Raw genomic sequence first — 224,908 nt, 5'->3', positions numbered from 1 at the left:
ATGTGATGTATCTGACCCCAGGAATGTGTCAATAAAGTTTCCCCTTCCTGGGACAATGAATTCACGGTGTTCTTATTTCAATTTCCAGGAGTGTAGAATCGAAATAATATCCGTTGAAATGTGTAAGTTCCAGAACGAAAATAAAAGTTAAAGTAGTAGCAAGAACAACAATGATGATAATAATAATGGTGTATGCCGGAATTCACATTCACATATGACATTCACGAACCTAAATCAGGAATAGAAAGACTGGACAGCGAGTATCCAGCTGGGGAGGCGGGTAACACATACTGCACTGCCGCTAAAAGGAGGATCAATCGGTAATGATAGACAGCATGAGGATGCAGAAGGCAATGGAAACCACTGCATTAATGACACATAATATGTATCGACAGGATGTGTGGCCTGTAACTGAAAAGTGCCATGACGATCTCCCTATAGGCAAAAGATTCCGCACTAGTTCCCCATTCGAGACTCCGGGAAGGAACTGCCAAGGCGGAAGTAAATATGAGAAAAAGATGGAATATACAACTTTCAGAAAGTAAGGTTGCAAAGAGGAACTGAATAATGGAAGTTACTAGTAGACACAGTGAAAGACAGAAATGGATCAGGGAAGAGACTGTAATGAATGACAGGGTTATAGCTGTAATGAAAATTAAATAAAGACGGAGTGGACATGTGACCTGGTGGGTGGGTGGCAGATAAACCAAGTAAGGTCTCTGCTGATTTCCAAGAAATAAGAAAAGACTGAGTGGACATAATAAAATAGATAAGAATGACACAGATGAGTATTACAGTGAAAATATTGCATGGAAGAATCTACTGTATACAAAATACATCAAAGCATTGTGCATAAAATGACAAGAAACCCAGCCGGCCGGGTTGGCCGAGCGGTTCTAGGCGCTAGAGTCTGGAACCGCGAAACCGCTAAGGTCGCAGGTTCGAATCCTGCCTCGGGCACGCACATCCTGGATGTGTGTAATGTCCCTAGGTTAGTTAGGTTAAAGTAGTTCTAAGTTCTAGGTGACTGATGACCTCAGAAGTTAAGTCGCATAATGCTCAGAACCATTAGAACAAGAAACCCACTACGGATGATTTAAGAGAACCGAAACATACACAGGAGATAGTGAAAAAGAGCAAACACTGCGTTTTGTTCAAGATGGAGTCATCAAACATATTTTTAAGGTGTTGACAAACACAGACGTCAAAAGTGAGCTTTTTGAGAAAACACTTCAAAGTAAAAAGTTGACTGTCATAGACAATTTTTAAAATACATCACAGTATTTTATAAGTGTACCGAAAGTTTTCAAAGAAGAGTTTAGTACTACATTTGAATTACCTCGAATCATTCAGAATGTGAAACTTTGACTGGTCAAGAACGCTTGTGAAAAGCCTGGTGGCAGAAATATTGCTACTGACTAGAATTTACATTAATTCAAGTAGAATTTACTTGGTCGTGCTGAAAACTAATGCTTCCGAATTTTTATGTGACAGCTCTTTAAGCTTGTTAAATAAAATAAACGTTATTAATATTCTGCATCTTTATTCTTAACACCTACATATTTAATTCTCAGCATAAACACCGTGGCTACGAATACATTTCTCCCAACGCGAGACTGTTTATTGATACCGTCCTGTGGACCGTTTGACTGTGCTGGCGGAGCGACAGTGTCACCTCCGCTTGCGCCACTTCATAACTAACAAAGTGAAGTCTTCGAAGGTGTTCTTTAAGTTTTTGAAACAATAAATATCGGATGGCGTCAAGTCGGCACTGTATGAAGGATGGCCGATGACAGCGAAACTAAGGTGTCGGGGTGTTGTAGATGTCGCAACGTTCGTATGTGGTCTGGCACTGCATGCTGAGGAGAGGCGGCTCCGCGTGTGGAAGAACTCTGAGAATTCAAAATTCGATTATAGCACGCTGTTTCTCACGCATCGATGTAGTTACGTCACAGATTCTCTCGTTACACGCTACAGTTAGGAGTCTTCTAGCGACAAAGTGCTGCTAATGTGCGGACATGAAGAAAGAAAAAAAAATTATATATATATATATATATATATATATATATATATATACAGGGTGTTTCAAAAATGACCGGTATATTTGAGACGGCAATAAAAACTAAACGAGCAGCGATAGAAATACACCGTTTGTTGCAATATGCTTGGGACAACAGTACATTTTCAGGCAGACAAACTTTGAAATTACAGTAGTTACAATTTTCAACAACAGATGGCGCTGCGGTCTGGGAAACTCTATAGTACGATATTTTCCACATATCCATCATGCGTAGCAATAATATGGCGTAGTCTCTGAATGAAATTACCCGAAACCTTGGCAACGTGTCTGGTGGAATGGCTTCACACGCAGATGAGATGTACTGCTTCAGCTGTTCAATTGTTTCTGGATTCTGGCGGTACACCTGGTCTTTCAAGTGTCCCCACAGAAAGAAGTCACAGGGGTTCATGTCTGGCGAATAGGGAGGCCAATCCACGCCGCCTCCTGTATGTTTCGGATAGCCCAAAGCAATCACACGATCATCGAAATATTCATTCAGGAAATTAAAGACGTCGGCCGTGCGAAATGGCCGGGCATCATCTTGCATAAACCACGAGGTGTTCGCAGTGTCGTCTAAGGCAGTTTGTACCGCCTCAAATTCACGAAGAATGTCCAGATAGCGTGATGCAGTAATCGTTTCGGATCTGAAAAATGGGCCAATGATTCCTTTGGAAGTAATGGCGGCCCAGACCAGTACTTTTTGAGGATGCAGGGACGATGGGACTGCAACATGGGGCTTTTCGGTTCCCCATATGCGCCAGTTCTGTTTATTGACGAAGCCGTCCAGGTAAAAATAAGCTTCGTCAGTAAACCAAATGCTGCCCACATGAATATCGCCGTCATCAATCCTGTGCACTATATTGTTAGCGAATGTCTCTCGTGCAGCAATGGTAGCGGCGCTGAGGGGTTGCCGCATTTGAATTTTGTATGGATAGAGGTGTAAACTCTGGCACATGAGACGATACGTGGACGTTGGCGTCATTTGGACCGCAGCTGCGACACGGTGAACGGAAACCCGACGCCGCTGTTGGATCACCTGCTGCACTAGCTGCGCGTTGCCCTCTGTGGTTGCCGTACGCGGTCGCCCTACCTTTCCAGCACGTTCATCCGTCACGTTCCCAGTCTGTTGAAATTTTTCAAACAGATCCTTTATTGTATCGCTTTTCGGTCCTTTGGTTACATTAAACCTCCGTTGAAAACTTCGTCTTGTTGCAACAACACTGTGTTCTAGGCGGTGGAAATCCAACACCAGAAAAATCCTCTGTTCTAAGGAATAAACCATGTTGTCTACAGCACACTTGCACATTGTGAACAGCACACGCTTACAGCAGAAAGACGACGTACAGAATGGCACACCCAGAGACTGCGTTGTCTTCTATATCTTTCACATCACTTGCAGCGCCATCTGTTGTTGAACATTGTAACTACTGTAATTTTGAAAGTTTGGCCGCCTGAAAATGTACTGTTGTCCCAAGCATATTGCAACAAATGGTGTATTTCTATCGCTGCTCGTTTAGTTTTTATTGCCGTCTCAAATATACCGGTCATTTTTGAAACACCCTCTGTATATATATATATATATATATATATATATATATATATGGCCGAGCCATGCGGTATGAAGCGCCTTGTCACGGTATGCGCGGCTTCCCCCGTCGGAGGTTCGAGTGTGTGTGTGTGTGTGTGTGTGTGTGTGTTGTCCTCAGCGTAAGTTAGTTTAAGTTGTATTAAGTAGTGTGTAAGCCTAGTGACCAATGACCTTAGCAGTTTGGTCCCATAGGAACTTACCACAAATTTCCACAAATATTAAAAAACAAAGATGCTGTGACTTACCAAACGAGAAAGCGCTGCTAGATACACACAATAAAAAACACACAAACACACACACAAATCTGAAGCTTTTGCAACCCACGGTTGCTTCATCAGGAAAGAGGGAAGGAGAGGGAAAGACGAAAGGATGTGGGTTTTAAGGGAGAGGCAGTGGCAAGACTTACCGTAGGGGGAAAAAGGGACAGGTATGCCTGTGTCTGTATATGTGCGGATGAGTGTGTGTGTGTGTGTGTGTGTGTGTGTGTGTGTGTGTGTGTGTGTGTGTGTGTGTGTGTGTCTGTCCCTTTTTCCCCCTAAGGTAGGTCTTTCCGCTCCCAGGATTGGAATGACTCATTACCCTCTCCCTTAAAACCCACATCCTTTCGTCTTTCCCTCTTTCCCGCTGAAGCAACCGTGGGTTGCGAAAACTTGAAATTTGTGTGTGTGTTTTTTATTGTGTCCATCTACCAGCGCTTTCTCGTTTGGTAAGTCACAGCATCTTTGTTTTTTAATATATTTTTCTCATGTGGAATGTTTCTTTCTATTTTATTCATATCATTATATATATATATACCTTATCAGTTTACCTGATTTTGAATACTCTTCTATAGCACATGATTAACTTCCAAATCTACAACCCCTTCACTTACCAGCGCACACTGTTAGTCCTACAGAAAAAACATACAGAGCTTTTTTGTTGGAAAATTTAATGTTATTAAATTTTGTACTGGTGTACATTTTGCTGGAGACCACGGCTGTCGAGTTACTCAAGGAAAAGGCGTTTGAAGGCCACGTTTGCGTAAAATCCATAGTATTTTTTCTTTTTTTTCTTTGAGAGTAGCATTTGCACCCTACGACCTCAATTATTCTTTGGATGTACTCCAATACCTGCCTTCCCCAACAGTTTTTACCCTCTTCAGTTCCCACTATTATCATTTTGTCCCTTCTTGTCAGTGTTCACATAACTTTCTTTTTTTCACCGATTTTGCTGAGGATCTCTTCATTCCTTAGCACCCCACTTGATTCTGAGTACTCTTCTGTAGTGCCACACCTAAAACACTTTGATTCTTTTCTATTCTGGTTTTCCCACTGTTCATGATTTACCACCATACAATGCTGTGTTCCAAATGCACTCAGAAACTTCTCCCTGAAATTAAGTCCTAGGTTTGAAACCAGTGGACTTCTCTTGGTCAGAAATACCATCTTTGTTGTGATAGTCTGCTGTTTATGTCACACTTGCTTTGTCCATCACAGGTTATTTTGCTTCCAAGGTAGCAGAATTCTTGAACTTAATTTACTTCTTGAACACTAATTTTGAAGTTAAGTATTTAGCTGTTCTCATTTCTGCTGCTTATCATCACTATTGTCTTTAACTGGTTTACACTCAATCCATATTCTGTACTGATTAGACTGTTCATCCATTCAACAGATCCTGTAATTCTTCTTCACTTTCGCTGAAGATGGCAATGTCATCAATATCATTGACATGTTTTTACCCTGAATTTAACGTTCCATGTATTTCAGTCATTGCTTCTTCTATGAATAGACTGAACAGCTGGGGGCGAAAGACTGCATCCCTACCTTACATCCTTTTTAATTCGAGAAGTGTTACTGTACCCTCTTGGTTCCTGTACTTACTGAGTACTATCCGCCTTTCCCTATAACTTGCACCTATTTTTCTCAGAATTTCGAACATTTTGCACCATTTTTAACTGTCGAACGCTTTTTCTAGGTCCATAAATCCTGTGGGCGTGTCTTGATTTTTCTTGCTTTGCTCCAACTAACAAGCGCAACATCAGAACTGCCTCTCTCGCGCCTTTATCTTTTCTAAGTCCAAAGTCTTCTAACGGATTCTCAATTTTCTTTTCCATTTTTTCTGAATATTATTCTTGTCAGTATCCTGGATGCATGAGCTGTCGAGCTGATTTTGTGATATTTCTCACAAGTATCTTTTTGGAATTGTGTGAATAATATTTTGCCGAAAATCTAACCGTACGCCGCCGATCTCAAAGAAACCACACACACAAGCTTGAATAGTCGTTTGGTTACCATTTCCCTCGTTTATTTCATAAATTCTCATGGAATGTTATTTATCCCTCTTCTTTTATTCGATCTCAAGACTTCCAAAGCTCTTTTAAATTCTGCCTTTATTACTAGATCTCTACATCTTCCTTATCGACTCCAGCTACAACTTCTATCAAATCATGAGCCAAATCCTCCCTCTCATAGACAGGTCTTCAATGTACTCTTTCTACCTACCCGATCCATCCTCTGCATTTAATCGTGGAATTCCCGATCCACTCTCAATGTTACCATCCTTGCTTTTAATTTCACCAAAGGATCTTTTGACTTTCCTGCATGCTGAACCAGTCTTCCCGACGGTCATTCCTTTTTCGATTTCTTCAATTCTTTGCTAGAGCCCTTTCACCTTGGGTGCATTCTACATCCAGTTTGTTCCATTCTTGAGGAATTTACACTGAAGCGCCAAAGAAACTAGTATAGGCATGCGTGTTCAAATGCAGAGATATGTAAACAGGCAAAACACAGCGCTGCGGTCGGCAACGCCTATATACGACAAGTGTCTGGCGCAGTTGTTATATCGGTTACTACTGCTACAGTGGCAGTTTACCAATATTTAAGTGATTCTGAAGGTGGTGTTACAGACGGTGCATGAGTGATGGGACACAGCATCTCCAAGGTAGTTATGAAGAGGGGATTTCCCCGTACAATCATTCCACGAGTGTACATTGAACATCAGGACTCTGTTAAAACATCAAATCTCCGACATTGCTGCGACCGGAAAAAGATCCTACAAAAATGGGACCAACAATGACTAAAGAGAATCGTTCAACGTGACAGAAATGCAAGCCTTCCACAAATTGCTACATATTTCAATGCTGGGCCATCAAAAAGTGTCAGCGTGCAGACCTTTCGAAGAAACATCATCGATATGGCCTTTCGGAGCCAAAGGCCCACTCGTGTATTCTTGATGACTGCATGAGGCACAGCTTTACGCCTCACAAGGGGCCATCAACACTGTCATTGAACTGTTGATGACTGGAAACATGTTTCCTGTCGAACGAGTCTCGTTTCAAATTGTATCAAGTGGATGGACATGTACAGCTATGGAGACAACCTCATGAATCCATGGACTCTGCATGTCAGCAGGGGACTGTTCAAGCTGGTGGCAGCTCTTTAATGATGTGGGGCATGTGCAGTTGGAGGGATATGGGACCCCTGATACGTCTAGATACTACTCTGACAGGTGACATGTACGTAAGCATCCTGCCTGATCTGCATCCATTCATGTCCATTGTGCATTCCAATGGACTTCAGCAATTTCAGCGGAACAATGCGACACCCAAAACGTTCAGAATTGCTACAGAGTGGCTCCAGGAACACTCCAAAAAGTTAAGACACACTTCCGCTGCCCACCAAACTCCCCAGACGTGAACATTATTGAGCAAATCTGGGATGCCTTGCAACGTCCTGTTCGAAAGAGATCTCCAACTCCTCGTACTCTTACAGATTTATGTACAGCCCTGCATGATTCATGGTGTCAATTCCCTCCAGCTCTACATCAGATATTAGTCAAGTCAGTGCCATGTCATGTTGCTGCACTTCTGCGTGCTCGCAGGAGTCCTGCACAATACTATGCAGGTGCACCAGTTTCTTTAGCTCATCGGTGTATATTGCTGTATGCCTCTCTTTCTCTGAATATTATTGTATTTTTCCTTACATCGATCAATTGAAGTATTTCTTCTGTTACCCATAGTTTCTTTGAGTTATCTTCGATGCATCTATGTCTAGTTGTGCATCATCTGTGATTGTCCTTTCTAGAGATGTCTAATTCTCCAACTGAAGTGCTTACTGTGGTGTTCTTTATCACAGTATCCACGTCCATAGCTAACTACAAACGCATCTCGTCGTTCCGCAGGACTTAAGTATCCCACTTCTTTCCTCACCGATTCTTCCAAGTGATTCTCTTAAACTTTCTTCTACTCTTCATCATTACTAAAGTATGATCTAAGTCTATAACTGCTCCTGGGTATGCCTCACACTCCAGTATCTGATATCAGAATCTCTGTCTGACCATGAAGTAATCCAGGTAGAACGTTTTTTTTAATTTTTTTATTTATCATTTTTTATTGGCTGCCTTAACATATCTGTACAGCCATCACAACGCTGGAAATGTTATACTCGGTTTATATGAAATAGAGAATGAGGGAGAAAGGGAATGGATGGGTGGGAAATGGAGTGACTTCCTGTAGTGGCAACTTCAGCCACCGAATGTAACTGCAACACCAGATGTAGCGGGAAGGGGTAATAGGCACCATATTAAGATTCGTCTGAGCTTTCCAAGTGATTTATTGTTTCCAACTACAGTGCCCCTGTTCCTCTTGTTCTGAATCACTGGGTTCCACAATGCTGAGGACACCACTTTGCTGTCTGCGAAACGGCTTGGTGCAGAATGGCTGCCTCACTGACCCATGCAAGCACTGCTGTGTGTCGGCCTTGTACGGCAATGGAGTTGCAGCGTCATCAGGATGCTGGCAGTTGACTCAGTGGTCTGCGTCCCTGTCGACTCAGCGCTGGTCGGTGCGAGCTGTAGGTGGCCAGATGCGTGCTTCTCGCCGGCGTGGCTAAGACCACAGCAACAACAAGCGCCCGCGATCTGGAGTCCTAATATGCGGCCCTCGCCTCAGGATGCCTCCGGCGTGTGTTGGGAGCCAAGACAACTGCCTGCGGTTGCGAGCCGTGGAGTGGCCCACTGCTGGCTGGCTACGGACCCCACGTCAGACTCAAGAGGGTCAAACCAGCAACCCGCCGTGGACTGGAACGCTGGCGCCCCATCTGCTGCTGAACGTAGCTGGAAGTGTGATACCCCCACCATCCAGAAGAGCTGCCACACTTGAATGAATCTCGTTAGAAACCAGCACCTATTTATATGTGGCTGAGCGCCTCTGTTTTGCCATACGTGCTGCTTCGCATCACGTACTCATGACATGCTAGGTTGGCCAGTGGGCCCCTTCTGCCTGTGATTTGCAACATTTAAAACCGCTATGTATACTCTTTCAGAAATTTGACAGCCCTGTGGCCTCTATTCCACTTCGTAACTGTTGGTATGCGTAACTCACTGCAATCCGGCCCACACCTGGCTGTAACTTGTGCTCAGAATATTGCACAAAACCAATTTTCCCTATCCTAAACGATGGTGCCGCTACACTTCCAGTCACAGAGGGCATTGTGATAAGGCTATGGCGAAAATAGAAATTTGTTCTGTACCAGGACTCACACCCAGATTTACCACTTGTGATGTGCAGTTGCCTTTAATGCTTAGGCCATCCAGGATGGTCCCTGATCAACTCAAGTTTCCAGCTTAACACATGCTGCAATGCAGTGTGCCTCATTTATTAAGCTCCTGCTTGCACATTATTGATTCTCCTATGGGTTTGGACGATATTAGTGCATCCACACTGAAACAAACATCAAGGAGCCAAGGCGCAAGTAGTTTCTACTCCGTCAGTCATTGCTGCTGCACTGCAGCGTGTGATAAGCTGAAAACTTGAGTTACTCGGGAAGTGTGTCCTAACAGCTGAAGCTGCTATGGCAACTGCTCATGAGGAATGATAAATCCGGGTTTGGGCCCTGGTACGATACAAATTTTCAACTTTTGCCATTATGCATTATGTTACTACAATGCCCTGTGTGGATGGAAGTCACAAATTGAATTCCCACCCATGCCTTCTCTTTCTTTCCCATTCTCTGGATGCACCAGTCATGTCATCATGAGTGGTGTCTGTCCTCTCGGGCATGTCCAAAGGAACAGGTACCACGCAAATACATACATTTGTTGTACTACACTTTGTTTTGACAACTTAGACTGTACATTAGTTTAAGTCATACCCTGGTACGAAGTTACAAAGGCTTAACAAAGGACAAATTCCGACATGAAACAAATTTTACATCCACATTACACTGAAACGAGTAAACAAGAAAAACATAACAAAGGCTACACAGACGTAATGTGCTATATAGCTGTAACCTCCTGGTGCCACCCTGTGTTTCCAACTATACCTTCTCCTCTTCTGATTCTTGAACAAGTTATTCATTGTTACCATATGAAATTCATTGCAGAACACAATTAGTCTTTATCTTCTCTCATTTCCACTGAAAGCTCATATCCATGCCATGTTCCTTTCTTCTGTTCCTCCCCCTATAACCGCATTCCCATCCCCCATGTCTATTAGATTTTCATCTCCCTTTACACAATGAATTGACTATTCAGTATCATCATTTCCTTACTTTATCTCTTCATCTGCTGCTTGAAACGTTGGAATGTGTGCATGACCTTTCACGATCGACGTTGGTTTTCTGTCAGATCTGATGAGAACAACTGTATCGCTGGGCTGTTTACAATAACTCTCACACTGCTCTACCTTCCCATTCATAACGAAGCCTGCTTCCGTTATACCATTTTCCTTCTGCTGTTGATATTACATTGTATTCGTCTGACCAGAAATCCGTATCTTCTTTCCATTTCACTTGACTGACTCCCACTATATCTAGATTGGGCGTCTGCATTTCCCTTTTCTGTTTCTCTTTGCTACTACGTTCAAATTTCTGACGTTCCATGCTCCAACTCGTAAAGTGTTATCTCTTTGTTGATTATCCCATCTTTTTCTCATGATCACTTCCACTTGTAAGGCCCCTCCCAGAGATCCGAAAGGGAGATTATTCCAGCAGCTTCTGTCAATTGAGAGACAATCATGACACTTTTTCAATTGCAGGCCATATGTCCTATGAATACACATTACGTGTCTTTAACACAGTGGTTTCCATTGCTTTCTGCATCCTTATGCTGTTGATCACTGCTGATTGTATGGAATAAATTATCTTTATTATCTTACTGGGTATTTTCTTTGAACCAATAAAACAGAAAATAAGCAGTTTCCCTCCCCAAGGGCAAGAGAGCGTCGTGAACCTCTGTCCACTCCTCCGCTCACTTTGACAAGGACGTTGGCAGAGCGAAGGTGACGTCTTATGCCAATAGTCTTCGGCCACCATTGCTGGTGATTTTCACTTGGAATTTAAGCAGTGACTGAGCTAGAGCCCAGAACCCATGACATTTTCATCGCTATCTAAGACGCTGTCCCTACACAACGGCAGTAAAAGACAGAGAGTAAAACATATACACAACTTATACAGAAGCCAGACAGCACTTATAATAGAGTCGAAGGGCATGAAAGGGAAACGGCGGCTAAGGGGAGAATAAAATACGGTTGTAGCCTATCCCCGCCATTATTCAACATTCACATTGAGAAAGGAGAAAAAGAAACCAAAGAAAAATTTGGAGACGTACCTGTGGTTCAGGAAGAAGAAGTAAAAACTTCGAGGTTTGTCAATGACATTTTAATTGTGTCCGAGACAGAAATGGACTTAAAAGCAGTTGAACGAAACGGACAGTTCCCCGAAAGGTTTAAATAAGACCAACATCAACAAAGTAAAAAAGGGTAATGGAATTTAGTCGAATTAAATCAGGCGATGCTGAGGGAATTAGATCAGGAAATGAGACGTTAAAAGTAGTACATGAATTCTGTTATTTGGACAGTAAAATAACTGACGATTGCCGAAATACGGAGGATATAAAATGCAGACTGGAAACAGAAAAAAAGCGTTTTCGAATAAGAGAAATTTATTAACATTGAATATAGAATTAAGAGTTAGGAAGTCTGTTCTGAAGCTATTTGTCTGGAGCGTAGACTTTAGGTGAGTGGTCAGACAAGAAGAGACTCGAAGCTTTTGAACTGTGGTGCTGCAGCAGAATGCTGAATGTTAAATGGGTAGACCACGTAGCTGAGGGGAAAGTGCTGAAAGGGAATTGGGAAGAAGGGAAATTTATGGCATAACCCGACTAGGAGAAGGAATCAGTTGATAGGGCGCATTCTGAGACATTATGGAATCATCAGTTTAGTGCTAGAGACAAATACAGGGGGTAAAAATTGTGGAAAGAGGGCAGGAGAGGGATACGGTAAGCAGTATCAGATGGATTACAGGTTGCATATTGGCTCGGAACTGAAGAGGCTTAGTAGATGTAGGTTAGAACAGCATAGAAAGATACATAAAACCAGTCTTCCGAATGAAGACTATAACAACAACAACATGCCCTGATCTGCGTTACCTTTTTTCTTGCGGCACTGTCACAGTGTGGGTATTCTCTGGTGGAGGTTGCTGGATCAGGGTGTCACAAGACGCTCGATAACAGTAGCGGCCTTATTTTATTTTTTTTAGCATAGAGCACAAACTGTAAAGGTCACTAGTAAAGCATATAAATTCGTAAGAAAGAAGAAGAATACAAATAAAAGTTACAGACAGATCATAAATACGCCACGCTTTACGAATTTGATCAAGTATGCCTGGCACGCAGTGAAATATGCAAAACATTGCCCGGGACAATTTCTGCCTCCATCCCAGTTCTGTCTAAATAAAACTAGTGGTTACTGCGAAGTGCCTGACTGCGTCAATTTTTCCTTTGTCCGGTGTGTCTGGTGCAAGAAAAATGTATGTTTTTGTCTTCAATAGACACTTTGCATTTTTGTTACGACTAGAGGGAATAAACAAAGAACTGTTTCACTGATAATCAAATGTACAACATTCGAACATTATTATAAGGAATGGCCTACAGGAATTGTTATAAAATGTAGTACTCCAAGACACATTTCATTTCAACAAATTATACGTCCTCATTGATAGAAATTGGTGACGTCAAACACTGCCATGGTTTCATTTTCTCTGCTAGCCACTTTTACCAGAATTGCATGTGCAAGAAATGAACTGTCTATATGAAGTTATTCAAAAAAAATACTTGCATAGTTTAAGCCCGGTTTTCACCGAAGTTAACAAATAATAGAAAAGAGAATTCTGCCTGGTGTACCCGGTAGGCCTCTTGCAGGTCTTTCAACTGGATGCCACTGCAACTACTCACGTGTCCCTAACCATCTCCAATTACCTAATCGGAAAATGGAGACCTGCAGTTTAACGTGGAATCCGAACCACATGTCTTTTGTGGCCACTCCACCATCTGTGAGAAGTGAATGCTCGATTAAAAATCATAGTGAAAAAATTGTGGTATGAACGGGATTTGACCCCGCGCTCTCTGGGTCACGAAACGCGCGCTTTGCCACTAGACCATTTTTGTTTCATAAAAATAATAATAATAATAATATTACCATCAGACCTTACACGCATAGTGGAAATGATAGCTCTGTCACCTATTGAGATGATGCTCTACGTCGGCAATTAGTGTTGTTTATAAATTTCCCCTCAATGGTGATGAGAAACCAGGGTAAAATGGCAGCCGACATACAAGGAAAACTTTGGACCAGTACTAAGGAGCGATGGAGATGCAATTCCGTGCAAAATGCACGATCTCCACGCACGTCACGCTTGAATACAAATTGACAAACTTAAATTCTTCCTTCCTTGCGCCATATTGCATACTCTCGTCTAGAACAGTGCGCCCGCCATGCAAAATAATCCTCACTGAATAGCAAAGTTTCGCATTGTGGCCCTAAAAAGATAGAGCTGTATCCTGTATGCCGAATATTAGCTCCAAAAACTAAAAATACAGCGTTCATAGGCAATGTTTGCTGCCTCGTGTTCTCTTTCTTTTCCTCAAGTAAAAACGATTCTACCCATATACAAGCGAATGGTAGTGAATTTTCTGCAAATGCTCATACGCACGTGTTCGCTCCATTGTGAACCAGGCTTTAGGTGCTTAAAATTGGTGTCTGTGATCTCCGGATAATTCCGATACGCGGTCCTGCGTGAATGATTCGCCGAGTTGCGCACTAGACGGGCAGAGCTGTACAAATCGTTGTTGTAAGCTGTTCTTCGCACGGCAAAAATGTGTAACTTCAACATTTTTTACAAAATACTTGCAGTGCCTCTTAGCAGCTAAAATTTTGGCAGTGCATTTCTTTCGTTTTCTTCCTGTGTAAAAAAATTTCATGGTAGGTTTCGACATGTCTTATTGGTCCATTCCCTTGTCAGACTCACACTTGCGGAACTACAGCGGGAACGACGGAAGCGCGTTAGCACTGACAAGCAAAAATCCCAGTCGTACCCCTCTCAGATTTTGTATGTCCATCCTTTTGACTGGGGATCACGGCCGTTCACTATTGTAAGAAAATGAAACGCATAAAGCCGCCCTTATAATCTTATTCATTGTGTAGTTACCAGTTTCGGCGCTTCAGTGGTCAGCATAACTGGTTTACGCATACTATCTGTAAATTTTGATTTCAGCACTCCATCAATCAACTGAGTTTTGGCATCCTCGGTGATCCAAGTGTTGCCCTTCTTTTATATCTTCACGATGAATAAGCTGTGGATACGCTCATCTCCGAGATAACAGCCCTGCCCACAGGGCTGCGCGCACACGCTCCTGATTTAACAAAGGCTCAGCCAGCCAATCGCATTTCGAATGGCCCACTAAATCACTCGACCTCAACGCCAAAGGAAATGTCTGGGAATATTTGCAACAGTTGATAAAACGTACGGGCTGGCGCACGAGAAACTTGCTACGAGCACTACACAGCTCATTGTCGCCCGCCAATTGTCATCTATTGTTTCGAAGATGTTGCGACTACGTTTTGTATTGTCAGCAGCCTTTGCAACTTGGTTAAAACTTGTGAAGTAAATATCTCAGCGAGATGTATCCTCTTCAAGAATGAATCACAGTTGTGGCCCACCGGTTCAGGGAAACGCGAGACATTCTTGCAAAGAAGTTTCCTGGCGTTTACATACCGGCAAAGAGCAGTATACAAGACCTGGTGACAAAGTGGCGCAATACAGGGTCAGTTGCTAACACAAAAAATAATCAAGCCCGGTCCGTTCGTACACCTGCTGTAATCGCGGATATTCGAGTACGAATATTAAAGAGTCCAAAGAAACGGACACGTAAATTGTCGCAACAAGTGATGGTTTCGCGTAAGTGCTTTCAACCATATATGGATGAAGCCCTACGAAATGACATGTGTCCAAGAACTGAAGGAGGAAGACAAGGCAGGGCGTGTGAATTATTGTACCTGGCTGTGTCAAACAGTTAGTGGAATGCTGGATCCGCTGCTGTATTTCATGAGTGATGAAGCCTGATCCCATCTGACAGTACATGTGAAACCACAGAACAGCACATATTGGTCAACAAAAGATTAGTGACGAACCTCTTCACAGTGAAAAAGTCGGAGTGCTGTGTGCCGGGTCAGCAAGAACGGACTCTCATCCCATTTTTATTGAGTAAACACTGTTTGTTACGTGTATGCGAATCTCTGAGGAAATTTACGCACAACCCCCTCCCCATTGAACGTAAGTACGCTGTATTCCCATAGGATTGGCGACGAGTCACATTTCACATGAAAGATCCACAGGAAAAAGCAGTGTCAGCAAAAAAATTGCGGCCACTGCGTTCGCCGAATCTAATAACCACTTGCAGCTTTTATTTGTGACACAGTCTAAAGAGAAAAATATACGCAAATATCGCAGTAACGTTAGAAGACTTGAAGAATAATATTCGTAACGAAATTTTGAGAAATGTTGCGGTAAAATTGCGCAAAGCGCATATTAACATGTTAGGACGCACGCAGAAGTGCATCGAAGCACAAGGCCGTTTTCAGCATTTAATGCCAATAGCGGTTTTATTAATTGCAAAGATCAAAATGTGACTTCGAAAAATTTGCAATATTGTTGGGTGTGGTTTTTTTTAACTACCTCAGTTTTTATGTTATGAAAGCAACTGAAATGAAAGAAATTGCTGGCATTTTTTCACGAATTTTTTAAAAATTGCTACTGTCTTCCGGAGCTGAGAACGTCTTTTCTAAAAATTTATTTTTATTTAAATAATTATTTTCTGCTTTTTAGATTCGTGCGCATGAAATATTACAACAGACATGTGGCGGTTTATTTCAGTTTCTTTTCATTTGAGTCAATCAGTATATTGCAGGTAAAAATTAGAGATGTTCGAGGTCACACAGAGGATTACCTGCAACTGTCCTCCTCGTGAACCATTCGCGACTGGAACAGGGTACTCTAAAAGTATTCCCCGCCACACAACAGACAACAGAGCCACCTCCCTAGTGGTGAACCTACCAGTTAACAGCGAGTGACAGCCTTTTCTCTTAGCAAATAACCTCCGACAGGTACTGACTAAGACAGGAGAACTCAGCTTGCCAGGTCCGCGGCCTGCATGTATGTTTTCAGCAATCCACTCTTTCTCCATTAGGTTTACCTATTGCCTTGATAGCCGAATTCCGAAAGTTTTCACTAAATTTTTGTTACTTTTTCAGTCCACATTGAAGATCTCAATAAAGAGCTTATTTTCTGCGAAAGTCAGACGCATATACTTCTTTGAAGCCATTTTTACAATTTATTGGAGCCTATATGATGTAATCGGTATACAATCGAACAAACAAAGGAATGACGCAAAGAGTTAAATGATGAAACAATTCGAATTATAGTGTTTGCGGATGGTCTGTCAAGGCAATCGCTTTGATTTATCGAGTGTACCAGAATAGTTGGATTTCCTCGATCTACCGAGGTTTTTCGTAAGGACCAGCAGACTAGTTCGTTTTGTCCAGATATTCGATTTATCGAGGTTTGTATTAGCGAGAGCTGACTGTGTAATTTTAAGGGCCCTGCAATGGAAGGTCACGAAACAACTCAGAGTGACCTCGACAGAGACAAATACATGAATTTTGTTACAGAATGCACTATATATGCATATAAATATCACAAAATGTATATATTTAAAGATGCACCTGGGAGTGCACACACTCTTCAATAAACGTAAAAAAAACTGTGGATTTCTTTTCTCATCAAAATATCAGTCCACTCCAGCCACTAGGCAGCTTCAGGCAGATTTCACAAGGTCTTCCTTGTGAGTGAAGTTAAAACTTGATTCCATTGTTGAAAAAATACCATTCTGCAAAAACTAAGGACCTGTACTCTTAACATCATGAAGAGCTGCCAATCAAAGGCAAAATGATATTGGTGTGGACATGCTTCATGACACCTGAAGCCAACCAAAATCCTCATGGTGATGTCCAGATTTCAGTTATCCCGTAATACAGCCAGGATTCGACAAAAGCTTTTGAAAAGCAATCACACTTTTCCAATCTGCTCCTGAGGACTTGAGACAAAAAGACTTCTAGGTATTGCTTTAGATCAGGCTGATTTCATACATCGGTGTGGAAATCCGGATAGCACACAATCAAATACGAAGTCCAGAAATTTGCATCTGCATCCATACTCCACAAATCATAATAACAAATTAAGAACTGAGTTCACCTTTTTGCACGTACACAGATTATTGTTTTGTTTTATCACCCAAACATGTTTCGCCACAGTTGGGGCACACTCAGTGGTTTTATTATTATTTCCCTGAAATAAATAAATACATACAGGTTATTTTCAAGTTAAGGAACATGACATCAAATTTTGTGGTCACTTAAACTATATGTGCACTTAACCTTTGATTTTATATTGCATGTATCCTGTGACTGCCAACCAAATGACAAGTCTAAATTAGTATGTCATATCATTTGCAAACGTGAGAGATGTTAGAAAATTGTGTGCATAGAATTTTTTGTTTATTATCCCTCATGTTTGCAAATGACATAGCATACTAATTTAGATCTGTGGCTGATTTTGGTCGGCAGCCACCGGATACACACAATGCAAAATAAAAGATAAAGTGCACATACAATTTAAATGACAATAAAATCTGATGTGTCATGTTCCTTAACCTGAAAATAATGTGAATGTATTTATTTCAGGAAAATAGTTAAAAAATCCACTGAGGATGCAACAACTGTGGTGAAACATGTTTGGGTGATAAAACAAAACAATAATCTGTGTAATTGCGAAAAGGCGGGCCCACACTTAATTCATTATTATTTTTCTGCAAGCACGGGAACCGATCTCAAAACTCCAATACAATAGGCTATATAATATAGGTCACCTTCCAGTATGTAGGAGAGTGAACTTTGCATATCATTATCATTTACCTCTTTCCAAGAACAACTGTCTAAAACATCCTTATGAGTTCAAATATGTCTAACTCTCTCGTTCTGGTCGTTTCACGAAAGGTATATGGGAGGAAATAATTTTCTGACTCTTTTTGGAATGTGCACTCTTAGAATTTATACATTAAAACGTCTTCGTGGTGGTTAACTTCAGTGGAAAATGCTCCTCATCCAGGTCAGGCACAATGAGTTGTGACTCCACAGAACGATGCAGCAGTTGGAGCCATAGTGAAGGAAAGAGTCAGCACAAACCATTGTGCATGTGTGCTCCAGTTTCACAAAGTGTCTGCAAGATGGGTGCCATGGCAGCTGACTCCTGAAATGAGAGAACGACGTGTTGATTCTTGTGACGAACTTCTTTGGCACTTTGAACGAGAAGGTGATGGCTTCCTTGCAAGAATCGTTACTGGGGACGAAACCTGGGTTCACTTCCACCAACCGGAAACGAAGAGAGTAAGCAAGGAATGGCGCCATTGATCATCACCAAAACCAAATAAGTTTCGAACAGAACCATCAGCACGGAAGGCTACACTGACTCCTTTGGGACGAAAAAGGCGTCATTTTGGAGCATTACATGCCTAGAGGGACATCATACACAGATCTCCTAAAAAATCATATGCGGCCTGCAATCAAATGAAAGTGATGTGGACTGCTGTCAGTAGGTGTCCTTTTGCAACATGACAATGCAAGGCCCCACACTGTCCGTACAACAGTTGCAACAATCACACACCTGTATTTTGAGTGTCTTCCTCATCCACCATACTCACTAGACCTTGCCCCAAGTGATTTCCATATGTTTGGACCACTCAAAGACGCAATGAGAGGAAAGAAGATCCGTTCTGATGAAGAGGTACGCCACACTGTGCATGAGTGGTTGTGTGGACTACCAAAACAATTTTTTTCTACAGGAATTTATGCACTTTGTAAGTGCTGGAGGGCTTGCATTGAGTGTGGGAGAGATTATGTTGAAAAGTGATACAGCTTTGCACCACTTCTGCACAATAAATAATATTTTTAAAAATATTTAAGGTTTTCATTTGACCTGCCCTTGTAATATGTACTCCAACTCTTCCCCAGAAGTGATCTCTTGAAATTTCAATTTTAACCTCCCCCGGTAAGAACCCCATATGATGAACAATATTCATGAATTAAAACTAAAGAATTAAGTAATAAGATATCGCCAGTTGGTATTTTTTTTGTGATGTTCCAAAGTCTTTGAATGTGTATATCAGGGGTGGCCAACCTTTTTGACAGGTGGGCCAAATTTTGGAAAAGGGATGTCCCAGTGGGCCACATTACCTAATTTTGTTTTGATAACCAAAACACGCAAGTATGGTTTGAACCATACTTAACAAACAGAATGCATAAATAATGGAAGGTGCGAAAATTTTAGTGACGAGAGAAATCACAACAGAGCCCCTCATGTTCCAATTCTGGGTCCACTTCTATTCCTCATCAATGTGAATTACCCACCCAACAATGATCAAGCAGATTTGTTACTCTTTGCAGATAATAGTATTATTATAATAAATGTCATTAGAAAGAAAGCAACAAATGAGACTGTTAATGATTTTCACAGAATTGTTGTGTGCTCTCTGAAAACAGATGCCTCCTAAATTTTGAGAAAAAACACACTATTCAGTTCTCTACAACAAACAAAAGTCAAACTACTAACTGGTGCACCATGTGAACAGGAGTCCATGAACAGGGCAGAATGCTCCGGATTTTAGGTGTAAATATTATGAACATTTGAACTGTAAGAAGCACATTGATCAGCTTCTCAAACAATTAAGGTCAGATACTTTTGCTCTTCATATTACAACAACTCTTGGAAACAACCAAACAAACATCCTGTCATATTTTGCATATCTCCTCTCAACAAGGTCTTCCAGAATAATTTTCTGGGTTCACTCATCACTTAGAAACAAAGTACTCATTGTACAAAAGCGAGGAGTAAGAATAATATGAGGCATTCACACCCTTGGTCGTCCTGTAGGCATCTCTTCAGCAAGTTAGGCATTTTTACTGTGGTAGCATAGTACATATAGCTGCTACTGAAATTCATCATAAAGAATCCACCACAATTTGAGAAGAATAATGACGTCCATACGTACAATGCTAGAGGAAGAAAAGTCCTTTATTACCTGTTATTAAAGCAGTTAAATATGTAGCAACTAAAATTTTTGATCTATTGTCCAGTAACCCAAAATGGCTGACAGGTAGCAATGTAAGTTTTAAACGTTCACTACAATAAATTCTGAAATTACAATTAAATGAATAACCCTAGCTGCATACAGGCGTTGAAGTATATCAACGCCTGTATGCAGCTAGGGGTATTCCACATCATCACTAAATGTGCTACTGCTGCTGCTTCTCTCTCTCTCTCTCTCTCTCTCTCTCTCCCCCCCCCCCCCCCCCCCCCTTCCTCCTATTAAACAATAGTTTAGAAATGATCAAACAAGTGTTTTAAGGCACTTTTTATTGATAGATATTATCTGATTGTTACCGTTTGCAACTATGTATTGTCAACAGCTTAACTGAATTGGAATGGCTCTCTGCCTATTTATGGGCAATACATTATACTTACTGAAGTTTACAGTCAACTCCTAGTCCCAGCACCAATCGTCGACCCTGGGCAGGTCTTTCCACATTTTACTACTATCTTCTGGCAGTGCAACCTTCATATTAGCAGCTGTATCATTTGCAAACAGTCTCAGGGGGCTCTTGACGTTATCAACTATATCATCTATACTATTATATAGAGCCAAGTCTTAGTTTAACGTTACCAAAAATCTCGAAAATTCTTGGCCAATTTACTAAAAATATTAGCACAATCATTAACGAACATTCATATGGACATGGGCGACACATTTTTTTAATACGTGTATCTATGGTATATACAGTAAGTATTATACCTTATATAAGCAGGAAAGGTTGTTAGCAAATTTACTAAATTATACAATAAAGTGCAGAGAACCATCGAAGTTGCAATAAAAAAATGGTTCAAATGGCTCTGAGCACTGTGGGACTTAACATCTATGGTCATCAGTCCCCTAGAACTTAGAACTACTTAAACCTAACTAACCTAAGGACATCACACAACACCCAGCCATCACGAGGCAGAGAAAATCCCTGACCCCGCCGGGAATCGAACCCGGGAACCCGGGCGTGGGAAGCGAGAATGCTACCGCACGACCACGAGATGCGGGCGAAGTTGCAATACTAATTGTCTTTATTACTTGAGGACTAGTTTTGGGCCTAAGCTCATTATCAAATCATTTACTTCAGATCTGTACACAATACATCTAATAAATATTCAGATGGACACATGCTACAAAAGACAACTGTTGTTGGCAAAAATCTTGTGCGTGTGATTTACTTCAATTCTTACACAATGCTCTAATAAAATTTGGATGGCTATAAATTATGTTTTTAAATGTGTATATAATATATGAATATAGTAAGATATAATAGGCAAATGTTGTTAACAAAAGTCTCTTCACCGATTTACTTCAAAGTTTCGAACAATCTCTAATAAACATTCAGGCAGTCAACACCTAAACAATACACTAGTTTTCTGTTAAATCTGACTGTGAGAAAGAAAATGTTGTGCTGTGAGAATGTACGGTTTAGTTCTCTTATTTACAGTCAGTTTTAACTACGACATCAGTCTATCTAAACCATCAGACAAACTGTTTCTCTCTCTCTTATCCACTTTTGTGGTATTTCCCCACATTTGCGGTCCCATATGGCTTACATTCAATTACTTATCTCAACGTCGTCTTGAGGATTTTATGAACATTAATAAGAATCTCTTTGTATATATTCTTCCTCCACATGCATAATTTTAGCAATATATGTATACATATCAACGAGCTGTTTTGTTTTATTATTTGTTTGAAACCATTTACATTCTCGATTTCGCGAACAGCTTCTAACTTATCACGTCATTACTGAAAAACTATTGGTGTCACAGCAAAATATTTTTTTCCATTAATTACCAAAATAATGCACTCGGCAAAGAATCCTTAAAAGTTTTCATAGTGCATTAAGTTTCCTGTATATAAATTTCTGAAAACAGCATTTTTAAGCAACCCTATCAGTACTGAACTCGAAACAAGTATGACGTTTAAAATCTCCTATAAATATTATGTAAATATTTTGAAATTTACATACAGTATCGGTCTGAGTGGTATCTACAAGCACATCAAATTTCTTTTCTTAATTTTAATTAGGGCCGTTGTTACATTAACTATTGAAGTGTGAGAAATTTTCGCGTCTGGAAAAGTTTCTTTCTTTAAATTGCAAATCTCGAAAACTATTACACACATTGAATAACATCTTGGTGTATATACAAAATGAAATAGAATTAAAATTCAGTCTAACTTACCGTAAGGAGATGACGAGAGCTGGCCAAACAGTATTTCTTAGTCTCACAACAAGAATAAGAATTAATCGAAATAAATTCACAAACACAATATTTAATGGCAGTAAGTACACTACACACTAATCAGACAATGCGAAAACACCGCTTAATTCAGATTCAGAGTCAGTGGAACAATCCACGTCGCTGCTCGTATTGACAGATATAATCAAGTCTTCGACACTTTGTTGTAAGACACCTTCATTGTTCCATGCGTCCTGTATCACTCCTTTCACGTGATGTACTACCTTCTGCCAGTCTTCCGATGTCACAATTTCAACGGCCTCTTTCAAAAGGTGTTCCACTTCGGTTAATGTGAATTTCTTATTTTCTGCAGCAATATGCCGTTTAACCTGAGCCCAAATAAGCTCTATTGCGTTGAAATCGCATTGCTAAAGAGGCAATCTGAGCACTTTATGCCCACAATGTAAATCGGGTTCTTTGGATTGTGTTGCGATACAAATTCTAATAATTCTGCCCGTGTCAAACTACTGTCAAACTGTACCTTATGTTTCTGTAACCAGCTAACAATGTCGTTTTTCCTCGTTGCCTTTGTGGGTGATTTATGTTGTATTACTGAGTGATAAGGAGTGTTATCCATAACAATGATAATGTTTTTTGTTAAGTTCTGGAGCACACAGTCTTCAAACCATTTCACAGAAGTATTGTGGTTCATGTCTTCGTGGTAGTCGGAGGTCTTACTTGAACTGAATAGCAGCAGACAATTTGGAATCAAAACTTTTGAATTTCCGGCATGTGCTACAATTACCCTTTTCCCTCTGCCGATCGGAGTTGCCATACTACTGCTGATGGTACCGTCTGTCCAGCCTTTTTTAAACTGTGTCCGGCATTCACCCACGTTTCATCAAGCTAAACGATATCATCAAAATTTGTCCCCACTAATTCTCTAAGAAAGCGGCATCGCCAGGCTAAAATATCTTGGCGTTCCATTAGTAACTTTCTGCCAGAGATGGATTTATAGCGGAATCCTAACATTTTCGTGACTCGCAACAAAGACGATTTACTACCCTGAAACAGGTCAGCCGTTGTGAGGGTAGCATGTAGTTCTTTGAGTGTTCTTCCTCGAATAAAATACGTATATTTGACGATGAATGGCAGCTTCCTGAAAAGAGTCAAGTTTTGTGGCCCTCTTCTCTAGTCGCCTCTTTTTCCCAGGTGTCTCCAATTTAGATGATTCACTTGAGCCTCCTTTCGTGAATTTCTCCTTGCAGATTCTTATTACTGATTGTTCGCTAACTTGCAGAGCAGCTGAAGTTCGCTCCACCACCTTATCCAAAGGAACTAGAGGCCCTCCTGCATCCTTCTCTCTCTCAAAATACTCCCTTAAGGAACGCACGTATTCACGCGCCTGACTGCGTATAACGACGCCATGTCCGCCACTATTTGGAGATTTCCGAGGAGTGTGAAGCCTCGGCCTCCCTCTCTTGTGACTACTTTCATCAGACATCGTAAAGACGCTAAGCTTCAAGTCACTCAAATCTCTCATCCGCACGTCTACAACAGCTCGCTGAGGACTGGCTGGCACAATGCCTTAGTCATCTCAGCAGAGCGAAGTGGCAACGCAGTGGTAGCCGACAGCGCCGGCTGCCATTGGTTTATCGGTGGCGGGAGCCCTGCAGCCCATCGCCTGTCAAGTGACAACTAGTTTAAATAATAGTATAGTAATCAGTGATGCTTTAACAGCTGTATGATCACTGATGTGACTTCCTGTATCTTAATCGGTTTGAAAGGTTCAAGCCTGTCAGCTACCAGCATGTCCAAGATTTTGTCCTCATGTCTTTTCCTTATCTGCTCACAGCAATTTTGCGAACATACATCCAAAACACTCTCACCAAGTCTTTGGCTCTCATACCAGTTTTAATCCAACGACTCCCACCATTCTATAGCTGGCAAACCCGTATTACAATATCACAATCAGTACCAATAACATTCTCAAGTTTTTCTTTGAAGCTCTCTGCCATTACTGATCAGGAGGCAGGTGGTCTATAGAAGCATCCTATTACTATCTTAGACAAAACTCTGATGCTTACCTTCGCCTAGATTATTACACATTGAGATAACTCATATAGATATTACCAAGTTATTTATGACAATATTCATGAAGCAATACTAGTGTCTGGCCTATACTTGCAAAATATAGTGTTTTTCACAATTCCCATTGCAGGCTTCTAAGGATTGTGTAGTGGGGATTTGCAGGTAAAGTAATGAAAAAGTACTCATGTCCAGCAATGTACCACCTGAATATAAAACAAGTTTGGAGATCAGATCACTTTCAAACCCCTACTTCACAGTACGCATACAAACTATGAGGGCGCCATTGTCAGTCCGTGTGGTACTTACAACACCACAATACATTTTCACTCAACTGCAAGAAACTGGTACAATTATAACTAGGAGGATTGACAGTAGTGTTCAATGCATGCATTGTACTCTCAACTTTGAAGAACATACCCTTCATCACGTGCGAAGTAACTCTATGACAAGTCTTGAAACACTGCCCATGCCAAGGGCTGATGTAGAGCATACAGGTCAGAGCTGTCTTCACTGTGTGCATACTGTGAAGTGGGAGATCTAGAAGTGATTCAATCTTCAATCTCATTTTACATTCAAATGGCACATTTCTCAACACAGGTTTCTTATGAAACCTTTATATACTAAATGCTCTCTACAACATCTAGAAGCCTATAACAAGAACTGTGAAACTCCCTATATAATCTAATCTCACTTTAATATTTCAGTGCTCTTAACTTTCATTTTCAGCCTGCTTTGTCTTTAACACTACGTGGGTACTATTACCTTTAATATTTGATGCTAATTCTGATATCTTACCATGGATGTGCCTGTAGTTACCACATTAATTTTTTCCTCTTTTTTACCTACAAGGACATAATACTCCTCTGAGAGTGACACGGATGATTTTTCTCCAGTTACTGAAGGTAACTCAACATTTATTCTATGGAGGGGTTCCTCCAACCTAAATATGACAACGTTCACAAAACATGTACTACCCAAACAATCACTTCCTTTGTATAGTACATGCCTGATCTACTGAGAGCAGGTGCTAAAATTCTCCACTTGATAGCAAATGTTCACAATGTAGCATCTGAGACTGACTGAAACATCTGCATCTTTGGGTTAAGCCCTCCATTAAACCCTCCACTTGGTTCTCTAATCACTAAGTAAGTATTCTATATGACACAAAAAAGTTTCAAGAGCCCTCCATTAAACCCTCCACTTGGTTCTCTAATCACTAAGTAAGTATTCTATATGACACAAAAAAGTTTCAAGAGAGAAAGATTAGTCCCTTAGACTAATCATCCAGCAAATACACACTTCATTATATGCCACAATTACTGAAGTTCACATGTGACCGTTTTGTCATTCCCTTATCTTTTGTAAGAATTAATTTGGTCATTTGAATGACTCCAATTTACAATGTTATTTAAAAAAATTCAATGCATGTATTTCAGTCATCATATGTATACAGTTATTAACAGCTACTGGAAACAGTATATCAACAAAAATACTTATCTCACATACATACAAAAATGTACAATATCACATACTGCTGCTTTTCAAACAGTAACAACCACATACAACAGTAAACATTGCTAAAACAAATAACGAGAATTTCTTTAGGTATGGCAATTTCTCCATACACGCTGAATGACTATTCGGCATTTCCCCTCTAATTCCAACTTCCTCAAGATGTGAGAACAAATCACGAAAATTACTGATGTAGTAATAATGACAAATAGTTGCACTAAAACAATTTATGATGTCCTCAGATAACCAGCAATTAAAACCATCAGTCTGTTATTCCAGAATGAGATTTGAACTAAGTTTACAGAATCGGGAAAGTATGGAATGGAAATTGGCGATTGATACGGTCTTTGTGAATGCCACACTATGTTTTTAGTCATTTATTACACCTTCTGTTATTCATTAGGAGTATATATTCACAATTCAGACACATCAATTTTCTTCTTTTTTCTGTTCACAGATTCACTTACACTCTTTTCTTTGTGTTTTCGTTTCTTTATGCTTAGCTCAACATTATCTAGTGAAGAATCCATGCCATCCACATGCCCATTTTGGATTATCTTGTAACTGCCCTTCACTAAAATGTTCTTCGCTTCATCGTCGTCAGTTTTAATTTCTGCAATGTCAATGCCAGAAAATGTAACATTGTCCATCCCTTCTGACACTGCATTTAAACGTAACTGCTTTGACTCCTTTTTCATTAATGCTTTATTTTTTGAATGTTTCCTTTTCTTCTTTTCTTTCTTTTTTGACAGTTTCACAGCACTTCCAGCTTCATCATCTTCACTGCTTCCTCCTTGATTACTGTCATTTTCTGAGGGTTCATCAACATCATCTTTGTTTACGTAATCAAGTTCTTGTGTATGCTTTTCAACTTCCTCCTTGATTTTATCCACAAAAACTCCATTTGGCTTTTCTTCTTTCTGTTTAGTAGCTTTTTTCGCACTGGAAATAAGATGAAAAGATAATTAAAATTTTTAAGATGATATTATCATCTTCAACTGTTAGCAACCAAAAAGTGATGGCTTTTAGAAAACTGTATGACTGCAAAACCCTGCCAAGAAAAGATTAAAACATTAAAATCTCTTTTGAATAGTATCTCTAAACAACAAAACTGTGTCAAATGAGGAAACTACTACAGCCTTACTGAATCCATATCCAAGATATGGCAATGAACCAGAGAAAAATGGATATTATGCAAATATTTAGCGTAATCTGTCTTTTTACTACCATAAGATGGTCTGCTGTTTGACTAAACCTAAAAACCTATAGTGACATACATATATTGTGCCAAATCATCCATTTTCAGTAAGTCATTCTTTATTCAGTTATTAATGAAAATTTTGAACATGGCTACAGCTTTAATAGCAATGAAAATTTTGAAAATTTTAAGCATAATCAGAGCAAGATAATCAATAAGCACTTTAAAGGTTGATAGCACATGCTGTTATGTTTAGGAATAGGTGGTTATGAAAGTTCACTAATAACAATGTTTTTCTGTTTGATGCACCCGACTCTAATGGAATAAAAAATTAATAGAGGTGTGGATGTCATAAGGTGGCAAGATGTGAGGTACAAGTTAGAAAGCAAGTGTGTGAACTGCAGAGAAAGACAGAGAATAGTTCGCCATGGAGTGAAGTCTGGTGCATGCATTTGCAGACAGCAGCACACACGAAGGTGAGGGGGCATGAATTGGGAGTGGGTGATAGGACAGAAGGGCAAAAATTGTTTGGTGGAGCGTGTGGGGACAGGAAGTTACCATAGGTCGAGGTTGTGATGATTTCAAGAGCAGGGAATGTGTTCTAAGGATAACTCCCACCTCCACAGTTCAGAAAAGCTTATGGAGGAGGGAAGACTTCAGGTTGCACAGGTTATGCAGTAGACATTGAAATCCCCAATGTAATGTTCAACTGCATGTTGTGCCTCAGAGTGGTCCACTTTGCTTCAGGCCACAGTTTGGCGATGGCCATTATCGTAGTGGGTAGCTTGTTGGTAGTCATACCAATATAAAAAGCTATGCAGCATGCTGGTATACAACATATACGAACACACAAAAACTTCTTTGAAGTACATATGTGGCACAGCCCACGTCACCCTCCTATGTCAACTTGTTTATGGTCCATCTACAGTAACCCAAACAACCCAGGACTGAAACAACTGAACCACATCTTCGTCAGGGCTTTAATTATTTTTCATCATGCCCTGAAATGAGGACCAGCTTAATCACGATCCTTTCCACCCCTCCTAAAGTGGTTTCCCATCGACCAACCAACTTCCACAACATCGAAGTCCATCCCTATGCTACCCCTCAACCCGTTGCCACAAGGATCATATCCTGTGAAGCACCCATGTACAAAACCTGCCCAGTTCATACACCTAGGACTTCTCATTCCAGTCTATTCACTGCTTTATCTTACCCCATCAGAGGCGGGGTCATCGGTGAATGCAGCCGTGCAATATGAGGGCTGTTCAAATAATTTTGGAACTTTGTCCAAAAAATGTTTCTACACTTAACTTTTACTTATGGTATACTGTCTCCTTCAAAATACTCTCCATCACAATTGTTAAACTGCTCCCGATGCTGTTTCCTCTTCCTGATGCAATCTTGGTACGCCTTTTGCTATACCCCATGAAGCCCCCATTTGCAAATTTTATTTTCTCAAATCTATGATTGCAAATTTTCATCTTTTCAATGGGGTTTTCAACTTCGGACACAATAAAATGTCTGCAGGGGCCAGGTCTGGAATGTCCGGAGGATGAAGCAGCACACTGATTTCGTTTCTCATGCAATAATCATTCACATACAGGGATGAATGTGCACATTCGTTATCATGTTGGGAGAGCCATGAATTGTCTCACCACATTTCAAGTCATTTCCTTCTCACAGGCATGACAGCATGTCCCGAAAGTACCATCGATTAACAGTTTGTCCCTGTGGTACGAGTTCATGATGAACTAATCCTTCAACGTCAAAGAAAACTATCAGCATGACTTTGATATCTGACCTGAAGAGATTTCTTTGCTCTTGGAGAACCATTCCCAACCCATCATGAAGATGGAATCTTGGTCTCAATATCATAACTGTAGACCCAAGTCTCATCACCAGTTACAATTCTCTTAAGGAACATCTCATTCTCATTTGCATGATCCAAATGTTCTCCGCAGAATGCGAGGCGGAGGTCTTTCTGGTCTTAACTTATTAGCCTTGGGGTGAACTTGGCTGGAACACAATACATTCCACGATGCTGTGTCAAGATTTCATGACATGATCCAACTGAAATGTAACATCCTTTTGCCATCTCTTTAGTCAGTCTTCAATTAGCACACACAATTCCACTGACGTTCCTGACATGAGCATTACTGGTAGGACTGCTGATATTTTTTAAAATACCGGAAATCTGATACATCGACATTTAAAAAAAATATCATTATTGGCTCTCAATATATAGAGAAAAAAGTATCGATAAATCGCCAGAAGAAATATAGACGTACAGCCTATAAAAATATCTGCTGCACATTGTAAATATACTGCCGGTTTTAGAGCTGTATATTGATTTATTATTAGATATTATGTACATCAACAAGCTAGCAGCCTGCCTATCCCCCTCAGAGCAAGAACTCTTAAGGAAAATGATGCACGTTCACGCTTGGCGATAAACACTTTGCTAACAATTCAAAAATTCATATGTATTCAAGTGCAAATCAAAAATGTACAAGCTTTATACCAATGAAAAGAGGAAATTTCAATTTTTTTCATAACATTTGACATCAATTAAAAAAAAATTATTAATTTTTAATAATTTGTAATTAATTAATTTTTAATACTTATTTAATAATTAGAAATGTAATAAACGTTCAATGTGGCCACCATTGACTGCATGGCAACCACAATATGGTAGCCAAACTCATCTCACATGTGCGAAAGTGTATCTGCTGTTACTGAGTGGACAGCACCAGTGATCCGGTTCTACAGATCGTTCAGATTAATTACAAATTATTAAATTTATTACACTGATATCAAACATGACAAAAAAAACTCTGAAACTTCCTCTTTTCATTGGTATAAATCTTCTTCATTTTGGATTTGTTCTTGACCTGACCGACGGTCTTCTTTAACTTCCGGCCATTTCTATACCGTGTCAACTATTCGTAACACCGAGTACGGCTTAAGCACTCATCACTGTAGGCTTCCTGCACTCTGTAAAGGTTTTCTTGAGTTTCACGCAAAATCTAATGCATGCACATTACTCCTCTACCATCTCAAAATTCACAAACTGTGCAACACAACATTCTACTCAATACAGTACTGAACAGTAACTAACAGACGTGCAACAATAAAATTTCCGGCAGTTGCACATTAAACACAGGCGTTTGCAGGGACACCAACCACATTTTGCTCCAACACACTGCTAGCGCAAAATTACGAATGTTGTAGAACTTTTTGAATTGACCTCATATACTAGCAGCTATGCTGCAGTCACTTCACAGTTTTTTATATAGGTACGACTACCAACCACCTGTTCACTAGGATATTTTTTATTTTTTTTTATTTTTTTATTTTTTTTTTTTTTTTTTGTGGTTTTAGGGCGCCCAACTTCAACGGTCATTAGCGCCCAGACTACGTTAGGAATGCACCGTGAGTCACAAGTTTAAAACAGCAACGAAACGGAAAACACGATAAAAGACAGACTGACAGGCAAAGGATTAAAAAAAAAAACAGCATAATCAAATGTCCTTAGAGAGGGTTGTCAAGTTGATAAAATGAAGAACGCGAGCAGCTGCTCGTGGGTCATCCGCTAAAATGGCATCTAGAGTACATGGCAGGCCAAGATCAAGACACAGTGTGTTAAAATCCGGACAGGACGTTAAAATGTGGCGGACCGTCAACAATTGCCCACATGGGCAGAACGGTGCCGGCACAGCCGTCAGCAGATGGCGATGGTTGAACCGGCAGTGTCCAATTCGTAACCGGGCCAAAACTACCTCCTCCTGCCGAGAAGGGCGTGAGGAGGACGTCCAAGCCGCGGGAAGAGGTTTCAAGGCCCGAAGCTTGTTGTCTGTAAGTGCAGCCCAATCGGCATGCCACAGCGATAAAATGCATCGACAAATGACCCTGCTACAATCTGACGAAGGGACACAACAAGAAGCTGTCCGAGGCTGGAGGACCGCAGCCTTGGCCGCGGCATCTGCACCTTCGTTCCCAGGGATACCGACATGGCCAGGAACCCACATAAAGCTAACCGGAGAACCGACGTCCACCAGCTGCTGAAGAGAGCGTTGGATCCAGTGCACGAAAGGGTGAACCGGGTACGGATCACTAAGGCTCTGGATGGCGCTCAGGGAATCGGAGCAGATGACATATGCAGAATGTCGGTGGCAGCAGATGTAAAGAACAGCCTGTTAGAGGGCAAAGAGCTCAGCTGTGAAGACCGAACAATGGCCATGGAGCCGGTATTTGAAACTTTGTGCCCCGACAATAAAAGAACACCCAACCCCGTCATTGGTCTTAGAGCCATCTGTATAAATGAAGGTCATATTAATTAACTTCGAACGAAGTTCGACAAAACGGGAGTGGTAGACTGAACCGGGGGTAACCTCCGTTGGGAGCGAGCTGAGGTCACGGTGAACGCGAACCTGAGCCTGGAGCCAAGGTGGCGTGTGGCTCTCGCCCACTCGAAAGGTTGCAGGGAGTGAAAAATTAAGGTGTTGAAGGAGGCGACGAAAGCGAACTCCAGGGGGTAGCAGGGCAGAGACATACAACCCGTATTGATGGTCGAGAGAGTCGTCAAGAAAGGAACGATAAGACGGGTGGTCGGGCATTGCCAGTAGCCGACAGGCATACCGACAAAGCAGTATATCGTGCCGGTAGGGGAGTGGCAATTCACCAGTGTCAGCATGAAGACTCTCGGCGGGACTAGTAAAAAACGCTCCGATCGCAAGTCGTAAACCCCGATGTTGTATGGAGTTGAGGCGGCGTAAGATGGATGACCATGCAGAGGAGTATACGAAGCTCCCATAATCCAGCTTGGAGCGGACGATCGACCGATATAGGCGAAGTAGGATGGTTTGATCCGCTCCCCACGACATACCACTGAGAACACGGAGGACATTTAGAGAATGGGTACAATGGGCAGCCAAATATGACACATGTGGAGGCCAGCTAAGTTTCCTGTCAAATGTAAGACCTAAAAATTTTGTTGTCTCCACGAATGGGAGAGCAACGGGACTGAGTCGTAAGGACGGTGGGAGAAACTCTTTGTAGCGCCAGAAGTTAATACAGACCGTCTTCTCGCCAGAAAAACGGAAGCCATTGGCGACACTCCAGGAGTAAAGACGGTCAAGAGAACGCTGAAGACAGCGCTCCAGGAAACACGTACGCTGCGCGCTGCAATAGATGGTAAAATCGTCCACGAAACGGGAGCCTGATACATCAGCTGGGAGGCAATCCATTATTGGATTGATCGCTATGGCGAAGAGAGCAACGCTCAAAACTGAGCCCTGTGGCACCCCATTCTCCTGGCGAAAGGTGTCTGATAGGACAGAACCCACACGTACCCTGAACTGTCGATCCATTAAAAAGGAACGAATAAAAAGAGGGAGGTGACTGCGAAGGCCCCATGTATGCATGGTGCGGAGAATGCCCGCCCTCCAACAGGTGTCGTAAGCCTTCTCAAAATCAAAGAACACAGCCGCGGTCGGGCGCTTCCGCAAGAAGTTATTCATAATGAAGGTCGACAAAGTAACCAGATGGTCAACAGCAGAGCGGCGCCTACGAAATCCACATTGTACATTGGTAAGTAGGTGTCGAGACCCGAGCAGCCAAACCAAACGGGAGTTAACCATTCGCTCCATCACTTTACAGACACAGCTGGTAAGCGAGATGGGTCGATAACTGGAAGGCAAGTGCTTGTCCTTCCCCGGCTTAGGGATCAGGACAACAATAGACTCGCGCCAGCATGCGGGAACATGTCCCTCAATCCAGATGCGATTGTAAGTACGAAGAAGAAAACCTTTACCCGCAGGAGAAAGGTTCTTCAGCATCTGAATATGAATAGAATCAGGCCCTGGAGCGGAGGACCATGATCGACCAAGTGCGTTTTCGAGTTCCCTCATGGTGAATGGGGCATTATAACTTTCACGATTCGAGGAGTGGAAGTTAGGTGGCCTAGCCTCCTCTGCCTGTTTGCGGGGGAGGAAGGCAGGGTGGTAATGAGCAGAGCTCGAAACCTCTGCGAAAAAGCGGCCGAAGGCATTGGAGACAGCCTCAGGGGCCACAAGGACGTCATTCGCGACCGTCAAGCCAGAAACTGGTGAGTGGACCTTAGTGCCAGATAGCTGGCACAGGCTACCCCAGACAACAGAAGAAGGAGTAAAACTGTTGAAGGTGCTTGTGAAAGCAGCCCAGCTGGCTTTCTTGCTTTCTTTAATAATACGACGACACTGTGCACGTAATCGTTTATAATTGATACAATTCGCCACTGTAGGGTGGCGTTTAAAGGTGTGTAAAGCACGTCGACGAGCACGTAAAGCGTCTCTACATGCTGCGGTCCACCAGGGGACCGGTACGCGACGTGAAGAAGAAGTAGGGTGAGGGATGGAATATTCAGCAGCAGTGAGAATGACTTCCGTGAGGTGTGCAACCTGACGATCGCAGCTTGTGAAGGTTTGATCCTGAAAGGTCACCCTGGAAGAGAAGAGCCCCCAGTCTGCTTTGGAGATGGTCCAACTAGATGAGCACGGAGAGGGGGTATGCTGCAGGAGATGGATAACACACGGGAAGTGGTCGCTCGAATATGTATCAGAAATTGCATACCACTCAAACCGGCGTGCAAGTTGGGGAGTACATATAGAGAGGTCTAAATGGGAATAGGTGTGAGATGTGTCCGAAAGAAAAGTAGGGTCGCCAGTATTGAGGCAGACAAGATTGAGCTGGTTGAAAAGGTCTGCTAACAGGATGCTGGAGAGCCCCAAAGGGGATGGTGGGCATTGAAGTCTCCAGTTAACAAAAATGGTGCAGGTAGCTGAGCAATAAGTTGCATCATGTCTGCCCTGGTAACGGCAGACAACGATGGAGTGTAAACGGTACAAATGGAAAATGTAAAAGTGGGGAGAGTAATTCGGATGGCAACTGCCTGCAGGCCGGTGTGCAACGTGATGGGATCGTAGTAAATATCATCCCGGACCGGCAACATAATCCCTCCATGAGCCGAGATACCTACCACAGGGGTAGGTCAAAACGCACAGAGGTGTAGTGTGCCAAGGCAATTTGATCGCATGGGCGTAGCTTCGTTTCCTGGAGGGCTACGACGAGCGGACGGTGCAAGCGGAGCAGCAACTTCAAGTCCTCTCGGTTGGAGCGAATGCTGCGAACATTCCAGTGAATAAGTGCCATCATAAGAAGAAAAGGAAGATCAAAGAAGGGGTCACCTCAAAGGCCGCTGAGGGCCTGGCTTCGAGCGAGCACTGCCGCCGCTATCAGTAGGCGGACAGTCATCGTCCATTGGTTCTATAGGTTCATCGGGCATCTTGGTAAGATGGCCGGGAGGGGGAGCTTCCTCCGCCGGTGAACGGCCAGATGTTCGGCTACCAGCGGTGCGGCCAGGCAAAACGGATGGCGGCCTGGGGCGGCAACCGCTGGGTGGCGCAGGAGAAGAAATGCGCCGTGGCGGAGAAGGAGAACTGTGCTTCCTATGAGCCTTCTTGGAAGGTCGTTTGGTGGAAGTACCGGTCGATGGTTGGGAGGTCGAGGTACGTAGGAAGTCTGCACGGGACGGTTCCTTCTTGAAGGCCCGTGCATCTGACTTCTGGGTCTTCGTCTTAGCAGAAGCTGATGAAGGGGCTGGTGTCTGTGGGGTGATGGGAGGAAGAGGAGACGTCGACCGCGCGATCTTAGCACTGGCCGAACGGACGACCGTGGTGCTGAAGGTCAGATCGCATGTCTGGGTTGCCACCTCCCTGGTAGTCCGAGGAGAGGCGAGGACAGTACTGTATTTCCCCGCTGGGAGCAGCGTGGGCTTCCTACTAGCCAATAGCTTGCGAGCAGCCGAGGTGGACACTTTCTCTTTGACCCAAATTTCTTGGATACAGCGTTCTTCCTTATAGACGGAACAGTCGCGGGAGGATGCTGCATGGTCACCCTGACAGTACACACAACGAGGAGACGGAGGTGGACAGTCACCCTCATGGGCATCCCTGCCACAAGTGACACATTTAGCCGCATTGGAACAAGACTGTCGAGAGTGATTGAAACGCTGACACTGGTAGCAGCGCGTAGGTGTCGGGACATAGGGGCGAACAGAAATAACCTGGTATCCCGCCTTGATGCGCAATGGCAGCTTAACACTATCAAAGGTCAAGAAAAGTGTCCGGGTCGGTACAAGGTCATTGTTGACCTTTTTCATGACCCTATGGACAGCCGTCACACCCTGCTCAGCGAGGAAAGATTGAATCTCCTCGTCAGTCAATCCGTCGAGGGATCTAGTATAGACCACACCACGAGACGAATTCAAAGTTCAGTGAGCCTCCACCCGGACAGGGAACGTGTACAGGAGTGTGGCTCGAAGCAGTTTCTGTGCCTGAAAGGCGCTCTCAGTTTCTAGTAACAAGGTACCATTACGCAACCTCGTACAAGACTTAACAGTACCGGGTATTGCATCTACGCCCTTCTGGATAACGAAAGGGTTGACAGAGGAAAAATCCTTTCCGTCCTCAGATCGAGAAATGATGAGGAACTGTGGGGTAGGCGGTAGTACTTTTGTCACTGGGGGCTGGTCATGTTTCCGTTTGTGGGCAGAAGTCGAGAGAGAAGAAGAGAAATCCATTGCGGAGGAATCCCCCATGATTGTCAGCGTCACCAATGGCGCGCTCCTTCCTTATGGGGACCCTCTCAGAGGGCACTCCCGCCTTAGGTGAATGTTTACACCTCAGGTCACACCTCCCGAGAAACAGACGGAGGGACCAATCAGCATGGTCAGAAGGTATCAGCTCAGGCAATCACCCCTCCCTGGGCCTGGCCTTTACCAGGGGGTACGTGCGTGCCTTACTTGTCTACCCAGGGCGGGGAATTACGCGTTACCCCATCACCGGCTACACGTGCGAACGCGTGGGTCGGCCTTCAGGCGCGCACAGGGAGGAAGGAAGAAGAAGAAAAAGAAGAGAGAGAGGACAGACTGTCTCAAACGCCGAGGCAGAGACCAGAGAAGGCAAGGAGAAGAAGGCAAGGAGAAGAAGGCAAGGAGAAGAAGGCAAGGGAAAGAAGGCAAGGGAAAGAGTAAGGAAGACAGTGAGATGGAGAAGAACAAAGAAAGGAGCCAACCAAAGAAGGAAGAAACGAGAAGTGAAAAACCAAAAAGACCACAAATATAGGCCGTGGGACCGTCCGTCTCCGGACGCAGGCGCTAACTACTCCCTTGAGGGGGATGGACTCCTTTTAGTCGCCTCTTACGACAGGCAGGAAGACCTCGGGCCTATTCTAACCCCCGGACCCGCAGGGGGGTGTTCACTAGGATGAAAGGCCACAGTTTGGCAGAGCAAAGCAGACCACCCTGTGGCACAACATACAGCTGAACATAACATACTTGATTTCAATGGCTGCTTCACAACCCAGGCCATCTGTATTACTCCCCTGCACCACCAGCTTTTCTTGGTTGCATGGATGAGAGCCATCCTTACTACATATTCTCCACTTCCAAAATCATCCTGGCCTCAACAAACAGTATCTTACTGTTCCTACAACAGCAGTCCACTCCTCTGTCCCATCACCTCCTCCCAATTTACGTCCCCTCACCCTCACATGTGCTGCTCTCTGCCAACACACCCACCATTCTTTTCCCTTTCTCTGCTTCTCTCCTTTTCTGCCCCACACTCCTTCCAAAGCCTCCCAGCACTGCATCTGGCAGTCTTGTTCTATCACCTAGTCCCTGCATGGTCCACCAGGCAACACTGACAACTCTGCCTCCTAACTGTACCCTGCTATCCCTATCCCTAGCCCAACCCACTCTAGATTGCTGCTGCCCCTCGATGCGACACAAGTTACATTCAGTCATAAATTTCATGTGATATCCCACGCGATTGTACTTCTGTTAGAAAGTGTTAGTGTGGTAGTGAGACGTATGCTTTTTGGAGATAAAGGAATACTGCATTACATTCAACCCACACAGATCAGCTACTGGGCAGTGGCCTCTGTTCTGTGCTGCGTCTCAACCCTATGGCACAAGTCTAGGAAGTCACAGCTTAGCATGTCACAGAACTTCAAAGTCTCTAGCTCAGACCTTCTAGATTCAGAACTAGGGACACCACCATCAGTTCTGGGGACAACGCTGCAGATGGCAAATTTCATTTAAATCCCATGAGCAATGCTGGCATTCTCAACTTCTTCTGTAACAGCAGAAATGATCCAAGCAGGACTTCAGAACCCACACAAGAAGCGTTGCTCATTCAACAAGCATCACAATGTTGAGCTAGTTGTACCATATTCTCTCAATTGTTGCTGGAACAGCCTCCGAGATCAAATGTCTTCACATGAGAAACTAGATTTTGTTTCACTTTAATTTTACACAGTACGCACCCTTCAGTGAGACTGTAGTCAATACAAGAATACACGAGTTGAACTAATCATCATATGAAGTTATCAGTGCAGTTATCTGATAGAACCAATCAACGGCTAGACCCCGTTGATACAATACACACATGTAAACTTCAATATTATATTCAAATTAAGCTGTCTATTCAGCCTTTTGGCACGGTGTCGAATTCTCCGCCATTATTAAAAACTTCAACCTCAAGATAACCAAAGGTTTTAGTGTTAAAGTGTCTGAAGTGGAACGAGGTGACAATACAGGTGCTAACTTGTCACTCAGATAACTTCAGTATTTATTATAGGAAGATTGGCATTACTGCCACAGAGTCATTCCCTACAACAGGGAACAACTTCTGCTTGTCTTCCACAGTGAGAGTTTTAATATCATTCAGCTCAGGTACTAGAAGATGAAATCTTACCTGATATTCAAAACACGGCATAATTTGTTGAATGCGGCTTTTGTATTTGTAGACATTTCTGCAGCCTCCTTGTACAATGTGAGAGCTGAGGCAACTGCCTGCCAATCAACACTATTCTTGACTTTGCACCTTTCATGCGTGTGTCTGATCAACAGCAATAATTTCAGCAATTCACACACAAATTTTTGTTTCACTCCCTGAGCTGTTAAGGCATCTTTGGCATCCCCTGCCGCATTTTTCAGTGATGATGATTTTGCGAGCTGTGTTAACATCTGAAAAGAGATGTGTCAGAATTTTACAAACATTTGTAAAATATGAGGAGATTATAAAGTTTACACAATATAACTGAAAATGTCAAAGGCATGTAAATGTACTTAATAAGGGAACACAACTACTCTTTGTACAGAAGCACTATTGAATAGTGACCAATTCATAAAATTATCCTCGTATACCTTTATACTCCTCCTCCTGTGTCAATTTACAAGGGTGTCCCTATACAACCATTGTTCAATGTTACATCCGTACGTGAATTATTGTTTTTTCCTCTTACAATCACTGTTATTCCACTATCATATTAAATACAACATAGATCAACATGAATTAACAATCACAGACTATCTTTTTGTTTTTTGACCTATATAAATATTTTAATAACAAGTTTGTTTCGTGGTCATCCTCCACAGCAAGCATAGAACTACTACTTGTTCTGTAAATAAAACTTCCTTTGCCTGCTGCCACTTTATTTATGTATCCCAGATGCATTTCGCCTTCTTTTTGTTCTAAGGTGGCATCAGTGGGATGATTTGCTGATCTGCATTTCCTCTCATCTGGTCTGGAGGAAATGCATATCACCATATCATCCCACTGTTGATGCCTTAGAACAAGAAGATGGCGAAACGCACGAGGGATAAATAAAGTCACAGCAGGAAAAGGTGGTTTCACTTACAAAACGAGTAGTAATATTTTAATATTTGCACCATGAAATTGCTTTTGTGTAATAAACAGATAAGATATATGAAGTATTTGTGTGCTTTCATGTGGGAATCAACTGTGTTGGAAAAACCATTCTTTGGGCAACTGAACTATTCTCAGAAGTACTTGTTCTCACAACAGGCAGACTATTCTGTCACAACATGTGGTCTGCCTCTGATATACAGGGTGTCTCACGTAACTCTGTCGCCTCAGATATCTCTGGAACAATAGATACTCAAAAACGGTTTTCACAAGCATGAGCGTATGGCATGGGCTTAGGAAACCAAATACTATGCAAAATTTTAAAATGTAAACAAATACTATTTTCAACAAAACCTTGTGTATTTTTAAATGGACACCCTCCTATTTTTTTCGTATGCAATGAAAAATCACAAAAATAATGGCGTTGGTTGCATCACAATACATCAATTAAGTTGACACTTGAAATAAATGAAGCGTACACAGGGTGTATACGTGGACAAGAAAAAAAAATTCCCGGATTTTTCCCGGATCTCCCTGTTAAAAATACATTTTTTCCCTGGTGAAAATACACTTTTTCCATGTTAAGTGACAGTATACTTTACGTCGGAACTGTAAAACTTACCAATCCTTTGAAAAGATACGGTTTTATACAGCAGTGTAGAATTTCTCGGCATTTTAGAAAGATCTTTCATAAGCAGCAACATGTACGCTGCAAATTTTCGTATTACGGAAGTATGAATTCTAATTCCACCAACAGGAAAAGTTAATGGTTTAAGTTACTATACATAGTGTTGCTACAAGAAGAGCAAAGCTTTCGCATATAATATTTGTCTCTAAGATTAATAAGCTACAAGAGAAGCTAAGCTTTCACATATAATGTTGATCCGTTTAGCGCATGTTACACTTTAAGATACATCATACAAATACGTCAGCAAAATTTTTAATACCACCATAAATCTCAGATCTTCCGGGCTCAAAAATCCTCTACATGGCTCGTCACCAAAGAGTTGATTTTTAAATGAGAGCAAACACTCTGCAATTTAAGAAATTCATCGTACATTCGCGCACATAGTTCATCTTGCGTAAAAGAAAATCTACTTTGAAAATAACGCTTTTCGAACGACAATTCGCAATATTTTCCTGCGACCTGTTAGAAATAGATCCATTTCAGCAGTTGCCAGAGAGCGCCATATAAGAGGCGTCATGCGCTTGCGCAGCTACGATGACGTAGGAAGACAGTATGTTCATACATATAAAACATTAAAAGAGAGAGAGAGAGAGAGAGAGATCAGAGGATACTCCAAGAGCGCCGGAATTTCGTGAACCATACTAAAATGCATAGTTTGCCTTAAAGCGCACATTCGTATGTCCAGATTCACAATGACTTAGGCCTCGACCTGATATTAAGCTTTTCGGTATGGTTTTCGGGACGTAAATTTTCTTGGAGTACCAGTACTGTATTATCTCGTGTTTGGTTCTTTATTATGGCATAATGCCATACGTGCTAGAAGATGAAAACGTGCACTTGAAATGCAGTGAACAGTTAAAACTAGCCAATAGTGTGGAATTAAACACTTCATTTCAAATAAATTTACTGCCTCAGAGGAAATCTTAAAAAAGGCCAAATTTCTTTAGCAAACCGACAAAAATAACTTTATTGTTCTGCAAGGCAATTGATACTTGACTGTCAGAAAGGTGGAAATAAAATAAAATCTAAAACTAGTAACATATTTAAGCCTTCCGTATTTATGTGAATGTATTTTAATTCACTTGATAGCTCCCAGCCACAGAAATCCGTCTCGTTTTCATTTGACGTGAGAGCAGTAAATGAAGAGGAAACAGAAAAATCACTAAATGTAAACACGGGTCATGTGGAGACTACCCCCACCCCATCCCACTACAACTCAGACTGCTCTGCGCAAGTCTTTCTGAAGAGTCTGATACATAAGACATATATCTTCGAGGAAATGTAAGACATGTTATTTGGTCTTTAGTGAGCTGAAATGCAGTGCCACGCCTCTTCAAACAATATTCTTATACCGCACGTCACTGTATTGCACTCTGTGGAACTCAAACATGTTTGCAATGTATGCCATCAAACTATTTCAGGACAATGGAAATTAAAATGTCCTGTAGTGCCTCTCCTGCTCACAGTCGGCCGGTTTGACATCTTGTCCCTCTAAAAAATAAAAATAAATGCAATTAATACTGGATGGGATTATTTGTAACTGGGAGAACAAGAACTCTTCAGAAAGTCTGGCCTTTTTATTGCCTATTAGCTAATAACTTGCTCTTCTGTGTCATATAGAATTAAATGTAGGATACCTAAAACCAGTAAAGACAAGAGACAGGCAAGACAGTACACATTTCTTCAGTCCTTAGGTCCTAACGATTTTTCTCTCTAATCTTGCTGCAGCTTTACATGGCGTGCTTTCCTTTCTGCGAAAGAACTATTACCTCATCAAAGTTCATCAAACTTTTGCAACATGAAAAATCAAAATGTCATCGTCTAATACTGAAAAAGCTGTTAATACATATAATACCCAAGACTGGTGTGGTTTCTCGATTTGATTACGTCTATTTTGTCACTGTGTGCTGGAAAAATCAAAATAGGCCTTTCTAATATTGCAGCAATTGTGACACGCGCAAAATAAGCGAGACTGTTTTGGCAATGATGATCATTTTTATAGTACGACAATATAATTCACGAAGTACCAATACGAAATACCTATTTGGCCTACTACAATCAAAAAGCTTTATGTTTGAAAATAGTTTCACATTTCATTCGTACGCTCCAATTTCTCATGAACGAGGCTGACGAGGATTCCCCTGGCAGAGACATCACGTACACTATGCACGCATTCAAAAGTCAACTTATAATTCTTTCAGAAATCAACTTAGAATGTGTTAAAAAATGTCCAAAAACCAGCAGGGGTGCGTTTCAAAATCGTAGGAATACTCAATAGACTGACGTGCGCTGGATGCTAGGTGCTTTGTGAAACAAAGTTTTTTTCCTCAAGAATATAAATTTGTCCCCTCCCCCTGAAACTGCCACCCGGTTCAGATACCCCAGTTTGCAGCCCCGTATTTTCTATGCTGGATGTAATGCACAACAACAATTTCTGTGGGCAACACGGCACTGGTAAATGTGTTTAGCAAATTGAATTCAAGTGTGTTATCCCTAATTGTAGCTCTAGTTGTCGTTTTGCTAGAATAAACATACATTTACAATTTGAAAAATGTAACTTTGCATTGGACGTTTTACTTGTTTATTTTTGTGGATTGTGCATACCTTCCCATTGTGAGAGACCCTGACACAGGCAGCGTGAGGTGCACGCTTGAGTCTCAGGACATCCGCTAGCTGTGAGCTTCATTTATTTCAAGTGTCAACTTCACTTTGCAATTTCTCTGGTTGTAATTGACATATTGCGATTCAACGAATGCCATTATTTTTGTGATTTTTCATGCTATTGATTGCATACGAAATAACAGGAGGTGACCATTTAAAAATACACAAGTTTGTTTTGGCAATAGTATTTGTTTAAGTTTTCAAATTTTGCATAGTATTTGGTTTCCTAAGCCCCTGCTGTACGTTCATGCTGGTGAAAGCCATTTTTTTAATATCTATTGTTCTTCCATAGATATTTGAGGTGGCAGAGTTAGGTGAGACACCCTGTATAATACATTTATTTTGCATGTACAGAATAAACTTTCTCTCTCAATCACAAGAGATACATCATTTATCAACTGTGTTATTTTACCATCATTTAACATTTCCTCCCACAATTATCACTCACGAAATGAGGAACTGGAAAAAAATAAAAAGAGCAAATGTAATGAGACACCACATACAGGATTCGGTCACATTAATGTGACCACTGCCTATGTTTGAGGTCAACCTTGAATAAACACTTACAAATGGCAGGTGGCAACATTCACACTGGAGGGTATACAAGGCATGTCGGGAGATGCAGAAAACAGTGCAGTCGTTGTCATCATACAGAGAAGGGGCAATTTATATGATGTCCAAAATGGCATGATCATTGGCTTTCAGGCCATAGGTGGAAGCATTTCCAATAATCCTCAGTCTGTAAACTGTGTGTGTGTTCTAACATGATTAAAATATTCTGTGCATGGCAAAATGACGCTATTCAAAACCGGCGTCAAAGTGGCTGTGCTGCACCGTGGGCATTAGATGACAGGGCTGAATGAAGGCTGCAGAAATTTTTAAGGGTGACTAGATATGCAACTGTTGACCACCAGACCATCCAGATGAACCAAGTGGCTCCCAACAGTCTTTCTTCAATGACCATTCAGTGAAAGTTGCTGTGCACAAGCCCCCACAGCAGGTGCTTGGTTTATGCATCCATGATGACCACTGTTCATCGGCAACGGAGGATGGAATTTGCACACCAATAACGCAACTTTATGTCCACTGAGTGGTGACAGGCGGCCTTTTCAGACAAATCCAGCTTTATTCTCCGTCAGCATAAAATGTCTGAAAGCTAACTCTCTTCAACAATTATCAGAACGGTACAGGATGGAGAAGGGAGTGTTATGGTCTGGTGTTCCCTAGGTGATACCATCATTCTGTAAGACTTAATGTATCAACATAAGTATGCACCTATCCTTGGGGACCATGTCCATCATTCCATGCAGTTTGTTTTTCCTTGGAACATGGCATCTACCAGAAGGACAATGCAATGTGTCACACAGTTCACAGTGTGGGTATGGATCAAAGAGCACCAGGATGAGTTTACTATCTTCCCTGGCCACTTTACTCCTCATATTAACATTCAATTGAGAATCTATGGGACTACCACAATTGGGCTGTTCTTGTCATGGATCCTCATCCGAGAAAGCACTGGACTCGGCATGGCTCCCAATCCCTGCCAGTACCTTCCAGAATCTCATTGACAGTCTTCCCGCACCCACGCAGCTGTCACCTATGCAGAAGGTGGTTATTCAGGCTTTTGACATGTGGTCACATTAATGTGAATGGCAGTGTAATTGAGGCATTTTGTTGTCGACAGGCACATAAAGAAGACTGCGAATGTCATCAGTTAGTTACTTTCAAATACATTGTAACATAGCAAATTATTACGAGGTGTCATCTTGCATTGAAAGCGTAGCTTACCGTTAAGCTGGGAGGAGAGCAGATTTTGGTTCTCACTCTGGCACAGCTGACACTGGCTACTGGGCCGAGCGAAATGTGTACTTACATAATGCTGAGTGCAATACGTTACACATACTCTCTATGAATCTGGAGTACTATCTCTTTCATACTTAGAATACAAAAATCTACAAATAACACAACCAAACTGTTAACATTTCAAATCAATTAACTTCAATATCTTCGGATATATAAATTTTGATCTAAAACACACAATAACCATGCTGGCATTGTGAAACTGAGTTAGAGACTGTAACGTATTGATCTATAGAATCTATCAAAAATAAACCAAGAGGATAGGTTCATATAATTTTCTTTAGTCTCATAACCACAGATTTCTGACACAATTCCAAGTACATTGGAAAATTATCATTTTATCATGTTTTGGCCGTGTCAGTGTTTTGGAGAGACAGAGGGTGAATGGAGGACATACATAAATAGAGAATGTGATATTTCATTAAAACTATGTCAATGTAAGCGTGAGAAAGCAGTTGTACAATAGTGAAATTTGAGACGTGCCCAAGTGAGTTTGATTTTGTAAAAGGCAGCCAAGAAGGGGGATTGAGTATTAAATTTATTGGTAATTTATCTTGTGCAAAGGAATCATATTTTGTTTTCATTAAATTTTATTTAGTTTCAGAAATATAAGATTTCTAACCTAATTTACTTGTGGTAATCTGATTGCCTGACATTAGAAATAACGCGAGTATAGAAGTGCTTGAGATGATCTGATTAGCTGCTAGTCAATAGGGATTCAGCATTTTCCATGCGTTTGAGTAGGGCTTTGTGCCTCAGATCTATGAGTTGAGAGAGTTGCTCAGGAGCCATCTTCTGGTAAACACCTATGTTAAGCCGCACTGACCAAATTTGTACCAAAATAAATAAATTTGCATCTTTGATCAGTTCTAGTGTCATTGACAAAAAGTGACTACAATACTGAGTATTTTGTGAAAGTTTGGGCTATGTGTGAGCTTTATTTTAGAAGATATTCATCTGTGAAAATTTCATGTTGTACACAAACTCTGTGTGTTGTGTTGTGTGCAGCTTACGAGACATTACGATGAGCACTTGTTTAGAAGAAGCCCAATGAATGTCTGAATGTGTTAGCTTGCAAGCAGTCATGAATCAATAACTGTTTAGAATGTTTAAAATATCGCGCTGGACTAAATATCTTCTGGCTGCTTTTAGGTATCAACTTGTTATACAGACAGTCAGTAACATTGCATAATTGATGCTGGGATGTTAGATACAGACTTGATAGCCATTTTCTGTGCTTTAAAGCCGATAAACAAACTTAAAGGAAATTTTAGACATTTTTTCAAACATGTCATGAAAGAATACCGAACACTTGATAGTATAACTAACTTTCAGCTACTGCCCATGGACTGGAGTTACCGATTTACTCGAATGTAAGCCGCACTTTTTTCCAGGTTTTGTGATCCAAAAAACTGTCTGCGGCTTAGAATCGAGTGCAAAGTAAGCGAAAGTTCTGAAAATGTTGGTAGATGCCGCTACAACTAACTTCTGCCGTCGAATATATGTAGCGCTACACAGGCATGCTTTGCAGGTACAAAGATAAATACTGGTGCCAAAACCTCTGAGTCAGTAAATAAATTTAAAAAAAAAAAAAAGGTGGAAGATGAGCTTTTTTCTCAGCCCCGAGTTTCGACCACTGCATTTTCATTTTCATACATTATCCAACGAAGTAAATACAAATTCTGTATTGTTCATCTTCGAATGTAGCAGCATTTCAATGTACTACGAAAATCCGACTTGCAAGGCTGTTTGGGGTGTTTGTCAATAGGGTCAACTCTACATTCTGATTTTTTTCCTACCTGTGAGAAGAGATGGTTGCTAATAGGAACTTTTATGAATTGTGAATCACATGCAGTATTCTCTTCACGATAAGAATAGTACGATTATAAACATATTGCCATGTATTGTTTCGTGTTTGCTGCTATCTCATTTAAATCCTGTCTGCCCAATAAACTACAAAACTAGAGTGAGAAACAGCAAACGTGATACAGTCAGAAATGAAGCACGGCAATTGACTAATTTTTAAATCTAAGATGACTCCAATTTCTGTGCAGAATGTAAAGTACCAAAGAGGCGTCTGCAAAGATTTTCAAACAGAGAAAAATTTTCGCTAAACTCTCGTTCAGAACATCTTCTCTCTATTATTTGGTTCTTGTTGATCATTATCAAAGAAAGCAGCAGTGTAAGTAACAACAAATAGCAGTCGCTTGCCACTGTTACGCTAATGAGACGATTCCTCTTTTATTTTTTAAATTGTAGGCGGAGGTAGCGTGCACAAAAGAAAGCCATGCCGCCAGCGGCAACAGGCCGTAAACATTCATTATCAGAATGCGTCAAACAATTAATGACAGTACAGTAATGGTATTTCAGCTAAGAGTGACATAAACACCTATAACAAAGGGAACGGCACTTATCAGATCAAAGAAAAATAAGCAATCAATTCAAACCAGACGGAGCGCCTGACGCGTAGCAATGGCTACCTGGTAAAGCTTAACTGATAAGCTTAAGACTCGAACCAAACTACTGTAACTGTATTGTCATTCATTAGACCTAAATTGTGTCTCATATTACAATGGACCAACTTCGTTTCGATTTGGAAGTGCGGCCTAAAACTTTTCTTCCCCCTTGAATTTCGAGTCTCAAATTTCAGGTGTGGCTTAGATTCGCGAAATTTTTTTCCTTGATTTTGAGTCTCATTTTTCAGACCCGGCTTAGATTTGAGTAAATACAGTATGCAGCCTTTGCAGGGTGGGTATTTAGTCGAATTTTCGTCAGTGACGCTTTTGTCGGCTAAACCAGTATCTATCATTGCAGGGTGAAGGGGCAGACAACCTGGAAGCTATACTGGTAGCTGGACTGATTGTTTAAAGGATAGTGCAATCCGCCCTGCCGCAGAATCCTTCTTCAGAGTTAATGGAAAACACACACACACACACACACACACACACACACACACACACACACAGAAAGGGAGGGAGAGAGGGAGGGAGGGAGGAGAGAGAGAGAGAGAGAGAGAGAGAGAGAGAGAGAGAGAGAGAGAGAGAGCTGCATTGCTAGATCGCAGAGCCAAAGCAACTCAACTGAAGTTTTGTCGAGAGGGTTGGGCTACGGTAGAAATGAGGCTAGCTGGAGGAAAGGTTGGCGAAGGGTGGCTGGGAGACAGAGACAGCAGACACATTGGACATGTGCGCAACACTAATGCGTTCATTCTGGCAGCACGCGTATGAAGTTTTGTACTGAATATAATGACTTGCAGTGGGACGGGAGAGAGCATAACATAGTCAGCCCCAGGAAAATGAAGCCACGCGCGTGCTGGTGTGTGTGTGTGTGTGTGTGTGTGTGTGTGTGTGTGTGTGTGTGCGCGCGCGTGCGTGCCTTCTTCTATTATCTCTGAAGACGGATCACTTGAAAGCTGACAACATTCTCAGTCTGGTTTATAAGCCTGTCAATGTCACAATGCCTAATTATATGGTGAGGTGTTACCTTTACTCTTTCCATTACTTCTTTTCCATCGAAGACTTTTCTTACCAGTATTGAAAGAAATCAGACCAATCATTCCAAGAAATAATTATCCACCAAGTCAACATTACCACTAAAAATTGGCAAACATGTGTCAGTCAAAACGATGTAAATTCTCTCTCTAACAATGCCTGCTAGGATAAACAAGAAAATAGTCATTAAGAATGGAGCCTTCTTAATAACTTAAAAATATTAGAACGGAGGCTTCTGAAATATTCATCAAACCAATCTCTCCATGTATCTTCAGGCAGTTGAAAACATTTATTACTTCATGCTCACAGGTCTTTGATGCAAAACCTTTGACTTTTAATCTCATCTTTACTTTAGGATGGAAGGTAAAGTCTCGTGAGATAATATCAAGACTAAAGGGACGTTATTCACGAACTTGGAAGGTGTAGGTACCAAAATTAGGAAGAAAAAAACTTTCCGTTACCAATCCTCAATCTCGAAGCACTTGGTTTAACTAGCACTGTCTCCTTAAGGCAGTCATTGCTTAATGTTGCTCCTTTCACAGGAAAGTCACTACGATCACTGGACAGTAACAAAATTAAATTACGACCTGCTGCAAGTAGTCATGATGAAAACCACAAACAAACTTGTCACCACTTAAACGGTAGAAGTCACTGACTACAGAAACTATATTCTGCATCTACATCCATATTTCATAAGCTGGCACGCAGTGCATGGTGGAGGGTACCTTGTACCATTTCCAGCCATTCACTTTCCTGTTCCACTAGCAACTGGAACAAGTTAAAAACAACTATCTATATTCTCCATGTTGTTGTTGTTGTGGTCTTCAGTCCTGAGACTGGTTTGATGCAGCTCTCCATGCTACTCTATCCTGTGCAAGCTTTTTCATCTCCCAGTACCTACTGCAACCTACATCCTTCTGAATCTGCTTAGTGTATTCATCTCTTGGTCTCCCTCTACGATTTTTACCCTCCTCCACGCTGCCCTCCAATACTAAATTGGTGATCCCTTGATGCCTCAGAACATGTCCTACCAACCGATCCCTTCTTCTGGTCAAGTTGTGCCACAAACTTCTCTTCTCCCCAAACCTATTCAATACTTCCTCATTAGTTATGTGATCTACCCATCTAATCTTCAGCATTCTTCTGTAGCACCACATTTCGAAAGCTTCTATCCTCTCGTTGTCCAAACTATTTATTGTCCATGTTTCACTTCCATACATGGCTACACTCCATACGAATACTTTCAGAAATGACTTCCTGACACTTAAATCAATACTGGATGTTAACAAATTTATCTTCTTCAGAAACGCTTTCCTTGCCATTGCCAGCCTACATTTTATATCCTCTCTACTTCGACCATCATCAGTTACTTTGCTCCCCAAATAGCAAAACTCCTTTACTACTTTACGTGCCTCATTTCCTAATCTAATTCCCTCAGCATCACCCGACTTAATTAGACTACATTCCGTTATCCTCGTTTTGCTTTTGTTGATGTTCATCTTATATCCTCCTTTCAAGACACTGTCCATTCCATTCAACTGCTCTTCCAAGTCCTTTGCTCTCTCTGACAGAATTACAATGTCATCGGCGCACCTCAAAGTTTTTATTTCTTCTCCATGATGTCTAATGACTACTGAGGTCGCTGATATGAAGTACCTGGCAGTAAGTGGCAGTACAATGCACCTAATATGAAAAATATATGTTTTTGGTGGTGCCCAGATACTTTTGATCACATAGTGTATCTACTAACTACAAAACAGCTGTACTGCCAGCAGTGTACATTTCTTTTAAGTACCACGAAAAGAAGATAAGAGAAATTTGGGCTTGTATCTTTTGTAGTTAGTAGATACACTATGTGATCAAAAGTATCTGGGCACCACCAAAAACATATATTTTTCATATTAGGTGCACTGTACTGCCACTTTCTGCCAGGTACTTCATATCAGCGACCTCAGTAGTCATTAGACATCATGAGAGAGCAGAATGGGGTACTCCGCAGAACTCATGGACTTCGAACACGGTCAGATGATTGGGCGTCACTTGTGTCATACGTCTATACGCGAGATTTCCACACTCCTAAACATTCCTAAGTCCACTGTTTCCAATGTGATAGTGAAGTGGAAATGTGAAGGGACACGTACAGGACAAAAGTGTACAGGGTGACCTCATCTGTTGACTGACAGATACCACTGACAATTGAAGAGGGTCGTAATGTGTAATAGGCAGACATTTATCCAGACCATCATACAGGAATTCCAAACTGAATCAGGATCCACTGCAAGTACTATGACAAGTTAGGTGGGATGTGTTAAAATTTGTATTTCGTGGTCGAGTGGCTGCTCATAAGCCACACATCATGCTGGTAAATGCCAAACGGTGCCTCAATTGGTGTAAGGAGCATAAACATTGGATGACTGAATAGCGGAAAAACATTGTGTGGAATGACGGATCACGGTACACAATGTGGCGACCCAATGGCAGGGTGTGGGTAGGACAAATGCCTGGTGATCATCATATGCCAGTGTGTGTAGTGCCAACAGTAAAATTTGGAGGCGATGGTGTTATGGTGTGGTAGTGTTTTTCGTGGAGGGGACTTGCACCCTTTGTTGTTTTGCGTGGCACTATCACAGCACAGACCTATACTGATGCTCTAAGCACCTTCTTGCTTCCCACTGTTGAAGAGCAGTTCGTGGATGGCGATTGTATGTTTCAACACGATTGAGCACCTGTTCGTAATGCACGGCCTATGGCAGAGTGGTTACACGACAATAACATGCATGTAATGGACTGGCTTGCACAGAGTCCTGACCTGAATCCTACAGAACACCTTTGGGATGTTTTGGAACACCGACTTGGTGCCAGTCCTCACAGACCGACATCGATACGTCTCCTCAGTGCAGCACTCCATGAAGAATGGGCTGCCATTCTTCAAGAAACTTCCAGCACCTGACTAAACATATACCTGTGAGAGTGTAGCTGTCATAAAGACAAAGGGTTGGCCAAAACCATATTGAATTCCAGCATTACTGATGGAGGGCACTACAAACTTGTAAGTCATTTTCAGGCAGTTGTCTGGATATTTTTTATCACATAGTGTACAAGGGGGGGGGGGGGGGGTATAGTAGTCTTAAAACAGAAAACTAATCTATTCCAGTACAACGTCTGCTTCAACATAGCAATATCACAAGATAGGAGTCCCAGGAATCGTTCAAAGAAACACAACTAAAAACTTGTCGGACTTACAAGAGGCAATGCTACTTGTAACCAATTTTTTTGCACATTCGTCCCAAGAAATAGTATCAGGCACAAGTTTAAATCAACAACATTCCTCATGAGAAAAATTATTTTTAATATACAAGATCAGGTGTGACCCACATCTCATATGACTTCCAATCAGTTCACTTACCAGGCAGCCCAACAGTGTGTTTCCCAATAACTTAATGAAATATTTTGTCATCTAATCTGACTTGTACATCAATCAATCAAGAAGATTTTCACCGTCCCTACATCACAGGATGTTTGTAAGATAGTTTAGACTCCACTTGCCCTTTTCCGTCCCACTCTACTCTAATTGGCTGCAACAATTTGTTTCCTCCTGTAGGTTATTAGTAACTAATATGGCTTACAAGCTTTGGCAATAGTGTTTCCACCTACACTGATGGGAAAAATTGTGTCACCAAGAAGGAGTTGTGCAACATAAATAAAAGTTGGTAGACATGTTTCTGCATCTGACAGATGTTTTCCATTCAAATTTCACACCAATCGCATAAGAGTGGAGCTACTACCACCACTATGAGAATGCAAATCAGGTTTGCTTTAAATACACACTGTAACAGTCAAGAGTTTTATTTATGTGAGATTGTACGGGGAGAGTTTGTGTTAGTCAAGAATGTCTTTAAGGTAACAAAGATGGCATTATCAACACCTCATTAAGTTTGAACAAGTTTGTGTAATGGGGCTATGAGAAGCTGGATGTTCCTTCTGCAATACTGCAGGAAGACTTAGCAGGAATGTAGTCACTTGCATGATTGCTGGCAGGAGTGGTCATGGGAAGGTATGGTCTCAAGAAGACTGTGCTCTGAACAGCCACATGGTACTAACAAGATGAAAGATCGCCATGTTCGACATATGGCTGTGATGCACTGTACTTTGTCTACTGCAGCAATTCGAGCAGCAGTTGCCACCAAACAGATACAATGAACTATTACAAATGGATTACTTCGATGACAATTGCGAGCCAGACACCCTGTAGCCTACCTTCCACTAACTCCAAACCATTGCCATTTGAGACTTCAGTGGATTCAAGTGAGAGATCAAAAGAATGGTTCTGTCTCAGTGCCAGTGATGACCATTTTTTGGTTAGGAGGAAACCAGTTGAGGGCTTGCAACCAACTTTTATGTATGCTAGACTCATTGGGCCTACACCTGGAGTTATGGCCTAGGGTGCGATTTTGTATGACAGCAGGAGCACTCTCTTAGTTATTGTATGCACCATGAATGCACATTTGTACGTCAATCTGATGATTCGACCTGCTGTGCTGCCATTCATGAACAACGTTCCTGGGGGTGTTTTCCAATTGAACAACGCTCACCCACATACCGCTGTAGTAACTTTACAGGGTGTTGACAGAGCCTTGGCCTGCTCAATACCAGATCTGTCTCCAATCAAGCACATAAGGATCATCATTGGACAACAACTTCAGCATCAATCACAAACAGCATTAACCCTTCTTGTATTGACCAACAAGTGCAACAGGCATGGAACTCCGCCCCACAAATCAACATCTGACTCCTGTTCAACACAATGCATGGATGTTTACATGCTTGCATTCAACATTCTAGCAGTTACGCCAGTTATTAATGTACCAGCATTTCACATTTGCAATGGCTTATTCCGCACTTACATTAACTTATGATCTTGGATTAAGCACTTAAATATGTTACCCAGACAAAAATGTATTCATTACTCTACATTAATTATCTTTTAGTGTTGATTTTTTTTTTTTTTTTTTTTTTGTCAATGTATTTGGTTTTGGACTTAATCTGCTACTTTAGCTTTTCTCCCTCACTCTTGCAACCTTTTGTAGATAACTCATCCAAAGTAGCATTTTATCCACATCTGAAAGCAACAATGCTAAAACTAATCTATTTAATCTGATCAGTTTTATTCTGTTTTCAGAGCATATCTCATCACGATGACCACCTTACACATGCTAACTCAGAGCTGTGAGTTAGGTGTAATCCCTATGCAGGAATCTGGAAAGAAGTAAGTGGTAGAGATCAATATTCGAAGAGAAACGAGGTACCAGACATTAAATAGTCTAATGCCTAGAGGTCTCCTATGGTTTCATTTAGGGCGAAAAATATTGATTATTATGGAAACATGGTTAGTTTGGGAATCATGGCACCTGTCTGCCTCCCGTGCGGATATCACTCCTAAGAGCTACTATGCATAGATACTCAAGCTGGTGCCACTAATGTGCACTTCGAACAACTGCTCAACATCATGCTCAGCCTCATCTTACAGCTGCTGTTAGGCATGTCAACATGGGGTGCCTTACTGATGGCGAAGGGCATGGCTAACATTGCAGTGATGCCAGCTGAGTCTATCAGCAGATCAGGGTTCACTAGGCACGGCCTGAACCTCATTAGGTGTGGGAAGGGGAGGCTGGCAAAGCTTATTGGTGGCAATGTATTGTGCACTGGTGGGATCACTCGTGGAAAAATTCCTGTAGTTTTTCGTCTTAGAGCTGCACCTATTTTAGATTAAAGTCAGCTGATAGGTATCCCCATTTAAAGAAAGTCCCCTAACAAAGGAATCACCTTCAGAGGTGGTCAAGTATCCAAATAGAGAAGGAATTAGCATATTTCATCAAAATATAAGAAGTATTACAGATAAAGTTAGTGAACTGCTTATAGATGTTGACTCTGGCATTACTGATATATCAGAGCAACACTTAAATAATTTGACAATTCAGAGGCTTCCTTTACCAGGATACAGATTAGCTGGCTGTTTTTTAAGGATTCTTTGTAGAGTGGGGGAGTGGCCGCCATGTACATGAAAAACAGTATTCCATTTGAATCCGTACACTTATTACGGAACTGCACTGAACAGGTATTTGAATGTTGTGCAGGGCAGTTGAATTTAGTGAAACTAAACTTGTAACTGTTGTTTAGGCGAACGGTCTACACGACGGGAGGCCTTAGCCACACGACATTTCCATTTCCATAGGTCACCTAACTGTGACATCAGAGAATTTCTGCTCAAGCTCAAAGGGTTCTTGGCTCACTTTATAGGAAGGACCAAAAATTAGTTATATGTAGTGACTTCAATATTAATTTTGTATGTGACTGTGTAAGAGAAAGGACTTTGGAAGATCTCCTAAATTCATATACTCTTGACACAGACTGTATTTTTTACAACCATGGTGCAGGGCAACAGTAGCGCAGCTATTGACAATATTTTTAATCATTCTTCATTACTAAATGTGCATTTTGTTAGTAAAAGGGTGACTGGCTTTCAGACTATAATGCACAAATTTTAACTCTAAAAGGCTTTTTTACTCAAACAAATGTTATATATAATTACCAACTATGTAGAAAAGCTAATCCAATGGCAATAGACAGTTTTTTAAACCTTGTTAAGGAACACGAGTGGCAGGATGTTTACAATGCTGATAACATAGATTACAAATATAATGCTTTCCTTAACACATTTCTCATGTTCTTTGAAAGTTGCTTTCCATTACAACATTCAAAACAGGGTACTAACAGCAAAAGGCAGCCTGGATCGCTGACTAGTGAGATAAGGGTATCATGTAGAAGTGGGAATTATATCAAAATGTTAGAAATAGTCACAATCAAGCAACAGAAGACCATTGCAACAGTACTGTAAGGTGCTTAAAAATGTTATCAGGAAGGTAATGAGTATGTGGTACGCAAATAGAATAGCTAATTCACAGGATAAAATCAAAACCATTTTGTCAGTTGTGAAGGAAGTGTCTGGTCAGCAGCACAAGGTGGATGATATGAAGTCAATTCATAGTAAAAATATTTATGTTACTGGTAAGTCAGGTATATGTGCAGTATTTAACTGTCACTTTCTGAGCATTGCTGGTGAATTAAATAAAAACTTAGTTTCTATTGGGGATCATATAACTCTATTGGAAAATGCCTTCCGAGATTGATGCCTGAAATACGCATCTGTAATACTGACGAGGGGGAGACTGAAGCACTGAAACTAAGGACTCTGGTGGTTATGATGGAGTGCCCAGCAGAATATTAAAGAACTGTGTTGCACATCTTAGCCCAGTACTTAGCCATATTTGTAACTTTTCCTTTAAGAACGGTCAGTTTTCTGAATGATTAAAATACTCAGTAGTAAAACCACGTTATAAAAAGGCAGAAAGGAACAATGTAGACTATTCTAAACCTATTTCTATGGCATCACCGTTTGCTAAAGTTATTGAAAAGGCTGTGTGTGCAAGGATAATTGATCATTTTATTTCACATAATTTACTATCAAAAGTACAGTTCAGTTTTAGAATTGTTTTAACAACTGAAAATACTATATATTTCTTTTCTCTGTGATGAACTGGATGGATAAACAAAAGGTTTCAAATGCTAGGCTTCCTTTTGAATTTAACAAAGGCGTTTGTGTTGATCACAAAATATTGCTCCAAAAGTTGGACCATGACGGAATACAGGGAGTAGCTAATAAATGGTTCACATCTTTCTTTAACAACAGACGGCAAAAGTCATTATTCACAGGGTTGAGAATGGCTATGATGTGATGTCTGAGTGGGGCACAGTTAAATGTGGGGTGCCCCAGGGATCAGTGCAGGGCCACTCCAGTTCCTTATTTATATAACTGATATGCCCTCTAGTATTACAGGCAATTCTAAAATATTTCTGTTTGTTGATGAGTCTAGTTTGGTACCAAAGAATGTTGTGTGCAACATTGACTCTGTTTCAAATAGTACAGTTCATGACATAAGTTCATGGCTTGTAGAAAATAAACTGACACTAAATCGCAGCAAGACTCAGTTTTTACAGTTTCTAACACCTAATTCAACAAAACCTGACATTTTAATTTCACAGAATGGGTATATGATTAGTGAAACGGAACAGTCCAAATCTGTAAGTGTTCAGATAGATCATAAACTTTCATGGAAAGCCCATCAGGATTTTGTTCGAAGACTTAATGCTGCCATTTTTACTATCCGAACGGTACATCAAGTAAGTGATAGTTTGACATGAAAAGTAGTCTACTTTGCTTATTTTCATTTGCTCATGGCGGACGGAATTATATTTTGGGATAACTCTTACCATGTTCACAGTATATTTCAGGTTCAGAAACAGGCAGTTCAGGCAATAAGTGGTGTAAGTTCGCCAACTTCTTGTTGACCTCTGTTCATTACTCTGGGTATTCTGACATTGGCCTCCCAATACATACTTTCTTTACTGTCGTTTCTTGCTAACAATACCACCTTATTCCCAAGACTTAGCAGTTTTCACTCAGTTAATACTAAGCAGAAATCCAATCTGCATTTGGATTGCACTTTCTTGACTTTTGTGCAGAAAGGTGTACTGCTGCATCCACTTCCAATAAGCTACCACAAGCATTCAAGAATCTTAGTGGTAATACATGCGCTTTCAAAACGAAATTGAAGGTTTTCCTCATGGGTCACTCCTCCTATTCTGTCGAGGAGTTCCTTGAAAAATTAAAGTGATTCTCATGTTATATTTTTGATTGTGTTTACATGAACTTATGGTTTGTCTTTTTTAGGTTCATACACATTTTATCTCTTATTACTTTCATTTTGTAATTTCATGTACTGACATGGTCCATGACCCTGGAGTTTTGATCCTCAATTTGGTCCTACAGAACAAGGCGTGTAAAATAAAACAAAACAAAATAAAAATGTTGGTGTCACACACACACACACACACACACACACACACGCACACACGTTGCAGTTGCTAGTGAAACCAACAACAACTTAGACTATGGAGCAATGAAATTGGCAGCTGGAAAACCAACTTTGAAAAACAACCCATCAAGCATTACTGTATGCTTCCCCCACTCTTGTTCTCATATCAGACCCCAATCATTGGAAATCTTAATCCTTCAGGCCTTCACAGGTGTCCCGAGGCAAACACAGCAAATTTTGCTATCTAAGAATGCTGCCTGCTAGATCTACATCTACATAAATACTCTGCAAACCACCATTAGGTACCTCGTTCTACAACTGGTCATTTACTTTCCTGTTCTATTCTCAAATGAAGTGAGGGAAAAACTACTGCCTAGATGCTTCCATATGTGCCCCGATTTCTCTTCATGCCTTTGCAATCCTTGACACAATACGTATGTTGATACAACACAGCTGCTCTGCAGCTTATCACAAATGCCAGTTCTCTAAACTTTCTCAATAGTGTTTCATGAACAGATATTCGTCTTCCCTCCAAGGATGGTACAATACTGGATCTACTAATACGATACTGGATATACTAATTTGATACTGGATCTACTAATTACAATGTGTCTTCCACAGCTGCATCTCATTTATCTGGCAGCCAAAGATTACACAATTCTTACAATTACATGGTGGCTCACTAATAAATCAATCCTGTAATGTAAGGCACTGCATATTTTTGCTGTGTAAGATACTTGCCCAGATTGTAAAATTCCAATACACAGTGACAAATGTCTTCCAAAAATGTTGAATTCGGTGATACTTATTTTTCCACTAACACTTTTCGTTAGAGACTGGAATTTTGTTTCCACATAATTTGGTACATATTCTCTGTATTTCTGTATTGCTTAGAGTAGAACAGCTTTTCCAGTCTGTGATGTTAACAAGATTTTGTTTCTTATGTGACTGTCTTTACGGTTGCAAAGAAATGTATAGGGCTCCCTTCATTTTCCTCTGTATGTCTTTTAACTAGGACATCATAACTAGCAATCACAAATAACAATATTAAGTGGTGAAAATCAAAGCTCTCTCAGTGAACAAACAACACTCCATTCAGTGAATACACAAATGACTGATCAGTTGCAACAAAGTGACAAATCCATGCTGATGGCAGAATGAATGAAGAGCAGTGCTGTGCCACATAAATCATGTCAATGATAAGAGACATTCTCATTTAGCTGACAGTTTCCTTGCTCTCTAGTTTACTATGCTCATTCAGTGCAACAATATACAGAATGACCGACATAAGAGGAAACCAAGAGCTCTAAAATGCATACCTTAAAAGCTGTGGGCTTGTTCAATAGAAGAGATGTGTTTCGCAGTAGCAAAGATTAACAAGTGATTCTAGCTCTTAAGGTATGCATTTTAGAGCCCATGTTTACTACACTTTTTTTCTCAGTTTTGGTCTGAAATTGATAAAGTTTGTTGGTGGAGTTCTGCTGCAGTTTGTGTATAGGGCGAGGTGCCTATCTTTTGCACCTCGAATTACTTTTGACACACAAAAGGCATTTGTAATCTGTTTTCATCTAGATGTACAGTTACAATCGACTCGCAGGGGAAGTGGTGGGGGCAATGCTTTCTCACAGTTTCATTAAAAAAAAAAATCAAGACACAGGCATCATCGTTGTTTCTTCAAATGGAGCTATGTTACTTTTTGCTGCCAGAATAGCAGATATCAATGACACACACTGAATACTCTTAACTGAAACCTGCATTGTCAAGACAAGATTATATCATCAGTTGTGAGTCACTATTTGGAAAAGTTAACTGATATGCAATGGAACCATTGTCTACATATATCAGGTTTATTACAAGGAACACAATAATTCATTTACATTGTGTTGCTTGAAAACATCCACATAAACAACTAGTAATGCATAAATCATTTTTAGGAATAGAGTGCCATTTACTAGTGAAGTAATTAATTTACGATGGGTATCATCAAAACTCATCAAGAGTTGAACTGTATGCAGAATGATTTCCAGGTAGATACTGTCCAACTCAACCAACCTTCCTAATACCAGCAACTTAGTAAGACTGCAACTCTTGTGCCATGAAAAAGCGTATGAAGGAGTATGAGTATGGAGTTTTTCACGACGGCACTGTTATATAAACATTCTCGGACTTCTTGCTGTGTCAGTTCAGGGTGAAACCTTGAACTTTCGATGATGTCCACCATCGCCATAGTCAGGAGCAACTCACTGCCAAAATCGTTACAGTGGCCTTATATAGTACAAAGACAGCTTCTCAGTGGTTGATAGTCACGACACGCTGTTGCAGATGATGTCAATGCTGGCATTGGTGGTGCCACTGCTTCCACCATAGCATAAATATTGTGATGGACATACATGGCTCTTCTCTGCACTGAGGTCTCATTCTCACACATTGCTAAAATTATATCCGCTGGTTTTCTCACAAATTTCTGCAACCTCTTTAATTGAAGAGTCACAGTACGTGGGAGCCTGGGACAAACTTTGTTTTGACAAACATTATTTTATGTTTGTTTGTGAGGCTGTGCTCAGCAACTGCAGATTTCTCCAGTTCACAATTTTTAATATGCCACTGATATTCAGCACAGTGGTTGGAAATGGTGTGGATGAACTGACCAACGTAATTGCTTCCATATTTACAAGGGATGTTGTAAATTCTAAGAATCAAATGGCTCTGAGCACTATGCGACTTAACTTCTGAGGTCATCAGTCGCCTAGAACTTAGAACTAATTAAACCTAACTAACCTAAGGACATCACACACATCCATGCCCGAGGCAGGATTCGAACCTGCGACCGCAGCAGTCACGCGCCTTTAAACGCACGGCCACACTGCCCGGCCTTCTAAGAATCCTGAGTCCAAGATTATCCTTAACAGGATATAACATCTGCTTTGTCTTCTTAGGAGGCCAGAAAATAGATCTGATATCTTGTCTTCCCAGGGCTCTGTCTATTTTACTGGATGTAAAGCCACAGAAGGGAAGGATGTAATCGGTGATTCGTCATGCGAGTGTTCAACATGTTCATGTTTCCTTTTCTTGAAGAATGCTGATATAATATCACGTGAGCCACAGCCGTTCTTTAGGAACACATACTTCAGGTGACTGACTTCAGAATCCAAATGGTGTTCATTACGAACAGTTTTGCTCTGTATACCAGTGTATTTAAAGCCATTCTCTTCTGGACTGTGCACTCAGATATATATCAGTGAGGATTAGCTTGTGGTACACTGAGTGGCCAAAATGTCCATCCAACTCTTTGTATCAGAACATCTAAAAACGTCAGCCTTCCCTCTTTCTCTGTCTTGATGGTGAACTGGATGTTTGGATGCATGCTATTCGTATGTTCCTGGAAGTGCTGAGAGTTTCTACGCCATGAAGCAAAACCCTAAATATGTCATCAATAATAAAATGATTGATGAAGATGAGCTGAATTTAATGCATGTTCCTCAAAATGTTTCACAAAAAAGTTGGCCATTGCTGGAGAAAACAGAAGACCCATAACTATTCCGTCCATCATTTCATAAAATTTACTGCCCCACAATTAGCAGGTGGTTGTCATAACATGTCGGAACAACTTTATTTTTCCAGGAGGAAAATGCTCTGCCAACAGTTTCAATGTGTTCTACACAGGAACTTTTGAAAATAATGAAACCACATCCATGCCGACTAAAATATTATTTGGGCCAATGCTAATCTGTTTAATTTTCTCAATGAACATGTGAGTTTTTTATGTTACGTCCACAACGGCCAACTATCTGAGTCATTGACTTATTTAAATACTTCACCAGCCGGTAGTTCGAAAAACCAAAGGCGCTAACAATTGGCCTTGATGGAATACCTTCCTTGTGGACTTTAGGTAATCTGTACAGCCTAGGAAATCTATGAGCCATGCTCTGAGATTTTTGATGACATCCTCCAACATACTAGAATTTTTCAGGAGCTGCACAGTTTTTCTGTTGTATGACGGAATTGGGTTTTATTTTAGGCATTTGTACATATGAGGGAATACTGCTACCAACGAAACTGCTAAAGAAGCAGTTCTTCCAATAAATCTACATATCAATTTCCATCAAATACAAAGAAAGGTTGGCATCAGCCGAAGAAACATTCTGTGTATCCTTCATAGATATTAATACTCCATATTTCCCTACAACAAGAGTTACATGTCAGTGATTTTCAAATTTGATTTTGAATACTGTTAGCTGGTTGTCCGGTAAGACAATAAGTATTCTTGACTGGTTGACACAAAAGAAGAAAAGGTAAATTTTAGAAGCACTAACTACAGGTCAACAGGAAACACACTGGCTTTGTCAAACGTTTAATCAAGACGGCAGAATGTGAATGTGTGATATGGCATAATAAGACAGCACATGATCAGTCCTTATTTTATTGATGGTACATTGAACAGGGAAAACTAACATAAACATTTTTTGATAAATACTTTGTCGTTGTTAGAAAATGTGCCCTTGAGAGCTCATCAAATGATGATGATCCAACATGACTGATGCCGTGCCCGTAATTCTTTCAGTAGCAAGAGATTCTTTAGACTGCTTATTTCCAAACTAGAGGGTGTGAAGAGGCAGTCCTATTCAGAGATATGATTTTCTGACTGACCTACTACCTCCAGCCTCATGTAAAGAATGTGGCCTACAAAGAGATCCCAACTGCTGAGGAAGAAAGGATTAGAGATTAATGTCTTGTTGACTGTGTGGTCATTAGAGTCAGAGCACAAGTTCGGATTATGAAAGGATGGGGAAAGAACTTACTTGCGCCCCTTCCAGGGAAATCATCATGGCATTTTCCTGGAGCAATTTACGGAGATCTCAGAAAACCAGCCCAATGAGGATTTGAACCAATGTCCTCCCGAACGCAAGTCATGTGTGCTAAGCACTGTGCCAGCTTGCTCGGCCTAATGACTGTGGAGGACATGAGAGAGTGAATTACTGCTGCATTTAGCAATTACTCCACATATGCTGACAGCTGTGAGTTCTTCAATGGTTGCAGTGTTGTACGAAGTGTCATGATGCAAATAGTTCTCACTTTGAATGTACTCCCTAGAAAATTTAGGAACAGAAATATGAGAGCACATTATAATGTCATCAGTGCTTTTGTTCAGAATGTTTGATTTCATTTATTTCATGAATTATTTCAATGTATGACTTGCTGGTGCTGTGCAAATGATATAACACATGTAAAACAAATTGAAGAAAGAATTTAATTTTCATTCAAAATAATAAATTCATCCCACATACACTAATAATTTTGCCACTGACAAATATGCCTTTGTGAGCATCAGGTATTCTCATGGATATCTGATCATTTGTTGAATACTGTGAAAAGTAAAAATTTATTGATTTTTTGACACTGCAACAACAGCACAAAATTAGCCAACGATTTTTTTGTCAGATCAGGTCTGCTACTCAGATGGCAAAAAACACAATACCACTAAAAAAAAATTAAATTTGATTGTTGATGAAATTGCAACAATGCATTGCTGTTTGTTTCACGAGCCTTGTGTCACAGTTTGTCTAAGCGAAACAGATTGCAAATGTCTTTAACGGGTCAAAAATATGAAAAGGTGCCCCCCCATCTCTCTCTCTCTCTCTCTCTCTCTCTCTCTCTCTCTCTCTGTGTGTGTGTGTGTGTGTGTGTGTGTGTGTGTGTGTGTGTGTGTGTGTGAGAGAGAGAGAGAGAGAGAGAGAGAGAGAGAGATGTGGAGACACACCTACTGTAGCCTGATCTAATTGTGGAAAAAGAAAATTTGCAACAGTGAACTGCAATCTCGAAAGAAAGGAAGTGAGACAGGAAACACACACATTTTATTGTTATATAATCGGATAGATAAAGAAAACCTATTTGCCAAGCAGCAAGAAGAGAAAACACACATAAAGTTATAGAAATGCAGAAGCTTTCAGAGCCAGTGGCCCCTTCTTCTGGTGGAAGGGTTGAAGGAAAAGGAAGAGGGATAACAGAAATGAACTAGCGAGATTTAAGAAATGGGGACAGTTAACGGAAAAGTCCCCCAGAACCCAGGGGAGACTTACTGGACAGGATAAGAAGGAAAGACAGATTAGTTGGGGGTTGCAACGGGCGAGATTTAAAAACCAGAGACCTTGAAGGTGGAAGACAGGTAATAAGCAAAACTGAGATTGTTGACAAAATATTGTGCAAGAATTAATTTGAACTTTTCTTTGTGTATGGACGACATGATAAAGAAAACCAAAATGGAGTGTAGAAAAGGAATGGTTACTGAAGAGAAACTTTGAGCCCGAAGAAATAAACACGATTTAAACAAGGTGGGTGGTAAGAACTGCCATCAACAGGTCTATTGCTTGATTCCTCCTAAAAGGACGCACTTCAGGACTGAATGCAGCAGACACAAGAAATGGTACCAATGTCCAGTTCCCTTCCCATAATATTTTCAAGGCCGTATCAAATAAGTTAACTTGCAGCAAACAGTCCCTGAAAATCAGGGAGTTTAAGTTAAACAAAATTTGTTTCGTAAGTGTAACAGGCACACAAAAATCTGGAGTTACAAAAACAAATCAGCAAAAGTGGAAAAATTACTAACTCAAAACATGGTGCAATGCCAGTTCCCTCCTGTGGATTTATGATAAACTGGTGTTGGAGGGGTTGGTGTTAACAATGGCAGATGGGTGAAACAGGCACTGAGTTCACAATTGTTATGTTGTAGAGCATACTCTGAACGGGATATCATGCTTTGCCACTATAAACTGCCTGTCTAAATCCATTCGTTCTAAATGCTAATTTACTGGTAGTCAAACCAACGTAAAAGGCCAAAAAGTGTTCACATAACAGCTGGTATATGACATGTTGTTCCTTTGATGGTATATGTTTAGCCAGTTAAGTGACTGTTATAGGTGGCGGTGGTGGGAGAGTGCATACGCCAAATTTTACAGCAGGGACAGTCGAAGAGGCAGGCACAACAGAGTATGGAAATGGGTGCAGAAGGAGTACATGATCTGACAAAAATGGAGCTCATTTCATGGTATGATTTTAGGAAGTCGGTGATGGGCCAGGAAATCTGCTTTTAAACTAGGCTGGTGACATAAGTATGTCTAGTGCAAGGCTGAGGTGAGAATAGTGGTGTATTGCTGTAAAGAGTCTTCATCTGAACAAATAATTTTTCCCCAATACTAAAGCTGTATGGGAGGGAATGTCCGACATGGAAAGCATGGCAACTGTCAAAATGTAAGTGTAATGGTTGTTTGCAGGTTTCATGTGAAAAGAAGTATTTAGCTGACCATCAGTGAGCATGAGGTCAACATCAAGGGAACTGGGGTGAATTCTGAATAGAACCATGTGGAACTTAAATGGGAGAATGTATTTACTGATTCCAAAATTTAATGCTTCAATCTCACCTTGAGTCCATATGGCATACATGTCATCAATGTATTTAAAACCACATTAGAGGCTTAAGGCTTATGGACCCATGTAAAGGCTGGCACAGAAAGGAGCCATCCTGGCTCCTATGACCACGACCCTGATCTGTTTGTGTGTCTGCCTCTGAAAGTTAAAGTATTCAGTTGTGTAAGATGAGCAGGAAAATGACAGGTTTGGAATCATGTGAGTACTGGTCGAGGTAATGTTCAGCAGCAGGCAGGCCATATACACAGGGGATTTTAATATAGAGGGAGGTGGCATCAATGACGAAAAGCAAGTTGTATGGTGGGAGTGGGACGGGCACAGATTTTAGACAATCTAAGGAATGACTGGTGTCTTTTATATAGTAGAGGAGTCTTTGTATTATAGGCTGCAGATGCTGATCAATCACGGGAGATACATGTTCGGAGGGTGCTTTGAAACCAGCAACTATGGGGCAACCAGGGTGACTGGTTTAATAACTATTTTTTCTCCGGAATGAAGCAATAGGCAGTGCCATACTGTTTTCAACTAGTCAAAAAAACAGCGATTAGGATATCTTTTACTTATAACAAAAGAAACATCTGCACCAATGCTAATGTCAACAGGAAATAGCATTTCAGTGACAATAAATGTCAAAAGTATGAAATGTTGTTTCATCTATGCCTCATTAAATTATTGAGAAAGACTATAGGGTCTAATTTTTCCAATATATGTGGACATAATAGAAAGAGAGTAAATGCCAAATTTGCTCTTCAATTCAAATAATATTTCCACTTACCTTAATAGAGTTTTCTGATATAGATTTTTCTATTTCTGCTAGTATTTTCATTTGGTGTTCACTGGCTGCTGAAAGAAGCCTGTGATTTTTGTAAAATGCCATCAACAGGTCTATTGCTTGATTCCTCCTAAAAGGACGCACTTCAGGACTGAATGCAGCAGACACAAGAAATGGTACCAATGTCCAGTTCCCTTCCCATAATATTTTCAAGGCCGTATCAAATAAGTTAACTTGCAGCAAACAGTCCCTGAAAATCAGGGAGTTTAAGTTAAACAAAATTTGTTTCGTAAGTGTAACAGGCACACAAAAATCTGGAGTTACAAAAACAAATCAGCAAAAGTGGAAAAATTACTAACTCAAAACATGTCCATACAGAGACCGAAACAAGACAATGCAACCACTTTATTTAATTTCTCCGATGAACTTATGGCATACGCCCATGCACATTTACAGAAACAGAACATGGGGAAAGGACGGTAGCTGTGATTTTTCTCCACTTATTGACAATAGCTCCGTTTGAAATGTATGAATACAATTTCACACAGTAATATGGCTGAATAAAAACCTCTTGGGCTTCTAGCTGTATCAAGTGGTTACACATCATTGTGAGACTGACATTTAAATACTGCATTTATTGGTATCATCACTACTACATGTGTTTAAAAAAGATCTGTCTATCCTATTTGAATTTGAGAATATGTGAATATCTTCTGATAAATGTTAGTAGGACACAACAAAACAAAATTATTTCCTAAGAAACTCTTTGTTACACCATTCAAGTGATGTAGATGAAAAGTGCAAAATTTCACCAACGGTCTGAATGTTCATTTTATCATGTTTGAGCAAATAAAGGCCACATGGCCAAAATTGGTTGCACCTCAACTTTTATCACAAGATTAAAGTAAAAAGTAAATCTCAAATATAGGCCACACTACTAAATTTACCATAGATTATTAAGTATCACTACTATGTACATGATACAGGCACTAAATTATGTTGGCAACCTTACATAACAATTGAGCAACTCCAAGCCATCAGCTATGCACTATGCAGACAAACTTAACTATTTTTTCTCCAGAATGAAGCAATGTATAGTGCCATACTGTGTGCAGCTAGTCAAAAAACAGCCATTAGGATATCTTTTACTTATAGACAGACAGCTAGATAGGCAGATATTCAGTGATCACAGGCCCTGCAGACCACACTCTGCTTCCACAAACTTGCCACCATTCCTTCCTGTTTTGGGCCCAGTTCCTCCAGGTGTCTTCAATTCCCAGGGCTGCTACCGTATTTACTCGAATCTAAGCCGCACTTTTTTTTCCGGTTTTTGTAATCCAAAAAACCGCCTGCGGCCTAGAATCGAGTGCAAAGTAAGCGGAAGTTCTGAAAAATGTTGGTAGGTGCCGCCACAGCTAACTTCTGCTGTCGAATATATGTAGCGCTACACAGGCATGCTTTGCAGGCACAAAGATAAATAATGGCGCCAAAACCTCTGCGTCAGTAAATAAATAAAAAAAAAAAGGTGGAAGACGAGCTTTTTTCTCAACCCCGAGTTTCGACCACTGCACTTTCATACATTATCCAACGAAGTAAATACAAATTCTGTATTGTCCATCTTCGAATGTAGCAGGATTTCAATGTACTACGAAAATCCAACTGGCAAGACTGTTTGTCAATATGGCCAACTTTACGTTCTGATTTTTTTCCTACCTGTGAGAAGAGATGGCTGCTAATAGGAACTTGATGAATTGTGAATCACATGCAGCATTCTCTTCACCATAAGAATAATACGAATATAAACATTTTGCCATGTATTCTTTCGTGTTTGCTGCTATCTCATTTAAATCCTGTCTGCCTAATAAACTACGAAACTAGAGTGAGACAACAGCAAACGCGGAAGAATATGCATTTCATGTCATGTTTATACTCGTATTATTCTTATGCCTAATAGTGATACAGTCAGAAATGAAGCACGGCAATTGACTAGATTTTTAAATCTAAGATGACTCTAATTTCTGTGCAGAATGTAATGTACAGAGGCGTCTGCAAAGATTTTCAAACGGAGAAAAATTTTCGCTAAACTCTCGTTCAGAGCATCATCTATCATACGCAGTCTGTTATTTGGTTCTTGTTGATCATTATCGAAGAAAGCAGCAGTGTAAGTAACAACAAATAGCAGTCTCTTGCCATTGTTTCGCTAATGAGACGATTCCTATCTCTTTTTCTTTTTTTTTTTAAATTGTAAGGGGAGGTAGCGTGCAGAAAAGCAAGCCATGCCGCGAGCGGCGACAGGCCGTAAACACTCATTATCAGAATGCGACAAACAATTAATGACACAGTACAGTAATGCATTTTCAGCTTAGAGTGACGTAAACACCTATAACAAAGAGAACGGCACTTATAAGAGCAAAGAAAACTAAACAATCAATTCAAACCAGATGAAGCACGTGAAAAAGGAAGGGTACCCTTATATATACGGACGGAGCGCCTGACGCATAGCAATGGCTACCTGGTAAAGCTTAACTGCTAAGCTTAAGACTCGAACCAAACTACTGTAGCTGTGTCATCATTCATTCGACCTAAATTGTGTCTCATATTACAATGGACCAACTTTGTTTTGGAGATGCGGCCTAAAACTTTTCTTCCCCCTTGAATTTTGAGTCTCAAATTTCATGTGCGGCTTAGATTCGGGAAATTATTTTTCCTTGATTTCGAGTCTCATTTTTCAGATGCGGCTTAGATTCGAGTAAATACGGTAGGTCCTTCGCCAGGTCGTCCATCCAGCATGACCTTGGTCGTCCAATGGGGCATTTGTTGTTTGGTTTCCCTGCTAGTGCCATCTCCGCCTGTCTTCCATCTGGCATATGGGCTACATGGCCGACCCATCGTATTCTTTTGTTCTTTATCTTCTGTAGGATAGCTGGTTGTGCATCAGAAGGCAGATTTCGTTTTTCCTCCTACTCCATTGTCCGTTATCTAAAACTGGTCCCCATATCTTGCTCATTACTCTTCTTTCAAATATTAATAGTTTTCCCCTCCTCACTTAGTCATGCTCCACATTTCTGAACTGTACATTACTGCTGGGTGTATCACTGTGTTGTAGATTTTTATCTTTGTGTTCACTGAGATCGATTTAGAGCCCAGTGTCTCTCTGAGGAAATGCATGCATTTCATTCCTACTACTATTCTCTCCTTGATGTCCATTTTTATGTTGTTGTCTGTGGTAAACCAAGATCCCAAGTATTTGAACTGGTGTACTCTCTTGAACCGTTTGCCATCTATCTCAAGAAATTCTTCCTGCTCTTGTCTTCTTCCTAATTGCATGAACTCTGTTTTGTCTCGATTCACTTTGAGCCCCTCCTTCTGTGCATAACTGTCCATTTTCTGGCACATTTCTTTCAACTCGTTCTTTGATTCTCTTAGTAGTACTATGTCATCTGCATATGCAAGACAATTGAAGTTACCGTCCATCTCTACTCCAGCCCACTCCTGTTGCCTACACTCTTATTACTTTCTCTAAGAGGACACTGAACAGAACACATGAGAGAGCATCCCATTGTCTGAGGCCTATCTCAATCTCAAATATTTCTGATGTGGCTCCTTGGAAATGTACTGCTGCCTTTGACCCTCCCATACAAGCTTGCACCATTCTCACTAGCTTCTCAGGGATTCTGAAGCCACGCATTGCACTGTACAGGCTATTCCTGTCAACGCTGTCATTTGCATGTTGAAAATCGACAAACAGGCTGTAGGTATCTTTATCATATTGCCAGTGTATTTCAAACAATTGTCTTAGTGTGAAAATGTGATCTGCTGTCAATTGGTTTGGTCGAAAGCCACCTTGGTCCTCCTGTATGTTGTTCTCTATGAATGGTTGCAATTTTCTGAGGACAACGATGGACAGCACCTTATACATTACATTCAACGAGCTAATTCCTCTGTAGTTACCGCATTCCATTTAGCTTCCCTTCTTGTATATTGGGCATATTATAGCATATTTCCATTCTTCTGGCAGCGTCTCCTTCTCCTATATCAACTGGATCAGTTTACATATCTCTAAGTGTAAGCTCTCACCTCCATCCTTCATCCTTCATTAATTCTGATGTTATTCTGTCCTCCCCTGGGGCTGCGTTGTTTCTGAGTCCTTTGATTGCCATCTTCACGTCTTCTTCACTAACTTCCCATTCTTCTTCATCTTTCCTTTCCTCCGTAGTGTGTGCAGGTAATATCTCATCTTGGTCTGGGCGATTCAACAGTTCTGAGAAGTATTCTTTCCATCTTTCTACAACTCTTTCCTTGTCATTCATCAAGTTGCCTTTCTTACCTCTAATGTAAAAAGTTGGGCTCTGAAATCCACATTTCTGATTTTTTATGTACTGGAAGAATTGCCTCGAGTTCTTGTTTTGGCTCTCTGTCTCAACTTGTTCTAGCAAACTGGTTAGATATATTCTGTTCTCTGCTATTAGGATTTGCTTTGTCTCCCTTCTGATGCTGATAAAATGTTCCCTTTTCTGCTCATTTTCTCTGTCAGCTAGCCACTTCTCCCTCGTCTTCCTTCTCTTTTCTGTAGCCTTCTGGCATGTTTCATTGAACCATTTCCTCTTCTTCATAATCTTCTTTCTTCCTGATATATCATCCACTACACTTTATTTCTTTCCCCCTTTCCTCCACATTCTCTCTTGGGTCCAGGATCTCTAGGACCTCAAAACAGTTTTTGATTTCTTTTTGATTTCTTTAGCATATTGTTCTTTAATGGCACTTTCTCGTAGTTTCTCAACATTCAAAGCAGGTTCTAGTGCCCCCTTCTTCTTATGCATGTAGGTGAACATGAGTTTAAGCCTGCACGCAATGAGGAAGTCGTCTCACACACAGTCGGCTCCTCTATACGACCTGACATCCATGACTCTATGGCTATAGCGCTGGTCCACCAAGATGTGATTGATCTAGTTGGTGATTCTTCCACCCAGTGAACACCATGTTCCCTTATGGATTCTCTTGTGTTCAAAGTAAATCGAACTTACTCTCAGGTTCTTTGAGATGGCTAAGTTGATCATACTCTGACCATTTTCATTGTTCTCATCATGCAAACTGTGCCTTCCTATAGTTGGTATGCAGAATTCCTGCTTTCCCATTAAAATCTCCCAGCACTATCCCGATATTTCTAGTTGGTGTGCTCTCATTTGTTTGTTCTAATTGGTCATACAACTCTTCTTTTTCCTCATCTGTTTTATCCTCAGTTGGGGCACCAACATTTTACTTATAATGAAAGAAAAATCTGCAGCAATGCTAATGTCTATAGCAACAGAATTTTAGGGTGACACTCGACGTAGATTTCATGTATATGGAAATTGAAGTAAAACTTTTTATTTACATTACCAAAACGGAAATGCAGACCAAACACGAGTCTATTTCGATATGTCAAACAGCACTTAAGTAAATAATGTAGGGTAACAAAGAGTACAATTATGTACTTGTAGTGCTGAAAAGCAGAGGTGCAATGGTTTCTTTCTTCAAAAACAGCTACTGTGTTTGTGAACAAGGTATAAGTTTTTCTGCTTTTTCTTCGTAAGTCTTTAATGGTTTACAAAAGTAACTGCATTGATTTCAACCCACAAGATATGTGAACATATCATTTTGAAACTGACGATTTATAGTCATAAAGGAAAAATCTCTATTATAGGCTGCATCATGATTTTATATTTGTGCAAATACAGTATACAACAGGTCTAGTTACCAATTTCTTACTTCCAATTTTCTGACTAACCCTTGACGTTGCACGTTCTACTTTTTAGCCACCCATTGACCTAGTCTGCTCACAACTACTGTCACTTCTTTCTATACAGCAACACTCGTTAATCCAAAAGAAGATTTGAACAGTCCTGTACCTCATATCTTCTGACCATAAATCAGTACCCAGTCAAATGTGAAAAGGATTGGCAGCTTAAAGATGACTCTGAACAAATGGTGCTGCTTGACATTTTTGAGACACAATAAAGTTTGCATATGACAAAAGTCACATTATGTGCCAGAAAAATTGCAGAACCTATGTGAAATGAACCCATGAGCTTTGGCTGCAAGCTTGGGATTAATACCACTAAGCCAACAGAACCTATGTGAAATGAACCCATGAGCTTTGGCTGCAAGCTTGGGATTAATACCACTAAGCCAATAAGCCACACAAAATATTCCTCCAAAATGACAATACAATGACATGTAGAACAGAGAGAGAGAGAGAGAGAGAGAGAGAGAGAGAGAGAGAGAGAGAGAGAGAATGTTTGGGAGAAAAATTAAATGTTGGCCAATTCCATAATACAAAATTCATGCTGGTACATGGTATTACGAAGAAAAAGTATAACTCTTTGCGCCCAAGATATTTCTTCTGTACACCATCTGCCATTTGTTTTAAAATTACTTCTCTGCATTTAGTTACATTCAAGCTTACATCTTGCAGTAAATTACAAGAACCATAAACTGCTACGATCTAAGACAGTAAAAAAACCAAGACCAACTTCAATAAAAGTTGCAGCTGAATTTTGTTATTACACTAATAAATCTTTATGAGGTTTTTATCACATACCTTTTATTGAAAAATTTTTCTAGAGCTGTTCTGTAAATATCAACTATTTCCTGTGAACCACTCTGTAATTTATTTTTCTTTTTTGAGGAGCTTTCACTGGAAGCATTCTTCAGGTACTCTGAACACCTCAAAAGGAAAATGCAACACACAGTAATTTTTGGGCTCATATCAATGTAAACGGCTGCTTTTCTTTCTCCTTTGTCCAGCAGTTTTGTTAATATTTCTGCCAACAGTTTCTGGTTTACATCGGACACAGTAGAAAACTTCTTCACATTTGAGAGCTTTCTCAAACAGCTCCTGGAAAAAAAATAAAATAAAACTACCACACACATTAATTCATCATCCTTATTGGTTAAGAATTTATTCTGTGTCAACTCGCAATATAAAGTTTTTGGACAATATTCATCATAGGAGCTAGTGTGTGTGTGTGTGTGTGTGTGTGTGTGTGTGTGCAAGAGAGAGAGAGAGAGAGAGAGAGAGAGAGAGGGGGGGGATTTGAATAGTGAAGTTATCAACATCACAGTAACTATAGTAACTGTGATGCCTTCAGTATCACTAACATACCCAATACGCATTTCCAGAGGTTTTTGATGTACATCACGAATACAGAACTCCAGTAACTCAAACAACGGTAAAAGCATGTCCACACACAGAGCCATATCAGGTTCAGTGGCAAGGTATACTTCCAGCAAATCAATAACACGAATACGAAAATGGGTCAACGCACGTTCGTCACGGGACTGCTTTTTGCTCTCTTTGGCTTTTTTGTTTTGTTTCAACAAACTGAATGCCTGTGATAAGGCAGCATCCAAACGCTTGCCTTCTTCTTCATCCATTTCATCCAAGTCAACTGACTCCTGCAACCAAAGATATCAAAGTTTAAAAATGTTGAACATTATGACAGATTTACAACTCCTCCTTTTGATTTTCATGTTCTAATACAGCTGTTTCGAAAAGCACAAGGAGTAGAAATTAAGTATTATGCATTTGCAAAAACAGCAGCAATTAGGTAATTTTTAGGTCTGCAAGTATTAACCCTATCTACATGCATTTTCAATAATGCAGATTACCAGTGGGAGGGTACTTTACGACCAGTACAAAAAGTTTAAAAATAACAAATGCCATTAATTTTTGCTGACTCATTAACAACGTTTTTTAAAGAGATAATCATACGTAAGTAGGATCCATAAGCTGAAAATACTGAATGCATCTGTTGTGAAAAGTTACATCTACTACTAAGACTTACATATTTGGTTAAGTTTTACTGACAAATCTAAAAAAAAATTATGGAACCTGGTAGAAGAATTCATTAACAGAAATTACTACTTTTTTTTGTAATTTTAAAATGTTAAGTACATGACAATACTTTCACAAGGTCGGGGTAAAGTGATGTCCCCCACTCCCCAATGGTACTGCTACAGTTAAAGCAACCAGTAATTACCAAAAATGCCTCATATTATTTTTGAGTGGAAGTTAACTTGGATTAGTAAATCCTATATTCAGTATACTGCGACAAGGAGAGCCACAATTCTGCACACAAATATACTCTGCCTACAGTACTCACCGTGTCAGTTAGAGGTGCTGAAGAACCCAGTGCCTGTTGTACAGCCATGCGTACTTTATCATTAACTTTCATATCCTCTTCATCCATTTCATCATCCAAAAATGTACCCTCAGAATCACTGTCAGATTCGCTGTTGGAATTTTCATTTGCATCTGCACCAGAATGGGCTTCATTTGGCATTACAGAGCTACTTGTGGTCATTTTTTTATTTTTTCTCTGTTTATTTGTATTATTTTTGGCACTGCTGTCACTATCTTCACTCTCATTGTCTCCTTCATTCTCACTACTGTCTTCACTGTCACTATAATCTTTACGTCCAGTCAGTGGATTCTCTTCAGCATTTGGATTCAAAACCTATAACAACAATAACACATTTACTTCTGTCCTCCAGTTGCTCAAAATATATTGCAAAAGTATTAAAATACATATTTTTCATGGTGTATTGTTTTCAAATATGAGTGACAATACAATTTTTTCCATTTGTGAAAATCTATTTAGGCAGAGGATTTAGCCTCAAAATCATCTTATCAAAAATGTACATTATAGCATACTTACATCTAATATCTGATGAAGTGCTGTAGGTGTAAGATGCATACAAAGATGTGGGAACACACAGCCAGCAAGACTGCGTAAGAGGTGAGAATTATGAGACAACAAAGAAAGCAGCAAGTCAACTGCCACTTCCACCCAATGTGGTTCCCCATTTTCCATCTGTGATTCTCGTAGCCTTCGTGATTTATGAGTGCCACTTGATACATGTGCCAAACAGCTGTGGAGTTCCTATGGGCCATCGGCGTAACAAAGAAAGAAATAATTTTGTTGAACATTATGAAATAGAATTCAACGAAAATTGAATCTCTCTCTCTCACACACACACACACACACACACACACACACACACACACACACACGCGCGCGAGGGGAGGAGGGAGAGGGAGATAGCAGCCTGGTTGGGATGAGCATTTGGTCGGTTGGATTGAATGAGAGAAATTACTGACTTACCTGACAACCTACATTTCACCAATGCATAGTGTGCCTGAACTAGCATTTTTCACATTATTTAGACTAATTAAACACTGATAAGCTTTATTTTATGTAGTCAGCTGAACTGGTCTCCTCTGTGTGCTTCAAAAGCTGTGAACCAGCAAGTACATCAACAGCCAAAACAGTAACAACCTTTATTCCATTTTAGATACTATTATGAAGAAATACAAACCTGCAGTGCCTCCTCTGCCATAGACGGATCTGCAAAAAGTTGTAATCCCATGTGAAGGAACATTGTATGGAAAACTGGGATCACAGATGCTTTTTGTTCTTTGCTGGTGTCACTGCCATCTCCCACTTTTTGTTCAAGTTCCTGCACTACATTTATCATCTCCTTCCATGCTTGTAATGACTGCAAGTATAAAAAAATACACCAATAAATTTATTTTTCGACTTCCAATGAATGAACTCAATACCCTGTTTTAGGAACAATTGTTACCCAGATAATTAGTACAACACAAAGACAAACACAAATTCTGGCCTTACATTTTCTCTCACCAGTTTGAATTTTCTATTGTTCTATTGTCATTTTGTTCACGTGTAGTGGGTCAACAACATAATTACTAACTTTTCAAAGAATTTGAGGCCAATTTTCTGTGTTACTTCCTGCAGTTTCCTGAAAGTTTTAGGAGATCAAAGTCATTTGCAAATCCCAGACTGTTTAAATTTACACAGCTTCCTATTAAAATTTTATCACCATGAAGACTGCATGCAAGAGATGTTAAATTGCTGTGACAATATTATGAAAAGGATAGTTGCTCCTCACCATTTAACGGAGATGCTGAGTCACAGATGGCACAACAGAAAGACTGTCGGAAACTGAGCTTTCAGCCAACAAGGCCTTTGTCGAAAATAAACAACGTACATACAAACACTCACACAAACCCAACTCTCAACACACATGACCACAGTCTCTGGCAGCTGGAGCCAATGTCTGGCTTCAGCTGCCAGAGACTGTGGTCTCGTGTGTGTGTGTGTGTGTGTGTGTGTGTGTGTGTGTGTGTGTGTGTATTTTCGACGAAGGCCTTGTGGACCAAAAGCTCACTTTCCGACAGTCTTGCTGTTGTGCCTATTTGCAACTCAACATCTCCACTATACAGTGAGTAGCAACTATTCTTTTCGTAACACTGTTACAGTCCATCATGGATTTTCCATTGTTTAAATTGCTGAAAAAAGTACTACTTGTTTGGATGCAAAATAGGTAGGAATAATGCCATCTACATTCTGTATACAAGGAAAGATTACGTGACAGGTTCCTCACTCAGAAATTATATTTGTTTGTGAGGAGATTGTGTTATCCCCCTATAAAAAGGAGAAACATGTATCAACAAGTGTCGGAATTTGACAGCAGTAGGATCATGCCTCTTCCCAAGACTGTAGTTTATTGTTCTGCGATATTGGTGATTGCATCGGCTAAGATGCCACAATCATCATGTAAGTATGGAATCAATGGATTGAGAAGAGCCATAGTGAATGTCGCAGTCTCCATGTGACTAGTGCCTGAGAGGGTAAACATACTGTCTACTTTACCGTGCAGGATTGTACAGCCACATCACATCAGGAAATGGGCTGGTTAGCAGCAATAAAAGTTTCACACAGACAGTGTAACAATATTTGGAACATTATTGACTGTCAGCAAAGGAACCATTGTTGTGGCTACCCTTTACCCACCAGAGAGAATGGCATGCCAATAGTGGTTCACCCAATGATGACACTACACACAGAAGTGGCACCACACCATCTTCCCAGACATGTTCCAGTTATGTGTACAGCATCACTACAGACATAAGCAAATGTGGACACTCAGAGGAGACTGAACGAGGGGGGTTGTACATCTGTGGTAGTAATGGGGTGTGTCATTAGGTAAGCAAAACGATAACAGCAAGCATTACATTTCTGCCATGCTAAGAATGGTGGCCGTTCCATATCTTTAGTGTTCTCCATCTCATTATCGTTCACCAAGATCACGAAAGATCAAATATTGCCCCTGCTGTCTCATCCTACTTCAAAACTGCTTTCCTGGCCAGTAGTCTTCACCAAATCTTTCACCACTGAAAACATCTGGTCATGGGTTGCCAAGAGGCACATGCCACCATTTCCCAGTCACTATGATTGATGAACTCTGGCATAGAGTTATAGCAGCACTGAACAAAATACCCAAATCTGTCATCCAAGCTTGGTTTGATTTTATGTCTAGCCAGGTTAAAGACACTGTTGTCGTCGGAGTTGGCAGCTGCATATACCAAATTCTGGACCCTGTATACCCCCAAATTGCCTACAAATTTAATTTGTATTGTATCTCCTATACTGGATACGAGCAACACATAAAACTCCGTTAGCAGCTAACCATCTTGGTGTTGCAATTTTAATGACCAGCAGTGTTTATGTAGTCTTTGAGTCTTCTTAACGTTCTTCAGGTTAACCTTGTATCATTCTCTCTCATAATGTATACCAATGCACCACCGAACGGCAGTGGTGAAAAGCAATCTCCCTTTCAAACATAGGAATTATATAGCCAACTGGTTGACTGTATAAATCCTATGTTTGATAATGATACACTGAAGAGCCAAAGAAACTGGTACACCTGCCTAATATCGTGAAAGGCCCCCACGAGCACGCAGATGTGGCATGGACTCGACTAATGTCTGAAGTTGTTCTGGAGGGAATTGGCACCATGAATCTTGCAGGGCTGTCTATAAATCCATAAGAGTATGAGGGGGTGGAGATCTCTTCTACAGAGTGCATTGCAAGGGATCCCAGATATGCTCAACAACGTTTATGTCTGGGGAGTTTGGTGGCCAGCAGAAAAGTTTACATCTACATCTACATTTATCCTCCGCAAGCCGCCCAACGGTGTGTGGCGGAGGGCACTTTACGTGCCACTGTCATTACCTCCCTTTTCTGTTCCAGTCGCGTATGGTTCGCGGGAAGAACGACTGTCTGAAAGCCTCCGTGCGTGCTCGAATCTCTCTAATTTTACATTCGTGACCTCCTCGGGAGGTATAAGTGGGGGGAAGCAACACATTCGAAACCTCATCCAGAAACGCACCCTCTCGAAACCTGGCGAGCAAGCTACACTGCGATGCAGAGCGCCTCTCTTGCAGAGTCTGCCACTCGAGCCTGCTAAACATCTCCGTAACGCTATCACGGTTACCAAATAACCCTGTGACGAAACGCGCCGCTCTTCTTTGGATCTTCTCTATCTCCTCCGTCAACCCGATCTGGTACGAATCCCACACTGATTAGCAATACTCAAGTATAGGTCGAACGAGTGTTTTGTAAGCCACCTCCTTTGTTGATGGACTACATTTGATGCACTTCAGGGAGCTACATGCTTGTGTGCAGTGGAATATTCAAAGAGCCTGTACTTGAAAACGGTAAACTTCTCATTATCAGCACACAGACGTAAATAGATTTTTTTTGGATATGACAGGCAGTCTAAAAATAGATGTCATTTCACTTAAGCTACAGTTAACTTCTTGGCAGTATTTCACATGCCAGAATACGATTACTGTTTGGTGCAATAACAAAGCAAGCCCTGGACAGGTCTGTATCCTGACCCCAACGCCCGACACTGACGAGTCCATTCCCTATGTTATTGTGAGTTGGTGTCACTGTTAGGTCTCATTCTTGCACAGCATAATACAGCAGTTTTCAAACTATGCATTGGTAATAAAGTGGCCATATTTCATTACTGCACCAATTCCTTCAACTGATTTATGTATTTACAATTAGCGTACTGTTAGTTATCATTATCTGTTGCAGCATGGCATCATATTAAGGGATCATATTTATGCGCGTTACTGCTTGAGGAATTTTCCAAAGGTCGATTCAGTTTGGAGCAATGGGATCGAAAACCTAGATCCTACAGAGACTGACCTTGCTTTCCGTAGCACACTGTAGACTACACCGTCAATCTATGTGCTATCAAATAATTTTGATAAATAAATTACTCAGCACAACTGATGCCAGAAAGGGTAACTATTTCATGCTCCTGACACGCTAACTTCAGGTAACTTTCCCAAACTTTATGAGGCACAACTTGTGAGAAATGAGCCTGATTACTTGTTTCATTTAGAAAATGTAGCATCTTCGCATTTCATTTCTTCTAGCGTTTTTAATTTAGTGTTTCATGTAGACGACAAGTCGCGTTGTTACAAGGTTTTAAACATGTGAATCGAGCTTAATTAAGCATTGTTTACGAAACAAGAGCAAATTTATCATCGCCGTGTCACTTCCACTTCCAAGACAGGAAATGGACTTTTGTTTTCTCTCTGTGCATTCTGCAAGAAATTTAATTAAACCAAGAGAGTTACATGAGCGCTCTGTTTGGGAATTTTCTGAAAAACTGGAGACGACAGTGAGAGCCCGAACCTAGCAGCTAGAAATTAATCTACTACGAGATGGATGGAAGGATATTGTTTTTCTCAGAGATGCTGAACCATACTATATTTTTTAGAGCTTTGTGTTAAGACTTTTGCAATACTGAAATAAACCTTGATTTCTCTTATATCAAGTACGATCCTCCAACTTATTGAAAACATGATTTGATTGATAAACCACAGCAGAAACATAGGGCCAGAAAGGAAGACCATACATTTTCTATATTTTACGTTTAAAGGGATGTAAGTTTTAGTGACATGTTCACCAAGACACCACAACTACACCAACTGAAATGGTTCCTTATCAACTTATTTGTGATTCTGAATTATATACCTGGGAGTTACAGTATTCTACGAAAGATATAAATCATATACTGATCATACATTGAGGTCACGGCCATACTATTCGGAAGTTTGCGGTTTATTACCTCTACATATTTCTCATATTAGTTCCATCTCTCACTCTAGCACAGACCTTCCTAAGATACTGTTACAATAATTAATGCGAAGGATTCATGAAAAGAAAATATTAATTAAAATACTTCGATTTGTTTTATAGAGGTTATATAGAATTATGGCAGTGAAGTTTTATTGTCTCCGAAGAGATAACTACTAACACTGTAGACTCCGTTCAGTTTTAACAGAAGCGTACATTGTAGTACTCGTTATTAAATAGTACGTGCATCATGTTTAGAGTTCAGTACAAGCCGACGTCTAAGAGGATTACGTCTTTAGGACAGGTTTTCAATACAGCTTACATGTAATAATTAACGAGTAAAGAATTCTCTAAGAGCATTCACAATGGTCAAGTTATTGTCCAATCGCTGATAGCTGATAACTCAGAAGAATGTTCCTGGAGCCACTCTGTAGCAATTCTGTACGTGTGGGGTGTCGCATTGTCCTGCTGGAATTGCCCAATTCTGTCAGATTGCACAATGGACATGAATGGATGCAGGTGATCAGACAGGATGCTTATATTCATCTCACTTGTCAATAGTTGTATCTAGATACATTAGGTTCCCACTTCGCTCCAACTGCACACACACCCACACCATTACAGATCCTCCATCCAGCTTGAACAGCCCCTTGTGAAATGCAGGGTCCATGGATTCATGAGGTTGTCTCCATATCCATACACACCCATACATTCACTACAATTTGAAACGAGACTCGTCTGAGCAGCCAACATGTTTCCAGTCATCAACAGTCCAATGTTGGAGTTAACAGGCTCACGCGGGGCATAAAGCTTTATGTTGTGCAGTCGTCAAGGGTATATGAGCGGGCCTTCGGCTCTGAAAGCCCATATCAATGATATTTCATTGAATGGTTTGCATGCTGGCACTTGTTGATGGCCAGCATTGAAATCTGCAGCAATTTTCAGGAGGATTGCCCTACTTTCACATTGAACAATTCTCTTCAGCTGTCATTGGTCCCGTTCTTGCGCGATCTTTTCCCGGCCGCAGTGATGTCAGAGATTCGATGTTTAACCTGATTCCTGATATTCACAGTACACTCGTGAAATGGTTGTATGGGAAAAATCCCCACTTCATCACTACCTCAGAGATGCTGTGTCCCATCACTCATCTGCTGACAACAACACCAAGTTCAGACTCACTTAAATCTTGATAATCTGTCATTGTAGCAGCACTAACCTATCAAACAACTGTGCCAGATACTTGTTGGCTTACATAGACGCTGCCAACAGCAGCACCGTATTCTGCCTGTTTACATATCTCTGTATTTGAATACACGTTGATACCTGTTCCTTTGGAAACAGCCACGTTTAGAACTGCAATCTCCTTTCTTAAATCTGTTTTTATGGGGTATGACTCAGAAATGTTCGTCTGAACTTAGATTTTGTGATGGTTAACTTGAGCTCTACCATTTTCACTCATTTTGGATGGTGTTCCACATTTCAAAGTGCCAATTTCTTTCGTGCAACAACCCATGGTCTTCAGCTACTTCTTGACTTAGTTCTTGATTCCTACCATACAAAATTCGGAGAGTGTCTTGTGTGTTCAGTTCGAGACAGACAGGTAAAACACCTGTAGTTATCTGAATTGCAATTAGCTCCTTTTTAGTGGAAGGGTGCGTTAAGCAACAGGTGAATGTTCATGTAATTTTTTGTTCGTCAAAATTTGTGACAGAGTTACACGAAGAAAGGTCCAAACCATGTCACTGGCCTATTTCCCCACAAACTAAAACTGCGTCTCCTCCACGTACTACTCATCTGTTTTTGAGGAGTGGGGGTGTCCAGGGTTGATCTATACTGGGATGTTTGTGTTAACTTATCAGTTTCCATGCTTCTTCATAGTTCAAAACTTTATTGAATACTTTTGTCATGATTTCAGCAGTAACAAAGGAAGGCTGTATTTTTGTACTTGTCTTCTGTCTGCACAGCCTAAAAACCTGTATATTCATTTTGAACACCCTGTACTATAATTAAACTTTTATAAACATGCAACAAAACTAAATTTGTTTTTACACATTAATTGGTTGCTTTTCCTATGTAATATAAGACTGAGATTAAACATGCAACAAAACTAAATTTGTATTTACACATTAATTGGTTGCTTTTCCTATGTAATATAAGACTGAGATTAAAAAAAAGTGACCACAGAACACCAAGTAATTAGTTAGTAATTAGTTAGCTACAGTGGCAGCTGCATGACATATCATAACACACTGTGATATGTCCACTTGACAGCTTGTGGCTTAGATTCGAGTAAATACGGTATTAAGTAGCATGAACACACAAATAAGAAAAATTAATGCTTTAAATCGATATGAATACAGTATAGCTCCAATAAAAGCTAACCTTTCACATATAATATTGGTCACCAAATATTTTTGCTGTTTTTTCCAAGGGTATGGTTACGCACAATGGTAAGCGTACAGCTTGAAATCTCAACAGCTGAATATTTCTGACAAACATGATTATAAATTCCACTGCTGACAAGGGAAATTCCGCACCGCACCCCGCCTTAGATTTTGTGGTAAGAGGAGCCAGTGGACAGCTCACCTAAACCTGAATACAGGTCAAGCATGAAAACAGGAATAAACTGTACTGAACGGAGGGGGAAAACAAAGCAAAATAGATACAGTGAACCGTCAAAGAACAAGAATTGCAATATAGAGCAGGCTGATAGAGCAACAGCATCATGGTGAAGTGGTCATGATGCTGGACTGTCAAGCAGGTGAGCCATGATCAAACTTCCCTGGCGGCAATTTTTTACTATTATTATTACTATTCTATCACTGATCACTGTATTCAAATTTGTGTCTGTGCCATGGTGTAACATCCGTTTGCATCAGCGAGGTGTAAGGAAGGGACCTATAAGGACAAGCTGATTCTGTGCAAGTACTCTATTAGTAGCCAAAAGTGGGAACTGCAAATGCTAGATGATAAGGCAACAAGACAACCAGAATACACGTCTGTTGTGTCATACACGGTATAGTGACAGTATGTGTGTCAAATGATAAGAATCTCTTACCAACGCATCTAATTTGTACGGCTTCATCTGCATTCAGTTTTTGATGGACTATCAACTGAGCCATCTTACCACTAAGTGCGATGGGGAGTTTCCCTTGTATGCACCAACATTTTGTGGGTTACCTGGCTGAATGCATGTTCCACTGAGCAGTTAGACTTTTCCATGGAAAGGCCAATTAAGTGTGAAACTGCTTTAGAACTCACACCACACAGTTTTTTGAAGCATAATTATACTTTTTGTCATTGTTGATGCAGAACCTGTAATGTATGAAAGAATGAAAATGAATCTGAAAAACTAACCTCGAAGTTTAGTCTTTTTTAGCGTGTGCTGCCCTTTAAGATACATGAAACACAAATGTGCCAGTAATATTTTAGATAATGGCATAAATGGCTGGTCTTTTGGGCTCAAAATGTTACAAGTTGCTGTTTCTGAAATGTCAAGTTTTTAACGAGAATAAAATGCTCTGTAATTTAAGAAATTCACTGCACATTTTCACACACAACATAATTCATCTTGTATAAAAGGAAATTTACTTTGAAAGTAATGCTTCTCAAACCAGCATTCACAATACTTTCTCACAACCTGTTACAAATGTAAACAGTTGTGAGGTCACACTCATTGAAAGCAGTCTGTTATTACGAGGTATTGCATAGACTTCTTCCTAAGGCCACTGACACATTTAGCTGTCGGCAAACACTTGTGCGTGTGCACTATGTTTTATTGTTATAAATGGTGCATTTTCTTTGCAACTGAAATTTTATTTTGGTGGAATTCTCTTGTTTATGTTTTATTGCTGCAGTATTCGTCTATAGTAGTGGGCTAAAGTAAAATTCTTTATTAGAGTATAAGTTTTTATTAGTTAAAATTGCAAAAACATTCCCTCATCTTTCCCCACATTTCCCTGTTGTCCCTGGGAATAAAACACCTGTGTTTCATTAGGCTGTGTACAGTTTAACACAATCCTCTGCAGACAATTGCATCTTATTACTAAGAGATTAATATGTGCAAAATTGTGTAACAATAACATGCTACTCCAACACCACAAATGGCGTAACGCTCTATCACAACTTGCTTATTGAACAGGAAGAAAATTATTTCATTCAGCGTGATACAGATGATAAATTCTGCCAAAGGCCACATAATAGATGTTTTACAATCACATCAGGATAAAAAAAATGTCACACATTAAAGTAAACAATGGATAATCCGGGATGGAATAGTGACAATTTTATGAAACGGACTAATGCTAGTCACCATATACCAGAGATGTTAAGTCGCAGATAGGCACAACAAAAAGATTGTCGAACATCAAGGCCTAAAAGGCCTTCATTGGAATTAGACAACATACACGAACCCACCCGTTCAAATTGCCCCCCCCCCCCTCCCCGCCACACACTCAAGTCACACACACACGACCACAGTCTGGCTGATGTGGCCTTAGCCGAATGATATACATTTTTCTAAACCAGATGCTATAGCAATTAATAATAATAATAATAATAATAATAATAATAATAATAATGTTGAACTCGAGAAATGCAGTTAAATCTCACAACTATGAGAAACATCCTCTAAAATCTATGTATAGTAAGGATGTGAAGCCCACACTTGTTAACTGAACAACATTTTCCATTACCATTGGAATGAGCACAGTATCAGTGATACTGGACCATGGATCAACAGAAACATGTTACCTGGTCAGATGAATCACATTTTCTGCTCAACAGGTCGATGGTCATAGCCGGATACGTGAATGGCCGCTCGAAACATTAATCATGCCACAGAAACAGGCCGATGGGGGCAGTGTTATGCTTTGGGGACATTCATCTGGCCTTCCATGCCATAATGCTTTTGGGAGGCATTATGACAGCTGCAGACTACATGAAAACTACTGCGGACCACCTGCATCCCTTCGCACTTGATATCTTTCTCGACAGCAATGGCATCTTCCAGTAGAATAACTGTCAAGTTCACAGGGACAGAATCATGCTATAGCAGTTTGAGGAGCATCACAGTGAACTTGTCATTTTGGGCAACAGATTTACCTCATCTGAACACAATGGAACACATCTGGAATGGTGTTGGGCATCAGCTCCAACATCCACTGACCACAAGCCCGCAATATATGGGAACTGCATGACCTGTACTTAGAAACAGGTGTCACAAATCACCAGAAACCTATGAAGGATTTAAATGCATGCTACGCAGAATAGCTTCTGCGCTGTGTTCCAGAAGTGGAGCAACATGTATTAAGCAGGTCGTCACAACAATTTGGCTCATTGGTGTATCTGCAATTCATGAGAGCTGTTGGATTTCTGACATTCATTAACTACACAAACAATTTATGAACTGTGAGAAATATAACATTATTAGACTCCTAATCGAAATACTCATTACTGCTGAATACATTAAATGAGTTTTACATGGAACCATTATATTTCAGACGTAAGAGGAACTATTAGGAATAACTTAGAAAATAATACCTTGTCTGAAAGTGGCTGCCTCAGCACTGCAGGTACTTCATTGTCAAACATTTGTGCATTGATGTAATGCGTAACACGGCTCAACAGAGTCCGGAGGTCATCAAGTTTTGGCATGCGCTGATCAAGAGCTCGGAAGAAACACCCCTTCACACCAGCTTGGAACAAACAAACAGTTCCATAATTAACTTATTACTTCTACAAAATAAAAAGACTTGTCTAACAGATATGATTCTAATTTGTTTGTTAAATTATATTATAATATTTTATATTCTTCAGCTTGTTTATTTCATTAATGTCTTTTTGAGTATTGTTTATCCTAAGTAATTTTCCACAAAAATAATACAATTATGAAAGTTGTTATTTATTTTGAACTGTGACTGATAGTTGACAATAAATGTGAACATACTCTGATATAATAGGGTAGATAAAAAAATCTTCTAAACACATGGCAGCAGGAGGAAAGATACACGAGAATTTAGAACATGTGCAAGGTTTAGGAGCCAGTGGCTCCTTTCAGCTAAAGGCAAAAGAGGAGGGGCGAAAGAAAAGGACTACTCTCCCCATTTTCTCAACTGTGCCAGTCCTTTTCATTCATCCCTCTTCCTTCCCTTACAACCCTTTTACCTGAAGAAGGGTCACTGACTCCAAAAGCTTGCACATTTTCTTAATTTTTAAATGTTTTTTCTCCTGCCACTGCTTGGTGTGTTGATTTTTTTTATCAATCTAATTACATGATATTTTCAAGAACTGATTATTTTCATTGCATTATGTGACAATCAATGTTTCTCACAGTTTATCACAAAATGTGTATATTTATTTGGTATCTGATGCTAGGATAGTCAACAAATTCATTCAATGGGAAACATTATGTGTGTGGTTAAATAGTTATAAATATAACTTGTCGATATGAATTGCCAGCATTCCAGCCAGAAGATAAAACCATTGCCCAATACTGAAGTTGACTGTGACCTAGATTCAATTAATTACAACCAGAAAGGAACCTGTAAAAATTCAACAGAGTGGAATGTCATCGTTAAGCATTTTCCCCTATAGTTAAAAGTGCAGCATTACTTCTCACCATCAATAGAATGGAATGCCAACTTCAAGCACACTGAGAATTCATGGAGTGACATTTTTGGATGAATACAATGTTCTCAGTTTACAAACACTTCAAATAAAACGCCCGAGCATTTGATAGTTATCTCCACCGTCGTCAGCAGGAGACAGACAATGGAAGAGACAGCTACTTAAAGCTGAAGTGTTTTATTCATAGTGACACAGCTTGTAAAGTGAGAAGCTATTATTGTAGAATGCCACAATGAAAGACTCCAAAGATACAGAACATTCTAAAGTTGACAATGGCAGTATGTGACAACTGGTAATCATAAGAGCCTCCCAATCAGTCTGGACTTGTTCTTAGTCACGTTAGTTTCACACAATTCAGTTGAAAAGAAGCTATCCATCAGCAAATGTAGACAAAGTGAAAAGTCTGCACGCAACAAAACTGTTCAAGTTCCAATTGACTTTTATGGCAATGAAGGTAGCCTGTCTTCCATGAAATAATACAGAAAGGGAGTGGCTGTTTCCCCAATACAGTGAAGTGATGGCAGAGTAGTGGCACAAGGGCTCAGAAAGACCTTAGAAATTACAAGCATGCTTTTAATGGAAAACTGGTCAGTATGTTCAGTTAGAGAAGTACTTGGCATGAAAAACTCAAGTTTTTCTTTAGCTATTTTGATATAGCTGTTTGCTTCTCAGTGTAACATGAACGAATGCCATGCATTATTGTCAACAACATTAATTTGAGTGCTAAGTATATTTTCATTTCAATACAACAAACACAAGTACTCAAATTAGGGAAAAATGAAAAGCAATGAAGAAACACAAGCTTGCAAGAAATAACACTGAAACAGGAAAAAATAGCCATAAGATAAAATGCTTTTTTTCTGCCTGTGCATATCACACATTTCTCAGTGATCTACACTTCTCCCCAGTGGAGACTTGGCCCAGAACATTAAGAGGTAAGAATACTGAAAATGGGCTAAATAAGTTTTTTGAACAGTTTAATGTCCGATGTTCATACTGAATGACATGTGCAAGACACAGAAATTTAGAGACCTGGAACACACAGTCTGTAGATCAAGTTTTCAACATGTTATGAAAGGTGATTTCAGCTGTCACTTTTCCCGCACATATTATAGTTAAAGGGGAGTCAGCTCTTTGCTGTACAGAACTGTACAATTTGCATTTTATCCCAGGTATATCACTATCAATTTACACAAAGCTAATAAATAACTTGAAAATTTCAATTTCTCATTACATATGTTACTTTATCTCTTAACAGACTTACAATAATTCTACCATCATCAGCACAGTATACCCCTTCAATTCCTTGAATATGTAACTGTAGATTATCTAAATGTAACGACAAAAGCACCCAACATTGACTCCTTTGCACATATATAATGATTTCTCTTCACGTTGAAAATAGTGACTCATACTTACTCTCAATTAATGCAACTCTCTTCATTCTTTTACTTTGGCCAGATACATAATAACTACTTCCCATACACCTAACACCACAGTATTTAAATTTCTCAAACAATATTGCTGGCACAAGAAAATGTTTTGAAAAAGTCACAGAAAAATCGTATTTGCTGCACTACGGTATTATCTGATTGATCAATTGAAAAGTGCCATTTTTTTATGAGGGTACAATTGTGAAAACAAACTGATAATGTGGAAGTGCTGGATTTTGACAGATGTCAAAAGATACAAATTCCAAACAAAACTGCAAGCTAGATTGTAGTTTATACCAGGATCCTCATACTATTGGCAATGTTATTAGTGATATAGCTACCGTACATGTGCAAATGTTTTCAAGCACATCAGACAAAGAATAGGTTCAGAATTGGATACTCTGAGATGTAACAGCCTGTATTTTCCACTGTTGGATACTCTGAGATGTGAACTTCTCATATTGCTAGAATTTTCCTCTATTTAAGGACCATGTGGTAAAAGGCAAAAGATTTCCCCCCCCCCCCCTCCCCCACCACCACCACCACCACACACATATATATTTACTACCTGTTGCTGTTGTGCTCTTGGCGTCTCTTTCTCTGAAAAGTGTCTACTGAATACATTTAACTTCATAAACTTGCCATGATGGATGCCCTTTATGATATAATAAATGGAACATTTAAAATACCTGCCAAGGGTGTCCTTATAGCAATTTCATTTTCAGATGAAGACTTGTGGAATAATCCTATATTAATAAAAAACTGTAGCTGCTTCACCTTCCAGTCCATCTCTTCTTGAACGGCTTGATGACCCATTAGTCTGAAAAAACAACAGCTGACAGGTACAAAACTGCAAAGAGGCAACAATGCTACAATTCTGAACAAAGTCAATAAAAATTATATGAGTTATTTGAATCTGAAAATGCTCAACAAATGCCTAACGACAGTGAATTTAAAAAAAAAAAAAAAAAATTACTTGAATTTACATAAAATTTCTAGGTTACATTTGAGAATCAACAATGCAGAAAGCATACAACAATCACAAAATGCAATGTAATATTTCCAACTGATACACTTTCTCAAATGCTGTTTTTATTTAATTGCACATGGAAATTCAAAATATACTTTAAGCCTTTTTATTTCTACAAGCCTAGAACAGAGATGATTTTTTTTTTAATTTTTTGCCCATTTAATATTACTCAGGATCTGCTGGGCTAATAATTTAGTCTCCTACTGGTTAACTATTGATGACGAGACATGCATATTGTACATTTTTATTTCACTCTCTGTGAAAATTTAGTACTGCTGTTTTATTGATCAGTTGGTTTAAGCGGAACCAGTTAATGAGTAACTCTGCGACAGAGTTTATTTTTTCTTACAGATGCTAATTTTTTAAGCTTCTGTTATAACTGTCGTGTCAGAAAATAATACAGTTCTGGACAAAGACTCACTATAAACAGCACAAGTATTTATGTGAATGACAGTGGCCCTAGCTGGAAAAGAGTTGGGACAGTAAATGAAGAAACTATCCAGGTTTCTAAATCATATATCCAAGCCACAGACTGGGCACCTATGTATAATTTAGAAAATGCCAATTCAAAGTACAACTTTTTCAGTAATGAAGTGGCACTGAGATTTGAAAGCAACTTCCCAAAAAGGATATACAAGATCCAAACCACAAAACATACCAAAAAGCCCTGGATAACCACTGGTATTAAGATTCCATGCAAAAGGAAACGAGAACTGTACATTGCCACAAAAAATTCAGACTACCACACCCAGCTAAATCACTATAAAAAATACTGAAAAGTACTAAGCAAAATTATTCAGAGTCAAAGAGTTTGTACCTGTGCTCCAAAATTAATAAATCTAGTAACAAAATCAAAACTGTATGGGAAGAGATAAAGAGTGAGACTGGTGCAAATTGCCCCAGTAGGTCCCAAAACATTGTTCTCAATAATGAAGATAGACAGGTACAAAATCAAAATACTGTGGCAAAAATTTTCAATGAGCATTTTCTAAGTGTTGCTGAGAAAGCAGGTCACAATGGCTCCTTAGAAGAAGCATTAAAAATACTGAAATGTCATTTCCCAAACTCCATAGAGCAGACAGGTATAGCCCCTATAACAGTACAGGAAGTAAGAAAAACCATTATTTATTTAAAAGCACAAAATTCAACTGGTGTTGATGACATCTCTAGCAAATTGCTAAAAACCTGCTGCAATTAGTTCAGTGAAGTCCTAGCTCATATATTCAATGCCTCTCTCAAACAAGGTATCTTCTCTGAAAGGACGAAATATGCTATTGTAAAGCCCCTCTACAAAAGAGGCAATGCCTCATATGTTAAAACTACCAGCCTATCTCTCTCTTGCAAAAATACATTGATTTTGCAATCTGTCTAAAGTCTTTGTGTCTACCTACAGTGCAAACAACAGAAAACAGCGCTAGATGGTAACAATAGTCACATAGAAGGGTTAGAGTCTGACTGGGAACAGTAAAATATGGAGTTCTACAAGGTTCTGTCCTTGGTCCCTGCTATTCCTCATATATATCAATGACCTACCATTGTCCTCAAACAAAGGAAGCAATTTTACAATGTAAGCTGATGACACAAGTATTGTGATGGACAGTAAGATACCCTCTGATCTAGAATTAAATGCCAACTGTTTACTTGCGGATGTTCTGAAATGGTTCACAGTACATTCTCTATCAATAAACCTCAGCAAAACTAATTACATTCATTTCCATTCTGGTCACAAAAGTCCACAGGAAATAAACATTATATGTGAGAGCCAGCAGATAGAGCGCACAGATTGTTTGAAATTCTTGGGCAAATATATAGATAGTAGGCATAACTGGGAACAGCCCATCAACCAAACCCTGAAAAGGCTCAGCTCCGTAACATTTGCCATTCGGATAATCGCCAAAATCGGAGACATCAATGTCTCAAAATCTGTTTACTTTGGTTACTTTCATTCATTTATGTGTTATGGAATAATCTTATGGGGCAATTCACCACTATCGAAAAAGGTTTTTTACAAGTCAGAAAAAGGTTGTCCAAATTTTGTATGGAGTGCCTCCAAGAATCTCATGCCACAATCTTTTTAAACAAATAGGGATCCTAACCACTACTTCACAAAATATATTTTTAATCATGACATTCATGCTTCACAATCCTTCTCAATATGAAACTACTGAAATGTACCATCACCATAATGCAAAGAGGAAATGTGACATACAATGTGACCTGAAAAATCTGTCCCTTGTGCAAAAAGGTGTGAAATACACATACACAAAAATCTTCAATGCACTTCCAAGTAATATAAAGTGTCTATGAGACAAAAACGTACTGTTTAAAAATAAGCTAAAGGAGTTGTTGCTTGAAAAAAGTTTCTATTCTCTCGAAGTAGTCTATAGCAGAAATAGCTAATTTCTTTCCCAAATACTATTGTATATTCCTACCCCAATATATCTTGTTGTGTTAATCAGATTAATTGGTAACCTGTAAAAAGTTGTTTGGACAAAACCAGAATGATATATCTGGAACTCTGCTTGTGTGTGTAATTTTATCTTACCGATTGTGTTTCCAACTTATATTATTAATCTTTGTTTATTGTCGTTATGGAAACTAATGTAATAATGAATTAAATGTTTTTTACTCGTTCCACATCCATGTGTTAACATCTACAGAATACGTATTGCAATAAATAAATAAACATAAATAAATTCTTTTGTTAATTCTGGAGATATGTCTATTAGCTGCCTTTTATAGTCAATGTGTATTAGAACCCCTGCACTGAAAGACCCAAGTCGAAACAAGGCCCCGGGGATAGACAACATTCCATCAGAACTACTGAGAGCCTTGAGAAAGCCAACCATCAAAAAACTCTTTCATCTGATGAGCAAGATGTACGAGACAGGCAAAATACACTCAGACTTCAAGAAAGCAGGTGTTGACAGGGGTGAAAATTACCAAACTATCAGTTTAATAAGTCACGGCTGCAAAATGCTAACAAGAATTCTTTATAGATGAATGGAAAAACTGGTAGAAGCCAATCTCAGGGAAGATCAGTTTGGAATCCATATAAATGTCGGAACACATGAGACTTGTAGACTTAGACAAAGCTTTTCACAATTTTGACTGGAATATTCTCTTTCAAATTCTGAATGTGGCAGGGGTCAGATGCAGGGAGCAAAAGGCTATTTACAAATTCTATAAACTATTGCCATGAACCTAGAGCTTTCTAGTTCTAATACTATATGTAAGGCAAGCTATCTAGTATATGCAGTGCTTTCATGATGTGGCTAAGTATACTAGTGGGCCATATTGGTAAATGTAATAGCTAGGCACTGGGTGTTGCTTGAGTGACTGGTATAATTGATTCTCTGTTTATCTGCGCTGACATGTGTATGTTACGTTATGGTGCCTGGTATGTGTCATTGTGGCCAATGCTGACCAGATGTACAAAGTTCTGATCTATTAACTCTGTATACTTGTCATGTCTTAAGAAATTTAAAGTAATTAAAATCATTTGGAGATCTGGTTATTTACACCTTCAAACCAAAGAGTTCCCTTTTTTTAAATTATCAAAACATTTTTAGACATGGAGTTCAGTTTAAAGTAACAAACTTTTTGAGACCAAAAATTAAGATTTAAATATTTCACTCAGTTCAGAATTCTGAAGGTTCATAATTATAGTAGTGAGTTGTTTTGAGCTGAAGAGAGAATCATTGCTATATAATTGAGAGTTTGTAAATCACGCCAGCTTTTGTAGACAACTTTAGCCTGCCTTTTGTGGTGCTGCCAATTAAGGACCTGCAACCAATACGGTTTGCAGTTCCAGACTACGTTGCTGATCCTTGTTGCAAGAGTCTGTTACAGCTGACTTCACATGGTGTAATTATGCCTTCATTGCTAGGCAGAAGATGAGCTGTTATTAGAAATTTGAATGAAGTTCCACTCAACTGTATCAATCGAATAAATCCAGCTCTCCACTCCTTAACCGTATATTTGCCACAGAGAATAAGGCTGGTTCAAAACTCAGTACAAGTGTATCTAAAAATGACGTGAACTTATTTACAGTCTAGAGCTACATAACTGACCAATGTTCATTTGTCAATGCATTCCTCGCATCCTTAAAAAAACCAAACATAAGGAGAGAGAGTTTTGAAAATCAGAAGGTACGAACTGATGTGATTCTTTTTCTATGATGTCACAATGATCTACAAAATCTAAAAATAAATAAATAAAAACAATTTAACTATCAAACACATTGATTCCGCATCGCTTACCTGTAGCGTAATTTGTATATTCAGTTGGGATGTTTTCTTGTTTTAAATAAAGTACAGTTGCCATAAAACACTGTCTGCCATATCATTTTATAGCATACACTAATTTCGTATCATTTTGAAAAACAAAACACCAAATCAAAATATTACAAATATGATGGAAATTCAATGCACTTACTTTGTATAAAAACACTGCAATTTTTTAAAGTACTTTTCCCAGTTTCCCAATGGGAAATGATACATAGCTGCAACTATTAGATTTACTTTTGAGGCAAAAGTTGCAGTCCTGAAGTCCTTGTTAATATAAAGTGAGGGAAGTAAGACCACGTTCAGGTTAAAGATACTTCAACTCTTAAAATTTTATCAGAAAATTGTAGAAGTACTCTTAACAAAGTTCTTGAATTTACTACGCTCCAGGAACATGCTCGTGTGCAAATTATTCTGTGACAGTGAAGTTATCACATCGCACATAACAGGTGTAGGTGACATCAAGCTGATTGTTAGATGTTTTAACCAGCTACCCGATTTTGCTGTGACAGTTCTAGAGTCATTCAAAGAAAATCTACAGCCAGTAACACACAAATAAACAGACCATGCAAAACTAGTTGGAGGTGACTAACCTACTGATGACAGACTGGAATATACAGGGTGAGTCACCTAACGTTACCACGGGATATATTTCGTAAACCACATCAAATACTGACAAACCGATTCCACAGACCGAATGTGAGGAGAGGGGCTAGTGTAATTGTTTAATACAAACCACACAAAAATGCACTGAAGTACGTTTTTAACACAAGCCTACGTTTTTTTAAAATGGAACCACGTAATCAGTGCCGTTTGTTGCATTGTAAAATGTTAATTACATCCGGAGATATTGTAACCTAAAGTTGACGCTTGAAACCTCCGACGTTCAGTTGCGTGTTGTAACAAACACGGGCCACGGTCGGCGAGCAGCATCTGCAGGGACATGTTTACGATGACGACCGTGTTTACGTGTGTGGCTGTAGTGCACTGTTGTGGTTTGGTCTAGCTGTCGCAGTGTCCGCATATAGCGCTTGCTGCTATTGTTATTCTGCACTCATCTCCACACGCAGACCAACTGCAGTACACCGTGTTACCAGACGTCTGTGATAGTGTAGCGTTGTAGGAACTGTGACCATGGTGCATTCGAACTCTGAAAAGGCGGAGATGATACTCATCTATGGCGAGTGTCGACGAAATGCAGCCGAAGCCTGCAGGGTGTATGCAGAACGGTACCCGGACAGAGAGCATCCAACGTGCCGCACATTGCAAAACATCTGCCGCCAACTGTATGCAACAGGTATGGTCGTAGCACGCAAACGGGCCCGTAACAGGCCCGTCACAGGAGAAGCAGGTGCAGTTGGTGTGTTAGCTGCTGTTGCCATGAACCCACACGAGTACACGGGACATTGCGAGAGCCGGTGGACTGAGTCAAAGTAGTGTCATGCGCATACTGCATCATCGCCGCTTTCACCCGTTTCATGTGTCGCTACATCAGCAATTACATGGTCATGACTTTAATCATTGAGTGCAATTCTGTCAAAGGGCATTAACAAAATGCATTGCAGTTCTACCTGTTTACCGATGAAGCGGGTTTCACAAACCACGGTGCTGTGAATCTACGGAACATGCGTTACTGGTCCGTGGACAATCCTCGTTGGCTCAGACAGGTAGAGCGACAGCGACCGTGGACTGTAAATGTATGGTGCGGAATCATTGGCGACCATCTCATTGGTCCTCACTTCATTGCAGGGGCCCAAACAGCTGCAACATACATCGCATTTCTACAGAATGATCTGCCAACGTTGCTCGAAAATGTCCCACTGGAAACGCGTCGATGTATGTGGTATCAGCATGATGGTGCACCTGCACATTCCGCAATTAACACTAGGATTACCCTTGACCCTAGCCAGGATGTTCAACGGGCGTTTCATAGGACATGGAGGACGCATAAATTGGCCAGCCCTTTCTCCTGATCTTACACCTCTGGACTTCTTTCTGTGGGGTACATTAAAGGAGAATGTGTACCGTGATGTGCCTACAACTCCAGAGGATGTGAAACAACGTATTGTGGCAGCCTGCGGCGACGTTACACCAGATGTACTGCGGCGTGTACGACATTCATTACGCCAGAGATTGCAATTGTGTGCAGCAAATGGTGGCCACCACATTGAACATCTATTGGCCTGACATGTCAGGACACACTCTATTCCACTCCGTAATTGAAAATGGAAACCACGTGTGTACGTGTACCTCACCCCTCATGGTAATGTACATGTGTGTCAGTGAAAAAGACCAATAAAAAGGCGTTAGCATGTGGACGTAATGTGCTGTTCCAGTCTCTTCTGTACCTAAGGTCCATCACCGTTCCCTTTGGATCCCTACGTAATTCGGTGCTCTCCGATACACACGATCGAACAGCGGAGGAGTGGTACTCAAGCGTCAACTTTAGGTTACTATATCTCTGGATGTAATTAACATTTTACAATGCAACAAACGGCACTGATTACGTATTTGTTTATATGTTCAGATGTGCTAACAAAACTAACAGGGTTCCATTTAAAAAAACATAGGTTTGTGTTAAAAAACATACTTCTGTGCATTTTTTAATGGTTTGTATTAACCAATTACACTAGCCCCTCTCCTCACGCTCGGTCTGTGGAATCGATTCGTCAGTATTTGATGTGGTTTACGAAATATATCCAGCAGTAATGTTAGGTGACTCACCCAGTATATGGATTCACTGCAGGGGGTACAGACAGTCATGCAAAGTACTTCTAACACGTTTCCTGGGAACTATCTTTAACAACTAGTTCAGCAGCCTACATATAGCGGAAATATCTTAGATCTTGTAGCCACAAACAGACCAGACCTAATTGACAACGTCAGTATTGGAAAGGGGATTAGTAATCATGATGTCATTATAGCAACTATAGTTACAAAAGTTAATAAATCAGTTAAGAAGGCTAGGCGAGTGCCCTTGAAGCATACACAACACATTTTCTTCATAAGAACACTTAGATCCTCCAAGCCTCTTAATGGTGTGTGTTGGAGGCCTCATTATGTATCAAAATAATTTGAATCACCTCTATGTGCCATTCATAAATGATATGTGGGGATGTAGAAAATCAGTAAGCATCAGTATAGATTTAATTTTTCCAATTTTACAGTAACGAGCAATTTGTGAGTATTACATTTCTCAAAATCTAGGAAATTGTACTCTATCAATCTGAACAGTAAGAATCTCTGTGGTGCAAAACATCTCTCTTCTAACATATGTCACTCGAGTTGGTTGCCCATTTCCACAATGCTATCATGCCGATTAAGTATTTCCATTCTGTACTATTAATCCCATCCTTACAGGTTCAAGACTGACTAGTAATGTTCAAGAACCTGTCAAATGAAGTTTTACAGCTATCTTTGTAAACCATTTACATTTCCTTGCACTTCCTAAAATAAATCTCAGTAAGGCACCAAACTCTCCTACAAACAGTTTTATGTAATCGATCCACATTAAATTACACAAACAATGAAAAACTCTTTCCACGTAGTTTTAAAAACTGTTAATTGCTCCATTCAGAAATTATCATAGCTTCTTGAATATCTCAACAGCTCAGTTAGAAGTGTTAACAAATACAGGAAAGTACTTGCTTATTTGTAAAAAGCTATGTGTAAAATATCACGAATGTTTTAAAATCAATAACAATATTGCCTGGAACCAACTGTAGCAGTAAGAGGACACATTTGTATCAATCAATAATAAATATGAGAGTCTTATGTTGTGATTCCAACAATATGGACATGAATGTGCAATGAAACAAAATCATGTAGCAATTCCAATATATATTATCACGGTATCAATTGATTCTGATCTTATATATGGCCACAACAATAAACCTGTTAAATTAGTTTTCCCTTTAAAACTCAATCCCATATTGTAGTTTAATAGGTGCTTACTGTGTATATTTGTTGTTGTTGTTGTTGTTGTTGTTGTGGTCTTCAGTCCTGAGACTGGTTTGATACAGCTCTTCAGGTTACTCTATCCTGTGCAAGCTTCTTCATCTCCCAGTAGCTACTGCAACCTACACCCTTCTGTATCTGTTTGGTGCATTCATCTCTTGGTCTCCCTCTACGATTTTTACCCTCCACGCTGTCCTCCAATACCAAATTGGTGATTCCTTGATGCCTCAGAACATGCCGTACCAACCGATCCCTTCTTCTAGTCAAGTTGTGCCACAAACTTCTCGTCTCCCCAATCCTATTCAATACTTCCTCATTAGTTATGTGATCTACCCATCTAATCTTCAGCAATCTTCTGTAGCACCACATTTCGAAAGCTTCTATTCTCTTCTTGTCCAAAATATTTATCGTCCATATTTCACTTTCATACATGGCTACACTCCATACAAATACTTTCAGAAACGACTTCCTGACACTTAAATCTATACCTGATGTTAACAAATTTATCTACTTCAGAAATGCTTTCCTAGCCATTGCCAGTCTACATTTTATATCCTCTCTACTTCGACCATCATCAGTTTTTTTGCTCCCCAAATAGCAAAACTCCTTTACTACTTTAAGTGTCTCATTCCCTAATCTAATTCCCTCAGCATCACCTGACTTAATTCGACTACATTCCATTATCCTCATTTTGCTTTTGTTGATGTTCATCTTATACCCTCCTCTCAAGACACTGTCCATTCCGTTCAGCTGCTCTTCCAAGTCCTTTGCCGTCTCTGGTAGAATTACAATGTCATTGGCGAACCTCAAAGTTTTTTATTTCTTCTCCATGGATTTTAATACCTACTCCAAATTTTACTTTTGTTTCCTTTACTGCTTGCTCAATATACAGATTGAATAACATCGGAGAGAGGCTACAACCCTGTCTCACTCCCTTCCCAACCACTGCTTCCCTTTGATGTCCCTCGACTCTTTTAACTGCCATCTGGTTTCTGTACAAATTGTAAATGGCTTTTCGCTCCTGTATTTTACCCTTGCCACCTTCAGAATTTGGAAGAGTATTCCAGTCAACATTATCAAAAGCTTTCTCCAAGTCTACAAATGCTAGAAATGTAGGTTTGCCTTTTCTTAATCTTTCTTCTAAGATAAGTCGTAGGGTCAGTATTGCCTCACGTGTTCCGATATTTCTACGGAATCCAAACTGATCTTCCCCGAGGTCGGCTTCTACCAGTTTTTCCATTCGCCTGTAAAGAATTCGCGTTAGTATTTTGCAGCCCTGACTTATTAAACTGATAGTTCGGTAATTTTCACATCTGTCAACACCTGCTTTCTTTGGGATTGGAATTACTATATTCTTCTTGAAGTCTGAGGGTATTTCGCCTGTCTCATACATCTTGCTCACCAGATGGTAGAGTTTTGTCAGGGCTGGCTCTCCCAAGGCTGTCAGTAGTTCTAATGGAATGTTGTCTACTCCCGGGGCCTTGTTTCAACCCAGGTCTTTCAGTGCTCTGTCAAACTCTTCATGCAGTATCATATCTACCATTTCATCTTCATCTACATCCTCTTCCATTTCCATAATATTGTCCTCAAGTACATCGCCCTTGTATAGACCCTCTATATACTCCTTCCACCTTTCTGCTTTCCCTTCTTTGCTTAGAACTGGGTTTCCATCTGAGCTCCTGATATTCATACAAGTGGTTCTCTTTTCTCTAAAGGTCTCTTTAATTTTCCTGTAGGCAGTATCTATCTTACCCTTAGTGAGATAAGCCTCAACATCCTTACATTTGTCCTCTAGCCATCCCTGCTTAGCCGTTTTGCACTTTCTGTCGATCTCATTTTTGAGACGTTTGTATTCCTTTTTGCCTGCTTCATTTACTGCATTTTTATATTTTCTCCTTTCATCAATTAAAATCAATATTTTCTCTATTACCCAAGGATTTCTACTAGCCCTCATCTTTTTACCTACTTGATCCTCTGCTGCCTTCAGTACTTCATCCCTTGAAGCTACCTATTCTTCTTCTACTGTATTTCTTTTCCCCATTCTTGTCAATTGTTCGCTTATGCTCTCCCTGAAACTCTGTACAACCTCTGGTTTAGTCAGTTTATCCAGGTCCCATCTCCTTAAATTACCACCTTTTTGTAGTTTCTTCAGTTTTTATCTACAGTTCATAACCAACAGATTGTGGTCGGAGTCCACATATGCCCCTGGAAATGTCTTACAATTAAAAAACCTGGTTCCTAAATCTCTGTCTTACGATTATATAATCTATCTGAAACCTGCCAGTATCTCCAGGCTTCTTCCATGTATACAAACTTCTTTCATGATTCTTGAACCAAGTGTTAGCTATGATTAAGTTATGCTCTGTGCAAAATTCTACCAGGCGGCTTCCCTTTTCATTTCTTAGCCCCAACCAATATTCACCTACTACGTTTCCTTCTCTCCCTTTTCCTACTGATGAATTCCAGTCACCCATGACTATTAAATTTTCGTCTCCCTTCACTATCTGAATAATTTCTTTTATTTCATCATACATTTCTTCAATTTCTTCATCATCTGCAGAGCTAGTCGGCATATAAACTTGTACTACTGTCGTAGGCGTGGGCTTTGTATCTATCTTGGCCACAATAATGCGTTCACTAAGCTGTTTGTAGTAGCTTACCCGCATTCCTATTTTCCTATTCATTATTAAACCTACTCCTGCATTACCCCTATTTGATTTTGTATTTATAACCCTGTATTCACCTGACCAGATGTCTTGTTCCTCCTGCCACCGAACTTCACTAATTCCCACTATATGTAACTTTAACCTATCCATTTCCCTTTTTAAATTTTCTAACCTACCTGCCTGCCCGATTAAGAGATCTGACATTCCACACTCCGATCCGTAGAATGCCAGTTTTCTTTCTCCTGATAATGACATCCTCCTGAGTAATCCCCACCCGGAGATCCGAATGGGGGACTATTTTACCTCCGGAATATTTTATCCAAGAGGACACTATCATCATTTAACCATACTATAAAGATGCATGCCCTCGGGAAATATTACGGCTGTAGTTTCCCCTTGCTTTCAGCCGTTCGCAGTACCAGCACAGCAAGGCCGTTTTGGTTAGTGTTACAAGGCCAGATCAGTCAATCATCCAGACTGTTGCCCCTGCAACTACTGAAAAGGCTGCTGCCCCTCTTCAGGAACCACACGTTTGTCTGGCCTCTCAACAGATACCCCTCTGTTGTGGTTGCACCTACAGTACGGCTATCTGTATCGCTGAGACATGCAAGCCTCCCCACCAACGGCAAGGTCCATGGTTCATTTGGGGGGGGGGGGGGGACTGTGTATTTAGGATTTACTTATTCCACACTGAAATTGTTTAGATACCACAAGTACAGCAAGTATATTTGTTAAGTTCCCATCATACACCTTACAAACTGATGAAGGTTCAAATGTATCAGTAATTTTCCTCCACAAATTAGAAGTTCCATAGCGGTTTTCCTCTCATACTGCTGGGATAGAAGAAAGGATACTTACACCCAGGCTAGGAAGTAACACCAAGCTGAAGTTTTCTTACAATTTAATGGAGTATTCTTTATGATAAACATCTCTGACAAATTGAAAATGACAATCACGTGTTTTTGGAGTGATCATGCTTCTAGTTTTAATTGTATTTTATGTTTTTTATTCATCAGTGAGCCTCTGAGTAACTTCAAATTTATTTTAAGAATTTTTTGTGCCATGTTCTCTCAGTTTCTAACAATCTGTTTCAAAAAACAGCATGAGAACTGTCAAATGTTGCTGATCTCCACAAGAAACCATGACTGGTCAAATGCATATAATGTACAAGATAGACTATTAACCAATATTCTCCTACCTGGTCATTAGCTGTGCAGCATAAAGACGTTCCCAACCCGTCCATGATTGTTGATCAGCTTCATTTGGTCCAGTTTTCCGGCTTGATGATCCATTCAAAATGTGGCGATACATTTTGGCAAGTTTCTTTACCCCTTCAGTATTTAATTGTTTTGAAATCAACTGTACAGTCTTAGTACCTGAAACAACACACCCTTAAAAATAATGTGAAATTGCAGACACCAACATTAAACACATTCATATTGTAGTTGAAAAGTACACATGTGGAATAACACGAAAACACAGCCTTCAGCTGAAAACTGGTCTGAAACGACAACGCTATACTGGTCATCACTCCACTGAGAGTTCTATGCCATCTCCATCCTGTCTGTGAAATTACTGAAAGTTTTGATTTGGAATATACTGTTAGGCTTTGTATTTTAAGTAACATTCCTTTGTCACCTATTCCCCAACCGGGTGCATGCCAGGTGCCTAATAGGGGGGCTAGTGGACGTAACTGGAGGTTTGAAGGAAATTAAACAACTCTTCAGCAGAGAAGAAAACCTTTGGTAGGGTGCAGACAGCAGAGGAAGCAGCCTCTGCTTTCTGAAGGCTAAAGAAGAGAGGAAGTACTGTCTTGTGACAAAGAGAGATCTTCAAAGGCTGAGGGGGTAAACCCTTACAGATAAATGTCAGATGCATTAGGCTTAGTAGGCCAGCAGAAGAGTAAAATATGTTATTGCAAGAACCACTGACAAAAGGATGAAAAACTGGAACTCAACAACAAGATAAAAACAAGTTCAGAGTGGGAATATTAAATGTAATGTAACAGCAAACAGTGAAGAGATTGTAGACATAATGGAGAGGAGAAAGATTCACATCATGGAAATGGGTGAGACCAAATCAAATGGAAAGAACTTACAACTGCTAAGATACAGGTACAAATAATACTGATATGGCGACAATAAAGCGGCAAGGAATGGAGTGGGTCTTGTGTTTCACAAAGCCACTGATCCTATTACAAAGTGAAAGGATAATTAAAGCCAAAGTGAATGTAGGAAAAGGAGGAGGAGGAGGAGGAGATTAGTGTTTAACGTCCCGTCGACAACGAGGTCATTAGAGACGGAGCGCAAGCTCGGGTGAGGACAAAGTAAGAGAGTATTTGAATGCTCAGATCGGCATTGACAGAAATGGATCCAAGGAAGTGGACGTTTTGGATGTGGAAAAAGAAATGTTGAGGGTAAAGAAAATCTAAATCTGTGCACAAGGAATTCACTCTTAGGAAAGAATATATTCTTCAAAAAACAAGATAGCCATAAGATTACTGGATATGGCATGGTTGGTACATCTAAGACAGTTATCTACATCTTAACACACAAATTAATTGGAGAAAAAGCGAGGGACACCAAAGTTACATCAAGTGAATGTTTGGATAGTGAACACAGCTTACTAGTAGCTGATCTAAATTATAAGATTAAAAGAGGGACTGCTGTACAAAAGAATGCCTAAAATTAAGGAATGGAAGCTGAATAGAGAAGAAAAGAAGAAAAATAAGAAAGTTTCCACCAGTTAGTCGCACAAAAATTGCCAGAAATAGACTGGTAGTGTGGACAAAGATTGGAACCTATTTAGAACATTAATAGCCAGTAGGGCTGTGCAAGTATACGGCACAACGAACGCTTAAAAAAAAAAAAGAGAGACTGAAAAAAGAGAGATGAGAACAACTGGCTGATGCCAAAAGATGAGCACAGGGTGACAACACTGGAGCAGGAATATCACCAGAAGATATGCCAAGCAAAGAGAGTAGTGAAAGAATAAAAGGAGGAGAGTTGGGAAATATTCAACCAGAAACTAGAGGACGACAGCAAGGGGAACCAAAAACAGTTATATAGGGTGTTGACAAGTAACGGATCTGACAGGGAAGATATAAAAGTGAGTGAAGCAGATGATGGGAGTATTAGGGATGTGGAAGACATCAGAGAAGTGATGAAGAATTGGTTTGAAATCTTGCTGAATGGGGGAAACGAACAAGAAAGTGACACCGAAGTCACTGCAGTAGAGGAAGAACAGCATCCAAGTTCTTGGGCAGAAACTGAAAAGGCCCTGAAACAGTTGAAAGTTGGAAAGGCGGCAGGAGTAGATGAGGCTGACAGCAGATATGATAAAGGAAGCTGGAATCCAAGGTATACAGTGGTTCCATCAGATGTTGGGGTTGATTCAGAAAGAGAACGAAGTGTCAAATGACTGCAAAAAGAGAATTATAGTACCACTGTTTACGAAAGGAAGTAGAAAGAAATGCACCAACTACCGAGGAATCAAACTGCCTTAAGGTAAGAAAAATAGCAATGGAACAGAGACTGGAAAAAACGCTAGAACAATGGTTGCCAACTGGCGGACTGCGGTCTACGTCTGGACCGAAGACGGTCAAATACTGGGGTGCCAAAAACATCTGAAAGTATAAATTACATATTCAAATTATTTTAAAAAGTGTATTTTTCTGTGGATAACAATTTGTTTGAGCGCCACCCTTATAATCTTTTCTAGTAGGATACAATTAAATGCTGAATAATTATAATTCTTAATGATTAGTTATAGATAGATTAAATCCTAGTTCCGAAGCAGTGCAGTGCAGCAGAGTGCACTGAAGAGCAGGGAGGAAGGGAGCAAGCTGGCTGGCCGGCACAGCATGTTATGTCAATCCACATAAAAGCTCTGTACATATGAATGAAGACAAGAATTTTATTTAATGAACAAGGAAATTTTATAAATTGATTTCAGACTCCGGAAACCTCTGAAAGCTTTACTAAATTGGAGAAGGAATATTTATTTAAACACCATTTTTGTCCTCTTTGTTGGAACAACAGCTTAAAGCTACTTACTGGGCTACTTCTCTTGGTGGCGGGGATATTTGACAACGAAGTGCCTCCTTTGCAATGCTGCTCCTATATGGTATGGCCCTTTTGCGGTGCGTTGGCACCTGCTGTGTGCCAAGCACTGTCATTCTTATAAAGAATGAATCTAAATGCCATTCTTATAAAGAATGAATCTAAGTAAAGTACACAACTTTTACCGTCACTTTGTTAGTAGTCGTCGAATCTCATAGGGAGCGCTTCATTATTATAAAGATTTATAACATTTCTTTCACACCAAAATGGATCCTAAAAAGCATAAAGTTGATAATGTAAATAGGAAGTTTTTGACTGAACATTGTTGTTTTACACTGCCTTATAGGCCGAGATCTATTACAGTTTGCCTCATATAGAACTATGACTCTTGTTAAAAGTGCCAACTTAAAGCAACACTACAAAATAACTTGTCAGCAGTTCAATAAAAATTTTTGTCTGGATAGCAGAGCTTGTCAATAAAAATTCCAGACATATCAAGCTTCTTAAAAAAATACATAATAATAACAACAACAACAATAATAAAAAAAGAAGCACCACCTTCCTAGTTCCCTCTATAAGCAAGAAAGAAAAATCTGCAAAAGCAGCAATGTGTTAGCGTCGATCACTTAATAAACACCAAAGCAATTTTCAGACTCTGATATAGTAATAGGAATGTGTGCTGGAAGTGGCCATGGCACTTTCTGAAGAGAAAAATATATTGTTGCCGCAATTGAAGGTTTTCCACCGTCGAAAAGAAGTAATACAAGAACTGTAATTTTGACTGCTGATAATAAAAATAGTTTACTCGAACTTCTGCAGAAGGAGTCTTGCAGCACGCCATAGCACTAGACAAACCATGCAACATTGTTGATGAAGAACAAATGTACATTTTTGATATTGGAAGTAAAGAATTTTGGGAAGAATTGCTAACAATATTGCCACTGAAAGGCAACACTCGCAGAGAAGATCTATTCAAGACTGTTAATGATTTCATGACAAAATCAAACATTAGTTATGATAAAATTATATCTCTTAACAGACAGGGCCCCAGCGACGATTGACAAAGAAAAAGGACTAGTAAAGAGAATCAAGGATCTACTACTATCGTATCAGCACATAATATACATTCTGAAACTTTTAAATGCACGCAGTACCGAGCTACTAGAAAACGGGAAATTAATGTCTGATGTGATACAAAGTGTATCTTCTTTCCATTGAAAGCTGGATATCTTTGAAAAAGACATTGCAAGTCAAAACTTTTTTTGCTTTCCAACAATTTTTGAATATAAAAATAATTCTGAAATAGACATTTCAGTATTCTCAAATTTTAAGTCAGACCTTAAGAAGGAATTTGTTGCAAGATTCCAAGACTTTTCAGGGATAGAGAAGCTGTTGTGATTCTTAAGATCGTCTTTTGAAGTATTTCCAGTGGCAGAAGGGACGGACATGGTTACGAAGTTGTTCTGCCTTTGAAAGCCTTTACTCCAAATGGAGATAACAGACTTGCAGGAAGGCATTTCTTTGCAAATGTTTAAAACTGCATCCGCTGAAGAATTTTGGAGTAAACATGCCCCAAAAAAATATGAAAATTGCAAAAAGTTATCCATATACCTGGATACTATGTTTAGCTCCACATATATTTGTGAAATTTCAGTTTCAAAAATGAAGTTTTCTGAAGAACAAACGTTGCTCAAGATTAAAGGTCACCCACCTTGAAGATAGTATTAGCATAAGCTGCTCCCCACATGAAACTAACTTTAAGAAACTGGCGCAAGACCGCAATTGTAATTTCTCCGATTGATTTTATAATACACTATTGTATTTCAGATTAGTTTGTGAGCAAAAATTAAAATTGAAAATTGGTAAGGAATATGAGCTTTTGCTAGATTTTTGAATACCAATATGCCTATCTATTGTATTTCATATTTTTTGCGATTGGAAATTAAAATAAAAAATTAGCAAGAAATGTGAGGTTTTTTCCTCTGGACGTCAACAAAAATTTTCAAAAGTATCATGATGCCATCTAAAATTACTTAATAACCCCTGCCCTAAAACATCAATTTGAGGAACAGGGGTAATGTGGGAACGGTAGACATCATTTTTCCCCCCTCTGTAACTAAGTGAAGTACTGGGAAAAAGGAAAGGATTTGATAACAGTATTCCCAGACTTGGAAAAGCATACAACAGTGTGCCAAGGGGTAAAATAAGGGAGTGCTTGAGAAAACATAATGTCCCTGATTTATTAATTTGAAACGTACAGATACTGAAGTCAAATATACAAGCAGAAAACAAGGGAGCATCTTTTCCAAGCTGGCAAACAGCGAAGCTGCGAATATGTCACGTAACACAAAATAATCACCAGAAATCAGTGGTCTTGAAATCACAAGGTAGGACTGACAGACCTCCAGTCGGCCATGACAGGGAGAAAAACTGAGCACACCATTTTGGGAAACTGGTAAGTTAACATGGTTAGAACTGGAGTATAAGAACACACAATACATAATTTTAAAGAGGATGCCCTGTAAAATATTTTAAGATAATACAAAAAAATTCGCTACTTTCATCAAAAATACGATTCCTTGTCCTCATAAGGATGGTTGGTTTTGGGGTTTGATGGGGGCCAAACATCGTCATCAGTCCCCTGTTCCAAACAGATATACTTGTAAAAGGCCTATACAGTAAAAGCATAACCTCTGCACCCAGAGGGAGGGAACACCAAGGGGTACAGAGCTAAAATGAACACTGCAATAACACAAAATAGAGGACACTTAAAAGGAGCAGAGCAAATAGTGGGCTAGAGTAAAGCAGACTACAGTGGTTGATGGATCAGGTAAAAGGTCAACCACTCAACTACAAATGAAGAACCTCCAGCTGGAAACCGTTGATAGAGGTACCAACACAACTTGTTACCATAAAAGACACTATTTTGGTACCCATGTCACAATTAAAAGTCACTGGAGTGGGTGTAGCCTCAGAAATCATGCGAGAGCGCCCACACTAGAGTGAGTTATAAAACCCAGCTGCACCGATAAAACGTAAAACTGAGTCAGCTATAGAGGCATCATCACCTAGAATTAAAGGAATTGCAGCTGGTAAATTAAAGAACTGCCGCAAGGGGCTAAAAGGGGGCAGTCCATCAGAAGATGGACCACTGTCAGCCCTGCATCACAGCGACACTTGGGCGGGTTCTCACGGTGAAGGAGATAGCTGTGGGTCAACCGCGTATGTCCAATTCGGAGACGGCAGAGAACAACTGAGTCCCTACGCGTGCTCCTCAAGGATGAGTTCCATACGGCCGTGGACGAATTTACCATGCAGAGCTTATTTGGCACGTTCAAGACAGACCATTCAGAGCTCCAGACATCGTGGACCTTGCAATGTACGGCTGACCGGAGGTCTCTTTCCATGAGACCAAGCTCCAGGGGTGGCGAAGTGGTGGCCTGCTTGGCCAACCGATCAACACGTTCGTTTCCTGGAATGCCAATGTGGCCAGGGGTCCACACAAACATCGCTGAACGACCACACTCGGCGAGAGCAAAAACAGCATCTTGAATACCGCGCACCAAAGGGTAACGAGAAAAACACTGGTTGAGTTCTTGCAATCCACTCAGGGAGTCACTGCATATGACAAATGACTCCCCAGGGCAGGAGGAAAGGTGAGCAAGTGCACAATAAAGAGCAACCAGCTCCACAGTGAAAACACTGCTCCCACAAGGCAGCGAATGCTGCTCAACGTAGTCACCGTGGATGAAAGCAAATCCAGTGCGTCCATCAAACACAGAACCATCGGTGGTAGACTACACCTGCATCGCGAAACGAGGCAAGAAGAGCCAGGAATTGTTGATGAAGACTGGCAGGTGGAACGGAGGACTTGGAGTCGCAGGACAAATCCACGCAAAGCCGCAAGCGAGGGAGGGACCAAGGAGAGGTAGAAGAAGAAGACCGGAAGGGCTGATAGGGCGATAGCTATCAACCACCAACAGATCTGCACCAGGTTTCAGCACCAGGATGGTAACGCTATCCTGCCAACGAGTTGGGAAAACGCCCTCCGTCCAGATGCGATTAAACAGGGCGAGTAATTCACCCTGACAGTGAGCCGAGAGATGGCGAAGAAACTGGTTGTGAATTCGGTCTGGACCTGGAGAGGTATCGGGGCAAGCTGTAAGGGCACTTTGGAACTCTGATTCACTAAACGGAGCATTGTATTGTTCCCAAAGGTGCGTGTGAAACGACAACTGCATACGCTCAGCCTGCTCTTTAATGGCGCGGAATTCTGCGCTGTAGCCTGCTGTCGCAGAACTACGAGCAAAGTACTCTGCCAGATGTTAGGCGATAGCGATTGGATCAGTACAAAGTGTACCCCGAAGAGAAAGGCAAGGGACAGACGCATGAGGGCGAAAGCCAAAAATGCACCAAACCCGTGACCACACCTGAGATGGGGAGGTGCGAGAACCTATGGTGGCAACATATCATTCCCAGCAGGCCTGCTTGCTCCGCCGGATTAACCGCCAATCCCGGGCGTGCAGCCATTTAAAGGCAACCAGATTCTCTAGGGAAGGATGGCGCCGGTGTTGTTGCAGGGCTCGCCGGCGGTCCCGGATAGCTTCTGTAATCTCTGGTGTCCACCAAGGGACTGACTTACGCCTTAGGGTACTTGAAGAGCAGGGGCAGTGGCCTCGGCAACAGAAACAGTGGCCATAGTGACCTCGTCCACTGCCAAATCAATGTCACCAGGAAGCGGAGCAATGGCCATTGTAGCTGAGGTGTAGGCTGCCCAATCAGCTCCACGAAGAGACGATCGTGGCAGCTGGTCAGGGGGTTGGGATTGAAGAAGAGAAACCAGGATAGGAAAGTGGTCGCTACCAGAGAGATCGTCGTGGGCCCTCCAACTGAGGTATGGAAGAAGACCTGGGCTACTAAGAGAGAGGTCAATGGCCAAGACACCGCCAGACACCCTGTCATATTCTACACGGTTCTTATAGTAACCCCGGTAGCCACAGAGGGAGGGGGGTCCACCGAACATGAAACCAGGTTTCCTGTAGGGCCAGACAAGTGGCAGGGAAGCGGCACAAAAGCTGTTTCAACTCAACAAGGTGGTGGAAAAAACCACAGCAATTCCATTGAAGGATAATGGTATCCGACTGTGAAGACATGAAAGAACCTGGGAGGGTATAAGTCACGACTTAGAAGCGCTCGCCGCCACCGATTGCGAAGTAGCCTGATCAACTTACATAGGAGCTGCGGGTCGAGCAAAATCTAACTCCTGAGCGGATGCTAGATGCTCCACATCATCTTCAGGTGCAGAGGTGAGCTCCTTTTCCGTCTCTATGTCCTTCTCCTTTAGCTTTTTCTTCTTTTTGGTAGGGTCCCGTTTGTCCTTCGGTTTATCAGGCTGGGTGGGCTTTTCCGACCCAGTCTCATGGCCCGAGGAAGACCTGGAAGCCCTATGGTGCTCAGGTGGTGGCTTTTTCAGCTACTGGCTGACAACCGGAGGGGCAGTAACCGTGGAAGGGAGGGCACCAAGTGATCCCTTCCGCACGAGGGGAGCCGGAGGAGGCGGGCACTTCTCCGGTGAAGAGGTGGGGACTGAAGTCCCCAAAGAAGGAGGGGTTGTTACTCCCAATGTTGACAGCAGGGGAGCAACAGAAGAGGGTGTTCCCCCAACTACCAGAGGGCAGGAATAGACGGCCGGGCTGGAAGGCCCACAAAAAGTAGCTGAGCTTGGGGGCTCGTCGCCAGGGATGGCGACGTCGAAGCTACTGCAGCATACGGCAATGAAATGTGCACAGTGTGAAGTCGACGGTACTTGCATTTAGCTTCTGTGAAAGTAAGCCTGTCCAAGGTCTTACGCTCCATAATCTTCCGTTCTTTTTGATAAACCGTGCAGTCTGATGAGCTAGGTGAATGTTTCTGTCCGCAGTTGACACGAACAGGGGGTGGCGAACATGGGACGTTGGGGTGGGAGGCACGTCCACAATCCCGACAGGTAGGGTTGGCGTCACATCTCGATGACATATGCCCAAACCTCCAGCACTTAAAGAAGCGCATGGGAGGAGGGACGTAAGGCTTAACATCACATCGATGTATCATCACCTTGTCCTACTCATGCAGGGTGTCACCCTCGAAAGCGAAGATGAAGGCGCCGGTGGAGACCCTACTATCTTTAGGTCCCCTGAAGACACATCGTACAAAGTGGACATCGCGGCATTCCAGATTTGCACGGAGCTCGTCGTCAGACTGCAACAACAGGTCATGATGAAAAATAAGTCCCTGAACCATATTTAGGCTCTTATGAGGCATAATGGAGACTGCAACATCACCGAGCTTGTCACAAGCAAGCAATGCCCGTGACTGTGCGGGGGATGCCGTCTGTGTGAGGACTGCTCCAGACCTCATTTTAGACATGCCCTCAAATTCTCCAAGCTTGTCCTCTAAATTTTCCACAAAAAACTGAGGCTTTGTGGTCAGAAATGAGTCCCCATCTGTTCGGCTGCAAACCAAAAATCGAGGAGAATATGTCTCACCAGGTAATTTACACCGCCGTTCCTCCCCTAGTGTGGGCAGAGAAGGGACCAATGGGGGGTCATACTGTAAAGCATTGAACTTTCCTTTTCATGGTGGTCCCACGAGCAGCTAGGGAAAGGAATGTCCACCCAGACAGAGCCCCCGCTTGCCTGGGTTAGCCTAATACAACCAGGGGGCGGCAGGTTCCCCAGACGTTGCCCAGTAGTAACTGTTCTACCTCAACAGCCATGCGTCTCCTCGGCGCGCAGCACACCTTGAGATTGAGGTTTTTTTTTTTTGAGGTTTATACCATCCTCGCGACCTAGGCAATTAAGCCAAGATCCCCAGGCTCTGTACCATACAACGTTCCACCGTCGCACCTTACAGTGGTCGTTGAAGCACGCTCAGAGCTTACAGTATTGAGGACTGGTGGTACTTCCCAGTCCCCAGCTCAGGGACCCCGGGGTCACCAAGCCCGTACCCAGCAACTAAATGCTGAGCCCCCTGAGGGCATCCTCATAAGAATGGTCATGAATATTACAACTAAAATATGTATTAGAGAACTGAAGATTGCATCATATATGTATAACACACACAAAGACTACCTTCGTTCCGGAATTACAATTGTCATTTTTTTTAAACAAATGTATGACTTCTGAAACCAATGGTGTCACCCAGTTAATGTATTCTAATGATAAATGAGGAGCTGAAGAACATACCACCACGCAAAGGACAAAAATGTTTTTGAAAACACAATACTTCAGTAAGAAAGTCAGCAGTGACTTGCATCAATCATCTGATTCAAATCATCTTTAAACATTGAACAAATGTATTGACAAAACACACTTGGGTGCTACAATTGTGAACAACACATTATTAGCAATTTTAATTTATCAGATCTTTCAGTAAATAAAAGCGTTAACATCTGAATTTCATCTTGGATATTTTCAAATTTAAATAATGAAATAGTTCAGCATGATGTGACAACATTCACATCAAAAAGCAAGCACACATTACTCATTGCTCTTCAAATTCATGTTTCCTTTTCGTTTCATCACATTTATCACACAATATCTAATATATGAAAATAAATATTTTAGAACATGTTGTCTATAAATGATGAAATAGTTATTCCACATAAAAAATTAAGCAGAATTAAATTACATAAATACAAGTCAAATAATAACTATGATATTATAGTACCATACCTGAATGCTTTTCAAAAAATAGATCACCAGGATAAAACAGTATTTTCTTAATAACTGCAATACGACACTTATCAGAGGCACCTTCAAGTAATTTTATCATTATATCCAGGAAATGCTGCATTTTCTCCAACAACAGATTCTCTGTTTTCTTCCCACTGAAAGATTTTACGACTGACATCATAAAATTGGAAGTAAGTAATTGTGGTATCTATAAAGAGGAATAAAACATTATATAATCATCTACATCTGTTATAGAAAATAGAGATAAATATAAATTGGATAACAAAGATTATATGCATGATGGCCCCCCCCCCCATCCCCCGCCGCAAATCACACACACATTTCAAAGGAATGAATTATAATGGCAATTAAAAGCAGAGCTAGAAATTGCATGAAATTAATGTTTTGCAGGAAACAACAGTCATTAGTGAAAATAAATTTCCACTTAGTTGGAATAAGCTCAAAAAACAATACTCATTCACAGCCCAGTGAAGCTGTTCATAGATTAACCTGGAAAAATTTACAGAAACTTCATATTATAATCACACTGTTGCCATCCAAGTGTTCCTAACCTGAACCAAAATTTGCCTCTATGCATGTGTCTTGTCCTCTATAATTAGCAATAATAATCAATATTAGTCTGTCCATACACATTTTCTCTTCTCCAGCTCTTGTAAGTGCCAAGTTAACTATTCACGGATAAGTTTTTATAAGAGTAAATTATCAAAGGTTCTAAACCAACCAAGGACCGTTAATTGATATACAAGTTACAACACAATTGAAGAAACCATGGAACTAAAGGAAGGTATTTTTCAAAAATTTAGTACTTATTTCATAAACATAACCCCTTTTTTTAGGTAACATTTCTCCATCTATTTCTTTTGTTCTATAGTCTTTTTAATACTTCTTCATTTAGTGCCATTATGTGTCCAGCTACTGTTCCTACAGTTTAACCATCACTTACATTTCACTGTACTCCAGACAACAGCTTAAAAACTGCTTCTTCAGTCCATGTCATTACTTAGTGCCAGTAAACTAAACCCTGTTGATAAAGCTCTCTCTCCCACTTAATAAAAAAGTCAAATTTGTTTCCTTTCATCTTGTTTATTTCCTAATTTAAATGTTTACTAAGTCCACAATTTATTCTTAATTTTTTTTTAATTCTGTCTTCTTTTCAGCCGCAAGGACTATGTCATCTGCAAACCTGAGCATTCATATTTTTGCCTTTTCTTAATCTAAGAAACTTGTAGGGTCAGTATTGCCTCATGTGTTCCAACATCTCCATGGACTCCAAACACACCTTCCCCGAGGTTGGCTTCTACCTGTTTTTCCATTCATGTATAAAGAATTCATGTTAGTATTTTGCAGCCATGATTTATTAAACTGATAGTGTAATTATCGCACCTGTCAAAAACTGCCCTCTTTGGGATTGGAATTATTATATTCTTCTTGAAGTCTGAGGGTATTTCGCCTGTCTCATACATCTTGCTCACCAGATGGTAAAGTTTTGTCAGGGCTGGCTCTCCCAAGGCTGTCAGTAGTTCTAATGGAATGTTGTCTACTCCCGGGGCCTTGTTTCGACTCAGGTCTTTCAGTGCTCTGTAAAACTCTTCACGCAGTATCATATCTCCCATTTCATCTTCATCTACATCCTCATCCATTTCCATAATATTGTCCTCAAGTACATCGCCCTTGTATAGACCCTCTATATACTCCTTCCACCTTTCTGCTTTCCCTTCTTTGCTTAGAACTGGGTTTCCATCTGAGCTCTTGACATTCATACAAGTGGTTCTCTTTTCTCCAAAGGTCTCTTTAATTTTCCTGTAGGCAGTATCTATCTTACCCCTAGTGAGATAAGCCTCAACATCCTTACATTTGTCCTCTAGCCATCCCTGCTTAGCCGTTTTGCACTTCCTGTCGATCTCATTTTTGAGACGTTTGTATTCCTTTTTGTCTGCTACATTTACTGCATTTTTATATTTTCTCCTTTCATCTATTAAATGCAATATCTCTTCTGTTAGCCAAGGATTTCTATCAGCCCTTGTCTTTTTAGCTGCTTGATCGTCTCCTACCTTCACTATTTCAGCTCTCAAAGCTATCCATTCTTCTTCTACTTTCTTTCTTTCCACCATTCTTGTCAATTGTTCTCTAATGCTCTCTCTTACACTCTCTACAACCTCTGATTCTTTCAGTTTATCCAGATCCCATCTCCTTAAATTCCCATCTTTTTGTAGTTTCTTCAGTTTCAATCTACAGTTCATAATCAATAGATTGTGGTCAGAGTCCACATCTGTCCCTGGAAATGTCTTACAATTTAAAACCTAGTTCCTGAATCTCTGCCTTACCACTATGTAATCTATCTGAAACCTTCCAGTGTCTCCAGGCCTCTTCCATGTAACAATCTCCTTTCATGATTCTTAAAGCAAGTGTTAGCTATGACTTAGTAATGTTCTGTGCAACTGAAAATGCCAGGATGTCAACAAAGACGAACATAAATTAAAAAATGTCATACTTATGCACAAATATGTTTTTATGTTAAGGGAAAAAAAGCTCCTGCCAAAACAGCAAATGAGAAAGTTGTAACAGTCAATTCAGCATTGTACCATAGTATATACGATGTTTCTCTGCAGCAAGTGACTATATATTTTATAGCGTTAAAACTTGTCTATAGACAAGACAACATAATCTGCAAACAGCCTACTGCCACTTCCATTTTTCCTTTTGGTAATTTATGTATATAGTGTATGTGTATGTGTAGTACAAGTATGTATGTGTAGTACAAGTTTATATGCCAACTAGCTCTGCAGATGATGATGAAATTGATGAAATGTATGACGAGATAAAAGAAATTATTCAGGTAGTGAAGGGAGACGAAAATTTAATAGTCATGGGTGACTGGAATTCGTCAGTAGGAAAAGGGAGAGAAGGAAACATAGTAGGTGAATATGGATTGGGGGGAAGAAATGAAAGAGGAAGCCGCCTTGTAGAATTTTGCACAGAGCATAACTTAATCATAGCTAACACTTGGTTCAAGAATCATGAAAGAAGGTTGTATACCTGGAAGAATCCTGGAGATACTAAAAGGTATCAGATATATTACATAATGGTAAGACAGAGATTTAGGAACCAGGTTTTAAATTGTAAGACATTTCCAGGGGCAGATGTGGATTCTGACCACAATCTATTGGTTATGAACTGCAGATTAAAACTGAAGAAACTGCAAAAAGGCGGGAATTTAAGGAGATGGGACCTGGATAAACTGAAAGAACCAGAGGTTGTAGAGAGTTTCAGGGAGAGCATAAGGGAACAATTGACAGGAATGGGGGAAAGAAATACAGTAGAATAAGAATGGGTAGCTCTGAGGGATGAAGTAGCGAAGGCAGCAGAGGATCAAGTAGGTAAAAAGATGAGGGCTAATAGAAATCTTTGGGTAACAGAAGAAATATTGAATTTAATTGATGAAAGGAGAAAATATAAAAATGCTTAAAGTAGTAAAGGAGTTTTGCTATTTAGGGAGTAAAATAACTGATGATGGTCGAAGCAGAGAGGATATAAAATGTATACTGGCAGTGGCAAGGAAATCGTTTCTGAAGAAGAGAAATTTGTTAACATCGAGTATAGGTTTAAGTGTCAGGAAGTCGTTTCTGAAAGTATTTGTATGGAGTGTAGCCATGTATGGAAGTGAAACATGGACGATAACCAGTTTGGACAAGAAGAGAATAGAAGCTTTCGAAATGTGGTGCTACAGAAGAATGCTGAAGATAAGGTGGGTAGATCATGTAACTAATGAGGAAGTATTTAATAGGATTGGGGAGAAGAGAGGTTTGTGGCACAACTTGACTAGAAGAAGGGATCGGTTGGTAGGACATGTTTTGAGGCATCAAGGGATCACAAATTTAGCATTGGAGGGCAGCGTGGAGGGTAAAAATCGTAGAGGGAGACCAAGAGATCAATACATTAAGCAGATTCAGAAGGATGTAGGTTGCAGTAAGTACTGGGAGATGAAGAAGCTTGCACAGGATAGAGTAGCATGGAGAGCTGCATCAAACCAGTCTCAGGACTGAAGACCACAACAACAACAGTGTATGTGCAAAGAGTCTCTCTCTCTCTCTCTCTCTCTCTCTCTCTCTCTATTCGTTTAGTCGGTTCCGACTCTTCGTGACCCCATGAACCAAATCACGCCACTTTTTCCTGTCCTGCACTTTCTCCCGTAGACCTTCCAGGTTGGAACACATTGCTTCTGTGATGCCATCGATCCATCTCATACTCTGACGTCCTCTTCTTCTAGTTCCTTCAATCTTCCCCAGCATTAATGTTGCTTCCAGCGAGGCATGCCTTCGCATTGTGTGTCCAAAGTAGGTCAGCTTTTGTTTTAAGATTAGACCTTCCAGGGAGAAATCTGGTTTAATTTGCTCCAATATTGATCTGTTGGTTCTCTTTGCAGTCCATGGAACTCTAAGAAGTTTCCTCCAACACCACAATTCGAAGGAGTCATTTCTTCTCCGTTCAGCCTTTCTAATGGTCCAGGTCTCACATCCATACATCACAACTGGAAAGACCACAGCCCTCACAATACGGATCTTTGTTGCTAGTGTTATATCTCTGGACCTTATAACCTTGTCAAGGTTTGACATCGCCTGTCTACCGAGCAACAGGCGTCTCCGGATTTCATGGCTGCAGTCACCGTCAGCAGAGATCTGGGAACCGAGATAACTGAATGTGGTCACTACCTCCATGGTTTCTCCTGCTATATCCCACAAATTGGTAGGTGTAGTTGCCATAATTTTCGTTTTCTTCACATTCAGCATAAGACCAGCCTTTTCACTTTCGTCTTTCACCTTCAGTAAGAGTGTTCTCAATTCTTCTTCACTTTCTGCCAACAGGATCGTATCATCCGCGTACCTGAGGTTGTTTACAATTATTCCAGCTATTTTAATTCCTGTTTCTCCTTCATCTAGCCTCGCATTCCTCATGACATGTTCTGCATACAGGTTGAATAAGTACGGTGACAGTATGCAGCCTTTCCGGACCCCTTTCTGAATCTTTATCCATTTCGTTGCTCCATACATAGTTCTCACCGTGGCTTCTTGGTCAAGGTATAAACTCCGTATCAGATGAATGAGGTGATCTGGGACACCCATGTTTTTCAGTACGTTCCATAATTTGTTGTGATCGACACAGTCAAAGGCTTTGGCGTAGTCAATAAAGCAGAGGTACACATCTTTCTGGAATTCTTTCACTTTTTCCATAATCCACCGAATGTTAGCAATTTGATCTCTAGTTCCTCTTCCTTTCCTGAATCCAGCTTGTTCTTCTGGCAGCTCTCGATATAGATATTGGCGAAGTCTATTTTGTAAGATTTTCAACATAACTTTGCTAGCATGTGAAATAAGTGCGATTGTTCGGTAATCTGAGCATTCTTTAGAACTTTTCTTCTTTGGAATGGGGATGAATACTGATCTTTTCCAGTCTTCTGGCCACTGCTGCGTGATCCATATTTTTTGACGTATTGAGTGCAGCACTTTCACTGCATCCTTTCCAGTGACTTTAAACAATTCTGCTGGTATTTCATCATGTCCACTAGTTTTGTTGTGCAAAGAGTAGCAACATTATAATTTTGCACGTTGTATTCATCCGATCTGTGCAATTTTTTCAGAGCTGTGTACGTAATCATCACTGATTTTTAAGTGTCTGAAACTATATAGGGTATTTAGTATGTTGTCAGCTGTCAAACAGCAGAGAACTTTTATTAAATTTTGCCATAAGCTTTTTTGCTGTAAGATTGGAATGAAGTGCAAGAACGTTTAATGATCATTGACTACTGCTTTTGGTGAGTCTACTATGAGTAAGACAAGGGTTTACAAGTGGTATAAGGATCTCAAAGGAGGTCATCAAGACTGTGATAATGGCAAGTGTCCTGGATACTCCAGCACCAACACCAGCTGATGAATCTCGGAAGGGGGGGGGGGGGGGGGGGGGGCAGGGCACCAACACCTAGATTTATGGCAAAACTTTTGCACCCACCAGATATCGCACTCGCTCTTGCACCAATATAACGCACCCGCTCAAACTTCAGTACTGGTGCAAGAAGTTTTGGCCAAAACAAATACTGTAATGATGCTTCAGCCTCACGTTCACCAGTCATGGCCTCATGTGACTTTTTGTATTCCCAAAAGTAAATTAAGGGCTCTCATTTTAAAAGCAAGGATTAAATTAAAAATGCATGGCTGAGGGAGCTAAAACCTAATCCAAAGTGTTTCTCAGATTGGAAAAAGCACTGTTTAATATGTAATGGGGACTACGTTGAAGGGAACAACATTGACATACACCATTTTTCCCCAAAATACCTTATTTTTTAACACAACTCATAATATGAGCAGTAGTCACTCAGAACATTCCACTGGGGTACACTCGAATCTATTTTTACAAGTGAAGATTTTGCTCCATTATAAATGACAAGCTGTGTAACATTCACTGTGAAAACTTCAACGTAATCACAAAGCTGGTCTGATACTTCATACATTTGTATTTTCTTCATTGAAGAATAGTGTAGAACTGCATCAAATGCCTGCTGTAAGTCAATCAACAGGGCAGTGCTACAACCGCCTTCTGGGTCTTGTGGATGACCATTATATATACATTTGCTGTGTCAATGTTTGTTTAATGACGTGCAAACAACACATAAAAATTTCCCATGCAATACAGGTAAAGCATCTCGCCACAACTTGCTTTATTTTTTAACACTGTACTACTCTGCTGTACACTACGGCTCATATGTTGTTTGTTTCTTTATTAATGTAATCTCCCTCATGATAATGCTAAACTAGGCCACGGCAAAACTTCTCAATTGCAAATTGTGAACTACGCTGCTAGAGCATTCACTACAGAGTAAATTCAGTTTGTTATTTCGATAACTGTTATGCATGAGTGTTCCTCATAACTTACCAAAGTGGTGTCCTTTAAATGCTTCAAAATGTATATCAGCATGTCCACAGCTAGTGTCATCCTTTTGTTAGTTGGTTTGGATAATTGTTCATCGATTCCAGTCTCCCAAAATAATATTAAATGCTCAGATTCTGTCAACTGCCGGCAAAATTCTTCATACACAGGATGCTGGTCTGCAGTATGAACTGGTGATTCCTTTAAAAAAAAAAAAAAAGGGGGGGGGGGGGGGGGGGGAGTGGAGTGGAGAGAGAGAGAGAGAGAGAGAGAGAGAGAGAGAGAGAGAGAGAGGGGGGGGGGGGGGGGGGTAGGTCATTACCTGAACAGAAGAAAAATCACTTTTCTTTCAATGTTTAGCAAAATAAACCTATCTTTATCAAGTATCTAAAATCTTTTATGGATCATTCTAGTGTCTCAATTTTAAGAAAGGTTCAAAGATGTGATATCTTCATCCAGTAACATACGAAATTTAAATAAACACACAAATATTATTACTTCATTAATGAAGTCCATCAGCTGTTATAAAACCTTGGTCTAAAAATATTGCATTAATTCATGTTACACACAGCTGTAATTACCATAAGCAGTTTGCCACAGGCTTTCAGCGAGTCTTCAACAATAAGTCCTGGTGTGCCAAGATGTTTCATCATAAATTTCTTTTTAACCACTGATGGATACTGCCTGCTTGCTAAGAGCAGAATATACAGTGTTTCCATAGACTGATTTTCCCATGGTTTGCCAACCTCATCCTTTAAGACTGGCCACAATACATTGTGAAATAAGGTTTCATCAATCTGAGAAAGACCAAAACAAAATATCACATTGGTTTGCTCAGCAATCAGAAACAAAAGAGTTTTTACAGTTTACACTAATGTAATATGTACACGTTTACTAAATCTCTGGACAGACACTCAAAGATAAAAAGGGTCTTCACCCACACTCTCAGAAAGTGAAAACTTTTCCTCTTGTTATAAAAAGATGACTATCAAAGCAATGAGTGGAAATAATGTAACTTACTAAGGCGACCAGAATGATAAGCTAAACCACACATCGCCGTACATGAAATTCCAACATAATGATGAAATGTGAAGAACCAGCTTTCTCTGAAATACAATTAAGTGACAATAAGTAGCCCTACTAACAGCTAAAACCTGGTTCTGTCTTAAACGATACATTCCTGACAACCAACTGAACTTTTTTATTAATTCATACACTGTAATTATGTTTTACATCTTCTTTGGGAACTAGTTAAATGTTTTCAGGGCTTAAATGAAGGAACCAGATTTTCACTGGACTCCCAAATACTTTTTCCACTAGAGTGGCAAGTAAACATGTTTGAATCCACAAACAAATACAGGTATTTGTAATAACAAACATCAAGAAAGAAAGAGTGTTTTCAAAGCAAGCAGCACTGTCCAAAAGTAGTTTCACACCAGCAACTTCCATTAAGAAACTAAACATGTTTATCTACCACATCAACATAAACTTTCTGTGTTACACACATTTCTGATTTCCTTCTCTCCCCTCTGACATGCTTGCCTCGAGAACAGTGTTGCCTCCTTAGTCAAGAGGAAAAGTAAACACAGAACAGAATTCACAAAAGTTTTTCTCCTATCTCCCATTATGTCACAGTTGTGGTAAAGGTGCAGCGGAATCCACATTTTCTTCTGATACTGCCCACGTATTGTTTCTAATCTTCCTACAGAAAGAACATATGCTTCAAATTTTGCTACTCTAGCATTAGTTTTTGAAAGTTTTTAGCCAACATATGAATCTTTGTGGTGTATGCCATTTTCACAACCTAATAGTACTCACTTGTTTCTTTTCAAATTGAGCATCATTTCTGGACAGTAGTGTCACCAAGAAGTAAACTTACCCAATTCATATCTGAATGTAGACTTTCCCATCATATGCATATGATATCTTCTCTGGCTTCCATCCGCATGTCAGCATCAAACTTCAACAATGTTTCAATAAGTCTCGTCATCTTCTGGTGAAGTGTTTAGACTGTGTGAGTGTCTCATATATTACACACACACACACACACACACATACACACACGTGTGACGGCCAGCTCCCCCCACCCCTACCCCAAGTGCAGGGTCCAGCAACCTGAAGTGGAAGGAGTGGACTGCTGTTCGACTTTCTGTCCATTCAGACTTGTCCAGACTTGCTAAGTGTCAACTACTGGGTGCATTCTTGGTGTACAGCTGCTAGTGTGGGGGGTCCACGCTGAACTCAGCATATAGCGCTCATCCCTGTCGATGAGATGCTATGGAGCCTTGTCACAATACACTATTTAAAGGTACTCTCCCAAAAGCCCTTAGGTTGGCACAATATTTTTATTTTCTCAAATTTCAGTGTATATCGCTCTTTTGATGCTTTGTTCCTCCACAGCTGATTTAACTTTATGTCCCAGACGTAGGCATCTAAAGTGTTCCTTGCAGCACTGCGAGATGTAGAGCTGCGTTTGACTGATGTCCTGGCAGCCACACTTGTGAGGAATGCTGTATGTACTTGGTATTTGCAGTTGTAGTTTGTCCTTTGCTGTGACTAGCAAAGCTTTCATTTTTCGTGTGATCGAAAGATGCCCTTGATGATGTTTTTTCTGAGGATTCTCACAATTTGGCTGAGGGAAGGAAGCCCAGTAGAGGGGATGAAGGGGAGTTCCCCTTCCTTTTTCTCTTCCTCTTTGCACATGGCAGCATCATTCATTGTCTTTAGCACACATTCAATCTGTAATGCACATACAATCTGAATTTTGCTGTAAAAATTTGGGAGAAACACATCTCTAAGGTGTTGCAGCTCAGCTCAGCTGGAAGGCTGTCACTGTCACAAATGGCAAGTGCCTGTGTACTAGAGTTGTTGAGACAGCTTACCACTGAGCCACAAGGTGACAGGTTGTTGCATTAAAGTGTAAATCTGTGTGAGTCTTCTTTCTGTAAACTGCATCTCCTAGAATATCGTTGCTTTTCTTCTTGTTATAATGTCTGAAGAAGGAAGACATCCATTGTGTTCCAGATCAATCATGAACTGTATGTTTTGATGGATGCTGTTCAGGTGATCCAGGAACTCAATCAGGGCCACTCTGCTGTTTTTCCACACGACAAAGCTGCCATCTACTGTAACGGAGGAAGTGTTTAGGTTTCAGCAATGCAGTTTTTAGTGTTGTTATCTCAAAGTGCTTCATATAGAGATTGGCAATTCTGGGTGCAAGTAGCGAGCCAATGGCTAGTCCATCAACTTGTTCATAGAATTGCTTACTACATTTGAAGTAGGTTATGGTGACTACATGTTCAAACAGCTTTACCGTTTGAAGCTTAAAGTGATCTGCTCAGCGTACCAAGGCATCTTGAAATGGTACTCGAAAAAAGAAAGATGTTACATCAAAGCTCACCAACAGATCGTCCTTCTGCAGCTGCGACTCTTTCAATAAGGCAATTAAATTGGCGAGGTTCTTCACATTGGACTCTAGTGTCCCAATACGGGTTTTGAAAGTGAGGCTAGATACTTGGCCAGTCCACTTACGGGTGCAGCAATGGTGTTTATTATATGACCCAATGGTATACTTTCTCTGTGAATTTCCTGCAGTCCACGAAACCAAAGAGGTGCTGGAGGCTTTGGACAGCTGCTTCATATCTTCTTTCATTAGACCTGGCTCGAGAAGCAATGCTAATGCTTTCTTTGTCATCTTCATTTTTGGGTCCTCCTTCAACTTTCTGTAGGCTGGATCCTGCATCAGAATACGTATTTCCTGTTGATATTCATCGGCACACAATACAGCTGTCACATTTCCATTGCCAGCAGATAAGTCTATCATGTTTTCATCTTCTCTTAGCGTGCTGTCTGTTCTGCTGTTGTCACTTCTGGTTTCAGCAGGTGGAATTTGTGGATGTTCCTGCATGTTTTCTGCCCAATTTCCTCTGCCTTTTTCACTGGCACGCCAAAGACTGTTTCTTCAACACTACTAATAATGTCCTTTTTTCATACTGTGTCTGGAACAGGAATGAAGGTCAGCCCTTTCGAGGACCTAGGTTGTTGCGGCATCCAGTTCTTTCTCCTTCATACTTACAGTTCTTGTATCACTGACACTCTCCAACTTTACCCGAGCTCCCACCAACCTCTCAAATTTTCTGTATGACACATCACACTGTTGACTTGCAAGTCGCGGAAGTGGTGTCAACTAAAAAGGACTTGCAATATGGCGGCCAAACTCCCCCGAATGGGGCCTCCTGGCAAACAATGCCATACGATCATTCCATTTTTTCAGTGGTGTTAAAAAAGCAATCCATGGCTTCCCAGCAGAAAAGGTGGAGGAAATACAGGGTCAACAGCAAACCTCAACTTCTGAAACCAAATATGACATCAGAATGGAAAGCACTACGAGTACTGCGAGAAGATGAAAACACAATAGTCCTATCTGCTGATAAAGGAAATGACAGTTCTACTGTGTGCTGATGACTAGCACCATAAAATAAGCTCTCTGCTACAGGATCCATCCCGCATGACGCTGAAGAAGGACCCAACATCGAAGAAAAAAAAAAAAAGAAGGAGAGATATAGAGTGAATCTATACAAAGGCTGCAGCGTCTCCATGCTTGAGTGGATTGTAAGATTTCTAGCTATTTTTGGTATTGGTATGAAGTGATTTGAGCGCTCTTTTTATTCGATGTATCATACTTCATAGTTGTACGCTGGATATTGTTCAAACAAAAGTCTTCAACAGATTATACGATATGCCACAGAGGTTCTGAGTACAAGCAATGTGACTTTGGTTGTTAATAGCATTGTCGTTGCCAGTGGATAATTCTGTGAGAAATAAATGAGTGTGTGGCAGGTGTTGGTCAAACTGCTGAGTATCTGGAAATAACTTGCAGTACACAAGGGATGTAAAAGCAGAGGACGTTACTTTTTGGAAATTTGATTTTGTAAAGACTGAGATATGTGAAAATATCTGGTAACACTGTCACTCCATTGCTTGCTCACACATAATTTATGTTGAGTTTGAAAGAGGCAAATTTTTATCTCGATTTCTCTTTACAGGTTAAGGTCAATTAATCTGATTGTCGATATGAAATTAAGCAAAATTATTTGCTCACACAACTTGCACTCAGTAATGTATCATAAGACAGGGCAATATCATTTTAATAAGAAATTAATTTTGTACAGAATGTTGTAACTGTTAAGGAACAAGTTTAATAGTTTACATTACAGTTTTTGTATGCTAATCTCTTCTACATCTTTCAGTAAATCCAGTTTCCACCACCATATCCCCACTAAAGTTTTATTTTCTAACTGTGTGTTGCCACACTGCACTTCACGGAACACAGCTGCACAAAAACTAAGGCATGATGTGCTTAGCATACCTGCTTTTTCTTGCATTGCACTTTAGCTGGTTTGCTGCTGTGCTGCATTTAAATTTTCATCACTTTCGAAGGCTACGAACTAAGCGAAACAAGGAACGTTACACCAGCAGCTTTACAAAAAGAGCTCATCCCATGGGTAAGGGGTGAGATGGCCCCCTATTTAGGTGTACGGCACTCATCCTATCTTGATGCTTTGGCAGAAGATGTGACACTCATCAAATAAATGTCAGAATTCTGATGCAGCCAACTGGAGGGAAGCTCGATCCTGTGATTTGTGCATCTGATTCATTCAGCAAGTAAACACCCTACCCCCCCCCCCCCCCCTCCAATGAAACACAATTTTTCAAATAATTTACACACACACCTGCACATTTATCCTCACGTGCACAATGGTTACACTGGTATATGAGCATAGTGTATATGTAAGTGAATGTGAAGGAAACTGAATGAAAATGGGTTATTATTTATAAGGTACACAACTGTTCTCCAAACACACTGCCTTATTTTAGTATTACCCCATTTGTTAATGACTGTATCACCGCTTTAGAGAGAAAAATAATTTATCTAGTACACAAGTTTTGTTTGTTGTGATTTTTACGGGACTAATAATAATAATTTCGTGTGGTTCACTGACCTGGTGTCAATTTGATGTCATTTTGGCAACTTGTGCGTCCCTAACCTACCACAGTCATCCAACTCGGGAAAGAGGATTTACAGTTTAGTGAGGAATCAGAGCAAAGTGTCATTTCTGGCACACCACTGAGAGATGACAGCAAGGTTAAGGGCACACTGAAAAATCTGTGGTCCAGCCATGATTCAATCCCACGACCCTTTGCTTTCCAGGCACTGACTTTAAAGCACTAACCATCACAGAAGCATCTACTGAGTGAAAGAGGTAATAATGATGAACAATGCGCCGCAGAAATGTGTACCACTCAAAGTAGTCTGCTGGCACAAACAAAATAATTATTACAATACACAAGGAATGATAAATCACAGCTAAATATCAAAGGTCCTAAATACCATAGCAAAACAAACTTACACTACTCAAAATTTTGATGATAAAGGAGGCTGCTGCAAGTGGCAAATAACTCTTTTTCGATCCAGCATCCAATAAGTTCTTCACTATTTCTTTTTGTTGCTCGGCAGTTCCTTTCAGAAATAAACCAGATTCAATAAATGAACCATATGCAAGAACACGTCCACTGTATATTTCACCAGTCTCCTAAAAAAAAAAAAAAAAAAAAAAAAAAAAAAAAAAAAAAAAAAAAAAAAAAATGTACAATGACTACCACCTATTTCCACAAATATACTAAGTATAAACACACATTTATCATAGCACATAACTGTGAAATAATGATCCCCAACTGATCTACACACATAAAACAGCAATGTAAACTATGTTACATTCTATAGACGATTTGAAAAATATTCCAATGGTGTGGAATGAGCACTTTCCAGTAACATATTGGACATAATTGGTTTTTATATGAGAAAACAAACGAGCTCTTTCCAGTAATGTATTGGACATAATTGGTTTTTATATGTGAATACAAGCTGCTCACATACTGATGAATAAATATAAAAGTAAAAAATACTTCAACAAGAATAATAATGACCTGTTTCACTATCACCACTTGCGCTAAAATTTCTGAATTATTAATGTGCCTATGGAGGGGGGGGGGGCTTTACAGGCGCTCAGCGTCGAGGTCTGACTATGGAGCATGAAGAGTTGCAAAAAAGAAATTTACAATTTACTCTTTAAGCTAACAATCTATCTAACTTGACAAGTGAATGTAAATTCTTGTGGCAACACCATTCACCTCTTTCTAAGCCAACATCAAATTTCAGTTATTGGTCATGATGGTCATTTTAAATGGTACTGTAATTGTGAAGGCATTGTTTTCTTCTTGAACTTTATGTAGATTATTTATCACTGCATTACAAAATATCTGTACTGTAAGTCTAACTAGCTATTTAAAGGAATGTGATCAAGACAATCATGGGAGAGTCCCAAACTGTTTTACCACTAGAATCAACTTTTCCTCCCAGAAACTGATCACTCCACAAAATTACTTCAAAAAGTAACATCAAATGAAAGCAGTCAAACCAAGCTTATCAACTGACTGAAACATCTTGCTTAATGCAAATACTGGAACTGGCTGTGCAAGCTGTTAAAGGTCAGGGGGTCAGGTGGCCCCCTGCAAGCTGCAGGTACAGGGGTTATTCACAATTACCTTTCTACATGTACCTCGGGGTTTCAGAAAATGACTGCGCAGAAACTACGAGACATACAGAAAAGAGGCACATATTAGTGGAAAGTGCATCTCTCCAAGTTTCAATTCTTCGAACTCATGACAAACAATTCCCATATACGCTCCACCTTCTCTGCTGACGGTCCTGACTGGCCTGTTTTACTAGCACTGCATAACCAGCCAGTTTCACGGAGTGTTTTGTACCACCCATAGACTGTTTTGTTTGTTGTTGCTTTTACCTGATATCTGATACAAAATCACTGAACCATTACAACTTAGTTCCCTACAACTATACCACGGCATGCATTACAAATCAAAACTTTGATGAAATGTTCTATGCAATGATGTGTGTCATTTTTCTGTATTTTTGCACAGTAATGTTCTGAAACCTCTTACATATTTATGAATAACCTTGTGTAGTCTGTATTTGAGAAGTGCAACTGTTCATGTGCACTACCGAAAACCTACTGTATTTTTTACTAAACATGTAGAATGGCATCACCTGTAAAGCAATCAGCAAATTTCATGATCTAAGAGTATAAACTTGTTAACAATACTCTAAATACTGTCAAACACATAAACAGTAAAACATAATTTTATTACAGAAAGCTGATGAAATGAATAGTACAAATGAACTTATTGCAGGAATGACTTGCTGTAGATCAAACAGACAGATGCACTGGTCTACTTGAGACTGGTAAACATCCCATACATATCATGTATCAAGACAGTTAAGATCCCACCCTTGCTTCCTAGCAAAGAAAATATTTTGCAATGATCGAGAAGAACAGTATCTCAATAAGAGTATATGAGAGTGGGCAATGCCTACAACAAATTGCTGTGCAAATAAACTTAGGATTGTGTACACCATGGTCAAGATTTTAAAATTTTGAAAGATAATCATATTTCTTGTTCTACGAAGATCTCCCCGCCACTTTGACTTAAATTCAATTGAACAGATCTATAACATATTCCCATCAAAAATCAGCAAGAGAAGTTAAGAATATTCTGTTAAGTTGAAAGGATTGACACTCCTGATGCACTCATGCTATGAAGAATGGCTGCGAAGGACAGTGACAGCCTGAAGTATGGAAATACAAATCAGTACGAGTGACTTTCCTGCACACATTTTGTCCTACAGTGCTGCCTGCTTGCACTTCACTAGGACATGCAAAAATGGGAGTTCGCCATGCTCTTCCACCCCCATGGTGAATTTTATGCTAGGATACAGAGAATTTCAAATGTTGGAGAAACTTTTGAAGCTTTTCATTCCTGTGTGACTACACCACCATTAGGTTCAACAGGGTATCTGAAAAAGCATGTGCGCTTCAGTTCAGATTTCCCCAGCGGTTTCTCTTTGAAATCCTCCATGAATAAGTTTGCCATAACCAGTGGCAGATGGCAACCCACAGCAACACCTACCATTTGTTCACAACACAGTAAAACTTCATTTGTACCTTTTTCTCACTTGTACGTTTTTGTTCTCTCTCACAAGTTATGATGCAGTGTTTCGGAGTAGACTGCCAGGACATGGATTGGTAAAGCCGATATTAGGCTATAATAAAATTTGATAGTGTAATAAGGAACTTTGTCAAAGTCAGACATTGATCAATTTTCTTTGATCATATCTAGCACCTTGCCTTAGATTTAATCACAAGAATCGTTCACCTTACATTTACTGCATGGAGAAATCAAGTGCTTGGAGCACTAGCATCGTTACAGCTGTCTGACACACAATGTTTGTCAATATGACTCCCAAATTTAAATGGTACATCACATATATAATGAAATTGATAGAAATATTCGCGGCAGATGAAGCACTGTGTAGCTTACAACATCCTGAATACAAAAACAGAACAAAAAGTGAGAGCTATAAAAAAAATTGTGGATGCTATTAGCCGCGAAGTAGGGCCAGGATATACCCCGAGAATATAAAGGAGAAAATCCACAACTTCTGTGGAAATAAAAAATTTTCATGACTGCAGTACACATTAAATTTATTTGCTTTTACATATTCCTCCTTCAGTGCATTTAAATAATTTCAAACACGTATGGTATTATTTTTGTCAATGTGCACTGCAGCATTAGTGCGCTAGTATGCCTATATAATGTTTTGTCGAATGTAACTTTTTATTTACTGGTTTTTCATTTGTATTTACCAATTAATTTGATACTATATTTCATATATATGTTTCTCACGCTTATACTTTTTTCCTATAGTCCCTTGAAAAATGTATAAACGAAGTCTTACTGTAGTCACCATTCAAGAGAAACTATGTAGATGTGAAGATGAATATGAAGTGGTTATTCAGTGTAGCACTAAATTCCTCCATAATCAGCCTGAGGGAGACAGAAAGCTTCACTCTGGTGATGCGGAGACCACATTCAAGCTCATCATAAGGTCCTGCTTATGAAGGCATAGTTCTTGCAGCCGTCGAATGAAATGTGTAGAGTTCCCGGAGTGGTGCTGACATTTGCTGACATAGGGGATTAATAAAGCCATTAAGTGGCCCTCACATGTTCAATATTTATTGAGCAACAATACTGTGTCAATATACTGTGCGAAAGTGCAAGACCAAGAAAGACGCTATACAACTGTGCTATATTTATGCCCGGGATGCGTCAGTTAAAATTCTGCCTTTGGAGTGAACATGTCAGCACTCAATGATGTAAAACTCGCACATACTGCAATTACAGTCACTACATGCTCCAAGACGACAAGCAAAAGGAACCAGTGATGAGCGAAAAAGTGGCTTGGAAGGCAGTCAGATCACTGCCATCCTAACATGTTCAGAGAACTTGCCACTACTGTTCATATATTCACATTCAATAATGCTGGAAGTGATCTATAAATCTGTAAAGAGTAAGATGCATTATTGTACAACAGTGATACTCCAAGTGTGTTCCACAGAGCTCTGGGGCTCTGCTAGCCCTCTTGAGCACTTCGCTAAAATAATATCAACCTGAAGAACTATGCATTTCAAGTCTTTTCACAAACTAAGAGAAAGAACTCTTATAAATATCATTGGTTTTGTAAAGTTATTTTCTCTCTCCGAGTACAATAGCTGACAATGAGGTGACAAGCAGCACAATAAATCTACAATCAAAAACTACAAACCAAAGAATTTAACTTGTATGAGTAAGTATGTGGCAACTCAATACGCATCACTACACAAGTATAAAGCAGTCATGCTGATGCTCTCACTCTCTCTCTCTCTCTCTCTCTCTCATCTAAACACGCCATGAAAATTCCACTGTTTGCTTTCCTTCTCTTCATCTCTCTCTCACCCACAAGCACACTAACCTGCCTCCAATGATTTTGCTGCTTTGCTACCTATGCAGCGTATTCTGTGAGTGATACAATAAAAATTATTGATCACGTGAAGGTTAGTGGAACTAAAGCAAGTTTATCATGCAAATGTGGTGTTCCTGAAGGAACAATCAGGAGATGGGTGAAAGAAGAGAATAAATTTAGAAGTTTTGTAGACATAGCTGAAAGTGATGTGGGAATGGACACGAAAAGAGCTAAACTGGAAAAAGACAGGGAACTTCCAAGTGCCTTTATGGACGGTTATTAATACAGAGTAGTGATGGTGTGACACTTTCTGGGCCACTTATTAAAGCCCAAGCTCATAAATTCCACTTTGATTTACATGGCAACAAAGAGAACTTGTACCTTCCTAAGGATAGTTTTCAAGATGGAAATGTCGGCACAGAATTTGCCAATCAATCACTGAAGGAGAAGCACAGTCTTGAGAGAATGAATCTGCTTCACAGTTCCCTGAAATTCTACACAAAGTGATGTTAAATGAAAATTTGATCATAATGTGTATAACTGATGAAACAGTGCTTTGTTACGGATTGCTTCCAACCAGAACACTCAATTAAAATAATAATAATAAAACAGAAAACAAAGCGGGTTTGAAAAATGAATCTAAACAAAATAACACTCCTCTCTGCCACAAATTAATCTGGCAGGCATAAAATGAAACCTCTATGTATATGTAAAAATAAAAGCTCGAGATGCTTCAAGCACGTAAACGTGTCGTCATCACAATTCATTTACAGGCATTCAAAGATTGCCTGGATGACAAGTGACACTTTCACCAACTGGGTTTAGTTAGAGTTTGTTCTATCAGTGAGAAAGAACCTACAGTCACTTGAGCAGAGAGAGGACACTCTACCAATCCTTGACACACAGCCACACAGCATACTTCAATACACCAAAGTCTTGATAATTTTTATCAAAGCCAGCTTAGAGTTTTGAAACTACATTTATCTTCTAATAGAATGCTACAATATGTCCTTGCTACAACTCCAAACATATAAATCATTAATGAATCATGCTGACACACTCACCAATCACATATTTTGGCCCCACTCACAGTACCAAACTAATTCTGTGATTAATCCTAACCTTGGTAAAAAAAAAAAAAATTATATATATATATATATATAAGAGCCGGTCCCAAGCCCGGTTGTAAAAGGAGGAGGGGGAGGAGTAACACCTCGTAAAAAAACCTTGGTTCACCTGGCCCGGGTGATAGTACCTTGTGAGGGTCCCTTGCCAGGGATACGGCGAAGACCTCAACGGTAGTGAAGACGGAGATGAAGATCATCGGTACGGCGGAACTGGCGGAAGAGGCAAGCATTATCAACAAGATAAAGCATATTGAAAAGCCCAGACACGTCTGTGTGGCAACCACCGGTACTCTGGCCAGCGTCTGTTCACCATGTGAGGTGCGGCTGAACACCAAGCTCCAGGAACTAACAATCCCTGGTTCTAACTACCCAGCATTAGCTGGAACTTAATTACAAGCAGTATGATTCGTACAAGTAAAATTAATATTACCCCAGGTGGCCAATCCACTCGCCCTGTGGCGACAACCAAGCTATCGGATTCTGGGGAGCTTGGGCTCGTACGACAGAGAAAGTCGGAGTTCTCTAGTAAACGTCCACGAAAGTCCCATACATTTATTGGCACTTTTAACATTCAGACACTAATTCAGACAGGCAAACTTCATAATCTTACAACAGAACTCAACAAACAGAAAATTCAAATCCTTGCTCTCCAAGAGACCAGATTCACTGATTCAGAAACAATAGACTACAACAATTACCGTATCTTTAAAAGTAAAACAGACAAGAAAATTGGCAAAGGAGCTGCAATATTTGGCATGGTTTTTATTGTAAATAAGGACACCCTTGACTCTGTTATAGACATGAATCAAATCAGTAACAGACTAATGACCATGCGAATCAAGCACACCAACAAAATATATACATTTATTAATGTTCATGCACCTACCAACATTGCCAACAAAAAAGAACCGGAGAAGACAGAAAAATTTTGGGAAAAACTCGAAACTGAAATGTCCAAAATTCCAAAGGAGGATGTAAAAATTCTTCTAGGGGATTTCAACGCGCAAATTGGCAAAGAGAGGAAATATAAAAAAACAGTCGGTAATTACCCTGCACACAAATTCACGAACAAGAACGGCATGAGACTCATCGAGTTATGTCAGCAAAACAACCTAAAAATCGTGACAACATCACTTCGAAAAGACCCCAAGAAACAAAAAACATGGAGATCACCAAACCTTCAGCTTGGTGAATTTCAAATAGACCATGTTGCGATCTCCTATGACTTCCAGAAAGAAATACACGACGTTCAAGTCCGCAGAGGGGCAAATATAGATTCTGACCACTACCTTACCAGAGTTAAAATTAAATTCACTCCAAAAAGGAAACGCCAAAGGAAATCACCACTAATTCCCAAATTTGACTTGAAAAATATCAAGGAATCAGAAATTACAGAAGCATGGGATAAACAACCAACAAACAACTGGAAAGATTTCCGAACGAAAATTATACAGAAAGCAAGAGATTTGATTCCGTTAAAGAAAATATCCAAGTATCCATGGTGGAATTCGAATTGTGATAACGCATTAGAAGAGAGACAACAAGCCTTTTTAAATTACAATTGTGACAAATCAGAAACCACACAACAAACATTTTTCAAAGTGAGAAAACAAACAGCTAAAATACTTAGACAAACTAAAAGAAAATACCTTAATGAACAGCTAAACACAATTGAAGAAAACTTTAAGAACCACAGCACTCAAGATTTTTATAAAATATTCGCAAATCAAATCAAAGGATACACTCCACAAAATCTCTGCTTCCGGAAACAGAATGGAAAATTGGCACTAACTAACAAAGAAAATTGCCAAGAACTAGCTAAATATTTCTCACAACTCCTAAATTGCCCACAACCAAGTACAAGATTCCCCAGATTACAACCAGAACACACGAATGAGACTTCACTACCACCATCTCAAGAAGAAATTTATAGTCACATTAGAAAACTCAAAAATAATAAATCATCGGGAGAAGATGGAATTGTAGCTGAACTACTGAAAAACCTTGGTCCAAATTCGTTAAGAGAGATCACTAGCATCATCAAAGAAATTTGGCAGACAGAAAATATCCCAGAGGAGTGGAAGTGTGCACTAATTCACCCATTGCACAAAAAGGGAGAGAGATCAGACGTAAACAACTACAGAGGCATTTCACTTTTACCAGTTACCTACAAAATTCTATCTGCATGTCTCCTAAAGAGGGCACAAGAACAACTAGAACATACAATTTCAGACTACCAAGCAGGCTTTCGTCCTAATAGATCATGCCCGGAACAGATATTCAACCTTAAAACTATTTTAAAGATTAAAGCAATCAGGTCAAAACCAATAATCTGCACATTCGTTGATTTCAAAAAGGCATACGATTCCATAGACAGACAGTCTCTATGTCACATTCTCGAAGAACGAGGCCTAGACACTAAAACCCGAAAACTAATTGAACAAACACTAACAAAAACCAAATCAAAAATTAAATTCAGAGGGGAAATTTCGGAACCATTCTCAATTAAAACAGGAGTAAGACAAGGAGATGGGATCTCACCACTATTATTCAATATAGTTTTGGACAAAGTTATGAAAGAGTGGGAAGTAACACTAAGGAAACAAAGCTTTTGGAAGCCAATTGAACTAGGAAGAGGTAAAGGAAAATTGAACATCCCTTATTTAGCGTTTGCAGATGACTTGGCAATTATAACTGACAGTGAAGAAACAGCAGTAAAACAAATTGAGACACTTAAAGAATGTGCTGAGAAGGTTGGCCTGCAAATCTCCTTTGAGAAGACAGAATTCATCTGCTCAAAATTAGATATTTCGAAACTAAAAACAAAGTATGGTGAAATAACTAGAGTCAAGCACTTTAAGTATCTCGGTGAAGTTATTGAACCAACAGGACTTGAGAAAATAGCACAAAAAAACCGATTACAGAAAATCAAGAAAGTATTCGGACTTATTCAAAATATATATAACAAGAAATGTCTATCAAAAGGCACTAAAATCAGACACTACAACACAGTCATCAAACCAACAGTCACATATGCAAGTGAAACACTCTCCCTGAATAGAAAATTAGATTTACACGAAATTAAGAAAGTAGAGAGAAAAATTATTAGAAAAATCCTAGGACCACGATACACACAAGATGGATACAGGCTGCAGACTACCGAGACAACCGAAAAAATATCAAACATCGAGGCAGATATCAGGAAGAGGCGGATGAAGTTTTATGGACATATAGACAGATTACCTGGAAACAGGTTAACTAAACGTCTATTGGACTATATGACATCACTTAAGGCAACAATACCCTGGGTAACTGAAGTTAAGAAGGATTTGAAAAAGGCAAAAATTGACATAACAAACACATCAGACCGGGATACATTCAGAAGAAAAATCGACAAGTGGAAGTTTACTCCAGAGACGGAATCTAAACCTTTCCGACCAAAGTGGACTGAAGAAAGGAAGAAGGCCTTTGGGGAGGCAATGAAGAAATACTGGGAAAATAAGAAGAACATTAAGAAATGTTAATCACCTGCTTATCGTTCTCCCATGGGGACATTCGCTAATAATAATAATAATAATAATAATTATATATATATATATATATATATATATATATATATATATATATATATATATATATATATATATATAAAAAAAGTGGAAATACGGAAGCGTCCGATCCCACCCGTCTGCTTTGACCCATGACGTCACAAATATGGCGGAAACAAAAACAAACACACACACTTTCCACAAGAAGCCTAATGACACTATCAGGACAAACGCGGGAAATGGGGTGTTTTGGGTGGGGGGCAAACTATATTTTAAATATAAACAAATTTAGACGCCTTGTGTAGCTACAACGTGTAAGTGAAGACAGCCATGCATGAATACCCACCCACCTCCCCAGGGGTCGTAACCCCTGCAACCCATAGAAGATGAAGATGCTTCAGTAGCTGATTAGTGTTTTTGTCTTTTTTAAAAAAAAATCTCATGGGATAGAACGAACAGATCAGAAAGATAAATATAATAAACTAAAACAGAAATTGGAGGAAACAGATAATTAAAATAAGTAATAAGAGTTTTTAAATTTAAAAAAAAAAAAAAATAATAATAATAATAATCTCACGAGATAGAACAAACAGATCAGAAAAGTAAATAAAATAAGATAAAACAGAACTGGAGACAGCCACACTCAAACCAAACTACGCGCCCTCATGACGTCACACACGACAACACCCTTACGTCACGGGTCAAAGCCAACGCGTGGAATCGGACACTTCTGTCGACCCAAAAAATTAAGCAGAATTGTGGCCAATGTATTTACATGCACATCACTCAGGTCATCCGTACCATTGGCACAGACAAATCTATACCTACAAACGAACAACAAACATCTCAAAATTGTCCATAATGAAAAATAACTCTACCCAAATGTCTGAAAATTGCTCAGAATTAAATATAATATTTATAGAGGCTTATAACACCTAACAGACTACAAACACTCATTACCAGATCTCATGATGACAAATAAACTGAAATGTTAACAAGTCTGTTTGCATTGCCACCATCTGTAGCATACAGAGAAATATTCATTTTGAAAATAAAAGCAGCTTTTTGTTGTTGTAATGTATCATTTATTCCAATGCTTTTTGCCTTTTACTTTATAGCCTCCTCAGTGGCATCTAGAACAACAGTTTTGTTTTGACATGTGATATTTGTAGATTACAAAACAATGTCTCATTTTTTATGTAAATAAGTGATTACTTACAGTTCTTCGGATTTTTAGCTGGTATCTGCCTTTCCTCTCATCTGGTCACATGCTGGAGGCCACACTATAACTTCACTTATGAAACATAAGCATATTTCCATGTTCTGAATTTACTTCCATTTTCATGTTGTGGTATGGGCAAACAATATGAAAATTGTGAAACAAAAGTTTGGAACATGAAAATGTGCTTATGTGAAGTCATAGTGTGAGCTCCGGCATGAACAACCTGAGGAAATGCAAATGCCATCGAAAAATGCAACAAACTATAATTAATCACTTGTTTATAAGAAAAACAAGATGTGAACTGTTTCATAATTTACAAATATCATATGACAACAAAATGGTATCATTTCATATCCCACTGAAGGTGCCTTAAAGTGGAAGACAAAATGCATCTGGAAGAAATAAAATACATTGCACGAAGAAAATCAGTTTTTATTTACGAAAGGGAATTCTTTAAAATGACACAATGAAATGTGTACACCATTTATTTCTTTTTATGCTACAGTTATTAATTTAAATTTATGTTTTTATGTCTCATCCCCAAGATAACCCATTTATTATCTGTGGCTCAGAAATACACAAAATATCATTTACAAACTAAATAAGATGCCATTGGTCAAAACCATTAAACTGTATCCCATTCTACATTTGATCTGGGAGGGTGGGAGGGGGAGGACTTGAGAAATCGTTGAGTATCTGACCTTAATCAGTAACACTGAGGAAACTGAGTAAAATTTGAGTACATGGGTATTGCAATGTAGGCTAACTATATTTTGTAATTCTTATTTCAAAACTTAGCTTAATATTTCCGATATTTATTGTGTTCTCTACATCTCATGAAGAAGTAGAATTTTCATCGATGTGGCACGAGACAAAGCATTCATTAACAAAAGACAAGTACCTTGTTAAATGCTTGCTCTGCTCAAGTATTCACAATTAACTACCACTATAGCCGGCTGCTTAACACTATTTGTGCTAACACAAGATAAATTTAGCCCAGTAAATTTAAGGCACTCTAGTACTTCGCATCAAGTTATATGAAATAGCTGCTGTTTATCTGTTATCAGCAACTTAACCTTTACTTGACTACATTAGTATTTTTCCAAGAAAATACGTACCAATATCTATAATAATTGAGGGCTGTTAAACAACACATTACTAATTGTGAAACTTTACAATTACTCTACCTTTGGTGGGGACTTCCAATGTGTCTACCATGAATGTTCAGAATTTCCCTCTATCTAATAAATTTGCAATGAAATGGCTAACAATCCAAAATTTAGACAATGGCTAATGGTTCACAGTCATATTTCTTTGGCCCATAAGGGTTACAGTACTAATTTTACTTACGCCTTTCGTTTTGCTGCCTGTTGACTGCAGTTCTTTATCAATGGCTGCGAAAACATCATCAATCTTTATTGAACTAAATGATGACAACAGACCCACTAATGTGGAAAAGAAGCCAGCTCGACTGTCAAGTCTGGGCGAAGCCAGTCCACGAACGAGCCGATTCAATGTGTACGAGGTCTCCAAACAGATGCCTTCCTTCTGAAATTGAAGCAGCCAACAAATTTTGTTGGGTGTTTTTCATTTGCATTTCACAACAGTAAGGCAGAATAAACAAAATGATGTTGTTGTGATCCTCATTTCGAATATTGGATTCAAGCAGTTCTCTATGCTAAAGTAAAATACATACCTCGAATTCTGATTCTTTAAGATGCAGATAATTTAAAATGTAAACAGCACCAGATATTCTTTGTTTCTCAACACTTGACGTTAGTTTTGAAAATGAATCCAACACCGAACCTTCAATTTTTGAAACTATGGACTGCATCTGTTTTGATTTTTCACCCATGTGCTCTTCCACAACACCGCTCGACGCCATTTTGCGGTGCAACTGAATCCAATGGCTTTACTATTTGCGACTTTTGTGTGGCAATCGAATTCCGAAATTTTGAAGTTCATTGACTAAACCAAAGAAGAAACGTTATCAACAAACAAAGTTTAGTAAGGATATTATACTTTTATGAAGTTCTCTCGGAACTTTATGTAGTCAAAATTATCAGTATCTCCTAACATATTCAATAGTACTCTCGGCGCATTCAACATGGCTGGGCGAAGTGATGATCAGAGGCAAGTAAACAGTTTCAGATTAAGTATTATTTTTCCGAACGTTTCAGTGTACATATGCAGGCATTTTCATCTGCTTAGTGCTACTTTGGCGATCAGATGATGTGTTTGTAGTGAATATGTGAAATAGTAATCAAGTGAGCATGTGAGGTTAAGAGCGTGGAAAGCCATTCAGTTTTCGTAATGCCCTAAAAGGACATCCAATGATTTTATCTTATTACTGTCTCAATATTAGTGTTAATTAAACATTTTACAGAGATTATGGGCGAAGAAAACCTCTACCGACGGAACCACCTTATAAGGCATATGTTGGTAATTTGCCTCAAGGAACCGTTCAAGGAGATGTCAACCACATATTTGGTGAATTAGACGTAAGAAAATAGATTATTTTTTTCTAGATTATTTGAACAATTATTTGCAAGCATCCCATGTAATATTGTTTCATTTCCTGAAGGTAAAATCAGTACAGTTAATTAAGGACAGAGATACTGATGAATTCAAAGGATTTGGCTATGTCGAGTTTGGGGATCTCGAAAGCTTGAGACGTGCTTTAGATCTAGACGGCAGAGTACGTGTAAACGATTGTATGCTCAGGATTGATGTAGCGGAAGCTAAAAGGAGTGAACGAGGTGGAGGATTTGACAGAGGAAGAGGAGGCGGTGGTGGCGGCGGTCGAGGTATGAAGAATCTATTTACCAGAAAAATGTAACTTATAGAGTAGTTTATCGTAATGTGTAATTTACAGTAGATTTTGTAGATACCTTCTGAAGTGAAGGTGGTTGTTCTAGTGTACCATTTGATTTATTTGCATTCTGACTGTGCTACTCACAACTTGTCTTTTAGCACTTAAGGAGAACATGTGAAATGGTAGTTTTTGTGTAGTTTTCTTTTGAGGGAGCAGTAAACTTGCCTTCTCTGGCTTTTATTGACATGAACTCTGCTAAAATTGTGATACGAGAGGTAATGCCCATCTAGACTAACGTGTACACAGATTTATTAAATGGATATTAAATTAGGCTTTGTTAATGAAGGACTGTAGGTTCTGATTAGTATGGTATAGATCATGTGACTCCTATAGATCCATTTTTAGTGTTCTTCTTTAATAGTTCTGGGATTAAGGCTTGGGTACTAAATTTAGCTGCCGCTTATAAGTTGTAAGTAATACAGCTTTCTTTTCCTTCAGTTACAGATATAAAATACATTATTACCTATATTGTGTAGACTGTTGTTTGCATCAATCTATTTTAAACTCATACTGGTGTGATATGTTATAGCTAGTATGGTGTGATATGCTATAAATCTTTGTTGCCTACCTCCTTTGCTGTTTTCTAGGTGGATCTGAGAATACAGTCACATTTACTTCATAAATAAGCCCAGCTAATTTGATTTGTATTTAATTCTATGGATCAGTGTTCAATATTTATAGTAAAACAGTTTATTTATTACAACAGAACACAATTTTTTCTCTGCAGTACATATTGATTTTACACCATTGATATCCCTTGTTAAAACATCTAAAGGGAAATATTGAACCTGTTGGTACCTCCTGTCTGTGTTGACATAGGACATCACGTTAATGGTGGACAGAAACTACTCTTTCAAAGCCAATGTATCAAATGTGTGAAGTAACTAAATTATAGAGATTTCACAAGTTTCGGCATCACAGACGCAAACTAGTCTTTATCAGCTTTCTACTTACGTGGACCATCAGCTGTGTTACATATTAGTAAGTCACATTGTGACACACAATTGTGTATTCTTAGTTGTTGTTTTCACCAGCTCTAAACCAAACTGTTACGTTCCACTGTAACTTACATCTTTAGTTAAGATACAGATCAGTCTATCAACATACTCTAGTTCCAAAAAAAAAGTAGAACCAGAATAACTTGTGTAATTTATGTTGCATTGAATATCTGATGTATGTTTGGGGGGGGGGGGGTGTTTGTTTCTGTATCAAACAGAGAAGTCGGAACATGTGAATAACTATCTCTCTGAGTACACACTCTTATATTCCATATTACAGGTCAGATCCAATGTCTGGTATCAGTAGGGTCAAAACGTTTAAAAAAATAGCAAAATGTATTGGGAAGCAGGCACTATTTGTTTCTTATTATTGCCATAACATTGTGTTTCTAAATTGGCTACAAACGTAGATATGTTATTCTAATTTGTATTTGATGTCAGTTATGTGAAAATTGGGAAAGAAACTAATAATAGTGTTTTCATATCTAGAGTGCTGCTTTTTCTAGCTCATCAAAAAATCTAGATTTAAGTTTTCTGTTGTTTCTCTAAATTTGAGATGAATATGTGAATAATACTTAAATGTATCAGTGGACAGTGTCTTCTTCTCAAATAGTTTTCGACTTATTTGGTCCTCTCCCTCGTCCTAAAGGCTTCAGTTCACAGTTGTCAAACTCAAACTGTCTTATTCCCTCCCCCCCCCCCCCCCCATGCTATTCTAGGTGGATGCTGTGGCTGTCAAGTTGTTTATTATACTGCTTATATATTTGTTGTTTGTTTTGCAAGTTTGTCGTATGTAACATATGTCATCAGATTTACAGGCTCGTAATCAATCTCTGGTGTGTACAATGTTAACATTTACAAGTATAGAGTGAAACAGTCAGCATCCTGTCTTGTAGTAGTTACTGTGAATGGTTAGGAAAACTACTTCCATTAAAATTTTTTATGAACATACTGTTGTTTGTAGAAAGTTATATGGTCACCCTAATTAGGTTTAGTGGGTATTGCATAACAGAGGCAGCTACCCAGGTAGCTGACTGTTTATTGTGTGCACAAAAGTTTTTAAAAAAATTAGGCAATTTTCCATCCAATCCAAATAATGGTAGCTACAGAAAACCCAGAAGTATCAGTTTAAGATAACAGAAATTCCCTCCGCAGGTGAGAGTATTAAAATATGTGTGTTTTGCTCTTGAAAAGCACTGAAACCCACATAATACTTGGCATAGAAAGCTGGTTAAAACCATAAGTTGACAATATTGAGTCATTGGTGGGAAAAGGTAAGTTTATACCGAAATTTGCCAGTCATTAGGGGCTATCTGAAAGCTATATTATTCTTTGAAATAAAGTTTGCCAAGTTTGCTAGTAATTCTTTTTATTAGTATTACTGGTCTTGACAGATCTATACTGTTACAAGATAAGATGATTACAGCAGAGATCTGTCAAAACAATTTATAGTAATAAAAAGAATTACTAGCAAACTTGGCAAACTTGATTTTTCAAGAATAATGTATACTGAAAGGATAGGGAAATGGAGGTGCTGTATTTGTTGCAGTACACAAGAAACTAAAATCCACCAAAATAGAAATTGAAGCTGCCTGTAAGATTGTTTGAGCAAGACTGGGCATCGAGGGTGGACATAAAAGTAATGTGGTTCTTCAGTTGACCACTAGACTCAAATCCTGATGTAATCAAAAACTGTAGAGAAGACTCAACTCCACTTAACTTCAGTGCATGTTCCCTGGCCAGATTGTAATTGTTGGAGGAGACTTCAATAAGGCAACAATCAATTGGGATGGTTATAGTTCTGTTAGTCACGGGCTTGTCAAGACATCCTGTGAAACATTACTAAATGACTTCTCTGAAAAGTGCTTGGAACAGGTAGTTCGGAACCCCTTCATGATGGAAATATATTAGATCTGATAGCAAGAAACAGACCTGACTTATTTGAGGATGTCCACACTGAAACTGGTATCAATGGCCATGAGGCGGTTATAACAACAATGAATATTGAAGTACAAAGAGCAGTTAAAACATGTAGAAAGCTTTATATGTTCAGCAAATTAGATAAAGAAGCGGTAGCAGTATATCTCAGGGAGGAACTTAAAACCCTTCGCTCATGGCAGGAGCATGTAGAGGAACTATGGCTCATAGAATAGTTGACCATGCACTAGACAGATATGTATCCAGTACGACAGTTCATAATGGGAGTGATCCTCCATGGTATAGACACTATAAAGAAATCTATAAACAGACTACTACATAATCTATATAAATCGAAGCTTCCTGCAATGGGTGTTGTACCACATATGAGACCCTTTTGGTGTATTGTTATTGAACTACAGTTGGTAGGGATGTGGGTCTTTTGTGGTGTCACTATCTTCAAATGTATTTCCAAGTGTTGCTGCATGGAAGCAATAATTTGAACTTTTTTTAAATATGGGCCACGCAGGGTAGCTGCACGGTCCGAGACGCCTTGCCACGGTTCGCGTGGCTTCCCCCATCAGAGGTTTGATTCCTCCCTCGGGCATGTGTGTGTGTGTGTGTGTGTGTGTGTGTGTGTGTGTGTGTGTGTTGTCTTTAGCATAAGCTAAAGTTAGACTAAGTAGTGTGTAAGCCTAGGAACCGATGACCTCAGCAGTTTGGTCCCACAGGAACTTCTCACAAATTTCCAAATTTGAATATGACAAATATCTTACAGCTGTTTCAGACTTCGGAGGCTTATCAGGCTTCTCATACAAAGAAAAGCATAGGCAGAAACTTAATTATTGTGTCCAACAATACATAATAAGCAAGTGGTGTCGACAGGTACTAACAACATCTCTATGCCATCTCAAAATCTTTGACTCTTTAGCCTAACAGCCCGCTCCATCTTGCTTCTGTAGTTCGCTGTATGACTTGCTGTAATGTGGACGTTTGTACTTACCGATACGAAACATATTGAGTCTTACAGTATTAAGTGTGTGTTACTTGGGCTACAACTCACCTGAATTCCCACAAGCATTTCTGTAGGAACTTACAGGGCAGAAAGATATTGTTCCCTTATTATTGACATCTTTGGGAAAATTAATTTGCAACAGCACATAATCATTCATAGTCTCTCTTTGGCCACCAAAAAATTGTTGAAATCTTCATAAACATTGTTCTTAATATTGAACATATGTACTCAGTAGTTTATTATGTAACCAACTCATAATACATTTTCCTCAAACCGACATGGATGTAACTGTTATGGAGAATAGAAGTGCCTGACAATACATGCACTCTGTTATGAAATTAGTACACACAATTAGTTTTTTTTACATCAGTCCTCATGACCCACACTCACAGCTTCAGTACACCTGTAACACTTCTCCTCCCTTTCGAACTTAAAAAAAGTTCTGCTGTGTACATTTTCATCAGTTTTCTGACAGACCCACTGTGAAATCTTCTCTTGTGTCAGCCTTTTCATGTCAGTGTAGCACTTGCACCCTACATCCCCAGTTATTTACTGGATATGTTCAAGTCTCTGTCTTCCCTTACAATTTTTATCCTCTACAGCTCCATTTAGTACTTTGGGAGTTACTCCCTGATATCTTATACATTTCCTATCATCCAGGCCACATTTCTAATCAGTGTTCTCTTGTATGCTCTTTCTTTGCCGGTTCTGTGGAAAACGTCATTCCTTTCTCTAGTATTTGCACAGGCATGACAACACTACTAAACAACACTGTCTGCACAATGTACTGTAAAGGCCGATGGTGGCTCAACAACAAGCCAAAGAACAGAATCCTCCAAGAGAAAATGAAAACTCAGCATGAAAGTCAATCTATGTGGAAGCAGAAAGTCCGAAACTGTGTAGAGATGTGCACGTGATAAACACATCACAATGTATGGCAGGTTCAGGTGGTTGAAGACTGAGCATACGGAAATGGAATGACATGAGATGCAAGGTGAGGTCTGCAGTCGATGAACGCTGCATTAGAACGGCCCCTCTTGGCTTACTGCGACTGGCAGGTACACTTGTCAGTGGGTCCACCAATACCGTGCATCATGTATACCCCCATGGCAGCTGTCAGCACTATTCCGTCGCAATAACCACGCCATCTCATATGTTTCCCTCACAGTCTCCACTGGTGTGGATACTTACTTACCTTATCAGTCCAACTAATTTTCAGCGTCCTTGTACAGCACCACACCTGAAACTCTTAGATTCTTTTCATTAATGGTTTCCTTGCAGACCAGTGCTGTGCTCCAAATATACATTTTCAAAAATTTCTTCCTCAAATTATAGCCGATGTTTGAAACTAGCACATATCTCTTGGCCAGCAATTCCCTCTGTGCCTACACAAATCTGCTTTTTATATTGTCCTTCCTCCGTCCTTCTTGTGTTATTGTGCTTTGAAGGTAGCAGAATTCCTTAACTTAGTCTACTTCGTGGTCCCCAGTTTTGATGAAAAGTTTATCGCTAATCTCAGTTCTTCTACACCTGATTATTTCTGTCTCTCTTCAGTTTACTCTCAATCCATAGTTTGTGCCTATTAGACTTCATTTCATTCAACATGTTCTGTAGTTCTTTGTTTTCATGAATATAACAGTATCTGCAAACCTTATCGCTGCAATTTTTAACCCTGAATTTTAAACCCACTCATTTATTCCCTTTGAGCCATTTGGTGTGTAAATTGAAAAGTAGGGGTGGAGGAATGCATCCTTTTACCACACCATTTTTAGTCCAAGCAAATTGTTCTTGGTTTTCCATTTTTACTACTGCCTCTTGATTCTTATGTATATGTAATCTCAAGAAACAAAGATGCTGTAACTTACCAAACGAAAGCGTTGGTATGTTGATAGACAATAAACGCACACACACACACACACACACACACACACACACAAACACACACACACACACACACACACGCACACACACACAGATTTCAAGCTTTCGCAACCCAAGGTGGTTTCGTCAGGAAAGAGGGAAGGAGAGGGAAAGACGAGAGGATGTGGGTTTTAAGGGAGAGGGTAAGGAGTCATTCCAATCCCGGGAGCGGAAAGACTTACCTTAGGTGGGGGGGGGGGGGGGGGGGGGGAGGGGGGAGAAAGGACGGACACACACACACACACACACACACACACACACACACACACACACACAGATATATGCAGACACACGCAGACATATGTAAATGCCAACCTTGGGTTGTGAAAGCTTGAAATTTGTGTGTGTGTGTGTGTGTGTGTGTGTGTGTGTGTGTGTGTGTGTGTGTGTGTGTTGTCTCTATCAACATACCAACGCTTTCGTTTGGTAAGTTACAGCATCTTTGTTTTTTGATATATTTTTCCCACATGGAATGTTTCCCTCTATTATATATATTTTACCCTATAGCTTACTGTAGTTTTGTGAGATTTTTAAGCTCTCTAATGCAACTACTAACTACTTTTTCAAACACCTTAGTGAGTGTCCTCTAACGGACCCTCAATTTTTTCCCATCCAATACAATATTTTTGTCAGCAACTTAGATGCATGAGCTGTTAAGCTCGTTGTAGAATAGTTCATGCATATATCTGCTGTTGCTGTTAGCGGAATAGTACATAAGTTCTGTTAATCTTGGACTCGAATAGTGGATCCTCTGTCTTCCATATTGCCTCCTGTTTCATCCTCAGTCATATCATCATACAAGTCCTCACCCTCATAGAGGCCTTCAGTGTACTCTTCCCACGTATCCGCTCTCTCCTCTCTGCTTAATGGCAGAATCCCCATTACATTGTTAATTTTGGTTGTCTTGCTTTTAATTTCACCAAAAGTTTTTTAGATTTTTCTATATGTGGAATCAGTCCTTCCAACAACCATTTCTTTTTAGATTTCTTAACATTTTTCCTGCATTCATTTCACCTTGGCTCACCTGCACATACTGTTTGTTGTGTTCCCAAGTGACTTTAAAACATTTTTGTGCTTCTTTCTTTCTTCGATTAATTGAAGTATTTCTTCTTTACAAAAGTTTCTCTGTCCTTGTACCTATGTTTTCCAGTCCAACTTCTGAAACTGTCAATTTTAGAGATGTCCATTCCTCATCGTCTGAACTTCACACTATGGTATGCATTATGGCAGTGTGTACAGCCTTAGACACACATCGTTATTTCTCAGTACTTCAGTATACCATTTTGTTTTGCACATTGATTCTTCTGGAAGAGTTTCTTGAACTTCAGCCTTCTGTTCATCATTACTAAATTTTGATCTGTTTGTAACTGCTGCTAAATATGCCTTACAATCCAGTATTGGAATCTCTGTCTGACCATGGTAATCTATATGAAATCTTCTACAGCTCTGGATCTTTTCCAAGTGTACCCACAACTCTTGTGATTTTTAGCAGTGTATTTGTTGTCATCAGGTGAAATATATTGCAGAACTCAATTATATTTTTTCTCTACTATTCCTACTACCAAGCCCCTATTCTCCTGTAATGCTTTTTTTTCTCTTCCTTTGCCTACTAACATATTCCACTCACTCATGAGAATTAGATTATGGCCACCTTTTACATATTGAAAGACCCATTTAGTATCCTCATACTTTTTCTACCTCTTCATCTTCTGCTTGTGATCTTGCCATGTATACCTGAACTATTGAAAACAGTGACATTGAAAGGACAAATGGCTGAACAATATCAATTACTCAGATTAGTGTTTTTTTAACATAAAGGAGTGAATAACAACAATGGAAATTTGTGATGAAATAAGATGTAAAACAAAGGACTAGCAACCACCCACCTGTAGCTGACTTGTGGCGCATAGACACACACAGCAGAAAACTGGCTTTCGAACTTCTGCTCTTTCTATAGATGAAGTATACATACACTCATACCCAAATGAGTGCACCCGTGGTCACATGAGACTCGCCACATATTACATAAAGAAGTGAGGTATTAACTCATAAGTCTTTGACCTCCTGCTCATTTGCATTTTCAACCATTTAACGGGGAAATCACATTAGGAGGCTGTTTGACACTGATTTTTTGGGATTTTTTTGTGGGAAGAATTAATTATAATATAATCAGATTTTGCTATCATTTCAGTCATATTTCAAGCAGTTTTTGTGAATTTTCTGGAATAATTTCAGCCAAAAATAACAAAGTTACACAGTGATGTCTGCCGAAGGTTGTGTATATAGTTCACCAATTGTGTGCAGTGTAGCCCTTCCGATTTTCATCTGAAACCAAAAATGTTTTTATCTTACATTAATAACTTATTTTCTAGGAACATGAACCTCAGTGCGTCTGAAAATAATGAAAATTAAAAATTTTGCAGGCATTGGAGCAATTTGCTTAGATTTTCACATTTTTTATTTTTTTCTCTAGAAAGAAAGAAAAATACCCTTAAAATCATGATATCATCTCACAAGTTGGTTCATCATACAACTTCATAAAGAGTCATACTATCAGTTTTCATAATGATCGGTTCCACACTTTTTGAGTTAGACTGCATGCAAATGTGAAAAAAGTCATTTCGAGAGAAACGCATTTGAAAAATAAATTCTCTGGAACTAAAAATTCAAGGAAGTTAGCAATAATGTAGAATGCTTACCGATTAATCTCTGATTCCAGCATCATATAGTAATCCTTCTTCTTCCTCATAGGCTTCAGTTTGCAGTTGCAGCAGTGCTTTCCGAGATTTCCGACCTTCCTTAGATTCCAATGAACTAAGTTGATTCTGCTGGCTTGCCTGCTGGTTAACCATTTGTTTGGCATAATTGAAGCTTTGTGTGCCTACTAAAATTCCTGCCTTGTTCATGACCCTCAGAAGGGATGAATTTCCTTCATTGAATAAGCCTGCTGCTGAATATGATGCCAATTCAACGACTTTTATTCCAGAGTGCAAGTATTTAGGAGCTAATTGCCAAATAGCAGAATTAAAACTTTCATTCGTGTTTTGTGTGTGACCACCAAAACATCTCTCCATTAATTCATCCCTTGATAAATCTTCATGTATTGGAAGAATTTCATTTTGTACATAGGGGTAAAATGGAGTAGGGTGCAGTTGATGTTCCATCCCAAGAACTGTTCATTTCTGCCACTCACACCACCTGTCTTCTCCCTCTGGGCAATACTCATGTTAAGGAGTTCCATCCATGGAAATCATATGATAGTATGTCACCATAATTGCTTTTTCCGTGTCGTGTGCACTATGTCTTCAAATGCTAGTCCATAATAAGTGCTGAGCTTTTTCGCTAATGACTCTACATCTACATCTATACTCCGCGAGCCACCTTACGGTGTGTGGCGGAGGGTACTTATTGTACCACTATCTGATCCCCCCTTCCCTGTTCCATTCACGAATTGTGCGTGGGAAGAACGACTGCTTGTAAGTCTCCGTATTTGCTCTAATTTCTCGGATCTTTTCGTTGTGATCATTACGCGAGATATATGTGGGCGGTAGTAATATGTTGCCCATCTCTTCCCGGAATGTGCTCTCTCGTAATTTCGATAATAAACCTCTCCGTATTGCGTAACGCCTTTCTTGAAGTGTCCGCCACTGGAGCTTGTTCAGCATTTCCGTAACGCTCTCGCGCTGACTAAATGTCCCCATGACGAATCGCGCTGCTTTTCGCTGGATCATGTCTATCTCTTCTATTAATCCAACCTGGTAATGGTCCCATACTGATGAGCAATACTCAAGAATCTGACGAACAAGCGTTTTGTAAGCTACTTCTTTCGTCGATGAGTCACATTTTCTTAGAATTCTTCCTATGAATCTCAACCTGGCGCCTGCTTTTCCCACTATTTGCTTTATGTGATCATTCCACTTCAGATCGCTCCGGATAGTAACTCCTAAGTATTTTACGGTCGTTACCGCTTCCAATGATTTACCACCTATGGCATAATCGTACTGGAATGGATTTCTGCCCCTATGTATGCGCATTATATTACATTTATCTACGTTTAGGGAAAGCTGCCAGCTGTCGCACCATGCATTAATCCTCTGCAGGTCCTCCTGGAGTACGTACGAGTCTTCTGATGTTGCTACTTTCTTGTAGACAACCGTGTCATCTGCAAATAGCCTCACGGAGCTACCGATGTTGTCAACTAAGTCATTTATGTATATTGTAAACAATAAAGGTCCTATCACGCTTCCCTGCGGTACTCCCGAAATTACCTCTACATCTGCAGATTTTGAACCGTTAAGAATGACATGTTGTGTTCTTTCTTCTAGGAAATCCTGAATCCAATCACAAACCTGGTCCGATATTCCGTAAGCTCGTATTTTTTTCACTAAACGTAAGTGCGGAACCGTATCAAATGCCTTCCTGAAGTCCAGGAATACGGCATCAATCTGCTCGCCAGTGTCTACGGCACTGTGAATTTCTTGGGCAAATAGGGCGAGCTGAGTTTCACATGATCTCTGTTTGTGGAATCCATGTTGGTTATGATGAAGGAGATTTGTATTATCTAAGAACGTCATAATACGAGAACACAAAACATGTTCCATTATTCTACAACAGATTGACGTAAGCGAAATAGGCCTATAATTATTCGCATCTGATTTATGACCCTTCTTGAAAATGGGAACGACCTGCGCTTTCTTCCAGTCGCTAGGTACTTTACGTTCTTCCAGCGATCTACGATAAATTGCTGATAGAAAGGGGGCAAGTTCTTTAGCATAATCACTGTAGAATCTTAAGGGTATCTTGTCTGGTCCGGATGCTTTTCCGCTACTAAGTGATAGTTGTTTTTCAATTCCGATATCGTTTATTTCAATATTTTCCATTTTGGCGTCCGTGCGACGGCTGAAGTCAGGGACCGTGTTACGATTTTCCGCAGTGAAACAGTTTCGGAACACTGAATTCAGTATTTCTGCCTTTCTTCGGTCATCCTCTGTTTCGGTGCCATCGTGGTCAACGAGTGACTGAATAGGGGAGTTTGCCTTTTCCACCAAGCTTTTTAGTTTTTCGAATGTTTGAGTCAAGTCCCCATTTTCTTCTGGATGTGACCAATAAATTCGCTTTTGAAAACTTTTTATGCTCATAAAATCTAAAGGAACGCGAATTTCGCTTTGAAATATTGACAGCGTAGTCTTGGATAGTTGAGCTAATGATTTATGAAATAAAAAAATTGACTTTTTGAACCTCCTAATGTGGTTTTCCACCTTAATTTTAATATTAACTTAAAGTATAAAGTTAAATCTCATCCTCAAAGATTGAAAATAGTTATGTACAAATCATTTTATGAGAATCAAAGATAGCTAAGACAACCATGCAAATTGGAAGTGTGAAAACACACACACACATACACACACACACACACACACACACACACACACACAAAAACAAAGAAAGAAATTGCATCATGCTGTTAAAATCAAAGAATACGGTGAGTGTAACCGAGTTACCTTCAAAAGAGGCTTTTTCCAGTCTTGGCAATCCAGGGTGCTTTCTCTGGGACAATTGAACCTTAGTTTTGGCTGGCACACTTTGACTAGAAGAAGGGATCGGTTGGTAGGACATGTTCTGAGGCATCAAGGGATCACTAATTTAGTATTGGAGCGCAGCGTAGAGGGTAAAAATTGTAGAGGGAGACAAAGAGATGATTACACTAAGCAGATTCAGAAGGATGTAGGTTGCAGTAGGTACTGGGGGGGTGAAGAAGCTTGCACAGGATAGATTAGCATGGAGAGCTGCATCAAACCAGTATCTGGACTGAAGACAACAACTTACAATATCATGTTTCATCACGTGTTAGGACATTTCAGTAGTTCTGTATCATTGTTGACTTCATTTAGCAAATCCTGAGCAATTAGCATTCACCACTGTTCTGCTCAAAATTTAATGATTTTGGAACAAATTTTCCTGTCAAACATTTGATTGCCAAAACTGCCAGAAAAAATTTCATGGCATTAACCAGTTGATGTGCCAACATTTTCAGCTATTTCTGTGATAGTGACTTGGCAATCATTCATAATCATTTCCTTCACTTTCCCACAATTTCATTAGTTAATGATATGTTGGGGCATTTTGCACACTCATCATCTTCAGGGCCTTCATCAAAATGCTTATACTGGTTCAGATAATATCTAAACAGACCTAGAAACTAATGGTTTAAGACTTAATCTCACAAAACTCATATTATCCCATTTTTAAAAAGCAGTAATGACTGTTGGGCACCAGAAATATATGTCAGTGACCACATGCTGACAGAAACAGTGTGTGGTATTGCATAATGCAGATAACCGTACATCTTGCAAAAGCCATTTTGAGGACCCTGAACGCAGTGGTTAGCACACTGGGCTCGCATTCGGGAGGACGACGGTTCAATCTCGCGTCCAGCCATCGTGATTTAGGTTTTCCGTGATTTCCCTGAATGATATTTTAAAGAAGTATGTGGAAATGCATATGAATTTGTCCTACATCCAAGCTAATAATATATTTATTATATTATAATGATCGTCAGGGCCACATGAGTGATTGAATTCACAGTAGTATTAAAAAGTTTTGTATATGTAAAAAGGTGTTTAATGTATAAATATTGTGTACTTAGAAATGAAGTATAAAAATTAATACTTCTTTAAAATATGATTTGTTCCAATAAAATCCGTCTTAATAATATTAGTGAAAGGATGTGTTGTGAAATTGTATGTGTTGGGAGGGTGTCATCAGGAGGAAAAGTTTGGAAAGCTCCGCTTTATGTAAACTGTACTTCCTAACGCTGACTGTACCTCTGTTAGATATTCACCTGTTAATGTATCGACTCATTCTACACCTTGAAGATTCCCCTTCATGAGATCTACAGAACTGGATTGGTGAACCACTTGTAATCTCTTGGTTTTTCTACAGTAGATTCACCAAAAGCAATATTTAACATTTCTAAAGCTTTGTGAAGTGAAACATGTATGATAAACAGTTTCAACAAGAATAGAATAGAAGCTTTTGAAATGTGGTGCTGGAGAAGAATGCTCAACATTATATGGCTAGATCACGTAACTAATGAGGTACTGAAAATAATTGGAGAGACAGGAATTTGTGGCGCAGCTTGACTAAAAGAAGGGATCAATTGATGGGGGGGGGGGGATGTAAAGGGAGACAGAGGAGAATACAGTAACCAGATTCAGAAGGATGTAGGTTCCAGTGGTTATTCAGAGATGAGAAGACTTGCACAGGATAGAGTAACATGGAGAGCTGCATCAAACCAGTTTTTGGACTGAATATGACAGCAACAAAGCTTTGTTCCATTTTATTCTGTTATTACAGAAAAATTTAATAGAAATTCTGTGATCTATTTTCATACAAATTAAATAATCACCAAAATTACCAAAATACATTTAACCTTTTTCATAGCTAACTGACTAAATATTAAGAGTGTACAGGTACTTTTCATACACGTTCACCAATGCAACAACACATCTGACTAATGCTACACACAAAACTATGAAATACTCATAATTTTGAAGACACCACACTGGTCTTCATATTTTATCAGTGCAACATGTTAGCTGGTGAAAGAAGTGCAAGGGGTTGTCATAATGTTAATTACCACTTAATAAAAATATTTCATTCCTGTTACATACTGAAATACGGGTGCCGTAGTATCATGGCAACTCACTGGAGGAGCCAAAACAAATTAACGCAATCCACTGATAAACTGGAGATAGGCTGTGTAATGTTGTTTCGGCCCCTCCAGTGGTATGGTAGGTTACATGTACGTGCAAGCAAACAAAACAAATTATCTAACTTTATTTTTTGGGGTGAGGATTAAAACTTCGGCTACCCCCCATGTTGATTCTCATAAATGTAAATAAATTATGTGTGCTAAATACTTAAGTGTCAGCCTTACTATCACTCTAAGAGAAATCTGGTTCATAAAAAAAACTGGGAAAACTGACAATAGATTGAAGGAAGCACTTCAACCATGTGGGTAGCAGCAAATTAAATTCTTTGCATGCAACTGTACTGTGGTTACTCCTTCAAGAATATAGAAAATCTTTGGCATCTGACATGCGTAAACTACAGCTAACTGTTTTAATCCTGCAGAATGTGTATAATCATATTAAGATGGTGGTGGTGGTGGTGGTGATTGAAACCTGGTGAAAATTGCTATGTTAAGTCAATTCTGTAAATAATTTTTTCCCAGATGTCATATTTCAGTGACTTTATGAAACTTTCGTGAATCGTTGTGGACATGCCCATAGTAAATAAGACATTTTGCTGTTTGTGTGTATTAAAAATGTTCATGAACATAAAATGCAAAGTACAGATCAATAAAATCTACTACTTCTTTTACTAGGTGGCTTTCGAGGAGGGAGGCCAAGTGATCGTGACAGATTCAATGACTTTGGAGGTATGCTTTTCCGATTGATTTTTATTTTTTATGTTCTTTCCTTCCTTACACCGAGCAAAATATCCGTGTGACTAACGTACAGGTTTAAATTATCGGTTTTTCCCAATGTTGCAGGTGAGAAATCAATTCACAGAGGAATGTCTCTTGCCAATACAGTACATCAAAAATATAGCTTGTCTCCATCAGGTACTACTGAATTGTAAAGAGGCTTCATCAAGCTTATATGTCCTCAACGGAACAAACTGTATTAAGTACGCTCCGAATCTCATATGAACAGTCTGTAGGTAGTTAGTTGCTGTTGAAAGTTTGAGACATGTTGGTTTACATATTTATCTTTAAACGGCAACAGACCTAACAGGGAGCAGTCACTAGCTACTGGGAGTAGGCACAGTACAGATGGCAGAGAAGAGTTAGCGAACCTTCTTGGCAGTTCAGTTGTACGTATGGGACTTGGGGGGGGGGGGGGGAGAGGCAAGTTACTACTTTGAAATATTGTGCCAGCAATGTGAACTGGGTCGCTTCCAGATGTTTCCTAACAGTCGCACTAGCATAGAGATTGTTAACAGGATGTCTTGGAGTCCTTCACCATGTAAGAAATAACATATATATGAACCAAAGCACTGTGTTGCTGAACCTGTGGTCAGTAATAGAGCAAAGGGGGTGCAAGACGAAGTGAACAGAGAATTGGTTAGAGTTGTCATGAGAGCTAGGATGAGCGCCTAGGTAGCTTGTTGGGCTCTTACTTCACTACAAAAAGTTATGTCTCCCATGAACTTCTTTTGAAGACTTGGAAGTGAAATTTTCAACAAAAGCAGGTCTTTATAGCATATTACTACTGTGAATGTGATCGTTAAAGAATAGTGAAATAGTGAAGCACACACAGTACTGCAAATGGTATTAGATGAAGCCAATGAGTGGTCTAGAAATCCCGTTGATTAGATATTTTTCCTTACGCCAGAAGACTACAAAAGTGTCTTAGTTTCATGGTATGGCAGTGAACTCAATAGTATGGAAGGAGGGATGATGCACAAACAAACGAAACCCACTCTTCATTATTGAGTACCCAGTGTTATTCTTTCTAACAAAGAGGGTGTTATTCTTCTCATCACAAATTGAAATTTCTGTGCAATTATTGTCCAACCCATCTTCCATTCACACTAAAGTGTAATGAAAGTTTCAGATGGGCTTTTAGCATATGTTGGAGCCCCTCGCAGCAGAGTGCGCCTAAGGCAAAGAACCCCGGCCCTCCCCGCTATAGTTAGGCGTGGTGACTGTTTGAGACGGTACCGAGAAAAATGGAATTATTTTTTAAAACCTATATATTTTCAAATTGCTTACACAACAACCTTATCCCCTCCAAAATACTCTGTTACAACTAATACATTTGTCCCACTGGTGCTTCTACTGCTCGTTTTTTGAAATCATCTTTAGAAATGGCAGACAACTCTTCCCACATGTTTTTCTTGACTGCTTGAGTGTTGTCAAATCAGTGTCCTTTCATCTACATATACGTCTTCATGTCCCTTTCCATGCTTGGAGATAAGATAGCACAGAGACAGATCAGGCAAATAAAGTGCATGGAGCAGCAGAACAATGCCATTTTTAGCCATGAACTGTCTAACAGAGATGGCTGTGTGTGCAGGTGCATTGTAGTAGTGGAAGAACCAGTCTCCTGTCTGCCACAAATAAGAGCTTTTTTGGCAAACATTGTTGTGCAATCTTCCGAAAACTTCGAAATAAAAGGTTTGATTGACAGTATGACATGGGGAACAAACTCTGAATGAACTACATCCTTGACGTCAGAAAAGCAGATCAGCATCGTTTTGATATTTGATTTGATGACATTTTTTTGGACGGGTTGACGATGATGTCTTCCATTGATTTGACTGGTGCTTTGTTTCTGGATCATAACCATAACACCATGACTCATCGCCAGTAGTGACCTTTGACAGAAAATCTAGATCAGTTTCATGCTATTGTTTCAAAGCACAAGGTGTTTCAACTCTGTGCTTTTTATTGTTAGTCAGAACCTGAAGAACTTGGCAGCAACCCTTTTCTTTCCCAAATCTTCCATGAAAATTTGCTTAACTGAGCTCCAAGATAATCCACTAATCTGTGATAGTTGATCAATTGTCTGTCAATGGTCTGTGAGCACAAGCGCTCGAATTTTTTTCGATATTTTTGTTGATCCAGGCAGTTGAAAGACGTCCAGAATGAGGTTTGTTATCAATCGACATATCACCAATTTTAAATCGAGCAAACCACTGGTACACTCAAATTTTTTCCCATAGCCTTAACTTTTTACGCTGTTTTCAACATTAAAACTGTTTCAGCCGCATTTTTGCTGAGTAGAAAACAAAGGTTCACAGCTGCAGATTCAAGACTTGAACTTGCAGTCATAAAAAGTGAAACATGAAACAGTGCTAGCAAAAATAGTCATTGGAGATGAACAGAACAAAAGGTCGACAACACAGGGGGCACTGAACTGGCAATGAGTTTCACTATACATCGCTAGCGGCAGAAATGCTCAGTTTCTTGGGTAGCCCGCGTATAGTAGGTTCGATTGGCCTCATTAATTTGAAGGTGTGTGGAAAATTGAGCCTTGACAGAAGTTGATAAAGCATACCAGCCCACACTGTGCATGCTGTTTTCTGAAATATAGAAGTAATAATGTAAATAAATGTTTGTCTATACCGTAAGAGTGTGTAAAATGAAGTAAATTTTACCAGCTGAACTTGTCAAACTTTTCTTCATCAGGTGCTGACTTTTCTCACTCACCTTAATGAAAGGTGTAACTACAGAAACGATCCAGAAAGTAGTGTCTTGACAGTTACATCCAATTTCAACTTGCCCTGTAAAATAATAGTGAATTTTCAGAAATAGGCACTTTTGCTTCAAAATGGGTTTGAGAAAATTGCTTTATCGTAATTATATCGAGAGAATATCATTTAGTATTTTTTCGGTAAATCAAGAGGTTTGTAAGGTCCACTAGCCATTTTTCCTGTAAATATAGAATTAAATTGATTAATGGTGGGAGTAGAAACAGTTACATCTTTGATTTTACGCATATAGGGTGTTTGGAAATCACTATTGCAGACTTGTGGGATTTGTAGAGGGGACTGAGTAGATAATGTTTTGAATTGGAACCCGTGTCTAGAAATGTTCTGTTTCTGTACTACAACCTTGTGAAAACATGTTGGTAATGCGACTGCTTTTACAAGTAAATTATGAGGCATGAACCAGTACATCACTTGTTTTATAATTCCACTCACTAATAACCAAAGCAACAAAAAGGAAACAGAATCGGTTTTCACAAACACTGTTGTTTACAGAAACTTCTCTCCTTGGTGCACCACAGTCATGCCTATTGATGGTGAAAGTACCACTTTCTCCAAGTTCTGGCATAATTGTGGCGAAAAGGATATGCAGTGGCATCAGACATTGTGTATAACAATCTTGATAAAGGTAACGAGCTGCTGTTCCATTACTGTGAGCTTTGCCACACAGAAGGAATACGTCGGTGTATTCTGCAAATGTGTACTCAACCTTGTTGCTCTCACACACACTTGAATGAGGCTGGAACCAGGTCAGACAGGTTGGATAGACGTCAAATGACATCAGCCAATCTGGCATAATCAACCCCCCCCCCCCCCCCCCCCCCCCCCACACACACACACACACACACACACACACACACACACACACACACACACCACGATTGCCCTGTTATTTACCAACGTAGCAAATATGTTTTCAGATGGAAATGATACTTTTCCGGGCATGGGTTCCTATTCAAAATATTATTTACTCACTTCCCTCTACAAGTCTGTAATGGGAATTTCCAAAGACACTGTCTAAGGCTAATTATTACTTTACTGTTATTCCTCAGTAACAAAGTGTATAAAATAGCACATATAATGAAGCAGTAACAGGAAAAAATATTGTGCCTGCAACATTTCTTGTGCACATCTGTTGTGCTCCTTTAAAATGAGAAAGAATAAACCTCACAATGCAGGATATGACTGAGTATCTGTATTAATCCTGGTAAATGTACTTTTGGCCTCATTATGATTGACAAGCTAGTGTGACATTGCAGATATTTCCATGTTATCACAGCAGTTGACTACAATGCACATACATGTAACCTCTATTAAATGCCAGTGGCAAAAAAGAATTTCGCACATACTTAATGTTTCAAGGTGGTGGCGGCGGTGGCGGAGGCAGAGACTGGAACAGGGGTCCACCTGGTGGCAGAAGTGGACCACCACCACCCCCTCCAAGTGGAAGTTTCGGTGGTAGACCACGGCAAGAGGAGAGAAGAGGACCACCACCTGTGGAAGAGATAAGACCCAATCCAGGTGAACTAGTTGCAGAATATTATTGTTTGCATGGTGTATTAGAAATATTGTTCACAAAACATTCCTAAAAGATTTTTACAGAATTCAGTAAATTCACATTGATACTTGATTGCTGTCCACTGATTACAATTGAATGAGTAGATCTGCAATAAGCTATTTTTACCATTCCTAGTGATATACGGTATAACACGCTTGTAGTGCCCATTTTCACAGCAGCTGTATATAAATTGCAGTTGTTGCAAAACAGGCATTTTCTTTGAGACAACTGCAATTTATATACGGTACAGTTCACTTTCTGCATATTCTAATCACTAGGGACCAGATTGTTCAGTATGCCCATGCTACATCATCTGCGCTCTGGAGCCAAAGACAAGATCCTATCTTGTTTCAGTTAGATCTGGTTTTCGTGGACAGAACTCCACCGCGTGGAAGGAGGTAATATCACTTCTCGTATGGAATCCAGGGAATGATTGTTCCAACCCTGTTACCAAGTATAGCTCCTACCAGCTGTATGCATAAGACTCTGGAACGAATGGTAAACCTTCACATTTTATGCACTCTCGAATCCCAGGATAGCCTGTGCCACTCCCAGTGCATGTTCAACTATTAGTGTTCTACCTTTGACAACTTAATTCTGCTGGAGACAGTGATACAGGGTTCTTTGTTATGATGAAACCATTTAGTCAATATGTTTCTCCTTTCCTAGGAAAAAGCGTAAAACACTACTTGGGAGACAGAACATCCTTCGCCAGGGGGGGAGGAGGTCAGCATGCTCTGAAGGGTAACTTGTCCAGGCAATTCAGCATTTATACATTTCTGGTGTCATAGTTCAGTGAATCATGGCGACAGTTGATTGTGGATTTTTAATACATTAAAAGCAGCTTTGCATGTGGAGACATCCGTTATCACCCTCCAAAGATTGTGATGACACAACATTGTAAGGGTGTTGTGACTTTGCTGTTGAATGTCCCACATACATCATAATCATCTCACTAATATGATTATTGATCAGAATATGTGGTAAAAAGTTGCATGTCTTAAAAGAAGCTGCATCCTAAAGCAATGCCAAAACTGGAATACTGTAATGTACCAACAGATGCAGTGACAATCTCATTGTTCAAAACTAAACTTCCAATTTGTCTTTAACAGAACATTTACATTCCGCATGTGTTACCTGCAATGCCAGTGAGACATAGGCTTTTAATGCAAAAGACATTCCAAGAACTGATGGGTGCTTGGTGGACAATGGAGAGATGGGTGATGGAATTACTGGGAGAGACAGGGAGACAAACAAATTGGGCATAAAGCAGACAGGAGTGGAACAAATAATGAAAGTTACGTAGGGGTTGGCAGGACATACGGAAACATACAGCATTTGCTACGCACATCTGGAAATGGAAACAAAGGAATATCTATGGTGGGTTCAAAAAGATAAGATTGCTAATAAAAGGTTGGTAAATGACATGAAAATACACAGGTACAACATGGATGTGTACATTGAAGACAACCCACATTGGAGTCATTCTACTCAGTTCAACCAGTTTGAGAAAATGTTCCAACTCATAGTCTTAGATATGGCTGAAATTTGGCATACCACTGCTGCCATGTCTGGAACACTCATGTACAAAGTATTATGTTCCCCTGGGAATTAGTTCCAGGATTATAGCTTGTGAAAGAAGTTGGTGCAACCCAGAAGTAGCAATGCACATTTGGCAATCAGTCTTCAGAGCCAACTTCAGGCCTTAATAACTTAGGGACTGTTCTTCGTAGTCCAGTGAAATTTTTACCACTAAGTAACATCAGCAACATGTTTCTGAGGGAAAGTAAAAAAGTCAATGTGGTGAAAATATGTAACGTATTAAAAGATACACATCATAGGTGTGCACCATGCCACATATAATTCACACAGGAAGAGATAATATTTTCACACACACACACACACACACACACACACACACACACACACACACACACACAGTGTGTCCACATCTTTTACCACCGGAAAAAATGTGGATTTTCAAAGTAGCACAAAAGGAATGAGTAATTTCCAAGCCAAATTTCATAAATTGCACGAGTAAACGTGTTATTGCATTGTGTACAATGAAAGTTGACAGATGTATTTATTTACATTTGTTTTAACAAGATTTAGCAATTAATAGTATGATGCAGACCGTTGTGGTGTCTGTTATCTGATGAGATTTGTTTCTTGTTTCAAATAAGGCTACAGCAAGTGTTGGGAACCATTTGACAACTGAAAGTTAACCAGAAGTGTTCAAGAACAGGATGAGTCAGTGTGTGGCAGGAAGAATAAGGGAAACAAGCGAGCATCACAGGGTACTCATGCTTTCAAGATTCTAGTTCAGACTGGTCAGTGCTGTTGTGGTAAAGGCAGTGTGCAGGCAGAATAATGTGCAGGTGGTACTTTTATTCAAACAAATTTCAGTATTGGTAGAGAAGAATAATCTCTGTGTCATAAAACACAAGGAACTAAATGTGGCACTCATTTTATTCACGATCTGAATGAATGAGACTACGAGTTGTTGCTACGGAGATCTGGGATGCGTCCTGTGGGTGTGAGAAGTACAGTCCTAGGGAACATGAGTGTTTATCAACCTATGCGGAAAAAAAAATTCAGACCCAATTATAGTGAAAGAAAACTACAAGAAACTTATATGGATATGAAACACACAATGGCAGAGACGCTAATGATGAAAGAGGAAGAACTATCTGTTCCAAAAAACAGAAATCGTGCCAGAAATGCTGCAATTTGGACAAAATTGTGCGTCATTTGCAAGAAAAAGAGTTGTATCACATGCAAGAAAAAAGTGGCTATCCTTACCCTTGTACCTTCTAACAATCCAATTGGTTTATTGAGTGAACTGCAAAAGAAATTAGTGTTTTTCCATATGTGGTAAAGCAAGCCAGGAAAATTAAAGCAAGCCAAAGAGTGCTGCCAGAACTTCAACGGGCTTTGGGTAACAATTTAGTTCAGAAATATAGATGTTAGTGTCAGAGTTTTACAAAAATGATGACTACAGCAAAATAATGCCTGGCAATAAAAAATAGGTTATGTTAAAAATGGGAAACGTACATGTGCAGGTGCAAAAACACACTTGCTTGTAACGTTTATGAACTATACAGGTTGAAGCGAAATTTGCGCACTTGCCTCACAGGCCAATGGTAAGAAAATGTCTCTCACAAAATTTCGTCTGGCAAGTACATCTGGCAGAAAAAGAATGTTAAAGAGTGGCAATCTGGCAACACTGCAACCACAAGTACGGTAAGTATCTCTGTCAGCATATATTAGTTGTGCTGCACAAGTGGTTCAGTGGACAGAGTTTTGTGTTAGCATGCAGGAGGTCGAGGGTTCGAGCCTGCGTTGGGGTGCATTTTTTTATTTGCTTATTTCATTCTAACATCTGCTGTAATATACACCGTTTCTTAGGTCACATTTATCCTAAATTTATGACATTTTGTGCCGCTGAACATAACAAATACATGGTTAGACAAATAAGAAATAGACAGTTGAAACAAATAACCTGTCATACGACAGAATAACTACAAAATCAATACCAGTTTCAACATGTTAAAGATGGTAGCACAATACAGTAACACATCTACTTGTCATTTATACTACATGTAATATGAGTGCTCAGATGTGGTACATTAGCAACCAGTGACAATAATAATATCCATATGAATGATCGGATGACCTTCACAACAGAATACGTTGTCATCAGAACAACAGATGCTCAAAGCGAGCTCCCTGTACATCCTAACATTGCGCAACCCGCCGGATCGTAAAGCTCTGGACCCTTTGCAGCAAAGCTGTGTCCACAGTAACAAGAACAGCATAAACACGCCCTAGCAATTCTTCCACATTTGTAGGCGGAGTAGAGTACATGTGCTCATTCAGGTGTCCCCACAGGAAGAAACCCAGGGGATTTAGGTCAGGTGAACGTGGTGGTCATACAACTGGACCTCCACGTCAACCATTTCCCTGTCGCACATTAATTCCAGAGTGTGGAGGTGCACCATCATGTTGGAACCGTATCCTGTGCCAAACATGTTGTGTAACATCTTCCAGTGCATCAGACAGGTAGTTTGCGATGAATGCATGATACCTTCATGCAGGCAACATGTGGGGGCCCAAACACCTATCGCCCAATATTCCGGCCCAGTTGTTGGTACCAAATCAAACTTGATATCCACGGCCATGGGTGACATGCTGGTTAACCTCACACCAATACTGGGCATTGTGCAAATTGAAGAAACCCTCACGAGTGAATGCTGCTTCATCTGACCATATTACGGTGTTCACAAAGTCATCATTGGCTTCCTGTTGTTGGAACGATTCACAGAATTGCATCCGCTGATGGCGATCTGCAGGATGCAGGTGCTGCATGAAACCATAATGATAGGGGTGCAGCACATTAACGACCGCGCATTGCGAGACACGCAGCCGCCTTGCTATGCTACGTGTACTTCACTGAGGTTTTTGGTGTATGACCTCCAGAATAGCTTCCTCAGTAGCTGGAGTATTGTGAGACCATGGATGACCTCTGTCACACGATAGTGGAAGGAGAGAACCTGACACCCGAAGGCACAGCTCCAGATGACGAAATACTTTTTTATCTGGATGGGGTCAACGAGAATATCTAGCAGCATATTCACGAGTGGCAACACCAGATGCACCAAGAACCAGAAGCATATCCATGTATTCATCGTTTGTGTATGCCACACTGGTTTATAGGTTTACAATGAGAAAATTTGATACCCCTACGCATGTACATTGCAATCTGTCATGGGGTGTTACTTCACTAACAACTAGCATACAGTATAAACACGCTGTTGATCTGCGCGTTGTTCCATCTAATGACATTGCCCCTCTGACAGATATTGTCCGGTATGATTCATCCCGACACCGCTAATTGTGAAACGTTCAGTTTTGAATTACACTGTTTCCCTAATGGTAATAGATACGATGTTTCCCCAATGCCATTGGTAGGATGATGATGATGCATTGAGAAATGTACTAAACAGCTTGCTGTTACCACATTCATTGTTGAAAGACCCTGGTGATAACACATATAAATAGTAACAGAGTTTGGACATTATTCTCAAAGCACATTGCTAGCCGTACTGGTAACACAAGGCCCTAAAAAATGTACTGTACCTGAAAGAGTCAAGAATAATAGTTGGTACTAATCCATGGGACCAATGGAGGAGGGTACAAAGAAAACAGGTTTCACATCTAGTAGATGAAGTAGTGTGAATAAATTCACACCCACGACGTGGAAAGAGCTTGTTTCAAAGCTGACCAATCTTCCATTTCTACGATTGTAGTATGCAAGTGCAAATGTTTTCTAGAGGAACCACTGCAATCACTTAACAATTAAGATGCCAGATACCATACCACCTGGACTACATTCACCAAATAAACATATACCTCGGCCCAGGATCGAACCATCAACATCCTGCATGCTAACCCAAACTCTATCCACTTCACCAACTGTAGTGCACAACCAAAATGTGCTGTCAGAGGTATACCCGGGCCAGTGAAACATGTCACTTGACAGCTCGTGTGTGGTTGGCTACACTGCGATTGCGAGGTTGCAATAGCTGCCACCGCACAAAGCCACAACTCCGAAGTACGTTTTGTAAATGTAAGCTACAATCAACATTTATACGTAAGTGCAACAAAGTACATTTTTCTAGGACGACGGCGGAGACTACGTGTTTGATAGTATATTAAATCGAGAAATAAAAACACCCGAAGTTTATTACGGTATCTATGAAAAGTTGTTCCAAATTGTTACAGTAATAGCTGCATTTAAAATGTCATATAATAATGTAATCTAAGCACACCAAATAACGTGCTATCCACACTCGTAGAAGAAAATAAAGGAAAACATGCATAGGCTACCCAATTGCAGAGAGAAAATAATTAATTCTGTATACATTTACACTCACCAACGTAAGATGTCAATGGCGCAATTCCATCCAGTTCTCCTTCACTGTCATCGGAATCGGCGCCAAAACCATTGTCTTCGTCATCATCATCATTATTAAGAGAAATCATGAATTGTTCGTTTTTATTTATAATGTCATCTATAGTCTGTGCTTCTCTTACTAGTTTAGCAATGTAGTCTACCTTTTCCTCCTTGAGGTAGTCTGCAGTAGCAAGACCTTCGCGTAGCAGTCATTCCACTTCCATTATAGTAAGTCTTGTTACTTCTAATGTACACTTTGACTTCACAGCAAACCAATTCAATTGGATTAAAATGACAGCTTGATAGGGTGGTAGCCTAATTACCAAGTGACCCTGTTTGCTTGTAATTTCATCTACAACATATTCAGGCATCACAGGCTTATTTTGTTCCACAAACGAGTATAACAGCAGCTTTGTCATGCTGATGTCCACAGCAATGTCTTTTGCCTGCAACCGCTGCACCATAGTTTCTTTATGGTCACTAGAGGTGGGAGTTTTATCTAAAATCACAGAATGGTATGGTGCATTGTCCATCACAAAAACTGTCAGAACACTAAACTGGTGCAACAAATTTTTAAACCACTGTAGAAACCATGGGTGGTCCATATCCTCATGGTAGTCACTGGTTTTTGTCGATCGATAAACTAGAAGTCCTTCAGGCACAAAGCCGTTTGAAGATCCTGCATGGGCCACAATCGGGATCCTCTTCCTGTTGGCTGATGACCGCTGCTGTTCGGAGTATCATATGTCCAGCATTTCTCAACTGATCCTCCACCGGTGACCCAGGTTTCGTCTAACCATATGACTGAGTGTATGTCCTTTCCTACAGGTACGAGCTTCAACGACGGGTAAGTTTTTGTCCATCTAACTTTTTAAAACAGAAGCCCATACTTTTTAATATCATCTTAAGTGACGTTTTCCCCCCTGAGAAAACTTCACTTTCTTTTAAAGTCATTAGCAACTTCTCTATTGTGTGGTATTCTTTCCTTTTATAGTATCCGTATATGTGCCGAAGAATTGCATCCGATTGGAAAGAATCTATATCTGTAACAGGAAAAGGCTGCTTTTTTTTCTCCCACAGGGGCTTTCTTCCACACTGTTTACTTCACTGTAAGGTTTGAAGTAGCACACCTTTTCTTATAACTGTTCTTTGACCGAGTCCTAGAGTTCTCAAGGTACACTCTAAAACTTTATTGACAGGAATCGATGCATGCCCATGAACAGAAACAAATGCTTTTTCTTGCACATAAAACTCGTGCGTCCTCTGTTGCAATTCCAAAGCCTGACTTTTTAATGGCACTCCACGGTGCAACAGATTGTCGCTTGGTGAACATCATTTTGGTGACATTGTTTAACAAACAGAAACTGTAGTCGTTGCAGAAACGCGACACAACAGCAGGCGTTCGCGCACTAACATACAATGTCTACATGGAAGCTGGCAACATGGTAGTGTCGACACCAGAACCGGCTTTTTTTTCAGTGCTGTTATTGATTCAGAAGACGCGGCACCTCCCGTTCCTCACTTGTTTGTTAGTTATACTACCAACTCTATGGTGCTTGGGGAGTGACCTTGAAGTGACATGTTTCAGTCTTGCCAGACTGTCACTCTTTAATGTCCTTTTTCTGCCGGATCAACTCACCAGACAAAATTTTGTGAGCAATTCTTTTGTTGCTGGCATGTGAGGAGTGCGCGAACTTCGCTTCACCCTGTATGTAGTATTCAAGGAAAAGTATTCCAATGCCAGAGTGGGTTTATGGTGTATTATCTTTTTTTTTTTAATTCTTGGCTGAAATGGGTTATGACAGCAAGTGCAAGGGACACACACAATGTGTGTGTGCGTGAGACCCATCAAAATGCTAAGTTGTTGTTTGCTGCTATAAAGGATTGTGGTCTGGATTACAAAGATGCAATGAAACTGCTAGTGTGTGATATCAGTTCCTCCCAGTGCATGATGCAAAGGTGTGAAAAGTGTCTGTCAAGGCAAAACTTGCCAAACACCTGAATAATAAATTGCAGGGTGACATCCTTTTGAATGACAAACTTATCGCTTATAAATAATGGATAAACATGGCTCGGTCAACTCTTGAAACAAAGCAAAGTACAGTGGAAGAGTTTGTTTAATTGTGTTGTGGAAAAAAAAGACAAACTGACTGCACATAGCTTTACAACAACAGTGCAATCTGCATATCCCCAGTTTTGTAAACATTTGAAACAAGAAGAAATTATAATAATATTGTACTTTTCTGAAAATTATGCATTTATAGAGCAAGGTGCTTTCTCAAGGATATTGTTGGGGTGACAGCCAACCAAATCTCCAACCATTTTCGATTATTATAGAGATGAATCATGTGGTGTCTTGTCATGAATTTGTGTGTTTTTAGTGACTGCTTAACTCATTATGCTATTGAAGTTCATGCCCACATCCACACTGTCATCGCATATTTTTAGAAACAAGCTGCCTCACATACATCTCTGCAAAATACTTTAGTGCTTGGGCAACTAGCCAGGACAAAAACTGTAAAATCTCAAAAATTTGTGAATGCATTACTGTGATTTTCAAATTCATGCAGAATGGTATTTTTTTGCAATGGTAAAAATGAATAGGGCGGTATTGGTGCTACCATTAAACACATGGCATCACAAGCCAGCCTGTAGCATCATACAAAAGGCCACATTCTAACAACTCTTCAATTGTTTACCTGGGTACAGAAAAAATCTCCAGTATCCAGTCATTTTACATTCTGAAAGGTGTGAATAATGGCTAAAAAGCAGACTAAAGGATGTTAAAACTATTGCAGGAACAAGGAGCAATATCACTTTTCTCCGGTAGACTCTGATAATGTGCAGATGAACACACTGTCCGGTTATAATTATAGGTTCATGCACATGTCTTCAGTGTGTCTGACCCTGGATTCCGAAGCAAAGTGGCAACACACAACGAGGTTGCTTGTTGCTGTTAATGGTGATGGCACATTAGATATGTTGCCGAATCCTGTGAAGCAGGTGAACTTAATGACACCAGCAGGACCAGCAAGATAATTTCAGTTGACACATTTGACAGACATTGGTTGGATTCCTTTTGAAAATTTTATGACGACAGTTACAGGTCCTACTTTTGTGTCAGGAAGACAGTACAATTTGATGCTCAGTGTACAGAGAACAACAGCTACAGCAAGGGAATATCATTGGTCCCTTTTATGGTGACACACTATAGGTGTTTCAATTTTTTGTACTGTCCTGTGTGTGTGATTTATGTGTGAAAGATGTGGGCATGGTGTGTGTGTGTGTGTGTGGGAGGGGGGGGGGGGGGGGGGGGGGGGTAGGTGGGTCGGTGGGTGGGTGCGCACGCACACGCATTTTGCCCGCATTACCTTTCTAGGGGGAAAAAAATCATCCCATCCCAGAGTGAATTATATTTGGCAGGCCACCTCACATTTTTTTATTTTCCCTCAGAAAGAAGTTGCTGATGTTTTGATAAATTGCGCGTGTTCCCTAAATGGATCTTACTTTGTGGTAAAAAAATTTCACCTGACTCTGAGGAATAGTTCCAAAGTTAATAATTTCTGAAGTTGGCCAAATGTGCGTTGCGTTTTCCATGCCACACCACCATCTTTCGCAAACTATAATTCTAGAACTAATTCTCAGGGGAACATAATACTTTGTACATGATTGTTCCACACATGGCAGCTTTGGTGTCCTAAACTTCAGCCAAAGTTGAGATTATGAGCTGGAACCCCTGCTTGAATTGAAAAGGAATGACTCATTGGGATGTCTTGAGGGGCCTTTATGCGGTAGCTGTCGATTTGCTGATAACAAATATTTTCACTGAAAGTTACTATGAATTCAACTAGTGGCTAATCTGATGTGGATTTAAGGCTCTATTCATTCTCAGTTAAGAAACTTCCCACGGGAGCTAAATACATTGAACTTATATTCAGAAAAATGAGGTTAGAAACCTATTGAGCCATCCAGATTTAGATTTTTCTTTGGTCCCACTTAATCACTTTAGTTTAACTTCAAGACTGTTCATTCAAAATGGCAATTACCAGTTTCTTAGAACTATTCCTATCCAGCCACAGTTAGCACTCGCCAATCAATGCAATTTCAAAGTAAACAGCAAGGTTGCATTTAGTCAATTTGTAGGATATAGGATGTTCAGTAACCTAATATGATAAAGAGAACTATTTAAACAATTAAATAATGGACATTTTGGCCAGCTTTGCCCTGATGAGAGGGCCAAATGTCATTTGTATAGTTGTTTTGATGTTATTTAATGATGTGGCCTAACACTAAAGAATTTTACTCAAAATTATGTATTGTTGTGCACAATTTTAGATTCGAGTCAATCATCACAGTTGCCTGTTTTGCTGTGGTACATGCAAGGCGTAGTTGAAAAGTAAATACTTTTCAGCTGTTAAAAAAAATTAGAAAAAAGCTTTAATTGATGGTTTTATTAGTTTCTTACAGACTGACTTCACTGTTGCACGTAACTGCTTTCATTTCTAAGCACTTTCCACAATGTTGGACAAACTTATCCAAACCTTCTGTATAGAACTTCGCCTGCAAATTTAATCAGTGAATGATTGACTTACTTGTCTTCTAACTATTGGCCACTATGTTTAAAATGCTAGAAGAGGTAATAGCTGCTGGGTGCAAAGTGGGCCTGTAGGACGAGTAGTCAAAAAGTTGCCATTGAAAATGGTGGACCTTATCCTTGGTGCAGTAAATTGTGTGTGTGTGTGTGTGTGTGTGTGTGTGTGTGTGTGTGTGTGTTTTCATTGTCATGGACTGCTATCCCAGGTACAGGTACCCATGCCATTGAATTTCAGTAGTATATCTGTCTGATGAGCATTCCACAGTACACATCTGCTGTAATTGTTGACCCATATTACATGAAATTGACCAAAAGAAAGCTCTTTTTTTGTCCCAGAAAATGATAGCCTTAATTTTTCGAATCAAGTAAGGAAATTGCTTGAATTTTTGGTAAGTTGGTGCAGTTGGATTTAGTCACTCTTTTGATTCTGTGTTGGTGTAGGTAGCCATGTCTTCTTGCCAATAACAAATTGGGGGAAACAAATCATCTTCATCTTGTCAATAGCAGTCCAAACTAGCTCGCCCACTTGACATTCTTTGCTCTTTGCACTGGTTAGTAAGCACTTTCGGTACTCATCTTGCACAAATTGTGGACTATCTTGGTTTTTCTGAATCATTTGTGTGAGTAGTGGTGAGTAGAGCATTGGGATTTGATAAGCCAAAGCACTAAACACCGACCAGATCAGAGTTTTTCCTCCACTTACTGCAATGATTTCATAATTTTGGGTACTGATCCTTCCACCGTGCTCATCATCTTGTTCATTTGTAAAGCCACTTTTAAATACTCTTCACTCTTATATAACTGTTCCTTCACTCATTACTGTAGACCCTCCCCCCCCCCCCAACCCTCCACCCCCCCACCCCCCACCCCCCACCCCCTGCAGGTCTAGGGGTTAGAATAGGCCCAAGGTATTCCTGCCTGTCATAGGAGGCGATTAAAAGGAGTTTCACATGTTTCGGCCTTTATGTGATGGTCCTGGGGTTTGACGTCCATTCTTCAAAATTTTACCAAAGAGCGAGCCAATTGGGGAAGGGCGCCTTACAAGGCGCATCGTGTCCATCGTGCAGTGAGATCTTTAGCCCACTTTCTTGTCGTCGTATTGCAGTCCTGCTGATTCTCCATTTCTTTGGCGAGGACACCTTCCTGGGTGCGTTTTCCACCATGCACTATGCAATGCCGATTTCTGCGTCGACGATGACCATGGACTTCTATGCACCTGATATCCAGCACGGTAGCCAGTCCATTGTGGTGGGGGTGCCATGAACCCTGTCGGTTGTAGCCTGCTGACCACACAGGTATCGCTCTGCTGATGTCTGCGCCGTTAACTCCCCACGTATGCCAATGGGTAGACGACCATCCTCCTGGGGCATCGGGACTCTCAGCAATGGCCGTCCTGCCAGGTGGCCTTTGCTGCGGCTGGGTGGTGCCCGTGGAGAGGGCCACTGGTTCGAGGGGTGGCATCAGGGTGGATGTCACGCAATGAAGTGTAGGCCATCATCTCTTGCTGGTGGCGAAACACCAGCAGTCTCTAAGCGATCACGTGTTCAATTCAACGCACAGTATGATCCCAAATCGTTCCCCTCCCTGGCTACACCATGGGAGGAACGTCAGGCTAAGGATGGCAGCAGATCTTATTCACCTCGGTACCTTGTATGTTAGAGAGCTGATGGGGAATCTTTCATGACAATGAAGTCTCAGTTTTTTGTTGAGCATTTAGAGGACAAGTTCAGGGAGGTGAAGGGCTTGTCCAAAATGAGATCTGGGTCAGTCTTGATCAAAACAGCATCCTCTGCCCAGTCACGGGAGTTACTCACTTGGGACAAGCTGGGGGATATTTCTGTAACCATCACACCCCATAATAGCTTAAATAGGGTCCAGGGTATCGTATTTCACAGAGAACTTCTTTTGCAGTCCGATGATGAGCTACGCGCCAATTTAGAGTGGTGAGGTGCATTTCGTCTGGTGTGTCCACCGGGGTCCAACGGATAATCAGGTTGCCACCGGTGCCTTCATCTTGGCCTTTGAGGGTGATACATTGCCCGAGAAGGTCAAGGTGATGGGCTATCGGTGTGATGTAAAGCACTTTATCCCTCCCTCGATGCGGGGCTTTTAAGTGCTGGAAGTTAGGCCATATGTCTTCCCGCTGTACTTTCTGCTTCATGTGCCGAGATTGTGGATGCCCATCACATCCTAATACTCCATGTGCCCCTCCTCCCATCTTTGTCAGCTGTGGAGAGCACCATTCGCCTTGCTTGCCTGACTGCAAGATTCTCCAGAAAGAAAGGATAATCATTGAGTGCAAGACCCTGGGCAGACTGACCGACACTGAGGCTAAAAGAAAATTTGAATTCCTGCATCGTGTGCGTATGACATCGTCTTACGCCACCGCGACAACAGTTCTGGCACCATCAGCTCCGCCAACCCAGGTTACCTCTCAGAGCCTGAAGACTACAGCTGCCCCCCCCCCCCCCCCCCTTTGAATGGTGGGGGGCATTTCCCTCCCTCTTGTTGCTCCTGCACCACCTACTTTGGGAGCAACAACCCCGCCGCCCCCCCCCCCCTCCCTCCCCGCCCCAACCAACGAGGACATGCGTCCCCCACTTCTAAGCCAGAGAAGTGTAAGTCGTCTTAGACTTCTCTCGCTAGGAAGGGTTCCCTTGTGTCACTCCCTTCCCAGGTTTCTTCTAGTGAGAAAGAAGACACCCACAAGTGGCTGAAGAGCCCAAAAGCAGCTGTTCATACGGCTTCACGCTCATCCTCAGTCCCGGAGACTGAGCCAGTGAAGTCTTCCCAGCCAGGGAAACCCAAGGAGCAACGAGAGAAATCCAAAAAAGAAAACCCTTCAGACCAAGGAAACTGCGGCGGCACCCACACCACCGCTACCTACAAGCTCTGCGGCTGAGAGTGGGGTGGAGATTTTGGCGTCTGCTGAGGACCTAGGTCCTGCCAGACCCTCAGACATAATGGATAGAGATCGCTCAGGCAATAAATCGGTGGCAGCAGGTGACTGAGACGTAAACTGCGTCATTGAATGCTCCCTGCTTTCCCAGTCTCACAATGTCATCCTCCAGTAGAATTGCGGCAGTTTTTTCCACCGCCTGGTTGAGCTACAGCAGCTGTTAAGCTTTACACCTGCTATCTGCATTGCCCTCCAGGAAACCTGGTTCCCAGCAATGCGCACCCCTGCCCTCTGTAGTTGTAAGGGATATTACAGGAACCATAGTGCCTATAATAGTGTCAGGTGGAGTTTGCGTTTATGTCCTAAACTCGGTCTGTAGGGAACATGTGCCCCATCAAATCCCTCTTGAAGCTGCGGCTGTCAGAATAAGGATGACACAGTAAATAACTGTCTGCAATGTATATCTTCCTCCAGGTAGTGCAGTACCCCTGAATGTATTAGCTGCACTGATTGATGGACTCCCTAAACCTTTCCTACTTCTGGGAGATTTGAATGCCCATAACCCCTTGTGGGGTGGTACCATGCTTACTGGCTGGGGCAGAGATGTCGAAACTTTACTGCCTCTTAAATACTGGGGCTGCCACACATTTCATTGTGGCTCATTGTAGTTACTCGGCCATTGATTTATCAATTTGCAGCCCAGGACTTCTCCCATATATCCACTGGAGAGCACATGACGACCTGTGTGGTAGTGACCACTTCCCCATCTTCCTGTCACTGCCCCAGCGTCAGGCACAAGGACACCTGCTCAGATGGGCTTTGAACAAGACGGACCAGGGAACTTTCACCTCTGCTGTCACCGCTGAATCTCCCACACACGGTAACATCGATGTGATAGTTGAGCAGGTAGCTAGCACAATTGTTTCTGCGGCAGAAAACGCGATCCCTCACTCTTTAGGGTGCCCGAGGCGTATGGCAGTCCCTTGCTGGTCACCGGAAGTCACTGAAGCCATTCAGGAGCGTCGGCGAGCTCTACAGTGGCATAAGCGGCACCCTTCCCTAGAGCACCTCATAGCTATTAAACGGCTCTCTGCCTATGTTTGGTAGCTTATCAAACAACGGAAGGAGGAGTGTTGGGAGAGATATGTCTCCACCATTGGTTGCCACACGTCACCTTCCCAAGTCTGATCAAATGTCTTTTCGGGTACCAAGCCCCAACAGCTGTCCCTGGTGTTACCATAAATGGCGAGTTATCTACTGACACAAAGGCGATTGCCAAGGACTTTGCTCAAGCCTCTGTGTCGGAGAATTACCCCTCAGCCTTTCGCACACTCAAACAGCGGCTGGAAGGGAACGTCCTCTCATTCACTACATGCTGCAGTGAATCCTATAACGCCCCATTTACAGAGTGGGAGCTCCTCAGTGCCCTTGCATATTGCCCCAACACAGCTCCTGGGCCTGATCGCATCCACAGCCAGATGATTAAACATCTCTCATCTGACTACAAGCGACTTCTTCTTGTCATCTTTAACTGGATCTGGTGCGATGGCGTCTTTCCATCACAATGGCGGGAGAGCACCATCATTCCGGTGCTCAAACCCGGTAAAAACTCGCTTGATGTGGATAGGTATCGGCCCATCAGCCTCACAAACGTTCTTTGTAAGCTGCTGGAACGTATGGTATGTCGACGGTTGGGTTGGGTCCTGGAGTCACGTGGCTTGCTGGCTCCACGTCAGGGCGGCTTCCGCCAGCGTAGCTGTACCACTGATAATCTTGTCTCCATAGAGTCTGCCATCCGAACAGCGTTTTCCAGACAGCAACACCTGATTGCTGTCTTTTTTTACTTATGTAAAGCATACAACATGACTTAGCGACGTCATATCCTTGCCACATGTTAAGAGTGGGGTCTCTGGGGACCACTCGTGATTTTTATCCAAAACTTCCTGTCGCTCCGTACTTTCTATGTCCAAGTTTGTGACTCCCATAGTGCCATACATATCCAGGAGAATGGAGTCCCGCAGGGCTCTGTATTGAGTGTCTCTCTGTTTTTAGTGGCCATTAACGGTCTAGCAGCGGCTGTCGGGGCCCTGTGTCTCACAGTCTCTCTATGCAGACGCCTTCTGCATGTCGTACTGCTGCTCCAGTACTGTTGTTGCTGAGCGGCGCCTCCAGGGAGCCATCCACAAGGCACAGTCATGGGCTCTAGCCCACGGCTTCCAGTTTTCAGCCACAAAGTTGTGTGTCAAGCACTTCTGTTGCCGTCGTACCAGGTGAAGTGGATGGGAGAGGTGTTGAGGTTGTGGAGAAATGAGGATAAGGTGTCCTATGATAAAGACATCATCAATAAACCTGAAACAGACCAGGGGTTTGGGTTTTGGGAAGCTGGGATTGTTTCCTCCAGGTGACCAATGTAGAGTTTGGCATAGGAGGGTGCCATGTGGTTGCCTGTGGTTGTGCCACGAATTTGTTTGTATACCTTCCCTTCAAAGATGTAGTTACGGGTTAGAATGTAGTTGGTTAAGTGTAAGAACAGTGAAGTGGTGGATTTGTAATCAGCTGGACTTTGGGAGAGGTTGTGCTCAATCACGGCAAGGCCACTGGCATGAGGGATGTTGGTGTACAAGGAGGTTGCATCAATTGTAACAAGGCACATCCAGCTTCTACACGCTCCCCAAAATCCACTAACCTAACAATCCTGGGCTCCCCATTGTAGCTGGTTACAGTGCCACCCCCCACCCCCTGCCACCCCACCTCTCCCAAAAGAATCCCTGTTCTTGTTGACCATCATCTGCAATCAATTATCCAAAACCTAGCCTCCCACATTAAAGATACCAACCACTTCCTACACCAACTCTGTCATCCCCACACCCTTACTTTCCACTTCCCTACTCATCATTGTTGGTGCAATCTCTTCATAGACCAACGTCCCTCATGCCCATGGCCTTGCCACAATTGAATACCTCTCCCAATGCCCTTCAGATTCAAAATCCACCAATTCATTCCTCATACACCCATTACTATTTCACTTTTCAAGCGGAGGTATACATGGCACCCCTCTATGCCAACTTCTTCATGGGCCACCTAGAGTAAACATCCCTAGCTTCTCAAAACACCAAACACCTGCTCTAGTTCAGATTTATTGATGACATCTTTATGATCTGGACCCAAGGCCAGGACGCCTTACCCTCATTCCCCCTCCACCTAACACCTTCTCTCCCATCCACGTCACCTGATCCTCTTCTACTCATCATGCCACCTCCTAGATGTCCATCTCCTCTCAGATGGGTCCATCCACATCTCGTTCCACATCAAACCCATCAATCACCAACAGTACTTGCACTTCGACAGCTGCCACCCCTTCCACACCAAAAATTCCCTTACAAGCTGGCCACCTGTAGTAGATGCATCTGCAGTGATGAGAACTCCCTTGATCAGTACTTCATGAAGGCATCACAAAGGACTTTGAGGACAGGCAATACCCTCCAAACCTAATTCACAAACAGATCTCCGTACAAAACTGATCCCTACATCCATCCCAAGAACTGACCACAAAGAAGTGCCTCCATTGTTACCCAATACCACCTGGTACTGGTACAACTGAACCACGTCCTTCATCAGGGCCCTGATTATTTGTCATTTTTGATGCTTTGAAATGAGGGACATCCTACCACAGATACTTCCATCCCCTCCCAAAGTGGTGTACCGCCACTCACCGAACCTCCACATCATCCTAATTGGTCACTATGCCACTCCCAGGCCCAATACTCTGCCACAGGGATCATAGCCTTGTGGAAGACCAATATGCAAAACCTGTGCAATCCACCCACCCAGCACCACCTACTCCAGTCCTGTCACAGACTTATCCTACCTCAACAGAGGCTAGGCCACCTGTAAAGCTGCTGTGTTATATACCAGCTCTGTTGCAACCTTTGCACAACATTTTACATTGGTATGACAACCAATGAACCAGCTGTCAATTAGAATGAATGGAAAATCCCAAACTGTTGCAAAAAGCAAGGTAGACCACCCAGTGGCACACATGCGGCAGAGCACAACAAGTGAGATTTCAGTGGCTGTTTCACAACCCATGCCATGTGGATCTACCCCACCACAAGCAGCTTTTTTGAGCTGCGCAGGTGGGAGCTATTCTTACAGCACATTCTGTACTCTTGTCACCTGTCTGGCCTAAACCTAAGATAACTCACTGTCCCCCCACCCAATAGGGAGAGGGGGGAGAGAGAGAGAGAGAGAGAGAGAGAGAGAGAGAGAGAGAGGTGCACGCACGTTTTTTTTTTTCTACAAGATTGAAAAAGGAAGTTCATTCCGTAAGCTAGCAAAGCTCTCTACCTTTCGTTTGTGTACCTATTGATGATTTAGCAGTTCTGCCTTTCGGTGAGTCATTTAGTATATCCAGTTCTTCCTTTAAAAAATAATAAGGAACTACAAAATTTAATAACCTTACTGCCAGTTCAATGTTAAACACTGCAAAGAGAGAATACACTTAGTGATGTCTAAAACATCTCTAATGTGTTTTGACCCTGTTGGTAGCTACTTAGCTACTGGTTCATTTAATTTGTTGTGAAACTAGCCAGTTGGTAGCCTGTTCATCGTTTGACAAGACTGCAGTTGCAAATGTGACATCAAATAAAATTATTAAACACAGAAGGTTGTTTACCTCTCTGGAGAGTGTGTTCATTAATTATTTAATATCTTTCTGCAGTAATTTAGTTAGCTGCACAACATATTTGGAGATGTCTAAAATAATAACTGTTGTTTACTTCTTGTTGCAGAAGACGCTGCTCGTCGACCAAAGTTAATGCTGAAGCCAAGAACTGTAAAAGATCCGCCCAATCAATTAGCAGAGACTAGTCAGGCATCAAAAATATTTGGTGGTGCGAAACCACGAGAAGAAAAAATTCTTAAGTAATAAAAGTTAATGTAAATTAAGTCAAATGCATCTCTAAATGTAAATGGCTGAGCTGTATGCAGCAGGTGAGATTACAACTTAGTCATTTTGTTATGATTTAGTGACCCTTCCCATTCTGATGTAGTGTTCGAAAGCCATTTTTATTCTAAGTAATAGTTTCTTTTCTGTGCAGTCTTTTAATTTTTGATGACTTTATTTAACTTCAGCTAAGGTAATTAAGGCAGATATTGAAATTTGAATGCTTTGTTCGCAAAAAAACATGGTAAGATAACTATATTTGAAATGTGAATGTTGTATCCCAGATTTTGCTCTTGGTTGGTCTACATTTTGCTAAATGTAACAATTACTCCCCACCCTGTTGTTTGAAGCACTGAGTAACATGATTTTAATTTTGCCATTTTTTAAGAGAATTTTGTGATTTCTTACTGAGTGTAAATAAGTAGCTAATAAATTCCGTGTCGGATTGCATTTGAAAATTAATTTGTTGCTGCACATTAGTAAAAAATATATATAATAGAGCATGCCATTTCATCTCTTTATTGAAACTGAGTCTTGTTTTACTAAAATTAGTTGCTGCCTGTGCACTAAAGAACTGTGATTTACGTTGTGGAGCTGGTTGGAAGATAGTTTCTTGTTTGAAATTGCAGTTTTAGAACATTTGCGTGTTCTCTTCTAATGTAGAACATTACATTAAAATTTTTACGAGATGTTTGTATATAACCAGTGTTAAAACTACAGAATGAAGAAAAATATATTGCTTGTAAAAAAAATTAAACAGTGCCACGATATATTGATAATGAAAAATAATTTTTTAATATTATGATTGGGCTGTGAGTATTTCTTCCAAAAAGCCTCCTATATTGCAAGCTAAGTACAACCCTTTAATGAACTATCTTGCTGTTGTGTTTGTGGAGCTGCAATGATGCTGAATGAGGTTTTCATGTGTGGTTGATGTCAGAATTTTCTGTATTTAAGTCTTCATTTTCTGGAACTGCTTTCAGTAAATTAACCTCCCACAAAAACATATGGTTTTTATGTGGTTTATTTACCTTTCTGATAATTTTACCAGTGACTTTTCTGCTTTCTCAGCTGCAGACTGAGTTAGTCATATGGTATGAACTTCAGAAATTATGGAAGATACATTTTATTTTAATGGTTCAGTGTATCTCTTGGTTAAGTGATTGTCATTTTTGTATTGTCAGTTTTATGGCATTAAATGAGTAGTTCCCAAGATAACTGTATTATTTTTAATCTGTGTATACCCATCCCCAACCAATCCATGATTTTAAAGAAATATTGTTGATTTTTTTATGGGACTTTGCAAGATACTTTAGCATGTAATTACAGTGCAATATCAAAACAGAACTGTGTTGTGCTGATCATTGGACAGAATCATTCACTGAACAGATTCTCTGCCTTCAAATTGTTCACGGTTAGCATGAATCCACATATTTATCCTTGTTCTCTTCTGCAATGAGCTCCACATGGTTGTGCTAGTGCATTTTTACAAGCCTCTTCACAAATTATTTGTATGATGTACACTGCATTCAATGACATGAGGTAGTCTTCAAGAAGTGGAGTATCACAGCAATCTGAATGTAGTCTTTTTGAAATACAGTTAGCCCCCTACACAACAGTGATGACAAAAATTTTTGTTGTTCATGCTTCCGTTCTGAGATATTGCATCAGAAGTCAGTGTGTATACACTCCAGGACATCCGGGAAAAACCTGGAAATCTTTTCATCCAGGAGAAAACTGGGAAAAACCAGGTAATTTTTTAGAATTGCGGCAATTTTTCATTGTTTTAGTCTTCAGTTAAATGTTTGTAATTTTGAATGATAAGAACTGATAAAGAGCGAAATGTGTTGGAGGCTTTAGGCCGAAGATTATGGAATACTTCATAACAGTAAACTGCTGCCGACGAGCATGATGTCACTACTGTTGTAAGTTCATTTCATTTCAGCAGTTGCCCGCAGGCTCACGCGCATGCACAGTTGAGTTTGGTATGGGCAGTACCTTCTCCTGCTTCTGCCTACTTGAATTGTTGCTGTTAGCTGTATCAGCAGTAGCAACAAGCAGCCAGATGCTACCTGAAAGATTTTTCTGGTGCACTCAAGCTGCCAAATTCGCACATGCACTTAGCAGTCTGGGTTGTAGTGGGGAGGGGGTTAGTCTCCACGTAAGCGATGTTTACTTTTAGTGATTTTGCTATTTCCTCTTCATTTACACTTCTCATATCAAATGAAAACAAAACGGATTTCTATGGTTGGGAGCTGTCAAGTGAATTAAAATACATTCATATAATTGTGGAAGGTTAACACGTTATTAGTTTTTCTGATTTTATTTTATTTCCACATTTTTGGCAGTCAATCCCCTTGCAAAACAATGAAGCTATTTTTGTCAGTTTGCTAAATAAATGTGTCTTTTACCAATCTTCTCCCCAGAGGCACTCAATTTATTAGAAGCGAAGTGTTTCGTTCCACACTATAGGCTAGTTTCAACTGTTCGCTGAATTTAAAGTGCACATTTTCATCTCCTGGCATTATGCCATAATAGAGAACCAAACATGAGATAATACAGCAGTGGTACTCCAAGAAAATTTTCATTCCGAAAACCGCACTGAAGAGCTTAATATCGGGTTGGGGCGTACTTCAGTGTGAATCTGGACATAGGAATTTGTACTTTAAGCCAAATTATGCATATAGTATGCTTTACAAAATTCCGATGCTCGTGGAGTATCCTGTTTCTTTTATGACGTCATGTAAGATTCTTAATAGTACATATGTACAAATACATAGGCTTCCTACATAACCGTAGCTGCCCATGTGCAGTAAAGCCTGTTTTCTGGTGCTCTCTGGCAACTGCTGAAATGAAGCTGTTTCTAGCAGGTCGCGGGAAAATGTTGCGAATGGTGCTTCAAAAAGCATTAGTTTCAAAGTAAATTTCCTTTTACGCAATATGAATTATGTTACATGTGCGAATATGCAGTAATTTCTTAAATTACAGAGCGTTTGGCTCTCATTTAAAACTGAACACATTGAGGACTAACTACTTAGAAGAATTTCGAGGCCAGAAGACCAGACATTAATGTCATGATTTAAAATTTTACTGGCACATTTGTGTGGTGCATCTTAAAGCGTAACATACACAAAAAAGACCACTATTATATGTGGAAGCTTAGCTTTTCTTGTTACGTAACTTACTAATCTTCAGGACCAATATTGTATGTGAAAGCTTAACTTTTCTTGTAGATTCATTAGTACATAAATTTAAACCATTAACTTTTCCTATTTGTATGTGCATACTACATAACAGTGATGTTGCTATTGGCTAATTGTTACATGTCCTATGCTCCGAATACTTGCTGTCATTGGCTGGTGAGAGCCTGTGACATGAGCTGTGATTGGCTTTGGCTTAAAAAACTGCGTTTTAATATCAGAAACTAACGGTCTGTATTGAATCTATATTTTCGTAACACCAATACAAAAATATGCAGCGTAAATGTTGTTGCACATCACAGATCAACCAAAAAACTTTTTTGATGAGTTTTTTCGTTCTCTGAAGTTCCGTGCTGGTGTATAAAACCTTTGCCATACTGTCACTTATAATGGAAAAAGCGTATTTTTCACCTTGGAAGAAGTATATTTTCACTTGGGAAAAGTACATTTTTAACCAGGGAATCTGGGATTTTTTTTTCTCGCCCGCGTGTACACCTTGGAAGTGATAGAACCTATATGCATAGCGACATGTGAATTACAGCGAAGCGTATAGTTGCCAGTAAAGTTATGTAATAAAGTAATAAGCTTGAATTCATTTAGTCACTCATCACTGTAATTAGCAGAAGTAATGGAAGCCTTGCCTCCCTGGCTCCTATCCATGTACTCTGAAAGTTTCCATTTGGGCACCATCAATTTGGCTGCTAGTGCCTCAGAATTCTAAACATCCACCAAAGGTTGCCTTCCATCAGCTGACAAGAATTAGTTCCAGGGAGCCACAAACTTGACTTTAAAGTACAAAAGTGACCATTCTCACAACCCAAGCTTTGTGGTGTAAGAGTGCTGTTGAGTGTCAATGGAAAATATTATGAAAAGGATAGTTGCTATCCACTATATAGTGGAGATTCTTAGTCGCAAATAGACTGTGAGAAGTGAACACTTGACCAACAAGGCCTTCAACAGAAATAGACAAAAAACACAAATACACACTAATGCAACTTGTACACACATGACCTGTCTCTGGCTGCTGAGACTAGACAACATATACACAGTCACACAAATGAAACCCATACAAACATGACTACTATCCTGAATCCTGACTCTGGCCACAGCAGCCAGAGACTGACTGTGTGTGTGTGTGTGTGTGTGTGTGTGTGTGTGTGTGTGTGTGTTTTGGAACTTGCAAACTATGCCACTGATCATTGAGAAGTTAAAACACCAAGGATGGAATAATGACAGTATCATGAAAAGGATAGAATGCTTTCCATCGTATAGTGGAAATCCTGAGTCGCAGATATGCACAACAAAGATACCGCTAGACAAGTAAGATTTTGATCAAAAGGCCTCCTTGTGAATTAGACACCACACACACACGACCATTGTTCCGGGCTGCCGAGGCCAGACTGCTAGCAACAGCGCATGATGAGGCTGGGGAGGGACAGCGAGGTATGGATGGGGGCAGTAAAGTGCCATTTGTGGGAGCTTACAGGGATGAGGTGAGGAGAGGATAGGGCAGCTAGGTGCAGTTAGGTTATAGGGGGAAGTGGATAAGGAGAGAAGTAAAGACAGTGGATGCATTGATTGAATAGAAGGCCGTGTAGTGCTGGTGTGGGAACAGGGAAGGGTATAGGTGGGTGGAGGACAGTCACTAATGAAGGTTCAGGCCATGAGGATTATGGGTATGTAGGACACATTGGAAGGAGAGTTCCCTCTTAGACAGTTCGGAAAAGCTGGTGCTGGTAGGAAGGAAAGCTTATTTGCCTAGCAGACTTTGTTGTTCCTATCTATGACTCACCATCTCTGCTAAATGGTGAGTAGCAATTGATTGTTTTCACAATATTGCTAAAAGAAAATTTTAAACATTTTTGGTATGTGCACACAGTGCATTCACTAGCTTGTTGCTGTCTTAGTTTGGGGTTCTGTTTGACTCCCGTGTGGATATGTCATTTTTCTTTATCCCATCTTGTGCGAGGTCTGGTCTTCCTCCCCCTCTCTTACAACCCCCCCCCCCTCCCCTCCTCAGGATTTGACAAATTTTATTTTATTATTTAACTTCAGTGTCAGGAATGGCATCATGCTGCAAAGTTATCAAGGTAATCTAAAGCTGGCAAGTTAACGCCATATGCCTGCGCATCCTGTAACTCTGTTCTGTATGTTATTGTACTTCTTTGTGTATTGTATTCGTGAAGATGAACTTTCGGGACCAGCCCAGCGTTTGCGTAATGAATGTGGGAGCCTGCAGCCATTTGTGACTGCAAGTCCTGTGTTTAAGTGGCCAGTGTAGCCAACTGTGGCTGCTAACATGTTGCAGTCACAGATCAATTAATGATCATAGTCTATGTAATAATTTTTGAGTGCTTGTCAATCACACTGGAAACCATGTTCACATTTGTTTTCATGTTTTGGGTAAGGATGACTTAACTGGCGGAGTATGGTCATTAAATCATAACTCTTTGTATCCACTGTCCCTGTTATGGAGCAGTCTAGCACAGACATAAACATCTGCTGGTTTGTGGCATTCTAAAGATTGTCAGTCATCTCCTTGTCAAACCCTACTGTGTTATCCTGTCACAATATTACATGCTGATCACTGATTTACTAAAATCTAGTTTCAAGCTTTCATCTTGGGTATTATTTGATAATTTTTTCTCAAAGATATCATCTTTAATCACTGTTGTGTGTTTGTTCTGTGGTGGTACTCTATGGGACATATGTGTTTATAGTGAATTTTATGTGAAACAGGTGTACCACTTTTTAATTTACTACTACTAGTAGGGAGGAAGTGTGTGATATATACGAATTGTGCAGATAGAAACTAGATTGTAGACACAGTGCAAGGGAAGGACACTAAAAGAAATACTGAATTAAACTGATAAGGTCTGATTTTATAAAGCAGGTGACCATAGATTAGCACAGAAAATGACTCCAGATCAAGCTGAATTCTGAAATCTGGATTGTATAAACATTAATGCCAGGTCACATTGCTGTAAATTAGGATTGCTTGTGACCGGCGAAATTTTGGAGATCGAGTCAAGTTCAACTTCAGTTTTCAGTTCACAACCTAGTGACGTTAAAAAATATTAGATATTATCATGTACATAACTAGTTACTGCAGATGACTGATATCATAACAAATCTTGGAGGTGACTCATAATTAATATGATTAATTTAAGGCATTTTAAACACACTTAGTGACAGAGTAAGAAAGGCTCAAAATACTTGTGATCAAAAGTTAAGTACACTGAGTTTGACAGCAGCCGATAACAATTGAATATCTTTTAGAGAAATGTTCCCTTTTTAATAGCAGTAAGTACAGCATTTTAAACTATGAAACAAGTGCTTAAACTGCTATGACAGTCTGTGCACATGTTGAACAAAACTAGTAGTAAGCATATGTAAGTCAATTAGTAATGATCATGCAGTGGCTTAGTGGTTGCATCCTGCAGTTAGCTTCTGTCCATTTTCCATAACAGAAGACCAGACAAAATTACCGCTTCCAGTTTTATGCATTTCAACTTTGAAAAGTTTTAACTCTGAAACTTCCTGGCAGATTAAAACTGTGTGCCGGACCGAGACTCAAACTCGGGACCTTTGCCTTTCGTGGGCAAGTGCTCTACCATCTGAGCTACCCAAGCATGAGTCACGCCCCGTCCTCACAGCCTTACTTCTGCCAGTACCTCGTCTCCTACTTTCCAAACTTCACAGAAGCTCTCCTGTGAACCTTACCTTACAGTACTCTGTGTCTTCTATGTACAGTTAATATCTGTGGTCAAAGTGCAATGATTTTGTCAATAGCTGATTTTAGCAGTGTTGGTAAGTGTGTTTCATGCCAAGTTAGATAAATGCTGAACCTCCTGCAGTAGATCAAAGTTCAGTGTTATACAATTGAAGAGTTCAGTTTCTGAAACAAGCTCAAGACTGACTTCCAGTCAGCGATGTTTATACAATTGGCCATCATGTCAGATTCTGGTTTGCTTGTGATGAGCTCTGACGTGGCACCTGAACGCTCTCCCAGGAAAAGGGTGCTTATGGTAAGCTAGGAAAGATGTAGGAAGTGCTTGCACTCGTTCATCCCAACCAAGATTTGCGGAAGACTCATTTTGAATCTAGAGTCAGAAATAGGAAAACTCTATCTAATGAAGAAGACATCCATATGAATGAAATGAAATTTGCTAGCTTTCTTCGTCCTGCAAAAGAAAGGAAAGCTTTGAGAGAAATAATCTATTGGTAATGACATGTAATCGTTCAGTATTCCATATCAAGAAAGAAATAGAATAGAATTAGGGAAATTAATATTAAAAAACTCGTGCCATAAACATGTTAGTGATTTTAAATTGGTCTGTCATGAGTCATGGCATGTGGGGGCAGTAAATGTACTAAATGACTTAAGGAATCTACTCTGTTACATAATTCAAACAGCAGTCAAAAACAGATTTGTTCTTTTGCCCTGTTTTTTCGAGGGTAGGTGATGAATGAAGCAAAACTTAATTTTCCTGGGTGGTTCATAAGTACTGTAGCTGTATCTTTCATCAACTCTTTATTATTTCGAGGAGGCGGTCACAGAAAGGGAATATTCAGTAAAATTGCAATAATTATATGATGTATCAACATGATGCTCTTTAGATCGGACACCACCCAGACACATCTGATGTGATGATGATTTTCTGAGCACCCAAAACAGATCAGGAAATGTCTCAAAGTCTAGTGTTATGTTAAGAGATACCACATGTCCTCTGTACCAGTGTAGAGCCACATTTGGAACAATATTCAGTTGCTGGAAGCATATGATTAAAAATATTCCAGTAAAGAGAGTAGTGCTGCTTGTTTCTTTCTTAACAAAAAATATCTCATTGACAAGGCATCACTATAACTAGTTTCCAACTATTCATTGACAGACTTCGACCATATCTGTAGTATTATTTGTGTATACATCTGTAACCTCCCCTCTCAAAAGATTACTGTTTCATGATAAATTACCAGATTGTTCAAAAAATTCATTTTTGAATCTTTCTGGCAGGTTAAAACTGTGTGCTGGACTGCGAACCGGGACGCAAACCTGGGACCTTTGCCTTTTGCAGGCAAGTGCTCTACCAAATGAACTATCCCAGCATGACCTGCATTAACTGCTTTAGTTCTGCCAGTACCTCATCTATTTTCCAATCTTCAGCGAAGGTCTCCTGCAGTAGCCTTTCTTCCAGGAGAGCTATTATATATATAAAGATGATGTGACTTACCATACGAAAGTGCTGGCAGGTCGATAGAAACACAGACAGACACATACATACACACAACATTCAAGCTTTCGCAACAAACTGTTGCCTCATCAGGAAAGAGGGAAAGATGAAAGGATGTGGGTTTTAAGGGAGAGGGTAAGGAGTCATTCCGATCCCGGGAGCGGAAAGACTTACCTTAGGGGGAAAAAAGGACAGGTATACACTTGCGCGCGCGCACATACACATATCCATCCGCACATACACAGACACAAGCAGACATTTTTGTGGGGTAACAGCTGTCCATGGCAACAGAGTGATATAATGAAAGTTATTTCAATATTGTTTAATTCAACAGTGCTTCACTTCATATTATGTAAGTTTATTTTATTGTAGCTGATTTTGCTCTTACATGTTTACATAAAAACAGCCAGTCTTTACATGTGTACAAAGTAGGCCTTGCACCCGCTCATGTTATGAAAATTGGCATGCCTGCAGCAAGTTTAATCAGAAAAAGATTTCCTGTAATGTAGTAGTGTTGCTGTCAGAGACTGCAAATTGTTCTCAGCAGAATCCAGTTGGGCTCATGCAAATGACCAGTCTTTTTCACACTAAATGTTGCTTCTGGCTGCTCCGTATAATTCACAGGAGCAAGAAAATGTGCATACAGAATCCGTGGTCCACAGTGTCCATTCTGCTGAGAATCTTAAGTAGGAAACAAGAGCTGCTCTTGTAAATCTTTCAGAATTGAAATGGCACAAGTGTTCTCAAAATCATCTGTGGCAAAATGGATGATGGCAGCTTCTTATGTGAAGATAGAGACAAGTGTGCAAGGGCTCCCAGTAAACTTTGTCACCCATGGAACGGTATTCTTTTCTTCTTTCTAGTATATAAAGGTATTCTTCTTCACATCCATAATTGTCATTACTTCGTGCCGTGTTTGTGCTGATCATACTGAAATCAAATTGACTACAAAGGATGATGCATCATGAAAAGTAGGGGAGGGCAGGGAACAGCACTGTGCAGATTTGGCAGCTGATTTTCACTCGTAGTGTGCTGTTACCTGGCTGTTGAAGCTGAAAATCATTTATTAGCAAAGAACACTTGTTTCACTACTGTTAACACTGATCTTCCACGTAGAGTTGGCATCGTTACTTGAAGGTGGCCAGCAGATACTTTTTTAAAAACATTGCAAATTTCTAGTGATCTCATGTTCTGTGTGGATATCTAATGAATCTGAAAGTCAGAATATACACTGGAACACATCACTGCACCATACAAAACATTTTAATATGATCCTGGCTTTGATAGATACACAATGCTCTGCTGGAAAATGGCTTGTCATTTCAAGAAAATGTCACCCAAGATGGAATGTGTGCGCTGACCAGTAGAGTTTGCAGAATCCACCCCTTTTATGACAGGTTCTGTAGACCTCAGGGAGACAGAACACTGATACATATGTCATAGCAAAATGTAGCTACCATTAATCCCTTAACTGACCACTTCTAAGATAGAACTGTTCAAAAATATTCAGATCTCTTCATAGTGTTACAGATAAACATCAATCTTTTTTTTTTTTTTTCTTTTTTCTTTTCTTTTCTTTTTCTTTCAAATTTTGGTTTATTGTTATCTTTATATACAGGGTGACAGTTGTTTAACTATATGAACTAAAATCATCGTAACATACGAAAGGTTCATGTTAAGATTCAAACTGCACTGTTGGCTGCAAGACATGATGAGAATTGGTGTGGTTTGGTTTAGTGATGAATGGCACTTTGATTTGGATGGATTCATCAGTAAGAAAATTTGACACGTTTGGGGGACTGAGAATCTGCATTTCGCGATCAAGAAGTCTCGTTACCCTCAATGGGTGACTGTGGTGCACAGAATAATCAGTGCGATATTCCTTGATGGTACTTTGACTACCGAACGGTACATGAAGATGATTTCATCCCCATTATCCAAAGTAACCCTGATTTCGACAAAATGTGGTTCATGCAAGACGGAGCTCGACCCCATTAAAGTCCTGAAGGAGCACTTTGGGGACCACATTCTGACTCTGCAGTACCCAGGAGCCACTGACATGGGGCTCAATTGGCTGCCCTATTCTCTGGATCTGAACACATGCCACTCCTTTTTGTGGGGCTCTATTAAAGACAAGGTGTTCAGCAATATCCCCAAAACCACTGCTGAGCTGAAAACAGCCATTCAGCATTTCATTGACAGCATCGGTGTTCCAACACTTCACACTTCAGCAAGGCATGCAGAAATTCGCTATTTGCCTGCGCCGCATCATTCGATATGAACGTGCATAACCTAAATCCGAATATCTGATGTTACATTTACATGTTGTATAAAGTGTGTGCATGCCGTAGTTTGTAACTAGTTTACGTTTCTTTTCATATAGTTTGATAATTGTCACTCTGTATTAATGGCAATGCCCTGACTGACAGACTGGCTGACTGGCTCATCATCACCCACACCAAACTGCTAAGGTTAGAAACTTGGAAAATGTGTGGTTCTTATACTGTAGGCATTGTTTAAGAAGGAATTTTTTGAAATTCTGATCCTAAGGGGGTGAAAGCTATTTTTGACAAATGTTGCCATTATGGTAATTTTGAAGCTAGACCTACAAAAATTGGTATTTGATTCCTCAGTCAGAAATAAAGGAATATGTGTTTCAGCATGTGGGTAAAATAGTGGTTGAAACCTTTATTTGAAAATATATCATTATTGAAGAACTACTAAAGTGTTTTTTTAAAGTTATGTCTATGAACATTGTATTTGACTTCTTGGTTACAAATAAAAAACATGTTTCCATTTTTTAGAAGTTGAACCCCTAAGTGGTTGGAATAGGGTATGAGATTTTTTTATGAAAATATTTTATTATGAAAACATTTTTAATGCTAAATCTATGAAAATTTAAATTTGACTTCTCAGTTAGAAATAAATCAGATGCACGCATGTCACTGTTTATGGAAATTCAACCCCTAAGAGGTGTGAAATAGGAGGCGAAATGTTTTATGAAAAGATTTCATTGTGAATGTATTTTTGAAAATTGGTGTTTAGCTTTTTGGTTGGGGATGAGAAAATTTGTGTTTTACTATTTTTGGAAATTCAACCCCTAAGTGGGTAAATAGAGTCAGACTGATTCATTGACTCGTCGTCACCCAGCTCAGACCACTAAGGATAGAAACTTGAGTTTTAGAGAGAGTGTGGATCTTATACTTTAAGCATCATTTAAAAAGGGATTGTCTGAAATTCCACTCCTAAGGTGTTAAATAGGGGATGAAAGAATATTTGATAGTATGTCACTATTAAGGAAATTTTGAAGCTGGAGCTATGAAAACTAGTATTTGGTTTGTCAATCAGAAAATACATGTTTCAGCATTTTTGGAAATTCAGACACTAAAGGGGTAAAATAGAGGGTGACAGTTTTTTGAAAATAAATAATTACTACAGAACTACTAAATGATTATTAAGTCTACAACTATGACAACTGGTATTTGTCTTCTCAGTCCTTTTTGATAGAGTTAGACATTGCACAGCCTGTCATGTTGGATTTCTTCTTTGTTTGCAGAAAGTTTTCTGGGAAATGCTGTACTGATAGCCAAAGCAGTCCCTACATGTGGGAGGGATGCCCAGAAGTTGAAGAGAGAACACTTGCTTTGTATTTCATCACAGATTCTGTGGTCATGCTTATCACAAAGTCTGTACTGGTCTTGCTTCCTCCAGAAGATTTTTATTTTACAAACGAATTCCAGAAGCTAGTTCAGACAAATGAACAATTTTTTAAAAAAATATGTTTACCTTCGTTATTGGTATTAGGTACATTGACATTCATCAGTCTGGTTAATCTGTATCTCCAATTATATTGTTGTAATCTGCAATTACTGCATGTTTCTTGATTGTTTTCCTCCTGTGCAGTCTTTTTCATCTTGTTGTTGTGGATGGTTGATAAATATGTGACGTCCATGTCCTTTTTGCCATTCTGCGTACAGTCATTTTTCCCATTTTGAATGTTGTATGTTTGAGATGAGGTGACATGTTCTTTCTTGTCAATTTACAGTACCATATGTATCCATCGAATAGAGGAAAGGCAATCACTAACCACAGCTGATTGAGTTGTGGTGCTTACAAGGGGAGGCCGCCAATTGTGAAATTCAGATTCGATTCATACTGTGCATAATAAAAGCTCATGGCCAGAGGTGTAATGTGGCAAAGCACCAAGATGCACTTCTCAGCCGCTGTCGAGAAAATCGACAGTTAAAATAAACCGTTGCGGTGAAATGCCCTCTATGGTTAATAATTTTATACAGCGTCGTGGCGCAGCGGTAAGCGCTCGGGTTTGTAATCGGAAGGTCGCTGGATCGAATGTCGTGCCATGCAACATTTTTTTTTTATTATTAGTTTTTCGTAATCCAAATATATATAAACTATCAATGAATTTCTTATGCATTTTGGTGAAGGCGGATCGCTCTCCAATTGTACCGCCTCCATTTTTCCGTTTGTTTAATAGGGTGTACCAAAGCTCTCACGTACGCACTGATTTTCGACGATGTTATAAGTTGCGCTAGGGACCGCATCTACCTTCTTTCGAAGTTAGCAGGCAACTACGCTTTTATGCGGCGGCTCGTTTCGGCCCATTCAACATCTGTCCTTCAAGTGTAACGAGCGAGTAACGGAGCTTATATTTCATACCTGCCACAGCAAATTTGTGTTCGTGGGGTCTCTATTCTAATTCGAACGTTTGACTTACGCTATACGTATTCGTTTCGGAATATCATTTCTACGTCTTCCGTTAACTATACGTGGTTAACATTATGAAGACAATTAATAACATTTGTGAAATACAACTTTGTTTGCGGAAAACATAATGATGTTCGAAGTCGCCAGTTTTTCCACGACAAACGACTGTCAACAACTTATTATATGCATAATTGTTGCAACTGATTGCCGGGAAAAAATATATATATATATATACTCTCTCTGTGTGTGTGTGTGTGTGTGTGTGTGTGTGTGTGTGTGTGTGTAGACACATTTGAATAACAAAAAACAAATTGCACGGTGCGAGATTCGATCCGGCGACCTTCGGATTACGAACCTGAGCGCTTACCGCTGCGCCACGACGCTGTCGATAATTATTAATCGTTGAGAGTATTTCACCGCAATGGTTTATTTTAGCTGTCGATTTTCTCGACAACGGCTGAGAAGTGCATCTTGGTGCTTTGCCACATTACACCTCTGGCCATGAGCTTTTATCATGCGCAGTATGAATTGAATCTGAATTTCACAATTGGCGGCCTCCCCTTGTTAGAGACACACAACAGAAACAGTATTTTACTAGCTTTTGAGCTCTTGCTCTCTTTCTAGTAAAAGTACACACATTCATGTTTACAACCACATACAGCCAAATGCCACACGCCCATGGCCGCAGCAGGCTACAGATATGTTCATTTGGGTGTCTGTGTGGTGATTGTGTATACTTCCACTAGAGAAAGAGCAAAAGCTAATGTAATAGATTTATGTTGTGTGTTTCTACACACCATATCTGTTAATTATAGATGAGTGGTTGCCTTTCTTTTATTTTATGTATTATCCATCAGGAATTACCATTCTTTTTGTACAAATGTATCAGTAGATTTTATGAATAGAAGATCTGCAGGCTGGGGAGATACTAGAAATACTCTATTTTCAAACACTGGTTTCATTAGTCTGACCACCTGATAAGATACCGAAAAGTTCTCAGATTTACAGTCCAGCTTTGTTCTGTTCCTGTGCAGAGTCTAAAGGACCAGACATAACCACTTTTTAATTTACTTTTACGACGAAACATGGCTTTGTTAATGGCATGAATTTTACCCAACCAAAGTGTCCTTTGGACAGAAGTAGACATTCGTTCAAAGTATAAGTAATGTATCTCATCTTGCACATAAAAGTTTCTGAACTTTTCTTCCAGAAATGTAAATCCAACAAATTTTATTCAGTTTTAGGTATAGATGATTTTCTAGGTCAGACTTGGGGTTGCCAGAAAAGAAATTTCTTTTTGAAATAAATGACTGGAATTCCTTTGAAAGTCACATTGAGAAGTATCCTTTATTTATTGGTAGTGACTAGTTTCAAACAATTTCTTTTTAATTTTGTAAAACCTTTTATGGTATATGCCATAAACAGGAGTTGGAATAGAATCTCTTTTTAGAGCAGTTACGTCTTAATTTCATAGTTTTGTACCGCACTCTTCTGTGTCACGGTGTCAAGAAATATACCTAGTTGTTCAGCTGACAAAGGGAGAAAAACATCACCATCACCATACTGTTTCACATACCAGATACTGTCCAGATAAGCTTACAACTTTTCTGTAGCAGTTTACATTGATGCAATGGGTGGTAGCGAATGGTAAGCGATATACAGGGCGTTTCAAAAAGAAAGAGCAGATTTCAAACATTTATTTCTCAAAAACTACAAATGATAGAAACACAATTCCAACGGTCCTTCACTCAATATGAGTACCAAATGTTACACAACAAATATCAAAACTGTACCTCAATATGAGCACCATTTGTTACACGACAAATATCAAACCGGTATCTCATTTCTTGCCACACACGACGCAACTGGTCTTTAGTTACCGAATTCACGGCCGCAACAATTCGATGTCGTACCTCTTGAAGAGTAGCGGGCATAGGTGGGACATAAACACAGTCCTTTATGTACCCCCACAAATAAAAATCGCAGGGAGTAAGGTCTGGTGACCTGGGAGGCCACAGACGATGACATTGATCTTGTGCTCCTGCTCTTCCAATCCACCGTCCTGGAATGGTGTTATTTAGGTACCGTCGTACAGGTTCAGAGAAGTGTGGTGGGGCGCCATCTTGCATGAAGATGAAGTGATTTGAATCTTCCTGAAGTTGAGGAAATAGCCAGTTTTCTAACATGTCCAGGTAAATGGTTCCTGTGATAGTTTTCTCCATGAAAAAGAAAGGTCCATAAACTTTGTTTACCGAAATTGCACAAAAGACGTTAACCTTTGGTGAGTCTCTTTCATGTTGAATAACGTCCCTCGGAGTTTCACTCGCCCAAATTCGTACGTTATGCCGATTAACTTTACCAGAAATGTGAAACGTTGATTCATCTGAAAAAATTAATCGTTCGGCAAAATTGTCCTCTTCCATGTCCTGTAGAATTGCAGTTGAAAATTCGAACCTTTTGTTGTGGTCGTCAGGACGCAATGCTTGCAATAACTGCAGTTTGTACGGCTTCATGTGCAGACGGTTACTCAGAACGCGCCATACCGTTGTTTTAGACATGTTTAGTTCGTGACTTGCCCGTGCCGTGGATTTTCTAGGGCTCCTTTCGTAAGCTGCACGGACACGCTCGACATTTTCATCCGATGTGCGTGGACGACCCGTGCTTTTTCGCTTGCAGATGCAACCATCTTCTACGAATCTGTGATGCCACTCATAAATTTGCTTATGACGAGGCGGCTGTTTGTTGAATTGACGGCGGAATGCACGTTGCACACCAACAATGGACTCTAACTTTGCAAATTGCAGCACACAAAATGATCGTTCCTGTGGTGTCGTCGCCATTTTCCTACAAACAAACGCCAGCGCCACTGCGGATTTGCATGGAACTTCTGCGCGGACCATTGAAAAACTTTGAACCTTTCTCTGACAAGAAACGTTTGAATTGTGTTTCTATCATTTGTAGTTTTTGAGAAATAAATGTTTGAAATCTGCTCTTTCTTTTTGAAACGCCCTGTATATGCATCGTTTCCATGAGGTCAACATCGTTTCACATTTGAATATCTTTTGATATTAACTCATTCTCAGTTCCACTGTACAGTGATGAATACATTGGTGAACCACTAGTGAATTGAGAAACAGATATATTCACTGTCCCAGTCAAACTAACTGTGCTACGCACAGCATAACAGCAACTATGATCATGCTAAGCACTTGTGAATAAGAATATCTCAAAAATGTTTCTACAGCAATTGCTTACTTGCACTGTTAACATGTTTCCCAATATTTTGTCAAACAGGGTAGCGATACAATCAACACAGGCCTGCCGAGTTGGTGTGAAACAATAGTTCACTAAATTGCACAGAAAATGATGCAAATGGCATCAACATGTGTCATAAGGATCTAAGAACTCTAAGAACTGCAAATGAAGTAGTGCCCAATAGACTGCAAGAAATGAGAAGCAAGAGACACAAGTTAATTAGAAATAGTACTTGCAAACAAATTTTCCTGTTAAACATAATTCGGAATAGTCAGTCATGGCTTAAATTGTGTACATCTTGTGATGGATGCTGAACAGGTGTTTTTCTGATAGGTGATGTATAACAACACAACCATGCACATGTTTAAACAGAAACATTTCTCAATTTTCAGTGACCCAATAATGATCATGCTGTGCTCACTGTAATGGCAAATGACGGCCAGACAAATATTGTGATAATAGAAGTACATAGTAGAAACAAATTAGAGAAATGTGAATAGGCAACCACCTATCCACATCGAGCATAGATGGTGCGAAGACACCAGAGATTATTAATCTTCTGTTTTTGTGTGCCACCTGTGATTAATCCATGAGTAATTGCCTGTCTTCACTTTTGTAATGATGAGGTTGGGTCAATAAGGTCACACTTGCAGGAAATTTTGCAACTTTGTCTATATTTGTACTCTCTTGTAATTTATCAATTTTTGATCACGTAGCGGTGTATCAATAAAAAACATGTAAATATCTCATGAGCCTTACAGCTTGCATTATGCTCCTTGTCATATGCCAAGCCATTGCAACAAGCCATTATCAAGATAATTTCAGTCAGTCCTGGACACAGTACAAAAATAATTTGGCCGTCTCTCCTGTACATTTTGACTATGCTATGGAACTTTCACATGTGGACCTTCCACATGTGTAGATGTTCCCCATGTACGTATTGGAGGGGGGGGGGGGGGGGGTTAAACACTGAATAAAAAAGCTTTTCAGAACACAGAGCTTTGGGGTTGTATGTGTTAGCTGCAATACTTGAAATCTCGAACTTGGTTCCTATATAGGTCTTATTGTGGAGCCAATGCCATTTGGTTTAATTCTCTTCTTCCTCCTCCTCCTCCTCCTTCTCCTCCTGTAGCTCTTAAAGAAAACTATGTGGAGCAACTATGTTCAGTGTTTCAAATTCTCATTCCTTGTCAGAATGAATGAAAACAGACGGCTAATCTGAACTATATATTTTTTATATTAGTTTAAACTGATTAAGCCCATCAGGCCCTCTCTTTCACTGGACCAGGGTTTCACTCATACAGTACCTTTTTTACATCATAGTTCTGTAAGAAATAACAATTTTTATACGACAAATAGTATTAAAATAATTTGAGTACCTAAAGTAGCAATGTGAGTAAATAATACTCTGAACTAATATATTTAACACTGGCAGCACTTGTACTACTGCAGCTGCTGCCACTAATAGTAATAATAATAATGATAATGAAAATGACAATGATGATGGTGTTGATGATAATGATAATGACAATGACAATAATAACAATAATGATAGTGGCAGATATAAAAAGAAGTTTTTGGTGTAAAAGATAGATGTTTCTGGTTATAGTGAGTTCTGGGGAAGGGAAACTTAAGGAGCCTGCACCTATTAGGAATCTTGGTAAACGAGGAAGATCTGGTTAGAAAGAAGGATGCACAAGGATAATGAGTGCATACAGGGACAGTGTTAATCATTATTGTTGCTTTAAAAGATAGGTCATTAACTGTCTTCTGAAGCTGGCGATGTTATTCAGTTCTGTAATATAATGTGGGATGTTATTCCAGAGTCAGTTTCCTGCTACTGAGGAGGATTTTGAGAAAGTGATTGATTGATGGAGTGGAACAGAAAGGATTTTGCTCTGAAAGAAATGGGTGTTTCTGCCAAGACAAGAGCATTAAGGCTGAAAAAAGATATGAGAGAGAGTGTTTGTTGATAAGACAGTAAGGAAGACAGAGTATATGGAACACTGTGTGTGTGTGTGTGTGTGTGTGTGTGTGTGTGTGTGTGTTTGCACGCACCCAGGATAGTTGTATATATGAATGTGAAATGTGATCAAAGAGTTGAACATCACACATTTATAACCAGTTCCAGGTGCCGTGAGTTTTCCTGAGAAAGACCTTGCAGAATAACATAGCTGTAATCACTAATTGGAAGTATAATTGTGTGTGCAAGTTTCTTTGTCAGGTCAAGAAGGAAGAGGTTTTTGTATTTTTGTAGGACATGGAGAGATGCTGGTGCCTACTTGCACATTGCTGTTACATGCTTACAAGGCCCCAGCAGTGTGATAGACTTTTTGAAACAAAATATACAGTGGTGAAAGTTAAGATCCCAGGTATCACACCCTGCGGCCATTCACCGTGGTGGGCCCTCATTTGCGAGTAACTGACCAAAAAAAAAATTTCTGGAATTTTGTTTGACAGTAATGTTAAAAAGTTTTGTTAAAATCTGATCGCTTAGTGTGATGGATAGGGTAACACCTTCACATATTAGAGGTTGTGGATTCAAATCTCACCAGGTGCCGTAATTTTTATTTCCATTTCTTTATCACATCATTTTAATCATAATATCAACTTCTTCCTTTGCTGTCACTTCACTTCCTATCGTTCTTTTTTCCATTTGAAATCTTTGTTTATGTGTTTTTAATTTTATGCATTAATTTTGATTTAATTTCCTTTGTTCTTTCGTCCAGGTTGTTGTGATCATTATATCTATTTCCCACTTTACTCGAATTTTGTTTTACTTATTAACCCATCTTTCATTTACATCTTCATGTGCATAATTTTGTACATAGTGCATTAGGAATTTAGGTTATGTTTTAAATGTTTATATGATGAATACCATGCAAAAAAAAACTGCACATCTGGTAACAAAACATATTTTTCATACCATTGCACGGTCAGTATAAATAGATTATTTTATGTTTTGTTGTTTAATTGATAGATTGGAATTTTCAAGTAATTGAATATTATAATAAATAAATATAGTTAAATTCACATTCACAAAAATTCCAATTGGAAAAAGAATGAAGTAACAAAATGAAACAAATGAAAAAGTTCGATGGTGATTAAAATGATGTGACAAAGGGATAGAAACAAAAAATTACATTTAAACCTACTAATTGAATAAAATTAATAATCGAAGCCATTTCAATAAAGACAAAAAAAATTGTTTTTGCACTTGATAAGATTTTAACCACAACCTTCTGCCTGTGAAGCTACTATCCTATCCATTACACCATGCTTAGCTCACATGTATCTGTGTATCATTAATGTGCACTGTAATGCTGCAGTTACTGTATTATTGACACTGTCTGTGTTCTTCAAATAACATATTCAAGTCATCAGTATCGAGCACACACTGGCCCTATAGGTTTTTTGAATTTGTTGTAGTGTTTGATATTTGTTAACACTCTTTATAACCCCCCTCCCCCCCGCCCCCCCCCCCCCCCCTCCTCCTGCCACTAGTTTTTCAATTTTCCCATCCTCTGTCTCAATTTTTCCCCCATTTTCAATTTATGATGATATTTTCATGTTCTTTGTAAAAGTGTAATGTATCAATCACCTGTGAACAACTGCTTTTGCATTACACTTTTGAGTTATTTTTCTGTAGTATCATTCTGCATTTGTAGTATCATAGGACTGTGGCCATTCAACTGTAGAAATCTCTGGCTGATGGTTTCCAGCGTTGTTGGAATCATAATTTCCATTCAAGTTGTCCCACTTTGCACAACCATTGTAGATCACATGCACAGTTTTGTAATAGAAGTATTTTCTTGTTATGAGTCATTTTTCATATTTGATGTATGCAGGTAAACGTGAGCTGTGGTTGTTAAATTTAGTATTAGATTTGTGTGGTTATAAATAAAAAGCCTTACAGGAAATGGGGAATAGAGTACAATGTTATGTCTTCCTGTAATTAACTCATGTCAAGATTATCTAAGGACCACATATGTTTCACGATGTGATGTATGCATCACTCACTTTGAGAGACAGTGTAGAGTGGTAAAGGTGTGGAGTGCGATTGATGGTGTGCAGCCTGAAAATTTAATGCTATAAGCTGCAACCTCATATCCATGTTATGCTGATGCACTGAAGGGGGAAAAATTATATCATTTCATGTCAGAATACCTCTCCAATTATTGATGTAGGTCCTAGTAATAGCAGAAAGAAAATGCAGACAGTGCAATACAATGGAATTTATGCATACTGTGTATGCATTTTAATGTGTTGCTGAAACATACTGCTGTAAAAAAGGAATTTTGAGAAAAAAGTTTGTTTTCATGAGTCTGGTTAATAATGGCTTGCTACTATCCAGCAGGAAGTGATGTACCAGTTATACCTTTTTTCTTCACAAATTATGTGGAGATATATTTAATATGTTCTTAATGGAAAATATTGTTTTAAAAACTTTGGCAGCAGTGTAGATACTGGCAGTGGTAGCATTGGAACACACAAACAATATGCATGAACATTTATGTGGTTATAAAATGTGTAAGTAATATGTGAAGTTAAAAGTGTCTATCATCCTGACTCATCCTCTAGTGTAAACAGATACCAGTCTGCTGCACCAATGAGCATGACAGGAAAAGATAGAAACTGACAGTGAAACAGCATATGTAGAAGATATTTGAAATGAAGTAGTTGCACACCTCTATCGAAATATTCTCTGTGCACCACACACTGTAACTTTCCTCGAGTCTCCCCGTCTTTACTACATCCACCAAGACGCTTCTCTTGCTGTGTGATTTATCTGTTTTCACTGTTACTGATGTAGAATTCAATCTAGGCTCTGTCAGGCAATTGCCTTTTCCAGCCACGTCACTGGTGACACAATGTATCATCGTGTAACAGTCAGATTTAGATTCGTCCTGTACCAACTTAACAGAATTTCACAGGTTTAACTGTCTTTTCAGTTCTGTTTGCTCCAGGTTCTTTCCTCTCCCTTTTTGCAGACAAATGAACCTCAGGCTGCCAAAAGTTTCTGAGTTTTTCACCTCTTGCTTTTATGTAACCTTTTGTTCTGTGTAAGTAGACTAGGTAGTACAGGTATATCAAAATCTAAGAATAAAAAAAAAACTGCTGTAGGTAAGGCTAACAAACATAATAAGATAGATAAAAAGTCTGTTCACCATTAAGGAGAACACCCATCTAAAGGTATTTAAATGTGTGAGTAAATTTTTTAACTAACCAGTTCCATTACATTTTCAAAAAATTGGGTATCTTCATTAGAAAATTATAAAATGCGTGTTCTTGGAGAGGTTAAGGCCTCTAATAACTATATGTGTCTGTTCCTACAGATACTCTATTGTAGACTACAATAATTACACTACTGGCCATTAAAATTGCTACACCAAGAAGAAATGCAGATGATAAACGGGTATTCATTGGACAAATATATTATACTAGGACTGACATGTGATTACATTTTTACACAATTTGGGTGCATAGATCCTGAGAAATCAGTACCCAGAACAACCACCTCTGGCCGTAATAACGGCCTTGATACACCGGGGCATTGAGTCATACAGAGCTTGTACGGCGTGTACAGGTACAGCTGCCCATGCAGCTTCAACACGCAACCACAGTTCATCAAGAGTAGTGACTGGCATAGTGTGATGAGCCAGTTGCTTGGCCACCATTTACCAGACGTTTTCAGTTGGTGAGAGATCTAGAGAATGTGCTGGCCAGGGCAGCAGTCGAACATTTTCTGTATCCAGAAAGGCCCGTACTGGACCTGCAACATGTGGTCGTGCATTATCCTGCTGAAATGTAGGCTTTCGCAGGGATCGAATGAAGGGTAGAGCCACGGGTCATAACACATCTAAAATGTAACGTCCGCTGTTCAAAGTGCCGTCATGCAAACAAGAGGTGACCGAATCATGTAACTAATGGCACCCCATACCATCACACCAGGTGATACGCCAGTACGGCGATGACAAATACACACTTCCAATGTGCGATCACCGCGATGTTACCAAACACGGATGGTACCATCATGAAGCTGTAAACAGAACATGGATTCATCCGAAAAAATGTCATTTTGCCATTTGTGCACCCAGGTTCATCGTTGAGTACACCATCGCAGGGGCTCCTGTCTGTGATGCAGCATCAAGGGTAACTGCAGCCATGGTCTCCGAGCTGATAATCCATGCTGCTGCAAACGTCCAACTGTTCATGCAGATGGTTGTTGTCTTGCAAATGTCCCCATCTGTTGACTCAGGGATCGAGACGTGGCTGCACGATCCGTTACAGCCATGTGGATAAGATGCCTGTCATCTCGACTGCTAGTGATATGAGACCGTTAGGATCCAGCACGGCGTTCCGTATTATCCTCCTGACCCCACCGATTCCATATTCTGCTAACAGTCATTGGAGCTTGACCAACGCAAGCACCAATGTCGCGATAGAATAAACCGCAGTCGCAACAGGCTACAATCCGACCTTTATCAAAGTCTGAAATGTGATGGTACGCATTTCTCCTCCTTACACGAGGCATCACAACAACGTTTCACCAGGCAACGCCAGTCAACTGCTGTTTGTGTATGAGAAATCGGTTGGAAACTTTCCTCATGTCAGCACGTTATAGGTGACACCACCGGCGCCAACCTTCTGTGAATGCTCTGAAAAGCTAATCATTTGCATATCACAGCATCTTCTTCCTGTCAGTTAAATTTCGCGTCTGTAGCACGCCATCTTCATGGTGTAGCAATTTTAATGGCCAGTAGTGTATTTTGAATGCTCTTTAGTTTCCACATCACAGTTTCTGCCTGCTTTGTACCTACTATTCAGAAGTTGACTGTCATTTTTTCTGAGTTTTATATTTTTAAGCCTGCTTCCTTTTTTTGCTCGTGTATCTGATGTTTTATAAATTTGTCTAAGTTCAATAATTTTGTGTTTACTGTAATTGTCTTTAAAATTTACATTAAGCTTATCATATATTTGTTTCACAGTCTGTTTTTCCTGTCTATTCCATTACCTCATAGTATTCTATGGCTTTCACTCTGCATGTTACTTGGAGATCTCTCTTTTATCTCATTCAATTGTTTAAAATTTGTTAATTCAATACTAGAAATAAATTAAGGCTATCGAGGAGATAACATTGCTGCCAGTGCAGATAGTACATCAAATGTGAATATGAAATCTTACATTAATTTCATTAAAATCCTAATGTAACATTTCTGTAGTTCAGTTATTATGTGGATCACATTTGATAATTTTCTATTAGTAATTTCCATCACAGATATTATTTTATTTTTAAAGTATACTCTGCTATGTAACCAAGGGTGCAAAGGTGCACTTTTATATTGGAGTCATATGAAATATTAACAACAATTAATATTATAAAGTTTTACATCACTAAAAATACTGTAGAGGTATTGGAGCACAAATTATAATGTTTATTCCCCAATTGTGCCTGTCTGCAACTTAAATGTGTCTTCTTTAAGATGAGTAGCAATATATCTTTTCCTTACATTGTTTATATAATTTGTATTACTGATAACAGTCAAATTAGAAACATTTTTGTATGTCTTTTTTTTATTGCATAGAAATGCACAGTTCAACACTCTCCTGGGTGTTGCTTTTCTTTGTATAGCCATCTATGGTAAACTTTGTGTAAGGAAGGATTGTAGAATTTTCGTATCTCCTTGAACATACAGTACTATTTTCTCACTGATCAAATGTTAACAAGAAACTATAACTGCCATAATTATCCTGAGAGATTTAGCAACTGGTTAGATATTAAGGTAATTAACATCTATTGTTCTGTCTCAGTTGCACATTTTTAATTAGATTACATGTTTTGATCACTCTGGATCATCTTCAGATATAAGTAGTTGTGTCAGCAACCCATCTTGTCTACTCAGAACCACATATCAGAGTACTGTTTGTTGTGAGATTGTACTCCTATAAGTGGTTCTGAGGAGACAACACGGGTTACTGATGCAACTACTTAGATCTGAAGATGATCCAGAATGGTCAAAACATGTAATCTAATTTTAAAATGTGCAGCTGAGATGGAACAATAGATGTGAATCATTTTAATTGTCAAGAAAGTAACACCATACTGCTGTTCATTTTTGCAGCCCCATAATTACAAAAAGTTTCAAGGCAATACAAAAATAGGTTTCCAAACAAAATTCCATTCAGTGTATGGAATGGAGTGGTTAGTGACATAAACTATTAAAACATATTCTGAGCAATGCTATGCTATATGTGGACGCAACACAATGAAATTCTGGAATATTATATCATGGGACCTCCTCAGAACTGAAATAGCATGTTTGGTTGGTTGGTTGTTTCGGGGAAGGAGACCAGACGGCGAGGTCATCGGTCTCATCGGATTAGGGAAGGACGGGGAAGGAAGTCGGCCGTGCCCTTTGAAAGGAACCATCCCGGCATTTGCTTGGAGCGATTTAGGGAAATCACGGAAAACCTAAATCAGGATGGCCGGACGCGGGATTGAACCGTCGTCCTCTCGAATAGCATGTTTCCCAAACAGTAAATTGTTCTTGGCAGTCCCAATCTGCAACCAAAATTGTCACTGCAATGAACACTCTAATATATCTGTTTGTGAAGCTGACTTAAAAGCAAGTTTTATCACTTTAAAGTGAAAATACATAGTGTGCACTGTTATGCAAAGAAACTTAAAAAAGAATTCTGCAAATGACTTCGTTTAACACTACAATCTGTTTAAGTCAAAGATCATGGTCCAACACCAGTTGTACAAATGTCATGAATACAGAAAACTTTTAGCTGAAAAGGATTTTCAAACTTGTAGTAAAAAATACAAACAATACACAGTTTGCATTAGACAAATTCACAATTGCAAATAATGATTACCGTCAGCTGTAGAATGGAATGATGACAATGAAAATTTGAGCTGGACCGGGACTCGAACCCGGTTTCCCCGCTTATCGCGAATGGTCGCCTTACCATTTGGTTGTCCGTGCACGACTCATGGCCAGACCCAAACTTCCATATGTCGTCAGCTATGTGTCTACAATCTGTACTCACACATCCATTATGTGTATTCCCCTACAGATCAGACACTGCACTTGAAAGTCGCATGCCCGGTATCTGCCAATAATTATTTATATGCCAATACTGGGCATTCGACTTTTAAGCACTGTGTCTGATCTGTATGGATGTGCAAGTTCAGATCATAGACGCATGGTGATGACATATGGATGTTTGGGTCTGGCCGTGAGTTGTGCACGAATAGGCAAATGGTAAGGCAACTGCTCACGATAAGTGGGAAATCCGGGTTCGAATCCCAGTCCGGCACAAATTTTCATTGTCATCATTCCAGTTTACGGTTGATGGTAGTCATTATTCGCAGTTGCGAATTTGTCTGATTTGTTTCATAACAGCTGTGGTTGACGCAGTGCATCATCATCAGAATAACACAGGCACTGCAATACCATATACACAGTTTGGGTTAACAGCAACTTCAAAACAGAACACAGTGTCAGAAATTTAATATTTATAAATGATTATGTTTAGGCATGTATGGTTAGGTGCATGGAGTACCAATTAGAGACAGCCTTGCAAGAGAAACACAAAATAAAACAGCAAAGAATCGTTAACAACCATCTGTGTAAATATTCGCCTGTAAATACCATAGACGTAATTTGAAACATTTGGTATTCGTAACTAATGTTACCTTTTTAACATGATTATCTATGTAGGCTGTTCTACTATTTGCTTCAACTGAGGTGCACTACTCATAATTGCTGCCTTATTGTCAATGATTTTTTCCTTCATGAGTTGTAATGTAGTTAAAGATTAGAAATATGCAAAATAAGGGAAGGCAAACACTCACCTATAGCAGATCAATCAGTGGAACATTTTAACACATAACAGAAAACATCATTCTCAGTAGCTTTCAAGTGGTAGATCTTTTTCCAACAATTGTACACACATAAACACACATTCCCACGGCCATGGCAAGACTAATTACTGATACTTGAATACTGAAAGCAGTTGCCTGAGCTGATGGAGGTTGGAAGAGGGTAGGGAAGGATGCAAGGAGAGGGCAGCGAGAAAGAGGCAGGGAGAAGGCAGTGCATGATCCAGACAGAAGAGTGGTATGGACAAAAGAAAGAAGGGAAAAGGCAAAATGATATAGTGGGAGCAGGTTAGCAGAGATGTTTAGGCCAGGGAGGCTGCAAGAGCATAGGACGTGTTAGAGAGAGAATTCCCATCTGCATTGTACAGAGTAACTTGTGCCGGAAAGGAATATCCAGATGCCGTGCTTAGTGAAGCAGCTGTTGAAGCCATTTGTGTTGTGGAGTGCAGCATGTTTGGCAACTGGATGGTGGCGTTAGCAGTTTGCCACAGTTTGGCAGTGGCCATTCATGTGAGTAGGCAGTTTGTTACTTGTCATGCCCACATAGAATTCTACACAGTAATTGCAGCATAGCTGATATATAACAGTGCTACTCTCACATGTGGCACTGATTTCACACGTGGCCCTGCCTTTTATTGTATAGGAAATGCCTGTGACTGGACTGTGGTAAGTGTTAGTGAATGGGTACATGGGACAGGTCTTGCAAGTGACCCAGCAATAAGGGAACAATCCATGGGGTGCAAGTTTGAGATAGGATTGGGGTAGGTATGGACAAGGATATTCTGTAGGTTGGGTGGGTCGTTGAATACTACTTTGGGGAATGTAGACGGGATTTTGGATAGGATATTCCTCATGTCAGGGTATGATGCGAGTTAGTTAAAGCACTCATGGAGAATGTGGCTGAGCTTTTCAAGGCCAGGTTGATACTAGGTGATCAGAGGAGTGTGAGTGCTGGCCAGTGGCTTGTTAACAGTTTCACTGGTGTCAGAGAAGTGGTTGACACAGGAGGCTTGTTTATAGATGAGATGGAAACAATGTCTGTCTGTAAAGGCTTTGGTAAAGTTATCACTATATTTCAACAACTCCTGCTTTCCACTGCAGATGTGGCATCCGCAGATAGCTGGGCTGTAAAGAAGACACTTTTTGACATGGAATGTGTGACAACTGTCAGAGTGTACTGTCAGTGGTTGATGCACACAATATGGACAGACATATCTACAGATCCACCTGAGAGGTGGAGATCGACATCTAGGAAGGTGGCTCAGTGAGTTGTGAAGGACCAAGTGAAGTGGATTAGGGAGGAGGAGGAGGAGGAGGAGATTAGTGTTTAACGTCCCGTCGACAACGAGGTCATTAGAGACGGAGCGCAAGCTCGGGTTAGGGAAGGATGGGGAAGGAAATCGGCCGTGCCCTTTCAAAGGAACCATCCCGGCATTTGCCTGAAGTGATTTAGGGAAATCACGGAAAACCTAAATCAAGTTGGCCGGAGACGGGATTGAACCGTCGTCCTCCCGAATGCGAGTCCAGTGTGCTAACCACTGCGCCACCTCGCTCGGTGTGGATTAGGGAATAAGTGTTGAGGTTACGGAAGAAAGAGCAAAGGTTGTCCTTGCCATGACACGAGAAGAAGAAAACTTCGTCAGTGAATCTACAGACAGGAGATTTTAGGTATTGACTGGATAGGAAGAAGTCCTCCAGATGGCCCAAAAATAAGGTGGAGTAGGACGTTACCACACAGTACCATAGATTTGTCGGTGGATTTGGCTGTCAAAAGTGAAATAATTGTGGATCAGGTTGGGGTTGGCTAGGAGGATTAAGAAAGAATGGGGATTTGGTATCAGGAGGATGTTGGGAAAGGTATTGTTCCATAGCTGAAAGGCCATGGACACAGGGGATGTTGGTGTATAAGGGTGTCACATCCACAGTGACCAATGAGGAGTCTTGTGGTAGAGGGACAGGAATTGTGGAGAAGCAGTGAAGGAAGTGAGCAGTGTCTTGAATGTAGGATGGGAGGTTATGGACAATGGTGTGGAGGTGTTGCTCAATAAAGGTAGAGGTCTGTACTGGTTGGAGCATTGTGTACAGTCATAGTGGTATGACCAGTAGGAAGAGTTTTGTGGAATTTAGGGAGTAGGTTAAAGGTAGGAGTGCATGGGGTTGCTGGTGTGGGGAGAGAGATAGATTCAGGTGTCAGGTTTTGAGATTGAACTAAGGCCTTCAAAAGCTGCTTGAGGTCATGTTGCACTTCTGTGGTGATGGGATCATGATCATAAAGTTTGTATGCAAAGGTGTCAGAAAGTTGCCAGAAGCTCTGCCACGTAGTCACCATGATTCATGACCAATGTGGTGGAGCCTTTGTCTGCAGGATAAATGAGAAGGTCTGGATTGTTGTTCAGTTTACAGATAGCAATGTGTTCCACAAGAGTGATGTTGGACTCACCAGGGAGGGATTTAGGAAAGGAAGGTGAGGCCAGGTTTGAAGTGATGAATTCATGAAAGATCATACGGGGTGACTGGATGGAAGGGAAGAAGGGTCATAATCGGACGGACGCCTTCCTTACATTTCTGTCATCTGGAGACTCCGAATGTGCAGTGGAAAACAGGAGGTGTCAAAATGTACTGATACCAATACCAGAGCCTTTACTGGCAGACAATATCCTATCCAGATCATCCATAATTAAATCTCCCATTCTGTCTGCTCCTCTGGCTCCAGTAAACTTGTTAACCAGCCACCATCAAATATTCTTCTGATCACCCAGTATTATTGTGATTTTGAAAAGCTCAACTGTATCTTCCACCAGGGGTTTGACAACCTCGTGTCGTGCCCTGACATGAGGGATATCGTAGTCAAAATATTGCTCACATCCTCCATAGTGTTCAGCCGCCGACCCAACCTGCAGAATATCCTTTTCCATCCCTACTCCAATCCTGCACCCCATAAGTCATTCCCTTGTAGCTGGCCCAGATGCAATACCTGTCCCATACACTCATCCACCACCTCCTGCCACAGGTATTTCGTACTCAATAAAAGGCAGGGCCATGTGTGAAAGCAGACCTGTTATGTCTCTGCTATGCTGCAATTACTGAGCAGCATTCTATGTGGGCATGACAAATAACTGTCTATTCACTTAAATGGTCACTGCCAAATTGTAGCAAACTGCAAACTTGACCATCCACCTGCTGAGCATGCTGCCTCACTAAGCTCGGCATTTGGATACTCCATTCCAGCACGAGTTTCTCTGTACTATGCATATGGAAATTGTCTATCTAACACATGCTATACTCTCACAATCCTCTTGGCCTAAACATCTCTGCTAACTTGTTCCCACTGCCTCGCCTTGCCTTTCCCTTCTCTGTTCTGTTAATACCACTATGTGTCTATCCATATCATGCACTGTCTTCTCCCGCTGCTGTTCCTCTTCCCCTCCCTCATGTGGGCATTCTCTCTCTCTCTCTCTCTCTCTCTCTCTCTCTCTCTCTATCTATCTATCTATCTATCTATGAGGGTTATTTGGAAAGTAAGGAATGATCGGTCGCGAAATGGAAACCATAGTGGAAATCCGATGACGTTTTGCACAGGTGTTGTGGGCAGTGTCTCTAGTGTGCCCATCGATTGCATTACATCGTCCTTTTTAGTTCTGAGCACACAGAGAGCACATAAAGATACCTAGAACAATAGTGTCTCCCACCAAGTACAAGGGCCTTGTGAGAAATTTTGCCTGAAGCTATGCTGCCAACATTACATAACTGTTGTGCATTTTCCTCTTCAAGAAAATTCTCAGCTGCATTCTGCAGGGGCAATGAAGTTTCTCCTGCATCGTTTTCAATTGGAAATGTTTGATTACCCACAATACAGCCCGTAATTGTCTCCCTCTGAGTTTCATCTCACATGAACTGCTGGCTATGAAGACAGTATTTTGGCATAGACAACGAGCTGTAGGCCAGCATAGAGAACTGGCAGAAAGCCCTGGCGGCGGCCTTCTATAACAAGGGTGTTGGAAAGTTGGTACAATACTACGGAAACATCGAAGTCGGATCGGCGTCTATGGAGATAAGTAGCTGGAAGTTGCAGCTAACTGTTGCAAATAAAACAGTTTTGATTTTCACTGTGGTTTCCATTTTGTGACCTATCATTCCTTACTTTCCAAATAGCCCTCGTATCTATCTATCTCTTCAACTTCTCTCCCTTCTCTCTCTCCCCTCCCTTTCTCATTCTTCATCTTCACTTTTCTTGCTTTCCCCTTCCCCTTTTTACCACTCTCATTTCTCTCCCTCTTTCTACATCTCCTGTTGTATCCTCTGTACTTTTTTTGCCTTGTCATGCACGTGGGAAGTCATATGTCCCAGTACCTGTCTCTTATCTCACTGCCCTCTCCTTGCGTCCTTCTATACCCCCTCCTCACCTCCATCAGCTCAGGCAAGTGCTTTCAGTAATCGAGTGTCAATAATTAGTCTTATCATGGCCACAGGAGTATGTGTTTGCATGTCTGTGTTTGCAAATGTGTGTACTGTTGTCAGAAAAAAGTTACTACTGGGATGCTAGTATGAATGGTGTTTTCTCGGGTGAGTAATTGCCTCTCGCTTATTTTACATATTGCTCCATCCAAGAATTTTGATTATTATTAAAGATTAGAAAGGCAGAGGCGAATACAGTGGACCATTCATGTTAGCTTTTTAGTTTCTGAATTGACCGTAGTTTTCTCAGTTCGTAAGTAATGCAGTTTGTTTGCAGCTCCTTTTTTCAGGTTCATATAGCCACACACTGTGGCGTATGAACCCTTTTTTTATTATGTTAATGTCAGTATTTATAAATTTTCTGTTATCTTTCCATTTTGTATTTCATGTAGTAGTATGATGTTTTCTAAGGATTTCATTTGCAAGTAGCTCATTGAAAATTATAAGTTTTGTATGTTGCAGAAGCTGCTTGTTTTAATACATTGCTCATAAACAAAATATTTCTGACTTGGTATTTGTGCTATTTTTGTTTCAGTTTTGAATATATTGAATGCTCCTTGCATCCAGCAAAAAGGACATTTTTTTCTCTGAAATACAAGGTGAGCCTCATTGATAATGAAAAAGTGAAGTACAAGGGCCTCTTTCAGAGATGCAAAGCATAAAAACAAAAAAATGATGCCAGTTTGCAACCCTGGACAATAGTGAAGAAATTTGTGAAAGATGTTAAATCATCAGTTAACTTGTTCATTGAGTACCATACATTGTTGCAGTTTATATTGCATTGCAGAAGAAAGTGCATGATCAGCTTTCACAGCAGTGAACTTACAGGATAGTTGTTAACATTGGGTGACATTTTAATTACTCGTGTTCTTCATATTATTGTACCGCAACTGTTTGGTATGTTTTTGTAAGTGAAAATAATGTTTCTGGTAACAGCGAGAAGACTTTATGGAAATGTCCATACTGACTGTGTAAAGAACTGTGCATAATTTTGTGTAAATAGTACAGTTTATTTTAAAAATGTAATATTCTTTTGAAAATATTTACGTGTTTGCACGTTGAGTGTGAATGTGGAACTAACTTAAGTCCAGGATTCAGAACATGAAATGGGTTACTTTTGCTTCAGTAGAATAGGGATGCATAATGGGTGTTTTACAATAAAAGAAAATTATATTTAAAATATTAAATTGCGTATTTGTTGTTATTTAGTAAGATAAATGATGATATAGTAATATGTGTATGTTACTTGCAATTTCATTACATCGTTACATGATATTGTTAATAATTTCTATTACAGTATACATTGTGTTCTTTTTTAAGAACACTTTTCTGATAACAAACATTGAAATTTTCCTTCTGTCTCATCCTTGGAGCTTCTGTAGTGTCGCACATTGTCCCAGTCGAAATTACAGCTGGAATCAATGTACTCTTTTTTGTGTTCTGTGGTTAACAAGACAATTCACAAGGTATATTGCTCCACAGATTTACTCAGAAACATTTATTGGTGGACACGGATTAATCATCAGCATTGCTGCACTGTTAAATCAGTCTAAATAAGGGTTGCCAGTCTCACTTTGACCCATGAGAGAGGGTTCAGTTTGTCAGTACTCCTCTACCATGAATAAATGTGTTGTACAAATCCAACTACTTTCAGAAGATATCAGCTCTGACCATTAAATCTGAAAATGGACACTACAGTCACTATACTGTCTCCAACTGGCTTCCAGCAACTCCTGCCTGTAATTTGCTCCATAAACTAATAAGATCAACAGTTTTAAGTCAGAAAGGAAGAGGACACACACAAAAACACTAACCTGAAGTTTCATGGAAACAAATGGAATTTATTGTCTTGTATGAGATATTGCCAGGTCCATTTCATTCATTCATTAAGCACCACCTCCAGCTATCTAATGTCTCTACATTCTGTTGCATGATACCTTCCTATCAATTACACATATGCCCACTACACTGCAATGTTCACCAAGAAAATTGGCAAAAAAGCGAGCCGAAATCCACACCCTTCACCTGAGAACATATTGCAACTCTTTCGAAGCTGTCCACACAGTTGAAACAGCTTTATTGCTGAGGATCACTCACTCCATACTTGTTTCTCTCAACAGTCTTGAAACATTACTTTCACTCTATAGAGATCATGATTTCCTGCCCACATCCCCGAAGGCTGCCCACCAATTGTTAGATACCACCTCTGCTTCAGAAGGCACAAAACTTGCTTTCTGCACCCTTTGAGGGCTGCTGACTGAGAGCTGATTTCCCAAGCTCTAAAACTGCTATGCAAAAATGATTTTAGAGCCAGGATATTCTGCCGACCAATCTCAGGAGCTAAATGCAGGCACTTCAGTTGGCCATTTTCTACTGCATAAATTGCTCCTTCCTGCTAGGACTTTATAAAGTTTTGATCTAACAGCTGCTTGAAAACACGTGCCATCAGGGAACATTACAAGGCCTTAAGCCATGATCACAAGGCATTTAGATGGGTTTTTGGAACATTGGCCCACCAGTCTTAAAGCTGAATGAAACTCCACTCCCCAAGATACCAGAAACCAACTCTAATGTCGATAAAAGCAAATGGGACAGGCACACATGCCCTCCATTTTTCAGCAAGAGATGAAATTATTCCTGATCAGAATAAAGAGAATATTGGAGCTGTAAAATCTATGTAACATGCTGGACCAGTGGCTAATTGGTTGCCCGTGGGAGGCTACATACCTTGTGAGGGTTTCTGCTATCTTAAGTATGCTTTTACCTTATACGAGACAGAACCTCCATGTCTTCCAGCTGTTCTTCCCACAAAACTACTTTTATTATGAAGAACAACAGACTATGTGCCCTGGACACCATCTGGTTTATTGGCCAGACTACAACTTAAACTCTATTTACAACTCAGATTACAATGTAGTCATTTCATAAGAACATCATGTCTGACAGATATCTGTCTCTGAAAGGCTACTTGCGATTATACGAATGTGATGCAATTGGCAGCAATGACCCACTCCCTTTCCTTTCCTTTTTTTTTCTCTTTCCCACCTTCAATTTACATATACCACTTACAATAATTGAAACTCATCAAAAGGGTAGCGTTCACTGCTGCATCATGCCCCAGAAGCACCTCAACCGTAAAAGTCCAACCCCAACAAATCGAGAACTGTCTCGGTACCATAACTGCTGATGATAATGCTGCTTAAACTTAGCTGAACGTCAGTTATGAACAGTTACTCAAGTATACTAACTGCCAAAGGTACAGATGTTTCACAAAATTACTGAAATCTTAACAGACTTCTCTACTCTGACAGCCACTCTAAAAATATTGTCCGTAAATTAAATCTTTGCATACAGCTATAAACTGCATACCATATTTACCTGGTTATAAGACGATTTTTCCCCCCAAATTTGTCATTCAGAAAATACAGGGTCATCTTACGTTTGCACGTCAAACTGCTGCTGATTTGACATTTTTACATTGTGTAATCGATTAGGTAAAGATTTTGTGTAATGGAGTAGCAATTCCTGACAGTTCAGCTCAAGAAACTATACTAAAAACAATGTGTTCTGGTGTGATCTTTAATGTGGAATAACGTTGAAACTGCATGCTTTGGTAATACGTAAATATAAATACAAAAATCTTGAAGTATGCATGTTAGATTCTGCTGCCTTGCTTCTGTCAACGAATTACGTGACATGTGATCTTGTCAGCCAGTCATGTCATAGAACCTTACTCCTTCAGCATGAATAGAATAAGGATGCTCAATGTCTCATTGAAGGTATTTTACACCAATCTCTGCACCCACAAGAAAATATAAAAATTATTCTATTCCATTGTGGTAGGATGGCACAGCAACCAATTTTGATTGTATTTCTGAATAAAAACAGTCTTGCTTTTGCAACCAAGGCTGTTTTCATTTTGAAATACAAAAAAATCCATATTTTGTCACCAAACACATTTCATTTTATTGAAATAAAACATCATCAGTTGTCTGTAATGAAAGATATTTACAATGTGGCTTGCTTTCTAGATCAATAAACAGTTTGTTATAAAAGATGTTGATTTCGCTTGTAATATTTTATGACTGATTTTCATCCAAATCAGGAAATGACGTTTGCTTGCATGCTTCAGAGGTATTCCTTCATTTGGCACTGTTGATTCCATCCTAATCCTACACTGCTTTTCAGAACTATGCATTCCTTGGTGTAAAACACAACACTGTGCAGCACCACAAAGCAATCTGGGAGAGTGCTGGAATCAAGAGTGCTAAATGAAGAAATACCTCAGAAATTTGCAAGCTGATGTGATCGAAAATCTCTAAATTTTGCTGTTGATGTAAAGGGCATTAAAAGTGTTCCTGTAAGGGACTTGTGGCAATTAAATGGCCAGAATAACAGTAATGCTGGGTACACTAGTACATCGAAGGAAGCTTCCTTCATATGTGACTCTTCACAAGAAAACAATACCGAAGGAAAAGCTGGCATATCTTTAGATGCCAAGAAAAGGATTGGTTGATAAATGACCTGGTGCTAGATTAATTGAAGGTTGTTCATCACTCTTTGCTTAACAGAAGGAAAATGTTGGTGCTGGATTCTTTCAGGAGACACACCTCCCAGGAAGTTAAGGATCTGATAGCAGACATGGTAATAATACCTGGTAACATGATTCACAAGTTAAAGTAATGGATGTTGTCACAAATAGACCTGTGGGCACGTGTAAGAAACCAGTGATGTGTGGGATGTTTACTCCATGCAAGTGCAGCAGACATTAGAAAGCTAAGTTTTTATTCTTTGATTCATGTCTATTGAGTATTCTGTTCTGAGTTGGACAAATAAAATATCATACATAACTTTATGTGTGGGCTTAATTTGTTGCCTACATAAGTGGTTCCCCAAAAGAAACAATAACAGTTTTCTCAACAATAGTGTTGAGCAGCAGATATGTTAAATATGGAAGAGGCTAACAAACTTTTTCAACCCACAAACAAAGAGATGCAATGGCTAAAGCAAGATAACGAGGTTTTATAGCTTACAACACTGAAGGATGATAGTAGAACATATTCCTGGAATTTACAGGTCCTGGTACTAGCAATGAAGCCACGAGCATACACACATGCTGAAGATTTTTTGTGTACGAACACATCATTATCAACCCCACTGTGGTTGCAGTCAAAAGCATCTACATTCACAACTATGCAGCCAAACATATGGTTTGCAATACTAGAGAATATCCTCAAGCAACAACACATAACCGAAGACAGTGAAAAATTCACTCTAGCAATTAGCAACCTGGATCAAAGGGTAAAAGTGACAGTCACCGATGTGATCCTACGCCCACCGTTCCAACAAGCATACACATTGGACTTAAAACATGCTCACTGCATGAAACTACAGGAGCAGCGACTTTCCCAGATGTTGTACCAGGAGAAACGTGGAGACAGAGTTCCATCTGAAACATTTACATGCTATAGTCAATGCAAGAAAAATATCTGATGAATTTTTATTACACATTACTGGTGACAACAGCTTCCTCATCTAGTTCAGCTGACATTGACAGCGTACAAAGGACAGACTCTTGACAAGCTGCTGCAAATAGGTGACAGAGGTTTTGCTACCCTGCAGTTGGCCAAAGTGTCTGTAGTAACATCATCGGTCACCTCTGCAACGGAGAGGTTAGAAGAATCAAAGTTAACCTGTGCAGTCACAAGTTACAGGCAAAAACAAGGGATCACTTAGGAGATCAGACAGCTGCAAGCCACAATGGAAAGGATGGCTACTCGGCTACTTAACTTGGAATGACAAACTTCCACTGTAAAGAGACGCAGTCACACTCCAAACAGGATCAGGGTCACAACAATTTTTGCTGCCACCACAGGCAGTTTGGCCCTTGAATTACAAGATGCACAAAACATTGTGGAGTCCAAAATGGCAAGGGCAACCCTCTGTAGTCATCACAGGTTCTGGCACTCATGAACGATGCCGTAAAAGAACGAAGAACCAGATGACAGTCATAGCCAGCAACACGCACATTCCAGTTAAGGCCCATGGAAGTGTCCTTTACACTATTCCTTTATGCCATTCTGCGACGTCCTGGAAGAATAAGCTAACACTGCACTGCTTTCAAGTGGTTAATAGACCTTCTCACCTCAAGTTTCTGATATACGCAGGTTCGGAAGTGAGTACTCTGCCGGCCTCTAGCTCCTTTACAAAGGACATGAGCAAACCTTTGAAATTGCTAGCAGTTAACAATTCAATCATAAATGCATATGGTTATAAAGAATTTTCAATTGATAATGGTTTATCTGACCATTAAAAGATGAACTTTGTAGTGGCAGATATTTTACAACCTGTCTTAGGTGCAGATTTCTTCTCTCAGTAGCTCTGGTGTACAGTCTCCAAAAGCAAGAAGCCATCAAGATTCCAGTAGTGAAGCACAATACAGTGCATTATATAGGCACCACATCAGGCCCGCCATTATTACGATGCATCTACAGATTAGCTCCAGAGCCATTAACAGAGACAAAAGTGATTTTTGAGGAGATGCTCCGGACTGGAGTAATCAGATCATCAGGCAGCTCTCCCCCTTTAGTATGAAAGAAAGATGCCACATCCCGTCCCTGTGGAAACTACTGCCTATTAAACAAGAGAACGATCCTGAATAAGTACCCCATACCAAACATTCAAGAGTTTACCTATGCTGTAGCAGGTGCAAAAAAGTTCTCAGTACTGGATTGTCATTAGGCATGCAACCAGATTCCAGTGACTCCAGTTGATGTGGCAAAGATAGTATTGATTACAAGCTTTGGGCTACTGTTTATGCCATTCAGATTCAAAAGTGCAGCCCAATCCTGGCAAAGATTTGTTGATGATGCACTCCAGGGATTACCTTTCTGTTACACATACTTGAATGATATTTTGATATTCTCGGAGGACGCGAAATCACATGATAAACATATTCAGGAGATACAACAGAGATTGTGTATGTACAGAGTAGTTTTAAATGAATGCAAGTGCACCATGTGCAAAAGTCAAGCAACATAGTCTCAACTAACGTCGTACAGCCATTACCAGAAGAGAATGACAAGCTGTACAGCCAACCCAAGCCTACAGACTGTAAATGACTTAGGCGTTTCCTGGCTGTGGTAAACTTTTACCATTGTTATTTGCCAATTACCACCGCAACACAGGCATCACTTATGAATGCACTGGCTGGCCAGGACACCAAAGGAAGTTGAAAGCTACGATGGACATAAGAAATGAATAAAGCTTTTAGTGACTTACATATAAGCTTAGGGGAGGCAGTGTTGTTTGCACACCCATACCTGCAGCACAGATGAGTATTTTAGTGGACACAAGCCAGGTCACAATTGGAGTAGCCTTGCAACAACAGGTAGATGAACACTGGAGTGCATACAATAGAGAGTTGTTGTCAATGTATAAAAGTAGTATCATCTTCCAGCAACATTAGTGATAAGTACTCACCAGTTTTGGCAGACAGAGTTTGTCATTCAACTCACCGTGTATATAAGGCACATCAGAGGCGCAGAGAATCTGGTTACAGAGTGCTTCTCTCATGTCTGCAGTGTAGCCAGCACTCCGAATGAAGAACTGGATGCATCACAGGAAGCGGATCTGGAGCTACAAAAATTCTTGATAGATCACACAGCAGGGTTATAGTTACAGCCAATACCATTGCCAGGAAGAAGGGTTAACTTATGGTGTGATGTGTCACTGCGGAAGCTGCACCTAAACATCACACAACAATTTTGCAAGGCAGCATTTGACAATGTGCTTGGCCTGGCATGCCCAGGGGCAAATGCCTTGAGCAAGTTACTGACACCATATTTAGTGTCACAGTCAATTAAAAAGAAAGCCAGGGAATGGACTTGCACATGAGTACAGTGTTAGTACTACAAGGCAGGACGACACTTCCATGCGGAAATTGGGAATTTTGCAGGATTACTAGCAAGATTTGCCCATGTGTTCCTGAACTTGGTGGATCCATTCACAGTTTCTGATGGCTATAAACACTTGTTAGCTGCGGTGGACAGATGCACGAGACAGGCACAGGCCATTCTGATCACTAACCTAACAGTGGAAACGTTGGAAAAGATGTTTGTCTCTCAATGATTAGCTTGCTTTGGATGTCTCCTTCATACCACAACATATCAAGGTGCCAGTTCTGATTACTAACCTAACAGTGGAAACGTTGGAAAAGATGTTTGTCTCTCAATGATTAGCTTGTTTTGGATGTCTCCTTCATACCACAACATATCAAGGTGCCAGTTCTGATCACTAACCTAACAGTGGAAACGTTGGAAAAGATGTTTGTCTCTCAATGATTAGCTTGCTTTGGATGTCTCCTTCATACCACAACATATCAAGGTGCCAGTTCAAGTCCAGCTTGTTCAGTGAGTTTCAGCACCACCATACAACCAGCTACCACCTAGTTAACAATGGTATAGTGGAGAGGTGGCATAGGATGTTGAAGGCAGCTCTCGTGTGTAATCAGGAAACTGGACAGAAGCTTTATCACTGGTTCTCCAAGGGTTACAGATCACATACAAGACAGGCATTGGTGCTTCGGTGGCAGAATTGTTTTATGGAGAACTGTTGAGAATCTCGGCTGACTATCTAACCACTGCCTCATCAGCAATGGTAAGAAATCTCTCAATGCTGATATGTGAAATCCACAGTCATATGGAAAAAAAGAGAAGACCAACAGTATTTACGCACAGTGAAAACCCATTTTTCATGCATAAGGTGTCGGTGGACTGTGCATGTCATGCTACACGCAGATGCAGTCAGAGCACCACTACAACGTCCGTACACCAGACCTTATTGAGTAATATGATGGAGCACACATGCTGTGGACATCTTGCAGAATGACAAAACCGTTAGAGTGTCCATAGAGAGGATAAAGCCAGCATGGGTCTTACTGGAACCCAAGTACGATGGCACTCAACCAGGAGAGAAGGGTGAAAGTTTGGAGTACACTTTGCATAATGTAGCAGAAGATTCCACATTGAGATGGCATAAAACCACAGTGCAGCAATCCACGTTGGCCCCCACAGAGCAAGAAGACAAGTCAGATTTAAGTACCTGTTCATCTAGGTGCTCCGCACGTTAAGGGGAGACCTATGTGGGAACATGGCAGTAACCAGTGATGTGTGCTATGTTTACTCTGTGCAAGTGCAGCAGACATTAGAAAGTTAAGTTTTATTCTGTTATTATATGTTATCTGTCTTGAGCTGACTGCAATCTAAATAGAAAGAATCACACCAGGTGTGTTTCACTTTTATTTACAAAGCATCTTCTGTGGTATTCTGTAAATTGGATACACACGTTTAAACAGTTTTTTGATTGTTTGAGGTTAAAAATAGTGTTCTCTTTATAAAGTTGGTCTGCAAGCTACTTATGGTGTTTCTTTATGTAATCTACTCCTTCCCTTCTTGCTAGCAGTGGTTGGTGTCGACAGGCTTTATTGCATAGTGCAGATGTGCAGTGAAGCCTGTCGACACGAACCACTACTGGCAAGAAGGGAAGGAGCAGATTATGTAAAGAAACACTGTAAGTTGCTGGCAGGCCAACTTTATAAAGAAAATGCTGTTTTTAACCTAAAACAATAACAAAATGTACATACGTATGTATCCAATTTACAGAATACCACTGAAGATGCTTCGTAAATAAAAGCAAAATGCATTTGGTGTAGTTCTTTTTAATTATTTTAATTAGATTGCAATCAACTCTAGACAGGTAACCTTTAATAACTGATGTTAACAGCTGCTGCAGAAGATGGCCACACAAACAAACATATTAAGTTTTATTCTTTGATTCACATTCTACTGAGTATGGAAAAACAAAATATCCTACATAACTTTCTGTGTGGGTTTAATTTGTTGCCTATGGACCTTACAAGATTCACCTTGAACAGCTGTACCGCGAGCGGCTTCTTCAAGAAGACCATGCCCTCACTCCGGGGGGAAAGTTAAAGAAACGCTCACAATCCGTGCTGAGTCAGTGGATGCTTACTGCCTGGGGCAAATCTCAAGTGAATCTATTATGGAAGGATTAGAAAATGATGTATAGCCAATGCTATGGATGGATGAGAAGACAACATACTATGGGAGAGTGTGATGGAGGAGGAAATGCCAGTAGATTTACAAATGAAGATAGTGATACCAGTTATGAAAAAGATTTAAAAGTATTAATATCACAGAGATAGTAAGCACAAAAAGAAGTGAAAATAAAAATCAAGGTAAACCATTTCTTTTTGGTTGTTTTATTTCCTCTTTTATCGTCAAAATGTAGACAATCAATAAATAGCATAAGCTCAAAATAGGTGTAATGTTAACTCTTTGTGTGAATATACTTTATAGCAATACAACAGTTTGTAATTTTGATTAATCAGGTAATGTTAAAAATTAATTTTTCCCAAGAAATCTCTTAAAAAATGGAGGGTCGTCTTATACTAGAGTAAATATAGTACATCGTATGACAGTAATTCAATAGTTAAGTAGACATACATATATAATGAAGGCAATGCCCAAATGAAAGTTATTGAAACTTTTGGAAGTGTTAAGCATAGTCTACACGGAGACACTGAGTTGCAAAAATCATTTCTTGAAAACAATGTTGTGAAACTAGTTTCTTAAGTAGCTCTGTATATAATGACATCAGTGTGGACTTCAGTTTATATACAGAATGTTTCAAAAACAATATACGTGTTACAAAGTATTATTTTGTCGAAACTATCGATCACTGCTTGTCGGCTCGGCTATTGGAGAAACGAATACATAGTCTAGTTTATATTAACAGCCGCTAGATGTCAGTTGTCTTCTGTTTTGCTTGGTAACTGTCATATGTTTAAAATGGCTACTCTGCAGCAGAAATCATTTCATGTTCTCGAGTTCACAAAGTGCAATTCCATGGTTACAGTGCAGAGACATTTCAGGTCAAGGTACCAAATTGATCCTCTGAATGGGTGGAACATTCGGAGATGGCATCGACACGGTAAGAGTCCTGGCTGCCCTCGTGTTCCTGAAGAAAACTTAGCATGTCTCAGCTGGGCTCCACAGTCACTAGATTTGACACCCTCTGACTTCTTCCTGTGGGATTTCGTTAAAGACACTGTTAATGTACCACCACTCCCACAGAACATGGAAGAGTTGAAGAACCAGATCTGTACTGCCATAACATCAGTGACGAAGGACACACTTGCCCGAGTATGGGAGGAATTAGAGTATCAATGCGATATCATTTGTGTCGCTGATGGAGGACATATTGAACATCTGTAGTCTGAACTTGAGAGGTTTGTAAATATGTGTGTCAAGTTTCATATTTGTATGTGTTAATGTTTAATGAAATACTTTCGAAATACATATATTCTTTTTGAAACACCCTGTATTTTAGAGTTCTGAAATACCATTTTCATCCCCAAGATGAATGTTGTGGCAGTTACGTTGGTAGCAGCGGAGTTCAGGCTTGTCTGCTTGAAGTCAGTACAAAAGAAAGAGAACAAATAGGTTTTAAGCCAGGAATGGGTAAAGAGTTGATGTCACTTTGGGTGCCAAAATTTTGGTATGTTATTCTAGAAGCTAATTCTATCATCTGAGAATGACCTCAGAACAACTCACAGATCTTAACAGAGTTCAAAATGCTATAAGGAAAGAAGATATAGTATAGTAATTAATGTGTGAAGCATTATCATCAGCAGAACATAACCCCCCCTCTCTCTCTCTCTTCCCCCCCCCCCCCCCCCCCAAATCCCCTCCACCACTTTTATCGTTTGAAGTGGAGATTTTTATTTCTCATCTCAATACAATTGACATGATGTCCCAAAGGCCACAATTGTCAAATTTGTTCCAGATGTCCGTGAAGCCACTTTTTTCGGACATCAATATTTTTGCTATGTCCATATTAAATTTTCTATTTCCGCCACTAGCTTCACGTTGTATTCTTTGGGTAGCTTTGGCATTTGCACAGCTGTACTTTTAGTACAGTCAGTCACTTCTAAATGGATTCTTATTGGCATAAGATCGTCAATAGAAGTGTCTAAATGCCAGAAAGGGAATCTTCATTAATCTTGGTTGTCTTATTATTTATTACATAACGTATTATAGTCAATACCTCTGACATCATTAGTCCTTCAAACAATGGAAAATCTGGAATGGAATAATGACAGTATTGTGAAAAGTAACTACTCATCATATAGTGGAGGTGCTGAGTCACAGAGAGATAGGTACAACTAAAAGACTGTCACAAATATAGCTGTCGGCCAGTAAGGCCTTTGATAAAATTAGATGACAAACACACACATACACGCTCATGCAAACCAACTCGCATGCACTCGACTGCAGTCTCAGGCAACCGAGGCCACACTGTGAGCAGCAGCGCCAGTGCATGATGGAAGTGGTGGCTAGGTTGGGGTAAGGAGGTGGCTGGGGCAGGGAGGGGGAAGGATAGTAGAGTAGGGGTGGCAGACAGTGACATGCTGTTGGGGAGCCCACAGGTGGGAGGTGGAAAGAGGGTAGGGCAGCTATTTGCAGTTGGGAGATTATGCGGTCAGCGGAGAGGTGGAGGGGGGGGGGGGGGGGGGAGTGGGAAAGGGTGAAGTAAAACGACTGGATATGATGGAGGGATTAGGGCTGCGTAGTGCTGGAAGGGACAGAGAAGGGGCTGAATGGGAGAGGGCAATGTTACATTCCATCCTAGATTTTCCATTGTTTGAGTATTATGAAAAGGATAGATTGCTACTCACCGTATAGTGGGGATGCTGAGTCACTGACAGACACAACAAAAAAAAACAAGCTTTGGCCTTCTTCTAAAGTACACACACACACACACACACACACACACACACACGCAAACACAACACTCTGTGTGTGTGTGTGTGTGTGTGTGTGTGTGTGTGTGTGTGTGTTTGTTTTGTGTGTTGTCTACTTCAGAAGAAGGTCTTTTGGCTGTAAGCTTACTCATTCAGCAGCCATTTTGTTCTGCCGTCTGCAACTTAACATCTCCACTATATATTAAGTAGCACTCTTTCCTTTTCACAGTAGTGTCAATCCTTCAGTGTTCATACTACGAATAATTGTCTCATATGCAACACTGGGTCACACTTTCTTCTTGTAATGATTATCATTGCTGTCCCACAAACACCTGTGTGTGGTGTAACTGCCTAGATAGTTTCATATCATAAAAAATTAGAATGCCATGAAACTGAGTATTTTTGCCAGTGACTTTCGTCAATGTGAGATATTCATGGGCAGTGGCTAGAAGAACAATTTTGAAACTTAGTTTCACAACAGAGTATCTCGTGGTAAATTAGGTTTTACTTGTCAACCTTACAAAGAGTGTTAGTCATGTTTGATTAATATTTTCACAAACGTAATATCAAAGGGCTTAGCTACGATGACGTGATCACACAAAGAGAATACTTTCGAAAAACAGCATTCTGTGATCCAGTTTTTATTTTCGGAAAGCATAGAACCTTCACATATATAGTCAACGGCAATGAAGAGGTAAAGAAAAAGTACAAAACTGGCTTCAAGATTAAGGTAAAAAATTATTTGCTGAGGGGAAGAACTGTAAGAAGACTGTACAAGTGCATAGAAGTTGATAAGGATTTAAATGAAAAACTACAAAAAATTTATTCTTAATAAACAGTGGTGACTTGTGAGTATACATTCTGGGTGTTCCATTTGTGAACACTTAGATTCAGATAAATATGAGATAAATAAGATATTCAGATAAATATGAGATAAAGATGAGAGTGTGAAATTAATAGTATCTGCTGTATAACAGTTATGTTTATCAGCAAGTTTATACAACTGCAGCCAGTGCCAATTATAACAACAACAGTAATAATAGTAATAATAAAGTTGTATATCTTATATGACAAAAGGAAGAATTGTTTTTGTGGAATTTTGTTGTTTTGTGCATATTTAAGCACATTTTAGGGCAATAATGAAGTAATGTTAAGCTTTCACAAACCTCCATTGTGTGTAAGTGGAAGTTTTTGTGCTTTTTCACTTTTTCGGACAAATATACAATACACTGAAGATATCCAGTGGGAAAGTTAGAAGATACATAGGTTTAATAATCTCTGCCGAGAAAACCAAGTTTACTACTAACATAAAAATGGTCAAATAGAAAAGGCCAAAAATGTTCAAATATCTGATGGAGCTAATTTAAGAAAGTGGATTAGAAAAATCTGCCACAAATGAAGAGATTCACAAAATGGAAACAACATATGGGACACAAAAAAACATTTAAAACAAAATGTGCATATATTCTGTGGTGACAAAAGTCATGAGACAGCAATGTGCACATATACTGATGGTGGTAGTATTGTGTACACAAGTTGTGTAAAAGCAGTGCATTGGTGGAACTGTCATTTGTACTCAGGTGAAAAGGTTTGCAACATGATTACAGTTGCACGAGAGGAATTAACAGACTTTTAACGCGGAATGGTAGTTGAAACTAGATGCGTAGGGCATTCCATTTTTGAAATCTTTAGGGAATTCGATATTCAGAGATCCACAGTATCAAGAGCATCCTGAGAATACCAGATTTTGTGTATTACCTCAGCACGGACAACACCGTGGCTGACAGCCTTCTCTTAACGACTGAGAGCAGTGACATTTGCATAGAGTTGTCAGTGCTGACAGACAGGCAACACTGTGTGTAATCCTGCAGAAATCAATGTGGGACATATGACAAACATATCCACTTGGACAGGACAGCAAAATTTGGTGTTATGGGCTATGGCAGCAGACAGCCGACGCCAGTGCCTTTGTTAAAAGCATGACACCACCTGCAGTGCCTCTCTTGGGCTCGTGACCATGTTGGGTGGACCCCAGGTGACTGGAAAACCATGGCATGCTCAGATGAGTCCTGATTTCAGATGGTAAGAGCTGATGGTAGCATTCAAGTGTTCACCCTACAAAGCCATGGACGTAAGTTGTCAACAAGACACTGTACACGCTGGTGGTGGGTCCATAATGGTGTGCTGTGTTTACATGGAACAGACTGGGTCCTCTGGTCCAAGTAAAATGATTATTGACTGTAAATGGTTATGTTCAGCTACTTGGAGACCATTTTCAGCCGTTCATGTGCCCAAACAACGATGGAATGACAATGCATCATATCGCCGGGCCACAGTTGTCTGCGACTGGTTTGAAGCACATTCTGGACAATTTGAGCAAATGATTTGGCCACCCAGATTGCCCAACATGAATCCTGTCGAACATTTATGGGACATAATTGAGGTGTCAGTTCATGCACAAAGCCCTGCACAGGCAATGCTTTCACAAATGTGGGCTATAGAGGCAACATGGCTCAGTATTTCTGCAGAGACTTTCAGTGACTTATTGAGTCTATGCCATGTTGGGTTGCTGCATTACGCTGAGCAAAAGAAGGTACGGCACAATATGAGGATGAGGAGGTATCCCATGACTTGTCAGTTCAGTGTAAAGAAATACAAAAATAATGTGTTACAATGGAGTTGTGAAACCAGAATACGTCCCTGCATAGCACTCAATTATAAAGTCAGAAGTATTAGAGAGAAAAATCATGATGAAAAGTTGAGGTCTAATAAGATACACACAAGTCAGGAAATTAAGAAGGTATGATAAATTACATAAAAAATATAGAATAAATTAAAGTACAGAAAAGAAGATTAATATTTCTTAGATAATGATACAAGATGAGTGACAACAGGCTGACAAAACAAATCTTAAAGCATATCTGGGAAAAGGAATAAGGAAGCCAGATTTGAGAAGTCAAAAACAATTTGGAAATCTACAACATAAAAGTAGAAACAGCAGCTGAAGTAGATATTTTCAGAAGTAAAGTTTCAGATTTAAGATTCTAGACAGGCATGAAATGATCTATACAAAGAAAAAAGAGAAATTATGAAAAAATGTTGGAGGATAAGAAAAGAATGTGGTCCCTAGTTGGCCAAAATGAAAGTTAGAAAAGCAAAAAATGTATAAATTTCCCCAAAGCTTCCATTTACTTGCCAAAATTTTAAAAATATTGTAAGAAATGTAATTCAAACCCATGCACGTAGAAGTTAACTGCTCTCTTAACACAGACCTTATAGCACTTAGCCACTCCTCCACTTAACAAACATTTTCCTCATCAAGTATTTCTGCAAAGGATCTAAGTCAGTGTCCTTCAGTTTCTAAAAACTGTTAAAATGATGCATATAAATAAGATTTCCTTTTATTCAAATGTTATAACAATGCCATCGATTTCCAAAATTGGTCCTGCGTCATGGCCTTTGACCTTGATGTTTATGAAAATGGAAGCGTGTTGACCAAACCCTTTCATAGGAGTCTCTCTTGAATGGCTCAGATTAGTATGCTGAACTTAATTGAAATCAGTGGGTCACAGATTCTGATCTCTCTGTGTTAGAGCAGATATCCAGCTGTGTGTTTGCGACATGTGGTACTCTGGGGAAGAACGCATTTATTGTGATTTTAGCAATATCAGATAGGATGATATATAAATGGAGGAATGTGTTCATTTGTCTGTGAGGAATGGGAGATGGTTGAGGGTGGGGGTGGGGGGAGTGGCACCGTTCAGCTCCAGTAACACCACAAAAAGAGGAAAGTTTAGTGGTAGCTAGGTCTAGATGTGGGAAAGCTTATGTTTGATGGACATTCAAAGCTTCAAATCACCATTAGTGGTTGGCGGAATATTGTCAATGCCCAGAGTTACCTAGCCGAGGTACTATGACCTCAGGTGCAACTTTCTAGAGGTACGATTGATCTACATTTCATTTTCATGGACTTCAATATCCACACACACTGTGCCATTCTTTTGGATTATGTATTTCTTGTAGGTGAAGATATCAACCAAGTTGTTTGGCCAGTAAGGTCTCTGAATCTGAGTTATGTGATACATGTTACGGTTGGAATGGACTCAAGAGAGGAATAGAAGCCCTTCAGCTGTCCCCAAGGATTCTTCAGGCTTACACGTGGCTCTTTCTCAGAAACAAATTTGACAGCTCTTGACCCGCCTTACAGTAAGCATGCTGCTGCTGTGGTGCTAACCATTTGTGAGAGTAATGTGCATCCACAAAATGCCCTTTTTCTGTTCAACTTTCCACATGGGCCTATATTTCCAATGGCACAACTACTCGTGCGCCTTTGTGCATGTTTAATTTCCTCGAAATGAAGGTCGTACGTAAGTGCATTGTTTTCTGGGTTCGATGGGAATCTCTTGCGCTGTTCAGCAGACGACAGACAACGGGGTCCAATGTGTGTTTGTTGTGTAGGGTGTTGAAATTATCTTGTAAGGCAATTTATGTGCAGCAATGTCTGTCGATTCCAGAGAGAACACTGATATTTCTAGGCGATTACAGACAAAGAGAAATCATTTGGAGCGCAACTTCTGAAAATTATTTGAATAAAAATTTGAGATTTGATGCCCTGAGCATTAAGTATTATCTTGATAAAAAGTCTCTGATCATACTACTGTAAAGAATAAACAAGTCTCAAAATAGAAAAACACATCAAATGTGAATACGAAAACTGTGGATGAATATTTACATTATTACGATCTAATAGCACAACACTTGGGGAGTCTGACATCTGAACAGAGAAAAGGTGAGGGTATGTGTAGCTCCTCAACAGACTACTAGAAACTGAAACAGTGATAGTGCAAAAAATGAAATATCCTTTCTAGTGGTTTCTGAGGTTTGTGACATTCCCAAATTTGTCGAGTCCGAGATCGTTAATCTATGGGCTATATAATAAATGTAAGTTGCGTAAACACCTCTCATAAAATTTAATATAAATGATGTATTGAAAGCCAATCAATCTTCACATAACGACTAAGAACCTCCGTTAAGTATTTTTCAGTTTCAGGTACAACCACTGAAATACTTTTTCTTTTAGATACGAAATAATAGTTCAGACTAGTACATACATTGTCGATTACCAGTGAACGGAATGTTATTTCCAGCCTTACTACTGCGTTTCCCAGTAAGAAAACAAAAATATCGCTCTGACCTCCTGAAATTTGCAAACATAACTTCGCTGTCACTTTATCTTTCTCATATCTCTGTTATGTAGATACTTCATTTTTTTTTCCACAGTCGCATTTGTGTTTTCCTTTCCTGTTGCCTTTTGATCACAATAAGTGCAGCACAATGTCCTGAGCAAAGAAGAATTGCGTAACAAATCGTCATCAGAGCTCCATGTATTTAAAGGAGCAATCACTAATGCAAGCTTGCTTCGACTTTGTGGAGGGGAATGGGATTTGTTCGCATCTGCATAAAGCACTTGCACATGCTTGCATTTTAGCCTTGTACGCTTTTGAAGAAAATCTTCGCTCCAATAAGGCCTATCAACCGTGCGTATATGAGGGGGGGGGGGGGGGGTTGAAAATTGTTTTCTAGTTGCCTTGTTTGTATTTCAAAATAGTGAAAAAAATATTTATTGTTCTTAATGAATTCTTCTGCCAGATTCCATAATTGCTTTAAATGTTTCAGTTACTCTTGACCCAAATGTGTAAGGTTTAGTAGCAGATATGACTGTCACATCTGTTCATATTTTCAGATTCTGGACCCTACTTACCCATCACTATTTCTGAAAAGTACCCATGTTGCTAATAAAAAATCAGTAACAGTTATCGAAATTTGTTTTTATTTACTTTTTGTGGTGGTCATAATGTGCCCTTCATTGGCAATACGTGTTATTGAAAAGCCGTTGGTATTGGTGGGGTTAATATAGAAAGGCAGATGCCTCTTAAAGTAATGTTTTGCTAATCTAACGTAGTGTTTTTAAATTAGTAAATTGGTATTATGACATCACAGTTCCCTCAGTTTTTTCTTCTTACGATCATCCATTGCAGTTCGAGAATTAGAGTCCTTCTCAAAATAAACTATGTGAGGTGTCAAAAGTATGGAAGAACTTACAATTTCCTAAGCACTACCTAGTGATTAGCCTTACCTTACTTTGCCTGTAGACATTCTATATCCTGTTTACGAAGTATCCCTTCATTTTTTATTATGATTAACACTTGGCCACTACTGTAACTAGTGAATATTACATGTGATAGGTTTTGAACAAAACAACACAAATTTGCAAGATGTTTGTGCACAACCCACACAAAGGAGACAAAACATCATGCTTGCTTCCTAATGCCAGATTGGCTGTCACATGGTGATGCTGCGGATATCGGGGAGTGGAGACGAATGGGAAATCACTCTAGCAACATTTGTTCTTGGGTGTATTCCATTCTGTGTTCCCCTACAGTTTGTACCCTTTACAGCTCCCTCCCTCTGGTATCATGGATGACTTGACACAAGTCCTATCATCCTGTCCATTCTTCTTGTCAGTGTTTTTGATATGTTCTTTTCTTTGCCGATCCTACGGATAACCTCCTCAGTCCTCATCTTATCAGTCACCTTATTTTCGACTCTTTACAAAGCACCACTTCTCAAACTCTTCGATTCTCTTGTTTTCCAGTTTCCTCACAATCCATGATTAGCTACCATGCAATGTTGTGCTCAGAATGTACGTTATCAGAACTTTCTTCTTCAGATTAAGGGCTATGTTTAATACTGGCCGATTTCTCTTGGCTAGAAATGCCTTCTTTACCAATAGTAGTCTGATTTCCATGTCCTCTTTGCTTAATTTGTTTCATGTTACTTTGCTTCCAAGACACCAGACTTGTTAACTTTGTACACTTTGTGCTTACCAATTTCAATGTTAAGTTTACCAGGAATCTCAGTTCAGCAACTCTCCATCAGTCATTTTTCTTCAGTTTACTCTCACTCCATAGTATGTGCTTATTAGACTGATCGTTCCATTTTTACCATAGATATCCTTTCACCCTAAATTCTAATCCTTTTCCTGAACTATTCTTTAATGTCAACCATTGCTTCTCCAGGATATATACAGAACAGTAAGGGCAAAAACCTACATACCTTGTCTGATC

The 224,908-nt window shown here is 40.0% G+C and overlaps 2 protein-coding genes across 5 annotated transcripts; one reads left to right on the top strand and one right to left on the bottom strand.

The window, feature by feature from the left end:
- Window positions 1-25,828: 25,828 nt before the first annotated feature.
- On the bottom strand, window positions 25,829-136,171 carry LOC124545417 (myb-binding protein 1A). 2 transcript variants are annotated; one of them, XM_047124334.1, is made up of 17 exons: window positions 135,940-136,171; window positions 135,594-135,791; window positions 123,839-124,021; window positions 118,010-118,225; window positions 117,435-117,629; window positions 110,490-110,697; window positions 99,915-100,092; window positions 87,467-87,597; window positions 84,259-84,413; window positions 74,072-74,251; window positions 73,411-73,635; window positions 72,856-73,209; window positions 71,856-72,148; window positions 71,292-71,588; window positions 64,715-64,961; window positions 37,931-38,202; window positions 25,829-26,878 (listed from the first exon to the last, which is right to left on the bottom strand). In XM_047124334.1, exons 1-17 carry the CDS (start codon window positions 136,126-136,128, stop codon window positions 26,350-26,352), a joined length of 4,050 nt encoding a protein of 1,349 aa, XP_046980290.1. In that variant the 5' UTR covers window positions 136,129-136,171; the 3' UTR covers window positions 25,829-26,349. The 2 variants fall into 2 exon arrangements, with proteins under 2 accessions (XP_046980290.1, XP_046980291.1); XM_047124335.1 differs by lacking the exon at window positions 123,839-124,021.
- On the top strand, window positions 136,136-206,142 carry LOC124545418 (eukaryotic translation initiation factor 4H). 3 transcript variants are annotated; one of them, XR_006967623.1, is made up of 7 exons: window positions 136,136-136,376; window positions 136,630-136,744; window positions 136,828-137,050; window positions 151,358-151,411; window positions 155,611-155,769; window positions 174,046-174,247; window positions 182,415-182,431. XR_006967623.1 is itself a non-coding variant. In XM_047124336.1 (6 exons), exons 1-6 carry the CDS (start codon window positions 136,351-136,353, stop codon window positions 174,180-174,182), a joined length of 714 nt encoding a protein of 237 aa, XP_046980292.1. In that variant the 5' UTR covers window positions 136,137-136,350; the 3' UTR covers window positions 174,183-175,413. The 3 variants fall into 3 exon arrangements, 1 of the variants encoding a protein (XP_046980292.1); XR_006967622.1 differs by lacking the exon at window positions 182,415-182,431 and adding an exon at window positions 205,491-206,142 and having other exon boundaries at window positions 136,137-136,376; XM_047124336.1 differs by lacking the exon at window positions 182,415-182,431 and having other exon boundaries at window positions 136,137-136,376; window positions 174,046-175,413.
- The last annotated feature ends 18,766 nt before the right edge of the window (window positions 206,143-224,908 follow it).

Source organism: Schistocerca americana, chromosome 8, assembly GCF_021461395.2.
Source record: "Schistocerca americana isolate TAMUIC-IGC-003095 chromosome 8, iqSchAmer2.1, whole genome shotgun sequence".
NCBI classification, from domain to species: Eukaryota; Metazoa; Arthropoda; class Insecta; order Orthoptera; family Acrididae; genus Schistocerca; species Schistocerca americana.
This window is presented reverse-complemented; position numbering and strand designations above follow the sequence as displayed.

Coding starts and splice junctions, on each gene's coding strand:
- LOC124545417 (XM_047124334.1), bottom strand. CDS start 136,128: ATGGCGTCGAGCGGTGTTGTGGAAGAGCACATGGGTGAAAAATCAAAA. Junction 117,630..118,009: donor CCTGTGGCAAACTGCTTATG/GTAATTACAGCT, acceptor TTTTTTTTAAAG/GAATCACCAGTTCATACTGC. Junction 74,252..84,258: donor GGCAGCCACTTTCAGACAAG/GTATTATTTTCT, acceptor TTATACTTGCAG/TCATTACAAGCATGGAAGGA.
- LOC124545418 (XM_047124336.1), top strand. CDS start 136,351: ATGGCTGGGCGAAGTGATGATCAGAG. Junction 137,051..151,357: donor CGGTGGTGGCGGCGGTCGAG/GTATGAAGAATC, acceptor TTCTTTTACTAG/GTGGCTTTCGAGGAGGGAGG. Junction 151,412..155,610: donor CAGATTCAATGACTTTGGAG/GTATGCTTTTCC, acceptor TAATGTTTCAAG/GTGGTGGCGGCGGTGGCGGA.